This window comes from Protomyctophum bolini, assembly GCF_963924005.1.
Source record: "Protomyctophum bolini genome assembly, chromosome: 4".
In the NCBI taxonomy this organism is placed as follows: domain Eukaryota; kingdom Metazoa; phylum Chordata; class Actinopteri; order Myctophiformes; family Myctophidae; genus Protomyctophum; species Protomyctophum bolini.
In genome coordinates, this window is record NC_137865.1 from 25672627 (window position 1) to 25960984 (window position 288358).

The 288358-nt window shown below is 41.8% G+C and overlaps 8 protein-coding genes across 13 annotated transcripts in view; 2 read left to right on the forward strand and 6 right to left on the reverse strand.

Moving 5' to 3' along the window:
- Nucleotides 1-4371: 4371 nt before the first annotated feature.
- LOC308313964 (S-adenosylhomocysteine hydrolase-like protein 1) lies at nucleotides 4372-23594 on the reverse strand (the record flags this gene model as incomplete). 3 transcript variants are annotated; one of them, XM_080761311.1, is made up of 18 exons in its annotated part: nucleotides 23351-23457; nucleotides 22142-22382; nucleotides 16940-17051; nucleotides 15853-15990; nucleotides 15500-15600; nucleotides 14604-14706; nucleotides 14406-14500; nucleotides 13960-14066; nucleotides 11426-11542; nucleotides 11283-11346; nucleotides 10971-11059; nucleotides 10775-10845; nucleotides 8011-8105; nucleotides 7601-7699; nucleotides 6744-6812; nucleotides 5563-5641; nucleotides 5118-5238; nucleotides 4372-4781 (listed from the first exon to the last, which is right to left on the reverse strand). In XM_080761311.1, the coding sequence occupies exons 2-18, from the start codon at nucleotides 22214-22216 to the stop codon at nucleotides 4775-4777; spliced, it is 1542 nt and encodes a 513-aa protein (XP_080617437.1). In that variant the 5' UTR covers nucleotides 22217-22382; nucleotides 23351-23457. The 3 variants fall into 3 exon arrangements, with proteins under 3 accessions (XP_080617437.1, XP_080617438.1, XP_080617436.1); XM_080761312.1 differs by lacking the exon at nucleotides 4372-4781 and having other exon boundaries at nucleotides 5114-5238; XM_080761310.1 differs by lacking the exons at nucleotides 4372-4781; nucleotides 22142-22382 and having other exon boundaries at nucleotides 5114-5238; nucleotides 23351-23594.
- An 8263-nt stretch (nucleotides 23595-31857) lies between these two features.
- On the reverse strand, nucleotides 31858-40169 carry LOC308314512 (muscarinic acetylcholine receptor M2-like; the record flags this gene model as incomplete). Its single annotated transcript, XM_080762143.1, has 4 exons — nucleotides 40099-40169; nucleotides 33873-34115; nucleotides 32485-33420; nucleotides 31858-32169 (listed from the first exon to the last, which is right to left on the reverse strand). Exons 2-4 carry the CDS (start codon nucleotides 34044-34046, stop codon nucleotides 31858-31860), a joined length of 1422 nt encoding a protein of 473 aa, XP_080618269.1. The 5' UTR covers nucleotides 34047-34115; nucleotides 40099-40169.
- A 14830-nt stretch (nucleotides 40170-54999) lies between these two features.
- LOC308314416 (guanine nucleotide-binding protein G(i) subunit alpha-1) lies at nucleotides 55000-67081 on the forward strand. Its single transcript, XM_080762048.1, has 9 exons — nucleotides 55000-55515; nucleotides 60185-60227; nucleotides 60787-60928; nucleotides 62726-62883; nucleotides 63355-63483; nucleotides 64572-64701; nucleotides 64818-64971; nucleotides 65681-65872; nucleotides 66629-67081. Exons 1-8 carry the CDS (start codon nucleotides 55398-55400, stop codon nucleotides 65869-65871), a joined length of 1065 nt encoding a protein of 354 aa, XP_080618174.1. The 5' UTR covers nucleotides 55000-55397; the 3' UTR covers nucleotide 65872; nucleotides 66629-67081.
- Nucleotides 67082-74757: 7676 nt separating this feature from the next.
- magi2b (membrane associated guanylate kinase, WW and PDZ domain containing 2b) lies at nucleotides 74758-190090 on the forward strand. Of its 3 annotated transcripts, none has more exons than XM_080761635.1 (22): nucleotides 74758-75251; nucleotides 97597-97713; nucleotides 117764-117883; nucleotides 134786-135010; nucleotides 137602-137830; nucleotides 144777-144856; nucleotides 155699-155756; nucleotides 157308-157429; nucleotides 157677-157859; nucleotides 164601-165139; nucleotides 165583-165751; nucleotides 171233-171264; nucleotides 172361-172553; nucleotides 173801-173916; nucleotides 174900-175092; nucleotides 175994-176239; nucleotides 177443-177628; nucleotides 177862-178171; nucleotides 182531-182750; nucleotides 183561-183704; nucleotides 184420-184558; nucleotides 186546-190090. In XM_080761635.1, the coding sequence occupies exons 1-22, from the start codon at nucleotides 74954-74956 to the stop codon at nucleotides 187259-187261; spliced, it is 4635 nt and encodes a 1544-aa protein (XP_080617761.1). In that variant the 5' UTR covers nucleotides 74758-74953; the 3' UTR covers nucleotides 187262-190090. The 3 variants fall into 3 exon arrangements, with proteins under 3 accessions (XP_080617761.1, XP_080617763.1, XP_080617762.1); XM_080761637.1 differs by having other exon boundaries at nucleotides 173801-173892; XM_080761636.1 differs by having other exon boundaries at nucleotides 157320-157429.
- Nucleotides 190091-254687: 64597 nt separating this feature from the next.
- On the reverse strand, nucleotides 254688-269605 carry ergic2 (ERGIC and golgi 2). The gene is made up of 13 exons (XM_080760824.1): nucleotides 269137-269605; nucleotides 266799-266907; nucleotides 266571-266617; nucleotides 265741-265808; nucleotides 265408-265448; nucleotides 264705-264806; nucleotides 261254-261349; nucleotides 260595-260650; nucleotides 259481-259579; nucleotides 257542-257639; nucleotides 257281-257443; nucleotides 256487-256566; nucleotides 254688-255982 (listed from the first exon to the last, which is right to left on the reverse strand). Exons 1-13 carry the CDS (start codon nucleotides 269240-269242, stop codon nucleotides 255884-255886), a joined length of 1164 nt encoding a protein of 387 aa, XP_080616950.1. The 5' UTR covers nucleotides 269243-269605; the 3' UTR covers nucleotides 254688-255883.
- Nucleotides 269606-270608: 1003 nt separating this feature from the next.
- Nucleotides 270609-275816, reverse strand: kxd1 (KxDL motif containing 1). The gene is made up of 5 exons (XM_080761568.1): nucleotides 275656-275816; nucleotides 274618-274725; nucleotides 273516-273668; nucleotides 272926-272972; nucleotides 270609-272585 (listed from the first exon to the last, which is right to left on the reverse strand). The coding sequence occupies exons 2-5, from the start codon at nucleotides 274713-274715 to the stop codon at nucleotides 272329-272331; spliced, it is 555 nt and encodes a 184-aa protein (XP_080617694.1). The 5' UTR covers nucleotides 274716-274725; nucleotides 275656-275816; the 3' UTR covers nucleotides 270609-272328.
- Nucleotides 275817-276346: 530 nt separating this feature from the next.
- Nucleotides 276347-284963, reverse strand: LOC308314038 (SIN3-HDAC complex-associated factor-like). The gene is made up of 6 exons (XM_080761418.1): nucleotides 284849-284963; nucleotides 282403-282530; nucleotides 281841-281940; nucleotides 281145-281268; nucleotides 280048-280198; nucleotides 276347-279185 (listed from the first exon to the last, which is right to left on the reverse strand). Exons 2-6 carry the CDS (start codon nucleotides 282528-282530, stop codon nucleotides 278855-278857), a joined length of 834 nt encoding a protein of 277 aa, XP_080617544.1. The 5' UTR covers nucleotides 284849-284963; the 3' UTR covers nucleotides 276347-278854.
- A 1139-nt stretch (nucleotides 284964-286102) lies between these two features.
- Nucleotides 286103-288358, reverse strand: part of LOC308313518 (DENN domain-containing protein 5B-like) — a 28037-nt gene continuing 25781 nt past the window's right edge. For both annotated transcript variants that reach the window (XM_080760674.1, XM_080760673.1), the window contains exons 20-21: nucleotides 288266-288358; nucleotides 286103-287512 (exon numbers count right to left, since the gene is read on the reverse strand). The exon at nucleotides 288266-288358 is cut by the window's right edge and continues 82 nt beyond it. In XM_080760674.1, coding sequence (XP_080616800.1) covers nucleotides 287329-287512; nucleotides 288266-288358 — 277 coding nt within the window. In that variant the 3' untranslated portion in view covers nucleotides 286103-287328. The remainder of the gene's footprint in view (nucleotides 287513-288265) is intronic.

Consider the following 288358-nt stretch of genomic DNA (forward strand, 5'->3'; position numbering starts at 1 on the left):
GTGTTCTCTGGAAGCCCAGGTCTCCCGTGCAGGCCTGTTTGAACCCCACCCCCACACATGCAGCGTTCATACACCGTCTCAGTAAAGAGTAAAGGCAAAGAGAGTGGACAGCCAATTCTCCTTTCAGAGAAAACAATTAAACGTTATATCCTTTAATTGCCAGCAATCCACGATGCTGTTGAGGTTTAGAAATACACAATGAAAATGTCAACAATATGACAACTGCAGGATCAAAGTTTCATATTGTCAGTCACCTCTGAGTGCAAAGAAAGCTTGCAGGTGGTAGGCCTATATCCTGTGCGCATGCAGCAAGGTGTGGAGTGTGGATGTGGTTGTGTGAGTGACTGCAGGTGGAGCAGAGAGGGGATTTAACTCACTATCCCCCCATGCACCCCTGCAGTCTCAGAACACCATGCACTCCACAAGGGGCACTATTTCTGAGTTGTAAAACCGATGAATTTTAAGACTTTCACGTGACCCAAAATCCAATAATAGACACACCTCAGTCTGTACTCTGTATAGAGATGTATTACTGCCAGTCTGTGCTTTGGCAGACATGTGACATGTGAATTGGAACCCATCTCTCTAGATTCTACATGTATAACTCATGTGATTCCCTTCTTTCTCCTCTCCTTACACCCCTCCTCATCTGTCTGTCTGTCTGTCTGTCTGTCTGTCTGTCTGTCTGTCTGTCTGTCTGTCTGTCTGTCTGTCTGTCTGTCTGTCTGTCTGTCTGTCTGTCTGTCTGTCTGTCTGTCTGTCTGTCTGTCTGTCTGTCTGCCTGCCTGCCTGCCTGCCTGCCTGCCTGCCTGCCTGCCTGCCTCTCTCTCTCTCTCTCTCTCTCTCTCTCTCTCTCTCTCTCTCTCTGTCTCTCTGTCTCTCTCTCTCTCTCTCTCTCTCTCTCTCTCTCTCTCTCTCTCTCTCTCTCTCTCTCTCTCTCTCTCACAGGGACCCCAGACAAGGCTCTCAGCAGCAGTATGGATGCTATCCCTCTGGGCAATCTTGGACGCAATTAGCTGATGATGACATCAAACACCGAGTGTAATGTTACACTTCAAAGCCAGAAGGTATAGGCAAAAGCAGACAGGCGACTATTGGGGGATAACACATAAATCCATATGCAGGCCATTAAGCATTGACTTCACTATCAGCGTGACCAATCTGCCCCAATCAATTAATCAATTGTATTCATGAGGTGGGGGGGGGGGGGGCATGCTCCAGGCAGAGATGAGATGACTTCAGCAAAAGGGGTGTTTATAGAAGCTGCAGGTTAGATTATGACACAAGTCTGGTGTGGGGCACTGGGTGGGCCTGGTTGGGATGAGTGAGATATTGTTGCTATCGGGCAAGGCGGACAGAAACCATGTGTTTTACGAACTACTAACGAAAATAGCCGATCGACAAGCTCACATGTCGAGATGCGCAACGTTGTGAGCTTGTAGAGTACCTATTTTAGCCCTCCCCAGGACTTTTTTGTGTTATCCTTTTAGCCTTAATGTACTATACCACATGCTGTTTACATTTCTGACTAATAAAGTATTCAACAAAAACAAAACATTGGAACACAAGGTCTTTTTTCCATTTCGTGAAAAGTAAGGGTTTTGGACATTCAAGGTTTACAAGAAGACACCAGGGCCTGCTGTAACTCCTTGGGTCAAATATTAGTGTAGTATGTTGAAATTGACATGTGCTGCCACTACTGTATATGAGCATGAGATGATGCTGAAATATACAGAGGAATCATGAAAGTAAAGGAAGAATTAAGAAGCAGTGGACAGGGAGAAGGAGAGAGGAGGTAAGGATATTATCCACACTTTTCCTGGGCTGTGTGTGCTCCAGTTCCTGTTGATTTAATTGGATATCATTGGTCATCTGACCAGTTTCATTGGCTTTCATTGGATCAAATCGACAGGAACTGGAGCACACACAGCCCAGGCAAAGTGTGGATAGAGAGACAGACTACTGGAGAGGAAGAAGAAGAAGAAGATGTGTGTTTCTCATACGTAAAGGCCTATATTCATACTCCAGTTATAGTTATAGGTGATAAGGTGACCACCGAAAACTACATCATGATGTCACGCCGCGGTGGTAAGTGCTAGCCTTCACCTCTCACCCAAACACATCTATCTGTTTTTACTAACCACCATTTCGGTGGTCAACTTATCACCTAAACTGAGTATGAATAGGCCTATAAATTTTCACCCAATGTGGTATTAATTCATGCCGGAGCTCAGCTTCGGAATCTGCCGCTTGCGCTCCGGTACCTGTAGAGGACACTCCACTACCCCAAATCATATATTTCACATATTTCCCCTCTCCACAATACACTCACTGGTACTGAAAATAGCACATCTATAAGTTCACTCAGTATGCATTGCATCCATCAGTGTTGTTAGCTTTCAAACATCTGTTTTGCGTGTGCATACATTTAAAATGAGGAGGTTGATAGGTCAAAAACAGGGTGGGTGGTGTTTTGAATTATCTGAAGGTGAATAACTTATAATTGGGAGCTATCATCAACAGGTTGACGTAATTACGTCAAGCCGGCAGTCGGAATGTGAGCTTCAAACTGTGTTTAACTGGAGTCGAAAGCTGTATGTTTTGAGAAACGACTAAACAAATTGCACAAGCCACAAACCAAAACGTATCATTTCCACAAAGAAGATCACTTTACTTTTTTGTTTATATCAAGGCAGGTTTATTACAAACGGACAAGAGTCCAGAAGTTGTAGGATAAATTTACGGAGCAACAGGCGACTTTTTCAGGACCAACACTAGCCCCTTTCGGGACACACAGAACACACAGCACACACACACGGCACACACGGCACACACACACACACACACACACACACACACACACACACACACACACACACACACACACACACACACACACACACACACACACACACACACACTCACTCACTCCTGGATTACAGTAATCCAGGGAAGGAGATTATTTCTAGGTTTTCGTGTCCAGACACACAAGACATGACACAGTTGAGAAAAACAAATGATGAGTAGTACATCTTCTTAGCACCAGTTATTTTAATGGTTCAAACTCAACACTAAAACATTTAAACATTTTGTAGGCTACCTGGAGGTGCAAACCCTGCTGCCGGCAGTATCTGTTCTACCCCTCTCTATTTCTAAAATGACCTTGACCTTCATTGTGACCCTGGCTTTTGACCCAGACCCTAATCATCTCTCTTGATCATTCCCACAAAGTTTAACCACTTGTCTTAAACCCTATAAATTGCACGACATATAGCAAAAATAGCCAATGGCTCAAAGCTAGCTCAAAGCATCACGATGCGTTGAGGCCTTGAGGGTTCTTTTCTTGGAGTTTTTCTTTGCCCAATTGAGTACCACAGACGAAAAACAGTCTAAGTCCAAATTTCTTTCTGACCCCTCCACGAAAAGGCCTCGTTGTCCTGAACCCTTATCTATCATTTATACATTATGGATCAATAGTGTGGACTTAGACTGTTTTTCGTCTGTGGCATTCAATTAAGGACAAAGGTTGTTATCTTGTTCATCTTTCTTAATACTTTTGTCAAAATAATGACTTAATTAATTGTGTTTGTGTTGACTCTGTTGTTTTATTTAATCTTGGGCGCCAAATTCAGTTTTATACATGCATTTGTAGACTAACTTTGTTTTGATTAGTGTGCAATGAGTAAAGTTCATTATTATTTATTTTATTGATGAGGCAGGGACACTAAAACATTGGAAGGGGAGAGAACAGGGTGCATATATTATGTAGGTCTAATGGAACTCAGGATGCTAGAAGGTCTGATTCAAATTATTTTATATGCATGAATATACAACACGTAGCAAAGCACAAATATAACATTATATAATGTTGTTTTTATGTTGTTGTAACCTCTGTAAAGTGTCTTTGGGTGCTATATAATTTTGAGATATTATTATTATGCACAATATCCCCCTAATAATCCTATCGTAATTGTGCAGTATGTGTGTAAGCTGTGTTGTCACCTCTTCCACCCCAGAGCAAAGTTAAGTAATGACTGTGGTTGAGTTAACCCCCTCACCCTGCAGATTAGCTACAGGGCAAGTCACACATCCACAGATCCATCTGTCACTGCAGTCTGGATTGATCATTTTAGCACTCATCATAATAGGAGGATAAAGGATTCTTTCTTTCTTTCTTTCTTTCTTTCTTTCTTTCTTTCAAGAGACCCTTGCCTTAAGAATAAGAACTGATGCAATTTGCCTATATATTGCCAATAAATATCACATAATCACGGGGTCTTTATGACCCCTAGTGGGTGAAATCGCTATTGGATTATTTACAGGCCCATGAGATGACTGGACGGTTTGGACACACACCATTGAACATTGACATAATTGCTCACAGAGAGAAGAAACTTTTATTTCAAAAGTTACAAATTATAATTTGGGAATATTTAGGATTTGTAAATTCGGTTTAAGTAAACTCTATGGTCAGATTGGTCACACAATTACAATTGCAGTGCTTTACTACTATTATACAATTGTAACAAGTAAGTTAAAAGGTAAATTAATTGGATTAAATTAATTTGAAATTGTTGCCAGAGAACCAACAGAAAACATTAGTAAAATATTGATGAGGATTGATTTGACACTCATTCTACACATTGTATCAATAAGCATCAGACTCTAGAGGGCATCAGTGCGCTATGTCAAGGCCTTGAGGTTGTGAAGCCGCATCAAGTTTTTTCCACTTTATCTCAACCAGGCAGCTGTCTTGAAACCTTATGCCTGTGGCTTAGTACCTGTTTGAACATACATATTTGTGGTTAGATACAGAAGGAGAAGTGCAATACATGTGGTTAGATACAGATGGGGAACATGCAGGGACGGCTCCAGGGGGGGGGGGGGGGGGGGGCAGGGGCCCCCTCTGTTGGAGGCTTAGCCCCCCCCCTAAGCCCCATCCAAACAAGCCAAATTGACTGACTTCTATGTAAACCAATTCACCGATTCATTAGCCCCCCCCTCTAAATAGCCAGCCCCTCCATAGCACCCCCAGTCACAATTTTCTGGAGCCGTCGCTGGGAACATGCAATACATGCGTTTGTATAAATACTGTGTCAAAGGGTGCTTGTCTTCACCTATAGTAGTTGGGTTTGAAGGGCCCATACTTTTGGAGGCCCAGGTACTTGGCCTGTTCGTCAGTCAACTCTGTGAGGTGTGCGTCAAATGTTGGTAGATGGAGTCCCGCCACATATTCATCTGAAATGCATTTACCCTCAATAAACTCCACATCCACTATATGTGTTTTCATATGTGGTCATTTATTCACTAGAATATGGTCATTTATTCACTAGTAGGCCTATATGGACATGTATTCCAAATGTCAGATAACTGTTACGGTGTCATGTTGGCTCGACTTAGTTCAGGATCACACAGCCATATCCTTCCAGTCCAGGCAGCTCCTTTCTGTTTTCTAATTCCTCTGTCCTTACCTATACCTTTCTCTCTTCAGTCTTCTTTTCCAGTATAGAAAGAATGCCAAAACATAATCCCCAAAAAGTGAAAAACACATTGCTTCCTTACCCATCTTCTTGGGCAACAGGTAGACATCCTGTTTGTAGCGGCCCCCAGGTGCGTTGTACAGCTCTATCAAAGCCAGAGCCTGATTGGACCAGAGAGGAACAGGTCACCACATTAAAGCCTGATTTAGGCACACCCAAGCCTACACAAACACACACAAATTATGACCCCAGGGTCATAACAATGCTTCACTAACAAATAAAACAAAGTGATGAATAGTAATTTGTATGTTATACAACAGTTTGTTGTCAAAGTATAAATCAGGCAGAGAAACTAACAGCAGCCATGTCGTCTTACTTACATCTACTTTCAGGGCAGGAATTTCAGGGAAGCCACAAAGGCCATGGCCGTCATTGCCCCTCAGTTTGGCCTTGTGCCCCTCCAAAAATGTCATGCCCTGAGGCCACAGTGGCCTTATGCCCCAGCTGACTGTACCCCTTTCTCTCCTGTCTCTTTCTTGTCAGTATGTAGAGTAGACACCAGTGTCTCTTTCATGTCATGTAGACACCAATGTCTTTTGTTGGGATTCTGAATTCTTAACTCCCATCTTTAAACTTTGATTGAAATGATTGGTGCAGGGCTGAGCATGGATCAGATTGTAAATACCTTAACACTTAAATTAAATTAATTATTTCAATGGACTAAAATATTGTTCCATTTGATAACCTCCCTGCCCTGGCATTTGGCTCTTGTGCCCTAAAAGAAACTGACAACACCAAAGGCCAAGTGGCCTTGCCCCTAAAATGACGAAAATTCCAAGCCGGCTGAGGGTACCCGCCACAAAGACTAATCGGTTCAAACTATCCTTTGTCCCAGCTGCTATTCAACTGCTAAACAGCAAATAGTACTTTATTCTTGCCCCTTTGCACATACTGCCCACTAATGCACTTTTGCTGACTTTGCTACTACTGTATGTCATGAATTCTCTGTCTCTAGTGCCCTGTTCTTAGTCTTGTATTGAATGTTGTTGTTGTGTGTAATTTGTGTGTATTTTTACTATGATCTGGCTGCAAACCAATTTCCCGCAAGGGACAATAAAGCTAACCTTGAACCTTGAACCTTGAAGCCTCTAACTCCATAACCTCTATATAGAATATAGACTCTCAATGTTACACAAGGCTCATAAAAAGTATAAAAATAAAATAGATCTTTCAGTAATGCTGCAGAATTTGACCTGCTGATACCTGTGTGGTAGCGGTGATAGAGAGCACAAATGTGGGCACCGTGGAGCAGCTTAGATTCAGCAGACGACCCTGTCATACAAATCAATTGGCAATTCAGTTAACATTTATTTAAAGCACTTTAATATCAAGTCACACCTGCACACCAAAACCTTTTGGAAAATGTTAATTCTTACATAATTTACAGTATATTATTTCTATACAAAAAAAGGCAAATGTGCCTTTAATATTCTAATACTGAACTGTTTATTTTTACCTTTATTGATAGATTAATTCTTTTACAGTATTACAACAGGAAAGGGGGAGAGAGATGGGGGAGACATGCAGCTAAGGTCGTCGACACGCCATCAGGCTGGATTACCAGCCTAGGTGCTTGGACCGCTCGACTGCAGCCCAACACTGTTTCGACAATGTCAGACACTGTATGTAAAATTATATAAATAAGAAATAGGGATGTCCGATTGACTCCAATATTGACTTTTTTGCCAATATCCGATATCCCGATAACAATACCTGTATATGCGATCGTGGAATTAACACATTATGCCTAAATCTTATTGTGATGCTCTGCTGGATGCATTCATAAAGGTAAGATCTTCCAAATGAAAATAAACATTATCATAAATTCAGGAGAAATTGAAATGAATTATAACTGATAAATAAAAACTGATATTTTCCGCTATTCCATTTTTATCGGGCGATAGTATTGGGAGGCAGATAATATCGGACATCCCTAATAAAAAACCAATGAACCCTATTGGAAGATTGCCTGTGAGTCTCAGTACTTCACAAAGACATCTGAAAGAGATGTCATGAATGTCATGGTAATGTGTTACTATGCTGTATTTATGGTTTATCACCTCTGCCAAGAGGATTATTCTCTTGCCATCAGGCCAGATAACGTGGTCCACCTGAGACCTCACACGCTCCCATGTCAACTCTGGCGTCCGTAGGCTTGCCTGAGGGAAGGGAATATTCAGTTAATATACTTGAACACACGTGTGCATTCACGCACGCACGCACACACGCACGCACGCACACAAACACACACACACACACACACGCACGCACGCACGCACGCACGCACGCACACACACACACACACAGACACACACACACAGGGAGGGAAAGGAATATTCAGTTAATATACTTGAACACATGACGCACGCACGCACGAATGCACGCATGCACACAAACACACACACACACACACACACACACACACACACACACACACACACACACACACACACGGTCATGTTCATCTTACCACATCAATCTCAGTGTTGGAGTGTCCCATGTTGCAGACAATGCAGCCATTCTTCATTCTGTCCAGGTACTCTCGGCTCACCACGTTTTTATTCCCTGAAGAGAAACAGATCTCAGCCTGAGACCAGGCACAATCACACACACACACACGCGCGCGTGCACACACACACAGACACACAGTCACACACACACACACACACACACACACACACACACACACACACACACACACACACACACACACACACACACACACACACACACACACACACACACACACTGATCTGTGTGTAACAGTGTGTGTGGTTGTTCAGCTAGTCCTCTGGGAAAATGGGATACACCTGTTCACTGTTATCTGTTCTAATTAGTTATGTCTTATATTTTGCCGGTGTAAGACAGGAGCCCATGAAGATAGCCTGCCAGGACACCACACACCAGGCCTGCTTTCAGGACTGTAAGGGACCGCAAGGGAAATCAGGAACTCTGTATATGTTATGTGGACCAGCAAAGGGAGGGACCCAATTCTGTCACGCTTGTATTTTCATTTTAAACCACCTTCATCCTGATGTATTTTGGGCATTTTGGCTTATTATAGAGGAATAATTTCAAAAGATCAAAAAGTAACTAAATGAAAATAGCAGAAATAGCCCATCTACAAGCTCACAAACCTGCCACATCACAATGTATTATTGCTAGCTTATTAGATCTGCTGTTTTTGCTATTTTATAAATTTTGAATTGAAAGGTCAATCTGGCCCACCTATCGTTATCTCCACCAGTTTGATTAAAGTTTGACACGATTGTGATGAGAGAAATAAAAGACGGTTCGCTATTAGTGTCTTTCTGTGTTTTATCAATCCAAAATCACTGCACCTCTCATATTTTGTGTTGTTTATTTTATGAAGAGGTTCAGGCCCCTATGCGGCCCTCACACATACATTGCACCGCTGATCACGATATATCTGAGCTGGGGGGCTTTGTCAGAGTACCTGTTGTACATGTCTGTCTGTGTCCCTTTTGTGGCCATATATGAAGATCATTGATGTCATTAGTATACCATATGCCTATACCTTGTATATTGGCAAGTGGCAAGCCCATATATCAGTTTGATCAGTGGTTCTACACAACCACATATCCGAACAACTTGCCCTTTTTCTTTCTCTTCTGCACTGTAATTGTGTTTGTTATTTTTACTTATTTTGTTTTATGCATGCTAATGTAATTGTATAATTGTGTTTCCTTTGCTTGATGTTCTGTGTAAAGCACATTCAATTTAACCTGACTCTGCCAGATGGTGGCAGTAGTGAGTTCCTCCTCCTGCTTCCATCTGGTCTCTCTCAGGCATGTGCCACAGTGCACATGTAAACACAACCTAACAAGACTACAACTCGAAATTATTATGGAGATATCAGATTTTTGTCCCGCTGCTTCGGGTTCATCGTTTCTGCTTGAGAGAGACCAGATGCAGGTAGGAGGAGGGATCGTGTGAACTCAATACTGTCGCAATCTGGCGTCAGTTTACATTCAGATTGCATTCAATTGCCTTGTTGTTGGAATGTGCTATACAAATAAAATTGCCTTGCCTAAGAGCCTATTTGTTAATGGTTATGTCTGAGTCAGATGTGAGTGGCATAGCTCAAGATATCAGACAAATCGTTCATTTTGTGATACAGTAGAAGCGCTAAATTTGGCAGGTGTGTTGATAGATATAATGGAACAAAACTAGATATTTGGCCGTCCAGTTACAACCCAGTTACAACCTCCCCACCTGAGTGTCGTCTGCAATCACCTGATGAGCCTACAAGAGCCAGGCCTGTCTGCAGCTCAGCGCCAGTTCTTCTCCAGTCTACGTTTGGAGATATATGTGAACCATTTTTCTAGCCTCTTTGGCCCAATCGAGAAGAACAAAGAGAAAAAACAAATAAAAGATAAACTACAAAGAGTCAGCCATAAAAGACTACCAGAATCCACTATAGTCCCAAATCAACCTAAAATAACTACAAGACAAAATAAAAACACTTAAAACCAAGAAGGCCTGTGGGGCTGCTGGGGCAGACGGTATTCTAAATGAAATGATAAAATTCACCAACCTCAAATTCCAACTGGCCATATTAAAACTCCTAAATATCGTGCTCAGCTCTGGGATTTTCCCCAGCACATGGAATCAAGGGCTGATAACGCCACTCCACAAAAGTGGAGACAAATATGACCCAAATAACTACCGCAGGATTTGTGTAAACAGCAACCTCGGAAAGATCCTCTGCATGATCCTCAACCACAGAATTCTAAATTTCCTCACAGAAAGCAATGTCCTGAGCAAATCACAAATTGGCTTTCTACCAAAATATCGCACAACAGACCACATTTACACTCTCAACACCCTAATTGACAACCAAATAAACAAAAACAAAAGCAAATTATTCTCCTGCGTTGTCGACTTAAATAAAAGCATTCGATTCAATTTAGCATGAGGGTCTGATGTACAAACTGTTGGAAAGTGGCATTGGGGGGAAAACTGTAGCCACATAGGGTGGATTATAGATCTGACCAACTGCTGGTGGCCATTTAGAACATTAGAAATTTGCGATTGCCCAATATCCAGTTTTGTTCCCAATATATCTATCAGTAAGACGCCCTGAGAGCTCCAATTCTAGCTTTCTTTCTAGTCCTATTCTCTAATTGATTGGAATCTGCATTGTAAGTTTTTTTGGTGAGTGAGTGTCTTTTGGACACTATTCAATATACATGCTAATAGTGCAATCTCACCTGTACAGGTAATGACCACATCCGCCTGTCTGATAACTTCACTCAGCTTGACTAGTCTGAGGCCGTCCATGCTGGGGTGGGGGGGGGGGGGGGGGGTTTGCAGAAATATTTTAAGTATGTTGACACTTGTATCATGATACTTTGTTATAAAGGAAGCACATTTGAGCCTGTAGCGGCCTGAAGCCATATGTCATACCAGGCCTGAAGGGCACAGATGGGATCCACTTCGGTGATGTATACAATTGCCCCCAGTGCCCTTAGGGCAACACAACAGCCCTTGCCAACCTACAGACAGGGGGTGGGTGTTAGGGGGGTGAGCTGTATTCGATCCACAATAAGATATCGAAAACACCTCAAGGTGTGCGTACGTGCGTGTGTTCAAGTTATAATTTACCTCAGGTAAATATGACCTAACATGCGAGGATGGTTCACTTGCAGGATACAACTTTGGTTGCGAATCAAATGCATTTTTTACTAAGCAATAGTGTAATTTAGTTTTATTACTAACCTCACCGTAACCACACACCACCACATGCTTTCCGCCTAGCATAACACTGGTAGTTCGCTTTAATCTGTAAGAAATGGTGAAGAACAGTTAAAGCAATGTTCTGGCTTGTGCTGCACCACGTTCTCTCACAAAATGATTCATACCCATCCAGTATAGACTCTCTGCAGCAGTACAGGTTGTCAAACTTCTGTTTGGTTACTGAGTCGTTGACGTTCATGGCTGGAACAGTTAATTTCCCTGCCTTTGACAGTTGATACAGCCTGAAAAAGAGATTATATGAAATCAGGATATAAAATCTTTAAACATAGCGGAAAGCGGGAGACATTGAAAGTGGATGGCAAAATAAATAAATAATAATAATCTCCCTAAAGGACCATTCTTATAGTTTTGCATATTTTAGCACACAATACAATGTACTATACATTACTAGTGCCCACCATTGTCCAAAGCATTCCATAGTTATTTTTAGATTTTCAAACGTTTTTCCTACATTCCAGGCAGCCTTTAGTTAAGTGATTTCAGTATGGTATGATTTTGGTATGACTTTCTTGAGACCCAACTTTCTTGGGATAAGTAATCCATCACAGTTGTTGTCTTTGATGTTTATGTGTGGCTGTAGCTGGGGTGAAAGCCCAAGACAAATTTCCCTTGTGGACAATAAAGTTTACCTTGACCTTGACCTCGACAGTGTATGTCATGACTCATGATATGAAGTTGACAGAGGTCATGTTTTCACCCCATTCCTTTTTGCCATTGCATATCCTGTTTTGGGCGTCCATGTTTAAATTCTAAATAAATAGCGGCAATGCTATCTGGTTTGATATCAATAATTAGGCTTATCAGACGGAACATTATGCCAGAAGCAGTTGCTGGTTGGATTCCTTCTGACGGAACTTTCCGCCACGAGCAGCTAATTGGTTAAGTGGGGGATGTCGGTCAGGCAACTGGCAACCTGCACATGAACCCGCAGTTTCCTGTTTAGCTGAGATGGCCACTCAGCCAACGAGTTCCACCTGGGGAAATGCTTGGTGATTAACAAACATGAGGGGCAAGTGCAATGTGGGTTATAGATTCAATATGTTTGGGAAGTGCAATAATGTGGAGTTCTATTGTTGGTTTGATTGAATGCCTAACAATTGCCTGTGATGTGTTTCAGTAAGGATTGGGCTGGACCATGTCAGGATAGCAGGGGGGGTTAAGATGTGCTGTTGTGATTGATTATTTATGTTGTAGTGTGAAGGATTTATAACTTGTATAGTTCATGTAGTTCACAGAAACTTGTAACATTGAATAGTTTAAGGTTATTTATTTATTGTATGCTTATGTATGTATTTATGGTATGTTCTCATTTGAAGACACCCCTGTAAATGGTATAGTCCATTATCATTATCTCCAGCTGGGTATAAAAGGCTGCCATTTTGCAGGTGAACTGAGCTGTGCTGGGAGTAGAGAGCTTCCTGTATTTATGCCGGTGTAGTGCTCATTTTGGTGAATAAACCTACCATTGGTTAACCTTTACCAATGCCTCTGTACTGTTTCTCCAGCCACTAAAACGGTCATTCCTACAATGATCATGATCGCGTTTACAAAAAGTATTTTCAGGGTGGAATTAATTAACTTAAAGATGTGGTCCACCAACGCTGACCCAGCTCCTGCAAGCGCATCACTTATGCGTCTGGTTCGACAACAAAAAAAGGTAAGGTAAATTTTAAATTTAAAAATCTATTATACACTGCTGGCACTGACTGGCGGATCACGAATTAAACAATTAATACCTGGCTGTCCTGTGTCCTGGCATGCTGTCACTGAAAGCGCTAAGAGTGACAAGAGAATGATAGCCTACTAAGAACGTACAGCTATATAGTTTTATTTTCTCATACGTTTTATTTTATTAAATCCTCCACGAGGATAGGTATATAACCGTGCCAAAACCGTGCCAGTTGTCAAAGGTTGTCCATTTTCCGCCTGAAAATGGCTGGAACCGCCGCTGTGTGTAAGGGGTTAGTATGAGAATGCAATTATGCAAGAGAGAAGTGGAAAGCGAGTGGCAACAGAAGCTAATGTTATGAGCTGCTAACTGAAAGCTTGCTGCACCTGGCAGTTATGACTGAGTCATTCTTGTTTTTGATAGTCTGTTTGCAAAATAACTCCAGAACCAAGAACAGTTGGCCAGAATCAGAAGTTCAGAACTCGGAAGAAATATCAAAAGAGACGATTGGCTAAGAATGGGTTGACAAATTATCATGAAACTTGGTTGGAATTATCAGCTACCCTAAAAAGATTTTTTTCACTTTTTGGTCAAAAAGGTCAGACGTCGGGTCGCAAATTTCAATTTGTTAAAGGACATAATTGTGTGTGATAATGCAGTTGAATGTGCAGATTCTCTAAATATCTCTATCATGGTGGAGATATATAATATGTCTCCACCAGAATTTAAATGTCCATACCTAACGTTCTAAATAGCAAAAATTATATTAGCAGAGCTAATATTGGGTTTATCATGCCTGAATGGCAATTCAAAAATATATATCTGAAAATAATAATAATTGTAAGCTGATCAGCAGTATAATGATAGGAATACACAAGTTGTAGAGTTCTGAACATTCACATTTCTACTTGAAATTTGAATTAATGAATCTGTCAATTGACTATAACCACACAAGGATCTTGAACCAACCTATGGACCCCTGTGACACTTTCTTCCACAATGCCTTTAATCTTCTTGAATAGATTGGGGTACTTCTTGTACAGCCAATGTGTCAGGTCTCCACCGTCATCAAGAATCTGAGAAGGTCAGGGAATTGATGAACAAAATGTAACAATTTAATAATAAACCACAGAAAATTCTTTCAACTGGTTGCAATTTGCAACTATAGTTGCATTGGTGTAGAGTCTGTGGATTACTACTAAGTACTGTCAATATTGCAGTATTTACGATAAGTCACATTTTGGTCTTGTAGATCGGCTATTTCCACTATTTGACATATGACTACATAGTGTAAGGTTACAAAACATACTATAATGTCCCCCACTCTGTTTTTGTCTTCTTTTTGTAATTCAAACCCTGGATATCAGTATTACAATGAAGCAGCGCAGCCAGAGTTTTGGTGCATGTCAGAGTACCATGTTAGGCTGCCAATCCTCGTGGTTGACACAGCGATCGATGCACCACCAGAAGTCCTCCTCTGATTCTCCCTTCCATGCGAAGACCGATATCCCTGAGACGGAGTGAGGGGATCATCATAAAAGAATGGCGACATAGAGAAAGGGGAGGGATGGATGGACAATAAGGGGCAGTGAGTGAGGAGACATGATCCTCACCTCCCTCCACCAAGGCAGCAGCCACAGGGTTCTGGGTGGAGTAGATGTTACATGCGGTCCAGCGACACTGGGCCCCCAGAGTAGACAGAGTCTCGATCAGCACCTATGTCAACATATAACATGAATCATCTGACGCTCATATCTTTTCGTTTAAATTGCAATGTCATTTCTTAATCAGAACAATGTCTGAGTGGCTTTACAATGGGCTTAACTGCTACTGTATACTATACAATGGATGGTGTGTCAGTAAAGCCTGTATAGGATTAATAAAAACTTCAGCCACCTCAACCACAGACTGTTTCAGCTGCTACCGTTTAAGCTCAGCTTTTCCACCAGGCTTTGGAACAATGGACACTAATGGCCTGTTGCCTGTTACATACACGCATGCATGCATGCACTCAGGCACACAATGACACAGCTGTGAATACACAAACATACATTTACCCAAACATGTAAACAACTACATACAAATATGCACATGTATTAACGCAGGATACACACACACACACACACACACACACACACACACACACACACACACACACACACACACACACTCTGCATGTTTGTATGTTTGCACTTATTGGCACTCAACGTAATGTTTCTGTTTTTAACTTGTTACCTGCCTATACAGTTATTATAACATTGCATCTCCAGGCTTTCTGCAGTACCTTTCTACGGACTACGGATGTGAATTAGCATCCTTGCTCAACTCTGTCATGTTTACGTCTTCTATATTTAATACTGATGTTCATTAATGGACTTAGTGTCCCTATAAAATAAATAAATAAAACACCCAGGTTTCAGTTCCCCTGTGGTTAGGTGAATGTTGGCATGTGCAATTGTCTCTGACTGTGTGCATATATACTGTATGTATGCACATGCATTAGACTTACTGCTGTCTGTGCAGTGATGTGTGTGCATCCCACCACTTTGGCTCCAGCCAGCGGCTTCTCTCCCTCTGCTCTTTTCCTCAGGACCATTAGAGCTGGCATCTCTATATATATATATATATATTACACAGTCACAAACCACTGTTAAGGTCTATGTTCTATATTGAGGTCGCATATTATATGCACGAATGTTCTCAACACAAATACACAGTAGGCTAATGCTAAATTTATACTCCGTCGTATGACGTTGTTGCCCGTCAAGTGTTGTGAGCTTGGAGATTGGCCATTTTTCGTGCGAGCAACAGCGATGTACGATGAAGTATAAGTTGGACTTTATGCAAACGGTGGTCTCTAACCTTGCTCCGCGATTTCTATCTCCCTGCGTCCAAATTGGGCATGTTTGATGCTTTTGGTGCAAAAGTCTGACTGGCCCTTGGAGTTCCTCTGCTGTCTCTCCCTCGGAGATGACTCATCCTCAGAGCTGTCGCTGTTCGCTGTGCCACAGAGAACCAGTCACATGGTAATGTTAGGCTTAATGAAATGGAAACAAGGCATGATTAATACAGCCTGAAAACAATTATAGGTCGAAATGTTGTCCACATGGAGAGATATCGCAATGTTTCAAGAATGTAAATTGGCATTGTATGTGTTCTTTTTTTGCCTTTATTGATAGTGAAAGTGAAGTTAGACAGGCAACGAGGAGAGAGAGATGAGGAGTGACACGCAGCAAAGGCCATCGGGATCAGGACTCGAACCTGCGGCATGCTGTCAGGCTACATTGAGGTGCCAGGACCACTAACTCAGCCGTTTTCAATCTCTATTTTTACAGTATGCTGTGGACAGAGATGATAGTTTTTTAGTTCTACCATGCGTGTGTTTTAAACCAAAACATTAAATAAACATATCTGATATCTCACACACCTATGATGTGCGTATAGGCTGGACACAGAGAGAGGGGGAGACACAGTTTGATCTTACTGTGTCAGACAGTGTGAGCATCATTAATGGGGCGACTGGTGGAGATTTACACTACACTGATCATCCATTTTCCAGTGCGGTGGGTCTGGATTACATGTCTTTTTGTCTCCGCCTTTGATGTCTGCATAAATGAAGGCAGTGATCAGCAGGTTGGAGAAAAGCTCAGACGACCGATTTAAGACCAAATGAAAATGAATGAATTCTTCAGAGGACTTTTTGTTTTAATTAAAGTTTGGCAGAAGAACAAATCTTTGAGACTAATCCTTGAGGCCTGTGTTCGCGTGCTGTTGGGACTTGGGATAAGACCCAGTTCCAACAAAATAGTGGATTATATCAACGACGTGACCAGACTTAAAGTGTGTGTGTTGGTCTGTGGTTTGTGTGCATATGTTTGTGTGCACAGCATGTGTCTGTGGTTTTGCGTGTCTACACAGAGTGTATGTGTGCATGTGTGCACTGTAATACCTGAGCTATAGCTGTCTGTGGAGGACTGGGAAATGGAGCGAGACAAAGAACGGCGGCCAATCTTGCCAGGACGCTTGTTGAACTCCTGCTTCTGTTCAGTGAACTGTATTTGCTGCGTGGACAGAGAACAGATCATATGAGACACATCCATTTTTCACCACAAAACATACGGGCCTGGGCCGGTGTAGCGGTGCAGGCACCCTGGCTGGTAATAGCGTGACAGTGTGTCGTGTCCCGATCACGACAAACTTTACTGTTTGTCTCCCCCACATCTCTCTCCCTGCTTCCTGTCCAGCTACTGTACGTCTATCAATAAAGGCAAAAAAGCCCCAAAAATATCCTTAATAATAAACATAACATACAACAGACAAAGTCCAAATGACAGGCAAGAATAACAGATCACCAATAAGCTGTGGTGGAAAAAGTTCTCGATTGTCAAATGGCTGATATGTATATGGCTGAAGTGGTTAATATAGGTTTTGTAATAATAATCCAAATCTACAAAGTAACTAGTGACAAAAAATAATTTGTAGTGGAGTAAAAGTATTGGAAATCAGAATTACTCAAGTAAAGTACAAATACCTTAAAATGATAAAACTTTGAATCATAAAAAAAACAAATACTTCAAAATTGTACTTAAGTACAGTACTTAAGTACAGGTAAATGTACTTAGTTACATAACATTACAGGTTATTAGTGAGGACAGGTCCTCACTAATAATCATGATAAAATGGCTTTTGTTCTACTCAGTCTGTGTCTTATAGGAGGGCTGTGGGCAGTTCAGAAACCCGTCCACCATCATCATCATCATTAGGCAGATCTTTTTTTAAACAATATCTTTTACAAAAATGTTTATATTTGTATTATCATGAGAACGATGGCTTCCATTTTCACACAACTTTTCAGGACTAGAAAGCCTGCAGTTTCTATTAGCTTGGATTCCCCATCGATGACAGGTTTCTGAACTGCCCACAGTCCTATATGAACACAGACAGAGTAGGAAAAAAATGGTGCCATTTTATCATGATTATTGGTGAGGACCTAGTATATGAAGATAGGTTGAAAAGTGGTGAAGACAGTGGTCCTTTAAAACTATGAAAGCAGATATATATACCGGTATATTATATATATATATATATATATATATATATATATATATATATATATGCGGGTTCCGCATGTTTCTTACAGTGAGGTGCTGTTTCAAAGACCATGAACATGTTCAGAGTTACACAAAGCATTTGACTGTGTATGCATATTTAATATTCCTTATATGTGTGATGCAAGTAACTTACATTTACGGTACTCTAAATACTTTACTGTACAATTTGGATCACTTTTACTTTACTTCTACTCCACTACATCTCAGACGCAAATGTTTTTTTTATACACTACACTAACTATTAACAGCTTTAGTTACTGGTGACTTTGCAGAATTAGATTATGAATACAAAATATACATTAACTGATCCATCACGATGATACAATTGAGATTATGTTATTATAGGCTAAGCTACCCAACAGCACACAGCTACAACATTAAATGTTACAATAACGCATTAATGCATTACTACCGTAATTACAATTCAGTAATGTTATATGATTGCAAAATGGGACATTTTGCAAAAGTTATACTTTTACTTTGGTAGTGTATCTATATTTTATTGTCAAGTAAATGTTTTACTTGCAAACAGAGTATTCGTACATTATGGTATTACTATTTTAGTATAATAAAATCTGATTGTTACAGTAGCTAATTGCTCAGGGAGTGACAGTGGCATTTCACTGTCACTTCCATACACTCACCTACTCTGTAAACTCTGTAATTGTGACAGATCCTGCATGATTCCTTTCCCCTTTAGTTCCTTACCCCTCCTTCTATCTGTTTGTATCTCTCCATCCAATTGGGGAGTTGGAAAGCTGGAGTGCTACAGGAGGGGTCCCACTTAGCCATAATCACTCGCTGCTCACATTTGTTTGCCTGTGTTTCAAGTTTCACTGTACAGACTACAGACTGAGTGCTAACATGTTCCTCCCAAACTCTCCTCCTGTTTTCATTCTCCATACGCATGCATGCGCACACGCACACACGCACACGCACAGGGGATTTCAGGGCATGGAGCTGATGAGATGTCTGCAATTGAGCTGGCAGCTCCTGAAAGGATTAACCAATATATTTCTGTAAGTCTACTCCTATAAGTCTTTAGTGCTGTATTCTTAAGTGCAGGCTTTCTTTACAATTCAAACTCCATCACTAACATGAATTCCAACCCATTTTAACTCCATCATCCATCAGGTCTACTTTTAACAACCACATTCATTCTCCATAATAAGGGTCTTATTATAGGCCATTCTCTATTGGTCCTCTTGGGTCTACATATGTCACATGGTTTATGCTATGGGTACTCTTAGGTCTACAGCTTATACTCTAAGGTCTACAGATGTCACATGGTTTAACGGGAAAGCAAATGCAGCAGTAACCATTGCCTAGATTAGAATTGAATGGTAAAACCCACCCAAACCCAAAATGTAGCTTATGTGAGTTTTCCATCAATGATATGCTGATCATTTTAGAGGATAAATGATACCCATGGCCCAGACGACTGGCGGGACAATTCAATCCAAAGTGTGCCGAGTAGAGGGGGAGAAGTGGGGGGAGGAGGCTGGAGCGGAGAGGCTTGTTTGAATTCTGTTTGCCAACACCACTTCTGTGTACAAAACACTGGGAGTTGCCTAGTATTCCTTTAAAGGGTGCAACTTGTAGTTAATAGGTGAAAAATCACACCTGTATATCATAATCCATCATCTCATTCTGGCCAATCACAATTTGCGTCCTCACTTTTGTCTTCAATGTTTAGACAAACCGTCTAAGCTGGGCATAGGAGAGGCTAGCGCCCCTCAAAAATATGACAGAGTATATAGGTAGTCTGAAACACATGCAGATGTTTGCATATGAGTGTCATGTTATAGTCAAAGTGCATTGTTCTCCTTGTAATGTTTATCTGTAGGTCTCGTAAAGTTCTACATTTGTCAAGTAAAGTCTTCACCTATTCAAGTTCCTGCATTTGGATACTAACAACACCAGTTCAGACAGCAAAAAACATTAAATAATTATATAGTGCTTTTTATCCAAAGCGCTTTACATAGATGTGCATGACATTCACCCATTCATACCCATTCATACACAGATGGCTGGAGGAAACCATGTGTAGCATCGCGCGGAAGCGGTGATTGAACCATAGAGTATAAAGAAGGATAGAGACTAGACTGATCTCCGCTATTCATGTCAGTGGAAGTTGCTCAGTGGTGTTTTGAAGCACCCGGAAGGACCGTCTCAAAACGTCTACTTCCGCATTGGACCACCAAATTTTGGTGGTCCAATGTGGAAGTGCAACCAAGCACTCAATGTTAAAGCCCAGCTGCACGGGGTTTCCTGGTCATGAATCCACGGGTCCGCCTGCAGTCCTTCCTCTTACCACTAGGGCCCAGTGCTTCAACGTTGGAGCGCCTCACTGGCCCCTTGGATTGAACCCGGGCCTCCCCACTCGCCAGACCAACACGCAACGCCTGTCGTGCCAATAGGGCTGAGCCCGATTGGCAGGGCTGTTGCGGGCTGGGTCTTGGTCAATCCCCGCTTCCGCGTAATGCTACACATGCAAGGCACCAACCTTCGCATCAGGATCAATCAGGGTTCAGAGTCTTGCTCAAGGTGGAAGTAGAGTTACTGTCACAAAAAGTAGGCAGAAGAAAGGAAGAAAAGCAAAGAGAATGAGTGTGCCCACTGCTAGCCCTCTAATGACATTCATTCCAGACGCATTAGCAAATTAAGGGGAGAAAACTGTAACACTCACCAAGGCTTAAGTGACTGATCACTCATGCAAAATTTGGACACTTGCGGTCCACTTACTTCCTCATTAGAGGCAATTAAATTTGAGATGTATGTAATAGTTTCTAGAAAGATCTTGTGGAATACTAGTGTCCCTTGAATTTGTTTCTGTAACTTTACTCTGATTTGGCTGCATCCAGTAAGTAAAACCATGGAAAAATGAGTATGGTAATTTCAAGTCCCCTGACAAGGGTATTTTGGTCTGTGTCTTTCTTCAGATCCTAACAATGTAATGTAGAATAAAGATCTTAAAAAATTAAGACCAAACCGTCAACAGACCAATCTCATTAATCACATGCACAAACAACTACTGCCTCACAACACACATTCAGTTCTTAGCTTCTTTGTTCTCTAACACCTGTGGGAACAAAAAATGTTCGGTACAGTCGGGCACAATCATCCTTATTGTTGTTTTTTTCCCTTGTCTTTCTTTTCTTCTGTAGCTGACTAACCAGCTCTGTGATTTGGCTGCAACTCGATTCTACATATTAAAACACACTGGAGTGGAGCCCAAAGGCTATTGTGACCTTGAATGACCCACGCAGCCAACAGAAAAGATTATTATATCCAGTAGTCTGACTGTGGAAGGATTAAGGCCACTTTATTTTTGCTTATGAAATATCCCAGATTCACTGACATCAATGGTTGAATATACAGTAAATGTTACAATTAAATACTCCACCTCAGCACAATTAAGGGTTTCCCCCTATAGTCTACAGACTCTACACAAAAGAGTATAGGTTCATCAAAAGTGTTGCTGCTGTTTAATTTTAATTTATGTCTTCCCATGACATGAAGTCCTCAAATTAATTGTCTGGGGTTTCGTTCCATTGACGAGGCAGCTGCTTAATCATTACCAGAGTGGACTAAGCCACAGTACAGTCAAAGTTAACTTAATGATGACATAACTAACTCTAACAGGGCTATGAAATTAGCTTCTTTAACCTTAGCTAGCCACTGTAAAGTACAAAGGCAGTGATTCTTCTCCTGTCGGTCGTTGTATGTGTCAAATATAATTTAAGAGATGTGTTCCCTGGAAAAGTCCAGACTTCACAAAACTCAAAAACTTAAGCGGATGGATTTCAAAAGCAGAGTATACCCTATTCAACTCTCTCCGACCTTTCACTCACTTGCACGTTATTTTGATGATGCTCACGGCCATACAATGATGTCTACATTTGCCATCACAGTACACAGTAAAATCCTTACTATTAGTATTAAGTAATCTATTTGTAATTCTGAGAGTGTACAATGGTACCAAATGAACCCGTATGTGTCTATTGGCTCCATTTGTACACTATCAGAGTTTGAGGTACCTTGATGCAGATGGACTGCACTGCCTCCGTGTCCTTGACTTTGCTCAGGTTTACTAGACTGTACCCCTTCTTCATGGTGGCAGAGACCCTCGCTCAGTGCTGACAGTGAGACACTCCAGACAGTGCTCAAGGCTTGAATGGGATCACTCAAGGAGGCGTGCTCTCTCAGGCAATATAGTGACACGCAGGTGACAGGTGAAGTCTCAAGAGAATGAATGCTGGCTTTGTTTTACAGGAGGGGCTACTGGGAAGATGTGAGAGGAAAGCACGGTGAAGACTGTGAGAACATGTGTGAGGGAAGGAGGAGCTCGGTGCCATAAAGGTCAAATATTACCAGAGGTCTAGTGCTGAATATGAATGACATCGGAAGTACGCTTGGGTCTCTTTAGCCGCAAGGTAAACATTAAGACAGCGAAGGCATCTACATGTGTGAACATACGTGTACTGCGTACAATACAGCGTACACTTGTTTATGCATGATGTAATGTGTGAAAGGGGGAGGGGGGGGGGGGGGTTGCAGGCCAGGGACTATAAAGCAAAGTATGAAGTGGAAAAATACCCCATTTTATACGGAACAAGCCTTACCAGCATTGACACACACTGGAGCTTGAGCCACATTTTCATCTAGTGAATCAGGAGCCGGAATCTGTGACTCATTGCTCTCGCCGTGTCTACACAATGACTATGTTAACTCCCTCACACATTACAAACGTCCCCGAGGGAGATCGTCCTCTCTGTGCCTTTTCCCTCATAGCCTGTGCAATAAACGTGCAAACGGCCATGCTGGTCAAACATTCATGGCGTTGTGCCGTCAAGGTGAGATCATTGACAGCACAAGTATTACAAATTTGACGCCTCCAGAATTCCCTTGTTAAATACTACACAATACATGCTTGATTCTGATGTGCTGGTCTAGAAAGGACAAACTCTCATGTCGTTGTCAATGTCCTGTGTGTGAGCCCCTTTTCCACCGCTTCAGTTATTTTTTCCTGCCTAATACTGAACCAGTTCAGAGTGTTTCCACTGAAAATTCAGTGTTCAGGGTTCAGAACCCTAAAAGTATTGCTTCGTGAAAGCACCAAGTTTCCAAGAATCTAGAACGAAACCAGTTCTAGAACCAAAGTTATTTTGGTGGAAAAGAGGCCACTGTGTCTCGGTGTCTACATGTGTGCGTGCATGTGTGCATTTGGCATAGATTCTCATTCTCACCATATCAGTCTTCAGAGCTTCAGTAACCAGCTCTTCTCCAGTGTCGGGTGCATTTCCCCCGTTTCTCTCTCTGCTCTGGTGTGCCATCTGTCTGGTCTGCGCCGCTTGTAGCATCTTCAGCAGGTTTGGGCTGCATACTGCTTGCTCCTCCCGTACATTGAAGCTGGTGTCTGAGGAAGGAGCAACATCTAGCTGCTCCTCCCGTACACTGGAGCTGGTGTCTGAGGAAGGAGCAGCATCTAGCTGCTCCTCCCGTACACTGGAGCTGGTGTCTGAGGAAGGAGCAGCATCTAGCTGCTCCTCCCGTACACTGGAGCTGGTGTCTGAGGAAGGAGCAACATCTAGCTGCTCCTCCCGTACACTGGAGCTGGTGTCTGAGGAAGGAGCAACATCTAGCTGCTCCTCCCGTACACTGGAGCTGGTGTCTGAGGAAGGAGCAGCATCTAGCTGCTCCTCCCGTACACTGGAGCTGGTGTCTGAGGAAGGAGCAGCATCTAGCTGCTCCTCCCGTACACTGGAGCTGGTGTCTGAGGTGGGAGCAACACTTAGCTGCTCCTCCCGTACACTGGAGCTGGTGTCTGAGGTGGGAGCAACATCTAGCTCTATCGCCAGCTCTTCTGCATGCGCCTCGGGGTACACAACAAGTAATGGCAGGTCATCGTCAGCATTGAAGACTTGCATCTGTTCTGTTCCCTCTGACATGGCTTCAGTAGCTCGCACTAACAGTCCGCAATCGGAACACTCCTGTGTGGTGGGTAAGTAAATGAAGAGTTGAAGGCAGGTCAAGGCACACACACACACACACACACACACACACACACACACACACACACACACACACACACACACTTTCCTGTAAATTGAAACATACCAGCATCCATGCGCTGTGGAGCATGAGTTCCCTTCCCATTGTGGGTCAGTGTTTACCCTAAACAGTGGGTGCTGTGAGGGAGTCTGTCAGTAAGCGCAAAAGTGTACGTTTTCAAACTGCACACTAAAGGAATGTTGTCTCTGGCAGGTAAAATTCATATTTAGTTTAAGAATGATCAGCTTTTGCCATCAAACTGAATACCGTATTCAAGCCCAATTTATACTTTGTCATACGCTGATCTCATCCACTGAAATTAGCCAATTTACAAGCCTCTCAGTTGCAAGACTTTGTGAGCTTGTAGATCTGCTACAGTCAGAACATAAATTAGGAATAGAGTCCCACACCTGAGCGGCTTGTTCTTGAGTTGTTCCAGTCTGTCAAATTGCTAAATCAGAGTTTGAGTTCAGGCCTCAGTTATCCTGTAGGCTGTGTAGAAACGATTGTTTGTTGTTTTATTATTTATGTGAGACAATGTACAGGCCCAGAACATATTCAGAAAAATATTCTGATAATGAAATAATATTAAATAAATAATTACTGAATAAGATAAAGAATGCACAATGATGCTGGCATTACTTTTTGTTCAATGCGCTGGATGACATCAAGAAAATGTACAGTAAAAGGTTATAATTGATAACATTCAACCAAATTGCCACAACGCAACAAACTATTTAAATCCGAAAGATCTTATATTTACACTAAAAGAGGATAACACAATACAAACAAATGCTTATCAGGCCGTCTGGTCAAGGCTTAGTGTTTCCTCTTGTGTTCTTGAACTTCTTGTGTTGTCTTTGATAACACTGCTGCCAAATCACAATGGGTACAGAGAGGCAAACAATGTACCTTTTTACTTTGTAAACAAACATGCAGTCACGTAATCAGACACATGTGAGTGATATTTGGCAAAGAGATCAAAGGCCACTTCAATACCCAAGGAGTAGAAAATGATCCTCTCTTTTTGTGTTGTGTATTGTGTTCTACAGTATGATACTCTATTCTATCATGTTCTTTTCTTATCTTCTAATCTCTGGCAAGCAGTATGGAGTTCAAATTAAGACAAGTCAATATTGGTACAGGAGGAGGGGATTTGAATGCTTACATACAGTGATACAGTATAGGCTACACCTTTGTTATAAAACTTTTCCAAACAACATTAATATTCAGATGGGCAGTAAACGTTTCTAAACAATCTTTGACCTCAAAATTGTTTTGTTTTTTTAAACATTGAAATACTAGTTAATTCCACTAGGAGGTGTAGTATTATCACACAGCTGAGGTGGTGGTACTGGTGGTAGGGGGTGGGGGGCAGCGTTTGAAGCCAGAAAGGTCCTCTTTTCTCTGTGGGTGAGGTGAAAGATGCAGATAAAACTGTTCCTGGGTGTGGCTAGAGCACATTTCACCTGGGAGGGTGTGGGGGGGCGGAGCAGTAGCTTGGGGTGCTGCCAGGTGATGACAAAGATGAGGACAGAGGCGTGTATCCCTCACCTCCTGCATCCTGCCCATGGGCTGAACATGACTGATCTGCCCATGGTAACATGGCCCTGAAACAGTAGCTGTTTACTTTCATGCCTGGCTAACCCTGCAGCACAAACATGCTGTGACATTCAAGCCGGAACAATTGTGACCATATATATTGTGCTGAACACGGCATAACAAATAAGTTGTCAACTTTACATAGTGAATGCCATGCTAATAATAGGTAATAGGTTCCAATGTACAAGGTTGTAGATCTGCAAAAGGTATCACAAAAAAGTAACAAAAGACACCCACATCCTGTCCTGAGGCTGTTATAGGCTGGGTGCTGCAGTGCTGGATCAAAACTTCAATATAAGGTAACAATAAAATCCACACACCAGAATGATGCTCCCCTCGTGGGTCTTTTTTCCCCTTTAGACATAAGGTCTGAGGAAGAGTCTCCCGGCTTGAAACATCACCATAAAAATGACCCATGAGGGGAGCATCATTCTGGTGTGGTGTGTGGATTTTATTGTTACCTAAGGTTGTAGTTCTTACATCAGTTTGATGACCACATCCTCCGCCCACAACTGCTGTTGGATGATGAGGTCATACTGCTGCTATGATACATGGTAAATGGTGCATTTATATAGCGCTTTTATCCAAAACGCATTTAAAAAATGTGCATGCTGAAATAAAAGCCTTGTTCTTGTATTCATAAAAAATCTATACAATTTGAAATCTTGTTTGAAATGTGTAAACCTGCCTACAGATGATGTCACTGGTACAGTAGATTTCTGAACTGTCCAGAGCCCTCCTCTAGATTCTTCCAGGAAATAAAACGTTTCCGAGGCTATCCTCTAGATAGAAATGGTGCAATCTTATAAAGAGCATTAATGAGGCGAGAACCAATTATATGAAGATGAGTTAAATGGGTGAAGTGGTCCTTTAAAACTTAATAGACCTTTTGGTATACCTCTGACTCACTAGCAGCTTCCTGGCTTTGAGGCCTCTCATATACTCACTTTTTGCAACATAACATCTTTTTTTTCCCACACCGACCATACCAAAACTCTGAAATATAACACCCCATATGTAGCATCATGCAGCAATGACTCAAGGTGTGTCACACAACAGAGAACTGATTGCATTTGCATTAACATGCATACTGTATTTGGCAAAATCTTTGCAACCTGTTTTGCTAACATAGATTATGCATCTACTGTATTAGTCACACCGGTCTATTTAATATGTTTTCCAAGAAAAGATAAATCCACAGCACTGTTCTGTTCAGTAACCTCATGACTGACACCTATGCGTTTTGGCATTAACCAAAACCCTTCATCAAGGTGTGACTCTAGTCTGTGTTCATTTTCAAGCATGCCCTGTCTACTGGAATGTTGAGCTGTTATTACACATATCACATATTGTAAAACATCTTTGGTGGGACTTGGTCATGTTTACAATCGCTGTGGTAGCAACAAATTCTGCACCAACCATGTACGAATTCTGCCCCAACCATGTCATGTAAAGTTTTTGTGAAACTTTTGATTATTGTTTTTTTTTCTTTTCAAAATCTTTTAATTTAGGTTTTATAACAGAAGCCCAAGGGCAAGTATGAATGTCATCAAGTCACAGGTTCTTAGAAAAATAAATAAAAATAAAACATCAGATTTTACACAAGAGTACAGCCTTCAGTGGTCAAGTGTAGTCGGTTACATATAAGGAATAGGTTAGACCACTCTTAAGTATCAGTGACTCAGAGGAAAACAAACATAAATCTCAGATCATAGGGCAGACAACATCATCATCATCATCATTTTTCGACCGCGGTCAAGATCATGGATTTCACAATGCCATGCCAGACTTTCCGGTCCTTCATTGCCATCCCCAGTTCCTGCTTACTGATGCATGTGTCCCTAGCTATGACATCAGGGAACGTCAGTTTTCTACCTCTGGTCTGCTTTGAGGCAGGACTCCAGAGAAGAAGGGAAGATATAATCTCATTGTCAGCTCTGTACAGTTTGCCGGCCACTTTGAAAATGCCTTGCTGGCATTCTCCAAGGCCCCATTTCTATGTATTATTGTTGTTGATTATGTTCTTCGTATGTCAGTTGATACTATCAATGATAAGGGCTACCAACTACTAAACCCTAGGACATCATGTTTATCAGTCAATCATTGGAATACGCTCAGGCTCTCCTACAGTCTCTTGAGCAGACCTCCAACTGTGTTGGTCTTTATCTGAACAAGACGAAAACTGAATACGTAAATATATCCTGTTTTAGAGGAACAACACTCCTCTAAAACAGGTTGATGACTACAAGTATTTGGGTTCATATATATCTTCTTCCCAAAAGGACTTTCAAACTAGGAAGGGTATGGCCTGGTCAGCCTGCAATGACGTAAGATCTGGTCATCTCAGCTTAGTAAGATGTTAAAAGGGCAGACATAATGAAAAGACTACTGTATGTTGTTGTGCAAAACATGCCCCTTCAAGACAATTTTTTCTCCCCTTCAAGTCCCAATTTATTAAAGCCAATTCCCAAGTCTGTCCTTGGAGCAGGTCTGACTCAGAACTCACAGAAAGATTTTGTAAAATTTAAGTTTAGTCATCAAACTTATTATAGCGATTATTATACTGTCAGTCTCAGCCTGGTCAGATGTCGTCCCCTGGCTATGGTGTGAGTGGAAGCAGACCAATGGAGAAAATAAATCGTTGACCAGTCCAGTAAGGATAAGAGAAAGTGACGCGCCGAGGACACAATTTGACTGCCACACGGTGAAGTGAGGTTCAAACAGTGACACTAATGTTTATTACATTTTCCGTGCATTATTATACAAAACAGTATCTCGAGGTTCAACCCCCCGACGAGTGGTCGTATGTGTTACGGCCCTATGTGGCCTTAGTGTTGTTGTGGTTGTGTTTAATCCACTGTCAGTGTTTTTCAGTGCTGCATGAGGACTGGAGGGTGGATTGGAGGAGTGGCTTAGTGTCTGGAGACACCTGGGCCTCATAGTTCAATCAACCAGCCACCAGTATAAAAGGCTGGGGAGAAGCTCCTCGTCAGTCTTGCCATCTGTCACCTGTGCTGCTGAACCCAATCTGTAACCTAGGTAGTGTCTGTAGGCTGTGTGCCTTACCTGCTGAGTTTGAGGTTTCTTTATTTACTGTGTGTTTAGAGAACAGACCAACCTAGGAAGCATTGCACACAAACCGCTGTCAATATATCCCAAACCCTTTTCCTGTGTAAAAGAAGGGAAGCTGTATATGGTAAGGGTGTGCTGCTATTTATTTTTGGTGCCCCAGTTTTGACCCATTGTTTAACGTTTAGTTAGGGAGCCTAGATTGTACTTTTCTTTTTGGTGTAGTTTAGGATTGTTTCTTTTCTAGGTAGGGTTGGGGGGTTTTGTTTGTTGTTTTTAGCATTGGCCACCCTGAAGCTATATATATGCATGCTTGCCCTGTTGATGTGAACATCGTGGAGTTTTCTTTCAATAAACGTACACCTTTTTGCCTGAATTGGTTTGTGATCCTTGACAGCCACAACATATATTACTCCTTTGGAGCCAAGACCCCATATAGGGTCAAAGGTCGTAATAGTATGTCACATGGGTATTTCTGAGAATACATAAGATTGACAAAATGTACAATTTCTGTGGTTTAAAGTTCGTTAGGCCTCAGTGAGGGTGAGATGAAGGCCAAAAGGTGGGAAAGACTTCTGTCCCCTCTATGGCAGGCAGGACGCACGGGCCCCCTTCATTGGAACGGAACGGAGCAACCTGAAAAGATATCTATGCACGTTGCCTGCGCTCTCATAAACAACACCTAATAAACCTGATACTAATAGATTCTGTCAAGATTAAGAAGGTCTAAGACATACAGGATACTGTGTTTGCGTATCATCATATTTCAGGGTATCCCAAGAATTGGTGCAATACAGTAAAGTACAGTATGCATGGCATGCTATTGGTCACGTAACCATGAGCTGACATTTAGCTGACATTGATCTTGACATCTATGCATGGTTATGCAAAATCATAACACTTATGTTGTGTGAGATTTAGCCCACAATCGGACCAATTCATTACTCATTCACTAAACAAATAATTAGTATCTGCATTTCCTGACATGAAACATGAATTGACACAGGTTTCACATTCTTACATTATTTATTTTTTACAGAAAACATGGATACAGAAGATAGAGGGAAGAGGATTATGCATTCCGTCACATTTGGCATTATTACCGCTATCATATTATCTTAAAGGGTGAGTATATTCGACCAAACGGTAATGTACACACGCACAGACGCACACGAGAACATACACAGACACACACAGACACACACACACACACACACACACACGCACGCGCGCGCGCGCGCGCGCGCACACACACACACACACACACACACACACACACACACACACAGACACACTCACAGATGCATATATTTACACCAAGCTCTATTTACAATTTTACAGTAATGATTTTCATAGCTGCCAACAACTCTTTGTGTGAGTGTTCACTGTTCAAACACAACCTTTCCATCCCTTTCAAAATGTTTTAACCACTTTCAACCTGTCCCTATTTTGGCCATGTCATATACAGGCAAACATTTTCTTTTATACTATAACATTTTATCCCACGATTTTTCAACCCATTTTTTCACCCAGTGTCAATTATCTAATGTAATCCTGGGCGCTACACTTCCTCTGCCAACCTGGGGAGGGCAGCGGACTGACCTCATGTTTCCTTCTATGCATGAGGAGTCCAAGGTGCTTCTTTTCACCGACAGGGGGGAGTTTCCCCGGCCGGACGTATCGCGTGGAAGGAACACGTTATTCCGACCAGTTCATTTCCGTCAGGCTGGCCAGGGGGAGGTAGTTTAGAGACCAGGATTACTGCATGTTTTTGTGAGGGTACCCTAGGGGACACGGGAGAACATGCAAACTCCACACAGAAAGGCCCTTTCGCCAACCCCGCCTTGGGTATGGCAAACATTTTTTAAACAATTTTTTTAAAATGTCAAAAAGTTCCTAAACTTTTCCCAAATCTTCAAAAATAGCAGTTCTATAAGCTCAGTAGCTCACATTGTGTCACAATGCAACACGTTGTAAACTAGACTGGCCATGTTTGCTGTGTGATAGATAGGGTTTAAGTGGTTGCATTAAATCTTGTTCTCTTCTTAGTTGGCAGATATGATGATATGGATGATAATGGTATGATATGATATGGCTTATATGATGCATTGATGCATCATGTATAGACTCCTCCTTTTTATCCTATACATGCACTAAAATGTATTCACTTAGTAACTACTGTACATATACTGCATGTAATTAATGTACATTTGACAGTTAGTGCAAAAAACAGATTCAGCAGAGAATAAACCCAGAGTATTTACACTCTCAGAGTTAGTTTTACTTTGTAAACAATGTAGTATAAATGGTCTCGTGGGAGAAAGCAAAAAGAAGCACATTCTCTCAAAGGAAATCCCCTAAAGCCAGAAACACGTAGAGATACTCAATCCAGAGTCAAATATTCAGTGTATCCTATATATTAAAATTGGTTTAAGGGAGGGGCGCCCAGCCGGTGGGCAAAACCTCTCATGTCACATCATGTAACCATGACTCATCCATAACCATAACCCAATGCAGCTACACCCAAGTGTGTTGTCTAACCTCAATGCGTCCATCTATTGACAATACTGACAATATGGGCATACAGTATACTGATGACATCATGGATCTCTATATATGGGCATAAAAGGGACATGGACTGACAGATTCAGAGATCTCCATATGATATGTGGGCGTATCAGTCAGATCGGCGGTGCGACATAGGTGTGAGAGCCGCATAGCGGCCTGAACACCTCTAGTACAATATATAATTACATTACCACAAAAATGTGATTGTCTTAAATACTACGGAGCCAATATTTTACCCCGTCGATTGCGATGTCCCTAAACCTGTGAATGCTGTACATTATTTTATCCGCAAACATCTCAATTGACTGTGGTAAATCATTGAACCTGCACAAAGGGAATGAGCGGACCATGAGTACCTACTACCTAGTATATTTCAACTTTACAGCTCAAAACTGTACCTCACAGACCCACATTACCTGCAGCCAGTAATTATTATTATACAATGGTCTCCTGCTATTCGTCCTCACCGCGTCGAGCGTATGTTCTTGTACTGGCACAGGAGTAGCTGTTTGAAGGTGTTCTTGAACGTTGTGTTGCAGAGGGCGTAGCAGGCTGGGTTGATGGTGCTGTTGATGTAGCACAGCCAGTAGCCGATGGTCCAGAGGGACGGGGGAATGCACGTGGAGCAGAAGGTGTTGATGAGCACCATCACATTGTACGGTGTCCACGTGGCCACAAACGCCACCAGGATGGCCATGATGGTACGAGTCACCTTTCTCTCCCTGGAGGAACAGCCCTTCTTTTTGACTTTTGTCACCGGACTATTCTTCGTCACCTAGACAATGTAAGCAAATATGACACATCTTAATGCACCTTCAGTTCTTTTACACTTTGAAATTTTTTCTATCAAATATAGTTTTTATTTATTTATTGCTTTATTGCCTTAAAATGTATCATAGCTGGAAATAAGCGGTATATATTTTGTACATGCGCACACGCACGCACGCACACACACACACACACACACACACACACACACACACACACACACACACACACACACACACACACACACACACACAGTGCATAGTATATGGCAGTATACATTTCAATTTAGCAAAATGAAAAAAACATTATGAATTTCTGTCACCTTCAACAATGTTCTTGTGACCAGGTTTTGTCTCTCGGTGGCTGAAGTGTTGGTGTTTGGTGTGTTCTTGTTGGAGCCAGAACTTCTGGCCTTTTTCTTAGAGGAACGTTTTGTTTGGCTTGGCTTACTGCTGCCATTAAGCCTCGTCTGTGATAGGCCGGAGGGAGACGACATGACCTCCTCTTCTTTCTGATTGGATGACGAAGCGGGGATGCTGACCGTCATGGAGCTGTCATTGGTGGAGTTCTCCCCATCGATGATCTCCTCTTTGCAGGGGCCACCTCCGTTTTGCTGCATTTCACCATTGTTCTTGTCCTCCACCTCCTCTTCCTGCATCACCACATCGTCACTGCGCTGGCTCTCGCCCTTGTCTTGGCTCGGAGAAGGGCCTTCCCCCACACTGGTCCCGGAGTACTTCCTGCTGTCTCGTCTCACGCGGCTCCGGCTGGCCCTGGAGATGCGAAAGTAGAGGCCGATCATGATGGCCACCGGCAGGTAAAACGCAGCGATGGCGGTGCCAAATGTCACGGCCGCATTGGAGAAGAACTGGATGTAGCACTCCCCTTCCGCCACTGTTCTCCCACCCACGATGAACTGCCAGAACAAGATGGCGGGCGCCCACAGGATGAAGGACAGAATCCAGGCCCCGGCGATCATCAGACCCGCCATTTTGGTGCTGCGGCGCACAGGGTAGCTGAGCGGCTTGGTGACGCAGAAGTAGCGGTCGAAGCTGATGATGAGGAGGTTCATGACCGAGGCGTTGCTGACAACATAGTCGACGGCCAGCCACAGGTCACACACGACAGGACCTAAGGGCCAGTGGCCAATCACAATGTAGACGGTGTAGAGGTTCATGGAACACAGGCCGATGATTAGATCTGCACAGGCCAGGCTGAACAGGAAGTAGTTGTTGACGGTCTGTAAATTCCTGTTGACCTTGAGAAAGAAAACAGGGTGAATGTTATTGGATGCTAATAGAATGCAATGTGCATTTTTTTGCGATTTTACATGCACAATAAGCACAGAAGCCAGAAGCACTTTTGACATTCTCAGCTGTATGCATTAGTCAAGTGCCTTGTGCTTTTACATATATTATTATAATGTGGATACATGTGAATAATACACATTAAAATCCTCAGTGTTCATTTATCGATTTGTAACTCGGAGAGTGTGCAAATTTAACAGAACATTTGGTTACATTTGCGTTAAATGAAGGTTGTGTGTGGTTGTGTGTGTGTGTGTGTGTGTGTGTGTGTGTGTGTGTGTGTGTGTGTGTGTGTATGTGTGCGTATGTGCGCGTGTGCGTGCATGCGCGCGTGCGTGTGTGCACAAGTGTGCACAGGATTTCACTGTGTAGAGTAATCTATTATTTGAAAGAAAGTCCAAACCTTTATAGACACCATGACTAGGATGTTGCCAGTGATGGTGACCAGACTCAATGATCCAGCCACTAGAATAATGAAGACAATCTCCACAGTCGTGTAGGGACTTTCAGAGAAGAGGCTGCTGAGGAGGAAACTACTGCTACGGTTGGCAGGGTGGGATGTGTTGAGGACCTCCATTATTCTCTCTGGTATTGGGTATCCTCTTCAAAGAATGCTTCTGTCCAGACTCAATTCTGGGCAATCCAACTGGTAATGGAAAAGACAGAGAATGTACCATTTCATTACTGATCCTTGGGCATTAATCATAGACTGTAACATCTTGAGTGTTAAAGCTGTAACCTGTAACTGGGTCTCCTTGACTCTTTGCAAGAGACTGAGATGGAATTCTCGCTTGGCCTAGGCTCTGGGGAGATGTTGCGCTTGTGAAATTGTGGCAGAACTACAACCTGGTGTTGGGTGTCCTGTATACCCGACATTCTACATTACTCAGTGGAAGAGTAGTGAGACCACCTCCAACCACTGTAGATGTACTACTTATATTGCATTAACATACTCCACCATACACATTGGTTAAAATAAGTTACAGAGAAAGTACTGTATAGATGTATCCAAAATGGACCCTCACAGGTTCATGTAGTATACTCTCAGAGTTACAAGTGGATGAATTCAAACTGAAAAATGTTACTGTGTATGTGCATCCTCACTGTCAAGAGACGTTCTCTTTAAAGCACCCTCTGTAACATCCACAGTGCCTGCTAGTCATGCAGGTGCTTGAGGGAGTGTTTTCGCAGACTGTCTTTTGGCTCAGGTGTGGATGGACAGGTGAGAAATAAAGGCTCAGGCAGCTGCATTTAAAAATACGCACAGCATTGTCCCACATAATATCGGTATCATATTCCATAATATGAGATGAGAGGTTTCAAGTAATTTCACGTTTCAACATTGTGAATCTCTACACCTGTGGGTGCGATCTCACATAATACATCTCTGAAGTATGTTGGATTTACATATTGTGACCCCTGTTATGTACATCCTGCTATTTAGCTTGTTGTTCACTCTCATCGAATAAATTGACTTGTTCACACTGCAGCACGATACAGCAGTGTTTTTACATTGTCTTATGTTTATGTGCTGGGTTAGCCCTCTGGGTCTTTGGTGACCTGGAAGTCTTCACCCTGATAAAAATCTGACCTGACAGGTGGAGTAGGACCATGCAATGAGGCCACCTTCACCTCTACAGAGTTGATTTACATTTCCCTGCCTGCCGTGAAAGTCACAAAATGGCCTTGGAGCATATATCTAATCTGAGCTTGAAAGCCAATTCCAGAATGTCAAGTCGACGTCTTGATCCTGCAGGCATGGAGGAATCATTTCCTAACTATGCTACTTGACATGGAATAGGCAGCGCATGGTTTGAAAATTAGATTTGGATTTGGGCAGAGTGGAGTGTGCCTTTGCGTGCACGCATGTGTGCATGTTTTGTTTGCGGCAGATGTCCAGACCTTCATAGGAAGGCATGGTTTTAATGTCAAGACAGCACAGATTCTCTGGGGCTAAAGATGGTTTAACTGACTGCAACAATGGAGAAAGATATCTAATGTCTGCACTTTGAGAGATGACACTCTGATGACAAGGAATGAATGGCGCCTGTGGTTCTTGCCCTGCCTTACAAATGGTAATTGTTTCCATGGTTATGCAAAGTATACTTTTCTTTTGTTGCTTTATTCTTTCTCATACTTCGGGTATTAATATTTGCCTTTGGCAGCCGAACTTGTCCACCTTTGAACCCTGCGATATGTGTTAAAATGTGTGCATGCGTGTGTGGTGAGTGCAAGTGGGAGAGACAGAGAAAGAGATGGAGACTGGAGACAGAGATATAGGGGCCAAGAGGACTAATGAGATTGGCTAGATTTGTAGATTTGAATAATGCCCTTATAAATCACCTGCCTACAAAACTAACTAACAGCGCAGTCCTGGTACTTAGAATCTCAGCCAGTTAATTTGTGAACTAGATCAGTCGCAATGTGTGACAGGAAACATGCTCTTCTCTATACTGTAATACTAACTAAGACTGCATGGGTGCAACAACAAAATACTCAATAAGCCAAGTTAAGGGCAGATCTTCCAATAATCACATTTTTAAATATCGTTTCAGGCCAAAGATCCTCCCCAACTTTCTGTTTGTGCAAGATGACCTAATATCATTATTGGGACTGCTGTCCTGACATAGATCATCGAGGTACAAAATTGCGATCTTGTCTATTATTACACACACAAAATCAATCAAACGATTCTCCACTGAGGACCTACAGTATAATCCCTGTCATCTCTCCTCTCTTCTCACACTGTTATGTCTTATCAATCAAAGGATTCTCCACTGAGGACCTATAATCCCTGTCATCTCCCCCCTCTTCTCACACTGTTATGTCTTATCTGAACATGCCATAACAACAATCTTCAAAGAATATCTCAGAGATGTCAGAAACAGGCTCCTGTACAAACGTACGGCATGCAGCAATGTGGCCATGGTTGATCAGAAAATCGATGTAAAAGACCATGATGGCTGCTAAAGCCCTGTAAGTGACTCCATTAGCCTTCATGATAGCATCATATGTACCTGAGATGAGCTTCCTTCCTGCTCTTACAAGCAGTTTAAACTTCATTACAGTGAGAAATAACTCTATCTCTCTTTCATCAAAGACCCATTCTGGGCCTTTTGCTGTCATAATAAAGACTTAAGTGCGCGTGTGTGTGTGTGTGTGTGTGTGTGTGTGTGTGTGTGTGTGTGTGTGTGTGTGTGTGTGTGTGTGTGTGTGTGTGTGTGCGTGTGTGCGTGCGTGCGTGTGTGCGTGCGTGCGTGCGTGCGTGCGTGCGTGCGTGCGTGCGTGCGTGCGTGCGTGCGTGCGTGCGTGCGTGCGTGTGCACGGGCAGGCGCCCGAGAGGCATCCTAACCAGATGCCCAAACCACCTGAGCTGACTCCTTTCCAGGCGAAGGAGCAGCGGTTCTACTCCGAGTCTCTCGTGTGACTGAACTTCTCACATAATTCACATTCAAAACAGATAGCAGGACAGTACTGTGTCTGCAACCCGTTGCTTACTTGCCTACCCAGGTTATGTCCTCTCAGCCACTAAAATAGGAATAATGCAGTGGCACCAGAACACATGAACGAGCTGAATTATTCTGGATGCAAATACCTTCATTTCAGAACATGTGATGTGGTTTATAGCGGAGCTGGCAACAAACAGGACATCAGTACACAGTAAAAAACACACATCCTCAGTGTTCATTTATCCTTTTTTAACTGCTATTTGGTTACATTTGTACAGTTAAATTAACACTGAGGATTTTACTGAGTAACTGCTCATAAGCTCCTCCTCTCTTTTTCACTTTACACCAATAAGATCTCCATTACTGACCTCCATAATTGTTATTCGGAGCTACTGGAGACAGTCAAAGAGGCAAACAGTATTTCCTTGACAGGCACAGTAATTAGATCCAACAGATGCTCTTTGCAACAGCTGTGCCGGTAATATGCTTCTACAGTGTACTCATCTTGTGCGACTGTTTTTTTTTAAAGTCTGTATGCCCACAGTTTGGGCTGTTCTCAGCCAACTTTAACACTTTGACAGATTTATGATATGAACACACAGTGTAATACATCACAGTTCTTTCATTATATTGTCAGATAAATCGATTTTCCGATGATTTTCTGATGGGATTATCCCTGCTCTGTTAGCTGTGGAATGACAGACAACGACTCCAAACCCCCAGTGCCGTGTCATCACTATGAACGTTTAGTATGGATTGAATAAAACTAGGGCAGTGCAATATATTGATATTATGTCAATATTGTGACATGAGACTAGATATTGTCTGGGATTTGGGAATGATAGTATTGTTATATGGTGTTGTCTTTTCCTGGCTGCATTTCAGTAACGTAGTCATTATATTGGCATGACAGATGATTAGGCCTACGGCAAAACGCCTAATAATAATAATAATCTTTATTGTCCCGAAGGATATTTGTCTTCACAATCTGTTCAACACCCACATCAAAAACAACACAGAGGTCCCCACTGTGTTCTGTGTACAGAACCATAATTATGCAAATATTTGTGAAAGCACCAATAGTCACCCCCACACTATTGTCATAATATTAATATTGAGGTATTTGATCAACGTTATTGTGATATTTGATTTTATCCATAACAATAGGCCCAGCCATGAAACCTTTATAAAAAAGCCTAGACATAATGTACTATATAGATATACACTGTATGCATTTCAATAGACTTTCGATAGACTCAGACCTCTGCTCTACACTACCCTCTACTACTATTTCACCAGTCAAGTATATTTACCACTGACCTGTCATGATTTCAGTAGAGACTGTCCTGAACTCTGGAGTGGGAAATTTCACATGGCCCTGAGCTTTGGCCTGGCATGGCAGTGTAATGGAGTGGAGTGGTGAAAGCCTCTGACTGCATGCAGCGCACATTGCTACAGAGAGGCCAGAAACAACCTAGGGCTACTCCAAACTATACCATGCTCTGCGAGGGAGGAGGAAAGGGAATGAGGGGGAGAGAAAATGACACGCTGGAACAGTGAGACCAGAGCAAGAAAGAGTTATCGCTGTGAAGCAAGGAAGGCGAAGGAAACGAGAAGACATTAAGCACTGAGAACAAGATGGAAGAGATGAAATGAATGAAAATGAAATAAAGGAACTCTGGGTGGAGGGAAAAGGAAACTGGAGTGGCACAAGCAGAGAGAGTCCATCTCAGAGGACACCCTGGAATGAGTAGGAGAGTTAATGAGTAAAGATTAGGGGAGCCTAACTTGATTTACCATGTGCTTATTTCAGGGAGGAGGAGCCTGCCCTGACTGATCTAATTCTCCTCTAAAATACAAACAGGCTGTAATCAAGGGGGGATTCCAAGGGAGCAAGGAGACAGGGGAATCCAGGCTTGTGCTCTGACTCTGATGGCTGGTTGGTTACAGATGATATTCTCAGTATACACAACTGTTTCCCAAACAGTGGGACGGGACCTATTTGTGGGTTGTGGACACATTTGTATCTGTCCCTTTATTTTTTGTTTCCCACATTTTGTTTTTTATTTATATTATTTCAAATGTTTAAGAACTAGTGAAGATAGTCAATCTACAAGCTTGTTTTGAGCTTGTAGATCTGCTGTTTTGGGTCCCGGGGAGACATCAAATCTCTCTTTTGGGTCACGGACTAAAAAGTTTGGGAACCACTGCTCTACACAGACATGTAATGGAGACAGTGTAATACGCATGCCAGCCTTAGTGAAATGAAGGGTGAGTGACATAGACAATATCAAATGAGTTTTGGGAAAATTTGTTCCTCAGGGGACTGAAGTTGGACGTACTGTAGGCCTAGGTATCATTCTGTCGTCATTTGAATTGCCACTCAAGAGTCATTGTAGGCTGTGGTGAAAGGCAAGACATGATTCCAAAACGGTCCACCCCTCGGCAATTTGTGTGTCAACAGTACACTATAATGTAACCAAATAGGCTACTATAGCAGTGTGCAACACAGACAGCATTATACACAACCAATAAATTCCCTGATCTGCCATGCCTATAGCGTGTAGGCCTACCAACTGCTACCTGTAAATATTTTCCATGACTCCAGGCAGGGTTCGAACCCACAACCTTCCGCATGAAAGGCATATGCTCTAACTATAGTAACCACTACACTAGGGAAATAAATAAATAAAATCAAATAAAGAAAAATAAAGGGGAATACGGTCTTAAGTAATGTAAAGTATAGCCAACATGATTGAATATTTCACATTTAAGGACTAATATTTCTATAGGCTTTAGTTGCTAGACATTGCTACAAAACCCGTATATCCAATCATTTTGGGCATAAACAAAAAGTTGAAGGGTCAATTTAAGTCTGATAATGATGTAGGGTTTTCTGTGAATGTTCAAATGATGTATAGCCTACTTTACATTATCATTTTTCTGATATTCTATTTTATTTTATTTTTTACATTTTGGACAAAATAGCTATTTATTTCCTTAGTGCCAAATCTTGTTATCCGTTTGGCCTATTAATTACATAATGATAGCTATTCAATGGGAGGAAACAAATAAGTACTTGTTTTCTTTCTTTCTTTTTTCAAAAGTGCCAAGTTACGGAATATTTCTAGGCGGGGTTTGGTTCAAACCGGTAGAGTAGCGACGAGGGAGCTTACTTACCAGATTCGTTCCGCACAGCAGTAAAGGAGGTGATCGTCAGCTCCGTCCATGTTACTCTGACGGCTTTCGATGTATTGTAGGCTACTAGGCTACTGCTCCATTAGTAGCAGAAAGTAACTGGTCTGAGCGATGCCCCTCCTCTGTCAAGAGCATGTGTGCGTGCGCCTGTACGTGCGTGGTGAGTGATTGAGCAAGCACGGAGAGAGAGAGAGAGAGAGAGAGAGAGAGAGAGAGAGAGAGAGAGAGAGAGAGAGAGAGAGAGAGAGAGAGAGAGAGAGAGAGAGAGAGAGTTGTTAGACGGATTTATGAGTGTTGTATTCCTTCGGCTAGATTTGTAGATTTGAATAATGCCCTCCTGTGTCGCCTACCGTACCCTATCTTATTCTACCCTTTAGACATTTGAGACCAGATTTATATATAGCCTTGCATAAGTTGCATTAAGAGAGCCACAGTCAATGGTTGGTTCAGCACCATGGAGAGCACTCCCATCCCCATCACCACTGTTACCACTGACTGGTCCCACTCCCATCCCCATCACCACTGACTGGTACCACTGACTGGTCCCACTCCCATCCCCATCACCACTGACTGGTACCACTGACTGGTCCCACTCCCATCCCCATCACCACTGACTGGTACCACTGACTGGTCCCACTCCCATCCCCATCACCACTGACTGGTACCACTGATTGGTCCCACTCCCATCCCCATCACCACTGACTGGTACCACTGACTGGTCCCACTCCCATCCCCATCACCACTGTTACCACTGACTGGTCCCACTCCCATCCCCATCACCACTGTTACCACTGACTGGTCCCACTCCCATCCCCATCACCACTGTTACCACTGACTGGTCCCACTCCCATCCCCATCACCACTGTTACCACTGACTGGTCCCACTCCCATCCCCATCACCACTGACTGGTACCACTGACTGGTCCCACTCCCATCCCCATCACCACTGTTACCACTGACTGGTCCCACTCCCATCCCCATCACCACTGTTACCACTGACTGGTCCCACTCCCATCCCCATCACCACTGACTGGTACCACTGACTGGTCCCACTCCCATCCCCATCACCACTGACTGGTACCACTGACTGGTCCCACTCCCATCTCCATCACCACTGGTACCACTGACTGGTCCCACTCCCATCCCCATCACCACTGACTGGTACCACTGACTGGTCCCACTCCCATCCCCATCACCACTGACTGGTACCACTGACTGGTCCCACTCCCATCCCCATCACCACTGACTGGTACCACTGACTGGTCCCACTCCCATATCCATCACCACTGACTGGTACCACTGACTGGTGGTAGTAGATACTCACAACAAAAGTTTTGATATTCTCAAAACACTGGAAGGTGTGGTTACAGTGGTTATATATCTGATGATTTAGACAATATTCACCACTTGCAACCTGGTGTCCCTATTTTGGGCAGATTGTCAAAGATAAAACAAAAATCAAAAGTTCTCAAAGAAAAGAGATTTACTTTACAAAAAAGGCAAAAAATAGCAGATGCTTGTACTTGTAGATTTACTATTTTCGTTGTATGACAAAGTATTATATGTCAAACGGTTACTTGATAAATCACTACAAACACAACAAAAGAGGATAGCCTATAGTTATTCTGTTAACCTTTACGACTCTGTTGTTTTGACCTTTTCACCAAACTGATGATGACGCACTCTTCCCCACTTGGTGGATGACCTTACTTTGATGGAATTACAACAGAGAATAATGGCCCCTTTCCTGAAACAATTACAAACAACATACATCAAACTGACCAAACATGGTCTAGAAAATACGAGATGGTTTATTGCTCTTATTTTGCTCTGGTAAAATTTGTCTGTGATTTATTGACCTATTGCATGGGTAACATGTGCGCCATGTTGGTCTATATATTAAACTGAAAGAAGCTGTGTCCTCTGGATGAAGGAAAATTGTGATTAATGTCAATGTGCAACTACTTAACATTTGAGCGAGGGTTACTATTACACAGTAGATAATTGTACTAGTGTATCCATGTCTGTAATGATCATGTCTGCCGTTTTCCCATTCGTTCTGACCACGTGAAACCGATACTGTATCTCGACTCCACGTGTATCCGTATGGATTCTTGGTTCTCTGAGGCCCCAATTGGTACAACTTTATTTTACGGAAATTCTTTGCAATTGAACTCAAATGAATGAGAGCATCCCCAACAGGCTTCATAGAGAGTATCACTCAAACTGAGTCTTAACACATGGACTGTGGTCCATGTGTAGGTCACATTATACTTACTAGTACAACCTGCTAACTTGCATTGCAGGGTGAGAACTGCACTCACAAGAATCAATAACAGGCAGACAGATATATTTGTGTCATTATAACCAGGTTAGCAGTTCCGTCGGTTCCACACCATCCTACGTAGGACCAGAAGGGGTATCAATGTGTGTGGGCATGTTATGAATTGTTTCACAGTTACAAATAAATTGTACTTCATGCTATTTATTGTGGTTTATTGTGTGTTTACAGTGGTCCTGAAACGTTTTCACGTCAAATGAACGTTTTTTTCTAAGATAGCAGGAACAATGTAATTAAATTGGATTAAATGGAAACATCATCAAGCTAACTGAGATGTCACTTATGAATATGAAACTCCACTTTAGCATTGGCCACTGGCAAAAGTGTTGACTTGGTATGTGTGCATGTTCATTGTGCAGGGAATGTTGCACTCTATCTACCTACATGTGTGGGGAGGCAAAGGCGTCAGTGCCAGAGCACCATTCTATGGTTATGTGTATCAGTCTGGCCTCCGCTGAAAAGCCGAACATAGACAGTGTCCACAGCATGTCCATTCAAGGAATAAAATGAATGTCTTTTTCAGAGGTGAATGGGACACTCATCAACCGTAAAGGCTACACTGCTTCAGGGCACATGTTCTATATTACAGAAAACCATGAGTGATAATAAAAGCCATCACCCCACATCCTGGCCCCTTCTCTCTCTCTTTCTCTTTCTCTCTCTCTCTTTCTCTCTCTCCCTCTCTCTCTCTCTCTCTCTCTCTCTCTCTTTCACTCTCTCTCTCTCTCTCTCTCTCTCTCTCTCTGTCGTCATTCACTTCTAGTTCTTATCATCTGTTTTGCTAACTTGCTCAACATCCTCACTTACTGTAACACAAGTTTGCATGTACTATAGTACTATACTTGCCCAAATATTTTGGACAGTTTTTTCAATTACTTTTATTCAAAATGTGACACCATGCAACATGATGTGAGCTTGTAGATCTATGGTATTCTATTTTAGTTGGTTAATTCACATACCTAATGTAAACATATAATCTATTTCTGTACATTATATACAAGGAAAACAAAAACTGTGAACAGCAATGCTTTCTACACTTCATTATATGAAGCAACGCCTTAAGGTGCCAAGGAAATTAGGTCATCCAGTTTGAACCAGAGCAGATGCTTGAATGTACAGTACAGGGGCCACACACAAGCAAGCCTCATACTTTACAGATTGTTAACACACAAGAATCTAACATTTGGTACAATTTGCACAACCTTCATTTCATGTACCTAATCGCTCAACACAATTTGCACTACTTCACACTCCCTTTCTGCATTAGACTCTGACTTTCCAGCTTTACACTCTGATGTCAATTACACATCACCTTGTTGTTCAAACACTACACATGATGTTCAGTTGATGCACACACTTCTCATGTAAAATCTGAAACACACAAATATTCAAATCTCTAAACATTCAGGTCTTTTGAGTAATTTGCTGTCTGGGACAATGTGAGCTTCCACTGGGCTGCACAAGTCAAGTGCGTTGAGGAGTTATTTTCAGCTTGGAGGTAAATGAATGGAACTGAGCCGAGTCCACTGCTCCAGGCCATGGAGGAGGCTTGTTGTAATGTAAATTCCCTAGCTAACAGTTTTCACTGTCTTTTAATGTTTTTTAGCTTCTAGTGATTATTTATTTTTTCTAATAAAGTTGTTTTTATTTGTGTTGTTATCTCTGTAAAGACCCCCCATGTAAAGCGTCTTTGGGTACTCAGAAAAGCGCTATATAAGTTTGAGATATTATTATTATTAAATTCTACAGTAAAAATGAAATAAAACTGTTTTGGCTGCTTATTTGTCTGCTGTTTTATGTTTGACTATGAAAAGGGTATGCCTACACTTAGTCATTTTACAAAATGAGAAATGGCTCATTCTCCAGAGTAATACAGTAATACAGTAAGAGATTTGATAGCAAAACGTCATCATGCAAAAGGGTTTAGCATTTTGTGTGTGATGTTTTCAGTTTTGTGTGTGCTGTTTTGAAAAAGCTGTTTTGAGAAACGTGATAACAATTACAAAAACATTTACTGTAGACTACCAACCAGGCAGCAGAGCATTTTCTACCATTTACTTTGAGAAAAACTGGAAGAGTTTGGAAAGGAAATATGATTTGGTTGACTGTTGTTCAGTGATTGCCAAAGGAAAACGAGTACATGTAATCTGGAACATGGAATGTGCTGATACTTGTCATCCATGCCAAAGTGAAAGACAATACTGCACTTTACATGTTGAATATCAATTGTGTTGGATATTATAGAAAATCAATTGAGGAAAAGGAAGGACAGTCAGAGAGAAAAGGGGTGAGGGGTGGAAGGGGGTGGACTGCACCAGTTTAAGCATAAGAAACAATATTAGGTTTTCTTTTGCTCAGGTTAGTTTTTATCTATTTTTCTGTTATATGAGTAATTGCTAACTTAGACTTTGCTGCTTGACAAACTTATGCCTTCCTTTAGAACTAGTCCCTAGTTCACCAAAACAGATGGTGGAGACGAGTTGATATTACATGTACATCAATATGACTCAAAATGTGTTCTAAAAATATCCCCTAAAGATTAACCTCATTGATTTTCTTTTTCTTGGTTTCCTAGTCAAATAAATTGTGATAACCACATCAACTTTTGCGTCCCTATTCTGGTCATGCCATAATAGCAGATCTACAAGCTCTCAACATCCCCACATCATTGTGATGAATTGTGACCTTGTAATTAGCTATAGCGAAGATATTCATATTAATGCACAACTCAAAGAGATTTCATAGAGCCTGCTTTTGCTTCTGGTATTATTTGATATAACATAACATTGCCTAACAGAGGTTCCTTTTTATTCCAGGGAATCCCCAAACATAAAACCACTATGTACTCCTTTTTGTCACCCCATTTTGCACTCTCTGTGTGTGTGTGTGTGTGTGTGTGTGTGTGTGTGTGTGTGTGTGTGTGTGTGTGTGTGTGTGTGTGTGTGTGTGTGTGTGTGTGTGTGTGTGTGTGTGTGTGTGTGTGTGTGTGGGTGTGTGTGGGGGTGTGTGTGTGTGTGTGTGTGTGTGTGTGTGTGTGTGTGTGTGTGTGCGCGTGCAGAGAGGAGGACAACAACATGAGGGCAAAAATACAATAATGTGAGTCAGACTGTGTCCACAGAGAGGGTGTTTTAATACTTATGGAGTCAGCTCAGCACCTCCCTTGTTGACTGTTCTTAAATGCTTGGCCAGAGTGAGATCAACCTTATCACCTTATCACTGAGTTAGGGGAGAAACATATAGAGTGAGAGAATGAAAGAGAAAACAGTGCAGAAAAATAGAGTGAAATCTATGAGACGAATTAAAGACATGTGTTATATTTAGCTTACAGTATGGTTAATTTACCATCTTCTGCCATCGATGGATAAAATCTGGATGATTTATACCCATGACAATCTACACTTTTTGTCCTCCTGTTTAAGATCCCAGCAGTTTTGCCAAAGCCTACTACTAGTTCTTGTCTCCCACTGGTGAGACAAGAACTAGTGACACTGCTGCCATCTAGTGGATAAACTCTAAGGCAGGGATACTCAAATAGATTTACCTGTGGGCCACATTACAAAAATGGCAAGGGGCCAGGGGCCAGTAGATAAAATTACGACATTAATGATACTTGATAACTTCTCTCTTTCAATTGCTTTATTTTCGCAAAATGTATCAAAGTACAATGTGCATACACACAATATGTAAATAAATAAATGTGTTACATTTTCTTGCATAAACACAAAGAGCTGTTTCCATAACTGCACAAATTATTGCACATAACATGAGTAGCTGTTATAATAACATAATAACATAACATGAGTAGCTCTTTGCCTGCCTGCCTGCCTGCCTGCCTGTCTGTCTGTCCATGAGTAGTTATTTGTCTGTCTGTCAATGAGTAGCTGTCTTACTGTCTGCCTGTCTATGAGTAGCTGTCTGCCTGCCTGTCTATGAGTAGCTGTCTGTCTGCCTGCCTGCCTGTCCAATTGTCCATGAGTAGCTGTCTGTCTGCCTGTCTGAGTAGCTGTCTGCCTGCCTGCCTAATTGTCCATGAGTAGCTGTCTGTCTGCCTGTCTATGAGTAGCTGTCTGCCTGCCTGTCTATGAGTAGCTGTCTGCCTTCCTGCCTGTCCAATTGTCCATGAGTAGCTGTCGTTCTTTCTATGAGTAGCTATCTGCCTGCCTGCCCAATTGTCTATGAGTAGCTGTCTGTCTGTCTATGAGTAGCTGTCTGCCTTCCTGCCTGTCCAATTGTCCATGAGTAGCTGTCTGTCTGTCTATGAGTAGCTGTCTGCCTTCCTGCCTGTCCAATTCTCCATGATCGCTGTCTGTCTGCCTGTCTATGAGTAGCTGTCTGACTGCCTGCCTGTCCAATTCTCCATGAGTAGCTGTCTGTCTGTCTGTCTGTCTGCCTGTCTATGAGTAGCTGTCTGCCTGCCTGCCAGCCAGCAAGTTGGTTAACAGAAAATAAATTGTTATGGCTGAGTAAAATAAAATACAATAAACACAATTTGCCTGAAAATAGATTACCCAGCTATGACCTTTTTCATGAGTAGTGATATGGCTGACTGCATAAAACAATCTACCTGAAAATAGATAGCTATAAGTGAAGAGCAATTTCCGCAATTTCCGCAATTACCATTTCCGCAATTTCCATTTCCGCAATTTCCGCAATTTCCATTTCCTCAATTTCCATTTCCGCAATTTCCGCAATTTCCATTTCCACAATTTCCACAATTACCATTTCCGCAATTTCCGCAATTTCCATTTCCGCATTTCCGCAATTTCCGCAATTTCCAGTTCCACCATTTCCGCAATTTCCATTTCCGCAATTTCCATTTCCAACTATTAATGGCAGCTGGGTTTCATCATTCAAATAAAATAGAATTCTGTCCGTTTAGCTATAAAATTATGTCAGGGAATAGGGATACACAGTATATGTCTTTCATTTGCATTGCATCTCCCCCCCCCCCCCAAGCTTTTATTTTCGTTCGAGTAATAGTACAACTCTAATAGTATTACTTATAATAATGTAATTAAAGATAACTTCATTCAGATTTATTTATTTTTATTTCATTTTCCAGATTTTTTTTTCTTCTTTTTTTTTTAGATTTTCATTGGTGGGCCAGTCATAATGGTCAGGCCCGCGGGCCTGAGGTTGAGTATCACTGCTCTAAGGTATTAAGGGGTTACCTTAATTAAAGGGACACTTCACCCCTTTTGCAACCAGATCTTATTTTAATTATGTTTGGGAGACAAGAAACACTGAGTGGGGACCCCCTGCAGTACCTACCTGTTTGTTGCTGGGGGTCCCAGAGATAGTGTAGCTGTCCCAGCAATGGGTATTTTGGAATATTCTATTTTATTGCTCACCTTTCTGAAAATGTATATGTGAACATTATATGTGTGTTTATTTGGGTACATATGGTAAATGCATGGTGATAATATCACCATGCATTTACCATATGTACCCAAATATATAATATACTATATTATAGTGCCATCTACTGTGCTCTGGTTTTGTGGTCTGTCTGGTTCATGGCTTTACAGTCATGGGCAGGTTGAATGAATACCGGACTACTCGCCTCGGCGAGTGGACTTCACCTTTGGCGAGTGGTCTTCCCCTTTTGGCGAGAAGTCTTCACTTTCCGGGGCGAGTCGCCAAGACCACTCGCTTGCTACCCGGAAGATCATGTCCAGACAAACGTTATGATTGAAAATTTAAATAAGACAGGGAAACATCAAACATATCAGCCTTCTAGAATGCAACGATAGGCCTATCAAGAAATAAGTAAAACATTATGTAATCACTAGGAGGCAGTATTTTACCATTAAATGAGACATCTGCAGTCTGCACAATATCTTGGCATCCATATGAAAATGAAGTAAGCCTGTAAAATCTTGTAGATCTATTTTATTTTAATTGGTTTTCATTCCATTTATATAATAGAAATATGCGTGTATACTTGTATGATAAAGGGAATGAATATATTATTGTTCATATCATTGGTTTATCTTATAATGTCTCAAAAGTCAAAACCTTGTGTCCATGAAAGTGCATTTAAAATAAATTGGTATTTAAATTTAAAGTAGGCATATTATTGCAATTAGCTTCTGTTTTTGGCTAACAATCATCATGCAAGAGAGTAGTCACATGTAGTGGTGCAGTGGTGTTATGTAGTGGTGTAGAAAGTAAACAACTACTCAAGTTAAAGTATCAATACTGCAATGTAGAATTACTTGTTAAGTAGAAATACTCAATAGGACGTCCAATTTCACAAGGTCAAAGTCAAAAAATACCAATAGATTTTTGGCAAGTGTGCTTTGTTTTTCAAAGCTAACCTTTTTAGGCCTACTTACACTACCATGAATTTGTCAACATTTTGGATTTAAGTCTGTTGCTGGTGGAGGTCCCTGATTGATCTATAATTATCTGTTCTGTCATGTTAATTGTATGAAGGCCTTCAATCCACATTGACAAGTTATTATATGAAGATGAAGATATACATACAGTAATATATTAAGGATTAAATCTAAGTGAAATATAATGTTTAACTATACCCTATATGGCAGGGGTCTTCAAGGACCCCTTAGCTGAGAGAGAGATGAAGTATGAAATTGTGTTGCAGATTGAACTTTTTCATATAGAGCGCCATATGGGGCTCTATCATTAGTGTTGTGTAAATGTATGGTTTTCTAAATGTTCTTTTTCATCCTATATGTCCATCTTTGAGGGTCTGTGTAAACACAAACATTGAAGACAAAAGTGTGGACGGCGTCCACACTTTTGTCTTTTGTCACAAATGTTTGTGTTTGTGTCCACTGGACGCAGATTGTGATTGGCCAAAATGAGATGATGTATAATGACGTATGATGATGACAGAAAGTTATCATTCCATGTACACCTCCTGAATAAGTTGTACCGTATACAGTCACGCAGACGATAAGAGTGCCCCTCACTTGAACACTTCACACTGACACAGGTGTGATTTTAATACATACAATTTACCAACTGTCAAATACTAGAATTTCGTGCGCGCTACGCGCGCACTCATCCCAGAGCGACTTTGCCACGCACTATGGGAAGAAATAAATGGCGGGAGTTGACTCCACATGTAGTAACGAATGGGTTATTGGAAATGTACCATTGTTTTGTCCTGAATATTTCCACAGCCTAAGTACTAAAGGATTGTGACTGTGGGACAGACATACAGTCTGACATACAATAGGCTACACGTGTGCACAGTGAATAAACAATGACCTATATGCCCAGAGTTCTTAAATTAACATAGTTGGATTTTAACAGAAAGACAATGCCATAAATCAGTCAAAGTAAGTGACAGACTCAACAGTAGCACACAGCATGCAAGGCAGCGATGCATGCATGCAAACATGTTTGTCCAGCTGAGATTTAGTGTCTCCATCTCTCTGTGGAAGAGGTTGCACATGACCTGTACGGCCACACTGAGGCGCTCCAACACAAACACAGACACAAAACAACACCACGCTGTTTGTCCAGTTGACCCAAATCAACACCAATACCTAGCCTGTTTGTCCAAAACACAGTATCTGCTGGCCACGTGTCTACTTCGCCACAACCTAATGTTAGTAACAAATGTAGGGGAGAGCCGCCAAGGTTGTAACGCTTCACGGTTGTAACATGGACGTTATATCTTGATTGGTCAACGCCACCATGACGCCATCGCGTCAGTATGTGTACAGCAACGTACTCTACGTGGCCAGGAGTTTGAAGTTTGAAGTGTTTACCTTCAAAATGCGTCTAATTTTACACCTGGAGTATATGTGTGGTACAATTTTTGTCTTTGGTGTTGGTGAATAAAAATCCACATGGATGTGTTCATGCTTATGTTCTTCATTAGTTTGCATCGTGTTTAGACGGAATTCACGTTCATTCTGGTCTGTAAGCAACTGCAAAGAAAACTTGCAAAAGCGGGTCATTTGTAACATGTGTTACAAATGGTCCGCTTCCATTCAATGCCATTATATGTAATATTTACATATTTGACATATTGGCCAATATTATATGTTCTGAAATGGTATTGTATCGTGTAGTGTATTCTGAAATTAGTTTAGGGTTGTATAACGTTGTACAACTCAATCAATCAAACGTTTGTTTAATCAATGTATTGCCCCATTGAAAAAAAAGAAATGGCCAAACTGGTACTGGTACACCCGATACTATTTAATATTTCCCTTATGTTTGATACATTTTCTTATCACATCCATGGTATGAAAACAATGCTAAGGAGTTGCTTCAATGAAATGTAATTGCTTTAAGCTGAGAACGATATGTTTAATGGTGTTTTTTAGCGTTGTTACATTTATCATGCATGCCGTTACAATTGATCCGATATGCGCAGCAAATGTAACACTGAAACAGCGTCCACGTTCGGTTGAATAACTCCCGACCTGTTTTATCAAAAAAATAACTTGAAGTGGTTTATGGTAGCTGACATGTGTAGGTCCGTTGCCTGAAAATATTACATGTGTAGCTAAACGGATCTCTGAGTAAAAGAATGAAACGTGCAAAATGTTACATCCTTGGCGGCTCTCCCCTATTAGTTTACTCACAGCACAGCACCGTCACTCCTGTCAGTTATTTCGTCCTAATAACTTGAAGTGGTTTATGGTAGCTGACATGTGTAGGTCCGTTGCCTGGAAATATGACATGTGTAGCTAAAGGGATCTCTGAGTAAAAAAATGGAACGTGCAAAATATGTTCTAAAATTGTATTGTATTGTGTAGTGTATTCTAAAATTAGTTTAGGGTTGTATAACGTTGTACAACTCAATCAATCAAACGTTTGTTTAATCAATGTATTGCCCCATTGAAAAAAAAGAAATGGCCAAACTGGTACACCCGATGCTATTTAATATTTCCCTTATGTTTGATACATTATCTTATCACATCCATGGTATGAAAACAATGCTAAGGAGTTGCTTCAATGAAATGTAATAGCTTTAAGCTGAAAACGATATGTTTAATGGTGTTTTTTAGCGTTGTTACATTTATCATGCATGCCGTTACAATTATTCCGATATGCGCAGCAAATGTAACACTGAAACAGCGTCCACGTTCGGTTTAATAACTCCCGAGCTGTTGTGTGTATTGCGTGGTTAAAAGGCCGTGTGTTTGTGTTGTAAACAACTCATGTTATGTCTGCGCACACTGTATGTTGCTATGGCTGCTGACGTTAGCATGTGTGCTATCAGGCAAAAGCTGAGATAGATATGCAACTACTACTGGGGAAAATGCCATACAAAACACAACACCTAATTTCGGAATGTTATTGTGACCTATTGAGCACAATCAGACCATCATGATTTGCTTGCTGGACCTATAATTAATTTATTAGCATTAAATGTCCACTCGCCCATCCAAAAGAAAAGCAAGATGGCTGCGACAGATTGTGAGCGCGACGGACTACGGAGGCCAGGAGGAACAGAGCTGGTGACGTAAGAGGCAGGCAGTGTTGCCAGGTTTGCGAATTGTAAGCGAGTTGCAGTGTATGCAAGTAGCGTGGTTAAATTCCTTGTTTCTCGGCGTGTTGTGGCACCCGTTTATCTGCTGGCTCGATCGTGATTTTCATAAAAGTAATATTTGCAGAGTAACTAAGAAACTTGAACGGCTAAAAAATAGGCTATGTCAGTTCGGGGAGGGTGGCGAATTTATTTTGCATATAGAGATGTGTGGTGAAAGTGTGGTTCGGTCGGAGATAGAGCATGAAGAATGAGTATGGGTACACCTTTTCACTTGTATAGTAGATATAAAAGAGGCAAAATAGCCTAATATAATTTCCATGATATTTATCTGTGGAACCGAGGCAATGAAAATGTAATGCCTCAACTACAATTCCGTCCCCAGTTCAAATATAATTATTTTGTGGGGTCCCCAGTTCAGATCAATTTTGGGGGTTGTGGCCTGAAGTGTGTGTGTGTGTGTGTGTGTGTGTGTGTGTGTGTGTGTGTGTGTGTGTGTGTGTGTGTTATCTCTCTCTCTCTGGACCAAATCTCTGTGGACCTTAAGCATCAGAGTGCTAACAAGCTGTTAAAAAATATCTCCATTCATCTCACACACAGCTGCATCACTTCAGTGTGGCAAAGCACTTCTTTACTTCTTTGCCTGGAGGTTCTATAGCAGGGTTGTGCTATAGCAACACTGCCAACACCTGTAAATACAAACATGGATCTAAATTAAAGCATCTATTAAAAACACGTCCTTCTTGATGGAGAAATGGTCCAGTGCATCAGCGACTTCTCGCTAATAGAGAAAATGCTACCTGCTGTGATGTCTCCACCTGCTTCTCTGTGCAGGCCTACAACTAATATGTCAAACAAATTGCAGCAATAGTTTGAATTGTGCATGCATTATCTTGAAATTACACTACCCCTAACTTGTACCTGTATAGGAAAATATTTCTGTTTCTATGTGCACTCAGTGAGAGAGGATTGGAAAAATTATGTCCCTGGTTTGCATGATGCAGAGGACATCTGCAATGGAAATACCATGTAAAGTAAGGAGGTGAATTATGACCACACCTCCCATCCCACCCCACACCTCCCTATATTCCCATTGCACTTATGATCATCACTTTAGGTCAGACCAGTAAATCATTACCAAGACAATAAATGTCTTTTAAAAGACCATAGACAAAACTCACTAGTGAACACATATTTATGTTTTTGCAATCTTCAATATTTTATCTACTTGTAGTATCAAGTCAGCAGTCATTGGAAATAATTATTAGCACAGCAGCATTGTAATGCAAATATATATACATTTTAATATCAATATGCTCTACTTAGACATGCAACTGAACATACATAGGATTTCTTATAAAGTGTTTAACTTACATTGCCCAAGCTGGAATGACACAATAATCATGACATGCACCAGTCATTTGAATTCCTGGATGTGGTCAAGGGAAGAGATTGACCACAGGTTTTAACTTGTATTTAGATACTTAACTAGCCCTCAGCAGTGCTTGGCCTTCAAAGGTCAGTGTATTCAAAATCAAATCGTTTTTTTTTCCAGTTGGTAAATAAAGGCTGATATCACATTTATTTGCTGTCCTTTCATACCTTGTTTTATTATAACTATATTTGATAGGCTGAATGTTTTCTGGGTATTATAAAAATCACACACCCATTTGAAGTGAGGGGCGTATAAATTCTCCGTTCATTGTCAATGGCATTGTTAATGTTTGTTCAGACAAGACAAACATTAGTTCTCTGTTCATTGTCAATGGCATTTTTAATGTTTGTTCAGACAACACAGTGCAGGAGGATGCTAAACGCACACCAGTCTTGGTAGTGGTGCCAGCTCACGGCAGAAACATCTAAAGAGTTATAAGTCTTAAAAAGACAAAAGAGTGGCCGCACACACTGATAGCCAAAGTGCCGATTATTTATTTGGATGCAGAGTAGAATAGAAACCAACGTTTCGGCAGGTACAACTGTAAGGTACCCTGAAGAAGGCAGTTGTACCTGCCGAAACGTTGGGGATTATTTATTTGGGTGTATAAATTTGCCGTTCATTGTCAATGGGAGTTTGTTCAGACAACACAAACATTAGTTCTCTGTTCATTGTCAATGGTATGATATCATACCCTGAAGAAGGCAGTTGTACCCTGCCTTCTTCAGGGTATGATATCATACCCTGAAGAAGGCAGTTGTACCTTCCGAAACGTTGGTTTCTATTCTACTCTGCATCCAAATAAATAATCGGCACTTTGGCTATCAGTGTGTGGCCACTCTTTTGTCTTTTTAAGACTTACCGGTAACTGTTCAGACAACACAAACATTAGTTCTCTGTTCATTGTCAATGGTTCAAAGTTCAAAGCAGGTTAACGCTTCCCTTCTGTTTTTCTCTCATAATCATAGTCTCACAGGACAGTGCTTTTCTTGGGTTTTGATTGATTGAACATTTTATTAACAGATTGCAGAATGGGTGCAGTACTACAGCCCGAGGCCAGTTTCAGATTGCAGCCGCTCGTAAGTGCTCTTTGAGAGTGGTTTTGAAGGAGGCTAGGGATTCACATTTCTTAACGGCTGATGGTAGGCGTTCCACATTTTAGTGGCATTGGAGCTAAATAAATTTAACCGCTTGTTTGAGCTGGTTCAATACTCTTATCAATTTATTTGTATTAAACTGTAGGCATACTCTTCTGTACTTTTTTGTAAACTGTCAATAAAGTATATTCAATCAATCAATCAATCAATCAATCAATAACACACACACCCCCCACAAGCATGCACACACACACACACACACACACCCACACACACACACACACACACACACACACACACACACACACACAGAGTTAGAGAGAGAAGCAATAGGTGTATTGTTGTTTAAAACTATAGTGATTCAAACTATTACCACAATGTACCACACTAACTAACTAACTAACTACACATTGAATACATAAATAAATGTAGAAATTTGAACTGAAGACTTGCATTATTAGCGCGCGTGCGCAGTTAACAGGTATGCGTGAAGAACAGGAAATGATCTATCTTCAACGCTGCCCAGTGCCCCCCCAAAAATCCTCCAATCGTCCATAGCGTCCAGCACAGCCCTTAATTTCTACTAATGGAGGCACAGTCCATCCCGTTCTCCTGTTGAAGTTGTGGGCGATCGATCAAAAAGCACCAACAGAACCTGTGCGTGACTCGGATACGAACAATCAGCGAAGGGTCCAATTTTTGTCGCAGAGTAAAAAAAAGAAAAGTGAATCGCGGAACAAACGACGAGGCTTGGGCGTGTTTGAGAGTCTTGTTGTAGACCGTGCTGCCTCCTCCCGTCCTCCTCCATGCTAGCAGCTAGTGTTTGCATGTAGTTGTTGCACACTGTGGACAACTTAAATACACACCGTCTGCATTTTTTGTCTTGTTCAGTTTTTTACGTCGTGATTCGGGTCTTCGTTGAGCCAGAAGATGGGGTGCACGCTGAGCACGGACGACAAAGCTGCACAGGAGCGCAGCAAAATGATCGACAGGAATTTACGGGACGATGGAGAAAAGGCTGCCCGGGAGGTGAAGCTGCTGCTCCTGGGTGAGATGAGGGATTGATGATGGGGGCCAGTGGTGGGGAAAGTACCGACCGTTTTTGTTTTACTTGAGTAGAAACACAAAGCCCCGAATTAAAAATGTACTTGAGTAAAAGCACAAATGTATTGTTATCAAAATGTACTTAAAGTACCCAAAAGTAGAAAGTACTCATTATTTTATAACTATGACTATCTACAAGCTCACAATGCGTTGCATCGTGAGCTTGTAGATCTGCTATTTGCCTCTGAAATGTATTGAAAATTTGGAAACACCCCAGTAAAGTAAAAAAAAAAAACTTGAGTAAATTTACTTGGTTACTTTCCACCACTGATGGAGGCCCAGTCTATTTGCTGGAACGGCGAGCCTTATTGGAGCTAACTGACGTTAGCTGATGTTAACTGACGTTTTAGCTCCCAACTGCTCACGGTTCAAGCAAATGGACCGCTTACTAAATATTCGTCAACGTGAGGCTGTCAGCCGTGGTCAATTTTAACCTCACGCTAATACATAAAGCTTTATATCCAACAGGTTGCGGATATGGATTTATTTTTTTGGGTGGTGGTTCAATGAAAAGTTGGCGCTGGTCTCCAGTCGTTAGTCACAAGCCAGTTTTGGTCTTCTGGCCCACCAACTATTTAGTCTGCATGAACCATTGAACCGTTAGTAACTCAACCAATTTGTACGTCTACAACTAATAGATGTCTCAAAGTTACGCCCCAGGAAGACTATTTGACTGTAGTTTTAGTATTTTTCGGTTTGTATGTTAGCGTTAGCGCTGCCACAGGGAAGCAAGTATGGCCCAATCAATGATACGTAAACAAATGGGTAGCCACTAGCTAATATTGAATAAATATAAGTGGCGGCATGTTTTCATTCTCTTTTTGTCTAGGCTAGGTGCTTGACTTGACTAGAGGTACAACAGAAGAACAGATAAATGACATTTTAGCTGTAGGCTATTTGCTTTATTTTGGGGCTGAATAGGATTGTCGTTGGTTTTGTCATCATTGGTAATGTTTGCAAACATTGAAGTAAAACAGACCTATATTTTGATTGATGTTCCATCTGCAAATATAACTATTTAAGAATCTTTATGAATATAACCCTATAGGGTTGACATTTTTTTAAATCCTCCTAACCCTACATTTCTTATATATATTTTAAATGCTCTAATCTGAAACATATCTGTAAAATATACTGAACTTACTAGGTGATGGGAGATCACTTTGGCTTAATTGAAGCCTGGGGTCATACTTCATATAGATCTACAAACCCTGTAGAATAAATTAATACTGTCTTAATGTCACTGGGATTGCTGCAATCCAATGTGTTTATATGAAACAGCAGTGTTCTTGATCCCGTTTTATATCTGTAATGGTATTTAGTCTTTTCACAGGTCATTGAGCAACAGTTGACACCCATTTCTCAGGATTAATTTTTATTTTTAATTTGGAATCATCATTAGATTGATGTTGTCCGCTGGTATCTCATCTGGGCAAGGTGTTGCATGGCAACCTGTGCAGTGTGCAGCCTTACTTATTGTTACGAGCCGTGTTGACGACTACATACACAGAACCCACACAGCCAGGGCAGTGATTTAACCAAACAAACTGACTGTCTGCTTTGGGCGTGTACTAATCTCAAGTCATTCAAACTCTGCGAGACCTGTTGCAGGGGCAGGCCACATCTTTTCTCGCATGACCGTGTCTCTGTGAGCTCCAGCACTGACGTGGTCAGTGACCCTGTTGTACCAGTCTGTTATGGACATGTGGCCACCCTGGTGAACAATGTGTGCTGCTGTCCCAGCAGTCAGTCTCTGGGCGTATATGCGTCATTTGAGATGGGGCCTTATTTGAATTTTCATAGTTGTTGTTTTTTTTCCTCCCACAAGCACCTGCACAGAGCAAGTATTTTTCCCCTATCCATAGCTGAAGCAGGTAAAATGGAATTAATCGCAGGTGGGGGTATTATGTCTGTGAATGCTTATTGCTTATAAATGCCTAATTCAAATATTTAAATAATGTGCTAGTTTTTGCTTGTCTGTATGAGGTACACAGCTTAGCTGCATGTGCTTATTGCAGTGTCAGTCTGCCACAGGTTCACTTGTCTGCATTAATGCAGTAATCCACAGATTAGCATTTATCTTCATAGGGATATTTTGATTGGGACTGTCGCCAAAGATCAACGTGTACTGTACACACTGCGTGCACACACAATACAATACATACCTGCCAAAAACGTTGTTTTTTTATACGATTAGCCTAAATGGAAGAAGAGAAAGAGACAATGTTCATTGTCCTCCAAAGAGTTGTCTGTGTGTCCCATAATTATGGTTTCAATGGATTTTCATGAAATTATGCTTTCAATGGCCTGAGGCAAATGTGTTCCCCGGTTCTATGTTCCCCACTTGCCTTAGGGTTGGTTTTATTGTTGGAACACAGAACCTTTTTTGCAGGGGTAAGTGGGGAACATAGAACCAGGGCAACATAGGTATGGTCCCCTTGACAAACAGTCAGCCGGGCCGCCCCCCCCCCCATACACAGTCACACATGCAACATGCATACACTTTGTTTCAACCCTCCGTCATTGTCACCTGTTGGGCTCTTGTCTCTCAGCAGCCCCTCCAATGTATGGCTTTTAAATGACGTCATATGGCAGTTAAGTCTATGGACTTAACTGACATAAAGACATACAGAAGTTAAACAAACATTAACGTCATCATTACGTCATTTGGCAGCCACAATGGGTGCCCCTCACTTCACAAGTGTGATTTTTCAAATTAGATGTAAATTTGGTACAAGGTCTGCTCTGCAATGACATTAGCTGCTGTGCGCCTGTGGTGCACGCCTGTTTTATCATGTGGGATTGTGAGTTTGCGAACAGATCTGCCACTGGGGATGCAGATGTCCCAGCGTTGGGAAGGTAATTAAAAATGTTGTGTGCTCAGGTGAAAACACTGGTGTCTCAGAGGAAGCTGGAGCAGTATGTTTGAGCAGGGCTTGTTGAATGCTGTGTGTAGATTTGCACAAGATACCTTTTATTATTTGTTGGCTAATAGAGCTATCACTATTCACAACTCATATTTAATATTCTTCCCATTATTGTCTATATCTGATATCATTGTGCCTCATGCAATACGGGTCTCACATAAATCACTGTCTTGGTGAGATGCATTTGACAACTTGGCTCTGGGCTGAGCCAATTATTGTGGTTTAGTAGCCTGCTTAAAATGTATATAATCTCATTGACAGGAGGATCCAGTTGATTAATCCAGTCGTGCTAAGGCTTGGCTAATGCTGCCCTTACCGTTTGCCAGCTACCTATGCAGCCTTTATTGATAACCTAGCATCAGATCTAATATGATGATAATATCATTCATATTAACTAATAACTAGTCCATCCATAACAGTCATTTCCACCCACCGTCCACCTCGGCTATGGGACTGCAACTACGACTACAGATCCCATAGTTGGCAAGGACCAAAAACACCAATAAACAAACGGCTCCCACTGGCAATGGGGTCTCCGGTTCCAACTCCGATATTGCTGATTTCCCCCCTGGACCCCCCTGGGGTTTAAGAACAATGCTTTAGTTCTCTGCAAGTCGGCAATCATTATTATAACATCACTGACCTGCTTGCTGATAAATCTTATGTGGTGAGGGTAGCTTGACCTAAACCCAGCACTATTGGTCAATACTCACTTCACTACGGGTATTCCTGTGGGTGCAGAATCAGATCTCATTGTGCATCTGGCAATCAGTGGCAGAGTTGCTAAAGGCAGCAGAGGCTAGGCAGCTTTACAGACTATGGTCACACATGCACGACTGAAGGCGAGTAGCCATTTAACAGTACATGCAGCTGCATATAACGTGTGATGGTTCGACAAGTCATAACCTCCACCCTTTTGATTACATAGACTAGAAGTGAACGTGACTTGTATGTTTCAGTCGTATATTGTGTGACTATCCTTAGTCAGATGAATGGTGCTAAGAGAGAAGAGCTGCTGCAGATATACATGTTGATGATGGTGTAATAAGTCTGAATAGCTGAATAGGCCAGGTTTTCTAAAGCATGGGGAGCATTTATGCTCAGAATTGAGCATAAATGATTCAGATGGCAAGCTATTCCAATTGAACTGAACTAGAACCCAATCTTCAAGTCATCTTCAATGAATTGACACACAAACTTGCACAGCACATTCCCCTCCGTCTTCTGACTGACTTTATCCCCCAATTGACTCAATTGATCACATTCTTTGACTGCCTGTGCCTTCCCTGGACTGGTCAAAGATTATGATCTGGTCACTATTATTGTCAGAGTGAAGAGGGGGTTCTTTTTGTTTGTGAAATGTTGGTAACTTTTTGTCTATGTAATTGTGTATTGCTGGTTCTAAGAGGTTATACTGATAAGGGTTATGTTGATACTGCATCTTAAGTGTGCATGACAAAATAGTTTTTAATCTATTAATAATGACATTTTCCATTTTTTTTTCTTTTTCATTAAACATTGCCAATCAGTGTAATTTTCATGCTTACATTGGATCAACATGTTCAGACATCCCTAGTAGATAGTTTAATATTACTTTTAGGATTCGATGTGTAGCCTTTAAATGTTGAATGCAGTCTCATAATTAACATTTGTCTCTGACTCTGTCCCCTCTCCCTTTGTTTTAAGGTGCTGGAGAATCTGGGAAGAGTACAATTGTTAAACAGATGAAGTAAGTTTAGTATGTTTAGCAACTTGTTAATTATACCATCGCCACAGAAATGGGAAATGTGTTACATTTGTTTTAGGACACCTCAAACATCGTCAGTCAACAGTATTAATCACTGTTAATAAACTGTGTGTGTGTGTGTGTGTGTGAGAGAGAGAGAGAGAAACACAGCAGCCATTAGTTTGACTGTCTAGAATAGGTTTACCTAGACAACACAACTTTTTTATTTTGGTAGTTTTGCTATTAATATTTTCAATAATAAAAGGTAACACAACCTCTACTTTCTTCTTTGTACAGTAAGTGCAATAATATACTACTCGTGAAGTTCTTCACCTTTTTCTTTATTTTTAAATATTGTTTTCAGCCATTATACAAACTTTACAAAGACATTCGAGGATAATAAGCACAGTAAAGTTGACTTATTTCCACTGTTGTCCCCTTACACATATCAGCAAATAATAACGCTATACCCTTATCACAAGACTTTTACTGTCTTCATAAACTGATGATGGAACTAATAGAATCAGCTGCTTATAGTGCTTCTTCCATCTTATCTTGTCAGGATCATTCATGAAGCTGGTTACTCAGAGGAGGAATGTAAGCAGTACAAGGCTGTGGTCTACAGCAACACCATCCAGTCTATTATTGCCATCATCAGAGCCATGGGACGCCTCAAGATCGACTTTTCTGATGCTGCTAGGGCGGTGAGTGAAGATTTATTTTGCTTATACAGATCCTGGTACAGTTCATCAAGCATCGCTAACTTTATAGGGTATTCTTCTACGCATGTGTTGAAAACAGGATTCCAATTATATAGTAATGGTGATAAACCTTTATTTAATAAACTTACTTAAATGAAGCTCAGTGAGCTTTCTAATATTCAAATCAAATCAAACTTTATTTATAGAGCACATTTAAAACGACCAAGGTTGACCAAAGTGCTGTACATCAGTGGCAAAAACAGAGAACAGGCAGGAGAACACAGAATATAAACGAGAAACACACTAATAAAAATGACAAAAATGTAAGGATGAAAGCATAAAATGGACTCAGGAGGGATTAAAAGCCAGGGAGAAAAGATGAGTTTTAAGGTGAGACTTAAAAACACCAATGGAGGGAGCAGAGCGAATGTGAATATTGAGAATATGCAATACAATTCAAAAGTGCAACCTACTAGTATGAGCAGCACTTATATTTACCGCAGACATCCAAGTGAGTGTAAATGTATTGCCACAACTTAAAGTCCTTGCATCACCTTCTCTAAATGAATCGGATCAGAGGTGGATTGTTTGCAAAACTCTTTGGACTCTTTTTATTGCATACTTTACTAGCTTAGTTTTCCACTGCAGTTTTGAAGTGCTGGTCGCCACAGGGACATCTGCATAGGAGTGCTAAACTATGATACATTTCACGCTAATGATCTCTGGAAACAATCTCTATCTCTGTACAATTTAACAAAAGCATTTTCTGGTAACAATTTTGGGAATAAATGGGCCAAGCAGATTCCATGTCTTTTGGTGTGTGTTGTGTGATAATTCTCAGACCAGTTGGTAGTCTTAACCCTCTAGCACCCAGAGTTGCTTTTTAGCAACAAATTTAATTTAATGAATTACTAAATTATTATTTTTTTTTTCTGTTCTTTTTTCACATAAACGTCATCAGTGATGTTCATTGCAATGCCATTTCAATGCCATTGGTCATGATATTTGCATATAAACACCCCCCACAGAGGCTGAAATTCACACAAATAAAAAATGTCTGGACATTTTTGAATTTTTTTTAACCTAAGACTTTTGACCTTTACCCTAATTAAAAGTAGGTAAAATAATTGTAATATATGTTTTTTGTGATCATTAGAATGTCAGAACATGTTTTATTCATTATTGTGAAAGATATCCCCCAAATGTAAATTATTAATTTATTATTATTATTATTTATTATATTATTTATTATAAAATTTTCATCAAACTTTATTTAAAAAAAATTTTTAACATATTTTTTTGTGTCAGTCCTAGTAGTACAAAGTAGTAGTAAGGTTGAAATCAATTTTTTGCAAGTAGAAATTAATGCGGGTGTTAGAGGGTTAATGTGTGTTTTCTTTCAGTATAGAAAATGTATATTATATCAATATCAACATGTACATTATTGCACACTAGCACATATTAGCAAATTACTTTTACATATGGCAAAAGAGATTTAACTACTTTTTAAAGTTTTTTTAATTCATTTCAACTATCTAGGTATAAACCATGTTTTGTTTCTATTAGAGTCATATTGCCATTGCAATTTTCAACATGTTATCACATTATTTCATGTCTTCCTAATATACTGTAGCCCTTTTGGTATCTCCAGAGCTCACTTGGAACCTTGACACAAAGTACCACATGCTTTTGCCCGTAGTAAAACGTTATGCAACTTTATGTAATTTTATGCAAAGGAAAAGCACCATTTGTGAGATTTTGGCAAGAAAGTGTTAACTGGAGATGACCTGTCATCCTCAGGATGATGCCCGTCAGCTATTTGTGCTGGCAGGCTCGGCAGAGGAGGGCTTCATGACGAGCGAGCTGGCCGGGGTCATCCAGCGCCTGTGGAAAGACGGAGGGGTGCAGGCCTGCTTCAGTCGCTCCCGAGAGTACCAGCTCAATGACTCGGCTGCATAGTGAGTCACACAAACTTTAGCATGTACCAGGAATTAGGCCACTAGGTTAAGTTCTCAAATCTAGGAATGATTTGTTATAATGGAACGCTTGGAAGAGTTCATTGTTGAGATATTGAAAATCACTGCTGACTTAGACTGTGTTGCTTAACCTGTTATCATTTGATTAAATAAAGACATGTATAGAGGGAATGCACCTGCATAAAGTTAGTGGCAAAGTGCAATCGGATAGGGCTTTTCTGTTTGGATGTATGGGCTGTCAAGGCCAGAAAATAGTTTTTGTGCCACTCTGTAGGCGTTCCCACATAACCTCCGGGTATGATGCTGATGTCGCATGCATACCCTCTATAACATGGAGGACATGCTAGTTAACTTGCTTTACAATAACTAGAGTAAAGATGCCTAACATTGCTGCTCTGTCCATCCCTCTCCTTTCCCTCGCTCCTTCCCTCATTTACATTTATTTCCCTACAGTTATCTGAACGACTTGGATCGGATAGCCAATGGTTCCTATGTGCCCACCCAACAGGATGTGCTCAGAACCAGGGTGAAGACTACTGGCATTGTGGAGACACATTTCACCTTTAAGGACCTGCATTTCAAGTGAGTACAGCTGGTGTAGTTAACACATTTAGTACCGGAACTGCATCAAAATAAAGGCGTTGCTTGCGCCGGAGTAATCGCCAGAGTAGTGATCGCTTCCATTTTGAAAGCCATAAACCGGAAATACTTTCTTAAAAAAGTTGACTGACAAAGTGCCATCACAATCTCTGATCATCTTAATATATTTATATACGCTACAAAAAGAGTTCATATTTTGCGGGAGAGACGGATGAGGAGCAGAAACGCAGCGCCAGCATATCGATCCATTCATCACCACGGAGAGCGCCCTGGATGAGGAGATACGAGTCATTCTTTCCGCCGCGCTAACATGGGAGTCAATGACAAGCTAATAGTTTCACAGAGCGTTAGCATACGGCAAGCGAAAAGCGAAATGCAAAAAAAAAAAAAAGTAATTATTCTGAATATTATTATCTCGCCCCGCGTCGTTTGGACGTCGCTAGGACGTCCACAGACGTCTAAGGCACCTCTCGGTTCCAATCCTTATGACGTTTCAGGACGTATTATGTACAAAATGTGTTAATGTGACCAGACCAGGGCTTTTATGCACTGCAAAGCAGTTTATCTCAAACCATTAAATGTTTATTAAAAATCACACACGTGTGAAGTGAGGGGGGCTCTTATCATCATACATCATGACATAAAACAAAAAATACGAAAATAGCCAATTTGCTCGTCTACATCTACATATAAATTCTCCATTCAATGGAATTTAATGTTTGTTAGGACAAAAATCTACACTATAGCTGAATATAGGAGGGGCTAGCGCCCCTCAAAAACTATCTACATTAAGACATCCATAACTCGGACGAGGTTCATATGTAAGCATAATATGGAATTCCGGTTGTCCAGAACTGCAGAGCAGACCGATCTGGCGCTCTTATATAGGCATAAATGTATTTCCCATAACTCTTAAGGGTTAAGTTTGGACAGATCACATTTAGTGTAGTGCTGGTAAGATGCAGTTTTGAGGTATGAGAGAGTGGCTGAACATTTTTCACATTTGCATTTCCACAATGACAATCAAAATCTGTAAACAAATATATATATATATATATTTTTTTTTCTAGGATGTTCGATGTAGGTGGACAGAGATCAGAGAGGAAGAAGTGGATCCACTGTTTCGAGGGTGTCACCGCCATCATCTTCTGCGTGGCTCTAAGCGACTATGACCTGGTGCTGGCTGAGGATGAGGAGATGGTGCGTCAAGTCCCTTCCTTGCATGTCCACATTGGGTTTTCTCTCAGAGTCTGTATGCTGAATGCCACTTTGTGTCAATTCCCCACTCATTCGTCGTTAATCTCTTCCTCTGTCAGAATCGAATGCACGAGAGCATGAAACTCTTTGACTCCATCTGCAACAACAAGTGGTTCACCGAGACCTCCATCATCCTCTTCCTCAACAAGAAAGACCTGTTTGAAGAGAAGATCAAGAAGAGTCCACTCACCATCTGCTTCCCAGAGTATGCAGGTGGGTGGAAGACTTTTATTAACACAAGTTAATTGACTGTAGAACAGCTTCCTTCCCAATCATGAGTTACACAAGTATTTTTTATTGTTTAATTCGCGTTTTTGAGTGGTGCAACCACTCCAAGGAACAGCTATGTCCGTGTTCAACCGTGTGTTCATTTGTCTGTGTTCCTGAGCACCAGTACCAAAAGTGCCGCTGTTGTGCCAGAAACGGAGAGAGATAGTGTTGCACTGTTGCCTGCTAATGAGAGAGAGACGGGTGTGATTTTAATATGTTTTAAGACTTGCAGGGTTTCCATCGGACAGAATGGGATAGGTAACGCGTTTTGATGACGTCATCGCAAAAACACTGGCATGCATTGGGTTCTGAGAAATTGCTCATTGCAACGGCGGCGGTGGCTCGCAGAGGGCACGTTCCTCCTTCGCTCTGTTGTTGTGATTGCCACTTTGGAATATTTTGCAATACTACGACAAGCGATTTTGAAGCAGATTTTGTGTTAAAGGTGCACTTGTATGCAGATGTAGTAGTTATATAAGCTATGCAAATAGTCAGTCCATGAGCCCCAAACAAGTGTCTATTCAGTTGTTGTCAAGCAACACCCGAGATGCAGATGTATAGCATTTCCATCGTCTCTGTAAAAAAGGGGGGGGAAAAACATCCCCTGCTTGTCTTTGTTTTCCATGCCCTTGTCATTACTGCTCCCCTTCAGGCTCCAACACATATGAGGAAGCCGCGGCTTACATCCAGTGTCAATTTGAGGACCTGAACAAGCGGAAGGACACCAAGGAGATCTATACCCACTTCACTTGCGCTACCGACACCAAGAACGTGCAGTTTGTGTTCGACGCCGTCACTGACGTCATCATCAAGAACAACCTGAAAGACTGTGGCCTCTTTTAGGGTAAGACAGCCTGTTTAAAGGACAATACCACCAGTGTTTGTCATTTTTTTGTTCACACCTTCAACCATACAATATATTGTACATAATCAACCATTTTTAACCCCTCCTATACACAGGTATAATGTTTGTCTTTAGTTCAGTTTGTTTTGTAAACACCATTGACAATGAAGGGAAAATTTACGTCATGTGCCATTTACGTCATATTGTCTCTTTATTGTTAATGGCGTTTAATGTTTGTGTTTGCACCGTTTGTTTTAAATTACCATTACATCACCTAATCAACATGAGTTAGACTTTAATATATTAGTGTCCCTCATTTCACACAGGTGTGATTTTTCTTCATCAATGGCCTTTTTTGTCCGTTGAAACCTGACTTACAACAGGCCTGTTTTTATTAGCGACCTAGTCATAATTGACTGCCCCCTAAGCCAATGGTATAGTCTGAAACTCGTTAGCCAATCACGTAGTAGCGACCTAGTCATGATTGGCTGCCTCCTAAGCCACAGAGACGGCACTTGAGACAGCACTTGTTTCACCTGACAAATATGACATGTCATTTCTTGTTTAGATTTATTTTTCTAAAAGTAAAATCATTGTTCTGGTAAGACATTTGAATTTAGTTCTGAAATCATTTTTTTCTCCAGGGACTATTTTCAGCTAGACTAGCTTGAATTACCCATCTAAAGCAAGTTTCAAACTTCTGATCTCCCCCCAAATTCTAATCATGATTTTGTAATTTCGTCTCATTCCATTCAGGCACTGTGGTGGGCAGCTTGCTGTGACTTTTTCCAAGGGAAGTCTGTGACCAGAGGGAGATCATCATGGACACTGTTGAGAATGTCACTTTTAACTTCTTATTAACTTATGTGGATCTCTAAAGCCCGAGTTATACGTTGCACACGGGTGTTGTGCCCTGAAAAAAGCTGATATACAAGCTCACAATGCTGTTATTGTGAGCTTGTATATAAGCTATTTTGGTACGTGACACCTGCTCGCAATGAAGTATAAATCAGGCATAATGGTTTTAAGATGCTGTGTAGGAAAACAAAATGTGTAAAATATTTGTAAAACTGTCACTATGGCTGGGGATTTTTCACTGTTTTTAAAACATTTTTGTTTGACTGTTTTTAAAAACATGTTTTTGTTTCACCAGTTATTTTATTTTTGCTTTTTTATATATATATATATGAAAAGGGGTGCTTTGGATAATTTTTTTTTTCTTTTTGAAAGAGATGGACCATCTTTTGAGTTATGTTTGTAGGTACTTGTGCCTTGCATGCCTTAGTTGCAGTGTCTCATTTTCTGTTGTCCCAGGCTATAAGGTCTACTGTAGATGTTATCAATAAACCTACCCCGAGCACCAAGTCCATAGAAAATGTTTCCATGTTAAAGTCAACATACCAGATTATTATTTTTGCCTTTGTGGACGAATCAAGCGAGACCAAGTGGATCACTATAGACCAACTCACTCTGATGCCTGGTTCATATTTGGTTGCACATCGTTTCTGCCACCGAAATTACATGGCACCTTGAATCGTTGTGGGCTTGTAGGTGTGACTGGTGTGCAACTAAATGTATCTCGGGCTTGATATTCTGTGATGGCTGTTTGTGTTCAAGCCTTTCAGGATGTGTGTATGTGCTGTGGGTGAGTGCCTTGATGTGGGTGTGGCCTGTGCGAGTGTTTGGCAAGTATGTATGTATGTGTATATGTCAGTGTATATGATATAAATCAAAGGGACTCTACTCTCTACTTTTTTATGTGACCAAAAAGGCTGTTCTCTCATATTTCTGTTGGTGTTTTTATTGACCAACAACATTGCTATTCCAAATTATGACCTAAGAAGCTTTTAAAATTACGATGGATGATGGTTATATTGTTGCAGAGAATTAGGACCACATATCTCGGTACAGTGCATGGATCAATAGGTGATTGGTGTTGATATGCACTGTTATGTTTTTTTTTATGGTTTCAGGTTGCATATGTTCCCATCCCCATCCAAAAAACCCCAGCCTTCCGTTTCCTTTGGATGGGGACGGTGATGGACTAATTTCCATTATTTTGCTAATAAAAAGTTGCTATGGTGAAGCCATGGCATCCTTTACAAAAACGTTTCTGCTGTCTATTTATATTGTGGGAATGAAAGGTGAATAACAGAAGGCGGATATATATATACACAATTCGTCAAAACATTTTAGTGACAACAAATCTACAGTACTATGCAAATACAGCGTTTATATATTACTATGCAAGCAACTGATCATGGCACAATTATAGTAAATAATTTTCCCACCCTACAATTCATGTGACACTCGTTTTGTGTTTTATAAATTAAGCAGACAGAAATTGTGAGGAAGTAACTAGAAGTCACCTGCAGTGGTGCAATAACAAATCTAAATACTTGACCTCCCCCTACTGGATACAAAATGGTATTGCAAATATTGAACATGAAGCCCTCGGACTGTATGGGTTTATAATAATGATTAACATGAATATTCCCATACAGCATGTTGTATTGATTTGAGTGAAAAGGTGATTTTCTGCTATCCAGACAATTGGTTTCTTCCACTGATCAATACACAGATTAAAGTACACGTACGTATATGGAAATGGGGAAGGCATCTGTTTTCGTCTCATCTTTGATAAATAGATCAATTATGCTCCTATAAATAACAGTATTTAATGTTTTCAATTTGACAGATTTAGCATTCAGTTGAAATCAAACACGATCAGTATCAAATCAAACCTGCAACAGCCTCTGTACACTTAAATTGATTTGTTAGTCAGTCAGACCATTACAATGCCTGGAAGTTTCACAATGGCAGGGAATTCCGGAGCTTAAATGGTTTCATTTTTAGCTGTGATCCATGTGCAGGTCATTTGAGTTCTTAACAAAGCATCTCAGAAGTCCGGATTCAACAGGACTCTGACTTTATTATTTGTTATGGAATACATCCTGTGCTGATGGTGAGTGATTTCATGACCAAGCCGAGCATCTAAAGAAAGTTACCATGTTATCACTCTGGTTCATGTGGGTGGGATTTGTTTATGGTAATCTTGAAAAATAGCTGGTAGTCCGGCAGCTAACAGGCTTCTTTTGTTTAAAGTGCAACATTTGGAACAGTATATAGTCTTTTTTTTTATTGGCCTAAAATATTGTCTATATGTATACATTCATGAATCCACTTGCTGACCGGCTGTCAGCATTGAGCAATTTTCTTTTATAGGGGTTTATATGTGACCCTACCACTAACATCCTATATAAGGCAAAAATAACTTTCCTTGTGCTTTAAGTAGCATGTGACATGTCAAACTAGGGGGTTTTCATGATTCTGAATCCATTCCACACATTAGTTTTGCACACAAAAACACTCCTTGGGCTAAAAACGGTCATAGCCACCATAACAAATGTGATGAGGTCAGCACATTTTGGGCACATTTGGGCAAGTGGCTATGGCTCTTTTTAGTATTTTTTGTGCAAAACCAAATACCAAATTTCCCGCTCCACAACCCCCGACTATGGGGAAATAAGCCTTGATTAGTTACACATTAGCATGCATTTGAGTTTTAGCATTAGGCCTACATATAGAATTCATTTTGGGCACCTTTATTTGCACAGAACCTGGCTACCATTGAGACAAAACTAAATGATATGCCACATCTTACAGAAGTAGGCTACTGGAGAAGCTGGGAGTGACATTTATATGGATTAAGGCCAAAACTGAATCATGTATGGTCAGGAAATCCACCCATAAGAATAGCCAAGAAATCCGGCCACTATTGTAGCTCTAATATTTATTCGAATTGTTTTACTAATAGAGGTTCCCATGGCTTTAGTAAGATTAGATTAATGATTAGAGAATGATTTATCAACATTTCTACAATTCCAACAGCATTATTTGAACTTTATTTTGTTGGAAGCAGCCCAACAAACTGGTTGTGAGTAACGTCCATAAAGTCATAAGAATACCAGAGCAAGAGTTTCTGTCATGAACTCTCAGCTAAGCCATCACTGCCAAAACAGACTGATTAGACATTAGCTGAGAAGACACTATTTTAGGATGCATTGTGTGATTTTAAAGCTAACTGTCATTTATCTAATCCCTTATCCCCAAAGCCCTCCCAAGGAGATCAGACACAGAGGAAAAAGGATGATGATGATGATTATGTTAAATCATGATGAAGGTGTTGAATCATCACATAACTGACATGAACTTACTGTTCAAGCAACACAGAATATTACCATCAGACCCACAAGGACACGATATGTGGGAGCGCTTTAAAACGTTTAGTTGTTGATGTTTTGATTAATAGATTATACATATCCACTTGAAGTGTTTATCCTGAGAAACGGAAAATTATAGAAGTAGTTTTGTTTATGCATGCCTTATTTTATTGTATGTTGTGCTTGTAGTCTAAGCCAGATATGATTATTATCTAAACTTTCATAATTAGATGTTGTTGTGATAATATGCTGTTACGTTGCAGTCATCACATACAGATCTAATGAACTCACTAAGTGTGTGTGTGTGTGTGTGTGTGTGTGTGTGTGTGTGTGTGTGTGTGCGTGCGTGCGTGCGTGCGTGCGTGCGTGCGTGCGTGCGTGCGTGCGTGCGTGTGTGTGTGTAGTGGCAGTGCAAGTGCACCCACCCATGCATTTGTGCATGTCTAAATTTCATTTCCCTTGCACCAATCTATTATAGCACACCCAGGATTTAATTGACAGTAGCGAGGACTAATGAGATTCTATCTCATCTAATTTGTTTTCCAAACACTCCTGTCTTCTTGGATGAAATATGATAGTTGTGTTTCAATCGACGGCTTGTTTCCACACAAAAAAGGCCGACGTCGGCATTCATGATTGTTGGAAAGTGTCCGTACGTAAAGTCCAGGTGAACAAAAATGAAAAAGAAATCAGTACAGAGTGCTAACCCATTAAAACCATCAAAAATAGCAGATATAGGTCAGTACATCTGCTATTTTAGATTTTCTTTTTTTAATATTTGAAAGATTATGAATAATTTAGAATTTTTAACACAACTCTACTCTTCTGGGGGTCCCTGGTAACCCTGGTCCACTGCCAAATATATATCAATTTGCAGCTCTCTACATTTGGTAGTCTATTGAGACACAAATGTGTTTCTTTGGGGAGCATAGGGAGCTGTTCATTGGCTTAGGAATGCAACAAAACCAAAAAATGATCCATGAATTCAATAGCATTCGATAGAAAAGTAGAAAAAGAGCAGTTAATAGTCAATGACTTACAGTAGCAATAAAAACATCTAACATGACTATAGAGATCATGTGTAGGCCTATCGGTTTGCATTAAATTTGGATAAAATCTTAAGGTGTAATATAAAAACAAGAATGATTCAGTCATAAATTCCAGGTGCAGAAAGCTCTCGTTTATGAATGTAGTCCAGGCGCTCCGGTGGTGTTTTTCCTTAGTCTAGAGACACCTTAGTCTAGAAAACACCTTACAGGTAAAACACGAATCGGAATGTTATAGCGGCACTATGAGGCTGATTTGAAAATTTTCAAGTGGCATTTCTTCCTCTGCCTAGTGTGAATAATAATATAAATGTACGTGCAAGATTTCACGGAAATCACACGCTGTGTTCATGATTTGAGGCATTTTGTTCAAAATGGAGCATTTTGGAAGCCAGTCTTGAAAAATCTGAAAGTTATACTTAATGGAAGGACGGGCATGGATGGACAGGGTGCAAAACAAAGTCTCTCCCCATGCCTTCGGCCTGGTGGAGACAAAAAAGCCGTTTTGGGGGTGGTGAACTATCCCTTCAATGTGTTAAACTGCCTGCTGTGCTGCACACATACTTGTAGTGATGATGACCCCACTACTCCCACTGTGCCCAAGCATTTCCTCCAACAATGAGCTAGGCAGTAAGCTGAAAACTCCCTCTCTGTGGACACTGTATGACTACGCTATTATAGGCTATTATATCCTAGGGCACATAGAATGTAATTGCCATACAGCCTGACAGCGTGTTGCAGATTCAATCTCGACGACGTTTGCTGCGTGTCTCTCCCCGTCTCTCTCTCCCTGTCAGTCTTCACTTCAACTATGAATAAAGGCAGAACAAAAGTTTAAACATTTGTATTGAACTATGGAGGCAAGATTGGTTGATCGTAACTCGTGGAGCACCCAGCTTTCAGGGGGGAAACAACTATGGCTGCCATTACTATGTAGAAGCCCCCTATATGCTGCAGTGACACTCACCACAAACAACACTAAAGCCAAGGGATGGGGTCTGCACAGCTCCCCCTCATGCTGTCTGGATGAACTGTTGGCTATACACAGTACAGTCCTCTATCTATGTTCATTTCACTCTGACACAGAGTACAAATGTAACCAAATGGATATAGCCTATTAACACTTTTACTAGTTAAGTGTGTACCAAAGAACTGAGAGGCATGGCTGCTCTGAATCTTTCCAACAACGACAAAAATATGAGGTGTTTAAAGCGACTCCAAATTTAGCATTTTCTTTTTTGAAGATGCTCAAGCACAAAGCTTTGATAGCAGCTGGCTTTCTTGTTATAGGCTACTTCCACCCTCAAAATAAAGATCCCAAATGATCAGAAGCAAAGAGACAAATACACAGAGATGTTATATAACTAATTAAATATATAAATTAGCACTCCTGTATTTACTATAAAGTTAAACTATTAATATACTTAATAAACACTACATGCTTTTAACTAAATATATATACGTAAAAGCAGCCCTGGCTTGCCTCTTGAGAGTTGAGACAGCAGTCTCTGACGTGCCAACAGCAGAGGCCTGGATAGAAACCCTGTGGGGTTATGATATCTTAATCCAGCCAATTTTCTGGATTAAACAGATCGTCTCTCTCCAGTGTGGCTCCTCTCTGGTACATTATCTGATTAGGTTTAGCATTAACTATACTTCTGTTAGAATCTATATGACCTATTTAGTAAAAGAGATGCGTTATAAAGTGACATGAGTACAGGACCCATCCGCATTCATTAATTATTTACAAAGAGAAACGGTTGTAATGTTGTTTGGGAGAACACATAACCTCTAGCGTATGTACACTACAGTACATCCATGACTTTATGATAGGATACAGTACGAGTATACACACACACACACACACACACACGCACGCACGCACGCACGCACGCACGCACGCACGCTCTCTCACACACACACACACACACACACACACACACACACACACGCACGCACACACACACACACACACACACACACACACACACACACACACACACACACACACACACACACACACACACACACACACACACACACACACACACACACACACACACACACACACACACACACACACACACAGTGTTGAGTTGAGAGTAGCAGTAAAAAGGGTTGTGGGCATGTCATTCTTTGTAGATTTAGATGGAGTACTAGGTCTTGACTTGTAAATATTAAATGAAACTTCACTCCAACCACTTAAGGACAAACTAAGGTGCTATGAAAAAGTAATGACAACAAAAGGATTTGTCATTTTTGGTTGAGCTTGGATTTATGTCATTTTTAAAGTGAGTGAACGTAACGTCATCCAGAATGATTATGTAGGTATTTTACTATGTGATGCAAAACATGCAGGAAATCACAGAAAGTAGCCTATAATCTATAATGGACATTGGCTACTATGAACTATGTGACACTTGGTCAGCATTCAGAAGACACCAATTTGGTGTGAGTGCAACATACCGGTACTCCTTTTTGTCTTCTTTTTTTCCCATTGGATATATTGTATGTTAATATTACCCAGGGCCAGGACCCTATATTATTTATTTTTGTATTGTTGCAACCGTACTGTAGGTCGCATTTACTATGAAAACCTGCATCTCCCGTCCATCCCTCCGTCAGTTAGTTAGTCACCCCATGCCTCCATTATGGTCACGCCCTGTGACATCACACCTCCATATATGGTCCCGTCTTGTGACATCACGCCTCCATATATGGTCACGCCTTGTGACATCACACCTCCATATATGAGTCACGAGGTGTGTGAGTGTGTGAGTCACAGGCATGACGTGTCACGCCTTGTGACACGTCATGCCACCACATGGCCATCTCCATATATGAATATCACGACACTGACCTATCTAACCCTGGATAACCATACATGGAGAAGACTGGATCATCACCGAGATCTTATATGGAGCCAGCAACTCTACATCTGACCTCAAACCTCAAACCCTTAGATCTCCATATATGGAGATGACCTGTTCTGAAATTCCATATATTGATCCTTTCCCACCCGTCCTTCCTGTTCTGACATTCCGTGTTGATCTGACCTCATCAAACCCTGTACACTCAAGACACGCTCCATATATGGCCAGTACATAATTAATTCTTACTGGTATTATTGTATTGTATTTTTTCAGGGTTTTTTTCAGTTTTTTTTCTTTCTGTTGTTTTGTTAAATTTGTCTGATTCTTTTATTTAAATATTTCATGAATCTCCTTTTTTTCTGTGTACGATTTGCAAAAAGGAATAAACATTGTGTCATAAAAAAGGTGTTAGTCATCTCAGAGTCAGACTGTAGGCCTGCCTAAATATCATGTGCAGAAAAAAACCTAATACGCTAACGCTACTTCATTCTAAACGTGTTTAACTGCGTTCGTTACATTTAAGTGCATTTACAAAGCACAATTTGTGTAAAAATGCACCCCTGGCATTCTGGCAATACTAGTGGGAGCAAAGCATTCCTGTTTTATGTCCCCTCCTCTCTCCATCCTTTCCTCCGAACCCGAACCATTTATCTCTCCCCTCCTACAGACTTCACATCCGGGTCATTCGCTAGTATCTGTCTCTTGCGTTTGTGTGTGTGTGTGTGTGTGACAGTGTAATTTTCTCTACCGTGCTGTGCTGCAGTCCCCTTCCCGATCGCGCTGCTTTCTGGACGGATATCATGTTTACCATGCAGCGGTGATGGAGCTACCGTCGCTTTGAGCTGCTGGTGGCGAGGAGGACCCGTGTGTCACAAACGGCAGGATGAGACAGACGACAGCCTACTGAATGGCCAGCCTGCGGTGATTATTCGCCCGACAATGTCTAAGAGCCTAAAAAAGAAGAACCACTGGACCAACAAAGTCCACGAAGCGGTGATAAGCAGGGGCAAAGAAGGCGAGCTGGGGTTCGAGCTCAAGGGGGGCGCGGAGAACGGGCAGTTCCCCCACTTCGGGGAGGTGAAACAGGGTAAAGGGGCCATCCAGAGCGGCAAATTGTCCCAGGATGAGCTGCTCCTGGAAGTCAACGACATGCCAGTGGCCGGACTCACTACCCGAGACGTGACGGCCGTGATTAAACATTGTAAAGACCCAGTCCGCTTCAAATGTGTCAAACAAGGTGAGTTGACTACACTCTAGCACTACCAAGGAAGGAGGGGGGAGTAGCCAGGCTATGTGTTTGTTTGTATGCCGTCCAGCTGTGTTGGTGAATGTATTAGTCACACACTCACACAAATGTAATTTGCAGGGAGAGAAGTCACACAGTTTGCACTATTTAAAAGGAGAAATAGTATCAATATGCTAGGTTGCAAACGAGCCTTTGGTAATATACGTGTTTTGTTCATGGGTGAAATCTGATCACGGGAAAATGATTTGTGGAAGCGACGCGCGCGGCGTGAAAACGATCGAGTGAGTCCATAAGGTTAGAAATCATATCGCCCAAGAGATTCACCGTCTGTTTATCACAATGCTCTGGTTCTGTGCCACGGTCCGCCCGAGGGGGTGTGTCCGTTAGGCGAGGTGCCATGGCCTGCGGTTTTTCCGTGATTTCGGTCAGGGGACATGGATTATTTCATTAATTACTCCTGAGGCTGTTTTTTCCCCCTCTGTAGTCTGGGCAACAGAAAGGCTCAGCCTAGCCAGCAGGCCAACTCTGTCTCTTACTAAAAACAAGGGGTTAATATGAGTTGGATCAGTTATAGTTGTTGTTATACCACTGTAGAATGTAATTAGCTATAGCACTTAAGTCTTCAGTTGTGATGACTCAACTCAGTAAAACATCAATACATGTCGAACACACACACACACACACACACACACACACACACACACACACACACACACACACACACACACACACACACTTAACAATGTTATTATTATGCCTACTGTACTTGCACAAAGATGTGGGAGTAAGCTAAATTGATCAACTTAACAGGGTTTGTTTCTTTATGATTTTGTACATGTTTTGCCTCAAACAGCCCAGGTTGGAACTTAGCCGTAGGGCAGGGAACTTAGCCGCAATTTGCAACTCTAGATTTTTTAATAATGGGATGAATCTAGAGTTGCAATACCCTCTATTGACTCCCTACTCATCCAATTTGCATTTGCGATCTGCCAAGTATTAAATGACGTTAAACTCACCATCATTGCAGCTCTAGGCCAAGCTTGAATTATCCTCTTTCAATCTGCCGAGCTTTTGTTTCATAAAAATCCACCGAAGACATGTTGAGCTACTTTCTGTCAAGACATCATCTTCAGGTGATTCTTTTTCTGTGTTGCAGTTTGAAAGAACTCGTTTTTGTTGACTGGTCGCGCTGCTGCCTCCTGCATTATGTGCAAATTTGAAACAGGTGGTACGCAGGGCCGTTCAGTGACTTACGACGAGTGCTTCCAAACTCCAGCACTTAGAAAAAGAATCACCTGCACAGAAGTTCTTGACAGAAAGTAGCTCATAACATGTCTACGGTGGAATATTATGAAACAAAAACTCGGCACATTGAAAGATAATTCAAGCTTGGCCTAGAGCTGCAATGTTGGTGAGTTTAACGTCGTTTAATACAAGCAGATCGCAAACGCAAATTGGATGTCAATGGAGGGTATTGCAACTCTAGATTCATCCCATTATTAAACAAATCTAGAGTTGCAAATTACAGCTAGGAAACACTGTAATAGTAGGGAGCAGCACAGTTGACTGAGTGACCTGCTTCTGTCACCAATTATAAATGCAGACAGTAGGACACCGGGTTGAAAAATAGTGGATGAGAATGAGTGCTATTCACAATGTCTGACGGCTGTCTTGTGTGTTTTAGGCATAATAACTATAATTCAATTGATTGTTGTAATGTTTACTTACCTGTATACCACACCAAAACATAATGGTCCAAAAAAGTCGATACTATGGTTTTCTCGTCAACATTGGTATATTTATATATATATATATTTTTTTTTGTAAACTTTATTTTTACATTTTCTTCCGTTATTACATTTTGACAGTACATTGCATTACATGTATGTATATTTATATATTTTCAAACATACATGTTGCATACATAAACATATTTAGCTGTTTTTCCGACACCAAGTGTCTGTAAACAAAAGATATTTGTGGTTTTCCGAGCTGACTGGTCATTTCACTCAGCGAGAATTGTCTTCGCACTCTTGGTTTGGCTGCTGATGGGGTGGATACACAGTAGTGAATGTATTAGTAAGGCTGTGTGATGCCATAAGGGTTAAATGCTAATGTGGCTGTGTAGCTTGGATGTTGACTGACCCTCTCTCCTCTTTGACTCTGTGTCCCACTCCCTGCCCAACCCCCCCCTCTCGCACGCACGCAAGCGCGCCCACACACGCACACGCACACACGTCACACACACACAATTCACTCCTCCTATCCATTTAAACATGAGGCGAGCTATGTATCATGAGGGTTTGGGCTTGTGGCCTTTACAAAGAGCATCCTTTATTCCTTTTAACTGAACGTCCCTCTTGAGCACACTCCTGTTGTGCCTCTCAGTTATTTTCTCTTTTCACTCTACCTCCGCCTCTCTCTTTCTCTTGCCTTTTCACACTCGCTGTCGCTTTCTCTCACTCACTGTCACTCTCTCGCTGTAATATTGTTATTCCACTTCCGCAGAGTGCAGAGTGGAGCATATTTATGGCTTGTGTGCTTGCAGACAGATTGCAGACACACAGCCCCACTGAGGAACCATCTAGAAGGAGTTCAGTCACTCAGCTAGCAGGCTACAGAGAGGCAAATAGGAGCTGGACGGTCCGTCTGGGCACATACATGTCCACCTACACAAATACAGTCACAGACAGAGAGACGAAAATATAAAGTGGTATGGAGAGGTGTCTGTAATAGGTTGTGCTCAGTCAGGTAGAAGCCTTGTCATTCCCTCCCTAAAGGGCGTATGACTCTGATGATGAGGAGCTAGGGCTGTCAGGGCGGTATTCCGATACTGTGCTGCCAGCCGTACCTCTGGAACAGGGTCACCATCCCTCTCTGCCCTGACCTCCAGCTAATGACAGGGCATGGAAGACTGGGACACATTCCCTTTCTCACACACAGGGCACACACCTGCACACCCAATGATTGAAAGTCATTAAAGGTGTTTATACAAGAAAATTGAGTGAAAGGTCTGGTGGATGGAGTCCCGACCCAGGTTTAATAATGTTTCTAGTAGGACTGTTGCTGTGTCTTGAATGTAGTGCATTGCAAGTGGACTGTTGTTTGGTTTCTGTGCCTCGGTCGGTACATTGTGTGTGTGTTCTTTTTTCAACCAAATAAACAATGAAAGCGTTGCAAAACAAACACCTTCATGGAAAGGCTTCCACCCACTGTTAGTATCTGCATGATTTATAGATGGACTGATTCTTCTCAATAGCAACATAACATTTATATTTTACACTTTATTGGTTTGCAATAATTGTAAGAGTCATTTCAACTACATACCAACAAAAACTGTATTACTCTCTTTGAGACTATATCCTAAAGACAGGATATAAAAAACTATAAAAAAAAAAAATCTGTATTTGCACTGTGCATTTCTTTGTAATTATTTGATAAAGATCTATTCACTGCCTGGGTTCAGTTCCTCGTCCCACTAGTATAACAGAAAGCAAGCATGAAGTGACAAGGCATCTTTGATCATTGAGGAAGATATTTAGTGTTATGAAGATCACAGCACCACAAGGTGTTGGCACAGTCTGCAAGAGGAGAGTGAATAAGTGAATATGCATGAATTGGTGTGTGTGTGTGTGTGTGTGTGTGTGTGTGTGTGTGTGTGTGCATCCTCCACTCACTGTTGCTTTAGTTTTTATCACTTTCAATTACAAATCTCATTCAAGATTTCCTGTTTATTTATTGGCAAAAATGGAAAGATTTTTTTTCAGTCCTGTAAGCTTAGGCAAAATCAATAATATATAAATGTAATTAATTCAATTGTGTGTGTGTGTGTGTGTGTGTGTGTGTGTGTGTGTGTGTGTGTGTGTGTTTGCACAACATACACAGGATATAAATAATCTACCTCACCTACTCAAAAGGATTTATATGGGGAGAAACATACACTATTTTAGAGACATTTATCCACTTTCCCCTAATGTAGTCTTTTTTCCATGTGACGTGAACAAAGTTTTTAGTTCTTTAGGGCAGGGGTCTTCAACGTTTTTTCAGGCCAAGGACCTAGATCTAGATCTGCAATCTTTTTGCAATGTTAAAGTGGTTCATGTAAAATAAAACATTTGTAGCAACTCTGAGGACCCCTTAGGCATCCCGGACCCCCTGTTAAAGACCCATACTTGTCGTGAAGGAGGAGAAGACAAAGTATTCATAAAAGTGTTTACTTGCAAGTCACGTTTCACTTATAGCTGTTGGTAATAAAGCACCTATTTATGAAGAATGCTAATGGAGGCATTTCCGGGACTCTAAATTGTGTTGAGAGAGCATGGCGAACTATGGCTCACCACGGTTGGTTGGTTTCTGTGGCATGCTAAAATTACTAAGGCTTTCCATCGATTGCATGAAATGTTATGACCAAATACATATTATACCCATCTTAAAGTCCCCATGCACATCATAATATATACATTCAGCACATGGAGGACAGCTGTCTGACTGTGTAGCACTTTACCACTATAGGCCGTGCCGAAGAGCTCTCTATTTACTAATTAAACTGTAAATAGGGTCCCAGCAGAAAGTGATTACCGCTTTAGTTAAAATATGAACTATCCCCTATAACTTTCAATCAGATTTGTAAAATAAAATGTAAAGACCAGATGAGCATAGTGTACATTTAGGGCCATTCAAAAGCCGGTCATACATATTATAGACTTTCCCTTGCGGTGCCATAGGTCATGCATGTGCAGCTTTAGCCCCATTGCTGTTAGTATATAAAGTTATAAACCTTTTCCCCCTTGCAACAAATAAGGGATGTTGTTCACAATCCTCTTTGACTTTTGTTCACGACTACAGAGTTGAGGACTGGGAGAGGAGGGAACCTTCATCTCATCTCTTGTCGCTTTGTTGATGACAGGCTTGAAGAATTAGCACATAACATTCATCTCTGCTGCTGGTATTAATAACTCTGTAAGAAATGAGTTCTGTCAGAGACCGAACCATTTTTATTTAGGCTACAAGCTGCTGAAGCCACGCTCTGAGGATCAAACTTGCGCTTAGCCAGCCAATGGCCAATATCTATCTGGTCGAGTTAAGTGAATTAGGTCAGTATACCTAATTCTGTTCGCCACGGACACTGCTTCTGAGAGTATCTTGGATTGGGGCTATGTACAGTTTATTTATATGCCTGATTGTGAAATGTAGCGATGGTGTTGTGTGTTGAGCCTGTGTATTTATGAATATGGATGCGTCTTGTGTTTCATATGAATGTATGCAAATTAGAATGTGTCAGATAAGTGATTGGTTTACTCTAAAAATAGTCACTTGCCAACACGAAAGTGTTTTCATAATGTCAGTCAATCATTGTGCAATATTTAGGCCTATATGGCCGTTATGATACACAACAATAATGATTATCATGATAATAAGCCATTGTGTTTCAGAAGAAGCTAGCTGTTATTCTCCCCTGTGATACCTTCCCCTGGATCACCATGATTTATCTATCCAAAACCTTCATATCGTCGCTGTCCGGCAGAAACAACATTTTTCATAAATCAATGCTATTGAATACAGTCTGTGTGTTGGTTAAAAAATATTGAAGCAATGGAAATTATTAAAAAGTGCTTCAAAACAAACTGTCTGCTAAAGCAGCTAACTCCACCTCCTCTCCCCCTCTCATGCAAACAATTGACAATATACTGTATACCAACTTTATAAGGAATTATTGCTTTGTTTTAAAAAATATAACGTTTTCTTCAAAAATATATATCTTTGAAGTTTGCTGGTTTCTGCCCGACAGCAGATATGCACCAACACCCCAAATTAGCTACTATACCAGCTGGCGTAGTCTCGTTATGTCAAGTGAAGAAGTACAGTAGGTACTAGGCAGTTTAAATATGTCTATAGTGATTAATACATTGTTACATTTTGCACGTATACAGATTGTGGTAATGTGTGTAGTTAAAAGTCTTTTTGCCATCTCGTGATGAGACGAGAAGGTCTTTGACCGAAACGTTGCCTAATTAATGTGTTCATATTGTGCATGTGCATGTGTGCGGGTCTTTGTGCACTTTATGTGCATTTCTTTGAATGCCAGCTCATACTGGAAAAGCCAGCAACACGGTAGAGGGAACCTGTATGGGAGGGTGTGAGCAGATTTTAAAAATTGACGGTTACACTGGTCTGTAGTTGAAAGTATCCTTCAATATTGCACATTATTACTTTATGACCTTTAACTATCAAACATATTGCACAATTCAACTTTTATAATAATGGTGACTTTCATAACTTCCTAATATTTCGCTATACGGTATGGTATTTGTGTAAACTATAAAAACATAAAAGCTGTGCTGGTGAAGCCATTGTAGCATGTATGGCATCATCTAGCCTGCAATGCTGCGTTTCTAATATGCAATTAGCCTACTTAGACAAGTCTTACTGGGTTTAAATACTTATGGCCGATGAAATAATTTATAGTATTTTTGGCATAATTCCCCCAAACTGTACACTCACAACTCCGCAAGCAAATGCTTTGGCATTTGCATCCCTATTAGCCCATAGACTAAAATCCTTAATTGGAAGTCGGATAAGGCACCTTCCTTTCAACAATGGCTAAAATAAGTTCTATCATTCCTGCCTCTGGAAAAACTCAGGTATAGAGTGGACGGAGCCCAAAAAAACTTTGTCCTGGCTTGGAGTGCCTTTGTGGAGTTTGTTGAGTTTGTTCATTTCAGTGAACTGTAATCCGGACTGTGTCCGACTATGTACCTGTCTTGACTCTCTTTTTGATCTATGATTGTCCGCTGCTTTGTCCCACCACTTTGTTTCTTTTTGTTTTGCTTTTGTGTGTAATGTCATGTGAAGAAATGTAAAAAAAAAAAGAATATATATACATTCTTGTGTGCCCGCTGGCCAAGTGGTTCAGGCGCATGACACATATAGGCTCTGGCCTGACAGCGTGTCACGTGTTCGAGTCCCGTTCATGACAACCTTTGCTGTATTTCTCTCCCTCCCACTTTCCTGTCTGTCTTCACTAATAACTATCAATAAAAAGCAAAGCAAAAAAAATAACAATCTTAAAAAAATATATATACATTCTTGCATAAATTCAGAATACCTTGCTGGAGGACTCGATAAAAGTACGGTAGTTGCTGTGATGAATACTGCCACTGGGTGGAAATGATGTGTGGGTGGGTGGTGGTGACAGACAGGCAGTTGAATAAAATCATATGGAAATCAAGCTGGAAGTAGTCATCTCAAAATCTCAAAAAGAAAAAAAAAGATCATACATTATATATTGTTACTGTCGGGCAGAAACCTATCTCCATTTTCTAACTTTTTGTGCTTGTGCTACAGTGTCACACAAAAGCTTCAAAAGTAGCAGATCCACAACTGTGCTTTGAGTGTGTAGATCTGCTACTCTTGCTGCGGTCACGAGGCGTGACCATATATGGAGATGTGATGTCATGAGGTGTGACCATATATGGAGATGTGAGTGACTAACTTACTAACGGACGGGAGATGCAGGTTTTCATAGTAAATGTGACCTACAGTCGCAATAATAAGCCTACCAGCCCGGGTGAGCTGTAATGAGGGGAAGTGATTGAACTGTAGATTTAAACAGGGCAGCATTTAGTATCCTCAAAGGTGTTTTTCAGACGTCAGGAAGGATCCCAAGGCTGTTTTTCCTCAGGATGACAAAACACCAACCTTTTAGTGATAGATCACCATGGCAATGTGACTATGTAATGCAGTATTTTCTTGAGGTCATGTTGAGAAACAGAGGCAATGACGCATGACAAAGGTGCTGCTATTAAATGCAATACGAGATAAAAAATAAAACGCCATATTCTTATGTCTTTTCATGTTGTGTGTCACATGTATGGATGTATGTATGTATGCATGTGTCGTGTGTCTATGGGCACGTTTGTGTTAGTCTACACAATATGCCCTAGATGCATCGAAGTAGGTGCTTGTTATTGCTCTAGCAAGAAGGCCGTCTCAAAATCAATTAACATGCAATTAACAAAGGTGAACATGGTTCTGTGTGTGGGGGTTGTGAGCCTTGTGATGTGAATTCCAGACCATGCCTCCTGTCCCTGTGTCCTCCTCACCTGGGTCTGGTTCACCTGCAGTAGACTGCAGGTGGGAGGGCAGACAGTGTGACTGTCACAGAGGAGAGTTATCATTAGCCATCTTTCACCTTCCCTGGATGGAAGGAGCCAGGACACGTGGCTCATCATGGTATCTGTAGAAAGTCTAACTGAATGTCAGTGTGTGTGTGTGTGTGTGTGCGCCGTGCGTCAGGAGGATGGATTTGCACACACACTCGCGCACACCAAGGATTTTACTCGGTGTGTGTGTGCATTCACAGACATTTCCTCCAATCTATAAGACATAGAATAGATAACGTGCTTACGTGTCCCTGGAAGCAGGTCTGTACGGAAACAAAGGAGCCTCAACCTCCCGCCCACCCACCAGCCCGTCATCCCTGTGTCATAGGTGCTTATTCACACACACACACACACACACACACACACACACACACACGACACGCAACTCACCGTTAGATTAGCCAGGAGTGCTAATCTGACGCTGACGGTTTCTCCATGGGCATGAGATCTAAAAGAGAAGACTGAAGGATTATAAAAACTACACAAAGTAAAAAATTGTTTTAATTTATCCATTTTTAAGTTTGTAACCCATGGCAGTGTACAAAATACATACGGATGCGTTTGTACACTCTGAGTGAAATGATCACTCAGGATTTTACAGTGTAACCACGTTAGTAAAAGCCGGTGAATGGCTGCCGGCAATGAAAGGCTCAGCAGCATCAATCCTGATACGAATATCTTTTGTCGGCACCCACTTGGTATTTGGATATACAGCTGTTGGGTTCAGTATCTGTTGGGTTCAGTATCACCTTCAATGAAGTGAAGTTTGAGGAGTAATGCAAAAGGATTTGTCGGACTGTTATGAATAGTTTGGGGGAATTAGCGATGCAGAGGGAGTCTCTTTCATAGCGACACCACAAGGCAAGCTGGTCAAATGGAGAAAATCTCATGGGATTTATTAAAGTGCTTGATTTGCATTCCTGATCAATGACTCTGGTGTAGTTTATGCTTCCGACCAATAGAGGACACCAGGAGTCTAGTCACAGCAAAGTGCCTGACTAGATGGCCTTGAGTGACTTCAATCTCTCAAGTCTGTATAGGTGTAGGGCAGATGGGCAGTAGTTCTGTATAGGTGTAGGGCAGATGGGCAGTAGTTCTGTATAGGTGTAGGGCAGATGGGCAGTAGTTCTGTATAGGTGTAGGGCAGATGGGCAGTAGTTCTTGTAGGGCAGATGGGCAGTAGTTCTGTATAGGTGTAGGGTAGTAGTTCTGTATAGGTGTAGGGCAGATGGGCAGTAGTTCTGTATAGGTGTAGGGTAGTAGTTCTGTATAGGTGTAGGGCAGATGGGCAGTAGTTCTGTGTAGGTGTAGGGCAGATGGGTAGTAGTTCTGTATAGGTGTAGGGCAGTAGTTCTGTGCAGGTGTAGGGCAGATGGGTAGTAGTTCTGTATAGATGTAGGGTAGTAGTTCTGTGCAGGTGTAGGGCAGATGGGCAGTAGTTCTGTATAGGTGTAGGGCAGATGGGCAGTAGTTCTGTATAGGTGTAGGGCAGATGGGCAGTAGTTCTGTATAGGTGTAGGGTAGTAGTTCTGTATAGGTGTAGGGCAGATGGGCAGTAGTTATGTGTAGGTGTAGGGTAGTAGTTCTGTATAGGTGTAGGGCAGATGGTCAGTAGTTCTGTGTAGGTGTAGGGCAGATGGGCAGTAGTTCTGTATAGGTGTAGGGTAGTAGTTCTGTATAGGTGTAGGGCAGATGGGCAGTAGTTCTGTGTAGGGCAGATGGGCAGTAGTTCTGTGTAGGTGTAGGGCAGATGGGTAGTAGTTCTGTGTAGGTGTAGGGTAGTAGTTCTGTATAGGTGTAGGGCAGATGGGCAGTAGTTCTGTGTAGGGCAGATGGGCAGTAGTTCTGTGTAGGTGTAGGGCAGATGGGTAGTAGTTCTGTGTAGGTGTAGGGCAGATGGGCAGTAGTTCTGTATAGGTGTAGGGCAGATGGGTAGTAGTTCTGTATAGGTGTAGGGCAGATGGGCAGTAGTTCTGTATAGGTGTAGGGCAGATGGGCAGTAGTTCTGTATAGGTGTAGGGCAGATGGGTAGTAGTTCTGTATAGGTGTAGGGCAGATGGGCAGTAGTTCTGTATAGGTGTAGGGCAGATGGGCAGTAGTTCTGTATAGGTGTAGGGCAGATGGGTAGTAGTTCTGTATAGGTGTAGGGCAGATGGGTAGTAGTTCTGTATAGGTGTAGGGCAGATGGGCAGTAGTTCTGTGTAGGGCAGATGGGCAGTAGTTCTGTGTAGGGCAGATGGGCAGTAGTTCTGTGTAGGGCAGATGGGCAGTAGTTCTGTATAGGTGTAGGGCAGATGGGTAGTAGTTCTGTGTAGGTGTAGGGCAGATGGGCAGTAGTTCTGTATAGGTGTAGGGCAGATGGGCAGTAGTTCTGTATAGGTGTAGGGCAGATGGGCAGTAGTTCTGTATAGGTGTAGGGCAGATGGGCAGTAGTTCTGTATAGGTGTAGGGCAGATGGGCAGTAGTTCTGTATAGGTGTAGGGCAGATGGGCAGTAGTTCTGTATAGGTGTAGGGCAGATGGGCAGTAGTTCTGTATAGGTGTAGGGCAGATGGGCACAAACAGTTTGAAATTCACTCGAGTGGATCCACTCAAGTGGATCTATTGAGTGATGACAGTTATCTTATTTGCAGCTATTTCTATCCCTGGTGCTGAAAATGCTCCTGGAGCAATTAGGATGTTACAAAGTGTCCTTAGAACTCAATCTGAACTTTGTTCTGAAATCTGATCATTGCAGTTGTTGCCCTCAAGCACCTCTGCAATCTAGAAGGAAGGCTGCGGATTGCACCTTCTTCTCTGGTGGTATTGGCTTCCAGAAAAGTCTTATTTGGGGAGAAATTAACTTCAACATCTCAGTGTACAGTGATTGCTACCATGCTATTTTTCATTGCAGACCTAATTCAGATATTGAGCTAGCTACTACAGTAAGCACACAGTTACTCAACCCTATATATACTTATCAATACTAAAATAGCGGAACTAGCATATCTACATTGCGACACATTTGTGAGCTTGTATATCTGCTATTTTCCTATATACAGGTTTAATGTTTGTCTTTAGTTCAATGTTTGTTTTGTAAACGCCATTGACAATGAAGGGAAAATGTACGTCATAATGTGCCATTTAAGTCATATTGTCTCTTTATTGTTAATGGCGTTTAATGTTTGTGTTGGCACCGTTTGTTTTACATCACCATTACATCTACACCTACGTACCTACATGAGTTAGACTATTTTTACCAGAAACATTTGCCTGTTTTTGTGTTTGTGCCTTTGTATTCACCTATTATGATATGTCCAGAATAGTGGATGCAAGGATGCATGTGATTGAAGTAATGCTCATGGTTTCAGCAATGTACTCAGAGATTTGTAAAGGTAATGATATGAAGGCAAATCTGAGACAAAATATATAATGAGCAACTTGCAATAAGCAAAGAGGGCAAAGGCCAAATTGGAATCCATGGTGTTATTTCACAAGTGTGACAGATGAGTTTATCAGTTGAAGTGAAAATGGATGAAATAACAAACTTCTGCCATCACTTCCACCATTTTTATCAAAAGAAAAAAACAAAAACATATTTTTTTCCACAATATGTGTATTATTCTTATTGTATATTGGTCTGTGGGTTAACAACTGGTACCCACAAGTGCATGGATGGCTGGCCAGATTAAATAAATACAATATAATCCAGGGACATCACTCACAAGTCTGTATGGCAATCAGCTAAAAAACTTTACCTTGCTAGATCGGCTATTTGGCCTGTTTGGCGTTGAATTTTGAAGAAAAAAAATCGAAGTACGACTGACATAGAAACATAGCTTTTTCAGAAAACTGTCATTTTCAAACAGACATTTTTAGAATCAGCTCTCAGGTCAAAATGGGTTAATTATGCATGTCGTCCAGACGAGAGCGGCGGGGTGCTCCAGCTGTAGTAGTGTAGGCTATATTAATATTATGCACGATCTGTAAAATGCATATGTGGCATTGTGGCAAAATCATTCAGTAGGCTACTGGGCATAATCAACTGTAGCTGATGTTTTTCTTTCTTTTCATTACAAATCATTGCAATTTTAATGATTTTACACAGGTCTACTAATATTTTCATGACTACCCTCTTCTGCCAGAAGTAGGCTACAAAGTATACATAAGCATGAGATTCATATTTTGCAGATCTTAAAGCTCACAACGATGGGCGGCACGATGCATTGTGAAATTATGAGTTTGACTTTGTGGAGCCTGTGAGAGGGACGGACAGACAGCGGTGGCTGTCTTAGATATATAGCCTATACTAATCTATTCTACACTACACCATTATAGTATACTATATACTAATCTATTCTACACTACACATTATAGTATACTATGTACTAATCTATTCTACACTACACCATTATAGTATACTATATACTAATCTATTCTACACTACACCATTATAGTATACTATATACTAATCTATTCTACACTACACATTATAGTATACTATGTACTAATCTATTCTACACTACACCATTATAGTATACTAATCTATTCTACACTACACCATTATAGTATACTATATACTAATCTATTCTACACTACACCACTATAGTATACTATATACTAATCTATTCTACACTACACCATTATAGTATACTATATACTAATCTATTCTACACTACACCATTATAGTATACTATATACTAATCTATTCTACACTACACCATTATAGTATACTATATACTAATCTATTCTACACTACACCATTATAGTAACAATAATGTAGATCATCTGTTTTTTTCTTGTCTTTCCAGATTGGTAATCACGATCATTTATATCTGTTCTCCAAAAATAGCTCATCTACAAGCTCACAGGCTGCAGATCGGCTATTTTCGGAGAAGAGATTTATAGACATGTGCAAATATAAAATAGCTGTGATACTTATATAAGTGGTTATGGTGAAATAAACCATTAGCACTTCATGAACTAATGCACAAACAAAAAACAGCAACATTCATTCATTCACATATAATGTACACATTAATAAATAACATATCATGTTGCTGTAAAAAGCAGACTGATGATCATGGACGCAACAATCTGTTGTACTGGAGGTGGAAAGCCTGGTGACGAGAGGGAGAGGGGACTATATAAGCAAATAGGCGGAATTCGCTGTATATACGGAGACGACAAAGTAGCGTCTCCGAAGTTTGTCACTCTGGGAGCCGGTTTAAAAAAGTCCCCCAAAACGCTGTCTCCGTGTGGCAGAAAGGGCAGATCGGCTAAGTACTTGTGCGGGTAACGCCGTATACGTCCTTGTGTAGGCAGCACCTTATTTTGTAAGTGGAGACATGATACAGGTGTGTACCAATTTGAATACATGTAGGTGAAAACGTATTGTGGGGCTTCAGACAATACGTTTGTTGAGCCATTAGTACACTAGGCACCAGCTTGAGCACTAATATGTCATTATTTCCCATGGCCTATATTGTGTACTTGTATTAAATATGTGTCTTTCTAATTGCACAAGACTGCTGAGGATTAGTCACCTGACCAATGTTCTTGTGTCCCAGGTTGTTGATAAAGCATTCAAAAGCTCATTAACATGAAAGTCTCTAAGGGTATGGATGGATGCCGTAGCCCTGTAAAAGTCAAATAAAAAAGAGAAAGAGCAGCCAGCACACTTCATGCAACAACCTGTCCTCAGTCTAATTTATCGCAGTGGCCATCATCTTCAGCACTCAAATGAAAATCAATCAACCATCCATGATGAATATAAATCATGTCCAGCCAAGATTGCTCTCTGATTGTGATGGACAAGAGATGACTAACCTGCTGCCTTTCCAAGTGAAACTGGCTGCAGTCCATGCAGACAAAACTGACGACTTGCTCTGCTTGAATATAATTAAGATACAATCGATGGCACGTTCCTGACTTTATCCCACTGAATGCAGAATATTCCCTGCCATGTAATTAATCCTAGCACAGTGTGAGGGGCAATGGGATGGGGCAATCAGTTCAGAACAGTCCAGCCCAGACCAGTTCCGTTCACTTTGTTCGGTCTAACGCAGAGTGAACAGCCCCCTTAATCACTGCAGACAGACTATATTAGGCTATCAGACCACAGCAGACAAACGGAGCTTTGGAACAGTCATTACGGTGATCAGGGGGTGGTCCCCTCTCGGCCGTAAACTTGACCGTTTATTAATTTCCAGTATTAAGCAGAAATGAACCCTGCTGGTGTTAACCCCCCACGGAGTCCATGCCACTGTGTTTCTTTTTTGGTTTCCTACATTTAAAAATATATATATTATCATTTCAAAACATTTTCAAAAAACATTCCCAAAAAAGCTACAAAAAAACCCAAACCATGAATAATACCAAATTATATGATTTTTCTAAGTTATTTCTTAAATATATAAATGAAAAATATAAGAAATTCCATGAATTAGAAAACAACAAGAAATAGTGAAAATAGCCGATCTACAAGCTCACAATGTGGCGCGAAGTGACGTGTTGTGAGCTTGTCGATCGCCTATTTTCACAAATTTGGGTCCTGGGGGAATGTCTCATTTCTTTTTTGTGTCACAGGCTAAAAAGTTTGGACCCCCCACTATTAGGATGTATTAGGGCTACTGGTGGCTACCTGTGAGTGGGGAGTGTTGGCTGATGAATGAATATCAACATCCTAATACATCCTAATACTGGGGGGTCAAATTATGATACCCCAGTCAAAAAACACTTTGTTTGAAATAGACACTCATGCTTTCCAAGGTGTGATTTGGGGTCCTGTAGTCGGGCCCTGCTGCTAATTTGTCTTATACTCTCTCTCTCTCTTGGTCTCTTTCTTCTTACTCTCTGTCTCTCTCACCCTCAGCCTGTCTCTCACTCTCTGCCTATTTCTCTCACCTCTTTCTGACTTGCACTAGGACACTTTTGGCGTGGACTTCAGTGCAATTTCACACATACGCATAATATCATGCAACAGAACATAATTTGTACATATGAAATTTCTGCAATGGAAATAAGCTGCTGGCTTTATTGAGTATATCCTTTTGAAAATAATGTGACTATGTATGTCATTTTACACATCTTGTCTGCAATACTGCCTCATGAGAGGGGGAGAGTTGGAGGAGTTAGTTGCTTTAGCAGACAGTTTGAGGGTCCAATGGAGTTAACAGATTTTGTCCCAAGCGCTTTTTACTACTTTTCATTGGTTCAATATTTTTGAACCAACACACAGACTTTAAGGGTGTTCAATAGCATTGACAAACAAAAAAAATTAGTTAGGTCCTTTCCTCCCGACAGCAATGAAGGTGCTAAAGTCGAATGTCTCATTTTCCTCCACTTTTTCTCACTGGCTACAGCCAGACATGAGCGTAAAAAGATTGTCCGCACCGACGTCTCGGCGGTTTTTAGACAGCTGGTGGATGGAGAAAAAGCTCCACGTCCGCCGACGACTTGCGCGCAACGGCCAGCCCACAGCTGACGCTCTCCTCTGCGGCAGAGACAGCTGCCGACAAGCGTGTGTCACCCGGCAGTGATAGGCACTAGCCAATGGAACAGATGCAGCCGCAGCCCATCCACTGGGCGGGTATTCACTTGTAGTTTTCTTCTTTCACAGAGTCAAACGCCCCCTGGGCAGTGGGCACCTCGAAGTAACATTCTGTCCACTCCAAATTGTTAACAAAACATTGAAAAATCGTCTGAAGAAATGTAAAGCAGTGGTTCTCATGTTTGCTTCAGATCACCCCTGTAATCTTTTCATCCATGGCACCCTTGGCTGAATTACATTGTCATTTACTGTAACCCTGATCCATGATGACATTGAAAATAACTTTATATTTATAAAATAGCGCATTCTCTTCAGCCTCCACAGCCCTTCTCATCATCAATAACCTCATTCTCCGTGGTGTAGTGGTTAGGATTCTGCGCTCTCACCCCCGCGGCCCGGGTTCGATTCCCGGTCAGGGAACACTGTTTTATGATGAATTCCTGTTCTGTTCTTTAACTATATAGAAGTGAATTTGTACGTCTCTAAATGTTTTGAACCATGGACCCTGTTGTAAACAAGTGTAATGCTTAATTGGGTCGTTCACTCACAGTTAACAGTATTTGTATTGAGTTTGTGCTTGAAATGTATTGTAATTCTGCAAACTGTTAATAAATATTTAAATCAATAAATCAAAAATATCCTTCTCCTTCTCACCGCCGGGTGACACACTTCATTTTTATGCTTGTCGGCAGCTTACATCTGACTCCGGAGAGCATCAGATGTAAACTGGCCGTCGCGCAAGTCGTCGGAAAACAAAACTATTGTAGCCTCGGCAGGGAGGCGAACCCGGGTTGCCAATTCCAAAGGCACGTACGTTAACCAGTCTACTAGAGAGTCATAACTTGACAGCCTTGTAGCAACGCAGCACCATATAGCCTACACTAGAATGCGCCTTTGTCTGTCAACATCTTGTCACTCACTCACTTGTCACTCTCACGCCCACTTCGCCAACCAAGAAATAGAAGACTACATGCCATTGAATAGGCTTCCGGGTGCGTCCCCTCTCGGGACCGCCCACTTTCCGCAGAGTAGAGCGGAGACGTCTGCTGCCTACGATTTCTTTAGGCTATGGTGTGTCTGCAGTGACTCTGTGCCTCTCTCCATCTCTCTCTCTCTTTTTACGCACGCACACACGCACGCACGCACGCACGCACGCACGCGCATACACGTACACAAATGCACATGCACATGCACATGCACATGCACATGCACATGCACATGCACATGCACATGCACATGCACATGCACATGCACATGCACATGCACATGCACACACACACGCTTGTCCTCTCGAAAAGTTTCATACCGTCTCTAGTTTTGCTGCCAGTTTGTCACTCTGCTTCTTTGCCTGGATCATTAAGACTCATCCGACTCATTCGTCCTGACAGAGAGAGAGTGCAGGAACTTGGAGAGCTTAAGCTTAATTCACACAGTACTTTGCTGCACAACCGCGGCGCTCTCTGAAAATCGGCTATATTCGTATGACTAAGCATAAATTAGGCTTCAGTCACAAGTGAAAATCAACTGAAAACACACACACGCACGCACGCAAGCGTGCACAGCCACCCATCATCAACACAGAGAGGAGATGCACAGGCCATTACCTTGCATGCTCCTGAAAGACGTTAAGGAGGCATATTAGGGCTGGTGATGCCTCCAGAATATGCTTCTCCCCACATCTTGATGCCCCATTTGTTGCGTCTGGCCTTGTTCCTCTTGACGGAGCATGTAACATGTGCGTTTGGCCTTGATTACCACACTACGAGGAGAGATGTGAGGAATCGGGAATCAACATCGTCATTAAGACCAGTCTGAGGAGAGGAGAGATCAATATGAAGACCTTTAGGAGAGAGGATCCATCATTTACTATTAATAATGGGCAGCGGTGCCTGATGTAATAATACCATTAGGTACTTAATCTGCTGCACTGCCTATTGCTCTGCAAAACTCTACAGCTCCCACAGGCAGTAGAATTTGGCACATGAAGAAATCATCAAAGCACATGCGGAACGCACGCACGCATGCACGCACGCACACACACCCTTCTGAGGCCAACTTAAACTGCCTGTGTCTAATTGAAACTATAAAACAAGAGATACAAGACCAGGTCAATTCAGGGCAAAGCCTTAAATGAACCACTGGAGAGAGACGTGTGTGTGTGTGTGTGTGTGTGTGTGTGTGTGTGTGTGTGTGTGTGTGTGTGTGTGTGTGTGTGTGTGTGTGTGTGTGTGTGTGTGTGTGTGTGTGTGTGTGAAAAAAAATCACACACGTGTGAACCGAGTGGTGCAACTCCCCTCTCCCCCCCCCTCCTCTCTCTCTCTCTCTCTCTCATTAGCAGGCAGCAGGCACAGCATACCCCTCTCTCTGTTTCTGGCGCCCCCTACTGGTATTAATAAGTCACATACTCGTGTCGTTCCAATTTCACGCATGCGCACACCACTCGTGCTCATACACACAGGTACACAGGTACACGGACATTGCTGGTTGTAGGAGTGGTTGCACCACTCAAAAACAATAGTGATTGTTGAATTTAGAGAGGTGGAGAGCACTATGTCGTTTTGTTACTGCCAAGAAATACACTTGAGTCGTGTTGCAATATTTAATTGAACAAATCAGTATAATTGATTACAATTTGTTTTTGTTTCTGAATATGGTAGAAGAAATTGCCGTTCTGTGGAGTTCACAACGTGTCTGGTAGATCAGCTATCTAAGCAAATTGTATTTGTTTGACACGTATGAGAATGTTGAAAAAACAATAAAGTGTCTGCACACGCTGATAGCTAAAGTGCGAATATTTTATTTAGGACGCAGCAGATTAAGACATGAAAGGAACTGTTGACATGTATAAAATAGACCCCAAGAGGTTAATCAGATATATAAACATAAATTGAAATAGAAATGCTTCAAGATTATTCGATTCATCAAAAAGGTCTATAGCAATAATTATTGTTCAGAAAATAATACTTGCAGCCCTAAAATAATTGTTGCATTTAGAAAGAGGGGGGAGAGAAGAGAAATGGTATGTTGTTTTGTTACTGCCAAGAAATGCACTGGTGAGGCAGCTAGGGAATCCTGTGTGCATGTGAGAAGCGTGTATTGGACAACGCATGCTACAGTAAATGGAATCCTGTGTGCATGTGAGAAGCGTGTATTGGACAACGCATGCTACAGTAAATCGAAGCTGGCTGTGCTGCCATTCTCCCAGCTGTGTGCGACCTCTTGTAGGAGTACAGGGCCAGCTGTGTGCAGTATTTATTGATCTGATGTTCTCTCCTAGAGTTGTCTGCTTCACCATGACAACCAATCAGTACACCCCTCCACACTCCCCCCCCCCCCCCCCCTCTCTCTATCTCTCTCTCTAACCAGCCAGACTTCCTTCTCCGCTCTCTCCGCCTCACACACACTCAGCCTTCAACCGGAAAGCCCTGCCACCATAGTCTCTGCAGCTTGGGTGGTATCATTTGAGATGGAAGTTGAGTTAAATGAATACTCTTTTCTGTGTACAGTATGTGTTCGTGTGGACTGTGGAAGAGTTTTAGGTTTCTCAAGTTTCTATTGTCTTGTTATGTGACATCCTGAGTGTGTGTTTTGACATGTCGTCATTGCTGTCTTTTCCAGTGCTCACAGTATGTCTCACTGACTGTGTGCATTGCATGGGTTTACCTATCTCCTCTTCGTGTGTGTGTGTGTGTGTGTGTGTGTGTGTGTGTGTGTGTGTGTGTGTGTGTGTGTGTGTGTGTGTGTGTGTGTGTGTGTGTGTGTGTGTGTGTGTGTGTGTGTGTGTGTGTGTGTGTGTGTGTGTGTGTGTGTGTGTGTGTGCGAGAATTCTCTTTGACATATGCCACTGCTGTTTCCCAGTGTTTATCTCTAGTCAGTCGATGTTTACACAAGGTCAACCAGGGAAAGCATCTGGTGGGAAGAGAGTAGCTGTCTGTTAGTAAGTGTCAGTACAGTATCTGGAAAAGTACACGCACGCACACACCCATTGTCTGTGTTGTGTTTTTCTGTGCTATGTGTTGTTTTGTTGTGTGTGTTTGAACAGATCTGTGAAGATTAATATCCTTCGGGACAACAAATATTATTGGGCGTAGACCCCTTATCGTTTCTGTGGAAATTCTCCCATTTTAGCAGTTTTGACAGTTCTGAGCTATATCGTTCTTTATGAAATTGGGGCCGTGAGGATCCCTCAGGAACTGAATCTCAGTGACTCATTTGTCAAAAGACCTCTGACCTTTAGATCTCCCGATGAGTAAATTGTTGCTCAATCCACTTTTCCGCCTTTTTTCTGCCACGTCAAAGAATAACCACTCCCCTTGAAATTGCATTTCCATTCATGCTAAGGGAGGCTGGCCCCTGGTTACGGGACTACAGCGTTGACAGACTGAGCACGGAATGTGATGTACTGTATGAGTGTGATGTATGATGATGTATAATGATAAGAGCGCCCCTCACTTCACACAAGTGTGATTTTTTCCATTTATGATTTGTCAAATAATTTCAGTCCTCAATGTTTATATAGCTCAGTGTGTATATTGCGTATAGCTTTTTTTTTGGGCTTGACCCCGTCTTATAGCTGCTTACAGCTATATTTATTATTATTATGCAGGCAGGCACTGGAAACCTTTTCATTTACACTCATTTAGGCAAGAGACAACTTTGAGAGACAGACACTTCACCTGTATCTAATCTATCTCTAAAATCTAATTCCTCTGGGGACATCACCTTATAAATCATAGACGCACGCACGCACGCACGCACGCACGCACGCACGCACGCACGCACGCACGCACGCATGCACACACGCCAGCAGTAGTGACAGCATCAGCAGATAGAGGGCACTGCAGGACTGTGGAAGCGCCCTAGCCAATCAGCTGGCAGTCTGGCAGGAGCCCGGCTCCCCACTAGCACATCTCTTTTTCCCCCTCTGTTGTCTGCCGACAGTCGTCATCCCTCAGTATCTCTCCGCGTCTCTTTCTCTCTCCGAGTCTCACCCTTCCCCCATCTCCATCTTATTCTCTGGAATTAAAACGGCTGGTGTCGGTGGTCTGTGTGCTGAAGCAGAGGTTTGAGAGGGGGGGGCGTAGAGGCTGGACGAGCCAGAGGAGGATGCACGGCGGTCGGGTGCGAGGCTAGAGGACGCCTGGGAGGACAGGCTGCCTGTGGATGGCTATCTGAACGGACCCGAGCAGACCTGGACGGACCTCATTTACAGGCATCTGGGCCAGCTGCTGCTGAGGTGCTTGGACTGCACTGCTTTATGTCTCTCTGTCTGTCTCTCTCTGTCTCTGTCTCTCTCTCCGTGTGTGTGCGCGTGTGTGTTGTTGACAGTGTAATTTTGTATCGGTGCATGTTCAGTGTCTGTCTGTGCATGGCAGAGCTAAATAACGTGTGACTAGGCGATGACAGTGTGATGTACATGATTTTTGCACCTGTGTTGATTTGAACACTGCGACAGCGCTAATATATTGTTACCCAGGGATTTTTTTCCCTTTTGTTTTCTGCCTCTCCTCTCTGTCTCCTTTTCTCACCCGTCCTGTGCTATGGCTGTCTGTGATGGAATTCGGCACAGTGCTTTACAGCCTGCTAGCTAAAATGGTGTCAGTCAGTTCTACATAAGATGTTATTATTCCTAAGGACAAAGCAAGCATTACAGGCTCACAGCAGGGAGGAAGCCGGTGTCTGTGGCATTAATTTCTTTCCTTTTTTTTTAGCTGGCATTTGTCTGTGTGTCCGCCGCACAGTACAGCACATCTCTCTGTGCATAGTAAGCACCCGCAGGAAGGATTTTATCTCGAAGGAAAGGCCACACGGCTCATACCTCCTTCAAGGGCAGCCAGAGTTTATTTTTATTTGATCAAAGTATGGGCCAAACATCGTCAATTTGACATGAGCTAGAGAGCTGAAAATACACGGTTGCCATTTGTACATGCATGGCATGTTATGATGTTAGTGCCCGACCCCCCCCCCCCCCCCCCCCCCCCACACACACACACACACACACACACATATACACACACATACACTGCTGAATGTGATACAGTATATTCTTGCGTGGAGAACAAGTTCTCCTCCCCCACGAACCTCCTGGGCTTCCCTGATGGTGAGACGAGGGGAGGAGAAACTATTCATGGACATTATAGTACTGTGTGTGTGTGTGTGCGTGCGTGCACGTGCGGCGCAGATATGGTGACTCCTGTGACTCGTCATTGCATTTTAATGCTTTTTGGATTGTGTTGCGGTTCAGGGACTATCTGAGCTGATAGGGAGGCGGTGGGCAGCTCGTGTAGCAGGCGATCAGCAGAGATGGATATGAGGTGGGCCACGGCTCTGTCCTCTCTCTGTAGGCCTTTGACACACACACACACACACACACACACACACACACACACAACTTGCTGACACGGCATGTCAGGCCCCGGGGGGGACCTCTGGTGTACACTATTACCCTGGTATGTGTGTGCGCGTGCGTTTGTGTGTGTGTTTTGACCTTTGTTGTTTGGCTCTCGACCGTGCGGGGACGAGGGTCGATGTGTAATGAAACTGATTCAAGTGAGACTGTCAGTGTGTTAAAAGGAGGATACTTACGGTAATGAAGCCCTTTCTTAACGTCTATATTGTGTGTGTGTGTGTGTGTGTGTGTCTAGGCGGTGTGGTGGACAAGGACCTGCGACACTACCTCAACCTGCGCTTCTCCAAGGGCTCTGTGGACCACGACCATCAGCAGATCATCAGAGACAATCTCTACCTCCGCACCGTACCCTGTGAGTCGGCCCTGCTCCACTTCTCTCTCTCTCTCTATTTCCATCTCTCCAACTCGGTCTGACTGCCCATATCTTTCCATCCAACATCGTCGCAGTCTGAGCCTGTTCGTCTTCATTCTCTCTCTCTGTGTGTCTTTCTGTGTTTGGCCTTTATCTCGAAAGGTCAAGCATCAGAATAGTCCGGTTAGCGTGACAATATCCAGCATGCATTGCACGACTGAACAAAGTGCATCTGAGTCACTAACCAAGGCCCCCCCCCCCCGATCCTAACGGTGATCACTTAGTTCAAACCCATGACTTGACCTATTCAGCACGGGAACCTATTGAAAAATAGCAGATCTACAAGCTATTTTTGCAAAATCTTGAAAATGTGGCGCAAATCTTTGAATATAAATTCTTTCAGAGCGAACGTTTTTAAGTCAAATCTTTGCGTCTGGGGTAACAACATATTTTCAGATGTGGGTCGGCGGCCAATTTCATATAATATTTGGGGTCCTTGACATGAAATAGTTTGAGGACGACTGACATAGAAACATAAGGTTATTCAGAAAACTGTCAGGATTTAGAAGACATTTGTAGAATCGGCCGCAGGTCTAAATGGGTTAAACATCTCCAAGAATGATCGGCGTCTCTGCCTGTTTGTGCAATGCATCATGGGTATTGACCAGCATACAGAGGCATTGACCAGCATACAGATTCCATGCGCTATACCCTCTAGAAATGTCTGCCTCTCTTCCTCTCCTTCTCTGTTCTTTTTCCCTAATCGAAGGATATGTCCCTCGCGTGTATTTGTATAAGCATACACTCGGCAGTTCCTCTCATTTTTTTCCTCCTTTTTTCTATCTCTCCTTCTCCGCCTCACTCGTCCGACCACCAAGCTCTCAGTCTGAACGTTTCCACGGCAACCACCTTCTTGTGTCTAGGCCTGCGCTCCCGTGACGCCCCTCCCTCTCTCAGCACCAGTGTTGTTTTTGGAAGCAAATTTAGCAAGTCTCTTGAATAGTTTTCATTTAGTTTTAGTCACGTTTTAGTCACCTGGAATGTTTTAGTGTTTTTTTTAGTGTCTAGTATAGTCGACTAAATATAGGATTTTAGTCGACTAAATCTATAGTTTATTTAGTCGGCTAACATGTGTTTTGGCGGGTCTTGATGCCGTCGTATTCACGATGCCAACTGTTTTTACACTTGCTGAAAATAGCCGATCTACAAGCGCACAACGCGTCGCAGCACACACACACACACACACACACACACACACACACACACACACACACACACACCTTTACACACACTAAGGAATACATAGAGATGTAAAGATATAATAAATATACCAAAATATTATAGTGCCATTGCCCATTGTAGGCCTACTGTTGTCCTATGAATTAAGAAACCTCCACCCGTCATTTCTGTCTGATCCGCATTTTCCTCCTCAGTGGGTTGACCAATCGATCTGAACTTGGACACAGGCATTGGCCATTTGAACATGAAGACAGTGATAAAGCCAATTGTTTAGCTTATCCCAAATTTAAGCTGTTGATTAGTGTTTTTGTGAATGGTCCTCAGGCAATGGGATCTATTGATGTGGTTGCCGTCCCATAGCCCAGATGGACTGTGGGGGGGAAATTGCGGGTATGGACTAGTATACAGTAGTATAATTAATCCCACGTTACACAGATTGAACTCATTGAGATCAAATATAGCATCATGTATAACTATTTTGCATAGTACATCTTTGTGTATGGGTCATTTGAATATATTGTAGCAACAGTTATAGCTTCTTCTTAGACCTTCTCCTTAAGGTCCCAATGGGCCAATATCATGCCTAGTTACCACGGGTGATCAGCAGGGATGGAGCTCGTTATTTCTAATTGATAGTGAGCACCTTATTGATCAGGCTTATCGTGCTGGGTTCTTATCAAGCCCACTATCGAGCATTTTCTATTATTTAGTAGAAAGATGGGAGACTCTCCTCTCCCCCACCGCACCATGACTAGAGACTGAAAACGTGACGACAGAAAGCCCCACTAAGGTACAATATGCAAGAGAATGGAATGCAAGCTGATATATAATGACTTGAGTCATTTCTTGTTATATGAACACAGGATTCTGCCGTGTACTGCTATTGTATACACACCTGGTACGCTGGGTATAAGTGTTCCCAGTGCACCACGTCTGCCCGTAGGGTGACCATGTCATTGCGGTGATTGACATTGAAGAGATGCCATCCCCTCCAGCTCTCCTTTCTGTCGATACACAGAGCAAAGTCCCGTGAATCAGCTTCTCTAGAGAGCAGCTCTGACGGTCGTCTCCACAGACTACTATACTCATCATCACCCCTTTCATCTGACATCTGCATGCGCAGCAACGGAATCGGTTAATCGTTGACACATTTTGTGTTCATTGTGATACTCATTGCTTTCATTCAGACGGATGTAATTGCAGGCCGGGCTGGCTGGCTGGCTGTGTTCTTCCCTGATGCTGTTTATTAAACGGCCTCTGGTCCCTTTGTGTTGTGTTGCAACTTCTTGGGTTCAATGGTCCATGTCGTTAACCTTTCATGCTACTGGGTGTGTTGTGAGAGGAACTTCCGATATGTTTGTGAGCAGAGTGTTTTACACATCAGAGCGGCGCTCTGGAGTCTGGATGTCCTCGGCCGACGTGTTGAGCCATTGACACAGAAGTTATTGTTTAGCACACTCTCACAGCTGCATGGTTCCTGAGTCTCTCTCTCTCTCTCTCTCTCTCTCTCTCTCTCTGTCCTCTCACTCTTTTCCCTGCTGCCTTGCTCTCTTCTGTCTGGCTCCTTCATCTGATCCTCTCCTTCTGCCCTCCCCTCTCCCTCACTCTCTCTGTTCCCTAGCAGTGTCCTCAATGTGCTCTCTTTGCTTTCTGTCTCTCTCTCTCTCTCTCTCTCTCTCTCTCTCTCTCTCTCTCTCTCTCTCTCTCTCTCTCTCTCTCTCTCTCTCTCTCTCTCTCTCTCTCTCCCTTTCTCAGCCTGTTGCAGCGGTGTATTCGAGTGACAAGGTGACAGTTGTGATTGGGTGAGCTCATCAGCACTGCAGGCTCTGTTCCCGTTGAGAAGGGAAGCGAGACACAGGCAGATCCAGCAACATGGAGCACAGTTGCCACAGGGCATTTTAAATGATAGTCTCCTTCAAACTCGTCTTTGGAATGGGAAGGACCTGTTATTATAGTTTCTGCGATGTGTATGTAGTGACGACACTCCCGTAACAGAGCTGACATGGCATCAGGAAGGTTTTATAGGCGTCACGATGGATCTGGGCCTAAATGCACCTAGCCAGTGCCACACTTTATTATGTTACTCTCGCACCGCTCGGCTCCCCGTTGCCCGTTTGACGTGATGTGTGAGTCTGTATTATGGCCATTTCCTAAATGGTGTTCCATTTCCCTCGTCTCACCAGCCTGATTTCGTCTTCCATCTTGGTCAACGTGTTCCCTTGTTCAGCCTGAGTTACTCCGTTGCTCCCAGGCAGTCTGGGAGATGCGGGAGAAGGCTTTCCCAATGACACAGCAGCATTGGAATGACACAATACCATCACACTAAATGGGGAATGGAGGGGTGGAGGGCTACTGAGCTACTGGCTGTTGTGGTATAAACTCAGTGATTCTTCCCATTTCTGGGACACAGTTTGCTGGGCTGTCACTGAGGCTGTCAGCTGCCACTCTGCATCACAATGTGCTGCTGTCACGCTGAAGGACGTGGGAGGAAGGGTGTGTGTGTGTGTGTGTGTGTGTGTGTGTGTGTGTGTGTGTGTGTGTGTGTGTGTATTTCTTACAGCTATGTGCATGAATGCACATAGCTGTAAGAAATAACGTAGGTGTGCTTACATCACCTTTTTGATACTGTCACATCACTCTTTTGACTCTTTTGAGGATTGAAGCGTAACTATAATATCATCATATACACACAGTACTGAAGTCCTGAATGGACCCAGGTATAAGGAACCATTTGTTGTCTTGAGGTGGGTCGCTTTATGGAGTATGTGTAGACATACATGCAAACATTTCCCCCCCACCCCCCAACAGACAGACGCACGCACGCACACACGCACACGCACGCACACACACACACACACACACACACACACACACACACACACACACACACACACACACACACACACACACACACACACACACAGGCCCTTTTTGAAACCTCCTGACCACTTTACATATTTGAAACTTTCCCACTTTCCACTTTCAAACTTCCACTCAGTTTGAGCATAGATATATAAATAATAGAGACAGCATTGGGATTCCCCTCCCATCCAGTGCATTCTCTATTATTTATATATCTATGCTCAAACCAAGTGTGTAGGGCGAGTGGCGAGGAGCTAGTTTAAAAAACACTCCTGTAAAAATGTACAGTACGCTACTACTATTTAAAGACATACAGTACAGTAGTACACACACTAGAAGGTTTCAGAAGCCTTCATCCCAGCGCTACAACCTCCCTATAGCTCCATTTTAGTTTTTTTAGTCTTGCTGGTCCACTTGACACCAGGAAGAGCACTTCACAGGATGAGGCTGTGGAATCCAAAGGAATTCAGAAGAGGCTGTTGCAGACGCTTCTCCTCACGTGGACACGGCGAGAGCAACAAGAGCCTCCGTCACATGAGCAAGAGATGAGAAATGGGGCTGAAGGAACATATAGGTAAATAGATAGGGACATGGGGGAAGGGTGGAAGAAATGGATAGGTAGAAGGAACATATAGAGAGAAAGAGAGAGCTCTGGGGGCGACGGATGTGAGGCAGTGGGAATAAAGGCGGGTGGAGGGGAATGGAGAGGGAACAAGGATGAGCTTGAGTTCACAGGGAGAAAAAGTGGGGGGGGATGAGAGAGAGAAAGAGAGTGGATGGAGGATGGCATTTGATGGGGAGCAAAGGATGGGATGAGAATGGCATGGCAGCTGGAGACACAGGGAGCAGAGAGAGTAGGAGGACGTGCTCTGAATGGTCGGGGCGGATAGGGGTTATGAGGGAGCCTCGTAAGTCATTTCCCCCAGGGGGCCATCTCGTCTCCTCTCCGCTACACTCTCGGAGCGCATCAGTTAAAAAGGCTCTATAAATAGCCCGGACAGTGAGCAGCACGTTTCTCCAGTCAGATAGCCTATAAATACATGCAGCTGCTGTCACTTTACATCCACACTGCCGCCTTGCTGCTCCAAGGGCTCCTCCTACAGGGGGTTCCTATGGCAGAGAACAGCTAAGATATGGAAGTGAGGAAGAAGAATACATGAGGTGTGAGGTGGTATAGGTGAGGCCTATGAGACACGGGGCTACTAAATACTTACCAGAGAATGACAATTTATTTTGGGTGGAACTTGTAGTTTGCTTGTATAGGCTGTGCGCAACAGAGAAAGTTGATGTCAGATGTCAACATGTATATGAACGCTAATAAGTAGAGATGTCCCGTATCCCGTAAGGGGTTGACAGTATGGCAGGTAAATAAAATGTTGGGGCATGTGGAGTTTATTCTTTATTGAACAACGTTTGGACCCTTGTGGGTCTTCGTCGGGTATGATACCTGACGAAGACCCACATGGGTTGAAACGTTGTTCAATAAAGAGTTTTCCTGGGAGCAGAGAAACAGTGTGCGGACATCCCTTCCTTTTTTATAATGTGGTTATATTCATGTAGAACACAAGAAGAAATGATTAGCTAAAGCTAGCAAAATAAACTAGAATAAAAAAACAGTACAGTAGTACAGTAGTGCATCCCGTGGATGCAGTGGTCGTTGTTTTATTTTGTCCCTTAATATAAACTGCAATTTTGGGATGCAAAATGCATCTCAGGTAATAGTTGTTGGAAACAGTGGTGAGGTGAATCCGTTTTTCATTACCTGTTGTAAGCTTGTAGATCTGCTATGTTAGCTATTTCTGGAGAAACAAATATTATATTTTGTATGATAATATGATGACATACTCAAAATAGTGATGCCAGGTTGAAACTGGTTAATGTTGCGTTCACACGGTTCATTTTCAATGGAAGCCAGCGACATGAAGCTACGAAGCAGCTATGTCCCATGAAGCTATCACATATTATGCTATAATGTGTTTTTGCATCGTTTCATCTGCCCGTGTCAACACACCATAAGACCAGACCAGTTGAAAGAGAGTTATGACTTTGATCTTGCCCCATGGCAACACATCGTGAGCTTGTAGATTTACAATCTTTAAAGAATGTTTGCCTATTTTGCACATTATAGGGCAGACTATATTTTTATTACTGCTACAATGTATGAGGAACCAGAACAAAATATTTACTCTCATCTACACAAGATGTAATAATAAAGAAACCTTGAAAAACCTTGGCCTACAAATATATAAACTTGGGTTGGTGGTGCAAGGAATGGAGGAGTCTGATTTCACCTTCCCAGAGTAAATCCTTTTTGGTACCTGAACCCAAAAGACACAATATCCAAACATGGACTATCTTGTATTGTACACACGATCTAAAGATAAAGAAAATAGCACACACATATTATATTAATGCTGTCAATGTGATGAGTTAACACACAACCATAAATAATTTGCCTTTTATGGCCGTTTGAAGCATCCGTATAGGTCCATTCTCTGCATGGCTTCCTGAACCCATAACTCTTATCTGAACCCATCTGAATACTCCCTCTCCACATGTAAACCAATCACAGTGATTGGGGGGCGGGATGTTAAGGACAATCTATGTTTGGGATTCACCTACTGTATATGGGCATCTCAAACATGCCCATATACTGTACGTAAACATGGAAGTGCTCTAGTCTAGATGGAAACCATAGAGATAAAAACGTAGATGCCCCCTCCGGCTCTGGGGCATGTGTTCACGTGTTCTCGGTTGAAATTTTACACGGCACACCCAGTCATCTCAGAGGGAACAAAAACACTGATGGAGATCATAGTGGTAGTGTGGCCGTGATCACGCTGTATCTAGCATGATGCGATGCAGTAATGTGTTGATCCACAGACAGTGTGATTGATTGTGAGTGTGTGTTTGTGTGCATATGCGCGTACACGCTTCTTCTCACTGTCATAATGATTATTCTGTTGAAATTTAATGAGTTGAGTTGATAAATGAATAATGGCTCTGTTACACTCCAATCTCTCTGGAGGATGCGTGTGTTCATGTGTGCTTGTGTGTGAGAGAGAGAGAGAGGGAGAGAGGGAGAGGGAGAGAGACCAAATAGAGAGTTATGCCTTTTATTGCCTTCCCACGGAACCATCTCTCAAAGGGGTGTTCTGCCTGTTGGTCCTTCACTCCTGTTAAAGGGGCGGCTGACATGCTTTGATGTGGTTCTATATTCCCTGCAGTTTGATTGGCACACTGGATTAATGTGCTTCAGACAAGGGAGGAACGGCATGGGGGAGTTATATGAATTTCATTAACACGAGAATAGCACATTTTGAACATGATTAATGAAATGTTTGCAAAGTGCCTTCCATGTAAAGCGTTGGACAGACGTCATCATCCAGTCTCGTCTCTTGTTCTCTTCTCTTAATGTCATCCTCCCACGCTGGAGCCAAGCATGAAATGAGGCTCCTTTTTTGAGTTCCTGTCTCCTTCAGTCAGTCACGCACGCACGCGCACACAGACACTCGCAAAAACACTATATAATACCTCTTCTAAAGGGTGGTTTCACTGATTTAAGTTAGATGCTGGTGCAACCAAGTATAAATCAGGCTTAAGATTAGGGTAATGTGTCGTGATTGGCCAGGTGCTTACTGAGTATCACATCTTGTGTTGTATGATGGCACCTTGGAGAGGCGCTACTCCTCTGTTTACTCGCTACCATCATTGTGATTCTGAGCACACTCGCACACAGACGTGCATGCAAGTATAGAAGGTTACCAGGCACTGGCAGGCAGACACAGTTGAATATCTATTTTTGTGTACAAACTGTACATGTGTTTGTGCGTGCAAGCATGCAAGTGTCTTCATAGTTCATACTGTACCTACAAGTATGTGTGCGTCTGATATTGTGCGCAGTATCCGCACATGTGCATGCATTCATGTATACAGTATATGTGCATTACGTAATTACCCCCACTGTCAGCCTCCGCCATTCAGCGCTGCAGACTAATAAAGGCACATTTCAACCTATCTGGGCATTTCCATCACCCCAAGAAACACCTTGGTACCAGGATAATTCCTCAATGTCACCCAGACACTAGCTACAGTATGTGAGCCACTTCATCCAGCTTAACATACAGCACAATCATTCTTCACAGCCACTAACGAAACGGACACACAGACAGACATTGTTTCACCAACGAAGTCCAGACAGACTAGATATAGATGCTCATTGATAATCGTAATCCTGTGTCTATATTAAATCCAATATAGCCTGACAGCGCATTGCGGGTTCCCGTCTACCTATGGTACTATCAATAAAGGCATAAAAAGCCTAAAGATAAATACCGGTAAACATTTATTTTTAAAGAGAATGTATTTGTGGAAAGAAGAATGATTCCCTGATTCATAGTCACGTAATGTTGTGGAACAATAAGAGACCACAGTATGTAACTCTGGCATTAGCTTCATTTGCCCAGCATGAAACTGGGCTAGCAGCTACATCTCACAGCTTTCCCACACATTGTCTCACTGCTAGTTGTGGCCAGACAATAATTGTTGGAGGCAGAGCATCCTCCAGTCTCCCAGAGTGATTTGTCCAGGAGAGGTGACATCCAGCCGCTCCGGTCTCAAGATCTACAAGCCCTCGACTGGGCTCAGGCACTGCCTGCATGGCCAATCACAGCCTGAATTACTGTGGGGTAGCCATGCAGGTGTGAGCTCTGGTGACAGCCACTGATTGATGAAGTGCAAAGGCAGCAAAGGGGTTGGAGTTGAGGACCTCGGAGACGTGACTTATCAAGCAGGCTGTGTTTGCAAAATGACCTTGTAACAGAATGATAGAATATATATATATTAGTGCTGCCAGAATTGGCCAAAAAGGATATTCGAATATTCCTTTTAAAACACATGTATTCGAACAATTTCCGAATGATTTCGAATGTATATGATTTTAATATGAATATGATATGAATATTGCAGAATAATATGCTGTAAAACTTTCTCGTTCTTTATCTATATGTTCCGGTCCTGTATGGGCCGCGGTTGGTGCTGAGAGATAGAGATAGAGAGATAGTGTTGCACTGTTGCCTAGTGTGATGTTTTACCCACGTTTGGTTTGAAGGTGTGGCTTGGTTTGTAGTGGCGACCGTGTTGCAAATTCTGGCCACCCCGACAGATAATCATTCCGTTGTGATCGTGGCCGTGCTGTTGATTGTCTCACATTAGGTGCAGGACAGATCTGTAACCTCGCGTCGTCAGTGGCCAGGCGTTTCACCCACGTTTGGTTTGAAGTTATGATATGGAGTGACGTTCCAACATCGCATACCGGTATCTCACAGTGTGATGATGATGTGGCTGGCCTGGCCAATGCCAGCTCTGTTGATGTGGAGAGAGACAAAATGATGTAGTGAAAAGCAAGAGAGAGGTGAGAGAGAGGCGTCCTGACTCCTCAGTCCTGTGTGTCAGTCTCGGGTGTCGAGCGTGTATGTATAGTATATCCGTGTCGGGAGGTTTCCCCGTGTGGCTCTGTTGCCTGCCTGGCAGGAGGAACAGTCAGCAGAATACCAGCAGTAGTCAGAACGCTCTAAAAGGGGAGGTGCCGGTGCGGTGGGCAAGGGGAATGTTGCGCGTAAAACTGTGTCCCTCCCAACATGCATTTGACTGGTGCCACATGATAGTACTCTCTACTGCCCCATCTGGCGGAGTCAGGTTAAGGAAGTATAGGCCAGACAGACAGACAGACAGAATGACTGAGTGACAGACATTTTTCGGTGCATATATATACAGTATATATATATAGGGCTGTCAAAATAACTGCATGAACTGCGTCAATTAAATTGTGAAATTAATTTGATTGCGCATGCATAAAGTGCGCATGCATAAAGTGAATGGCAGATCGAGTGGCAAAGTAGTGAGTGACCAAGTTAATTTAATGTTGTTTAAAGTCATTTAATGCAATCAAATAGGACTTTTCTGTTTGGGTGTATGGGCTGTCAAGGCCAGAAAGTCGTTTTTTTGCCACTCACATCCCCGCATAACTTCCGGGTATGATGATGATGTCACTTGATGTCGCATACCCTCTATATTCCCATCCACTCTGCACTATTTAGCCCTTTCTGGATGGGGAAAAGTCGGTTATTGCCACAAAAGGCTGCACAATTCATATAGCACGAGTACCAGCCTATAGTACCAGAATGACTGCTAATCCCATGTGGGGCTCCATAGTCACAAGAGGCGCTGCTCAGCATCGCAATGTACAACCAAGAGCGCTGACCTAGGAAGCCGATGACAATCATATAAATATTATGATTTTTTTGCATGGTGTTGTATGACAGGAGGTATACAGTTTCAGCTTGTTGCCATGGCTAGGCTGCGTTGCCAGGGAGCTGGCGTGTTGTCGTGGTAGCAGACACTGCTGTCAGAGTGTTGCCACGTTGGGTTGCGTTGCACCTCTTAAAGTCTGGGCTTTGTTGTGGAAATGAGCGTTTGTGCTGTGTATTGTACTGTCCTTCCTGTCGTAGCTCTCCTAGGCCTCATTCACACATAAGACACACGCAAGAGACACTTGTCCTGTGTGTCTTCTGTGTGTCGCACGGCTCAATATGCATTTCCAATGGGAGTCACGTGGTTTGATGACACAACCATGCATTGCGAGCCGTGCGACACACAGCAGACACACAAGTGTCTCTTGCGTGTTAGGTGTGAATGAGGCCCTACAGGACTGCTCTCTTCAGTGTTGCAGTGTAGCAACCATACGAAAACAACATATGCATAAACATACATATCAACATAACAAGCGACTAAGGTTATTTGAAAATCTACAAGCTTAACATCTGCAAATGTCTTACATCTAAATGTATATTTCTTTTAATGTTGTATGGGGGTCACCTGGAACAAAATATGTTTAGATGTTGTAGTGTCCTCAATCTGGGGGTCCTTCCTTGACATGGAAATGTGTGAGAATCACTCGTTTAAACAACATTAGGAAACGAGTCCAAATAAGCGACACAGAGAGCGTGATAGCTCCCAGTGTTAGCCTTTGCCGCCAAACGAGAAGTTATTGTAGTAGAACTCATTTTACACTTGGTTGCATGCTGAAAATAGCTGATCACTACACTAAGTACACTTTAGAAACAAGCCCCCCCCCCAAAAAAAAACGCAACCCGCAACTACAAATAATATTTAGTTACAAGAAACTACAGAAAAACAATCCTAAAGTTGCTTATAATACGCAGACATGGCAACACTGGCTCTCTTAGCTTTCCCACTGCATGCAGGGTTAAGGAGGGGAGGGTTAAGGGGGGAGACAGATACCAAGGAGAAGAGATAAAAACAAGACATGGATCAACAGGAAGTGAGGGAGAAACAAATGAATGTAGTGGACGATGAGGTAAATTGGAGAGAGGACAAGGGAGAGCCTACTGGAGGAGGTAGATATAGAGAAACATGTGGTAGGGGACGGGGTAGATAGATGCAGTGTACGTGAACGTAGGATGTGGGGGGAGAGAGAGAGAGAGAGAGAGAGAAGCAGACACAGATACCATGGGCTCTCATTGACATTCCTTGTATTCTCTCTCCTCTCTTATATTACTGCCACGGAGCTGTGATTGCTCTCCACTGAAAGGGATGCATTGAAAGGGTAAACAAGTTCACGCTTGTGAGCGCAGTATTACAGTGTGTTATTTTTCTTTTCCCTTTTATGTGTTGTTTACACATTACCCAGTGTTGTATTTTAGGGTAAACCAGTCATGAATGAGCAGCGCAACTCCAAATCACATCAAAGGCTTTCTATCCATGAAAAGAAATAGCTAGATGTCTCCCTCTGCCATATTCGGCAAGAAATACTATGCTTCCCCTCTTCTGCAGTACAGATACTAAGCCTTGGGGATAGTTGTGCTATCAGATATGTAGCTGGATGGTTTAATCCAGGGAATTTATCTGTCACAAAACCTAGGGGGATTATTCAGTCCGAGCCTCACAGCTATTCACCTTTGGGAGGATATTTATAGATACGTATACTGTTTGTCTGTCTCTATTACAACAAAGTCTCCGAAGACCCCTACCTCACTGCAAGGCTCTAAAGAAAGTTATACTGGATAACCGCAGCTCGCAAAATTCCATCTATTTCTATTTTTTTAAATAGCCCGATACAAAATAAATCAACAACCTTGGTGCTAAATATATAACACTGTGGAGTTTTACTGTGTAGGTGTTGGTACCGTTGCAACAATCTGATCCTTGAGAAAACCAAGACATTAGACTGCAAGCGTATGCTACACACGCACGTATGAGTGTCTATTACTTCACTGTCCTCTCCTCCACCCTTTTATTATGTTAATCAGACCATCAATATTCTATTTTTAGCTGCCCCCCCCCCCCAACACACACACACACACACACACACACACACACACACACACACACATTACACTCTGCTCTTGCCTCCTGGTGTCTTCCTGTCCAATTACACAAGCGCAAACACACACGTATGCATACACGTGCACAAACACGCTCCTAGTCTAAGAGACATAATGCTTGAGCATTCACATGTTCGTATGTGTACAGTAAGTCTCCTCCACGCTCTCTGTATCTCTCTCTATTTTCTTCCTTTGACTGTCTCTCTCTCTCTCTTTCTCTATAACTCACTGTATTCCATTCGCGGTCGCTGTATTATTTAGCAACGGTCTTTGCCCTCTTATCATCTGACACACTGCTGAGTTATTTCAGTACTTCTCTTATTTTAGCCTTTAACTCCAAATGGACTTTCCTTGTCATGTTTCAACATAATCTCTCTCTCTGTCTCAATTTCTCACACACACACACACACACACACACACACACACACACACACACACACACACACACACACACACACACACACACTGCAGACACCAGTGTGAAAACCTTCTATAGTGTTCAATCCTTGTAGCTTGGGGCAGGTTTGGAGAGGATATCTTCCCACCATAAAGTGGTACTTCCAAAGCCTCTCTTTGGTATTATAGATAGAAAGAAACCATTTAAACAGTGAAGTCGTACATTTCTCTGCTACTCGTTCTCACCGCTGTGTGTAAAAGAGGCCTCATTCCATTGGCTGATTGCGGCGCAGTCCTTTTTTTTGTGGCCCCGGGCCGACTTTATCATTTATTAGCAAGGACACCACATCCAATCAATACCTTAGAAGCAGCACTGGGGACTCAAGGGAGGCATCGCTGGTCTCTACTTAGAACGAACAGTGCTGTGTGTGTGTGTGTGTGTGTGTGTGTGTGTGTGTGTGTGTGTGTGTGTGTGTGTGTGTGTGTGTGTGTGTGTGTGTGTGTGTGTGTGTGTGTGTGTGTGTGTGTGTGTGTGTGTGTGTGTGTGTGTGTGTGTGTGTGTGTGTGTGTGTGTGTGTGTGTGTGTGTGTGTGTGTGTGTGTGTGTGTGTGTGTGTGTGTGTGTGTGTGTGTGTGTGTGTGTGTGTGTGTGTGTGTGTGTGTGTGTGTGTGTGTGTGTGTGTGTGTCCCATTCGTGCTAGAGAGCACCTGTACAGGCTGCCCTGTTCTGTGCTGGCTCATTCATCAAAGCTCTGCCTGGGATTAACTTTTACTGGACCCTTCAGAGAGAGAGAGGGGGGGGGGGGAGAGGTAGAGAGAGAGAGGGCTGATGGATACAAGGAAAGCAATGAAAATGTATAAATGCAGGCCTCTTGTACGTGTAATATGAAGGCTCAGACACAGGTCTGCTGACCCTTGGTCACTGGTCAGCGGTCACATTAGCATATGAAGTCAGGCACTAAGACCGAAATGCAGAAGACCCCTCTTGCAAGTAATTAGAGTGCCACTAATTAGTACCAACCATTAATTTAGCTTTGGGAAGAGTAGTTGTAAAATGTAATAGAGTAAATTTACTCAAGTCAAAATGTACCTTTTCTTATAGGCATGTAAAGCCTTTATCAAAGAAATGTATTACCAATCTATAAATATTAAACCTTAACTTTTATGGTATAATGTAATTAACCATTATAGAAGAATGTATACTATAATGATAAACCTTTTAAGGATGTGGAAGTACCAGAGTAAAATCACCTCGCTAAGAAAAACCCAAGGAAGAATTGACACAAGCAAGAAAGGAGTCCAGACCAGCCGCTTAAGTTTTTAAATGATAATTCCGTTATATTCGGGGAGAGAGAATGTAGTCCAAAACAGCATCAGAGAGTTCTCCCACCGATGAATCATCAGTGGGATGGTTATATAGTACAGAATTCAAAACAATCTTTTGACATCAGGAAGCTCTTATTATGAGAAAGGCAAAGATTACCGGACACTGAGTCCAAAAACATGTTATTCACAGCGCCAATGAAGGCCATCACATAAAAACAGGAGGCAGAGAGTGCACGAGACAAGCGCTCAGAGTCATAGTGACATGGAAGATATCATTTCTGGTTAATAATGGAACATAGCAAATTAGCAATCATTCACAAACAACCAATGTACCAAATGTATCTATCAGTCCCATCTCCCAGTTTTCTGGTCGGCATCACTCATCAGCAGGGAGGGGAGAGGTGGGAAGAGAGAGGATGAACGGTGCATGGGGGATGGGCTGTGTGTGCACTGCGCAGAGGCCAGAGGGGGGTAACCTGAGAAATCTCAGAGAGGAAAAAGTGTGAAAGAGATGGAGGGAGTGAGGAAACTAGTGGGCCGGATAGTTGATCGATATCTCCAACTTAAGACCCACCAAGATGATCCAGGGCTCTCTCTCTCTCTCGTCCTCTCCCACTTTCTCGCCCCCCCCCCCCCCCCCCCCCCCCCCCTCTCTTTCTCTCTGCCCCTCTCTCTTTCAATTCAATTCAATTCAAATGTTATGCTTTATTGGAATGACAAGCATTCTTATATTGCCAAAGCATTCTCACTCACATTCTCTCTCTCTCACAGTCTCTGTAGCTCACTCTCTCTCCCTCTCCTGGTCTCCCCTCTCTCATCTCTGTGGCTAGTGGAGGGAACTGTGGGATCCATCATCCGGCCATTGCTTTGGGTCATCAGTATTCCAACCGGCTGTCTACTCCACGACGTGGGCAGCAGAATGAAATTATTCCTGTGAGATCAATATGTGTATGCTGCCTGAGGAGCAGCATGCAAACCATATGTGACCACAGTGTATGTCTGTTGACTACTGACAAGTTGCTGTTGCTTTGTCTTCACATAATAAGTATGCGTATGTGTGCGTTTGCAGTGCACTGTGTGTGTGCGCGTGCGTGTGTGAGTGTGTATGTACGTGTTTGTGTGTGTGTGTTGTGGTTCATTTGAAGATCGTGGTTTGATCCCACTGATCCATGGAGTATTCAGGCATTCTGAGAGTGTTCATTCAACCCTCGGAGAATGTTAAAATGGTCAGTTTGTTTTTTACCAGCTGCTGTGTAAGCACAGCTGGTCAATGTTCTCTCTGCGGTACTTTCACAACCACTTGCTGTGGTTGAGATCTATGTTTCTCATTGGCTGTACTGACAACCTATTGTCCTGATTGGCTGCCTCGTCTCTAGGCAACCACACACTTTTTCCTCTAGCCGACCTCTCAGCCATAGGATATAAGGCAGCAGCTGGTAATGAATTGATCTTGTTACTTGCGCAAGCAGAGCGCGCAAGTAATCGTTTCGCTTGGTCTCTTCGAAGTGAAGCCAAGTTTTCTTCAACGGTAAATCTGTGCCTGGTTTGCTGGGACTAGTTACAACATTACGTCATCCTTGAGATAGTACATGGTGTGTATATGACGTAATGTTACAAGTTACAAGTTACAAGTTACAACATTACGTCATATACACACCATGTACTCTCTCAAGGATGACGTAATGTTGTAACTAGTCCCAGCAAACCAGGCACAGATTTACCGTTGAAGAAAACTTGTCTTCACTTTTTGGAACCAAGTAACCACAGTATACTGCTAATCAAATTACAACTACATACTCTGTATGTAGTTGTAACTAAAACAACTACATACAGTCTGTGCCTGGTTTGCTGGGACTAGTTACAAGTTACAAGTTACAACATTGCGTCATATACACACCATGTACTCTGGTCCCAGTTCACAACGATGACGTAATGTTGTAACTGGTCCCAGCAAACCAGGCACAAACCTACGGTTGAAAAAAACTTGGCTTCACTTTTTGGAACCAAGTAACCACAGTATACTGCTAATCAAATTACAACTACATACTCTGTATGTAGTTGTAATGTGATTTGTAATTTGTAAATCTGTGCCTGGTCTGCTGGGACCAGACTACACAGATGACCATTTCTCTTATGTCATCACTGAGAGCTAGTCATACATATACACACCATGTACTCTGGTCCCAGCTTTCAACGATGACGTAATGTGGTAACTGGTCCCAGCAAACCAGGCACAGACTTACCGTTGAAAGCCCACGGTATCTGGTGGGATTAGTATTAATATCACTATAGTACAAAATGAAATACATTTAAAACAATTGACAATTTACAATAAGTAATAAAATAATTATACTGTATAATATATTTTAGTTTATATACCAGTTTATATACCTTTTTTTTCATCACATATCAATGATTCATTTTTCTGTAAAAAAGTAGTTAGGTAGCAAATAGTTACACGTAATGATTATACATTTCAAACGTTCCTTCACAGAGATACTGAGATGTGATAGTTTCCAGCGGTCGAAAGTACTTGCGCGCTCTGCTTGCGCACTAGTAGGCCATTTATGGCCTACTAGTGTGCAACAAGCAAGTATGCACTCGGCAGAGTGCAGTTCTAGTTTTCTTCTGTTGTTGGTCCATTCAAGCAATGAAGGCACATGTAGTCGCACGCACGTGCACATAAATACACGCCTGCGCCTCTGTCTTACGTATGTGTGAATGTGCTGTGGTATTAGTGCATCTTGCTCAGCTGTGATTGGCTGGGAGATGAGATTAGTGTCGTCACAGTGGGTTTTCTAGCACCGTCCTACAGTAGCAAAGATGAACACAGAACTACAGATGCAGTGTTTAAGAGTTCTGGCTAAGTTACTGTACAATAACATCATGGGTTTTCAACCGGTGGTCCGCAGAGGTATTGTAGGTGGTCCCTGGCCATGTATCCAGAAATTTGTGGTAGACACACACACACACACGCACGCACGCACACACACACACACACACACACACACACACACACACACACACACACACACACACACACACACACACACACACACACACACACACACACACACACACACACACACACACACACACACACACACACACACACGTAATGTAAATGGATTGGAACTAAGAGTGAAATAATTGACCCAGATGGAGTGGACCCGTAAGTAAGGTGGCTGGGTTAGCAGCGGTTCCCAAACCTTTTTGGTCATGCACCCCCTGTTATCTCCTGACGTAGCTGACGCACCCCCCCACATGGAAATATAAATTGCATAAGCTAGTATATAGGGACATACATTTCCTATTTATCCACATATATGCAACCTGAATATGGCATATTATATATGCAGCATAGGCTATATTCTGCATATACTTGCCATATACTGTATTGGCATAATATGTTAATTTATTTTAAAAATATATAATATATATATATATATATATATATATATATGAAAATAAAACCATAGCACCATTAGCCTTTTCATGTCGTGCACCCCCTAGAAGGCGCCCACGCACCACAAGGGGTGCACTGCACGCACCACAGTTTGGGAACCACTGGGTTAGTGTCACCTCTGCAGCCTCTGCTTATATTTTCGTTCGCATTCGGCTCAAAAAGAAAAGCCTGGGGAAATCCATTGGAAAATCTGGCATAGGAAGTGGGAGTCAACTTGTATTTCAACCAAACGCGGTGCAGAGGCACGTCGCTCCAAATTTTGTGACGCCAGTGTTCTCTCTGTTTTCTAATTTCTACCTGGGAGGGGAGGAGGGGGGCGGGCACTCAGATTGGTGAACCAATAGGATCCACCGCCTGATTTGGACCAGCACCCACCTCACTAGACCAGAAGTCACACAGGCTCCTTATGTTTCATTTCCCTGCTCATTAGACGCTGATGAGCTGTCATCTCTTACTCCCAACAGTACAGTAAATACAACATAGTATGTCCACGTAGAACCTCTATGGGAGTATAGCCGAGCGGTGACAGCTGATCAATAGAGATCTAATGATGGAGATATCACACTCTGGGGAAAGCTGGAGGATCCGAGAGGGAGAGAGAGAGAGAGAGAATATATTTGTGTCTACATCCACTACCTGCTGTTCTACACAGGATCCCCTGCAGCTTGAATTAGATGAAAGCAGTCACTCACTGTTTCCCATGATCCTCAAAGGATTTGACTGTACTGTAACTCATACCCTGCGGCTTACTGTACTGTACTCTGCTGTACTGTACTGACGGACGTAATATCCGCCTGCTTTGTGAGAAACACAGATGATGATGGTCACCTCTTCAAACCTGTGCCGTAAAGGGAATCGCATTTGGCGAGCAAAATGTTTGACTCAAGTGAGATCTGGCATCAGTCTCTCTTCCTTCAGCATGTCTGCCTTTTTAAAGCCTGATTTATGCTTTGCCGTGCGCCTAAAATAGCCTTAGGCTAGTAATGATAGTTAATAACGACGGTTTCAACTGGGAGCCCGAGCAAGCTGCCGTTCCCCATGTCCCTCACCTATCAACTCAATCACCTCATTTGGCGCCACTCCAATCAGACCAATAAGAGCTCATTGTCCATGTCCCTTTAAAATAACTCCCTTCTCTTTCCCAGTCTCACTCTCACTCTTGCCGTCTGTTCAGGTCAACATCCCCAACACAGGCCAAACAGAAGGCACCTCCCGGGTTGGCCTGTAACTGCAGGGAGGGGGCTCCCTGCCATCCATCAGCCAGGATCTGATTTGATTCTCCTCCTGTGACGGAGCCCGCTCCAAAGTGATATTACTCTGCCATGTAAAATATCATCTCCAGTCATACCCGATATGACCCGATTATTGCAGTCATGTCAAATAACATTTATATTCACATCAATGAATATGATTGCATTCATCGCATGTTGCAAAGTCTCTGTGAGTGTGAGGCTGAACGCATCTCGGATGTGATCTCCTATTTTTGGCACGCGACACCGCCATGCAACAGAGCATGAATCACCAGACAGTCCTGGAGACGGGGGTGGGGGGTGTTACCACGGAGGCTCCCTCTCTCCATCCGCGTCCAATGACTGCTCTCACAGGCATGATCAATGGGGTAGGTAGGGGGAGGGGGGAATAAACGGCAGCGATCTCGAGTAGAGCTGGCGTGGAAAGTCCATTTGGCAGAGGGAACAAACACAGCACCTCATTAGAAGAGAGAATCCCTCCGCTGCGCCGTGGTCTGCTGCCATGGTATAGCGTAGTCGTGCCTCAGTACACCGCAGCGCTGATGAGATCTGCGGAGCTGGGGACTTGCAGAGGCACCTAATTGGTGCAAACGGTAATGTGGTGCTTCTGCATTCCTGCCGCTCTGACAATAATCCACCGGCTGTGCATATTGCTGTATTGTGTGCCGGCTGCTGCTGTGCAAGGGCTTTTGAATTATGGTACACAAAAGTGGCATATTGATTTGTTCATTACGAAAACCACGTCGGGATGGCTCATAGAGGTTGAGTAATGGCTCTGACATACCGTTGAAGCAGCTTTTGCTATATTGACTCACGCAGGCTAGTTTTCACTCTTGTCTCACTCTGTCTCCGTGTCTCACAATCACACACTCACCTCTCTCCCTCTCCCTCCCCCCCCCTTTCTCTCTCTCTCTCTCTCTTCCTCTCTCTCTCTGTCATACACACTGGCACAGATACAGTGTACACCTGCACTCACACACATGACAACGCACAATTGAGTGGTTATGGATTCCGTTGGCTATCAGAAATGCCACTTCCTCTCTGCTTAGGTTTCCCTTCCATTGGCTGGTGATAATAATGTCTCTCTATTTCCCTCTCTCTCTCCAGGTACCACCAGGCAGCCCAAGGAAGGGGAGGTGCCGGGGGTGGACTACAACTTTGTGAGCGTGGAACGCTTTATGGAACTGGAGCAAAGTGGTGCCCTGTTAGAGAGTGGAACCTATGAAGGTAAGCTCTAGAGGAGGAGTGGGGGGGGGGGTGTCCTCTCTGGAGGACACTGCAAGCTCAGGCTCAACACTTCAACACCTGCTAGACAAGTCCATGTGCTCTGGGAGATGAAATAGGAAACGGGAACACCAGCTTGAAGAGAGATTTTTTCTTTCTTCCTTTTTTTCCCCGTACTCTCACCGTTTCTAAGTTTAAACTTGGAAAGGATACATGTACCTGAAAGGCTGAATTGTGTCAGGGACAGGGTATGGTCTGGTCTGTAAGGCGATGCCAATCACAGGCACGTACGGTCGCACGCACGCACGCACGCACGCACGCACGCACGCACGCACGCACGCACGCACGCACGCACACACACACACACACACACACACACACACACACACACACACACACACACACACACACACACACACACACACACACACACACTTTATTCATGTTCAAATTTAACACAAACAATGGTAGATGCACAAGCTTGGTAAACTAGTACAACAGACATTTTCAATTTACAAATACAATTGCAAATTAGGCATTTAGCAGATGCTGTTATCCAGAGCAACTTGCAATCAGCAAAGTAAAAATCACATGCGTATACAGGTAATTAGGTAAACCAAGGACGTATCAGTCTAAAGTTTCTAAAAAAAAATGCAATGCCTTTAGCTCGGGCATTCCTGGAATTTGCAGGACTCTCACACAACTACATTACCTTTACATTTGTCCCCAAGCTGTATAATAGTATCGTGGAGACGTTGGCACTTTATCACCGTGGTAAACAATGCCTCTTCAAGACTGCGGTTGAATGTACATCCCACTTGGTCACGTCCTCATCATCAACAACAACAACATCTGGTGCATTAGCTAGAACATCTGAAAAGCCATTATATGCACTGTTGCACAGTTTTAACATTGTCATTTTATGCTGCACATTTGTGCTGGTAGATTTGAACAGATGATGAAAAATCAACCGACAAATCAATAATTCTTTCATGCCTAGCTTTGTATATTCCCTTATAAACTGTACACGGGAGACTATCAGAATATAAGGCCTCAACATACTTCACGTGGGTTTTCACTTGCGTGTGGGGTGAGGAGCGCGAGTACTTTATTTTTTTTACGCCTCCATGCATAGTTTGAAACGCTTCTCATGTTAACACTTTTTAACTCCGTCTTTTCAAACCCACCCATTGTCTACCCAAGACGGAGATGTTCCGTCTTTTAAGCTTTATATTAGTTTGATATCGGCGAGCGACAATTGCACAACTTTCAAAACCGGAAGTCGGTCACTGATTTTGCTGATTTCTCTGAATCTAAATCACATATTACGATTATAATCAAAACATGCGTTTTTGACGGCCCATCGCGGTCCCGTCTCTAGTCAAGGTAAAATTATTCATGCCTCGTCCCGTGATGGATTTGGTTAGCCGTTATGCTACATCCGGTCCACCGAATGGTGACTGTGTTACCTTGAAAAGGGCTCTGAAGCAACAAATGGCATGGGCACAGCAATTTACTGGTTCCAACTGACGCTGGGCAGTGTTAATGAGAAATTGTTTACGCCTATACAGTATACACCTATTCATCCACTAGCAGTTGTAAGAGTATGTATGTATGCTATGTAGCTCCCCCACATATATGTATGCTATGCAACCAGCAGAGTAGCTCCCCCACATACAGTATATGTATGCTATGCAACCAGCAGAGTAGCTCCCCCACATATATGTATGCTACGCAACCAGCAGTAGCTCCCCCACATATATGTATGCTATGCAACCAGCAGTGTGGAAGGTGCGACCAAATACTTAATTACAGTATATCATACCCCTGAGTGCGTAAAAGTAAGTCAAATCAATGATATGTTGTCACCCCAATGGATCAGGTCTGACTGACAAATCCCAACACTTATTTTCCACATTATAACATTTGATAGAGAGGTAATACAAACCCCATGGTGGTTCCATATATGTTTCTACTCCTTTTTGGAGAATGAGGTCCAAGAACAGAGTAAAACTTTTCTAGCTCTCTACTGCCCAAAAAGTCACCATGGGTACTGTACATGTTTACTGTGCGTCGGGTTGGCCACAGTCTGCAAGCGAACAGAGGGAACATTTGATGGAGAAAGCGTGAGAAATCTCTCCTCTCCCCTCCTAATTTCGCCCCACGGATCTTCTGTAAGAGTACTGTATGTATGTCACTTTATGTGACATAGTTTCAGTAAGTGGATTATGCTCAGACAATGAGGAGAATGTGTGCTAGGGTACCACAGAGTCTAGCTGGAAGGACCTGTAATATGGCTTTAACTGTCAAAATGACTATATCCTCATCAACTGCATCATCATTTATGCTTAATAACGAGTGCCCGTGTATGCGTTCTCGAGTTGCATGCGTGCCCATGTGGATCTGCTCATGTTCTGTATGAATCACTAGCCCTGACTGAGATCAAACGATTGGTTATAATGTACTTGGAAACTGCTACAGTGTACAAGTCGGGTTGAATCCGATCCAGGCCATACTCCGTTTCTTACACAGAGGTCATTGAGGTCAGGCCAATGTGAAGAGTCCACAAGGGGTGCAGCCGTTTATCCGACATACCAAAAGTCCGACATGCGCAAATCACCCATTTCTCCCGCCATGCGTTGCGTACGACATGCGTTGCGTCCGCGACATGCGTTGCGTCCGCGACATCAGTTGCGTCCGTGACATCAGTTGCGTCCGCGACATCAGTTGCGTCCGTGACATCAGTTGCGTCCGTGACATCAGTTGCGTCCGTGACATCAGTTGCGTCCGCGACATCAGTTGCGTCCGTGACATCAGTTGCGTCCGTGACATCAGTGCGTCCGCGACATCAGTTGCGTCCGCGACATCAGTTGCATCCGCGACATGCGTTGCGTCTGCGTGCGTTTAGGTTAGTGTTTGCTTAAGGTGTCGAACTAATGACTGTCAGACTCTTGGTATGTCGGAACAAATGCCTGCAACCGTCCCCATTCCCCAAACCCGGTTGTGTGAGTGTGTATCCTATGTTTGAGCTTTCTTCTGAACACCAGGCTTCTGAACCCCAGGCTCACCCTTTGCCAGGGGAAATTCTTCAGGTTTGGCACAAGGAACACATAGTTAGACATAGCTAGAACAAGCGTTCCAAGCATTTCACACTTCATCTACAAATTTAATGTTGGCAGTTACAACGGGTGTGTGTGCATTTAGATAGAATAAAAAGTAATTGGGTGTGGATGTGACAATACTGCAAACCAACTTCTGCGTGCTGTGTCTGAAGCTTGCATGTTTCGGGCACTCGCACGACACGTGCACACACACACACACACACACACACACACACACACACACACACACACACACATGCCCAAAGCAGATGGGTACAAGCAGATGTTTTGCACACAGGCACACACACTTTACTTAACTTCTAGTGTGCGTGTGTGTGTGTGTGTGTGTGTGTGTGTGTGTGTGTGTGTGTGTTGAGTGGTTGCCATATCCAAGTCATGTCAAGGCTGTGCATCTGTTCTGCTACACTGTCAGAGATATAATCTACAGATGGAGAATTTACTGTGTGTGTGTGTGTGTGTGTGTGTGTGTGTGTGTGTGTGTGTGTGTGTGTGTGTGTGTGTGTGTGTGTGTGTGTGTGTGTGTGTGTGTGTGTGTGTGTGTGTGTGTGTGTGTGTGTGTGTGTGTGTGTGTGTGTCATGGCTTTTTCTGTCTCTGTGTGTGTGGTTTGTAGTAAATATCCCACTTTTTTGTTCCTTTTTCATGATTATTATTGTCTCCGTCTGTAAACAGCTAACCTCCGGCACCGGTCGATGTCAAATTTTGCACACACACTCCCTGAATGCCAACGATGAACCTCTGCCCCAGAATTTCCAGAACGGCCTGTTATTGCGCCACAAGGAGGCCGCTTTGTGCAAAACAAGTTTTTGGACAGTACACCTACAGATTTTGTCCAAACATCACGCAAAATTGGTACACAGTCTCTCTAGACTCGAGCCATTCAACGAAACTGGTCTTTTAGATTTCTCAGACTCCATCCTGATTGGCTAAGATTGGCTTCCAAAGTGCTCAGTTTCAAACAAAATGCTGCAAATCATGAACGCATCGTGTGATTTCCGTGAAATTGTGTAGGCACATTCCCACTAGGCCGAGGAAGAAATGCCAGGTGAACATTTTCAACTCAGCCTCATGGTGGCGCTATAACTCGCCGAAAAGTGTTTTTTCCTCTAACTGCACGGATCTGTGGATAACTTTGTATGCCAACTCCATAGAGGCCAAGGAAAAACCTTTGCCTGGAATTTTTCCCACATGCTCTTTATAGCGCCACCAGGAGGCCGACATATGTAAAACACATTTTCTAATATTACTCTTTCAGATTTTATTCAAATTTCACGCAAATCGGTTCCCGGCAAGCCTTCCCGCGTCCGAAACGGTCGAGAAATTACAGAGTTACCATCTTGCAGCGCATGCTCCTGATACAAACAGCCATATTTTTGTGATATGACTCATAGATGAAGGTTCACAATATTCACTGTACTGTACCATGGATGTATACAATGCGCAATCCCGTTTTTCGTAGGAAGGATGGCAGGGGAAGAGGTAGAGATCTTCGCTTACCTTCCATGCATTTGCTTCACAACTTCCTTATTGCACGCAATTCAGGACTACTTTCTTGTAGAAATCATTCTTGTAGTGAAATAGTTGTTTCAACTGAGATATGATTTTCATTTAGCCATTATCATTTTATGAAAGCCATGCAAGGTCATGCTTTACTGTGATTTTAGAACAGCTAGATAGTTTTAAGTACTCTACTATACAGTGGTTCCCAAACTTGTTCATGTAAAGGACCCCCAAACTGGCATTTATTAGCATAGCCTGCAGACCCCCATTTGAAAATACATGCCAGGGACCGCCCATAAGAGAAGAGTTTTACGGCTCTAGCAGTGATTCTCAACCCGTTTAATTTCAAGGACCCCCAATTTGACATTGATTAGTCTACGGACCCCCCATTTAATGGCATTTGTATCTCTGGGACCCAATGTAAATTATAAAATGAATGTTAATTTAACTCCGAGTGTACAAAATGGAACCACATGGACCCGTCCATTTGGTTTTATTTGTGCACTCTCAGAGTTACAGACCCATAAGGGTCCATTCGGTTCCAAACTACCATTTAACTCCCTGGAACTCCCTCAAGGACCCCTGGGGGTCCCCGGACCCCACTTTGGGAACCACTGCTCTACTACTCCCATTGCTCTTAACAACGCCCCTTAGCTGTACTAAAATCACTGTAAACCGTGCAGCCTCTTGGGGCTTGTTGCTTTAATTTCCAAATCAATGACATTAGAAACAACTAACACGAAGGCAATCGAGGCATACAAGGTCAAAACTATTGTGCTTACACCTTTGTCCTGAGACAGTGAGAAAATAGGCCATCGCAAAAAGGGAGGTGCCATTATAGGAAGATGGGCTAGAACTAAAGATGGGTACAGTAAAATCCTCAGTGTTCATTTAAGTGAGTTTATGTTACATGAAGAATGGGAGAACTTGTAGAAGCCTTTTGGTAGGGGTGATTGAGGACAGATATATTTGTTTCCTGCTCTTCTCTGAATTCGACATGCAAGTTATATTGTGCAATGTTTAATTTTAATAGTCCCGTTTGTATGCAATATAAACTACAAGATGCAATAAATGTGTTGAGAATCAGGGCGAATGATTATAAAGTGGGATAAGGTGTGTAGGTGGAGATCAAGCTAATAATAATTTAGTGCCCTTTATTTGTTGTTGGGCACATACCGTCCTCTGCATTACCCATCCTAACTATTAGAAGTGGGCGCTATTAATACAGCACCCAGGGAGCAGTTGGGAGTTACATTTCTTGCTCAGGGACACTTCAACGTTGCAAGGGTAAGCTGGCGGTTGTCTGACTACCACACTCTGTGAACTCAGTCTGGTGCCCTCGAGTAGAGGGAGCTGGGGTTCCCTATGGTGCACAGAGTCAGCATTACAGTCTAACAGACGGACAAACAAAACTAACTGCGAAACATTTAGGATTTGGCGAGCCAGAGCCGTCTCAGCGCTGTTCGAGTTGTGTTCCGAAAGGCACAGAATAGTAAATATTAGTCCCCATACTTTCCATGCCCCCGACATGTCTACACCGTCCTGTGCGCGCTCCAAGTGAACACAGCCGAGCGCCATCGCTGAAAACCACGTCAGTATAGACAATATGGCCATATTGGGCCAGATATCCTCTGGCCCATGCCAGAGGATATCTGATATCTGATGCCTTTGTAAATCAGTAGCAGTTAAAATACAGATTACAGGGCAAGACAAAGTGTGTGTGTGTGTGTGTGTGTGTGTGTGTGTGTGTGTGTGTGTGTGTGTGTGAGTGCGCACATAGGCAAATAAAATGGCTGCGATAAAGGTGAGAAAGTGAACTATACAGTATATTAAGTGAATACTGTGGACGCACGTCTGTCTGTCTGTCTGTGCGCGCATGCGTGCCGTGCGAGCACAGTCTGCACACACAATTGTAAGTGTACTCATGTGTAGTAGTAGGTGTGTGTTTTTAGGAGCAGGTGTGTTTGTGTGATGTGATTCCGGGCCTGTGTGTAAGGCACACGCTGCTGTCATTATGTGCTGCGAGTATTGTTTGAAGGCAACTACAGTGTATTCATTGGGCCACGGCGACAAGGATGGAGATTCTCCTAGCAATTATCTCTCTCCTGCTGGGATGAAAGCAAACCGCTGTCCTTGGACTGAGACTCTCTGCTCCTCCTCCTCCTTGTGTCCTCCATCTTCCTCTTCTCTCCTGTCTGCTTAGCCGTCACGCGCCTCCCTCTGCCCCTGTCCTTTCTCCCTCCTCTCCTCTTTGTAGAGTCTCTCCCTTGGAGAGGGGGGGATTATAAAAAATAAGACGCCTCTGTGTCTCATGCAGTATTTAATCGCAAAATATATTTCCCCCGACAGTGAAGATCTCATTTAAATTCCAAATAAAATCGTGGCTTTAGTGTGCTTTTGTAAAAGCAAATATCACAGTGAAGGAAATACACACACATACACAAAATATATTCGTACTGTAGCCTATATATATATATATATATGTAATCTTTATGTACACATACTGTACATTAACACATTTAGTACCGGAACTGCATCAAAATAAAGGCGCTGCTTGCGCCAGAGTAATCGCCAGAGTAGTGATCGCGTTTATTTTGAAAGCCATGAACCGGAAATACTTTCTTAAAAAAGTTGACTGACAAAGTGACCTCACAATCTCCGATCATCTTAACACATAGAATGCTGAAAGCGTTTTTAAACGTTTTATTATAGCCACCCCTAAGAAGCGCATAACGTTTTTATACGTTTTATGGTCCAAAAAACGTTTTTTTATTGATTACTATAGTTCAACTATATTTGCGCCCGGACAACTCATAATGTAACACCGATCGGCTCTAAAAAGAGTTAAAACCCCCCCCTGCTGAAAAGAGGTGTTGGTCTGAGAAGCGTCTGGCACCGCCTATTGGTTGGTCTATGCGAGGACGTACGACGTAATGGAGACGGCCGTCCGGCATAGACCAACGCAGATGTCAGGGGATCTAAAATGGATGGGTCCATGCTCTTGTGTGTGTGAATACACTCGATTCCCCCTCCCCTCCTGTTTCTACATGGTTTCTCCCGAGGGAGAATGGTGGGGGGGGGGGGTCTCTTCCTCTTGGATTGCATTGGCAGTTCCCCCCCCACTCCCGAGTCCCCACTGCTTTCAACTGCAAGGCTTGCACTCTCATTCTCGGAACAAGATACAACGCGATTTGCTCTCTGCCCGTATATAAACCTGCAACGATCGGCATTTGATTTCATAACGTAACGTTTGCCAGACACATGTGGAGTTAGTCATGGACAGATTGCACATCATTATCGAGGGCCCGCCATGATACGTTGGTCGCTGATCGCAAGCCGTACTTCTGCTGCTGCTGCGCTGCTCGCATCCAACCATCCAATCCATCCCCCTTTCTCGTTACAACAGGCTATTATAAACTCACCGTCGAGCAGCCTGCCCTGCACCTAATGTGATAAAATGAACGGCAGGACAAAATCGGATCGATTATTATCTGTCTATCAGCAACATTTCTTCCAAATACGTTGACGTGCTGCTTCTGCTGCTGCCGCATCCAACCATCGCATCGTTGTTTTTCTCTCCAAACATGTCCAGACACAATCCGATCCAGTCTCGCGTCTCACCTTATAGCTACGCGAGACTGGATCGATGAGGTTAGTGGTATGTCTGGACATGTTTGGAGCGGCACACGACAATCGACAATAATGTTGATTATGCAAGATCATTTCCTCAAAGCCTAGTTGCCCCCCCCCCCCCCCGTTACTGCGATTGTAGCTCGAATCACAGAATGAGTTCAATGAGCGTAGGGAGAGGGCACATATGGGGCTACGATTGAGGCTGATTTATATTTTCTAACAACTTAGGAGAGAGACTGACCACGATGCAGGCAGAAGAAAGTTTCCAAGTCCGTTTTATGATCAGATAATGTGCATCAAGACTCTCTGCTTTCATAAGAAAAAAACTAATACTGTAATTGCGAATGCAATGAGCACTTACTATGAGACCTAGCAGATCACGTCTGTCTGTCTGTCTGTCTGTGTGTGTGTGTGTGTGTGTGTGTGTGTGTGTGTGTGTGTCTGTCTGTCCCGCTTACTGTATATGTGGACCTGGCCCTTTTGTGCCCATATATGGAGCTGAGTGATTTGTGAGTCATGGTGACATGAGTGTGATGGCGTGGTCCTGCTTTGGGGACTCCTTATATGGTTATGGCTGAGTCATGGTGACATGAGTGTGATGGCGTCTTTTGTGACCATATATGGAGCTGGCGTGGTCCAAGCACTAACTATGACACCCTGCAGATCATGTCTGTAATTTATTCTAATTGTTATTGCAATTTACGATCTGCGTTCGCTTTCCGCGTTCGCGCGTCTTACTCGTAATAATAAAAATCACACCCCTGTGAAGTGAGCAGTGCAATGTTGTGAAGTGAGCAGTGCAACATTGCACTGCTCACTTCACTGGGGTGTGATTTCTATTATTATTACAGTATTAGTATTTTTCTTATGAAAGCAGAGAGTATTCTGTTTCATACGGTATATAGTATGTACATGTCGCTATAGGCCTTATTTTGTGAATATTTAGTTGTTAGGTCCATGCTTTCTCTAAAATTATCTTTTTCAGAGAACTTTAGAGATGGCATGGGCCTGAATAACTATTATTCACAAAATAAGGCCTATAGCGACATGTACATACTATATACCGTATGAAACAGTAGACTCTCTGCTTTCATAAGAAAAATACTAATACTGTAATAATAATAAAAATCACACCCCTGTGAAGTGAGCAGTGCAATTGCACTGCTCACTTCACAGGGTTGTGATTTTTCTGGGTGGTATTTTTCTTATGAAAGCAGAGAGTCTACTGTTTCATACGGTATATAGTATGTACATGTCGCTATAGGCCTTATTTTGTGAATAATAGTTCTTCGGGTCCATGCCTTCTCTAAAGTTCTCTGGTGGGCGCAAGCTGCATTCAATAGCCAATTAGTGACAAACTGTATATGTGTACAATGTGTACTGTTTTCCTCCTAAAAGTAGACATTCAGGGCTTTCATTCGGTATATGGTTTGTATAGGATATTATTTGTGCTCAATTTTATATCGGTCTTTTGAACTAAAAAAACTGAACTGAAATGTCTGTCAACTTCAGGCCTCCATATCTCTGTTGTTTTTTTTCACAAGCAGCGTGCAGGCAAAAGCAGGTGTTAGAAAAAGGTCAATATCTCCAGAATGGAAGATGGTAGAATCATAATTTTTTTTTTAAATTGAAGTGGACAAGTTGGGCTTTCTTTTGATTTATGCGGTGTGATTCTCGCTATAAGAGGCCCCTCGCTGTGGGCCCCCAAAAAAGTTCAAAAATCCCAATGTTAATCCCCTTAGCACTGGAAATCCTTGGTCCACTAGAACCTGTAGCATTGTATGTGTTAATATATTTATATACGCTCCAAAAAGAGTTCATATTTTGCGGGAGAGACGGATGAGGAGCAGAAACGCAGCGCCAGCATATCGATCCATTCATCACCACGGAGAGCGCCCTGGATGAGGAGATACGAGTCATTCTTTCCGCCGCGCTAACATGGGATTCAATGACAAGCTAATAGTTGCACAGAGCGTTAGCATACGGCAAGCGAAAAGCGAAATGCCAAAAAAAAAAATAGGAATAATTCTGAATATTATCATCTCGCCCCGCGTCGTTTGGACGTCGCTAGGACGTCCACAGACGTCGAAGGCACCTCTCGGTTCCAATCCTTATGACGTTTCAGGACGTATTATGTACGGCCCCCTGAAATGTGATTTGCTTTTAATACTTTTCTCATCACTTCTCCCACTCATTATGGCCAACTTGCAAAAGCTCCCTAATTGCCAAATATATGAAATGCCACATTTCAAGCAACAAGGCTCTCCTTCAGATTTTATTTTATTTAATTTTTTTAGATTTTTTGTTTTGTCTTTCGCCTTTTTTCTTTTTATTGATAGAGCGATAGATGAAAGTAGGCTGACAGGAAATGGGGAGAGACATGGGGGGGTGACACGCAGTAAAGGCAGCTGGGATCGGGAGTTGAACCCGCGGCACACTGCCAGACTGGATTACCAGCCAAGGTGCCCAGACAGCTAAACCAGGCGCCCGGGCCTCTCCCTCAGAGAGACGACATCAGGGTTGCCGGGTTATTGTGTAGACAATTTCATCGCGATTGTCCAGTCCATATATGGGCATACAGTATGTGTGCCTGCCTGCCCCAATTTGAACTTTATATAGTAAATACAATATATAATTGAATGCAGCAGTATTACTGTTAGAGACAATTCATGTTCTATACTAATGTGTCACTCCCAACGGACTCAGAACGAGGCAAGGTAGTTCTTTTATCACTGGTAGATTTATTGTCTGTCACACAATCAATCCACAACGTCAAACTGTTGTAAAATAAAGCATAAAACGAACATTCAGATTAGAACCAAACAATACCGAAACATTGTCATCAGAAACAATAACAAATGCAGAAAGGAAACACAAACGCACCTCACTGGCGCTGCTGCGTAAACCGAATGAAATGAAAGGACGTCTTTGCCCTCTGAAGTGCCCATAAACACAGCGACACTGAAATACAAGTCAGACCATGAATAAGACATTTAAACCACACAATGTCAATATGTCTTGATGTAACGGTTACAACTCTAAACACACAAACCTGTTGGTCAGCAACACGCTGGTAAGGCCTTTCAAAACCTGATCAAAACTGCAGTTCTTATCACAGTTATCAGTAACAATGTTCAAGGTTGGACTTTATTGTTACATCTTGTGTACAGGTACATACTTTTCTTTGCCTTCCTTACAGACAATGCAGAGGCATAGATAGCATAACATTCAAAACAACAAAAACACAGCAAGCACAGCAAACAAAGGTATAGAATAAAGGGTGCAAGGAAGAGCATGATCAAGGAGAAAAATAGTAACATATGTGCATGTTTTCCCTGTAGTAGCAAAGTTGAATAAAGGTTTTTGCAAACAGCTTCACAGTAGGTTATGTTCCATATATGTTCCATATATACAACACAGTTTAGTTTATAAAGATGCAATTTGAACATGATAGGGTGAGGGGGGGGGGGGGGCTAGCTCCTTTCACTCGTTTTGCTCTGGTTCTTGTCAATTCGTTCATGTATCTGATTGTTCGGGGGAAGAAGCTTTTTTGCTGTCTATTTTTCCAGTGGCTTTGAGACTGCGAAAACGTTTTCCATGCGGCAGCATCTCAAACAGTCTGCGGTTGGGATGGCTTGGGTCCTTCATAATTCCACAAGCTTTGCTGACACAACAATCGTCATACAGGGCTTCGATGGGGGGAGACTTTGGGGCCCATGACAGCTTTCTTGAGTCTTCTCAGGAAGTAGAGGCGTTGTTGTGCAGAGTGGGTTGTTGTGCTCACCACCCACTCTGTCTGTACTGCCCAGGTGAGGTCAGAATGCATCCCTGAGGGGCTCCTGTAGTAGCATGTAGCATCTAGTCCTGTGGCTGTACATTTTCCAAGGTGAAACATAACACAGCACTCACATAGAGGAGGAGATGAGCGGGATACATACATGATGGTGTGTATGTGTGTCAGGAGAGTAGGACCCATAAGTACACCACAACTTGAGGCAGGGCAGGTTCAGTACAAATATGTTTACTGGAGGGCTGAGGCTTACATTTATGTGAAGCAGGCAGAGGTCAGAACCTGGAAGGCAGTGCACGCAGACTAACAATTTCAGAGGAGCAGCCAATAATCAATATCCCTGGGACAGCAAAGGTTAAAAAAAAGAGAGCAAGGAACCTTCAGTATAACTAGAAGGCTATGGAGCCAAGGCAGATGGATACACACGGTAACAGCTCTTTACAAACTGGCAGAGAGTGAATGGAAGGCAGATGGGCAGGGAAGAGAACTGCAGTGCTGAGTGGGTAACAGGTGTGTAGCTGTGCTGTGAATGAGGTGAAGTGAAATGGAATGTGGGAATGGTGCATCCCAAGTCTCATATGGTGCCTTTTGTAAATACGCTCTGAGAATCTGCTTGGATTTCAGAGTGCTCTGGTTTTGATGTCACAGAGTGCGCTGATCTATCCTATCCTATAGATACCAGTAGGACACCCTAAGGGCGAGAAGCGACCTCGCCCTTTATCCACCTGGGTGAAGGCAGACTGCTGGGCGAGCGCTGGCGCTTTGGCAATGAATTCTGTACTGGCCATATATGGAGCGTGTTGTGTACAGGGTTTTATGAGGTCAGTCAACATATGGAATGTCAGAACAGGAAGGACTGGTGGGGAAGGATCAACATATGGAATATCAGAACAGGTCAGCTCCATACGTATATGGAGATCTAAAAGTTTGGGGTCAGATGTAGAGTTGCAGGTCATCTCCATATTTGCAGATCTAGGTGATGATCCAGTGTTCTCCATGTATGGTTATCCCCTATCTGGAGAACCGTCTGGCCGACAAAATCACACATCCCCCGTCCTTCATGACTCACTGATAAAAAATAATTGTGTACTTGAGAACATCTCTATAGAGAATTATCTTAGCTAACGGGTCCCACAAATGTTAATTATTAATTATCACCCAAAACATACATTTTGTAACGGGCGATCATATTGTTTATAGAAATGAGCCGCAAATCAAGCTTGTTTTGATCCAAAACCCAGCTAGAAGAAGAATCCGAGATATTACGATTTGAAAAACTGCGTTCCCATAGACAGCATACGCCAGTGGTATTTTCACTTCCGATTTTCTTTTTATCGCAACAGAACCGGAGTATTACGAGCGAGTACAGAGCAGCGTTGTAAACCGTAATCAATTCATATAAAAATTCACGTGCAGGCCTTCTGCTTTTGCAGATATTTTCTCTCAGTTTAAATACAATTGTGGAACTTAATCTATATTAGTTAAGAGTAATGGCTTTAATGTGCATATTTTTAAACAGGGGTTTTGTGAGTAATTCTACACTCGGGCCATGTGTCCGAGAGGAACACCTCTTCCCCTGGCTCCATTAGCCAGTGGCCACCCACGTTCCTTCTCTTTAATTTAAAAAGTGTGATTTGGATGTTTTGTGTCCATCTTAGTTGTGTGTCAGAACTCAAACTCTTAGCACTTTATACTGTAATTTGCAGGCAGTGGTGTAGAGTAGATAAATTAGATTAGTAGATTTACTGTACTTCAGTTGAGGTATTGAGGTATTTTTACTTTACTGGAGTATTTTCCAACTTTCAGTATTTTTACCTCTACTCCACCACTGTACAGCTCAGAGGCAAATATTGTACTTTTACGCCACTATTTTAAAACTTTAGTTACTTTGTAGATTTTGATTATTATTACAAAACATGCAGTAACCACTTCAGCTCAATATGTACATTTTGGCCATTTGAAAATAGATGATCTACACGCTCACATTGCGCGACACATTGTGAACTTTGTGAACTTGTGAACTGCTATTTTCAGTCTGAGTCTCATACTATGCTGCACAGAGAGCAGAGCCAGCTAGTGTGATTGGTCTGTCTCGGTGTGCCCAGAAGCACGCACGCACGCACGCACGCACGCACGCACGCACGCACGCACGCACGCACGCACGCACGCACGCACGCACGCACGCACGCACGCACGCACGCACGCACACACACACACACACACACACACACACACACACACACACACACACACACACACATCCTCTCTGTCTCTCTCTCTTCCTGCGAAAGATGTTTCCTACTTATTAAATATTCTTGATTGTGCCCACGACTTGTCAGGCTGCTTTTGAGACTGTGGTATGCGCCTCCCATACACTACAAGAGTTTTAACCAGATTTTGGAAAGATTTTTAAAAGACTAAATTATACTAGATTAAATGTAAATGTAATCTTGCCAAAACTCTTGTAGTGTACAGTGTACGGGAGGCTTTAAGCACTACTTGGCCATCGACGCGTCCAGCACATTCAGAAAATCATCTGGTGGCCCCTCCAGATCATTTGGTGACCTGTGACCAAAAATAAACTCCAATCATTTAATTTCATAATGACTTGCTCCTCCATCCTTCAGACGCCTGGTACAACCCAGCGTTTTGCGCTATGACGCTTCGACCACTCTGAATTTCCAAACAACAGGACCGTGGTCAAAACAGTTAAGTCATTACACAGTTTTTTATGTAGTTGCAAGTTAAACATCCTACAGAAGACTGCGTTTGCTGTGCAGTGTATGTAAACACTGTTCAGGACTTTATTCTTATGAATAAAATATATTCCAGCTCTGTATTCCTTCCATTCTTTTTCACAAATTGCACCCTCAAAATAAACATTTATGAGCATGTGAAATACACGTAACACACAAGGGTCGATCTATGGGAGACTGCAAGTCAAACAGTTCCAATAATCGAAACAGGCCTCTCCATATTTTATTTTCACATAATAAAAAAGATACATTAGCCACTTAAATCCTTGGCGAAAATATAGGCTACAAACTCACAGTTCATCACACAATGCATTGCGACGTGTTGCACTGCATTGTGAGCTATGTACATTTTCGCCAGATCTTCCTGTTGTGACCCTCTGGGTCTAGGGCTGTAGGGACGTAACAAAGGCAAGGCAAACCTACGTTTTATTACCGTGAAGTAGTTTTAAATATACATTCGGTGCAAAACAAGATATACAGTATTGAGGTCCTACAGGGCTGAGCAGTAACCAAAACTAAAAACTAAAATGTAAGGCCAAAAGGGGTGTATTGAGGTCCTACAGGGCTGAGCAGTAACCCAAACTAAAAACTAAAATGTAAGTTACGGCAACACTGAATAGCATGCCGTCACTATACTAGTCATTTTTCACTTAAAGTTTTATTCATTTTTTCAACGAATACAACATGAAACAAAAGAGAAGAAAGAAAAGGAAAACACATACACACAAAAAAAGAGAGAAAAAAGTCAACATTGCGTATCATTTGCATATTTACATCATATCACTATACTAGTCTACACACAAAACTGACAGTGGCCCTGAATGGGAGATCCCAGCTTTAAAAGGATGTAGGAAGTGCCCGATTAGAGGGTGGATAGATGAGGAGTGGAAGGAACCAATCGTTGAGCTTGGCGTTGATAGCACCGAACCAATCCTACGGATGACCCCGCACACAGGATCTGCATAAACGGACACAAAAGACGCACACACGATACACAGAGAAAACAGATCCCCATTCGAGTGGATAGTTGGTGAACTACAGAGAAATAAAGCCCCCAATACAACATGATATCACACAAACTGTATTGGCAACAAAACAATACAGAACAACAATAAATTACAAGGCCATTGACAGGTGAATCAGCTATATAGCACCTCATAAGTAATTGACGTCTTTTCAAAATGATGCTTCACTGAGCAAGGATGTCTCATTTGACAAATCGATTCTTTGGTACTATTCTTATCCTAGCATACAGTATCTCCTTCGTGTCAGGAGGAGATACTGTATGAATAGATTCATACAGTAGTTTAAAAAAAATCCCCTAATGGCCTTAATGAGAATTGATATATATTTGATTTTCATTTTTAAAAGTACAGCAGTTAAAATTGCCAAATGGATGAAACACAAAAAAAAGCCAAAGGCTTGTTTCCTTTGTGGTCCATTAAACATTCAACACTCAAACAACCTGACAAATAACAGTGCAGCCGACGATACAAAATATAAAATATTAAAATATACACATTAGACCAACTTACGAATTCACCTCGGAGTGGTTTGTGGGCAGCTTCCTCTGGTGTCCTTTTCACTCTGCTATACTTTGCCTTTGAGATTGAAGGGAAGGTATAGGGGATACAAAAAAAAAAAAAAGACTAATATCATTTTTTTCGTTGTCAGCTAAACAACTGGTGGAAGAACATAATGCATAGCTTAGTTCATTTCACCATTATAACCTTCAGCCACAAGACAAAACGGCATACAGTATGGCAAACCCTACTCTTCCGTGTCCTTTAACGCATTCAAACTGGGAAATGTGGACATCTGGACATCTGTTATTTTAGATTTTAGCAATTTTTATAGCAGCAACTGTTTTTTTCAGAAAACTTAGGATTTAGAACAGTAGTTCTCAAAAAATAGCAGGCATACAAGCTCGCAAGCACAAATCTTCTCTTCTGGGCGTCCCTGGCACAAATTATTTTCAAATGGGGCCAAATGCATATCATTTTGGGGATCCTTGACACGAAAAAGTTTGAGAACGACTGCTTTAAACAAGACTACTCTCTCTCTCTCTCTCTCTCTCTCTCTCTCTCCTGCTCTTTCCTGGGACAGATAACTTCTACGGGACCCCCAAGCCCCCAGCGGAGCCTTCACCGGCGGCACCGCCTCTGAATGTGAGTGAGGTGCTGCTGCCCGGAGCCCGGCCCAGCGCCCAGGGCAAGAGGAAGAGGAACCAGTCCGTCAGCAACATGGAGCAGCGTGCCAGCCTGGAGCCCCCCGAAGAAGAGGAGGAGGACAGCCCTGTCGTCAATGGCAACGGGGTGGCCATCACGCCTGGTATGTCTGCACACATAGGGGTATAGACGGACTGACGGACTAAGGGGCCGATACACAACATACAGTCTTTGCACAGTAGTGGTTTTATAAAACTGAAAAATGCTCCAGCTCCCACCAGGGCACATTATAATTTGTAGAGGATACTGACTGGTCTGCTCGCTGATACGATTGAGTAAAAACTGGGAAGTGTGCCAATTGTCAGTTTTTCAGTCATTTCTCAGTTTGTGTGTGCATGTGCACACACAAATGCTTGCGTGCGTGCGTGTGTGTGCGTGCGTGCGTGAGTCTGTTATCAGCTAATCTCCGGCACCATTAACCCGGTCGATATCAAACTTTGCACACACTCCCTAGATGCCAACGATGAACCTCTGCCCCAAATTTTACGGCCGGTTATAGCGCCACCAGGAGAACGACTTTTGATCCTGCAAATCGTTACACATCTCTATAGTCATGTGCTCAAGACGGATCTGTCCCATATTTCATATTCCATCATAATTGGAACAAAAAGCGTCAAATCATGAACGCAGCATGGACTTTACGTGAGATCTTTCCCGCACTTTCCTACTAGGCTGAGGAATAAATCGCAAAATAAAACGCATTTTTGGAACAACGTGCCTCAAATCATCCAATTGCCATCAAAGGCGTAAGAAGAAATGGCACCCTTTTCACATTGGCCTATTATAGCGCCACCAGGAGGCCACAACCTGACCTGACCTGTGCCCCAAGGGGCACTTTAAAAAAAGAATTGCACATCCATGGGCCGGGATCACATGGTACCAGTATACCGTACAATCCATAATGAATTTATCTAATACGCTTCACTTTCACACACTGAAGCCATGTACAGCTCCCAGCCCATTGGACCCAATAGTATCTTGCTAAAGGATTGTTTTACACAATGCCAGGAGGAGGAGATATCGAACCAGGAACCTTGCCATTCCCAAACAACCGCTCTACTACTACTTCCAGAGACATTATCACTCACTAAATGGTGTGTGTGTGTGTGTGTGTGTGTGTGTGTGTGTGTGTGTGTGTTCTCAAATCCTCTTTGTTCTGTTGCTTCTGTCCACACACTGAACGATAGCAGATAGTTACTACACAGATATCTTATCCAGTGTGTGTGTGTGGGTGGGTGGTGTTTATACACACTCATATGACACTTGTGTTGTGCATGCTTGTGCAGTGTGCACACAAGTAGACATAAGTGCGCGCACACACTTGTGTGCATGCAAGCACACGTGTGAGTGTCAGGCTTGCGGAGGCCTTATGTAACAGTGTGCACAAGGGCACCTCAGTGTCTCCTCTGTGGACCATCGTTTGTTTTATGGCTTATATATCTCTCTCTCTCTTTCCTCTCATTTTATCATCTCATCTGCTATCTCTCTCTCTCTCTGCGGTGGCCTTTGTCCTGGTTTCTATTAATAACCCCCCACTCAACCCCACATGCGGCCCCCTTCTCCCCTCATCCTCCTGTTCATTCTGCCCTTCTTTCACTGTCTTCCTTCTTCGCTCTATCGATCTTTCTCTGTCCCTCCTATACTATCCTGCCCTCTTCATTCCTTCAGTGTCTTTCCCTATCTGTCTGGTGTCCTCCTCTGCTCTACGTGTGTGACTCATGCTGTGGCCCCTACAGTCTCTGTGTGTGTGTGTGTGTGTGTGTGTGTGTGTGTGTGTGTGTGTGTGTCTCTCTCTCTCTCTCTCTCTCTCTCTCTCTCTCTCTCTCTCTCTCTCTCTCTCTCTCTGTCTCTCTTTAGCTCTTCCCCTCTCCATGTTGTCCCCTGTCTTCTCTTCTCTTCTCTTCTCTTCTCTTCTCTTCTCTTCTCTTCTCTTCTCTTCTCTTCTCTTCTCTTCTCTTCTCCTCTCCTCTTCCCCCCCCCCCTCTCTCTCTCTCTCTCTCTCTCTCTCTCTCTCTCTCCTGGGGTTCAGAGCTCTGCAGTGGCTTCACTCGCTTGCCTCTGACTCACCATCCATGTCCAGGTCGTTGTGTGTATGTGTGTCTGGCCAAATAATGTCACTATATGGTTAGAAAAGAACATAGAACTGTAGAATAATGTTATGAATAGTGTTTTATTCTGAATGAAATGTACCTCCATTGATACATGCAGTGTGCAGATGTGTGTGCGTGTGCATGTGCGTGACGACACATTGGGAAATGTTGAAATTGGGACATTTTTATTATGATTGGGTGGTCGCTGGATAAATAAAGCGACTATGTTTAGTGGCTCAATAGCAACTCCCCGTGACCGCGCATCTAAAATATGAATGCTTCTAAAGACTCTTAGCCAGTGATTTGTCCGATCAGCGCGACCACCTTCGCCATTGCTGTTTTGGGGAGACGAGGAGGCGCTCTTCTTCTACAACCAAATAGAATGGTGGTGAACGGTGGCGGTCACTGAACTATCGCCCCCTGCGGCTGGCGGGGTTTGAGTTAAAGATGGTTGTGGTTAGGTTGGTGCATGTGCGTGAGCATACACGTGTTTGCGTTTTTCTGTAGCCAGAAGCGTGTAGGAATGGGGTTTAAAAATGGCAAGCTAATTTGTTTTTTTTTCCTGCACGCACGCATGTCGTGTATGTGCGTGTGTCATCCACAGAGTCCAGTGAACACGAGGACAAGAGCACAGATGCCTCTGGGGAGGTTCCCGTTGAGCCGCCCTGCCAGGCCCCGGCCTCAGCAGAGCCCACGACGGAGTCCGATGAAGCACCCGCGTCTCCTCCCAAATCTCCCGCCAAAGTCCCAGACGCAGACGAGGAGGAGCTCGGCCCTCTGCCCGACAACTGGGAGATGGCCTACACTGAGAAGGGAGAGGTTTACTTCATAGAGTAAGACACAGAGAGAGCTAGGGAGAGAGAGAAAAGGAGTGTGTGTGTGTGTGTGTGTGTGTGTGTGTGTGTGTGTGTGTGTGTGTGTGTGTGTGTGTGTGTGTGTGTGTGTGTGTGTGTGTGTGTGTGTGTGTGTGTGTGTGTGTGTGTGCGTGTGCGCGAAAGTATCTCTGTGTTTTGCAGATTTCCACCTGTGTTGGTGTGTGGCGATGTATTTGGCCACAGAGCGAAAAGGTTTTGTGCCAGAAGAGCAGATTTATGCTAAAAAACATTCAAAAATAAATTATTAACATTTTCTATATTTTTCAAAACTTACAGATGTACAAACTGTGAGCTTGTAGATCTGCTATTCTTGAATAGCCAACATATAAATGGATGAAGTGGTTAACTATCTCTACCGCTAGCTGTTAGCATAAACCCCAGTTCCCAGTGCCAGCATACGCGTTCACTTTAAAAGACGGTGTTTGACACACACACACACACACACACACACACACACACACACACACACACACACACACACACACACACACACACACACACACACACACACTCGCTACACACACTCATTGGAACAAGCACACACTGTTTACCTTTCGCCAGGAGCTTTTACATGGCGGCAGCGTCACGTTACAAAGGCTTTGAAAATTCTCCTTTCAACTGGTTTGTACTGAGATTATATTTGCAATCCTATAGTTGGAACGGTGGGCGTTGCTATAAGAACCGGACCAATGTGAAAAGCTTCCGTAGGACCCAATCATTATATAGACGGAGTATACGTTTGGGTATGTATATCAAGGGGCTGTCACGGTACCGAGAACTGGCGGACCCAAATGCAGACACAGACAAAAGTTCGACAGTTCAAGGGTGTTTATTGAAATATAAACTGGCAGGCAGGCAGAGCAGGGCAAGGTCCAAACAGGCTGGTCAGAGCATGGGCTGGCAGGCAGGCAGGCAGGTGTGGTCTGAGGAGGAGGAGAGGAGAGCGGTGAGTACAGGCACAAAGTAAAACACTAGAAAATACAACAAAACTGAAGTTCACTGGGAACAAACACTGGCAAAGCTGGCTAGAAGGTCTACTACCACTGTGGGTGATTTAACAATCTGGCGCTGGTGATGTGGGAAGGCTGGGTCTTTATGGGCTGGAGTTGATGAGCTGATGTCAGGCAGGAGTGTAGATTGGAGACTGGAACCAGGTGAGCCAAGTGATAAATGGAACCAAGCCACGCCCAAACACACGCCCACACATAACACAGACACTGACAAGACAGAGACAGCAGAATAACACAGCCCTGCCTGGGACTGTGACAGTGCCCCCCCCTCACGGAACGCCTCCAGGAGTTCCACCAGGCTTGTCAGGGTGTTGCCGATGGTAATCGGTGATTAGGGATGGATCCAGAATGAAGCGACGTGGTACCCAACATCTCTCCTCAGGACCATAGCCCTCCCAATCCACCAGGTACTGGAATCCCTTCCCTCTGCGACGCACATCTAGCAGCCGCCGGACGGTGTACGCTGGATGGTCGTCAATGATACGGGGGGGAGGAGGGGGCGCATCCGGAGGAGACAGCGGACTCGTCAACACCGGTTTCAACAGAGAGACATGGAATGTGGGGTGGACCTTCATGTGACGAGGGAGCCTGAGCTTGACAGTTGAAGGGTTGATGATGGAGAGCACCTCATAAGGACCCACATAACGGGGGGAGAGCTTCCTTGAATCAGTCTTCAGGGGGAGGTCCTTAGTAGATAGCCACACACGCTGACCTGGCTGGTATGTTGGGGCTGGGGTCCGATGGCGATCGGCAAATTTTCTGTTCCGTTCCACGGAACTGAGCAAGGCAGCTCGTGCATCCTTCCACACCTTGCGACAGCGTCGTAGGTGAGCCTGAACCGACGGGACGGCGATGTCATCCTCCTCGGCTGGAAAGAGAGGTGGCTGGTACCCCAACGAACCCTCAAAAGGAGACTTGCCCGTGGCAGCACAGGTCAGAGAATTGTGGGCGTATTCGATCCACAGCAGGTGGGTGCTCCAGGAGGAGGGATTCTTGGCCGCCACACAACGCAGCGCAGCTTCTAGGTCCTGGTTGGCGCGCTCCGTCTGTCCGTTAGTTTGTGGGTGGTAACCAGAAGACAGACTCACAGATGCTCCGAGGGCACGACAGAAAGCTCTCCATACATGTGAGATGAACTGAGGTCCCCTGTCGGAAACAATATCCACAGGGACGCCATGGAGCCGAAAGACATGGTAAGCAAGGAGGTCAGCTGTTTCAAGCGATGTGGGCAGTTTAGGGAGGGCCACAAAATGCACAGCCTTCGAGAATCTGTCCACAATAGTCAGAATGACCGTGTTGCCTTGGGATGGAGGAAGGCCTGTGACGAAGTCCAACGCCATGTGCGACCAGGGTCGACTTGGGACAGGCAGGGGACGGAGCAAACCAGCAGGCGGCTGATTAGAAGCTTTCCCACGAGCGCACACAGCGCAAGCAGACACAAAAGCACGGGTGTCACGGGCAATGGAGGGCCACCAGAAGTGCCGTTTGAGGAGAGACAGAGTGCGGCCGACCCCCGGATGGCAGGCAATGCGGGAAGCATGTGCCCAGAGGAGGACCCGTGAGCGAACAGACTCGGGGACGAAGAGACGGTTTGCGGGTCCGTTGCCTGGATCCGGTTGGACCCGTTGAGCCTCTCGCACCAGTGACTCAATCTCCCACCTCACAGCTGCCACCACACAGGAAGAGGGAAGGATCGACTCCGGCCGGCCAGTGGATTCTTCAGCGGAGAACTGGCGTGACAGGGAATCCGCCTTCAAGTTACGAGAACCAGGACGGTAAGTCAGGGTGAATCGGAACCGACCGAAATACAGGGCCCATCGAGCCTGGCGGGAGTTGAGGCGTTTCGCAGACTGGATGTAAGCAAGGTTCTTATGGTCCGTCCACACAATGAACGGATGTTCAGCACCCTCCAGCCAGTGCCTCCATTCCTCCAAGGCGAGCTTCACAGCCAACAGCTCCCTGTTCCCCACATCATAGTTGCGCTCAGCAGAGTTCAAAGGATAAGAATAGAAGGCACAGGGATGGAGCTTCCCATCTGTAGCGGACCTCTGGGACAGGATGGCCCCCACCCCGGTGTCTGAAGCGTCGACTTCTACGACAAACTGGCGGGATGAGTCCGGGTGGACGAGAACCGGTGCCGTGGTGAACCGCCTCTTCAACTCCTTAAACGCAGCCTCAGCCTCCGCGTTCCAGGTAAAAGGCGTCAACGAGGATGTCAGCTTGTTAAGGGGGGCTGCAACACTGCTGTAGTTTCTGATGAACCTTCTGTAGAAGTTGGCAAACCCAAGGAACCGTTGAAGATGCTTTAAAGATGCGGGTCGAGGCCAGTTCTCCACCGCCTGCACCTTCTCAGGGTCCGCCTTCACCTGGCCATTCTCAACGATGAACCCGAGGAATGTGGTAGACTGGACATGGAATTCACATTTCTCCGCTTTAACAAAGAGCTGGTTCTCCAAAAGACGCTGCAACACTTGCCGGACATGCACCACGTGTTCCTCATGGTTGCGGGAGTAAATCAAGATGTCATCTAGGTAAACAAATACAGTACGGTTGATTAGGTCACGGAGAACATCATTGACCAGTGCTTGGAATATACCTGGAGCATTAGTGAGCCCAAAAGGCATGACAAGATATTCAAAATGGCCGATGGGTGTCTTAAAAGCAGTTTTCCACTCATCTTCAGCCCGGATACGAACAAGGTGGTATGCATTACGCAGGTCTAGCTTGGAAAAAATAGTTGCCTCCTGAATGGGCTCAAAAGCGGATGCAAGCAATGGTAATGGATATTTGTTTTTAACAGTGATGTCATTGAGGCCTCGATAGTCAATGCAGGGGCGTAATGAACCATCCTTCTTACCCACGAAGAAGAACCCAGCACCAACTGGGGAAGAAGAGGGCCGAATGATGCCAGCTGCCAATGACTCGTGGATGTATTTCTCCATGCTCTCTCTCTCTGGGCGAGACACGTTGTAGAGACGACTAGTAGGCAGTGGAGCTCCTTCATGCAGGTTGATGGCACAGTCATATGGGCGGTGCGGAGGTAATGATAGGGCACGTTGCTTGCTGAAAACCTCTCCAAGGTTATGGTACTCAGCAGGAACACCAGAAAGGTCTGGAGGCTCCATAATAGCTGGGGGGCTGGCACCCTCAGATGGAGAACGAGCAGACCGTAAGCAGGTTGAGAGACAATACGGACTCCAGCTCACCACCTTGCCTGCCGCCCAGTCAATATGTGGATTGTGTAGTTGTAGCCATGGCTGACCTAGAACGATAGGTACATTAGGAGAGGAAATGACATAGAACTGAATTTGTTCATGATGATTACCGGACACAAGGAGGTGGACGGGTTCGGTACGGTGAGTCACACGGGCCAGAGGATTGCCATTGAGAGCATTAGCTTGCATAGGTGAGGTGAGTGGTTCGAGTGAAATGCCCAACTGGGAGACTACAGACATGTCTAGGAAGCTTTCGTCTGCTCCAGAATCAACAAGAGCAAGCAGTGACAATGACTGAGTACGCAAACTAAGAGTGGCATGAAATTCCATACGGGATCGGGTTTTGGGGGAATATGAAACATGACTCACCAGAACCCCCACTGCTACTGATGAGTCATCTCTTTTGGCCGTGTAGGACATGTGGCGATGTGGTGGTCTGGCTGGCCACAGTAGAAACACACCCCCATCTTCCTTCGGCGGAGGCGCTCATCTGGTGTGAGATGGGCCCGGCCCAATTGCATAGGTTCCTCCCCAGAAAACTCAGCAGGAGGGGGAGGACGTCCAAACTCAGCAGGCGGGGCTCTGTAGTTTCCTCCGACAGAGGGCGCTGTAGGACTAGGTGGAGAGGGTTCTGCCTGCCACTGAGCCATCTGGTCCGACATCTTGATGGCAGTGGTAATTGCCTCATCCAGGGAAGGCTGTTCCTTCCTCAAGGCCATCTCTCTGCCAATGCTGCGGGTGAGCCCACTCTGAAAGGCGGTTAGCAGTGCCGGCTCATTCCACTCTGACTCAATTGCTAAGGCTCTGAACTCACAGGCAAACTCTCTCACTGTTCGCCTGCCCTGCCGAAGTCTTAACAGTTGTTGACCAGCCTGCTGCCCTCTGATTGGATGATCATAAATACGCTTTAACTCAGCAGTAAACAAGGCAAAAGTCTGAACAGTAGGTGAATGCTGCTCATGCAAAGCATTAAAATAGCTGAGAGGGGGTCCCTCCAATAGGCTGGCTACATAAGCAATTTTAGCTGCCTCATAAGTGAAACGAGAAGGCTGAGCATTGAAAATTAGCTGGATTTGAGTGATAAACTGACGACAAGTGTTTGGATTACCAGAGTACTTTGCAGGTGGAGGAATATGGGGCTCTGCAGCAGGAGCGACTGGAAGCATGGGGGCAACAGCGTCAGCAGCAGGTTGTTGAAGGAGCTGAGGTGGAGGTGTGTGGCTGATGGCAGTCAGTTGGTTTGAGATCTCAGCCACACTATCCAAGAGAGATTTTAGCATTTGCTCGTGAGTTCCCAAACACTGCCCCTGTTTGATAATGGCCTCCTTAACTCTGTCATAGTCTGCTGGGTCCATTCTGGCCAGATTGTTCTGTCACGGTACCGAGAACTGGCGGACCCAAATGCAGACACAGACAAAAGTTCGACAGTTCAAGGGTGTTTATTGAAATATAAACTGGCAGGCAGGCAGAGCAGGGCAAGGTCCAAACAGGCTGGTCAGAGCATGGGCTGGCAGGCAGGCAGGCAGGTGTGGTCTGAGGAGGAGGAGAGGAGAGCGGTGAGTACAGGCACAAAGTAAAACACTAGAAAATACAACAAAACTGAAGTTCACTGGGAACAAACACTGGCAAAGCTGGCTAGAAGGTCTACTACCACTGTGGGTGATTTAACAATCTGGCGCTGGTGATGTGGGAAGGCTGGGTCTTTATGGGCTGGAGTTGATGAGCTGATGTCAGGCAGGAGTGTAGATTGGAGACTGGAACCAGGTGAGCCAAGTGATAAATGGAACCAAGCCACGCCCAAACACACGCCCACACATAACACAGACACTGACAAGACAGAGACAGCAGAATAACACAGCCCTGCCTGGGACTGTGACAGGGGCCAGTGAGGCGCTCCAACGTTGAAGCACTGGGTGGAAAGAGGAAGGACTGCAGGCGGACCCGTGGATTCATTGAGCGCTCGGTTGCACTTCTGCATTTGGGAACCAAAATTTGGTGCCCAAATCGAAAAAAGGCGGAAGTAGACGGTCATTCCGGGTGCTTCAAAACGCCACTGAGCAACTTCCACTGACATGAATAGCGGAGGGTGCGGAGCTTCGCGCCAGATCAGTCTCTATCCTTTTAATACTCTATGACGTATATATACAGACCTGGGATATGACGCCACCTAGCGTAGACTTCCGTATATATACGGATTTGGGGTAAAAAGAGAGAAAATGATTGTGATGCACTGACTGCACTGTTTTCAAAAATTGATGCAACTTAATGCTGTTAAAAGACTTGCATAGCGTGCAGTACTGTACGTACACACACAATGTATTATATTGTGTACACACGCTAACCTTTTTCCTCTCCTTTCTCGCTCACTAAAGAGGGCTGGCTCATTAGTGTATTAATGGCCACTTGATTAACAAGTCATTATTATAGACATTATTTTGCTACTACTCATAAAGATTACATATCTTTAGGTCTACATGTCTGTTCTGCATTGACCTGATCTTGTACTTGCTGTATGCACTATACACAGTAGAATCCTCACTGTTCATTTATCCATTTTTAACGTCTTCACTTACAAAAATGTACTGATAGGGATACGTTTCGTTCACTCAGACCTTCACCAGACATCGGGAGCGTGCAGAGTTAAATTAAGACCCTTCTTCTCTGTTTAATCCACTCCAGTCACAACACCAAAACGACATCATGGCTGGACCCTCGGCTGGCGAAGAAAGCCAAACCGCCTGAGGAATGTAAAGAAGACGGTGAGTTCAGTGTCTTCTCTCCTATGGACTGTGTGTTAGCAGTCATTCCTGTGTGTTAGCAGTCATTCCTGTGTGTTAGCAGTCATTCCTGTGTGTTAGCAGTCATTCCTGTGTGTTAGCAGTCATTCCTGTGTGCTTTGTCACCTGTGCCAGGAGATCATGAACATGTGTATGTCTGTGTCCGCAACAAGAAGGAGAGTGCTATATGTACAACTGATAATGACATGCCACGCAACTCTTTCTTGGATGTAGTTACACATGTAACTGCATTGCTATTGTTATCAAGGCATGCCTCCAGGCGGAGATTTGCGCCTTACTCAGCGCTCCTTCCTAGTTAACGTTTGTCTGCTTTTGGATTATTGGATTGTTGTTTTGAGTGTTGTCTGTTCACTGTTGTTGTGGCAGTCTGCGTCCGTAGCGTTACCCCTGCGTGACGCCATACGTTCCCACGTCTCTCCAGTCTCTCTTAGATTTTAACAAAAATAATTGTGTCCTTTCTCCTTTGTGATAGGGAGCACAATTAGTACAATATAGTACAATTCGCTCATAGGCTTCTGGTTTCAGAGCTTTCTGCTGTTTCTGGAGCTATATCTGTGTATTTACAGGTTTCTTTGTAGAAAATACATTTTTGGCGCTACTCATTACATATTAGCTCAATGTGCTTGATTCTTTTGTGTTTTCAGAATTGACAGCTTTCTGTGGCGTTGTCGATTCGGAATATAATGATATGCATGCTCGACTCCGCCCCCTCCCCATCACAACAACGGATAACCACGCCTACTGTACATTTTATGTTTCTTTTCATTTCACAATTCTGATCAAATGAATGATAAGTGGGGGTGTCCTGACCTGTCACATAAATTGTTTCTGCATGCAGCTCTTAGGTAACCATATTTTGTTTCGTCAGTTGCACTCACATATCGAGTCCTGTAATGTGAAGCTTTTGTCAGGGAAAAAAAAAATCACTACTGTATACCTGTATACATCTCAAGGTTTGACAAGGGTGCGTACAATTAGCTGCAGCCTCTGCTTCCTGGCAAAGTAGCTGATTAATTTAAAGGCTAACCGTGTCAGTCGATGGTGCCAGACTACTCGTCAGACACAACTGAATGATATCAACAGCCTATAGCATCCATATCCAATCCAATTGCTCAGCTCAAGTGGCAGGCGGGGCACACACTGAAACAGGAACTAAACTGTCTTTGCTCATTAGTGACAAGTTGTCTCTGCCACTGCTGAGTTAGAAATACAAGAATGGAAAATGAAACCCTGGGAACATCAATGACTAGACTGATGTAAAAATATTTTAGCCAATGAGGGAAAACAGTGGTTCAAAGTGATACAAATTGTTTGATGCAGAGGCGCTGTGTCTCAGGCGGGCTGTGGATAGCTTGTAAATGTCCCTGGTGATGATGCAGAAACTGTAGCTAGGCCTACATGTAATATGTATAGAAACTTAGAAAGAGAAACTGTAGAGTTATGGAATGCAAAAACAGGCACACTCCATAGAGCAGGGGTTCTCAACGTTTTTGGCTGGGGACCCCCGGAAATGCTTTGGCCATGTATTGCGACCCACATATATGGGTATCGTTGTACCTTTTAACAACCTATAAGGCAAAATTAAGTAGCATGTGACATGTCAAACTAGGGGGTTTTCATGATTCTGAATCCATTGCAAGCATTATTTTTTCTTGCACGAAAAACACAAACGGCCATAGCCATCACATTTTGGGCAAGTGGCTATGGCCGTTTTTAGCCCAAGGAGTTCCACCACTGGGAAATCTAACAACTCATATGGGGGGACAGGTGGAGTTGGGGGGGACAGATACTCTACAGGTGGAGTTGGGGGGGACAGATAGCCTACAGGTGGAGTTGGGTGCAAAGAAGCACATAACATCCTGTAGTATGCGACAAAAGAGTTTCAACAGTGGAACAAAGCCTGAGTTATACTTAGTTGCGTGCAGGTATCGCACACCAAAAATAGCCAATCTACATGCTCACAAGCTGATTGTGAGCTTGTAGATGAGCTATTTTCAGTGCACAGCTATCTATAAACCAGGAGGTGAACACCGTGAACTTAAGTAAGCAGCCAAACTGGTCAGCTGCTTGACACACCAGAGTTACATAACCCACATAGTAGTGCACGTGCATGTGACCCACTCAAGTATATCTGCCTGAACTAGCTCACAAGCTGTGCATGCTTTTTTTGAGTGGTGCAACCATTCCAAGGAACAGCAATGTCTGTGTCCGCCTATGTGTTCACCTATGTGTCCGTGTGTTCACCTATGTGTTGGTTAATGAGCACGTATAATGAGTACCAGTAGGGGTGCTGTTGTGCCAGAACAGAGAGAGTTGCCTGCTAATGATAGAGAGAGAGAGAGAGAGAGAGAGAGAGAGAGAGAGAGAGAGAGAGAGAGAGAGAGAGAGAGAGAGAGGTGGTGGTGGTGGGGGGGGGGGGGGTAGTTGCAACACTCAGTTCACACGGGTGTTCACTTTAGTAGGCATTTAAAAATAATCTGTTTTAGTGACCTAAAAACATTGCATATGAATGAGGGAAGGGCTTGAGACACAGAGCAGGTCAGACAAGGTGATTGCATAGGTAGCAGTCTTGCAGACAACAGGTGATTGTAATCAAATAGCAGGTGATTGTCGTTAAATGGCAACCATGGCCACTGAGCTGCCATTATGCCATATTGTAGGCCAGGGCAAAACATTCATGATATTAACATGAATAGTGATCATTATATTGTTGAAAAAGAAATACAGTATGTGTTCATTTAACACCTTGTGGCACCTTTCTGCCCTCAATCACTGAGAGATATGGTGTGATTTACCAGGGTGAAAGCACAATCAATGCCTCTCTCTCTCTCTCTCTCCCCTCCCTCCCTCAGTCCAACTGTGGATTCTCTCGCTCCCTCTCTCAGACTCCTCCATTATCTTGCTTCTCATCCATTCTCCCTCTCCTCATTCCAATTCAACCTCTTATTCACCCCCCCCCCCCTCTCTCTCATACTCTCTCTTGTCCTATCTATCTACCTCTCCTCCATCCTGTCGTCATCCACGCTCTCCTCATTTGATCTCCAAATCTTCCGTTCTCAGTCTCATCCGTTTTCGCTCTCTCACCTCTCCTTCACTCTCTGTCTCTCACATTTGCTCCCTTCCCCCCCCCCCCCCCCCCCATCTCTCTCTCTGTTCTCCTCTGCCCGGTAAAGACTCTGACTGTGACAGGAATTCTAATAACGCTGGTCCACTGGCACAAACCCTCTGCAGAGGCTGCTCTGTCTCTCGTTCTCGTTGACGATTTATCGCGGTCCATCTCTCTCCTTCTCACACATCATCATTGTCATATCATATCCCTCTGTATCCCTCTCCTGCGCTTCCACGTCTCTTAAATTGTTTGTTTTTGATGCTACCATTTATCTACTTTTTTTCCATATGCTGCCCTTGATATTGGTCTTTTCATCCAAATGTCTGCTATAGCCAGTTTCTGTATTTATCTCTCTCCTTTATAGTTTTTTGGGTGGGGGAAGTCGAATTTTTTATACCCTCAGTGATCTCTGAGGCCGCAGGATTAGGAATCTAAAGAGGGTTGGGGTAGGGGGGGGGGTCGTCACATCCTCTTCTGTAGCTTGTTTTTGAACTGGTGCCTTCCAGGCATCAGCTTTCAGGTTCCTGTGTGCTTGGAACTGCTCCCTGTTGCTCCATCACAGCTCGAAGCCGTATGAAAGACAGGATCCATCTAACTGTTGATTTGGTTTCATTCACTGTAAAGTCCAGAGTGTTAATTTAGCTCTGAGAGTATACAAATGGAACCATTTCACTTAAGTTAAAGGCACATTTGGTTCATTTGTTTTGATTTAATTTTACACTGCACAGTCTCTTTCGTCATAGCGGGAAGTTAGGCTGGCACCCCTTAGCCACATACTACTGTATGATTCGCTTAATATGCGTGTTTGTAATGCAAATGTAAACACAATTTTTGTTCCATTCGTGCCTGCATTATACTGTTTTGAATAATGAAATACATACGGCTGGAAAGATGCGGGGAGACTCCATAACGTAAACAAATAAAACTATGAAGCCGAGCGGAGAGCAGTGTGCCAGTTCAAACTGCCCGTCTTTGGGCTTTCACAGCCCAAGGCAGTGCAGGAGGACGCAGACAAACATCAATCCTCACTTTCATCAGCGATGTTCTTACATTCCGCCGCTTGTTATTTCCTCCCTGAGTTTCTTTGCTTGTATTCTTTGCATTCTCTCTGTATTCTCTCTCTCTCTCTCTCTCTCTCTCTCTCTCTCTCTCTCTCTCTCTCTCTCTCTCTCTCTCGTCTCATATACTCTTTCGCTATTCTCTTTCCCCTTCAGCCACCCTAGAAATGTTCTCTCTCCCCTGTGGTACGTTTCGGGTGAACTTGAGGAGAAGCTTGTCTTTTTTTACATTGCAGATGTATGAGCCCTGTATACAGTAGCTCTATAGTATGCTTTGAGCTGTATCTATATATGCCGAGGGCTGAATCCTCGTCAAGCTCAAAGGCCCATCACCACAGATCTGGCGAAACTAGCAGTCGTCTTTTTTATTTCATTTTGTCAGATGAGCTCTTTGTTATGCATCGTGAGACTACACCCCCACCCCCACCCCCACCTCACACCCTCATCTCATCTCGGAAGAGGATGAGAATAAAACAAGACAGGCTTCAAATTACGATGGGTGTTGGTTTCGGCAGTGCCTTTGATTCACACCCAACCCCCCCCCCCCCCCCCCCCCCCCCATAGTAAAAAGAAATCACCTGTGTCACTCAATTCTGTGTTAGAGGTACCAATTTGCACCGTGTTCCCGACATTAGTGATCTCGACTGCAGCGCATGAAGAGAGTGAGAGGGAGGGAGAGGAGGGTTAGAATACAAGCAGAAGAAATGCAATATGATATGAACAGGGGAAAGTGAGAGGATGTAACATTGATGAACGGTGAGGGATGTTGTTGTTGGGCGAGAGAAAAATAAATGGATGGAAATTGAGAGAACTACATGGAGAAGGAGGGATGGCAGGCATTGGTTTAAAGGCAATTTTTCAGCTACTGTATGTGTGTGGCTGGCTGGCTGTGTCCGTGCACGAAAATTGCATTTGGTTTGTTTGTACAACCAAGTGTCACTGTTGCACAAACACACACACACACACACACACACACACACACACACACACACACACACACACACACACACAAACACACACACACACACACACACACATTAACTGTATATATGATGATTTGGGGTGTTACAGTACTATAGAGGGATCCCCCGGGTCTGTCATTTCTGGGATCCCCCGGGTCTGTCATTTCTCAACCGTTTAGGATGCGGGGCAGCTCGCCGGAACCGGGCCGGCACCCTGGCCACGTTCTTGTGGGTCTGGGTGCCAGTGGACTTCCGGGACCCCTGGGACCCCCACACAGAGTTGCACCACTCACTTCGACACGCTGTCAGGCTAGAGCCTATATTTGGCATGCGCCTGGACCACTAGGCCAGCAGTCGCACCAGGGAGGGAGGATACAACTTAACTCTTTTTTTTATTTTTTATAAACCAACGCTATTGAACTCACTGGTAGGCAGGTTTCAGAACTTTCCATAGCCCACCAATGAGACAAAGTGTGGGAACTGGTTTAATGTCATACAGAGGTTAAGCCACTCTGAATGTTACCTTTGAGTTGCATCACTGTTCACTTTGGTCTGGACTAGAACTACTCTTCCACGCATGCATGCACATAGGTATAGGCACATGTGTGTGCACACACACACACACACACACACCACACACACACACACACACACACACACACACACACACACTCTCTCTCTTTCTGTCTCTCTTTTGTCTCACTCTAGCACTCTCTTTATCTCTGTCTTCTGTCTTAATCTTTCTCTCTTTGTCCATCACCGTCTGGCTCTCTCTCGTCACAATTCTCTCCAGAGAAACCTCTCTTTAGAGGTTTGAAATAAGGCTTGTAATGCAATATTTATTCAGGAAATCACGTTTGCGTCTATTTACAGGCACAAGGAAACTTGGAAGACTGCCTGCTATTGAACCAACCTGCTTGCATTTTTACCACTCGCATTTTCCACAATAAAAGGACTGTTTAGTGGAGGATATAGCTTACAGATGTTTGTCTGCACTTTAAGCACAATTCAGCAATATTAGACTTCTCGTCTTAGATAAGCTAGGGGGTTCAGTGATCTGGATCATTGGAGGTTTGACATGGTGTCCATGCCCCCTTTTTTGCAATCAGGTAGTGCTTGGATCTTTGGTCCAAATATCATTCTCAATATCAATTATTTTGATGATAATACTGTATTGTTTTTTTTTAAATGTTTTTTTTGCGGCTTTCGCCTATATTTTATATTTTTTTTATAGAAGGACAGACAGTAGGCTGACAGGAATGGGGTAGCTGAGTAGTGACATGCAGTAAAGGCCGTCGGGATCGGGAGTCGAACCTGCGGCACACTGCCAGACTACCGGCCAAGGTGCCTGGACCGCTGAGCCCACAGCCCAGGCCTGATAATACTGTATTGTGACTACCGGTATATATATATTTGCCTAAATATTTCGGAACATTTTTGATAGTATAAAAGATGGCAATGCACCAGAATTGGAGCACTATTGTAATATCACAATATTTCAATACGACAATATTTAGTCTAGATTTAATATCGATATATTGTCATATCCTATATATAGTTGGTGGTTCAGGTGCGTTTATCTTGTCCCTGCCCGCCTGGTCAAAGGATCTGTCTGTGCGAGGGGGAGTGATGAGTCATCTGACGCAGTCAAGAGGGAATCAAGAAGAGATTTTAATGTCAAGAGACAGGAGTGAACACGTAACGGAAAACAACCTCGAGCTTCAAGCTGTGAACAGCCACAGTAGAGAGACACAATAAATGCTGCGCGCATGCGTGGAAGCTACATGCATGCACGACGCAGCGGACACACGCATGTATGCTATGCACAAGGCGCATGCACGAAAACAATGTTAATTTATCACCAACGCTGTGGCTTGTGTGCCGTGTGCCGTGTGTGTGTGTGTGTGTGTGTGTGCTGTGTGTGTGTGTGTGTCTGAGGTGTTAATTGATTTAGTGTCACAGCAGATGAGGCTGTCACTCATTCAGACGTGCAGCGAGGCGAAGCACCCACCCTAAACCGCTCGTTTCACTAATCTACGCCGAGGTGAAACATGACGGTGCTAAAACACACACACACACACACACACATCACGCACACAAAAGCACACATACATGTACATATATGGGAATACACGCACACACACACACACACACACACACACACACACACACACACACACACACACACACACACACACACACACATGTGAATTCTTACACTGTCTCTATTTCAGAAGGCAGCAAATAGAGACAAGCTGGAGCTCTCAGCTCAGGAGAGGGAAAAAAAGAGACTTCCACTGGTGTGTTTCCATGGAAACTGTCTCCTTATTTTCACTTCAGGGGGAGGGCAAACGACGGAGCCTGGCGACTGGACCAAGGAGCCAGACGTTTAAGGTGGTTCGCAGGCAGAGTTAGAGAGAGGGGGTGGGGGAGGGGGGGATGAAGGCAGTTGGCAGCATCTAACTCAAAGCACTAGTTTCTGTGCTTTGTTGGACAGAAAGGGTCGCTCAAGGTAGCAGGAGTGCCTCGTGTGGCTTGTTCAGAGAGTTCGTGGAAACCATCCAACGTAATTGCAGAGCGTAACCCTTTCCACCTCCCTTATAGCGGCAGATCAGAGCGCTCGCCAAATGGCGTGCATCGACAAATAGACACATATAAGCAAGGACATACACGTCGGGGAGGTGGAGGGGAGAGACGACACAAATCCCATGTCTTATTATGTATTGGACATAGAGGATGGTGTTAGGTGTCACACAGTTAGGTCGTCATTGAAAGTATGTATTTGCCAACGGCTGGGTTGAAAAAATAAAATGAAATGGGGTCACGGATATCTCAAGGTCTTGGTGCTGCGATATGGTCGAGGGGTTGCTGTACAGAGTCGTGTTAGTTTATCCTAATGCGGAGCCGGTGGAGCATCACACCTGCACACGGCAGCGAGCTCCGCCCCTCCAGCTGACCCTTCAATCAAATTACATTCAACGCCACCTTTCCATCAGCCGCCGCACTGTTCACCCAGCTGCTCACCCACGTAAATCATTACCCTTGCTCTGACCCCCTGTCTACCTGGCCAGCCTTCACCTTGAGGCTGCTGCGTGTTTATATGTTTCTGTATAACACACTGCTCCTGTTGTTCTCAAACATGTTCATGTCAAACACCCCCAAATTGATGCTTATTAGGCCGTCGACCCCCCCTTTGAAAATATTTAGTCCCAGGACCCCACATAAGAGAATATTTTTTTATGTTGATTCATTTATTTCAGTGCATACTATTGACTGACTACTATACTGTAGGTGTGGATGTAACAGTGGAGAGAGTGAAAGCTATGATACGAATAAACATTCTCTCATTGGACAAACTCCTAGCGGGTGAATTAATGATGAAATTAAACCGTTTCATAGGTCACTCTTACTTTTCTGAGCTATCCTCTTAGATCAGTACTGGTTGCACACAGTGCACAGAGTGAGGTTTTCTCGTTCATGTCTTTACATGTCAAAGGGACAAACGTTTTGGTTATCCAGCCTTTGTCAGTGTGCATAATTAGGGCTGTCTGCTTCCTTTTGAAGGAGGTGACCGTGTGCAGGTGAACAACCATCACTGCTAATCACTCCACGTGAATATGACACACACATCACACCTGGAAGGTACTGGCTGCCAAGGATGAGTTAAACTAGTTTTTAGGTTATTGTTAATTATGAAAGATCTCCAAAGTTATTATCATCTGGTTAGCTGCGGTTGCTATACTGTAGCTATCACTAAACAGCCACTGGGAGAGAAACATGCATAAAGTGAGTGGCAAAGTGAGTTTAACGTCGTTTAATGCAATACGTTAGGACTTTTCGGTTTGGATGTATGGGCTGTCAAGGTTAGAACATCATTTTTTTGCCACTCAGGAGACGTTCCCGCAACTTCCCGACTTCCAGGTATGATGATGATGTCACGCTCATACCCTCTCTCCCAATCACAAGAAAGAAGAAATGTTGCATTCTTCATTCCAGCCCAGGGAAAAAATAGTTTTAAAAACTGTGTATCCAAAAGCATTCCCTTTGTAAGAGTAGTTCTTCATAGTTACCACCTCTGCGGGTAAGCCAAACCTTAGAACCCCCCCCCCCCCCCCAAGGACCCCTGAGGGTTCTCAGACCAAATCCTGTGTTAATTTAACTCTTGACTGTACAAATAGAACAAATGTAAGAATCAATTTGGTTCCATTTGTACACTCTCCGGATAATCCTTTTCAGAGTTAAATCAACACACAAATTTACAGAAAGTGGTGAATGGTGCAATTTGTTAGTGTGTTCTGCCCACTCTCAGACCATTTGGCCATAATGTGATAACACTTTGTGTGTGCTTTTTTTTACCCTGAATAAAATGTACCTCATTGGCGTGTGTGTGTGTGTGTGTGTGTGTGTGTGTGTGTGTGTGTGTGTGTGTGTGTGTGTGTGTGTGTGTGTGTGTGTGTGTGTGTGTGTGTGTGTGTGTGTGTGTGTGTGTGTGTGTGTGTGTGTGTGTGTGTGTGTGTGTGTGTGTGTGTGTGTGTGTGTGTGTGTGTGTGTGTGTGTGTGTGCATGAAAGACTTTAGCTTTGCTAAAACAAATAATATAACCATAGTTCTCTAAACTTGATGTGATAACACTTTGTGTGTGCTTTTCTTTACCCTGAATAGAATGTACCTCATTGGCGTTTTGTCTGTGTGTGTGTGTGTGTGTGTGTGTAGTCTGTGTCTTGCTTACCTTTTCAATGTCTGTGCATCATGTGTATGTCGAATTTCTGTGTGTGTGCGTGAGCGTATGGGCTATAGAACATGAGAATATTAGCAGTGCCGTGACCCAATTCCTCCTCCCATGGAGGGAGGAGGACATAAATCAGAAAAAAATGTTAGATGAACAAAGGAATGTGCAGAGAACGAGAGGAGGGAGAAGAGGAGAAGTTTAACGCAACAGCTGCAGTGGCTGTCCAAGGAGTAATGGAGAGGGTGGGGAGGTTAGAGAGCAAAGGAAAGAGAGGAGTAATCTAGACTTCATTATATGGTAGTGACGCGGTGCATCACAGCAGTAGATCCACAACTTTATAGCTGGAGAGTAACATAAATGTTATGTCTCCACGGCCAGGACCCAATCACTCAAACTAGTGAAAATGGACGATCTACAAACTGGCATAGCTGATGTCATGTGTTTGCTGGTGATAAAGGAGGAAACAACAATATTTCCGACATGAGATGTACAGTAGGAGACAGTTTAGACTAACTCTAATCAAGGAGAAAATGTCCTCAAATCTTTGTCAATATTTGATATTTTTGGGTGCATAAGAAGAAATCTTATCTTCCTTTTTCTTATCCGTGCTAGTTTTGGTATGTTTTTGTGATTTTTATTTACACAATACTTTTTCTGATCTTTTTGAATCTCGCCACTGACAAATCCAGCATATTCAAATAAACAACATAAATTAACACTGTGTGCGTGCGTGTGTAGTGTACTGTGTGTAGGCAGGGGTTTGTATCATGGTGATATAGTAGATCGAAGTGTCATCTGTCGCTAAAAGAGCATTCTGGGAGTGTCTGGCAGTGGAATCAGCAGATAACATGTTGTTTCCCCTCAACAGCTCCATTTAATGGCTACGTTGTGTCCTCTGCTCTCCACATGAATTAAATTAATTTTCTCTCCTCTCCTCTCCTTTCAGAGCTGCCCTATGGCTGGGAGAAGATCGATGACCCTATATACGGCAGCTATTATGTAGAGTAAGTCTGGCTGACTCAACCGCACCACAGTGTAGAGAAACACACAAGAAAAAAACAACACTTCTATTATTTATAGGACTTGGTTTTGAATTTGGATCGAAGCAATTCATTGAATTAATTATGGGTTGCATTAGAACAAGTGATTATCGTGTAAAAATGTGTTGTTCTAGGAATGGGCAATTAACCAAAAATATCTCGAAACCAATATTTACAACCAATAACCGACTTAATCTTGCTCATGTAGGTTTTTTGAATAATCAAGAGCCATTTTTTTATATATTTTTTTATTTATTTCAACAAATGAATGTAATTGACTAAAAGGACTAAAATGTGTGATTAACCATTTAACCCTGTATTATACTTCATTGTAATATTTCTTTGTACAATGTTGGTGTAAAACATAGTAGCCAATTTACAAGCTTACAACTTATCGCATTGTGACATGTTGTGAGCTTGTAGATTTCCTATATTCACTATTTATTTTTTCATTCACAGGGCGGCGGTGGCTCAGGGGTAGAGTGCCTGGATGGGAACCGCAAGGTTGCCAGTTCAAACCCGGGCTCCCCCAGAGTTACTGTCGAAGTGTCCTTGAGCAAGACACTGAACCCCTAATTGCTCCCGATGTGCTAGTTGGTGCCTTGCATGGTTTCCGCTGCCATCGGTGTATGAATGGGTGAATGTAATGCACAATCTATGTAAAGCGCCTTGGATAAAGGCGCTATATAAATGCACCATTTACCATTTACCATTTATGATTGTTTATTAAATCTTTTTAGCAAATTGAAATTAGAGCGGACGTAGAATACGCACATCGACAGGCTGGGTGCTGGGCTAAAGAAACTTCAGTAGATATTTTTCAGTTTTCTAAAAAGTTCGACCTGATGAAGATCAAATCGATCGAAACGTATAGAAATAGAAAGAACGTCTTTCTTGTACATGTGGTGTGCGGGCTCCATCCAATATCTAGCAAATTGAAATTAACCATCTTTAATCGGTTAATTTATTCTTTCAGCGCCATTGCCGTAGATGTAGGTCAATTAAAGCCTATTTTTTGATACAACGCTTGCCACCATTGCCGTTGATGAATAGCAATTTGATCGATCGAGCCATAATGCTACTTACGTTACCCGGTTAGCTAGCTATGTTGTTAGCACAGCACTGGATCGTCCATCTTAGATTGTTGTCGCCATAATAATCCATTCTATCGGTTTCTTTCAATCGCCTGTATCTCCTATTCCTTGTCCCAGATGGCATTTTGGTCAAAACAACGTTTCTTTAACGGCACAGAGCCAAAGATGTGGAGCTCTCCAATGCCCCGGTTTGGATTCATATTGTAAACAAGGCCTGTCCAGGCTCCATTCAGCTTCCTAGGTTAATACTACTTCCGGTAGACTGGAAATGTGGCTTTTGCTCGACTGGAAGAAATGCTGGCGTGAATTAGATCCAAATTTTTCAATAGCACTGTGTGTTAACCACTTTCAAACTTCTTTTAAAATACCGTAACATTTTCAGTATAAACGAGGGTTTATTTGTGTGCTTTATTCTCTTAAGCCACATCAACAGAAGGACCCAGTTTGAGAACCCAGTCCTGGAGGCAAAGAGACGACTGGAACAGCAACAACAGATCCAGAGCCAGGGCCTGTCAGCCCTTCCATTGCCTACTATATACAGAGGTACCATCCTTAATCCTTATATCCGCGCGCGCACGCACACACACGCACACGCACACATCATATCTTAGTCATCTGAAGATTTCGTTTTAGTCAATTAAATATCATAAGATTTTAGTCGACTACAGTTGATGTACTTTGGCGCAGGTCTTGATGGCATCGTAATGGCTGATTTTAGACTTGGTTGTATGCTGAACATGGCCAATCTGTCTGATACCCATTCACTCATTGTCATTGCTTGCGTCTCCAGAGAAGCCCTTGTTCACGAGAGACCCCACTCAGCTGAAGGGCAGCTTCCTGTCCACGGGCTTGCAGAAGAGCAACATGGGCTTTGGTTTCACCATCATTGGAGGCGACGAGCCGGACGAGTTCCTCCAGGTCAAGAGCGTCATACCGGAGGGACCCGCCGCGCAGGACGGAAAGATGGACACAGGTACACACACGCGACGTGGTGTCACCTCTGTGTGAAATCATAGCTGTTGTTTTTGCCTCTGCTGTCCCTATACTAACCCTACTTCGGCCTTGTATCTCATCCAAGAGATGTTTCTCGAGGCGTTGAAGCCCTGTCCGCTCACTTGCCAGAAGTCACTCATGATGAGACTCTCGGCTGAATGCCAAACATTTACGTGGCCAGAGAATACATATCAAAGAGAACAACATTGTTCATCAGAAAAGAAGAATGCAGGGGTTCCTGGCAGTTGCATGTATATGTTCCTATAGTGGGCACAAGGACGCATGTCTCTTTCTAGGGTTTCCTGTCTCTACACTAACTTTTCCGAAAAGCAAAAAATGACGACAATATTAGAAAACAAATCCTCAAAGCTGAGACTATATTGATACCGCCGTAAGTATGTCTGATTTGTACTTAGTTACGTGCCGAAAATAGCATCTATTTTTGGTGAGTATTACCATGAATTTCATGCTGCGTCTGCGACCTGTGTAAAAAACAACAACAACCCTGTGCTGGTACGGTTGGTGTCCAGCCACAGAGGACCCTTTTCTATCGGGGTTGAACCGGTTCAGTTTTTTCCCCGTCTAATATTGAACCAGTTCAGAGTGTTTCCACTGAAAATGGAAATTGGTTCAGAACCCTAAAAGTTAGAACGGAACTGGAACAAAAAAATGGCCACCGGTTCCATTCTTTTGGTGGAAAAGGGGCCTCTGAGTTATTGGTAGACATGAACCCAGCGGGCTGTGCCTGGCACGTGGCTGGGTGGGAGGGAGAGGTCTGTGTGGCGCTGTGATGCTGCTGGCCTCATGCCTGGACCCTGTTGGTTGCCTAAACTGAGCAATTTAGCTGGAGCCTTGCTGCTCATTTTCACCATCCCTCCCGCCCTGCTCTCCTCCCTTAGTTCATCTGGAATTCACTCTCACTGACTTTCCCTTTCATCTCTGTTCTCTGCCCTTGTGTGTTTTCAACTGCCATCTTTTCCAAGGCCTCTCTTTTTTCCCTCCTCTCTTCATCCTTCCATCCCAGACTGTCAGCCTTTTCCTTTTTCGCCGTCCTGATTTCTCACTTGCCGCCGCTTATGCTCCCCTGTCTCTCTCTCTCTTTCTCTGACATTGCCAGAACCCGTCTACTCCACACAAACACATATACGGAGCCCTCATAGACGCAACACTCACACATGTGCACTCACAGGCACATGCAGGCTCTACACAGCTCAGATTAGCTGGCCTATTTGAGCTGTGTGGCATTGCTTTTAGGGTGTGTGTGTGTGTGTGTGTGTGTGTGTGTGTGTGTGTGTGTGTGTGTGTGTGTGTGTGTGTGTGTGTGTGTGTGTGTGTGTGTGTGTGTGTGTGTGTGTGTGTGTGTGTGTGTGTGTGTGTGTGTGTGTGTGTGTGTGTGTGTGTGTGTGTGTGTGTGTGTGTGTGTGTGTCTTTGTGCATCTGCAAAGTGCAGTGTAAACATTCTTACACTATCAGAGTTAAGTTGATTTTGCTGTGTGTGTGTGTGTGTGTGTGTGTACATGCATGAATGCATGTATGCATAGACAGAAAGGGCCTCCAGCAGTATGAAATACAGGATTTTAGCTGACTGCATTTGTCATGGGGCTAGGACTTTAACTACAGAATCCGGGGACGACTATTTCTGTTAACACACACACACACACACACACACACACACACACACCAGTGCCGTATCCAGGGAATAATCAGCAGGGGGGCATTCATATTTCCAAGGGGGGCACTTGATTTTTCAAGTTCACATCCATATATAGCAATTAAGCTCTCACATTGGCCTATACAATAAAACAACACAAAAGGCTTGGAGAAGGGCTACAAGTATAGGTTCCAATTATACACCAAAACAAATAATATAGCCTAATTATTGTAGCCAACAGAACAAACAAACAAACATAGCCTATATACTGTCATGTGGAAACACGATCGCATCGCACCAACAACACAATGAACACAATGAGCATCTCCACGGCGGGAGGAAAGTAGAAAAAAAAGACTATAGCCTATGCACCAACCATTAATCACCAACAAATAGTTGAGCATTTAGGCTTATAGTGTCTTTTATATGTGGCCATCTCCACTATGAGTAAAAGTTTATGCACCAACCAAAAACAACAAGTCTATATAGTGTATTTATGTCGGGAGGCAAAGGGGGGGGGGGGGGATCTGCGCGTCTGCAGATTGCGCGTTTGCCATTATGAAGGCTACTTGGGTATTTGTCCCGTTTTACCTGATTCAGTGACGGTGTGCCAGAACCAAGAACCTCTGGTGGAGAAGCATGCGGTGGTGGTGGAGGTCCGAAAGTTGAGCTGCTGCTGTGGAAGTTGCTACAGCACAGCAGCCCTCTGCCTCACTGGAATAATGCTATCCGACACTCGCAAACCCCCAGTAATGTGATCCGACGACCGAATTTCGTTGTGCATTTAGTAGTGCTCGGTGCTCGACTCCCCGCAATATTAACAACAACAGGCGACATGGTGTTGGTTTCAGTATCGTCATCAGTCTGCCTTTCTGAAGGTGCTGGTGGGTTTATAGAGTTTGGTGTTTGGGCTTTGAGCCAGTTCCTAATATCCATGATTCAATTTTACCGGTTTGGGTTTGTTTTCACTGTGTGGCAACACAGGTAATGACGTAGCTTTTGGTGCGCTGCATCAAAACGAATCCGACTAGGTGCACCGACTAGGTGCCAGTGTACTTTTTATTATTGCATTTTTATTACTATGAATTAATTAGAAAATGTAAATTTATTATAAACACAAAGAACATGAAAATAACACATTATATATATTTTAAACCTGTAAAACATTAAAAATAATGGTGGGGTAGGGTTCTGGACTGGGGGGGCACAAAGTCTATCTGGGGGGGCAGTGCCCCCTAGTGCCCCCCCGTAGAAACGGCACTGACACACACACACACACACACACAGCGTTTTGTATTTTCATTCACTGAACATCATCGGGCAAGGCGAAGCAGATGTATGCAACTCACGGTGATAAGAGAAAAGGATCCATGAAAATCTGCTGTTTCAAGTGGACGATGTGCGTCCGTAGGAAATGCATCCACGTGTCTCTCCAAGACTTCCATGTTGGTGACAGGATCATCAGACGTAGTATCTGTGGATGCCAGTGTGCTCCAGATGGCTCACATATCCTCAGAGACTCACCGAGGCACTCCGACCCTTCACTCTGTCTGTCAATCTTCTCTCTCCATCTCTCTCTCACTCCATGTCTCTCTCTTTCTCTGCTTCCCTGTCTCCCTTGTTTTCCCTCTGAAACTCTCTTATCTCATTTCTTTTCTCTTTTTTTGGAACGGCAAACAGTAACTGCATTGGTCAGGCCCACCCACACTACTGAAACGCACATTTCAACAACATCACTGAGCACTAATCACATTACCCCCCCAGTCTCATGCCCCACGGGGTGCCCCCCTGCCCCCCTTAGTACAGTCAAACCAAGCTTATACAAATCGGGTCCCATCCAACCAACCAATACTGGGGTGCAGAGTATGACATTTATTTTTTTCACTTTGACAAATTTATTCACCTCAAAAATGTAAAATGTGTTCATTCAACTGAATGTGTCCCCATTGCGACCTGCGACCCCATTAACAGCTAGTGAGCCAGTCAGCGCAACATTGTCATCATGACATGCCGGCCCATAATACACCGGCACACACACAATCAGTCGGTCCACATTCAGAGCTTTAATTGCGTTGCTCGGCATTGAGCAGAGAATTCAACTCGCGGTCGCTGTGACTTTTTTTCCACGACCAGACCGCGGCCCGCCTGTTGAGGACCACTGATGTAGGCTAATACATTTGTGCACAGTATGAGCACAGGGTGATATTATGTCTATATATGTTAGGCAGGAAAAGTCACTATTATTCGACGAAAGCATTTTTGCTGCAGTTTATCTGTACTGTGAAAAAGGAAGGTGGTCCGCACACTAGGTCTCAGCTCCCAGGAAACATTATTAGAGGATCATGAATACAATATTATATGTATTCATGATCCTCTAATAAAGTTGCCTGGGAGCTGAGACCTAGTGTGTGCGGACTGCCTTCATTTTTCATTGTACTGTAGGTATCTTTGTCCAGCACCTGTAGAATTATTTGAGATGTGCGTACTTCCCTTTGGACTCTCTCTAATGTTTATCTGTACTGTAAGTAAATGTGTTGTCAGTAAATATAGCTTAGACAGTACATTTACAAAATGGGAACTGGAAATTGTTTATTACTCATGTAATATTACTCATGTAACTAACAGCAGTAAAACCATAACAATCTCTCTGAATTCCTTAGAATACTTCACTTACAACATTTCTTCTGCAGACCTAAAATTAAAGTTGTAAAATTGGCATAGGAAGTAAAATTGCAGCAAAATTGGCTTATAGTTAGAGAAGATTAGCTAAATGTGTGTCAAATCTGGAGAAAAAAATGCTTACCACTGGCTTTCTTCACAAATGTGTTCATAAAGGTGTCTACTGTAACATATACATTTGTTCCAACCCAACTCCCTTGGGAAACTTTGTGACACCTGCTGAAAGTTGTGGTACCATTATCAAAGGCAAAATTCCCTAAATTTCATTATACTTTGAGTAGCATGTGACGTGTCAAACTAGGGGGTTTTCATGATGCTGAATCCATTCCAAGCATCAGTTTTGCACAGAAACACTCCTTGGGCTAAATCCGGCCATAGTCGTCAGTGTTTTTTGTGCAAAACTAATGCTTGTAATAGATTCAGCATCATGAAAACCCCCTAGTTTGACACGTCACATGCTATTAAAGTATAATGAAATTTGGACATTTTTGCCTTTATATTCGATGTTAATGGTATCCCAACTTTCAGCAGCTGAAAGTTTCCCAAGGGAGTTGGAACAAATTTTTATGTGATAGTAGACACCTTTATGAACACATTTGTGAAGAAAGCTAGTGTTAAGCGCTTTTTTTTCAGATTTGCCACACATTTAGCTCATTTTCCCTTATTATTAGGAATGGAACAAAAAAAAACAATTCAAGGAATAAATTGCATTTTCTTCTGAAATGAGCATGACAGCATACCTAGAAAAGTTTCCTGTGGACAAATGGTGAAAACTAGCACATGTGCTAACACACTGTAAACATCTACAATTTGCTGCAATGAGCAATGTAATTGTTATGTCCATTAGAACTATTATCAGAACTATTAGAACTATTATCAGAACTATTAGAACTATTATCAGTTGTGCGTCAGAGCACCAGCAAAATTGGCTTAGGAATGGAACAAAAACAAAACCATTCAAAGAAAATGGTTTCCCTCCTGTGTTAATAATAGCTGAATAGGTTGGGGCAGGTCTACGCTGTATTTTAATATCAGTTATGCTGGTACTTGGTATAAAAAGGTTGAAAACCCTTATATTCTAGAATGTATACTGTAGGAACTGAGATGTCCTTTGACACTGGGCGCTAGTTACAATGATAAGACACTACGTAAACTCATCAATATTGTTAACAGGTTTTAAAATCTATATATTATAATGTGAAAATATAAAATCAAGATTGTGCAACTGCATGGACAATTAAATTAGTTGGACTGTATAGGTGAGGCTTGGTCCATAGATGTATGATTTGCATATCAATGAGTCAGTTGTTACACTAAACAGCCTTATGCCCCTAGGCCTAGTGCCTCTTCTTCACATCACTTCCTGGTGCTTAGTGGGGTTATCGTCACTCAAACCCCAAAAAGAGTGACAGTAAGTAACAACATGAAAGTGGAAACCACTGTAGGTGTAGTTCTGTTGAGAGGATAATAGTCCCATGTGGCACTTCAGAGGGACATTGTGCTTCTTCTGTGTCATTGCGACAAGCTCTGTTGCCCCTGAGAGTTGACAGTTATGGCAACAGAAGGTGACAAGACGTACTTTTCTCTGCACAGCATGTCGACCACTGAGGCCATGATCATGTACTATTTGTGAGTGTTTGACAGTGGATGTGCAACTGTGCGTGTGTGCGAGCGTGTGTGCGTGTGTCTGTGGGACAGATTTTGGACATCCACAAAACCAGTCGATTGTGGACGCATCATTTAATTTGGAACAAAAATTACTTTCACTGCAGTATTATATGGTTGAGGTTAGGGTAAGAGAGTAGGGAATTAATGTAAGTCAATGCAATGTCCCCAAATGTTTGCAAAACAAATTTGCGTGTGTGAGTACTTGTTTTCTTGCACACAGAGAGCTCTCCGAAGTTTCTCATGTTGACATAAGTTGACCACTTAAACTCTACTTAATTGACTAGGATCCCCCAGGTGTACTTTCTTGTTTGTTTTTTGGTCTTTTCTGCCTTTATTGGATGGTACAGTTTATAAAGACAGGACACGGGGAGAGAGACACAGGGAGTGACACACAGCAAAGGTTGTTGGGTTTGGGAATCACACCTGCATTAGAGCTCGGCCATTGACCTAGGTGTACTTTTCCTCTGTGCACAGAATCTGTTGACTGAAAATAGCCGATCTAGCATACAAACCAATCCAACACGCTATGAGTTTGTAGACCGGCTATTTTCATAGTTTGCTCGCCTGTTCTGACATGCCCAGGATAGGGACACTAGGGTTCACGTGGGCAGTACGTGGGTAGGCTTACAGACTGCCTGGGCCCCTTGGCTGATGTTCTATCTCACAGACACAGTGTTCCATCCTCACTGAAGCCCCTCTGGTCACCTCTTACCCTCCCTATAGGTGATGTCATCGTCTACATCAACGACATCTGCGTCCTCGGCACCACGCACGCCGACGTGGTCAAACTGTTCCAGTCGGTGCCCATTGGTCAGAGTGTCACGCTGGTGCTCTGCCGAGGCTACCCGCTGCCCTTTGACCCGGAGGACCCCAACGCCGCTGCTGCCGCCGCCGCCGCCGCGTCCCTGACCCCCATCGGCATGGAACATCGCCCCCTGGTGGTGAACGGCCGCGGCAGCTACGACCCCTACCTGGAGTATCTGTCCCTGAGCTCCCAGCTGCCCCCGCAGGGCCTGGGCCCGCCCGGGGCCTCTCATCCTGGGGACACACATCTGGACGGGTCCTCGCTGCCCCCCACCACGCCCTGCTCGGTGCCGCCGCTCACTCCTCACGACGACAACGTGTCCATGGCCTCTTCGGGGGCCGCGGGCATAGCCGGGGCGACGCAGGGTGCGGAGCTGTTGACGGTTACCATGGTGAAAGGGGCGGAAGGATTTGGGTTCACGATTGCGGACAGTCCTACTGGACAGCGGGTCAAACAGGTAACCTGTGGGTATTTCGTTTTACGGTATGAATGCATGAGTGTGTTGAATGCGAATTGTAAAATTCTAGAGGATATTCAGTTGAACTTTACACAAACCTCTGAGCAGTATTATTAGCCACTTAAGCCCCATATACTTCGTATAACAAACTGTTTAAATGATTTCAAAAAATGTTTCGCATTTTTCACCTAAAATGACATTGCAAACATAGGGACGTCGGCGTTAACATTTTATGCTCTCCGAATACGAAATAACCCGATGCTTGCGTCGATTTCATAACACACATTGACAAATCCAGAAAATGTAGTAAGTAAAGATTAGTACTACTGACTGGTCTGTGTCAGACTGTGACTGTGCCGGTGTTAATATTGTCAGGAGATTTAGATGTCTTTTAGTCTTAGTCAACAAAATGAACAGTGGACTGTGCTGTACTTTGGGTCCAGGTGCTGGAGCCAGGCTCCCAGGGCGCCGCAGGGCTGGTGGAGGGAGACCTGATCCTGGAGGTCAACCAGCAGCTGGTGGCTGGAGCCGGACACGGACGCGTGGTGGAGCTGCTCAAAGAGTGTCCGGTGGGGGCCGAGGCTACACTCCTCATTCAAAGAGGAGGCACAGGTCAGTTTGTTTGTCTGCCTCGTCATGTGTGTGTTCTTGTTCCTATGGTATGTGTGTGCCTGTCTGGTTCTATTTGTCTGGTTCTATTTTTTGGTCTCTCTCTTTTTTTCTTTTGCATAAAACACACCCCGGGTTTGTCTGTTTCTCTCTTTTTATTTGTCTGCCATCTCTTGCTGGTCAGAGAACTGAATAACTTTGGTCTTTTTATTTTTTATTGAATACATGTAATATTTCACACATTTTAAGCTATGACCACACACTTCTAGTTGAGTGTGTGGTCTAAAAGTGATAAATAATTATTCTGTTTCTAGTATGTTACTCTGTGTCACCATCAGGGCAATGCGATTTACCTGCATCCATTCCATTTTCAACATAAAATATTTGAAAGCTCTTCAGTGAAATTTTGTAGTCAAGCTATCATATTGAGATTATTTAGTCCTGGTGTTGTTGCAGCTATGATGACTGATTCACAATATTTAAAAAAAAAAATCTGCATTTCTTCCATTCTCCCAAATCTAATGAACATTATGCCACATGCCTTTACCCTGAGGGAGTACATAAGTGGAGCTGCTTTTGGAGAGAGAGAGCATAGAGAATTTAATGGTGTAGAAGTTTGAAAGGCAGGATGATATTTCTTGACAGATCACCAGGGCAACATGGAGTGAGGCCAGTTTCCCTCTCTTCCTAATGTGCTGCTAGATTGGCCGCCTAAGCAGAAATGCATAGAAATTGCTCACTTTATTTGTTCAACATCTGTCAAAATGTGCCTCAACCACTTAAGCCCTATACTTAATCGTACGACAAATAGCAAATCTACAAGCTTGTAAAATGTGTAAATTTGCTGTTTTTGAAAAGAAGAAAATTATAAAATGTATTTTTCTAAATTGGTGCAAAATTAACGCCAGAGTTATTTTGGTTAATGATGACTTGGGGCAGGCTTTACTGACAAGCCTGTTGCCCATCTCACCCTTACGGTTCCATGCACAGTGTAAAGTAAAGTCACTTCTGGGTTTCTCCTTTGACTTGATGTTATTTGTCACATCATTGTGTCATCATTGTGTGTGTGTGTGTGTGTGTGTGTGTGTGTGTGTGTGTGTGTGTGATGTGTGTGTGTGTGTGTGTGTGTGTGTATATATATATATATATATATATATATATATATATATATATATCCCATGCGTTATTCCTCTTGACTGACCAATGCAAGTGCCATTTTTAGTGTTTAGGCATGAGGACATATTCTATTAAATAGAATATGTCAAGAATTCCTCCAGCAAAAGGAGAAAAGTATTCAGAAGTGTATGGCCGCAGACATACTGGATATACTATGACAAAATGTTGACAGAATTATGTATATTGATTGTGAATCTGGTATCTTGCCGGGTGAGATGATTTCATGGCGTTTGTCAGTTAGATCAAGACAAATTGAATCTGTGATGTCAAGCACATGGCTCAGATGGCTTCAGCAGTCCAAAAATATTCGCCAAGTCTCTGTGAGTGTGTCATTTCTGCAAGTATGCACACCATGCGTGCATCTCAGAAGGCAAGGGTTCGATTTGCTGGTGTGGAAGGGGGGGGAAATCAATACTGTTTTTGACATCCAACCCCCTCTGGTCATTCATCTTTAGCGTCAGTGGGGGGGATTTGTTTTCATCCATGTCAAACTGAATTAAATACTGTATTCAGTGTATTGGGAAATGTAGTCTGATATGTTTACATCACAATTTGATCATTTTATTTAAATAATTGTGTTAACCACACTAACCCTGGCATCCCTATTTTGGGCAAGTACATTTTTCTTCTTCTTTTCAAAAAATGTAATTGAAAAATAACATCTACAAGCTCACAATGGGTGCGTCTTAGCTATTTATTTTAGATTGTATAGATTGGCTATTTTCGTTTGTCATACGAAAAAGAGTATAGGCTGGCATGATTAAGAACTTTTTCCCACCACAAATGGACCACTGTGTGTACAGTATGTGTAATTCTAAGCATTCATGACTGCCTGCTGTTGCACTGATCAGCCTAGCAGCTCACACACACACACACACACACACACACACACACACACACACACACACACACACACACACACACACACACACACACACACACACACACACACAGAGCTGGTGTACTGAATGCCACCTGGTGGTTAACATTTACCACAGCACATTCTCATTTTTCACTGTCAGAAATACCAACAATTGTCTTCACAGCGAGGATACAGAAATTCAATACTCAAATGAAATTGCCTCATGCATATTTGAAACAAACAAACAAACCCATATGCATATAGGCAGTAGGCACACACACACACACACACACACACACACACACACACACACACACACACACACACACAGCTTGCGTCCTCCAAACTGAGAGATGCTCCCACCCCCACCTTTCCCCTCTCAAACCAGCCTCCTCCCTTTCTGTCAAACCTTTCAAATCAAAGGCTCCAGACTGACTATCAGCCTGACACTCTCTCTCTCTCTCTCTCTCTCTCTCTCTCTCTCTCTGAAACGCCGGGCTAGGTCTTATATAAAAAGACTCAGACAATTGCTGTCAGGACCGACTGTACATTTTGTGTCGACTGACACCGATTTGTTTCCAACACCTGGGTGTTTGTCTTTGTTCAGTGGCATGATTTCAGACGCTTGTTACACATCCGTTAGACGGAGCGAAATGCAGCTTTTTCGAACAGAAACGATGTGTCAGACTTCTGTAGCATGTGAGGTGAGAGACTGAGAGAGAGAGAGATAGTGTGTGTGTGTGTGTGTGTGTGTGTGTGTGTGTGTGTGTGTGTGTGTGTGTGTGTGTGTGTGTGTGTGTGTGCTTGCGCGCACGTGCCTTTGTCTCTTTGTCAGACGAACTGCTCTAGTGTGGGCACTCTGCCAGAGTTCCACTGAGCTGTGGTCGTGTTCACAGCTCCGTCCCCTGACATTCCATTTGAAGTCGAGCCAAATGCTGACGATAGACTGCTCCCCGCACCAATGAGAATGTAGATTGTGCTGGTGAGGAAAGGGCGACGGGCTCCACAAGCCAATCGGGGTGATTTGAAGGCCATCCAGGGACTCAGCAGGCTAGTCTGTGAGGCAGACCTGCCAGACTGACTCCCCTGCTCACTGGCTCACAAGCAACGGAGAGTGGTGCCTCACTAGCAGTCATTCATTTGGAATTCATCAGCATGCATGGGAGCGCGCCCCACACATCCGGCACATATGCTCAGCAATTGTATTAGCATTTAAATTAAGCTTAAACGTGTCTGTAAGGATGATGCTCGGACAATTGCCCTGTAACTCATATTCATTTTCTCCAGTGGGTCATTACGGTAAGTTTCCGGAGAATGGGTTATTAGAATTCCTTAAAGACTTCCTCCCTAAGGCCCCTATTCCCTGCAGAAGGTTATTACACGGCCTCCCCTCTGCCCACGCTGGTGTGGTGAATGGTTTCAGCACCATGGACAGCTCTATAGTCGCCTCCATTCATGTCTAAAGGATTCTCTTCAGCACCATGGACAAGGCTGATGTGTAGTAGGCAGAGTGCAGTGCCACAATGCCCCAGGAAGGCCAGCATACTAAACCTATGCTAAACCATACTAAACCTAACCTGGAGAGACAACATCTCGACTGCAATAGCCGGGGAGGCGCAGGCCCAAAAGCTCAACGGTTAAGGATTAACCTGTGATGTCATGACATACTTTTCGCGATATTTCTGGCAGAGCAGACCTCTCCTTCTGTGGACCTTAATGACCAGAGCAGACCTCTCCTTCTGTGGACCTTAATGACCAAATGAATAGAAAAAATACAAATAAAAAGTATGTCATGACATCACAGGCTGGCTCCCCAGCTACAAGCTGTACTACTTGCTTGCTTTCTCTCCCCTTCTCTCTTGCTTTCTTTCTCTCTCACACACACACACACACACACACACACACACACACACACACACACACACACACACATACACTGTCTAAGCATGTGACCTTCCCCAGCACTCAGATAAAGCGTTGCATAATTATGATGACACACTCTCAGATAATAATAGAATAAGGAGAAACAAACATGCGATGCCGTGACTGGAATAGGGGAAGATAATATGAACTGGAATAAGAAGAAATGCTTTTTAAAGTTTTATGTTATTGTATTTGTTTTAACCACAACCATATAACTACATCATGATGTTGTCATGCCAGATTCGTAATGTACTATAATTTATGTATTTCTCCATGGATTTGTGATGTGATTTTAATACATGATTATATCCAATTGTTGTCACATTATGTATAGTATTGTTATGAATTGTTCAAATTGTACTAGTCTGTGACATTAACCAACAATTTAATTGCTGTCCAGTTTTCATTCCATCATCATTGTCATGTATATTATTATTATTCTTTCTCTCTGCTTGGGATAGAATGTTGGGGTTTTGTGTTGTTTGTTCTTGTTGTAGCCTTCATCTGTTAGACCTAAACAGCAAAGCAGATGCAGAATATGAATAATAATTTCCCTATAAGAAGAATAAATGGTTATGAGTCTCTAGGGCAGGGATTCCCAAACTGTGGTGCTTGCACCCCTCATGGTGCGCGAGCGCCTAGGCGGTGCATGACATGAAAAGGCTAATGGTGGTGCTATGGTTTTATTTTAACATATTATGCCTATATGACAGTTATATGCAGAATACAGGCCATATTCAGTTTCATATATGCACATATGTGGATATAGGAAATATATGTCTATATAGCGTATGCAACATATTAGCAGGTGGACAATTTTGAATAATATGTCACATATATGTTGCACAATGCACATATTCTTATATTTAATTTCCATGTGTACACACACACACACACACACACGCGCACGCACACACACACACACACACACACACACACACACACACACACACACACACACACACACACACACACACACACACACACACACACACACACACACACACACTTAAATGTATGTATTTGGGTCTCAGCAGCATTAGTTGTCTGTCTTTGGCAGAGTTGTTTGTTGTTCTTGATATGTAGAGGCAAGGCTACTCCAGCTTCCTACACCCTAACCCACATGAAGTATGAGTTATATAGGGGTGGGTGGGGGAACTGTCTCAGCCTGCAGCTAATGATGTAATTATACTGAAAACAAATGCAATGACCAAACTCGTTTAAGGGTGTAGGGGGGGATGGGGGGGTGTTACACAAACACAACAAAACAGGAAGGAATACAAAATGGGTAAATTGTTGATGCTGCTGCCACAGATTCTGCACAAGGAGGTTTCAGCAGACTGGTGTCACGCTCATGTGAGCTGTGGTTCTGTAGTAATTCATCGTCTGCCTTGTGCGGATGGCTCACTGTGTTAATGTCTATTATGAGGGGGAAATTCTGTGAAATATCATAAGGCATTGCGTAACACACAGCAGCCTTCCGTGAGATTTAGCTAATTGTGCTTCATCTCTTTTGTCTTCAGGCCACATCTCTCCATGGAAGACCTCCAAACAGGTACAGATATTAAGCCGCCCGTGCTGCTCCTGTGTGTCTGCCTCCCTCTTTTGGTGTGTTTGTGGTTGTGTTTATGGTGTTTGTCTGTGGAAGCAGAGGGAGAACACACGTTTCATCTGAAACGTGTGTGTTTGTCTGTGGAAGCAGAGGGAGAACACACGTTTCATCTGAAACGTGTGTGTTTGTCTGTGGAAGCAGAGGGAGAACATGTTTCATCTGAAACGTGTGTGTTTGTCTGTGGAAGCAGAGGGAGAACACACGTTTCATCTGAAACGTGTGTGTTTGTCGCCGTCGCTGACTTGCCTAGTTGCCTCGGAGCTGTTTGACTTTCACTTCATAGTGTCCCATTCCGACGCATTTGTGGGTCACAGCTCAAATAAAATTGAATGAAATAATTGTATAAATGTTAACACAAACAAACAAATCTAAGAAATATCATAAATTTAAAAAATATATATAATGATTATGTATGATGAAAATAGCCAATCTACAAGCTCGCAATGCTGTGCGAAGAGAAGCAACGTGTTATGAGCTTATCTGCTATTTTCACTAGTTTAGGTCCCTGGCAAATGTCTTCATTTCTCTTTTGGGGTCTCGACCCGAAAGGTTTGGGAATCACAGATCACACCACTACAGCTACAGAACCATTATGCCTTTTTACATACAAACACACACACACACACACACACACACACACACACACACATACAGTATGTTGAACAACAATCACATTTAACAATCTACCCTTTTAGACACAATATTCAGACAGAATGACTCATTCACATCATAGCGACATCATAATGATATTTAAAATATTGATTTGTTTTTATGGTGTGGCTCTGCAGGAGGCTAGACTGTGTGTGTGTGTGTGTGTGTGTGTGTGTGTGTGTGTGTGTGTGTGTGTGTGTGTGTGAAAGCCTCGTTTATTCATATTAAACATTTCAACAAGGCACTTTAATACATACTGTAGAAAATAAAGCAAAATAAACACATTACTTATAACAGGACATTTGACTTCAGTAAGAGTTTAAAAATATATCACATATAGTCCATGTATAATTCTCACATAACGTCACTTCTGCTGGTACCCTGGTAGTTCCCAGACCAGTGGGACCCTCACGGCAGTCCCCAGACCAGCCTGAACGCCCCGGTACTGCCCCCCGGTACACCTTTCCCCAACCAGCCACAGCATCGTACCTCTGTCCCGGACTCCACCGAGGGTTTTGACCTGAACAAACCTGACCCCTACGACCTCTACGAGAAGTCTAGGGCCATCTATGAGAGCCGACGTAAGTGCAGAGCATCTCTCTTAACACTACATCATCCTGAGCATCAGTTTAGCACCTCTAATGCCACTGAGTCTTTCAGAATAAAGGTGCTAGAGTGCCAAGCAGATGAGGGAGATTTTATTCTGAAAACGCCCGCCTTCCCTTTCCCCCAAAAACCGGGAAGCCTAATCTTCTATTTTAACATCGTGCTAGTAAGTCTGATCTCTCTTTAGAAGCGTTAACATTGAACGTAAGTCTTCTTCCCTACAGTCTTCCTTCCTACACACCCTAGGTGTGTCTTCTTCCCTACACACCCTATAAATAGTACCTGGATCACTCAAACAATATTCAAAGTTCAAGGGATAATAATTCACAATTGTTCAGTTCAGTTCCAAAGCCCTCAATATTTCTCACAAAAACGCGGTACTAGTTTGTAAACCCGCACGGTACCCGTTTGTAATCCAGCCCCTCAGCTCTGCCTCTGTTTTGTCTGCACGTTAAGTACTCACGGACAGAAAGGTTTGTTGTTTAACCCATTTTGGGCGGGAACCGTTTTTTTGTTAGCATTATGTTATGCTTTAGCTATTGAAAAATAGCAGATCTACAAGCTCATAGCGCGGCACCGAGTGGCGCGCTACGAGCTTGTAGGTCTGCTATTTTAGAAAAATCGAAGATCCACCGACATAGAAACATAACTTTTTCAGAAAACTGTCTGGATGTAGAAGATATTTTTTTAATCTGATCTCAGGTCAAAATGGGTTAAATCCCCACTGCTCTGAGGGTTTCCTCCTTCCGTTCCCAACGGTCCATAGAGAATAGGTGTCCTCTCAGTTCGATCCTCCAATAGTGCCTTGTCCTCCACTCAAAACCAAATGATCCATGTGACAAACAAAACATAAACTTTACAAGGCTACAAACAAAACAAAGCGCATTGTACCGGGGCATCAAACAACAGCCATTCCTTCCGGAGCTCAGACGAGACGTCGACTCACTCCTCCGCCAGGTAGTGTGACGTCAAGCCATTGATAAAAGGGAACGTACTCGTGTGAATGAACTGAACGCAACCAGTGGGTGTGAGTGGCGACACCGCTAATCATCACAAAATCGAACCTCATTATTAAATTGCTTCTCAGGATTTTGCTGTGTAAATTACATACAAACAAACTGTCACTGTGAATAGCACGCATTGGGGTGAATTGTTCAAATGAAGTAAAGAGTTGAATTTATTTTCTTGCGTTTGTGTGTGTGTGCATGCGTGCATGTGTCAGGTGCGGAGTACATGGAGGTGGAGGTGCATCTGTTGAGGGAGAAGACGGGGTTTGGCTTCCGCATCCTGGGGGGAGACGAGGCCGTGCAGGCTGTGAGTCCGGACGCCCGTGACAAGGCTCGTATGGGACGGGCTGGACCACACATTTATAACCACTAACCTCATATTACACAACACACACTGCATTAATAATTACCACACACGCACGCACGCACGCACGCACGCACACACACACACACACACACACACACACACACACACACTGATCAAATAAAACAGTCCTTACGCATCTGCAACATCTGCAGCACCCTTTCACCCAGTGCCAATTATCTAATGTAATCCTGGGCGCTACACTTCCTCTGCCAACCTGGGGGGGGGGGGCAGTAGACTGACCTCATGCCTCTTTCTATGCATGAGGAGTTCAAGCTGCTTCTTTTCACCTGACAGGGGGGGGATTTCCCTGGCCGGACGTGGAAGGAACACGTTATTCCGACCAGTTCCTTTCCCCTCCATCAGGCGCCCCGGCTGGCCAGGGGGAGGTAGTTTTAGAGACCAGGATTACTGCATGTTTTTGTGAGGGTACCTACCCTATAGGGGACACGGGGAGAACATGAAACTCCACACAGAAAGAACTTTCCATACTGATGATGATGATGATGAAATGCCTTGCCTAAGTTGTCACAGGTTTTGACCAGATGAACCCCTAGTGTCCCTATTCTGGTGCGAATAGTTGGCAAAAATAGCTGATCTACAAGCTCACTATTCTAGTTCGGTGAAGATCTAGTGTTGAGGAGGAAAAAGGGAGTGGGCCGAGTCTAGTGTTAGACCCCTGGGGGACTCTGGTCAACGAGGTATACTGTATAGGGTTTAAGTGGTTAAACATATTCAAATGGTCAACGAATCTGGCTGCAGAGTTAATGACCACATTGCTGGTAGCAGAGTATTTAGGAAGGTCAGATGAGCTGCAAAGGTAGCACGATTAACACTGCAAATGTCACGACTGAAAGGTTATGCAAGAGGAGATGATCATTATTATCATCACTATAACACAAGCCAATGGTTCTCGTATGCTGCTAATATTGATCATCGTCTCCTAACAGATTGTGATTGGCGCCATCATTGAGAACACCCCCGCTGAGCGTGACGGCAGACTCAGACCCGGAGATGAGCTCATCTCGGTGGATAAGATGGTGGTTGCTGGGAAACCGCACAGATACGTGATCGACCTGATGCACGCGGCCGCTCGCAACGGGCAAGTCAGTCTGACAGTGAGGAGGAGAGTGCAAATGCCTGGTGAGAGCACCGTTTGGTTTACCAAGAGTGTAAAAAACGTAGCACGTCTCTCCCCCGTCAGCCATTCTGACCTGAGATCAGATTAAAAAAATGTCTTCTACATCCTGACAGTTTTCTGAAAAAGCTATGTTTCTATATCAGTCATTCTTCGATTTTTCTCGTAGCGCGCCACCGAGTGGCGCGCTATGAGCTTGTAGATCTGCTTTTTTTCAATAGCTAAAGCATAACGTGATGCTAACACCAAAAGGGGTTCCCGCCCAAAATGGGTTAAGTGGGGTCTGCGACGCATAGCCAGGGCGTCCGCAAACTACTTTATTTTATTTTTTACAATCATGGTTATCTCATTGAAAAGAGTGCTGTCAGGTGGCACATGATAAAATGATAATGACAACACATTGTAGTAGTGGACTATGAAATGATTTTGATTGAAATGTTATAATACAAATTGTTCTAATGGCACCTAAATGTACACATGTGGTTTTAAGTATATTCTTATCTTATCTAGTAAAAATCCACCCCCCCACCCCCAAGGGGTACCTTGGCCAAAAAAGTTAAGCAACAGGCCCCTGTTGTACATCTGTCATATATTTAGTATCGCAGTAGCAGCACCATTTCAGATTGTCTTCTCAAATAATGTTGAATTGAAAAGCATACAGTAAGTAGCTCACATTTTAAATGACCGGTTACCTTGAAAATGCTTGAAAAGCCGGTAATTGAATGCTGAATGTCCCCCCCCCCCCCCCCCCCCCCCCCGCAGTGGCAGTCATGCACAGTTACACTTCGCCAACCATTAGAATAAACTTTTAATCAGATAGGCTTTGTGACTTTGAGTAACGTGTACACTTTTTTTACAGTAGCAGATCACTTAACCTACAGTATGTGGTCTGTCCCCCTCCTCCAGGTGAGCCATGTCCAGTGAATGGCCGAAGCCCAGGCTCAGTGTCCACCCAGCACAGCTCTCCTCGCAGTGACGCAGCCTCGGCCTCCGGTCCTGCCGCAGCGTCCGCCACTGCCCCGGGCGCTGCCTTGGCTCCAGAGGGCTCGGCCCTGCAGACCAGTGACGTGGTCATTAACCGCAAGGAGAACGAGGGCTTCGGCTTTGTAATCATCAGCTCCCTCAACAGACCAGAGAACGCCACCGTAATCAGTAAGTCACAGAACTCACGGACAGAAAATGCCAAGAGAGGATTGTTGTAGAATAACGATTCACAAAACAAAACTTTAAAGTGTTCACAATTGCGGCGACAATACCTGCAAAACAACCAATGTTGTCAGCTACATTGATGCCAAGTCACTGAAGTGTTCCTCGGCCCACTGTGTAACTAAAAAGGATAGGGTTAAATACCACAGTGAACTAGTTAACGCCAACAATTAGAGTGCTGAAAAAAGTTGAAGACAGCTCAAGTGACAAGTGTTGGCCATCAGTTTGTAGTATTTTGGACTATGCATTTGTATAAATAATAGACGTTACCTTGAGATGTAATCATGCAGTATAATCATAGCATTCAAATTGTCTTGCCCAAGTTTAAATAATCTTGGCACCCTCTGGATATTTCCTCAGATGCCTGCTTACACCTGGGGGTATGCATTGCATATCCTAAAACTCTGTCTAGAAGAGCTATCTTATATAATTTATGAGTGCACTGCAGGATGAAGTGGCTCATACTAAACAGTTTCTTCTCTGGCCATTATATCTAGAAGAAGTTATTTCTTTTTGCAGTCTTTTCTGTCAATTGCAATGTGTGTAGTTTGCTCTCTTTGCTTCGAGGTATTTAAAACAAATCATGAGTGGGGAGCAATACATACTGTAGCCACACGTTTGTGCAATACTACTTTACCTGAAGTCGTACATGTTGTCATACTTATATTGGCGAAGTGGTACAAATGTGATTAGGGGTTAGCCAATCAGGGAAGCCGGTGCCCACACCCCTCCAAAACACATTTTCGGTGCATGCCCCGCAGACACTCGGACGGACGGACAGACAGACAGACAGACAGACAGACAGACAGACAGACAGACAGACAGACAGACAGACAGACAGACAGACAGACAGACAGACAGACAGACAGACAGACAGACAGACAGACACACACACACACACACACACAGATATTCTCTGTGTGCAGTGGCACTTGGCCCCTTACACCCCCAGGCCACATGAGTCCGTCCAGTCAGACTGCACACCAGTTATGCCTGGGACAAAGATAAATGTAGAGGACAGTGCAGCAATAATAATGAGAGGAACAAAAGTCATTCAATTCAGTCAGTTTAAATCCTTTTATACTATAAAGGTTGGACACCTTGATCCAAAATGAATACCGACACTCTCCTCACTATTGTCCATTCCAGCTGTGCCCCATAAGATAGGACGTATAATCGAGGGCAGCCCTGCAGACCGCTGTGGGAAGCTGAAGGTAGGAGACAGGATTCTGGCAGTAAACGGACAGTCCATCATCAGCATGCCTCATGCAGACATCGTGAAACTCATCAAAGATGCTGGGCTCACTGTTACACTGCACATCATACCAGAAGAGGGTAAGTACATGTATGCATGTGAAAGGATGGTGGTGAATTTTACAAAGTAATGCATGTCAGAGTAATTTTTTTAATGCTAATGTTTCAGGGTGCATTGCAAGCTGTGTGTTCTGCAGTTCATTTATCTTCCTGGCTTAAGAACATGTTCAGCTTGCAGTTAATTCCAACTGTTGCTATGAAACGTCGGTGTTGTTTTGTGAAACCTATGTTGCCATGGCAACTCTCCATTGCAGATGCTCAATCTGGGCCGAGCTCAGAGAAGCAGAGTCCAATGACACAGAAACACAGTCCCCACACCCAACCCAGCCCTGTAGCGCAGCCTAACCAAGGAGGCACCCAGCCCAGCCAAACGGTTGCCCAGCCTGGCCCGACCAGCACCCAGCCAGGACAAGCACCTGCCCAGCCCTGTCAGACACCTGCCCAGCCGAGCCAAACAGCAGCAGTTACCCAGCCTGCCCCAGCGGCCACCCAACCTGGAACCCAGCAGAGTCCAGTCTCCCAGCACCCTGGCCCTCCACCCCAGCTCTACCTCCATGACGGCAGGTAACTACATCCCAGTACTGTGATGATGAAGGGGAATGAATGTTGCATGTATTCCTGTGAAGTCTATGAGTCTGAGAAACCGTTAAAATAATGTATTTATCAAGTTAACTTGGGGAGAACATTCTTGAGATCAGAGAACCACGTTTTTGAGGCAGACTTGCACTTGATGTCACATGATCACGCTCACTGCGGCTCATGATTTAGTCAGCCGTGCATGTTTCAGTCAAACCAGCGGGACTTCACATCTCTGAAAATGTCAAAGCAAATATTCAAGAAGACTCATTTAAGTGTTTTTTTATTTATTGCTGTAGGCGGATCTGTGAAATGTCTGGCTATGCAAGACTACCTCTTGATCGAAAGTGAGTTGAATTGGGACAGGCAGTAACTGATGATATTTCACAAGTTCACGAGCACACAGACTACAGTTATTGAGAAATGGACACTTTTTCTCTTGGTGAGGGTGGTGACTGCAGGAGGTCACCACCAGCATGGAATCATCCTTTATTATACTAGGTTCAGGCAAAACTTTAATTCTAAAAGAGTCTGTAAACAATTGATCCCTGTCAGGTATCTATATCTCTATAATATAAGGGCACCAACCCCAGGGTTCTGTTCCTGCACCCTAAGAGAAAATGCTACTGAATTATACCTTTAAGGATGCAATGGCTTTTTGCAGCCGCCTGCTGCACCCTTTTTATTTTATTTTTTATATATTTTTCTTATTAATTTTTTTTCACAAAATACACCACCCGTCCACAGCCCTCCCCACATACAAACCCATGTATATAGAAGACAGCACAGTTAAAGCACAATAACAATAATATTACAAATACAAATAATACAATAAAATACAAAAAACGTCGGAAAAAAACTAAACAAAAAACAACAAAACAAAACAAATCTACTATAGAGAAAAAGTTGTTTCCGGAAGCAATATATCCAGACTAAGATAGCTGAAAATAACTAACCTATAACATTTCTGATACAGGTAAGGGCACATTTTCCATATAATTCAAATGAGGTTGCCAAAAAATTCAAACCCTTTCGAATTTCTCAAAATATAAGTAATCTTCCCAAGAGGAACACAACGGTTTATTTCTTGCGATAGGTGGGGGGGAGTCAGACTTCCATATTATTGCAATACATTTCCTGGCAACCCCGAGTGCAACCTCTATAAATTTGATTTTGTCTTCCTAGATTTGCACTGATTGCAGTGAAGTTTCCTAAGAGGCAAAGTTCAGGGTCCAACGGGAAGGGAGCATCTATAATTTTAGCCAGTGTATCACAAATATCATGCCAGAATGTTTAAACTTTTATACATTGCCATGTACAGTGAAAGAATGAGACTTGTTCCGTACCACACCTACACAATCTGAGATCTCAGGTTTGTACCCATGCAACTTTTGAGGTGTATAATAAAGTTGGTGGAGAAAATTATAATGAGTCAATCTTACTATACCTAGAATTGACAGTAGCAGAGAGGCTGTCATGACACAAATCAGACCATAAATCTTCATCAATAATAATATTTAAAGCCTGCTGCACCCTTGACACGGGTCCTGATTAGGGTGACCAGACATCCCGGTTTGTCCAGGTCTGGGATTATCTCAATTTCAAGCTCTGACAAATTTCTGTACTACTAATATATATACTAATATGTCCCGGTTTTCATTTCAACTGTCCCCGTTTTCACCAGATAATAATAATAGTTGTTTCCCGTGGTTGCATAGACATTTATCATGTTCTTTATTATCTGAATTTAACGCTGAGGCTGATGTTTGTCAATCAACACCTATGCTGCATATACATACACTTGTATGAATGGGCACACACGTGCGCGATGAACATGCACTGATTTAAGGGTCCTGGTTTTGCAGAGAACAATAATTGTGAATCTCTGAAGTTGGCTGATCGCAGACATTGACATTTTGAATGTTACCACTAGGCGTGAATTTTAGGGTCAAGGCCAACCGTTGGTGTGCACAAAGGCCAAATACCAGGATACGAAAGCCAACAATGATTTTAATAATTTTCGAAATAATGAATTTTACTTAAAAAGGTTAAGGATGAATAATAATAATAATAATAATAATACACTTTAGTTGTAACGCAAGTGCTACATCAACGCATGTGAAAACTAAAAAAATCAGTGGTCACCTATTAAGAAAAGTTTTAAAATTGGGGGCACGGTGGCACAGTCAGTAGTGCTGTCGCCTCACAGCTAGAAGGTCCTGGGTTGGTGGGTGGGGGATTCAGATTTTACGGGGGCCAGTTTCGAATTGCTGCCTCCAGGTGCCCTAGAGCAGGGGTTCCCAAACTTTTTTGGACCAGGTACCCCTTTTGGGGTAGATATTTTTCCAGGTACCCCCTCATCCTCGCAACACGGATAACAAATAAATGTATACGTCTAAATGTAGACGTCTAAATATAGACGTCTAAATGTGTACGTCTAAATGTAGACGCTAAATGTGTACGTCTAAATGTAGACGTCTAAATGTAGACGTCTAAATGCGTCTTCTCTTATGGGGGTCCCTGGCATATCTTTTCAAATGGGGGTCCACGGGCTAAGTAGTGTCAATTTGGGGGTCCTTGACATGAAAAAGTTTGGGAACCACTGCTTTAAACACTTTAGCACTTTATGAACATGAACAAAATAGATGGGTCCCCCCTGGAACTCCCTCAGGTACCCCTGGGGGTCCCCGGACCCCACTTTGGGAACCACTGCCCTAGAGAGCGGTTTTGAAGGAGTAATGGGATTCGCATGTCTTTCACATTTTGGTGGCATAGGAGCTAAATTAATTTAGTCCCTTGTTTGTGCCGAATCTGTGTTGCACATGGTTTGTTGAATCCCCTCTGGTGTTGTGGGTGTGGACTTCGTTGACATTAAGGAAGTATTTAGACAGGTACATGGGGATATTGGTGGTGTATCAAATCTTGTGGACCAGACCCATTGCAAAATGCTGTACTCTGTCATCAACCCTAAGCCATTCCAGGTGGGTTTTGGGAAGTCTGGAGCCTTGTTTTAAGGGCTTTTGAGGTGCTGTGGTACCAAGAGGTGCATGCATAGTCGAAGAAACCTTGTACTAGGGCTCCTGTTAGCGTCTTCAAGGTGTTTTTGTTGACCAGTGAAGAGATCCTATATAGGAATCTTTGGAGTTCTTTGGTTGACTTATTATGTTGGTGGCCATTTTTTCACCGGAAAGATTTGCCTCCAGGTAGGTAATTCCATCTTTTCGTGTGATAATATTGTCACCCACTCTAACCAAGAAGCCATCAGCCTTGCTGAGATTACTATTTGATCCAAAGAGAATGGATTAAGTTTTTCCCAGGTGGAAAGATAGTTTGTTATCAGCGAGTCAGGTGCAGATTCTACCGAGCTCAGAGCTGAGGGCCTTTTCAACCTGCAGTTTGTTCCTGTCCAAGACCAGCAGTGCTGAGTCATCTGCGAACAGGAACAAGTTGCAGTCACAAGCTGATGTCATGTCGTTTGTCGTACATATGTTTGCCAGCATCCACCTCGTGTTTGATGTGGTCGCTCAAATAGAGGAGGCATGTGTCAGTGGAGTGGAATGTTCTGAAGCCAGATTGGAATTCGTACATTCGTTTTTTAGTGACAAGAGATACTTTTCAACCTGTTCATAGACATTTTTTCCATCACTTTCGAGATGGAGCTAAGAATAGAAATAGGGTGGTAGTTGCCGGAGTCTAATTTGCTCCCTTTCTTGTGCTTGAAATCATGGGGTACCTGTCCCTGTTTGATGGAGAGGTTTATTATGTGGGTGATGATTGGAGCTATAGAGATGGCTGAGTCTCTGAGAAATACAGAGAGGGAGGGAGAGAGCTGCCGCGGCATTTGAAGCTGCACGCTATTCATATCGGCCTCGAAATCAAACTTGCCACTGGTTATTTGCACAGCGACGTTTCACTTGATGTTGTCCGATACGAATTTAGAATCTCATTCTCAACCACAGACAGCGCAGAGTAGAAAACATTGAAATCAGATGGGGCAGTGCAGGCAGAGCATCAAGGCCATTGTGGCCGTGGGCCATCTATTTTTTTGAGGGGCACAAATTTCCAAACAGAGGCCACAGCCGCCGTGGCCGCCAGGAGCAAACGATTCACCATTGTTGTGGTTGTGCTCGTTGGTTTGACGTGAGTATGTCTCTGTGAGAGCTCTCTTTGCTGTCTCTGCTATACTCCCCAACACATCTACCATCAATCTCCCTCAAGAAAAACAATAGAAAGAGCTATGGACTGCCCGCTAGCCTTAAGAGAAACATCTGCTGTCTGCTGTACCCCAGGGGCGATGCTTTCTTTTCGATCTTGTACTACCACCAATCTACCCTGTTTGACCCGCAGGTCTGAGGTGAAAGCTAGACAGGATGTGAAACCTGACATCCGCCAGCCTCCATTCACTGACTACCGGCAACCTCCAGTTGACTATCGTCATCCGCCCGTGGCTGATTACCGGCAGCCACCAACGTTGGACTACCGACACCCGCCTGGACTGCTGGACTTCAGACAACACCCTGCGGCTGCACAGTTCCCTTTGGGACTCCCGCCGGACTTCAGACCACAGGTACAGCTGCGCTGCACGTTGCAAGTTCACATCATGTGTTCAGCGTTAACCACTTGAACATTAGCATCCCTAGGGTTCAAGTGGTGGGATGTGGGGGCACAATCAATCAAGTACCAAAACTATAACTATTATACATCTATTATTTATCTGTATTTTTATTTTATGCAATCTGAAAGGTTTGATATCAACATCAATACCAATAAAAATCCTCACACTTTCCCATGAGTGAAGGTTGGAGGTCTGTATGGTGCCCAGGACAAAGACATTTGCATATTTACATGTACATATAATATGTATCTTTGGGACTCTCTGGTATCATAGAAAGTCATGTTAGTCAGGTTTGTCTTGATTGGTTTGAGGCGGTTTGTGTTTGAGGAGCGGAGGGAACAAGGCGAGGGTTGAAGGGTGACCTCCGGTAGTTCCTTGAGGTAGGGTGGAGCGTTGCTGTGGATGCACTGATGGGTTAGTAGGAAGATCTTGTATTCAGTGTGGAATGAGACAGGGAGCCAGTGGAGTGAGCGGTGTGTATTGGGTGTGTATTTATGCACTCATCAGGAGCAGCGCTGTGCGTTTTAAGGATTTTCTTTGTTTCTTTTTTTCAGTATAATTTGTGACTGGGGCTAACAGAATTAATTTTGCTAATAACAGTCGAGCTCTAATTTAGTAATGAAACGTATGCTGCTGCTGCACTACAGTTATGTTGTATTTCATTTTGTCAGTTTGGGTTAGCTTCATATACACTATATATACTGTACTTGCTCAGTGTGCGCATGTTATACAGTACGTACTGTCTCCGTCTTTTTCTTGCAGGACTTTGACTATTTCACAGTGGAGCTGGAAAAGAGTGTGAAGGGTTTTGGGTTCAGCATCCGAGGGGGAAGAGAGTACAAGATGGACCTATTTGTGCTGCGGCTGGCTGAAGATGGCCCCGCCATACGGAATGGCAGGATGAGGGTGAGGCCACACGGATTTTTTCATGCTCACTCTGCCCGGCTACCTTTGTTCTGCACTCTTGACTTCTTATACAATTTACAATTACAATTTAGGCATTTAGCAGACATTCTTGATCCAGAGCGACTTACACAAGCAAAAACTAAAGCATGGCATACATTTAAGCAAAAACAAAAAGCATGGCATACATCACATATATCAAAAGTAGTTATCATGAATCATGTATAAACTAAGAACGTAACAGTGGAGTATCTATGTCAACTATACATTATATATTATACAATATACATGTGTACTATAAAGTGCTATGACTACATAAAATGCAATTCTAGTGCTGTCTACGTAACGAGCTATAGGTCTGTCTAAAATAACAATGCTAACCTAAGTCTACTATCTAAGTCTACATAAAGGGCTAGGCTAGGGCAAGTGCTACGGGCCATGGTGGAGTCTGAATAGGTGGGTTTTCAGACTACAGCATATCTCTGCTGTCGGGCAGAACTCAGGAAATGAAGAAAACCTTGTATTTTTTAAAACAAATCAATTCTGCCTCATCAAAGTTGGTATTGTGACCTTACACATTGTCAGATACTCGCATGTGTCATTATATCACTTTACCCCAATACTCTCAGAAAATGACTATTCTTTTACACAATCCTTTGTACAATCACTGCTTGATTGGCCGTTATATGGCTCTGCCCTGTCTCCCTGTGTGTCACAGGTTGGGGACCAGATCATCGAGATTAACGGGGACAGCACTCGGGACATGACTCATGCCCGGGCCATTGAACTCATCAAGGCAGGGGGTAGACGGGTCCGGCTGCTGCTGAAGAGAGGCACGGGACAGGTGCCAGAATATGGTGTGTGTTCCTGACACACGCTTAAAGCTTAATGTACAGTATACTCTACTGTACAGTATAATGCACGACGGTGTTGCTCGTCGGAAACCTGTTATCCTCGAGGAGCGACACCATCATGCAGCCATGTATAAACTCCTCCTCTACACTATTCTGCAATTTCTCCCTATCTGTCTTGTCTTCTCTTTTTCTGTCCTATGCATACTAAGAATTAAACTTTACGCCATGATGTCTTCTAAACCATAGTTGCTTAGTAAATTGACACTGCTACTGTACGTATGTTCAATCAAAGGATATACAATATACTAACAAGCACAATAACACTAACCTCAATGTGTTTCAGCGCAGCTCTCTTTGCTCTACAGTTTTACATCCTCTGTCATGCTGTCTGAAATTTGCCTCGTCTAAAAGATGTTCAAAGCTTTTGTTTAACAATATGTTGCGCTAAAAGCCTTTCAGCCTAATGGTGCATTTATACTTTGTTGTACAGCGATATCACTCAATGAAAATGACAGATTTTCAACTGAAAATCAGTTGAAAATCGGCCGTTTTCAGCCTTGTCGCACGACAAATTATAAATTAGCCTAATTTGTGTTAACCCCACAGCTTTTAAGTCTAATGATTAGTATAGGCTTCTACTTGCCTTCCCTTAGGAATGGTACCTTCCAACCTCTCCATGTGCATGAAAGGTGACTCACTAGCCTCCCCATATTTCTTCCTAATGGGCCACTCTAAAGACACGGTTTGTGAAAACTGCACGTCTCTTTCCATAAGGATTGTTTTGTTTGTGTGTTTTTTTACTGTGTGGATAAGTGAGCGTGTGCATGTTGGCATGATATTATATTTGAAGACAGGCGGGGAGTGTGTGTGTGTGTGTGTGTGTGTGTGAGATTTTATATTTGAAGACAGGCGGGTGTGTGTGATTTTATATTTGAAGACAGGCGGGGGGGGGGTGTGTGTGTGTGTGTGATTTTATATTTGAAGACAGGCGGGTGTGTGTGATTTTATATTTGAAGACAGGCGGGGGGGTGTGTGTGTGTGTGTGTGTGTGTGTGTGTTTGATTATATATTTGAAGACAGACGGGGGGTGTGTGTGTGTGTGTGCGTGCGTGCGTGCGTGCGTGCGTGCATGCGTGCGCGAGCAAGATTTCATGTTTCTGTGCTAGCAAAAACATTGAGGTTTGAGCTGAACCTCTAGGACAGGTGAACTTCAAACATGAAGTTGGCTTGAATTAGTCTCTTTATAGTAGTATCATCTCAGTGCTGCCTAGCTAGGGTCAGACTCTCGCTACATAAACAGTCTCTCCTGAGAGAAAACGTGTATCGTCTTCATGCCCTCTGTGACCCTCTGCCTGCCTGGATAATGACAATGTAGTGGTGCCTGTTGCTGGGTGATAACATGACTACATTCTTGTTCTAGCATATCAACATAGAGAACTACATATAAAAGGGTGTGTGCTGCTCACATTTTGTTGCATGTATATTTGTGTGACAAAGTGCTCGTATGTGGTGCCTTACTGACTGTTTGATTGTGTGCATGCATCTGTCTTTTCTCAATCTACTATCTTCACATAGAGTATAGGGCTATATCTTGCGCCACCCCTTACCCCTTATCCCTAAAGTTATTTGCCATTTTTTTAAACGCCTTCTACCAACCTACGTTTTCTGAAAATTTCAAATGTTTATTCAAAAGTTTCAAACATGTTATGTTGCTATATTCCGGTACTGTACATAGCAACAAGAACCCAGGAAGGGGTTCCCGTCCTGAAGGGGTAAAACACCAAAAGGGGTTCCCACCCAGAATGGGTTAAAATAGTTCAAATAGCCGATCTACAAGCTCACAACGTGTCGATGTAGATCGGCTAGATGAAGTATTTTAAAACGTCAAAATAGTAATAAATGGTTTAGGGCGCAAGATAGGGCCCTATGTGTGCATATGCTATGTGCATACCGCTCGGCTGCTTTATTGTTTCCTTGTCCCCCCGAACAGACGGTGCCACCCCCTGGGATGCCCTTCCTACAGCCCACTCTTCCCTGCAGGAAGTGACCCTTGACCCCCAGCCCACCCCATTGCTCTCATCCCATCCAGCCTCAGTCCCAGATGCCCCCCACCAACTCCCTCTAGAGGCTACAGTGTGCATGGCAGGCCAGGTTCCACAGCTGACAGACCCTGGCTCCGTAAGAGGGGCCACAGGTGGCAGGCCCACCCAGCAGCAGAGGTATAACGCCAGGGGGCAGGGAACCCCACAAGGGCCCGGGGAGGTGGAAGGGGGACCGGAAGACAGCCAACCACGGGCTTTGCCTCCTAAAGCCACCCGGGGAAGGTCTACTGAAAGACGAGAAAGGGATACTAGCACCCCCTGCTGTGAGAGAAAGGACCTACACACACAGGCTATAAGCAGCAGCACCGTGTGGCCCTGGGACCCGTATTTGAGTGTGAATTTGAACGGGGGCACTCTGGGCAGTGGGGACCGCACCGGGGACGGACGAGTCAACCTCCAGGAGAGGCTTGAGCAGAGAGGTCCGCTGCTCCCCAGAGAAGAAGGGGGGGCCAACGGGCCCCATAGCAGGATCTGCTGCCCCTCTAAAGGTGTGGAGGTCCCCGCAGCCAGGAGCACAGCTGTGTCCCCTGGACCCTGGAACGTCCCTGGGTCCGATAAACTGCCCGGCACCCTGAGGTCCTGGACCTCCACGGTGAGCAGATAGATCTAGCTGGTCGTTTGGGACTGGATGAAACCCGTCTGGCTTTATACAGGCTTCCCCGTTCAGTCCATAATGAGATCGAGGAATCTCCATCGCCCACTTTCTAAGGATCCGTCTTGCCCCATTTTTTCCCCTCCACCTTCTTATGAAATCATATTTTGTGTTTGTTTCACATCTTCTTATGAGATGATTAGTACACCCGCCACCTTAAAAAGATATAGCTAATTATAACACGTTTGTGAGCTACTCCAATTGTTCAGACATTTCAGACTTTGGACTTGAAGTTCTGATTACAAATGATGTGGTTCTGAGTAGTAGCCATTAACGTGTTCCTTTAAAATCCCTCAACCATATCGGGCTCAGATTGAACGGTTAGCGCAGAGTAACCTCAAATGGGCTTCTCTGAGGAGAGAGATGTACATTTGAGAGATGTACTACTGTGCTACCTTCGGTCAGTGCAGTAGAATAGAATGGTACTCTCCACCTGGAGACGGAGGCAAAGACATTGGCAATTCTTCAAAACACGAGTTCCAACACTGCACTAACACAAAAGACAGCCCTGTTGTTAACAAGACATATGTTAGCTCTTACATTATATCAAATACCGTACATGTAAAGACGTGGAAAAATATGAACATTTGGTCATCGCAAAAAACAGACCTGTTGGTGTTTTTTTGTTTTTTTTTTCAGTTTTTTTTGGAGGCAGTGTTGTAGTTAGATACAATGTAAAGAGATTAAAAGAAAATGTATGTATTTTAAGATCCATATTTCCACGGCCTCGTCTATAACTACATATCAAAGACTGTATGGAAGCCAACCACGGCAGACCGCTGAGGACGGCAGCGCTCTCATGCCATGCATGGATGTAGACCACCACGTCATTATACAGAGACTCACGTATATTTTAGAGGTAGAGTTCAGTCGTAGAGAGGATAATATCCTCTGTGGAACACGAAGCGTTTGGCACCCAGTCCACGTGAAATCAAAATATTTTTCCCATTATTCTAATTGAACTTCTGAGTGGTCAAAGAAAGAAAAGAAAAAAAGCAAAGCAGCTGCCTTCGAGAAGATCTCATATCACTGTTCCGTGTACTTTGTCACCAATCAGTTATGCGCTCACCATGCAGAGAATCGAGCTATTGTATTATCTATCGCACAAAAAAAAAAAAGACCATTCTATATTTTCCCATTACTACACCTTTTTTACTGTGCTATGTGTACCATGTCACTGTGGGAGGGGGTGTATGTGTGGAAAAGAGGATGCTGATTGATCGGACATGAGGTGGGGCGGAGTGCCTTACTGAAACTAGCTGATAACCATTGTGATTGCTAGTCTGTTGTTTCTTGTTTGTTTGTTTGGAGGGAGTCCTTTACTTTGCTTAGGCAGTACTCGCATATCAGCAAAAAGTGTAGGTGGTGTAGCCTGCTTGTCTTTGGATTAAACCCCAAGATATGTACAATTATAATGATGCACTCTCCATTAATACAGTATATAGCCTGTATCAGCGTTTGCCCTTTCCCAATCAAGTGTTATAAAAAGGGATAATATGTAGCGTGTAGAATTAGCACCTCTGCCCGGAGAGTCCTCCGGGACAGTAGTACATATTACACATACATCTTACAGTTTCATCACACATTTTTATCAATCAAGAAGGCTTTTGGTTTTCTGTCAAGTAAGTCTCACTTAATGCTTAAACATATTCATATCATGGAGACGATATACCAACTTTGCATTAGTGCTTCCTGGTGCCAATGCTAATTGATGATGGGAATGATGGGCTACTCTGCTGGAGTCAACAGGTAGACTACTGTACAGTATGTTACTGGAATAGAGTAAACTAAAGGCATGCTGCTGCTAAACTGAATTAACCCAACATGAAGTCACTAATACTGCATTTCTTTATTTTGTTATCAATTATCAGTAGGATGTTTGCCCTCATTTAAACTTACTGTAACAAAAATCTGTCTCGTCTAGAGATGTCCCAATCGGATTGGGGCAACCCTAGTCTCGTCCAACAGTCCCCTGGTGCAGACGAGGACTAGATATGAGGTTTACAAATAATTGAATGCAGTATGATGGCACCCTGAGCTGGACCTCATAAACTGGCATACTGTCTGAGATTGTACTTTAATGGCTGACCAAGTCTTCAACCCGAGTGGTTCACTCAGGCTAGTTTGCCGCTGACTTCATTTTTGACTGACCCTTTCAATTTTAGTGGCAGCCAAAAAAGAAATTGCTAGTGCATGACATAAACAGCAGTTCTAAAACAATAGGGAGCTGTGGCAATACCCAAAACGTGACCAAAATATGCATTTAGTAAACATGTCATCATTGTTTTCTTTTTTATACAACATCGATCGTGACATGACCAAGCAGCCGAAGACCAGTGTTGTAGTGTGATACCTACCTTTAACAAGAGGTCACAGGTGTGTCGTTAGGCTGTAAAAAAAATGTTTACTGTATGTCAACGTTTTAAAAAAAGAACAACAAAAAAAGGTGAAAGCATATGTCATCTAGCCCTCTGTGGAGGCTGCCCCCTGCCTGCTGTGGGTGATTTTGTATACAGAAAAAAAAGCTATATTGGAATTTGTGAAGGATGGCACGTTGATGAATCCCCATCGAGATCAAGTATAACTGTGTAGTGTTAATTGTGTATTATCCACCCTGTACAGCTGTATTCCTACAGATATGGTTTACTGTATCATTGATACTGTAGTTTCAAAGACGTGAACAACTATTTTTATGAAATGCGACAGTACGGATATATTACATTTTGCTAAAAAACAAAACAAAAAAAACTTGTTTACTGAAAGATATTCTGAAATACTGTCAAATAAACTCTTGACATGGTGTAAATATTCTTTTTTGCAGAGGTTGTTTTTTCCACACTAAGAACACTCGGATCACATTATTGACCCTATCAATCTGATTACCAAAAGTATTTTACATAAAGGCACAGTTTGGATGGAGTCTCGTATAATACGAGCCCTTTAGCCACAAACAAATACTCATGAGGAGTCCAGATTCCGGAGAGTACCGGTAATTCTAATTGACCATGACCAAGAAGTAAAGACTGCACAAGAAAGTATAGAATACTGTAGATATTTCCATTCATTGTTATACACAGAAGTGGATGAAATGAATCCACAAGGGCCTATATATACCATGGTACGTTTATTTGATGTTTGAATGGGATCCATACTACCATTATCAATCTCCCAGCAAACTATTGCGGAAATTGAAAATTGCGGAAATTGAAAATTGCGGAAATCGGAAATTGAGGAAATTGCGGAAAGCGGAAATTGAAAATTGAAAAAAACGATGGGTTATAGCCCATGTTTTTAGAAATATTGAAAAAAAAGTTATCCTCGTTTCTCATCATTTTGGACCATGGGCTATACAGCCTATATCGTACGGCATACTATTGCGCGCCGTATTTCATCATTTTTGATGATTTGACAAAAATGAAAAAATACTTACTTTGCTTAGGCAGTACTCGCATATCAGCAAAAAGTGTAGGTGGTGTAGCCTGCTTGTCTTTGGATTAAACCCCAAGATATGTACAATTATAATGATGCACTCTCCATTAATACAGTATATAGCCTGTATCAGCGTTTGCCCTTTCCCAATCAAGTGTTATAAAAAGGGATAATATGTAGCGTGTAGAATTAGCACCTCTGCCCGGAGAGTCCTCCGGGACAGTAGTACATATTACACATACACATACATCTTACAGTTTCATCACACATTTTTATCAATCAAGAAGGCTTTTGGTTTTCTGTCAAGTAAGTCTCACTTAATGCTTAAACATATTCATATCATGGAGACGATATACCAACTTTGCATTAGTGCTTCCTGGTGCCAATGCTAATTGATGATGGGAATGATGGGCTACTCTGCTGGAGTCAACAGGTAGAGACTACTGTACAGTTACAGTATGTTACTGGAATAGAGTAAACTAAAGTTATGTAGCGCTATATTGGATCACTCCAATATATGATAGTTCCGTCCGCAGGCGGAGCGTCGAGCGGACTTACCGATGATCCCGTGCTAACAGCCACGGGAAAATGACGTGTGAGTGAGGCACCGCCTCCCGAGGTTACTTTGCTCGCACACGTCATTTCCCCTACCTCTTTCCTTTCCTCGGCGTCGTCGGTTGGTAAGGACTAAAAGTTTACCGTAGGAAGGTATAACTCCCTTTGAGCAGCCAGCTTGGCCCCTCTCTGAGTTGCCTTCTTTGTATCAGTGTGTTGAAGCTAAAGCTAAAAACACCACCGTGCTACGGTGGCACGAGCCGGTCGCTCGCGCTACGGCGTCAAGAGGTTGCCCTTGACTAGCTGTCTTTCGTTTGTCTGACGGTCTGTCTGCTTTGCCGGTCCCTCACGGCTCTTACTTCGGGAACGGACGCCTTCCCTAGACGGCTGCGGAGCGGGTCTCGCTAGCCGCGGGGCAGCTAGCCCGTCTCCCAGGGAAAGAAGGAGACGCGTTCTCCACTTCCCCGTCTTATTACTTTAAAGGCGCAGTGAAACGGAAATGGTGAACAACTTGAAAATGGTGTTTCCACATGAAACACCGGTCTGAAGTTTCTGAACCAATCAGAGTGTCGCATCCCTTCAGGCGATGGGACGGTAGCTAGGGACGGTGGCTAATGCTATGCGCAACAGCGTGGTGTTGTTTGTTTATAAATCAGTCGGTCGCCCAGCACAACCAGTTTACTGTTATGTGGCTTATTTCTACCCTATAATGTTTTCAGAAACATATTTTAGCGTGATGATTAAGTTGAAACCGAGTAATACACTGTCTGAATGTTATCTTGAATGGAAATAAAAACGGAGTAATCTGTAATCAGAAGCAGCATGTGTTGCATGGATGCGCAGACATGGGGAATTAAACATGTGAGCTTCATTTTTATTGGCTTTTATCGATGTGTATCTCTACACGTCATCACGCAGCACGTTTTCGTTTTAATAAATAAATAATACAATCGTTTTTATGGACCTTTGATATAAAAACACACAGAAATGAGAATTTTCCCATTTTTTTGGCATCCATTGTTAGGTATGCCCATATGATGACCACGGATATGGTCTAAAAGTGTGAAAAACTTATTTTTCATTTCACTGCGCCTTTAACTCGCTCTCCATGGGAGCTGTGGTGGTTTAAATCCAACAGAATAGGCGAGTATTAAATCGACCGTTCAGCTTTGCGCAGTACACCAAGCACACAGCTGATCTCACTCAGTTTGCTGGAGTACTAACATTACATGATATTAAGTCAGTTGCACAAGCACTATACCTGTTATTTTGCCCTGTTTTGTCCCTCCGTATAAAGCCAAAGGCTAATAAACGGTGTTGATAAGGTTTCCATTATATTATTTTACACAAGTGCAGTGTATATATTATAATCGCCCGTGTAAGCCGAGGGCTAACACACGGTGCGCATTTAAAACTTGGTATATTATTGTTATATGTTACACAAGTAAGTTGAGTACTATTGATTTCTGTCCTATCACCCGTATAAAGCCACGGGCTACTGAACGGTGTGTGATAAGGTTCTGTATAGTATAATACGTTGCACAAGTGACTGTATATTATACAGATATTTTTGTGTTAACATAGCAGTATATTTAACTCTTTCTGTGCTGTCACCCGTATGAGCCGTGTGCCTATATACTGTGTGTGATATAGTTTGCATTGTATATTCTATACGCACGCAGGTCTCGGTGTATATAATAATCTCTGTGCGGTCACCAGTATGAGCCAAGGGCCAATATACGTTGTGTGATATAGCGTATATTGTATATTATATACGTTGCACGGGTAACTGGGCATATACTAACTTATTTCGTGTCACCCGTACGAGCCAAGGGCCAGTGTACGGTGTACGATACAGCCTTGTATGTTTATATGTTGCACAGTTGACTGTTGTCTGTATTCTATCATCCGTATGAGCCAAGGGCCAGTATACGGCGTGTGATAGTTATACTGTATGTTATATACGTTACACGGGTAACTGGGTATATAATAATTCTGTCCTGTCACCCGTACGAGCCAAGGGCCAATGTACGGTGTGTGACAAAGCGTTATACATTTGTAAGTTCAATAGTAACTGTTCATCTGTATATTTAACTCTCTCTGTGCTGTCACCCATATGAGCTAAAGCTAGGCCAATATATGGTGTGTGACAAAGCTTTATACATTTGTGAGTTCACAAGTAACTGTTTATCTGTATACTTATTATCTCTTTCTGTGCCGGCACCCGTACGAGCCAAGGGCCAATGTACGGTGGGTGATACGGCTTAGATATATATTTCATACGTTACACTGTATATTTAATATTTTCTGTCTGGTCACACGTGTAAGCCTAGGGCTAATATACAGTGTGTGATTTGAGGGTCACATTGTGGCGGCATGAGATTCCACTGTACCTCATGTTCCGTTGTCTGGGTCTAGGGCATGCACGCGCAGCGGTTGCAGACCCTATGCGGTGTCAAGCCTGCGACCTACTGGGAGATAGACTCCGTGCGGCCCGGCTAGAGGCCATGGAGAATATGGCCGAACAGCAAGGCCCCCCCCCCGATACCGGCGATCTCCCCCCGTCGGGGACGGTGCGGGAGAGCCGCTCTGCACCTGTGGCACAGGCTGTGGGTGTGGGGGTTGACGGGCGAGACCCCGCCAAAGGTGGGGATCTCCCTGCTATGGGCCCGCCAGCTACCAAACACCCTAGGGTGGAGCTGGATACACTCGAGCGTAGAGCTCAGTGCCTACGCCAAGATGTAGACGCTCTGAACGTCGCTGACGACGACAACGTCGTGACTGTCTTCGCCCCAGACGATCCGGATCTCCTTGAGAGCGCCTCACTTTACGACGAACCTTCAGTTGCTGGCTCAGAGGAGCCATTGACAACTACGGAGTCTATGCGCCTTCTCTTGGAAAGAGTGGCGAGTACTTTGGGCCTTGAGTGGGCAGATCCAGATGACGTCAAGGCGCAGATCCCCATGTGTCCGCAGTTTGCTGCGGCGTTCAGCGAAAGCTGGTCCAGGATGGGGAAGTCCGGGCCACAGGCTCGTTTTCGCTCCTCTAGAGAGACCGCTCCATGGACCCGCATGGCCAACCAGGATGCCATGGGGATTGATGCATATCCTGCTATGGATAATGTTGTGGCGGCTACGTTCCTCACTGATGCTGAGATCATTGGAGGCAAGGGCCCTCAGCTGAAGCCTGGCCTGGAGAAGACCAGTGAACAGCTCCTGAACAGGACCTTTAATGTCCTTGCGGTCATGGCACGCCTTAATAATGCAGCCATGCTGCTGGGCACCTACTTGGCGCACTTGCTCCCCAAGCTCCAAGGGTCCGAACAGCGTTGGACGGACGAGGCAATGGAAGTATCCAGGCTTCTGGGTCTTCTGCAGTGGCCTCGGTGGTGGAATCGCGCCGTCAGCTCTGGTTGTCCCTGTCAGGCCTAGAGCCTCACGTACAGAAGGCTTTCTGTAGCCTCCCCCTAACACCAGGCATTACCTTTGGCACAGGGGTGGACGACATACTTCGCCTCAAGGCCTGCGCCCAAGAGGTCATGGTCGCAGGCACGCCGAGGACTCTCAGCCGGCAGCAACGCCTTGGTCCGGCTCCTCGCCAACCCCAAGCCCAGGCCCACCGGTACCAAGCCCAGACCCAGGGGCAGTGGCAGGGTAACCGGGGACGAGGGAGACGGCGTCGCCAGAACAGAGGGGGTGGAGGCCCCTCTGCCGGGCGAGGCCGATCCTCAGGGAAGAACCCAGGCCTCCAGCAGTCTACCTGACTGCTGCGTGGTCGGCATCGGCCGCTTCTCCCAGGCCCAAAGGGCAATCTGGGAGGAGCGTGTGGAGTCCCCTTGGGTGTTGGACACAGTCCTAAGAGGGTACAAACTCCAATTGCGTTGTCGGCCACCGCCCTACAGGGGCATTCGAGAGACTACTGTGTCCGATCCTGCGAAGCGGGTGGTTCTCCGGCTGGAGATCATCGCGCTCATCGCCAAGAGAGCGATCAGGAAGTTAGAGCCTTCAGAACGGCTCGATGGGTTCTACTCCAGGTACTTCATCATTCCAAAGAAGGACGGGGGCTACCGTCCCATTCTGGATCTGCGCAGCCTCAACTGCCGCCTGAAGGACCTGACGTTCAAGATGCTGTCCCCAGCCCGGGTGTTGCAGGCCATGTCCGAGGGACTGTGGTTCACCACCCTGGATTTGAAGGACGCGTATTTCCAAGTGCCCATCCATCCAAGCCACTGGAAATACCTCCGGTTCGCCTTCGAAGGAGAGTCCTACGAATACCAGGTACTTCCCTTCGGGCTTTCTCTTGCACCACGCACCTTCACAAAATGCATGGATGCGGTTCTGGAGCCCCTCTCCTCCATGGGCATTCAGGTGCTGAATTATCTCGACGACTGGCTCCTCTGTGCTCCGTCCATGGAGCACGCAGCCAGGGACACCAGCCTCCTGTTAAAACACATCCAGGAGCTAGGGTTGGTCCTGAACGAGAAGAAGAGCCGTTTGTCCCCTTCACAAGACGTGGTCTTCGTGGGGATGGCTATAAACTCATCTCTCATGAGGGCGAGTCTGCCCGCCAAGAGAGTCGAGACGATTCTGTCCTTTCTCCTCCGGTTCCGCCTGGGACGGACAGTGTCCGTCGGGGACTGCCAACGCCTACTGGGCTTGCTAACAGCGGCCTCGTCGCTGGTCCCCTTAGGTCTCCTTCATCTCAGGCCGCTGCAGCGTTGGTTCAATGCCCACAAGCTGCATCGGCGGCGACACAGACATCGTCGTCTCCTGGTGACGAAGTACTGTGTGCTCGCACTCACTCTGTGGCGTGCCCGCTCCTTCTTGGAGTCAGGGAGGGCGCTCAGCAGGATGACACGCAGGGAACTGGTGTGCACCGATGCCTCTCTGGAAGGTTGGGGCGCTGTGTACAGGGGCATGGCGGCCAGCGGCCGCTGGAGTCCGCCATGGTCTGTCCAACATATCAATGTGCTGGAGCTCAGAGCTGTGTGCCTGGCGCTTCGGCATTTTCTTCGGCATCTGGAAGGCCGGCATGTGTTGGTGCGGTCAGACAACACCTCGGTTGTAGCCTACATCAACCATCAAGGTGGGTTGAGGTCCCGCCGTCTCCACGAGATGACGCGGGAGCTCTTAGTTTGGGCTCAGGCTCACTTCCCATCTCTTCGGGCCACGTATGTCCCGGGGGTCCAGAACTCTGCAGCGGACATGCTGTCCAGAGACGGACCGAGAGAGGGGGACTGGCGTCTCCACCCTCAGGTCGTGCAACAACTGTGGAACAGGTTTGGGAGGGCACAGGTGGACCTGTTTGCCTCCCAGGAAACCGCTCACTGCCCCAGTTGGTTCTCACTGGCAAATCCTCCAGGGCCTCTGGGCCTGGATGCCTTGGCTCACGACTGGCCGCTGACGCGGCTCTATGCCTTCCCTCCATTTCCCCTGATCCAGGCTACGCTGGACAGAGTCGGGAGGGAGGGACATCGGTTGCTTCTGATAGCCCCACGCTGGCCGAGACGCCCTTGGTTCAGGGTGCTACTGTCTCTGGTCGCGGGGACACCGTGGCAGTTGCCTCAGAGGCCCGACCTGCTTTCGCAGGCTCAGGGAGCCCTGTGGCACCCCCGCCCCGATCGCCTCCAGCTATGGGCTTGGCCCCTGAGAGGCGCAGGTGGTCGGGTCTAGGTCTCCCAGAGGGAGTTCTACATACGCTGCAGAGTTCCAGAGCCCCGTCTACGGTTGCAACATACCAGGTTTGTTGGCGCCGGTTCCGCACTTGGTGCGCGACCTGTGGTGCTGACCCGGAGCACTGTGACGTTCAGATTGTGCTACACTTTCTGCAGTCACTGCTGGACGAGGGCAGGGCGGCCAACACTCTAAAGGTGTATATGGCCGCTATCTCTGCATGCCATTCTGATGGCTTTGACGGACAGCTGGGTAACCATCCATTGCTGTCACGCTTTATGAAAGGAGTAAGGCGCCTCCGCCCAGTGAAGGCTCTTCAGGTCCCCACGTGGGACCTTGGCTTGGTGCTCTCAGCACTCGGGAAGCCTCCATTCGAGCCCCTGGATACTGCCTCTCTTCAGCACCTTTCATGGAAGACTGCGTTTCTCTTGGCAGTCACCTCTGCAAAGAGGGTGGGGGAGCTCCATGCGCTCTCGACGAGCGCAGAGTGTCTCCAGATGGGTCCCGGTAAATCTAGTGTTACTTTGCGACCCAATTCTTCCTTTCTGCCGAAGGTTCTGTCTGTGGGACATGTGAATCGGCCTCTTCACCTGTCTGCCTATGTCCCTCCCTTGAGTGGGGAGGGCTCGGGTGATGCTCCTCACGTCCTCTGCCCGGTGAGGGCTCTGGACGCCTACGTCGTGCGAACGAAGGCGGTCAGACTGACTGATCAGCTCTTCGTATGCTACGGTGATAGAGTCTTGGGCCAAGGCCTCTCAAAGCAAAGACTCTCACATTGGCTTGTTGATACAATTGCCTGTGCTTACCACTCGGTGGGGCAGGTTCTGCCGCCCGCGGTGGTGGCGCACTCGGTTCGGGGCATGGCTACTTCTTGGGCGCAGCTTAAGGGTGTCCCCCTTTCGGCGCTCCGCCTGCGGACGGAACTATCATATATTGGAGTGATCCAATCGCTCACATAACCATGGTTACCTACGTAACCTTCGTTAGATCATAAAGCTTCAGTTGTATGGGTAGCCTGCTCTCACTGCTCTATAGTCTGGACCTGCTTCTAAATCAGGGTTATGGTGTTTGGTCAGGTGCTGGATGGTACAATGATGATGGAGGCTGTTGACATTTCACTGACAGTCCTTTGTGGCACAGTGTTGCTGTTGGCTACATCTGACTGACATACACTGACTCTCAGTTCTCCTCTTTCCATAGTTGTGAAACGGGAGCAACAGACTCCCAAGACCGACAAAACTCCCAATACCAGAGCAAAAATAACATCAATGACTCATAGTTGCCTTTAGGCACTGTTGACGTTATCTCAGCTGCCTCAACATGCAGGATGGTCCTCTCACCAGTATATTTAATTAATCCAAGTGTACAGAGTCACTTCATTTTAGCTTCATCACACTGACTAGGTGTGATTGTGTGTTGACATGCTGTCTTGCATTCCTTCTGCCAGTTTGTTCACATTATGCATGGTTTAGTTTGAGATGTGTTTCAAGGTTTATGCTTGACTGGTAAAAAAGAAAGCATTTGTTACTTAATTAATTTTTTGATATACAAATCTTATCCCGCAATTTTGTAACCCATTTTTCACCCGGTGCCAATTGCATATAAACTGTAATCCTGGGCGCTATACTCCCTCTGCCAACCAGTGTTACTTAATTCTTAGTACATTTTCTGATTTTCAAATGAACAATGGCGGCTGTTTTCCTACTATCCCATTTGATATGACAGTTCAGTTCCATGGATAAGAGTGGGAAAGTGAATGGGGAGATGAAAATGTGCTTTCAGTAGTCATGTAGGAAATACCTGCCTCAGTTCCTAGGTCTCTACATGCCCCATTGTATCATCTGCTTTTCCCCTCAGTTGCCAATCACAGCAAGTAGCGAGAAAGACATACCTTTGTCCAAAATAAATTCTGTAACATGACAAACCACACATAAGAATAAGTAGGTGTGGTTTTAAAAGGAACAGCACTGTGCACAGCTTCCTTCTCAATATGCATTTGTGTACCGCATGAGTCGTGACTAAATAGAAAAAACGATTCATTCTTATTTGCGGTCATTGTCAGACATGAAGAAGGATCACATCATATTATATAACTCTGGTTCAGCTCTCTGCATTTCTTTATACAGCAGTTTGTTTGGATATAGGCATTCCATGAGTACTGATATACAACAGCACTGGAACCTTTCACTGTCTGTAATGTATAGGCACATATATTACACTTGTGTAATATGTGGTTTTAGATATTTTAGATTTTAGCAGTGAGCCCAGTGTCTCTGATATCATGGACACTGGCCTCACTGAATTCCTGGACTACAATTCCCATAATGCTTTGGTGCACTGCTCCTCCTTGTGTATAGGGGAGGGCTGTTTTTACTGAGACATGAAGTAAGTGAGCCCAGTGCTTAGAGTATAGAGCACCGCAGTCCCGCCCCCTTTCAGAAAAGCGAGTGGCCCAGGAAGTGGAAGCCCCATGCATTCTCCCATCGGCACTTTTAATATAATTTATTTAAAGACGGTTACGCCGCGGACAAAGCCAATTCGGATCGTGACGAATCATGACAATGAACACAATATTTTGGGACGATCAAATCATTAGAAAGAAGAAAAGAAAGTCAGGAGACAACACTATTTGTTTTGTTTTTCGTCTTATAAATTATTTGATCGGCCCAAAATATTGTGTTCATTGTCATGATTCGTCATGATCCGAATTGGCTTTGTCCGCGGCGTAACCGTCTTTAAATAAATTATATTAAAAGTGCCGATGGGAGAATGCATGGGGCTTCCACTTCCTGGGCCACTCGCTTTTCTGAAAGGGGGCGGGACTGCGGCGCTCTATACCGGTATATGAATAGAGACGGCACCCGGAGGAAACCCTGGGACGAAATGGACATAGTGGCCGAATTTGGTATTGCAGCGTGGGCCCAAACACATGAACGCGCTCCTCCGTTGACTATCATTGTGTACGTTCATGATGACACGTTAACACGGTTTCATACGTGAACGCACGTGAACGCGTGCAATGATAGTCAACGGCAGCGCGTTCATGTGTTTGGGCCCAATCCATCCCAGAATGCACTCTGTTCCTACTCGGAAGGAGGAGTGAAATCGCCTCATGCGTTTTAGAGCAACTTAATGCAAGTGGATGGGAGGAGAACTCGGGTGCCGTCTCTATTCTAAGGCCCGTCCATGACATCAGAGACACTGGGCTCCGCTAAAATCTAAAATAATAATAAAATTAGACCCCCAGGAATGTGTTCTAAATCTTCTAAATGTCATTAACATATTGTCCCTTTAAGGCTACCAGTGGAGCTATATACTGTACATAACTTTCATTTGTGTCAGTTGGCTTGGTGTGTAACACAATCATATGGGACAAAAACCTCGCCCTGACAAGCCCATGTAGGCTTAATATGGGAGAGGTTTCCACTGTTTGTCTGCAAGTGGAACTCATGCCACTTTTTACACCCAACTCACTGATGGTAGCTGAGAATACCTCGGTGCATTTGGTAGAAAGAATGGAAATCCAGAGGCCCAGAGAGAGTTCTTTTGAATCTTTGTTCACAGTCCAGTGGCTTTGTAACGCCTGCACTGTTATGAGAAATCGCTGGCTGGCCGCAGTTATAGTTATAGTGCTCACAGTGGCCCTGTGAGGCTGCTCAAAAGTGCCACTTTAGGTCACCCTTGCAGCTGTTCATACCCCAGAAAGACAGACAGGCAGACAGACACAGCCAGTCATTGGAGCGGTTAGGCACCGCTCAAAAAGGATGATACTCCTCTGAATAGGTTATACGAGAGGACATTTTTCTGTGTTTATATGACAAACAAAGGCTGCGGACACTATTATAAAAACAATGTTTGCCAAGAGGTTTGTGTTTGTTGAGAGAAGCACCATCGAATTAGCAGTTCTTTGTGATAGGTGTTTGAGAGTCTGCTAAGGGTCCTGTGTTACTGAAAAAAGCCAAAGATTTGGCACAGGGAGGCATTATGTTTTACCTGGTTACATGCCGGCATTCCGAAGCCCATTCCCCTAACCTAACCCTAACCGCACGTGGAAGCCACATAGTCTGAATTCCGGTGCGTCGGAATGCCACTCTGTCCCCGTTTTACCTACTGGGTTTTATCCACCATTAAATTACCCATAGACCCATTACCCCACCGATGGGGAACCGGATCAGTTCAGAACCAGTTTCTAGTACATGAGCCAGACAATGATCCAAAATTGGAACGGGATATTGTCCTACAAAATGCAACATTTGCATATTTAAATGTACAATTTCAGAAAATGTGATATACAATAAATCAGTGTCTTTGTGTAAGTAATCAACTGGGGAAGTTTCACAACTATTAATTAAATACCTATATTACCTATTCACCTATCACGTATAGGCCTACTGCAGGTGAAAATTACAAAATGTGTGATAAATATGAAAAAGCTAGTCCTGTGGAAGGGTTATCATATACGGTATTCATTTACTTATATTGATCCTATAAACAATTTGATATGTATGGTTTTAAAACAACTAGAATTGCACTCTGTCGAGTGCCTACTTGCGTGTTGCACACAAGTAGACTATTGCGCAAGCAGAGCGCGCAAGTACTGTTGTGCCAGGAGGACTTCAACTATTTCCTGGGAGCATGACACCAATTTCTCGCCGCGAAAGTCTGCTATATTGAGTCTATATTCGAACTCAGGAAATTCTCTTCTACATTTCTCACAGCAGTAATTTCCATTCTTAAGGTCAACAATCTTGTGCTTGCAGTCCTCATGGGGACATTCCTGATATATGCACCTTTCCTTACGAATGTCCATGATTTTGCCACGCTCCTAGAATAACCCACCCCATCTGCTTTGAGCTGATCAGAGTCACACTGCACTGTTTGAACGTTTTCATTTTAAACAGACTTATAGCTTGTTACGTAGATAGCACTAGAATTGCATTTTATGTAGTCAAAGCACTTCATAGTACACATGTATAATATATAATATAGTATAGTTTACATAGATACTCCACTGTTACGTTCTTAGTTTATACATGATTCATGATAACTACTTTATATGTGATGTATGCCATGCTTTTGAGTCGCTCTGGATTAAGAGCGTCTGCTAAATGCCTAAATTGTAAATTGTACTAGGCCTATACTTGTGTGAAAAGCACAAGTTGGCAGCTCGACAAAGTGCATTTCTAGTTGTTACTAGTATAACCACTTGTCACACACCATATTGTATCATCTCTTCCAAGGACATACACACATTGGCACTAACCAAGCAGAATCTCCCTTCCTTGTTTTTTCTTTTCTCAAACCCATAATTATTTAAGCCTCCCTTCATGTCATCATGTCACATGGATCAAGATATAAATAAAATAACTGTATAAAAATACAATATTCTGTGTTCTCTTATCTTTTTTTCCTCCCTCTATCCGTCTCTCTCTCTCTCTCTCTCATCCTCTCTCTCACTCCCTGTTATATTCTCTACAGCATTTGGTGTTTACTACTATAGTATGTACAGTAAATTTGACAGATGTGGATCATAGGTCGAACTATGTGAGCTCACTCTAGTTAGATCGTACTTTCATCTTTGCTTTAAGAACTGTCTTCCTGTGTTGGAGAAGCAGAACACAGTCAGTTATGCAAAAGGTTTTGAAAGCATTTTCTGGGATAAGCATGGAACAGAAAGACGTAATTTGTGACAGCGGAGTTGGTTCATTATACGTTACTCAATTTGCTCTACTGTGGCACAGCTGTATGTGTCTGCACGCACATTCACTCTTACTCCTGTGTTGTGTGTATGTGCGCGCAATATTACCATTCCGATCAGCATTATTCCTCCACACAGCTGTACTTGTAGATGTTCTCAACGTAACCTAAGATTCCATATCTGCCACAGTGTTGCTGCTGTATGAAAAAATGAAAAGAAATCTCTGCATGCCGAAACCTGCTTCTTCAAGTCAGCCATTCTGACAGTCTGACACACACAAAGGTACTGCTCATCCAGGCTTTGTGTTAAGGGATTAAGAGAGCAGATATGCTGCAGCCACAAAAAGAGCCACGTTCAAATTGCCACTTCCTCTCACATTTCCAGGCTGCTGCCTAGAAGTGCTGTGTGAGACTATCTGACACCCTCACCCTGACCCTAGATGGTCCCACTTGGAGCTATGGAAGTGTGATCTTGAATGGTCCATCAACGTTTAACAAGTGAGACCAAACTATGTCTGAATGTGTGCAGAGACACAATTGCCAAGTTAACTAAGGTCATGTTGTTAAATATATAATGATCCCTCCTAAGACATGAGATAATTGGTTAGAGTATTAAAAGAAACACAAAGATGGCTATGTGAAATAATTGCATTTTATCCTGAACTAGCCTGACACGGGGAAGATTTTATCACTGCATTCACACTACAGGACAGAGTTCCAGGTGGTTCCCCCAGTTCTTGACCAAAGAACAGCATGAGCCATCAAGTCCAATCAGTCATAAACGCTTCTACTTAAACCCAGAGGTCTAGACCAAAGGCAGCTGGGAATTGCCTTCCCAGCAGTGCCAGTTTCAGGGATGTTATGGTAGTTAGAATATCATAATTATACTGAGTCTAATATAGCAACTCATAATGTAATAACGGCTCATAATGTAATAACAGTTCATAATGTGATAACCTAAATGTAGTAAAGGCCCATAATGTAGGCTAATAAGGTCACAATGTAATACATCATGAGAGCATAACATAATAATGGATTTTTGCATAATGTAATCATGTAATAATGTGTTACATGTAGCCGCTCAATTCACAGTTAATAATGTAATTACGGGTCATATTGTTGAGAAAAGTTTTACATCGTATCAGTATCATGTCAGTATCACAGGCAGTATCATTACTGCCCGGAACTGGGCCTTGATGATCAGGCTTTCAACACTGGGTAGACCACACTTCTGCAGGACCTCAAGATTTGTCTCAACAACTACATCTCCCAGAGTGCATCAGCTGCTAGATGGCTGCTGGTGCTCATTTGCCTGATTGAACACCTGTTAAAGGCTGATGGTGGTGACACTCAAACAAATATCAAACAAGATGGCGGAATAAACAAACCTATAAAGGCTGATACAGACAGCCACAGACACACACGTCCTTGTGTTTATTAATATAAGCCTTTATAACCAACCAAAGGGTGAAATAATGCACGTGCGTGCGTGCGTGAGTGCATGAGTGCGTGTGTGTGTGTGTGTGTGTGGTGCACACAGCAGTTACATCAACAGTGGATGATCCAAACACAAATCACACTGACTAACGGACCAATGACGGACGGACTAGTTGAACAGGTGACCGGATCCAGTGGGCGGGGCTTTGGATTTAAATAGGAGCGGCCATGTTTTTTCCCAGCATGCTGTTTGGTTTGGGATCCACTTCATGCTGACTGTGAGCAGAGCTGTTTGTTCCAAGGTAAGAAGCGTTTGTTTGAGAAACACGGTTTTATCCTTGAGCACTGTTGTTGTTTAGACATTAAGATGATTTATAGGACTGTTTATTGTTTAAACAGAGTATTTATAAGACTGTTTATTGTGACACTAAATGGACAACAATGTCAGCAATGTTTGTCCTTTTATAGGACTCGTTCTTTGGCCTTGGGCCTCGATCACACAAACAAAACATTGTCTTGTCTGTTTAATGGCCGCCCCAATGCATTTCCAATGAGAGGCACATGCTTTGACCAAACATTTGTGTTTGATTTTGGGCGGAAATCAAACACAGGCAGAGCCCAGAACATATGCTTATGTGTGACTGAGGCCTTGGGCCTTGATCGCAACAAAAGCATTGTCTTGTCTGTGAAAATGGCTGATCTACAAGCTCACAATGCATTGTGAATGTGATGTGACACATTGTGAGCTTTTAGATCTGCTATTTTCAAAAGGTTTTTTTCTGTTCAAAATGACCAAGTATGCAGATTGTCCCATTTGAAATGTTTAAGTACATTTTGATGCCAAAACCTTTTAACTTTGACTCAAGTTATATAATGTAGATTTTGAAGTTTAGATTTTTTTTTACCAATATCTTGAAGGGACAATTCACTTTAAAAAAAACTAACTTTTTGTCATTGTATTATCTACTCGGGTTTATGTGAACACTACAGACAGTTTTTAAGTTAAAATGCTAAAAAGCTAAAATGAATATTTAAATACTGAATCAAGCAACTTAAAAGCTGTCTGCAGTGTTCACATAAGCCTGAGTAGACGATAAAGTGAAATATCCTTTTAATATTATATGAATTTTACAATGTATGAAATCTGGATAAAGAGTAATGTTGTTTTTATTTATGTCTTGCAGGTTAATCATGTGACCTTGGTGTCATGTCCTTGGATGGGGTCATCAGGAGATGGCTGGTATTGATAATAGAGTGTCTACTCGGCTGAGCTGAAACGTATAACGGTGTCAACGAACGCTCCCTGAGATTACGAGGCGTACGGTGCTCGGGACGTATTGTGCCATACAACCTACGCGGCTCTATTAATACCGGCTATCTTCAACTGAGCGACGGAAGCCCCCCCATGGTATGTACCTGGATTACATGTGGCTGTAGTAGAAACAAGGGCAGTGTCACCATTACATGTCAAGTTGACCATTCATTGTCATACATATGATTTTACATATGTTTGGGTGAAAAACCTTACTGAGGTTTTTATGTGTTTTTAGTATTTCAATGTGTCCATGATTTCATGGACACTTCCTACCCAGACTAAAATTCCCATAATGCTTTGGTGCACTGCTCCTTGTGCATAGGGGAGGGCTGTCTTACTGAGACAACATGTAGTCTAGGGAGGAAGTGAGCCCATTGTCCATGACATCATGGAGCCCATGGACACTTTTGAAATGCTACATATCTAAAAACGACGATTACCCACATAAAAAACCCAGGAAAGTGTTTCTTGTCTCCCAAACATCATTAAAATAAGCTCTGGTTGCAAAAGGGGTGAAGTCGCCGTTGAATCATTAAAGCTGCTATAAGCAATATGTCAAATGTAATTACTTTAAAAAAAAAATGGTATTCAGACTGCCAGCAATGGGTAAAACAATATTGTCTCGACTCTGACACATCTTGGGGCCACAATCTGCATTCAAAGATGTTCCTAGCTTTGTCATTGGTCGATTTGCATGTCTACTTCCTGATTGGTCAGTCATTTTGACCGGGTTCTTTTTTTTTCTCTGACCAATGACAAAGCTTCTAGGAATATCTTTGACTGCAGATTGTGGCCCCTAGATGTATCGCAGAGACTAAATCATGTGTGTTTTACTCATTGCTGAATGAAATAAAAATCATTAAAATTGACATTATTGCTTATAGGAGCTTTAATCACAATTTGTGACAATAATAAAGTAAGATATTGGTGACACAGCTTTCAGTGACTGTTATGACTTACAAAATGTCATCCTGTAGGCCGACAACTAAATGGATATATTTTTTTCCTTGTCATTTCAGAACGTGAAGCTGACAAGGCGACGTCGGTATTGAAGGTACAGTGCTGTTGCCACTCCTGGGTGCTGTTGGCAGTGAAGGTTAGTAATGAACCTTTTGATTCCTGATGCTTGTGTAAGTGGGCTACATGCTACATGCTACCATACCATAGGTTGTCATTCGCACCGTGTATCGTTTCACGTAATCTGTGTATAATGCCACTCTACATCACATGCCGCAATGTGATTTATGTATAACATAATTTACGGGTAAAGCTGTCGCGTCACGTCACATCACATTATGTATGTTCTGTTGTAGTCTTTCTGTGCTGTTTTCTGTGTCGAGTTATTCGAATTTCTATTTCCTTTCTCTTTTAATAAAAAAAAGTTTTTTTTTAATTTCTCCTTGCCCATTGCCCTAGTTCTTCACTAGTGGACTGTGTGTACAAAATGTGATTTGGCGTCATGCGACTTATTTCCGGTATCATTATGGTAGCATGTAGCCTGCTTAACACTGTTTACAGCCTTCTATGCTGTAGATCTGTCCAAACTAACAGGAAGAAAATTATGGCAGATTTTCTTCGTTGGTTAGTTTGTTTTGTTTAGTGCTGATATTGAAGGTAAGTGGGCGTAGTTTATTATCTTTTGATGTCGGGCAGAAACCTTGTATCTCCATAGTTCAACCTTTTGTAAATTAATTTCCTTACTTGGTCATGCTACAGTGTCACACACTAAAGTAGCAAATAGCTGATCTACAAGCTCACGATGCAAAGATCATCCATTATTGAATATAACCTATTAGTATCGAACATGCACGGTTTCTACCCCGACCTTTCATCTTCTCTTCTATTCTTTGCTTTAATAAAGTTATTGTTTTTTCTGGTCAGAGTTTTTAATCGCATTTTGCTTTATTTTTCATAAGTCATTTCTTTCTTTCCTATCTATCACTAGTTCTTCACTAGTGTATGTGGTGCGTGTGTCGGGTCGTGTCTCTCATACAGTTTCTAATCATTTGATTGGAGCTGTATCGTTTCACGTCATTTGCGTTGTGTCATTTGCTGGTAAAGCGCCATCACGTCAGTTCACATCAGATATGAACACAGCCGGTATGTGATGTGCATTTATGTGATATTTTTATGTGATTATTTCACAAATTGCGGATAGCTCGTTGCACGCCATGCACTCTGTTCATTGCTCTTGTGTTCTAATGTCATCCTCAGTGTTGTATGTATGTTGTGTTCTCATGTTCATAGTGTTGCTGTATTGCTGACAAATACTGGGGTCCAAAGAATGCTTCTGCCATTGCATAATTTGCACCTCGTATAATTTGTCAATCGTCCACAAATGGCATAAATTGTAATGTATATTTAAATGTGGGCAATTCTTTTGAAAACATGTAGATTTTAAAATAGAAATGTGGGACAACTGGCTAGAAAGACTGGCCACAAACCTAAGGCCAACTGCTTGGGCGGAGACCAAGAATCTTTTTGTTTTGTTCATGTTCATAAAGCGCTCCAAGTGCTTTAAGTGAGAAGTCCAGCAGCAAACCTCTAGGTCATAAGAGCATTGTTTGTGCTATATTATCAGATCCAATTTGTGAGTAAAGCTTCATCTAAGCCCACATCACATATGAACACAGGCCCGGTATGTGATGTGTGTTTATGTCTCGTATCATTTCACATTGGTGAGTAAGGCTTCATCACGTCATCCCCACATCACATGATGAATTTAGGGTTAGGGCTAGGGTTAGGTATGTGATGTGGATTGATGTGATGTATGTCTTTTATAATGTGCGAGTGAAGCTTCATCGTGTCAGTTCACATCACATTATGTGGTGTGTATTGATGTGATTTATTTATGCTGCCATTTGCAGCTAAAACTTAATTCATGCCGGTCAGTAGGCGAGGCATTGACGATGGGCCTATGACCCAAAGGTTTTCTGCTGCACTTTTCACTTTTAGCACTTTTCAGCTCTTTATGAGCACGGAAAAATAAAATATTTTCTTAGTTTATGTCTGAGGAGTTTTCCTTAGTCTTCTTCTCGATTTCAATTGTAAGACATAATCATGGCTATATCATTTATAGTCCATTATGATTCAAATTATTATGAATGTGATTGCTTTTGGACCTGTAAATTACAACAAAACAAACTAAGGCACTGGTGTGGTACTACTGGTTTACCAGAATGGGGTTCAACTCCCTGCGGTGCCCTCAATTTGTTGTATTTACATGGTTCATTTTCTGCTCATTGTTGCCTTTTCAGAGATGATAACCCCCAGGTTCTTTACTGCGTTTGTACTCTCTACATTTGGGTTACAAGTCTATTTAGGGACAAGCCCGAAGGTACTCTTGGTTTTCTCTTCTCCTTCCACCAAAAATGGCAGTCCACGGTCACACTCGGCAGTCAGTTGGGGGTCCATATTAGAAGTCCATGGAACTTTTTTTCAAATCCTCGTTTTTCAGTATGCCGTTTTTCATTTTGGAGGATTTGAAAAAATAGACTAATCATTCCAAGATCATGGACTATAGCCCATGGTCTCGGAATGATTTTCGTTCCATAGTGAGGCGGCATAGCTAACCTATCGTTCATTTTATGACGTAAGCGCCAAATTTGGCAGAAGTTTTGACAGATATATTGGTAACGAAACTGGATATTGGGCCATCCCAAATTCTTATTCTGGTGGGTGTGGCAGCCATTTTTCAAAATGGCCGCCAGCGGTTTTGTCAAATCTTCCTAAACGTCCCTCTAGCAGCTACAATATTTGCTGTAGAAGACTGAAATGTTGCATGAAGGTCATGTGCTTTCAGACCAATTGGCTAAAAGGGGTGGGGGAGATGCAATGGGAGTGGCCTATCATAAAATGTGCATAACTTCCAAGTAGACATACAAATTTTGTTTTCATTATTACATTTTTTTTCAAAAATGATGAAAAACGGCGCGCTAGAGTATGCCGTACGATATAGCCCATGGTCCAAAATGATGAGAAACGAGGATAACTTTTTTTTTCAAAATTTCAAAAAACATGGGCTATAACCCATCGTTTTTTTCATTTCGTCATTTTTTTCAAATCCTCAAAAATGATGAAAAACGGCGCGCTATAGTATGCCGTACGATATAGCCCATGGTCCAAAATGATGAGAAACGAGGATAACTTTTTTTTTCAAAATTTAAAAAAACATGGGCTATAACCCATCGTTTTTTTCATTTTTTCATTTTTTTCAAATCCTCAAAAATGATGAAAAACGGCGTGCCATAGTATGCCGTACGATATGGGCTATAGCCCACGGTCCAAAATGATGAGAAACGAGGCTAACTTTTTTTTTCAAAATTTCAAAAAACATGGGCTATAACCCATCGTTTTTGTCATTTTGTCATTTTTTTCAAATCCTCAAAAATGATGAAAAACAGCGCGCTATAGTATGCCGTACGATATGGGCTATAGCCCACAGTCCAAAATGATGAGAAACGAGGCTAACTTTTTTTTTCAAAATTTCAAAAGACATGGGCTATAACCCATCGTTTTTTTCATTTTTTCATTTTTTTCAAATCCTCAAAACTGATGAAAAACGGCGTGCCATAGTATGCCGTACGATATGGGCTATAGCCCACGGTCCAAAATGATGAGAAACGAGGCTAACTTTTTTTTTCAAAATTTCAAAAAACATGGGCTATAACCCATCGTTTTTGTCATTTTGTCATTTTTTTCAAATCCTCAAAAATGATGAAAAACAGCGCGCTATAGTATGCCGTACGATATGGGCTATAGCCCACAGTCCAAAATGATGAGAAACGAGGCTAACTTTTTTTTCCAAAATTTCAAAAAACATGGGCTATAACCCATCGTTTTTTTCATTTCGTCATTTTTTTCAAATCCTCAAAAATGATGAAAAACAGCGCGCTATAGTATGCCGTACGATATGGGCTATAGCCCACAGTCCAAAATGATGAGAAACGAGGCTAACTTTTTTTTTCAAAATTTCAAAAGACATGGGCTATAACCCATCGTTTTTTTCATTTTTTCATTTTTTTTCAAATCATCAAAAATGATGAAAAACGGCGTGCCATAGTATGCCGTACGATATGGGCTATAGCCCACGGTCCAAAATGATGAGAAACGAGGCTAACTTTTTTTTTCAAAATTTCAAAAAACATGGGCTATAACCCATCGTTTTTGTCATTTTGTCATTTTTTTCAAATCCTCAAAAATGATGAAAAACAGCGCGCTATAGTATGCCGTACGATATGGGCTATAGCCCACAGTCCAAAATGATGAGAAACGAGGCTAACTTTTTTTTCCAAAATTTCAAAAAACATGGGCTATAACCCATCGTTTTTTTCATTTCGTCATTTTTTTCAAATCCTCAAAAATGATGAAAAACAGCGCGCTATAGTATGCCGTACGATATGGGCTATAGCCCACAGTCCAAAATGATGAGAAACGAGGCTAACTTTTTTTTCCAAAATTTCAAAAAACATGGGCTATAACCCATCGTTTTTGTCATTTTGTCATTTTTTTCAAATCCTCAAAAATGATGAAAAACAGCGCGCTATAGTATGCCGTACGATATGGGCTATAGCCCACAGTCCAAAATGATGAGAAACGAGGCTAACTTTTTTTTTCAAAATTTCAAAAAACATGGGCTATAAGTAACCCATCGTTTTTGTCATTTCGTCATTTTTTTCAAATCCTCAAAAATGATGAAAAATGGCGCGCTATAGTATGCCGTACGATATGGGCTATAGCCCACAGTCCAAAATGATGAGAAACGAGGCTAACTTTTTTTTCCAAAATTTCAAAAGACATGGGCTATAACCCATCGTTTTTTTTCATTTTTTCATTTTTTTCAAATCCTCAAAAATGATGAAAAACGGCGTGCCATAGTATGCCGTACGATATGGGCTATAGCCCACGGTCCAAAATGATGAGAAACGAGGCTAACTTTTTTTTTCAAAATTTCAAAAAACATGGGCTATAACCCATCGTTTTTGTCATTTTGTCATTTTTTTCAAATCCTCAAAAATGATGAAAAACAGCGCGCTATAGTATGCCGTACGATATGGGCTATAGCCCACGGTCCAAAATGATGAGAAACGAGGCTAACTTTTTTTTTCAAAATTTCAAAAAACATGGGCTATAACCCATCGTTTTTTTCATTTCGTTATTTTTTTCAAATCCTCAAAAATGATGAAAAACAGCCCGCTATAGTATGCCGTACGATATGGGCTATAGCCCACAGTCCAAAATGATGAGAAACGAGGCTAACTTTTTTTTTCAAAATTTAAAAAAACATGGGCTATAACCCATCGTTTTTTTCATTTTTTCATTTTTTTCAAATCCTCAAAAATGATGAAAAACGGCGTGCCATAGTATGCCGTACGATATGGGCTATAGCCCACGGTCCAAAATGATGAGAAACGAGGCTAACTTTTTTTTCAAATTTTCAAAAAACATGGGCTATAACCCATCGTTTTTGTCATTTTGTCATTTTTTTCAAATCCTCAAAAATGATGAAAAACAGCGCGCTATAGTATGCCGTACGATATGGGCTATAGCCCACAGTCCAAAATGATGAGAAACGAGGCTAACTTTTTTTTTCAAAATTTCAAAAAACATGGGATATAACCCATCGTTTTTTTCATTTCGTCATTTTTTTCAAATCCTCAAAAATGATGAAAAATGGCGCGCTATAGTATGCCGTACGATATGGGCTATAGCCCACAGTCCAAAATGATGAGAAACGAGGCTAACTTTTTTTTTCAAAATTTCAAAAGACATGGGCTATAACCCATCGTTTTTTTCATTTTTTCATTTTTTTCAAATCCTCAAAAATGATGAAAAATGGCGCGCTATAGTATGCCGTACGATATGGGCTATAGCCCACAGTCCAAAATGATGAGAAACGAGGCTAACTTTTTTTTTCAAAATTTCAAAAGACATGGGCTATAACCCATCGTTTTTTTCATTTTTTCCTTTTTTTCAAATCCTCAAAAATGATGAAAAACGGCGTGCCATAGTATGCCGTACGATATGGGCTATAGCCCACGGTCCAAAATGATGAGAAACGAGGCTAACTTTTTTTTTCAAAATTTCAAAAAACATGGGCTATAACCCATCGTTTTTTTCATTTCGTCATTTTTTTCAAATCCTCAAAAATGATGAAAAACAGCCCGCTATAGTATGCCGTACGATATGGGCTATAGCCCACAGTCCAAAATGAAGAGAAAAGAGGCTAACTTTTTTTTTCAAAATTTCAAAAAACATGGGCTATAACCCATCGTTTTTTTCATTTTTTTCAAATCCTCAAAAATGATGAAAAACGGCGTGCCATAGTATGCCGTACGATATGGGCTATAGCCCACGGTCCAAAATGATGAGAAACGAGGCTAACTTTTTTTTTCAAAATTTCAAAAAACATGGGCTATAACCCATCGTTTTTGTCATTTTGTCATTTTTTTCAAATCCTCAAAAATGATGAAAAACAGCGCGCTATAGTATGCCGTACGATATGGGCTATAGCCCACAGTCCAAAATGATGAGAAACGAGGCTAACTTTTTTTTTCAAAATTTCAAAAAACATGGGATATAACCCATCGTTTTTTTCATTTCGTCATTTTTTTCAAATCCTCAAAAATGATGAAAAATGGCGCGCTATAGTATGCCGTACGATATGGGCTATAGCCCACAGTCCAAAATGATGAGAAACGAGGCTAACTTTTTTTTTCAAAATTTCAAAAGACATGGGCTATAACCCATCGTTTTTTTCATTTTTTCATTTTTTTCAAATCCTCAAAACTGATGAAAAACGGCGTGCCATAGTATGCCGTACGATATGGGCTATAGCCCACGGTCCAAAATGATGAGAAACGAGGCTAACTTTTTTTTTCAAAATTTCAAAAAACATGGGCTATAACCCATCGTTTTTGTCATTTTGTCATTTTTTTCAAATCCTCAAAAATGATGAAAAACAGCGCGCTATAGTATGCCGTACGATATGGGCTATAGCCCACAGTCCAAAATGATGAGAAACGAGGCTAACTTTTTTTTTCAAAATTTCAAAAAACATGGGCTATAACCCATCGTTTTTTTCATTTCGTCATTTTTTTCAAATCCTCAAAAATGATGAAAAACAGCGCGCTATAGTATGCCGTACGATATGGGCTATAGCCCACAGTCCAAAATGATGAGAAACGAGGCTAACTTTTTTTTTCAAAATTTCAAAAAACATGGGCTATAACCCATCGTTTTTTTCATTTCGTCATTTTTTTCAAATCCTCAAAAATGATGAAAAATGGCGCGCTATAGTATGCCGTACGATATGGGCTATAGCCCACAGTCCAAAATGATGAGAAACGAGGCTAACTTTTTTTTTCAAAATTTCAAAAAACATGGGCTATAACCCATCGTTTTTTTCATTTCGTCATTTTTTTCAAATCCTCAAAAATGATGAAAATGGCGCGCTATAGTATGCCGTACGATATGGGCTATAGCCCACAGGCCAAAATGATGAGAAACGAGGCTAACTTTTTTTTTCAAAATTTCAAAAGACATGGGCTATAACCCATCGTTTTTTTCATTTTTTCATTTTTTTCAAATCCTCAAAAATGATGAAAAACGGCGTGCCATAGTATGCCGTACGATATGGGCTATAGCCCACGGTCCAAAATGATGAGAAACGAGGCTAACTTTTTTTTTCAAAATTTCAAAAAACATGGGCTATAACCCATCGTTTTTGTCATTTTGTCATTTTTTTCAAATCCTCAAAAATGATGAAAAACAGCGCGCTATAGTATGCCGTACGATATGGGCTATAGCCCACGGTCCAAAATGATGAGAAACGAGGCTAACTTTTTTTTTCAAAATTTCAAAAAACATGGGCTATAACCCATCGTTTTTTTCATTTCGTTATTTTTTTCAAATCCTCAAAAATGATGAAAAACAGCCCGCTATAGTATGCCGTACGATATGGGCTATAGCCCACAGTCCAAAATGATGAGAAACGAGGCTAACTTTTTTTTTCAAAATTTAAAAAAACATGGGCTATAACCCATCGTTTTTTTCATTTTTTCATTTTTTTCAAATCCTCAAAAATGATGAAAAACGGCGTGCCATAGTATGCCGTACGATATGGGCTATAGCCCACGGTCCAAAATGATGAGAAACGAGGCTAACTTTTTTTTCAAATTTTCAAAAAACATGGGCTATAACCCATCGTTTTTGTCATTTTGTCATTTTTTTCAAATCCTCAAAAATGATGAAAAACAGCGCGCTATAGTATGCCGTACGATATGGGCTATAGCCCACAGTCCAAAATGATGAGAAACGAGGCTAACTTTTTTTTTCAAAATTTCAAAAAACATGGGATATAACCCATCGTTTTTTTCATTTCGTCATTTTTTTCAAATCCTCAAAAATGATGAAAAATGGCGCGCTATAGTATGCCGTACGATATGGGCTATAGCCCACAGTCCAAAATGATGAGAAACGAGGCTAACTTTTTTTTTCAAAATTTCAAAAGACATGGGCTATAACCCATCGTTTTTTTCATTTTTTCATTTTTTTCAAATCCTCAAAAATGATGAAAAATGGCGCGCTATAGTATGCCGTACGATATGGGCTATAGCCCACAGTCCAAAATGATGAGAAACGAGGCTAACTTTTTTTTTCAAAATTTCAAAAGACATGGGCTATAACCCATCGTTTTTTTCATTTTTTCCTTTTTTTCAAATCCTCAAAAATGATGAAAAACGGCGTGCCATAGTATGCCGTACGATATGGGCTATAGCCCACGGTCCAAAATGATGAGAAACGAGGCTAACTTTTTTTTTCAAAATTTCAAAAAACATGGGCTATAACCCATCGTTTTTTTCATTTCGTCATTTTTTTCAAATCCTCAAAAATGATGAAAAACAGCCCGCTATAGTATGCCGTACGATATGGGCTATAGCCCACAGTCCAAAATGAAGAGAAAAGAGGCTAACTTTTTTTTTCAAAATTTCAAAAAACATGGGCTATAACCCATCGTTTTTTTCATTTTTTTCAAATCCTCAAAAATGATGAAAAACGGCGTGCCATAGTATGCCGTACGATATGGGCTATAGCCCACGGTCCAAAATGATGAGAAACGAGGCTAACTTTTTTTTTCAAAATTTCAAAAAACATGGGCTATAACCCATCGTTTTTGTCATTTTGTCATTTTTTTCAAATCCTCAAAAATGATGAAAAACAGCGCGCTATAGTATGCCGTACGATATGGGCTATAGCCCACAGTCCAAAATGATGAGAAACGAGGCTAACTTTTTTTTTCAAAATTTCAAAAAACATGGGATATAACCCATCGTTTTTTTCATTTCGTCATTTTTTTCAAATCCTCAAAAATGATGAAAAATGGCGCGCTATAGTATGCCGTACGATATGGGCTATAGCCCACAGTCCAAAATGATGAGAAACGAGGCTAACTTTTTTTTTCAAAATTTCAAAAGACATGGGCTATAACCCATCGTTTTTTTCATTTTTTCATTTTTTTCAAATCCTCAAAACTGATGAAAAACGGCGCGCTATAGTATGCCGTACGATATGGGCTATAGCCCACAGTCCAAAATGATGAGAAACGAGGCTAACTTTTTTTTTCAAAATTTCAAAAAACATGGGCTATAACCCATCGTTTTTTTCATTTCGTCATTTTTTTCAAATCCTCAAAAATGATGAAAAATGGCGCGCTATAGTATGCCGTACGATATGGGCTATAGCCCACAGTCCAAAATGATGAGAAACGAGGCTAACTTTTTTTTTCAAAATTTCAAAAAACATGGGCTATAACCCATCGTTTTTTTCATTTCGTCATTTTTTTCAAATCCTCAAAAATGATGAAAATGGCGCGCTATAGTATGCCGTACGATATGGGCTATAGCCCACAGGCCAAAATGATGAGAAACGAGGCTAACTTTTTTTTTCAAAATTTCAAAAGACATGGGCTATAACCCATCGTTTTTTTCATTTTTTCATTTTTTTCAAATCCTCAAAAATGATGAAAAACGGCGTGCCATAGTATGCCGTACGATATGGGCTATAGCCCACGGTCCAAAATGATGAGAAACGAGGCTAACTTTTTTTTTCAAAATTTCAAAAAACATGGGCTATAACCCATCGTTTTTGTCATTTTGTCATTTTTTTCAAATCCTCAAAAATGATGAAAAACAGCGCGCTATAGTATGCCGTACGATATGGGCTATAGCCCACAGTCCAAAATGATGAGAAACGAGGCTAACTTTTTTTTTCAAAATTTCAAAAAACATGGGCTATAACCCATCGTTTTTTTCATTTCGTCATTTTTTTCAAATCCTCAAAAATGATGAAAAATGGCGCGCTATAGTATGCCGTACGATATGGGCTATAGCCCACAGTCCAAAATGATGAGAAACGAGGCTAACTTTTTTTTTCAAAATTTCAAAAGACATGGGCTATAACCCATCGTTTTTTCATTTTTTCATTTTTTTCAAATCCTCAAAAATGATGAAAAACGGCGTGCCATAGTATGCCGTACGATATGGGCTATAGCCCACGGTCCAAAATGATGAGAAACGAGGCTAACTTTTTTTTTCAAAATTTCAAAAAACATGGGCTATAACCCATCGTTTTTTTCATTTCGTCATTTTTTTCAAATCCTCAAAAATGATGAAAAATGGCGCGCTATAGTATGCCGTACGATATGGGCTATAGCCCACAGTCCAAAATGATGAGAAACGAGAATAACTTTTTTTTCAAAATTTCAAAAGACATGGGCTATAACCCATCGTTTTTTTCATTTTTTCATTTTTTTCAAATCCTCAAAAATGATGAAAAACGGCGTGCCATAGTATGCCGTACGATATGGGCTATAGCCCACGGTCCAAAATGATGAGAAACGAGGCTAACTTTTTTTTTCAAAATTTCAAAAAACATGGGCTATAACCCATCGTTTTTGTCATTTTGTCATTTTTTTCAAATCCTCAAAAATGATGAAAAACAGCGCGCTATAGTATGCCGTACGATATGGGCTATAGCCCACAGTCCAAAATGATGAGAAACGAGGCTAACTTTTTTTTTCAAAATTTCAAAAAACATGGGATATAACCCATCGTTTTTTTCATTTCGTCATTTTTTTCAAATCCTCAAAAATGATGAAAAATGGCGCGCTATAGTATGCCGTACGATATGGGCTATAGCCCACAGTCCAAAATGATGAGAAACGAGGCTAACTTTTTTTTTCAAAATTTCAAAAGACATGGGCTATAACCCATCGTTTTTTTCATTTTTTCATTTTTTTCAAATCCTCAAAACTGATGAAAAACGGCGCGCTATAGTATGCCGTACGATATGGGCTATAGCCCACAGTCCAAAATGATGAGAAACGAGGCTAACTTTTTTTTTCAAAATTTCAAAAAACATGGGCTATAACCCATCGTTTTTTTCATTTCGTCATTTTTTTCAAATCCTCAAAAATGATGAAAAATGGCGCGCTATAGTATGCCGTACGATATGGGCTATAGCCCACAGTCCAAAATGATGAGAAACGAGGCTAACTTTTTTTTTCAAAATTTCAAAAAACATGGGCTATAACCCATCGTTTTTTTCATTTCGTCATTTTTTTCAAATCCTCAAAAATGATGAAAATGGCGCGCTATAGTATGCCGTACGATATGGGCTATAGCCCACAGGCCAAAATGATGAGAAACGAGGCTAACTTTTTTTTTCAAAATTTCAAAAGACATGGGCTATAACCCATCGTTTTTTTCATTTTTTCATTTTTTTCAAATCCTCAAAAATGATGAAAAACGGCGTGCCATAGTATGCCGTACGATATGGGCTATAGCCCACGGTCCAAAATGATGAGAAACGAGGCTAACTTTTTTTTTCAAAATTTCAAAAAACATGGGCTATAACCCATCGTTTTTGTCATTTTGTCATTTTTTTCAAATCCTCAAAAATGATGAAAAACAGCGCGCTATAGTATGCCGTACGATATGGGCTATAGCCCACAGTCCAAAATGATGAGAAACGAGGCTAACTTTTTTTTTCAAAATTTCAAAAAACATGGGCTATAACCCATCGTTTTTTTCATTTCGTCATTTTTTTCAAATCCTCAAAAATGATGAAAAATGGCGCGCTATAGTATGCCGTACGATATGGGCTATAGCCCACAGTCCAAAATGATGAGAAACGAGGCTAACTTTTTTTTTCAAAATTTCAAAAGACATGGGCTATAACCCATCGTTTTTTCATTTTTTCATTTTTTTCAAATCCTCAAAAATGATGAAAAACGGCGTGCCATAGTATGCCGTACGATATGGGCTATAGCCCACGGTCCAAAATGATGAGAAACGAGGCTAACTTTTTTTTTCAAAATTTCAAAAAACATGGGCTATAACCCATCGTTTTTTTCATTTCGTCATTTTTTTCAAATCCTCAAAAATGATGAAAAATGGCGCGCTATAGTATGCCGTACGATATGGGCTATAGCCCACAGTCCAAAATGATGAGAAACGAGAATAACTTTTTTTTCAAAATTTCAAAAGACATGGGCTATAACCCATCGTTTTTTTCATTTTTTCATTTTTTTCAAATCCTCAAAAATGATGAAAAACGGCGTGCCATAGTATGCCGTACGATATGGGCTATAGCCCACGGTCCAAAATGATGAGAAACGAGGCTAACTTTTTTTTTCAAAATTTCAAAAAACATGGGCTATAACCCATCGTTTTTGTCATTTTGTCATTTTTTTCAAATCCTCAAAAATGATGAAAAACAGCGCGCTATAGTATGCCGTACGATATGGGCTATAGCCCACAGTCCAAAATGATGAGAAACGAGGCTAACTTTTTTTTTCAAAATTTCAAAAAACATGGGATATAACCCATCGTTTTTTTCATTTCGTCATTTTTTTCAAATCCTCAAAAATGATGAAAAATGGCGCGCTATAGTATGCCGTACGATATGGGCTATAGCCCACAGTCCAAAATGATGAGAAACGAGGCTAACTTTTTTTTTCAAAATTTCAAAAGACATGGGCTATAACCCATCGTTTTTTTCATTTTTTCATTTTTTTCAAATCCTCAAAACTGATGAAAAACGGCGCGCTATAGTATGCCGTACGATATGGGCTATAGCCCACAGTCCAAAATGATGAGAAACGAGGCTAACTTTTTTTTTCAAAATTTCAAAAAACATGGGCTATAACCCATCGTTTTTTTCATTTCGTCATTTTTTTCAAATCCTCAAAAATGATGAAAAATGGCGCGCTATAGTATGCCGTACGATATGGGCTATAGCCCACAGTCCAAAATGATGAGAAACGAGGCTAACTTTTTTTTTCAAAATTTCAAAAAACATGGGCTATAACCCATCGTTTTTTTCATTTCGTCATTTTTTTCAAATCCTCAAAAATGATGAAAATGGCGCGCTATAGTATGCCGTACGATATGGGCTATAGCCCACAGGCCAAAATGATGAGAAACGAGGCTAACTTTTTTTTTCAAAATTTCAAAAGACATGGGCTATAACCCATCGTTTTTTTCATTTTTTCATTTTTTTCAAATCCTCAAAAATGATGAAAAACGGCGTGCCATAGTATGCCGTACGATATGGGCTATAGCCCACGGTCCAAAATGATGAGAAACGAGGCTAACTTTTTTTTTCAAAATTTCAAAAAACATGGGCTATAACCCATCGTTTTTGTCATTTTGTCATTTTTTTCAAATCCTCAAAAATGATGAAAAACAGCGCGCTATAGTATGCCGTACGATATGGGCTATAGCCCACAGTCCAAAATGATGAGAAACGAGGCTAACTTTTTTTTTCAAAATTTCAAAAAACATGGGCTATAACCCATCGTTTTTTTCATTTCGTCATTTTTTTCAAATCCTCAAAAATGATGAAAAATGGCGCGCTATAGTATGCCGTACGATATGGGCTATAGCCCACAGTCCAAAATGATGAGAAACGAGGCTAACTTTTTTTTTCAAAATTTCAAAAGACATGGGCTATAACCCATCGTTTTTTCATTTTTTCATTTTTTTCAAATCCTCAAAAATGATGAAAAACGGCGTGCCATAGTATGCCGTACGATATGGGCTATAGCCCACGGTCCAAAATGATGAGAAACGAGGCTAACTTTTTTTTTCAAAATTTCAAAAAACATGGGCTATAACCCATCGTTTTTTTCATTTCGTCATTTTTTTCAAATCCTCAAAAATGATGAAAAATGGCGCGCTATAGTATGCCGTACGATATGGGCTATAGCCCACAGTCCAAAATGATGAGAAACGAGAATAACTTTTTTTTCAAAATTTCAAAAGACATGGGCTATAACCCATCGTTTTTTTCATTTTTTCATTTTTTTCAAATCCTCAAAAATGATGAAAAACGGCGTGCCATAGTATGCCGTACGATATGGGCTATAGCCCACGGTCCAAAATGATGAGAAACGAGGCTAACTTTTTTTTTCAAAATTTCAAAAAACATGGGCTATAACCCATCGTTTTTGTCATTTTGTCATTTTTTTCAAATCCTCAAAAATGATGAAAAACAGCGCGCTATAGTATGCCGTACGATATGGGCTATAGCCCACAGTCCAAAATGATGAGAAACGAGGCTAACTTTTTTTTTCAAAATTTCAAAAAACATGGGCTATAACCCATCGTTTTTTTCATTTCGTCATTTTTTTCAAATCCTCAAAAATGATGAAAAATGGCGCGCTATAGTATGCCGTACGATATGGGCTATAGCCCACAGTCCAAAATGATGAGAAACGAGGCTAACTTTTTTTTTCAAAATTTCAAAAGACATGGGCTATAACCCATCGTTTTTTTCATTTTTTCATTTTTTTCAAATCCTCAAAAATGATGAAAAACGGCGTGCCATAGTATGCCGTACGATATGGGCTATAGCCCACAGTCCAAAATGATGAGAAACGAGGCTAACTTTTTTTTTCAAAATTTCAAAAAACATGGGCTATAACCCATCGTTTTTGTCATTTTGTCATTTTTTTCAAATCCTCAAAAATGATGAAAAACAGCGCGCTATAGTATGCCGTACGATATGGGCTATAGCCCACAGTCCAAAATGATGAGAAACGAGGCTAACATTTTTTTTCAAAATTTCAAAAAACATGGGCTATAACCCATCGTTTTTTTCATTTCGTCATTTTTTTCGAATCCTCAAAAATGATGAAAAATGGCGCGCTATAGTATGCCGTACGATATGGGCTATAGCCCACAGTCCAAAATGATGAGAAACGAGGCTAACTTTTTTTTCCAAAATTTCAAAAGACATGGGCTATAACCCATCGTTTTTTTCATTTTTTCATTTTTTTCAAATCCTCAAAAATGATGAAAAACGGCGTGCCATAGTATGCCGTACGATATGGGCTATAGCCCACGGTCCAAAATGATGAGAAACGAGGCTAACTTTTTTTTTCAAAATTTCAAAAAACATGGGCTATAACCCATCGTTTTTTTCATTTCGTCATTTTTTTCAAATCCTCAAAAATGATGAAAAATGGCGCGCTATAGTATGCCGTACGATATGGGCTATAGCCCACAGTCCAAAATGATGAGAAACGAGAATAACTTTTTTTTCAAAATTTCAAAAGACATGGGCTATAACCCATCGTTTTTTTCATTTTTTCATTTTTTTCAAATCCTCAAAAATGATGAAAAACGGCGTGCCATAGTATGCCGTACGATATGGGCTATAGCCCACGGTCCAAAATGATGAGAAACGAGGCTAACTTTTTTTTTCAAAATTTCAAAAAACATGGGCTATAACCCATCGTTTTTGTCATTTTGTCATTTTTTTCAAATCCTCAAAAATGATGAAAAACAGCGCGCTATAGTATGCCGTACGATATGGGCTATAGCCCACAGTCCAAAATGATGAGAAACGAGGCTAACTTTTTTTTTCAAAATTTCAAAAAACATGGGCTATAACCCATCGTTTTTTTCATTTCGTCATTTTTTTCAAATCCTCAAAAATGATGAAAAATGGCGCGCTATAGTATGCCGTACGATATGGGCTATAGCCCACAGTCCAAAATGATGAGAAACGAGGCTAACTTTTTTTTTCAAAATTTCAAAAGACATGGGCTATAACCCATCGTTTTTTTCATTTTTTCATTTTTTTCAAATCCTCAAAAATGATGAAAAACGGCGTGCCATAGTATGCCGTACGATATGGGCTATAGCCCACAGTCCAAAATGATGAGAAACGAGGCTAACTTTTTTTTTCAAAATTTCAAAAAACATGGGCTATAACCCATCGTTTTTGTCATTTTGTCATTTTTTTCAAATCCTCAAAAATGATGAAAAACAGCGCGCTATAGTATGCCGTACGATATGGGCTATAGCCCACAGTCCAAAATGATGAGAAACGAGGCTAACATTTTTTTTCAAAATTTCAAAAAACATGGGCTATAACCCATCGTTTTTTTCATTTCGTCATTTTTTTCGAATCCTCAAAAATGATGAAAAATGGCGCGCTATAGTATGCCGTACGATATGGGCTATAGCCCACAGTCCAAAATGATGAGAAACGAGGCTAACTTTTTTTTCCAAAATTTCAAAAGACATGGGCTATAACCCATCGTTTTTTTCATTTTTTCATTTTTTTCAAATCCTCAAAAATGATGAAAAACGGCGTGCCATAGTATGCCGTACGATATGGGCTATAGCCCACGGTCCAAAATGATGAGAAACGAGGCTAACTTTTTTTTTCAAAATTTCAAAAAACATGGGCTATAACCCATCGTTTTTGTCATTTTGTCATTTTTTTCAAATCCTCAAAAATGATGAAAAACAGCGCGCTATAGTATGCCGTACGATATGGGCTATAGCCCACAGTCCAAAATGATGAGAAACGAGGCTAACATTTTTTTTCAAAATTTCAAAAAACATGGGCTATAACCCATCGTTTTTTTCATTTCGTCATTTTTTTCAAATCCTCAAAAATGATGAAAAATGGCGCGCTATAGTATGCCGTACGATATGGGCTATAGCCCACAGTCCAAAATGATGAGAAACGAGGCTAACTTTTTTTTCCAAAATTTCAAAAGACATGGGCTATAACCCATCGTTTTTTTCATTTTTTCATTTTTTTCAAATCCTCAAAAATGATGAAAAACGGCGTGCCATAGTATGCCGTACGATATGGGCTATAGCCCACGGTCCAAAATGATGAGAAACGAGGCTAACTTTTTTTTTCAAAATTTCAAAAAACATGGGATATAACCCATCGTTTTTGTCATTTTGTCATTTTTTTCAAATCCTCAAAAATGATGAAAAACAGCGCGCTATAGTATGCCGTACGATATGGGCAATAGCCCACAGTCCAAAATGATGAGAAACGAGGCTAACTTTTTTTTTCAAAATTTCAAAAAACATGGGCTATAACCCATCGTTTTTTTCATTTCGTCATTTTTTTCAAATCCTCAAAAATGATGAAAAATGGCGCGCTATAGTATGCCGTACGATATGGGCTATAGCCCACAGTCCAAAATGATGAGAAACGAGGCTAACTATTTTTTTTCAAAATTTCAAAAGACATGGGCTATAACCCATCGTTTTTTTCATTTTTTCATTTTTTTTCAAATCATCAAAAATGATGAAAAACGGCGTGCCATAGTATGCCGTACGATATGGGCTATAGCCCACGGTCCAAAATGATGAGAAACGAGGCTAACTTTTTTTTTTCAAAATTTCAAAAAACATGGGCTATAACCCATCGTTTTTGTCATTTTGTCATTTTTTTCAAATCCTCAAAAATGATGAAAAACAGCGCGCTATAGTATGCCGTACGATATGGGCTATAGCCCACAGTCCAAAATGATGAGAAACGAGGCTAACTTTTTTTTCCAAAATTTCAAAAAACATGGGCTATAACCCATCGTTTTTGTCATTTTGTCATTTTTTTCAAATCCTCAAAAATGATGAAAAACAGCGCGCTATAGTATGCCGTACGATATGGGCTATAGCCCACAGTCCAAAATGATGAGAAACGAGGCTAACTTTTTTTTTCAAAATTTCAAAAAACATGGGATATAAGTAACCCATCGTTTTTTTCATTTCGTCATTTTTTTCAAATCCTCAAAAATGATGAAAAATGGCGCGCTATAGTATGCCGTACGATATGGGCTATAGCCCACAGTCCAAAATGATGAGAAACGAGGCTAACTTTTTTTTCCAAAATTTCAAAAGACATGGGCTATAACCCATCGTTTTTTTCATTTTTTCATTTTTTTCAAATCCTCAAAAATGATGAAAAACGGCGCGCTATAGTATGCCGTACGATATGGGCTATAGCCCACAGTCCAAAATGATGAGAAACGAGGCTAACTTTTTTTTTCAAAATTTCAAAAAACATGGGCTATAACCCATCGTTTTTTTCATTTTTTCATTTTTTTCAAATCCTCAAAAATGATGAAAAACGGCGTGCCATAGTATGCCGTACGATATGGGCTATAGCCCACGGTCCAAAATGATGAGAAACGAGGCTAACTTTTTTTTTCAAAATTTCAAAAAACATGGGCTATAACCCATCGTTTTTGTCATTTTGTCATTTTTTTCAAATCCTCAAAAATGATGAAAAACAGCGCGCTATAGTATGCCGTACGATATGGGCTATAGCCCACAGTCCAAAATGATGAGAAACGAGGCTAACTTTTTTTTCCAAAATTTCAAAAAACATGGGCTATAACCCATCGTTTTTTTCATTTCGTCATTTTTTTCAAATCCTCAAAAATGATGAAAAATGGCGCGCTATAGTATGCCGTACGATATGGGCTATAGCCCACAGTCCAAAATGATGAGAAACGAGGCTAACTTTTTTTTTCAAAATTTCAAAAGACATGGGCTATAACCCATCGTTTTTTTCATTTTTTTCAAATCCTCAAAACTGATGAAAAACGGCGTGCCATAGTATGCCGTACGATATGGGCTATAGCCCACGGTCCAAAATGATGAGAAACGAGGCTAACTTTTTTTTCCAAAATTTCAAAAAACATGGGCTATAACCCATCGTTTTTGTCATTTTGTCATTTTTTTCAAATCCTCAAAAATGATGAAAAACAGCGCGCTATAGTATGCCGTACGATATGGGCTATAGCCCACAGTCCAAAATGATGAGAAACGAGGCTAACTTTTTTTTTCAAAATTTCAAAAAACATGGGCTATAACCCATCGTTTTTTTCATTTCGTCATTTTTTTCAAATCCTCAAAAATGATGAAAAATGGCGCGCTATAGTATGCCGTACGATATGGGCTATAGCCCACAGTCCAAAATGATGAGAAACGAGGCTAACTTTTTTTTTCAAAATTTCAAAAAACATGGGCTATAACCCATCGTTTTTGTCATTTTGTCATTTTTTTCAAATCCTCAAAAATGATGAAAAACAGCGCGCTATAGTATGCCGTACGATATGGGCTATAGCCCACGGTCCAAAATGATGAGAAACGAGGCTAACTTTTTTTTTCAAAATTTCAAAAAACATGGGCTATAACCCATCGTTTTTGTCATTTTGTCATTTTTTTCAAATCCTCAAAAATGATGAAAAACAGCGCGCTATAGTATGCCGTACGATATGGGCTATAGCCCACAGTCCAAAATGATGAGAAACGAGGCTAACTTTTTTTTTTCAAAATTTCAAAAAACATGGGCTATAACCCATCGTTTTTTTCATTTCGTCATTTTTTTCAAATCCTCAAAAATGATGAAAAACAGCGCGCTATAGTATGCCGTACGATATGGGCTATAGCCCACAGTCCAAAATGATGAGAAACGAGGCTAACTTTTTTTTTCAAAATTTTAAAAAACATGGGCTATAACCCATCGTTTTTTTCATTTCGTCATTTTTTTCAAATCCTCAAAAATGATGAAAAATGGCGCGCTATAGTATGCCGTACGATATGGGCTATAGCCCACAGTCCAAAATGATGAGAAACGAGGCTAACTTTTTTTTTCAAAATTTCAAAAGACATGGGCTATAACCCATCGTTTTTTTCTTTTTTTCCTTTTTTTCAAATCCTCAAAAATGATGAAAAACGGCGTGCCATAGTATGCCGTACGATATGGGCTATAGCCCACGGTCCAAAATGATGAGAAACGAGGCTAACTTTTTTTTCCAAAATTTCAAAAAACATGGGCTATAACCCATCGTTTTTGTCATTTTGTCATTTTTTTCAAATCCTCAAAAATGATGAAAAACAGCGCGCTATAGTATGCCGTACGATATGGGCTATAGCCCACAGTCCAAAATGATGAGAAACAAGGCTAACTTTTTCTTTCAAAATTTCAAAAAACATGGGCTATAACCCATCGTTTTTTTCATTTCGTCATTTTTTTCAAATCCTCAAAAATGATGAAAAACAGCCCGCTATAGTATGCCGTACGATATGGGCTATAGCCCACAGTCCAAAATGATGAGAAACGAGGCTAACTTTTTTTTTCAAAATTTCAAAAAACATGGGCTATAACCCATCGTTTTTTTCATTTTTTCATTTTTTTCAAATCCTCAAAAATGATGAAAAACGGCGTGCCATAGTATGCCGTACGATATGGGCTATAGCCCACGGTCCAAAATGATGAGAAACGAGGCTAACTTTTTTTTTCAAAATTTCAAAAGACATGGGCTATAACCCATCGTTTTTTTCATTTTTTCATTTTTTTCAAATCCTCAAAACTGATGAAAAACGGCGTGCCATAGTATGCCGTACGATATGGGCTATAGCCCACGGTCCAAAATGATGAGAAACGAGGCTAACTTTTTTTTTCAAAATTTCAAAAAACATGGGCTATAACCCATCGTTTTTGTCATTTTGTCATTTTTTTCAAATCCTCAAAAATGATGAAAAACAGCGCGCTATAGTATGCCGTACGATATGGGCTATAGCCCACAGTCCAAAATGATGAGAAACGAGGCTAACCTTTTTTTTCAAAATTTCAAAAAACATGGGCTATAACCCATCGTTTTTTTCATTTTTTCATTTTTTTCAAATCCTCAAAAATGATGAAAAACGGCGTGCCATAGTATGCCGTACGATATGGGCTATAGCCCACAGTCCAAAATGATGAGAAACGAGGCTAACTTTTTTTTTCAAAATTTCAAAAAACATGGGCTATAACCCATCGTTTTTTTCATTTCGTCATTTTTTTCAAATCCTCAAAAATGATGAAAATGGCGCGCTATAGTATGCCGTACGATATGGGCTATAGCCCACAGTCCAAAATGATGAGAAACGAGGCTAACCTTTTTTTTCAAAATTTCAAAAAACATGGGCTATAACCCATCGTTTTTTTCATTTCGTCATTTTTTTCAAATCCTCAAAAATGATGAAAAACAGCGCGCTATAGTATGCCGTACGATATGGGCTATAGCCCACAGTCCAAAATGATGAGAAACGAGGCTAACTTTTTTTTTCAAAATTTAAAAAAACATGGGCTATAACCCATCGTTTTTTTCATTTCGTCATTTTTTTCAAATCCTCAAAAATGATGAAAAATGGCGCGCTATAGTATGCCGTACGATATGGGCTATAGCCCACAGTCCAAAATGATGAGAAACGAGGCTAACTTTTTTTTTCAAAATTTCAAAAAACATGGGCTATAACCCATCGTTTTTGTCATTTTGTCATTTTTTTCAAATCCTCAAAAATGATGAAAAACAGCGCGCTATAGTATGCCGTACGATATGGGCTATAGCCCACAGTCCAAAATGATGAGAAACGAGGCTAACTTTTTTTTTCAAAATTTCAAAAAACATGGGCTATAACCCATCGTTTTTTTCATTTCGTCATTTTTTTCAAATCCTCAAAAATGATGAAAAACAGCCCGCTATAGTATGCCGTACGATATGGGCTATAGCCCACAGTCCAAAATGATGAGAAACGAGGCTAACTTTTTTTTTCAAAATTTCAAAAAACATGGGCTATAACCCATCGTTTTTTTCATTTTTTCATTTTTTTCAAATCCTCAAAAATGATGAAAAACGGCGTGCCATAGTATGCCGTACGATATGGGCTATAGCCCACGGTCCAAAATGATGAGAAACGAGGCTAACTTTTTTTTTCAAAATTTCAAAAGACATGGGCTATAACCCATCGTTTTTTTCATTTTTTCATTTTTTTCAAATCCTCAAAACTGATGAAAAACGGCGTGCCATAGTATGCCGTACGATATGGGCTATAGCCCACGGTCCAAAATGATGAGAAACGAGGCTAACTTTTTTTTTCAAAATTTCAAAAAACATGGGCTATAACCCATCGTTTTTGTCATTTTGTCATTTTTTTCAAATCCTCAAAAATGATGAAAAACAGCGCGCTATAGTATGCCGTACGATATGGGCTATAGCCCACAGTCCAAAATGATGAGAAACGAGGCTAACTTTTTTTTTCAAAATTTCAAAAAACATGGGCTATAACCCATCGTTTTTTTCATTTCGTCATTTTTTTCAAATCCTCAAAAATGATGAAAAACAGCGCGCTATAGTATGCCGTACGATATGGGCTATAGCCCACAGTCCAAAATGATGAGAAACGAGGCTAACCTTTTTTTTCAAAATTTCAAAAAACATGGGCTATAACCCATCGTTTTTTTTCATTTTTTCATTTTTTTCAAATCCTCAAAAATGATGAAAAACGGCGTGCCATAGTATGCCGTACGATATGGGCTATAGCCCACAGTCCAAAATGATGAGAAACGAGGCTAACTGTTTTTTTCAAAATTTCAAAAAACATGGGCTATAACCCATCGTTTTTTTCATTTCGTCATTTTTTTCAAATCCTCAAAAATGATGAAAATGGCGCGCTATAGTATGCCGTACGATATGGGCTATAGCCCACAGTCCAAAATGATGAGAAACGAGGCTAACCTTTTTTTTCAAAATTTCAAAAAACATGGGCTATAACCCATCGTTTTTTTCATTTCGTCATTTTTTTAAAATCCTCAAATGATGAAAAATGGCGCGCTATAGTATGCCGTACGATATGGGCTATAGCCCACAGTCCAAAATGATGAGAAACGAGGCTAACTTTTTTTTTCAAAATTTCAAAAGACATGGGCTATAACCCATCGTTTTTTTCATTTTTTCATTTTTTTCAAATCCTCAAAAATGATGAAAAACGGCGTGCCATAGTATGCCGTACGATATGGGCTATAGCCCACAGTCCAAAATGATGAGAAACGAGGCTAACTTTTTTTTTCAAAATTTCAAAAAACATGGGCTATAACCCATCGTTTTTTTCATTTCGTCATTTTTTTCAAATCCTCAAAAATGATGAAAATGGCGCGCTATAGTATGCCGTACGATATGGGCTATAGCCCACAGTCCAAAATGATGAGAAACGAGGCTAACTTTTTTTTTCAAAATTTCAAAAGACATGGGCTATAACCCATCGTTTTTTTCATTTTTTCATTTTTTTCAAATCCTCAAAAATGATGAAAAACGGCGTGCCATAGTATGCCGTACGATATGGGCTATAGCCCACGGTCCAAAATGATGAGAAACGAGGCTAACTTTTTTTTCCAAAATTTCAAAAAACATGGGCTATAACCCATCGTTTTTGTCATTTTGTCATTTTTTTCAAATCCTCAAAAATGATGAAAAACAGCCCGCTATAGTATGCCGTACGATATGGGCTATAGCCCACAGTCCAAAATGATGAGAAACGAGGCTAACTTTTTTTTTCAAAATTTCAAAAAACATGGGCTATAACCCATCGTTTTTTTCATTTCGTCATTTTTTTCAAATCCTCAAAAATGATGAAAATGGCGCGCTATAGTATGCCGTACGATATGGGCTATAGCCCACAGGCCAAAATGATGAGAAACGAGGCTAACTTTTTTTTTCAAAATTTCAAAAGACATGGGCTATAACCCATCGTTTTTTTCATTTTTTCATTTTTTTCAAATCCTCAAAAATGATGAAAAACGGCGTGCCATAGTATGCCGTACGATATGGGCTATAGCCCACGGTCCAAAATGATGAGAAACGAGGCTAACTTTTTTTTTCAAAATTTCAAAAAACATGGGCTATAACCCATCGTTTTTGTCATTTTGTCATTTTTTTCAAATCCTCAAAAATGATGAAAAACAGCGCGCTATAGTATGCCGTACGATATGGGCTATAGCCCACAGTCCAAAATGATGAGAAACGAGGCTAACTTTTTTTTTCAAAATTTCAAAAAACATGGGCTATAACCCATCGTTTTTTTCATTTCGTCATTTTTTTCAAATCCTCAAAAATGATGAAAAATGGCGCGCTATAGTATGCCGTACGATATGGGCTATAGCCCACAGTCCAAAATGATGAGAAACGAGGCTAACTTTTTTTTTCAAAATTTCAAAAGACATGGGCTATAACCCATCGTTTTTTCATTTTTTCATTTTTTTCAAATCCTCAAAAATGATGAAAAACGGCGTGCCATAGTATGCCGTACGATATGGGCTATAGCCCACGGTCCAAAATGATGAGAAACGAGGCTAACTTTTTTTTTCAAAATTTCAAAAAACATGGGCTATAACCCATCTTTTTTTCATTTCGTCATTTTTTTCAAATCCTCAAAAATGATGAAAAATGGCGCGCTATAGTATGCCGTACGATATGGGCTATAGCCCACAGTCCAAAATGATGAGAAACGAGAATAACTTTTTTTTTCAAAATTTCAAAAGACATGGGCTATAACCCATCGTTTTTTTCATTTTTTCATTTTTTTCAAATCCTCAAAAATGATGAAAAACGGCGTGCCATAGTATGCCGTACGATATGGGCTATAGCCCACGGTCCAAAATGATGAGAAACGAGGCTAACTTTTTTTTTCAAAATTTCAAAAAACATGGGCTATAACCCATCGTTTTTGTCATTTTGTCATTTTTTTCAAATCCTCAAAAATGATGAAAAACAGCGCGCTATAGTATGCCGTACGATATGGGCTATAGCCCACAGTCCAAAATGATGAGAAACGAGGCTAACTTTTTTTTTCAAAATTTCAAAAAACATGGGCTATAACCCATCGTTTTTTTCATTTCGTCATTTTTTTCAAATCCTCAAAAATGATGAAAAATGGCGCGCTATAGTATGCCGTACGATATGGGCTATAGCCCACAGTCCAAAATGATGAGAAACGAGGCTAACTTTTTTTTTCAAAATTTCAAAAGACATGGGCTATAACCCATCGTTTTTTTCATTTTTTCATTTTTTTCAAATCCTCAAAAATGATGAAAAACGGCGTGCCATAGTATGCCGTACGATATGGGCTATAGCCCACAGTCCAAAATGATGAGAAACGAGGCTAACTTTTTTTTTCAAAATTTCAAAAAACATGGGCTATAACCCATCGTTTTTGTCATTTTGTCATTTTTTTCAAATCCTCAAAAATGATGAAAAACAGCGCGCTATAGTATGCCGTACGATATGGGCTATAGCCCAGAGTCCAAAATGATGAGAAACGAGGCTAACATTTTTTTTCAAAATTTCAAAAAACATGGGCTATAACCCATCGTTTTTTTCATTTCGTCATTTTTTTCAAATCCTCAAAAATGATGAAAAATGGCGCGCTATAGTATGCCGTACGATATGGGCTATAGCCCACAGTCCAAAATGATGAGAAACGAGGCTAACTTTTTTTTCCAAAATTTCAAAAGACATGGGCTATAACCCATCGTTTTTTTCATTTTTTCATTTTTTTCAAATCCTCAAAAATGATGAAAAACGGCGTGCCATAGTATGCCGTACGATATGGGCTATAGCCCACGGTCCAAAATGATGAGAAACGAGGCTAACTTTTTTTTTCAAAATTTCAAAAAACATGGGATATAACCCATCGTTTTTGTCATTTTGTCATTTTTTTCAAATCCTCAAAAATGATGAAAAACAGCGCGCTATAGTATGCCGTACGATATGGGCAATAGCCCACAGTCCAAAATGATGAGAAACGAGGCTAACTTTTTTTTTCAAAATTTCAAAAAACATGGGCTATAACCCATCGTTTTTTTCATTTCGTCATTTTTTTCAAATCCTCAAAAATGATGAAAAATGGCGCGCTATAGTATGCCGTACGATATGGGCTATAGCCCACAGTCCAAAATGATGAGAAACGAGGCTAACTATTTTTTTTCAAAATTTCAAAAGACATGGGATATAACCCATCGTTTTTTTCATTTTTTCATTTTTTTTCAAATCATCAAAAATGATGAAAAACGGCGTGCCATAGTATGCCGTACGATATGGGCTATAGCCCACGGTCCAAAATGATGAGAAACGAGGCTAACTTTTTTTTTTCAAAATTTCAAAAAACATGGGCTATAACCCATCGTTTTTGTCATTTTGTCATTTTTTTCAAATCCTCAAAAATGATGAAAAACAGCGCGCTATAGTATGCCGTACGATATGGGCTATAGCCCACAGTCCAAAATGATGAGAAACGAGGCTAACTTTTTTTTCCAAAATTTCAAAAAACATGGGCTATAACCCATCGTTTTTGTCATTTTGTCATTTTTTTCAAATCCTCAAAAATGATGAAAAACAGCGCGCTATAGTATGCCGTACGATATGGGCTATAGCCCACAGTCCAAAATGATGAGAAACGAGGCTAACTTTTTTTTTCAAAATTTCAAAAAACATGGGATATAAGTAACCCATCGTTTTTTTCATTTCGTCATTTTTTTCAAATCCTCAAAAATGATGAAAAACAGCGCGCTATAGTATGCCGTACGATATGGGCTATAGCCCACAGTCCAAAATGATGAGAAACGAGGCTAACCTTTTTTTTTTAAATTTCAAAAAACATGGGCTATAACCCATCGTTTTTTTCATTTTTTCATTTTTTTCAAATCCTCAAAAATGATGAAAAACGGCGTGCCATAGTATGCCGTACGATATGGGCTATAGCCCACAGTCCAAAATGATGAGAAACGAGGCTAACTTTTTTTTTCAAAATTTCAAAAAACATGGGCTATAACCCATCGTTTTTTTCATTTCGTCATTTTTTTCAAATCCTCAAAAATGATGAAAATGGCGCGCTATAGTATGCCGTACGATATGGGCTATAGCCCACAGTCCAAAATGATGAGAAACGAGGCTAACCTTTTTTTTCAAAATTTCAAAAAACATGGGATATAACCCATCGTTTTTTTCATTTCGTCATTTTTTTCAAATCCTCAAAAATGATGAAAAACAGCGCGCTATAGTATGCCGTACGATATGGGCTATAGCCCACAGTCCAAAATGATGAGAAACGAGGCTAACTTTTTTTTTCAAAATTTAAAAAAACATGGGCTATAACCCATCGTTTTTGTCATTTCGTCATTTTTTTCAAATCCTCAAAAATGATGAAAAACAGCGCGCTATAGTATGCCGTACGATATGGGCTATAGCCCACAGTCCAAAATGATGAGAAACGAGGCTAACTTTTTTTTTCAAAATTTCAAAAAACATGGGCTATAACCCATCGTTTTTTTCATTTCGTCATTTTTTTCAAATCCTCAAAAATGATGAAAAACAGCCCGCTATAGTATGCCGTACGATATGGGCTATAGCCCACAGTCCAAAATGATGAGAAACGAGGCTAACTTTTTTTTTCAAAATTTCAAAAAACATGGGCTATAACCCATCGTTTTTTTCATTTTTTCATTTTTTTCAAATCCTCAAAAATGATGAAAAACGGCGTGCCATAGTATGCCGTACGATATGGGCTATAGCCCACAGTCCAAAATGATGAGAAACGAGGCTAACTTTTTTTTTCAAAATTTCAAAAAACATGGGCTATAACCCATCGTTTTTGTCATTTTGTCATTTTTTTCAAATCCTCAAAAATGATGAAAAACAGCGCGCTATAGTATGCCGTACGATATGGGCTATAGCCCACAGTCCAAAATGATGAGAAACGAGGCTAACATTTTTTTTCAAAATTTCAAAAAACATGGGCTATAACCCATCGTTTTTTTCATTTCGTCATTTTTTTCAAATCCTCAAAAATGATGAAAAATGGCGCGCTATAGTATGCCGTACGATATGGGCTATAGCCCACAGTCCAAAATGATGAGAAACGAGGCTAACTTTTTTTTCCAAAATTTCAAAAGACATGGGCTATAACCCATCGTTTTTTTCATTTTTTCATTTTTTTCAAATCCTCAAAAATGATGAAAAACGGCGTGCCATAGTATGCCGTACGATATGGGCTATAGCCCACGGTCCAAAATGATGAGAAACGAGGCTAACTTTTTTTTTCAAAATTTCAAAAAACATGGGATATAACCCATCGTTTTTGTCATTTTGTCATTTTTTTCAAATCCTCAAAAATGATGAAAAACAGCGCGCTATAGTATGCCGTACGATATGGGCAATAGCCCACAGTCCAAAATGATGAGAAACGAGGCTAACTTTTTTTTTCAAAATTTCAAAAAACATGGGCTATAACCCATCGTTTTTTTCATTTCGTCATTTTTTTCAAATCCTCAAAAATGATGAAAAATGGCGCGCTATAGTATGCCGTACGATATGGGCTATAGCCCACAGTCCAAAATGATGAGAAACGAGGCTAACTATTTTTTTTCAAAATTTCAAAAGACATGGGCTATAACCCATCGTTTTTTTCATTTTTTCATTTTTTTTCAAATCATCAAAAATGATGAAAAACGGCGTGCCATAGTATGCCGTACGATATGGGCTATAGCCCACGGTCCAAAATGATGAGAAACGAGGCTAACTTTTTTTTTTCAAAATTTCAAAAAACATGGGCTATAACCCATCGTTTTTGTCATTTTGTCATTTTTTTCAAATCCTCAAAAATGATGAAAAACAGCGCGCTATAGTATGCCGTACGATATGGGCTATAGCCCACAGTCCAAAATGATGAGAAACGAGGCTAACTTTTTTTTCCAAAATTTCAAAAAACATGGGCTATAACCCATCGTTTTTGTCATTTTGTCATTTTTTTCAAATCCTCAAAAATGATGAAAAACAGCGCGCTATAGTATGCCGTACGATATGGGCTATAGCCCACAGTCCAAAATGATGAGAAACGAGGCTAACTTTTTTTTTCAAAATTTCAAAAAACATGGGATATAAGTAACCCATCGTTTTTTTCATTTCGTCATTTTTTTCAAATCCTCAAAAATGATGAAAAACAGCGCGCTATAGTATGCCGTACGATATGGGCTATAGCCCACAGTCCAAAATGATGAGAAACGAGGCTAACCTTTTTTTTCAAAATTTCAAAAAACATGGGCTATAACCCATCGTTTTTTTCATTTTTTCATTTTTTTCAAATCCTCAAAAATGATGAAAAACGGCGTGCCATAGTATGCCGTACGATATGGGCTATAGCCCACAGTCCAAAATGATGAGAAACGAGGCTAACTTTTTTTTTCAAAATTTCAAAAAACATGGGCTATAACCCATCGTTTTTTTCATTTCGTCATTTTTTTCAAATCCTCAAAAATGATGAAAATGGCGCGCTATAGTATGCCGTACGATATGGGCTATAGCCCACAGTCCAAAATGATGAGAAACGAGGCTAACCTTTTTTTTCAAAATTTCAAAAAACATGGGATATAACCCATCGTTTTTTTCATTTCGTCATTTTTTTCAAATCCTCAAAAATGATGAAAAACAGCGCGCTATAGTATGCCGTACGATATGGGCTATAGCCCACAGTCCAAAATGATGAGAAACGAGGCTAACTTTTTTTTTCAAAATTTAAAAAAACATGGGCTATAACCCATCGTTTTTTTCATTTCGTCATTTTTTTCAAATCCTCAAAAATGATGAAAAATGGCGCGCTATAGTATGCCGTACGATATGGGCTATAGCCCACAGTCCAAAATGATGAGAAACGAGGCTAACTTTTTTTTTCAAAATTTCAAAAAACATGGGCTATAACCCATCGTTTTTGTCATTTTGTCATTTTTTTCAAATCCTCAAAAATGATGAAAAACAGCGCGCTATAGTATGCCGTACGATATGGGCTATAGCCCACAGTCCAAAATGATGAGAAACGAGGCTAACTTTTTTTTTCAAAATTTCAAAAAACATGGGCTATAACCCATCGTTTTTTTCATTTCGTCATTTTTTTCAAATCCTCAAAAATGATGAAAAACAGCCCGCTATAGTATGCCGTACGATATGGGCTATAGCCCACAGTCCAAAATGATGAGAAACGAGGCTAACTTTTTTTTTCAAAATTTCAAAAAACATGGGCTATAACCCATCGTTTTTTTCATTTTTTCATTTTTTTCAAATCCTCAAAAATGATGAAAAACGGCGTGCCATAGTATGCCGTACGATATGGGCTATAGCCCACGGTCCAAAATGATGAGAAACGAGGCTAACTTTTTTTTTCAAAATTTCAAAAGACATGGGCTATAACCCATCGTTTTTTTCATTTTTTCATTTTTTTCAAATCCTCAAAACTGATGAAAAACGGCGTGCCATAGTATGCCGTACGATATGGGCTATAGCCCACGGTCCAAAATGATGAGAAACGAGGCTAACTTTTTTTTTCAAAATTTCAAAAAACATGGGCTATAACCCATCGTTTTTGTCATTTTGTCATTTTTTTCAAATCCTCAAAAATGATGAAAAACAGCGCGCTATAGTATGCCGTACGATATGGGCTATAGCCCACAGTCCAAAATGATGAGAAACGAGGCTAACTTTTTTTTTCAAAATTTCAAAAAACATGGGCTATAACCCATCGTTTTTTTCATTTCGTCATTTTTTTCAAATCCTCAAAAATGATGAAAAACAGCGCGCTATAGTATGCCGTACGATATGGGCTATAGCCCACAGTCCAAAATGATGAGAAACGAGGCTAACCTTTTTTTTCAAAATTTCAAAAAACATGGGCTATAACCCATCGTTTTTTTCATTTTTTCATTTTTTTCAAATCCTCAAAAATGATGAAAAACGGCGTGCCATAGTATGCCGTACGATATGGGCTATAGCCCACAGTCCAAAATGATGAGAAACGAGGCTAACTTTTTTTTTCAAAATTTCAAAAAACATGGGCTATAACCCATCGTTTTTTTCATTTCGTCATTTTTTTCAAATCCTCAAAAATGATGAAAATGGCGCGCTATAGTATGCCGTACGATATGGGCTATAGCCCACAGTCCAAAATGATGAGAAACGAGGCTAACCTTTTTTTTCAAAATTTCAAAAAACATGGGCTATAACCCATCGTTTTTTTCATTTCGTCATTTTTTTCAAATCCTCAAATGATGAAAAATGGCGCGCTATAGTATGCCGTACGATATGGGCTATAGCCCACAGTCCAAAATGATGAGAAACGAGGCTAACTTTTTTTTTCAAAATTTCAAAAGACATGGGCTATAACCCATCGTTTTTTTCATTTTTTCATTTTTTTCAAATCCTCAAAAATGATGAAAAACGGCGTGCCATAGTATGCCGTACGATATGGGCTATAGCCCACAGTCCAAAATGATGAGAAACGAGGCTAACTTTTTTTTTCAAAATTTCAAAAAACATGGGCTATAACCCATCGTTTTTTTCATTTCGTCATTTTTTTCAAATCCTCAAAAATGATGAAAATGGCGCGCTATAGTATGCCGTACGATATGGGCTATAGCCCACAGTCCAAAATGATGAGAAACGAGGCTAACTTTTTTTTTCAAAATTTCAAAAGACATGGGCTATAACCCATCGTTTTTTTCATTTTTTCATTTTTTTCAAATCCTCAAAAATGATGAAAAACGGCGTGCCATAGTATGCCGTACGATATGGGCTATAGCCCACGGTCCAAAATGATGAGAAACGAGGCTAACTTTTTTTTCCAAAATTTCAAAAAACATGGGCTATAACCCATCGTTTTTGTCATTTTGTCATTTTTTTCAAATCCTCAAAAATGATGAAAAACAGCCCGCTATAGTATGCCGTACGATATGGGCTATAGCCCACAGTCCAAAATGATGAGAAACGAGGCTAACTTTTTTTTTCAAAATTTAAAAAAACATGGGCTATAACCCATCGTTTTTTTCATTTTTTCATTTTTTTCAAATCCTCAAAAATGATGAAAAACGGCGTGCCATAGTATGCCGTACGATATGGGCTATAGCCCACGGTCCAAAATGATGAGAAACGAGGCTAACTTTTTTTTTCAAAATTTCAAAAAACATGGGCTATAACCCATCGTTTTTGTCATTTTGTCATTTTTTTCAAATCCTCAAAAATGATGAAAAACAGCGCGCTATAGTATGCCGTACGATATGGGCTATAGCCCACAGTCCAAAATGATGAGAAACGAGGCTAACTTTTTTTTCCAAAATTTCAAAAAACATGGGCTATAACCCATCGTTTTTTTCATTTCGTCATTTTTTTCAAATCCTCAAAAATTATGAAAAATGGCGCGCTATAGTATGCCGTACGATATGGGCTATAGCCCACAGTCCAAAATGATGAGAAACGAGGCTAACTTTTTTTTTCAAAATTTCAAAAGACATGGGCTATAACCCATCGTTTTTTTCATTTTTTCATTTTTTTCAAATCCTCAAAACTGATGAAAAACGGCGTGCCATAGTATGCCGTACGATATGGGCTATAGCCCACGGTCCAAAATGATGAGAAACGAGGCTAACTGTTTTTTTCAAAATTTCAAAAAACATGGGCTATAACCCATCGTTTTTGTCATTTTGTCATTTTTTTCAAATCCTCAAACATGATGAAAAACAGCGCGCTATAGTATGCCGTACGATATGGGCTATAGCCCACAGTCCAAAATGATGAGAAACGAGGCTAACTTTTTTTTTCAAAATTTCAAAAAACATGGGCTATAACCCATCGTTTTTTTCATTTCGTCATTTTTTTCAAATCCTCAAAAATGATGAAAAACAGCGCGCTATAGTATGCCGTACGATATGGGCTATAGCCCACAGTCCAAAATGATGAGAAACGAGGCTAACCTTTTTTTTCAAAATTTCAAAAAACATGGGCTATAACCCATCGTTTTTTTCATTTCGTCATTTTTTTCAAATCCTCAAAAATGATGAAAAATGGCGCGCTATAGTATGCCGTACGATATGGGCTATAGCCCACAGTCCAAAATGATGAGAAACGAGGCTAACTTTTTTTTTCAAAATTTCAAAAGACATGGGCTATAACCCATCGTTTTTTTCATTTTTTCATTTTTTTCAAATCCTCAAAAATGATGAAAAACGGCGTGCCATAGTATGCCGTACGATATGGGCTATAGCCCACAGTCCAAAATGATGAGAAACGAGGCTAACTTTTTTTTTCAAAATTTCAAAAAACATGGGCTATAACCCATCGTTTTTTTCATTTCGTCATTTTTTTCAAATCCTCAAAAATGATGAAAATGGCGCGCTATAGTATGCCGTACGATATGGGCTATAGCCCACAGGCCAAAATGATGAGAAACGAGGCTAACTTTTTTTTTCAAAATTTCAAAAGACATGGGCTATAACCCATCGTTTTTTTCATTTTTTCATTTTTTTCAAATCCTCAAAAATGATGAAAAACGGCGTGCCATAGTATGCCGTACGATATGGGCTATAGCCCACGGTCCAAAATGATGAGAAACGAGGCTAACTTTTTTTTTCAAAATTTCAAAAAACATGGGCTATAACCCATCGTTTTTGTCATTTTGTCATTTTTTTCAAATCCTCAAAAATGATGAAAAACAGCGCGCTATAGTATGCCGTACGATATGGGCTATAGCCCACAGTCCAAAATGATGAGAAACAAGGCTAACTTTTTTTTTCAAAATTTCAAAAAACATGGGCTATAACCCATTTTTTTTTTTTTTCGTCATTTTTTTCAAATCCTCAAAAATGATGAAAAATGGCGCGCTATAGTATGCCGTACGATATGGGCTATAGCCCACAGTCCAAAATGATGAGAAACGAGGCTAACTTTTTTTTCCAAAATTTCAAAAGACATGGGCTATAACCCATCGTTTTTTTCATTTTTTCATTTTTTTCAAATCCTCAAAAATGATGAAAAACGGCGTGCCATAGTATGCCGTACGATATGGGCTATAGCCCACGGTCCAAAATGATGAGAAACGAGGCTAACTTTTTTTTTCAAAATTTCAAAAAACATGGGCTATAAGCCATCGTTTTTGTCATTTTGTCATTTTTTTCAAATCCTCAAAAATGATGAAAAACAGCGCGCTATAGTATGCCGTACGATATGGGCTATAGCCCACAGTCCAAAATGATGAGAAACGAGGCTAACTTTTTTTTTCAAAATTTCAAAAAACATGGGCTATAACCCATCGTTTTTTTCATTTCGTCATTTTTTTCAAATCCTCAAAAATGATGAAAAACAGCGCGCTATAGTATGCCGTACGATATGGGCTATAGCCCACAGTCCAAAATGATGAGAAACGAGGCTAACTTTTTTTTCCAAAATTAAAAAAAACATGGGCTATAACCCATCGTTTTTTTCATTTCGTCATTTTTTTCAAATCCTCAAAAATGATGAAAAATGGCGCCCTATAGTATGCCGTACGATATGGGCTATAGCCCACAGTCCAAAATGATGAGAAACGAGGCTAACTTTTTTTTTCAAAATTTCAAAAGACATGGGCTATAACCCATCGTTTTTTTTATTTTTTCATTTTTTTCAAATCCTCAAAAATGATGAAAAACGGCGTGCCATAGTATGCCGTACGATATGGGCTATAGCCCACGGTCCAAAATGATGAGAAACGAGGCTAACTTTTTTTTTCAAAATTTCAAAAAACATGGGCTATAACCCATCGTTTTTTTCATTTCGTCATTTTTTTCAAATCCTCAAAAATTATGAAAAATGGCGCGCTATAGTATGCCGTACGATATGGGCTATAGCCCACAGTCCAAAATGATGAGAAACGAGGCTAACTTTTTTTTTCAAAATTTCAAAAGACATGGGCTATAACCCATCGTTTTTTTCATTTTTTCATTTTTTTCAAATCCTCAAAAATGATGAAAAACGGCGTGCCATAGTATGCCGTACAATATGGGCTATAGCCCACGGTCCAAAATGATGAGAAACGAGGCTAACTTTTTTTTTCAAAATTTCAAAAAACATGGGCTATAACCCATCGTTTTTGTCATTTTGTCATTTTTTTTCAAATCCTCAAAAATGATGAAAAACAGCGCGCTATAGTATGCCGTACGATATGGGCTATAGCCCACAGTCCAAAATGATGAGAAACGAGGCTAACTTTTTTTTTCAAAATTTCAAAAAACATGGGCTATAACCCATCGTTTTTTTCATTTCGTCATTTTTTTCAAATCCTCAAAAATGATGAAAAACAGCCCGCTATAGTATGCCGTACGATATGGGCTATAGCCCACAGTCCAAAATGATGAGAAACGAGGCTAACTTTTTTTTTCAAAATTTCAAAAGACATGGGCTGTAACCCATCGTTTTTTTCATTTTTTCATTTTTTTCAAATCCTCAAAAATGATGAAAAACGGCGTGCCATAGTATGCCGTACGATATGGGCTATAGCCCACAGTCCAAAATGATGAGAAACGAGGCTAACTTTTTTTTTCAAAATTTCAAAAAACATGGGCTATAACCCATCGTTTTTTTCATTTCGTCATTTTTTTCAAATCCTCAAAAATGATGAAAATGGCGCGCTATAGTATGCCGTACGATATGGGCTATAGCCCACAGTCCAAAATGATGAGAAACGAGGCTAACTTTTTTTTTCAAAATTTCAAAAGACATGGGCTATAACCCATCGTTTTTTTCATTTTTTCATTTTTTTCAAATCCTCAAAAATGATGAAAAACGGCGTGCCATAGTATGCCGTACGATATGGGCTATAGCCCACGGTCCAAAATGATGAGAAACGAGGCTAACTTTTTTTTCCAAAATTTCAAAAAACATGGGCTATAACCCATCGTTTTTGTCATTTTGTCATTTTTTTCAAATCCTCAAAAATGATGAAAAACAGCCCGCTATAGTATGCCGTACGATATGGGCTATAGCCCACAGTCCAAAATGATGAGAAACGAGGCTAACTTTTTTTTTCAAAATTTAAAAAAACATGGGCTATAACCCATCGTTTTTTTCATTTTTTCATTTTTTTCAAATCCTCAAAAATGATGAAAAACGGCGTGCCATAGTATGCCGTACGATATGGGCTATAGCCCACGGTCCAAAATGATGAGAAACGAGGCTAACTTTTTTTTTCAAAATTTCAAAAAACATGGGCTATAAACCCATCGTTTTTGTCATTTTGTCATTTTTTTCAAATCCTCAAAAATGATGAAAAACAGCGCGCTATAGTATGCCGTACGATATGGGCTATAGCCCACAGTCCAAAATGATGAGAAACGAGGCTAACTTTTTTTTCCAAAATTTCAAAAAACATGGGCTATAACCCATCGTTTTTTTCATTTCGTCATTTTTTTCAAATCCTCAAAAATTATGAAAAATGGCGCGCTATAGTATGCCGTACGATATGGGCTATAGCCCACAGTCCAAAATGATGAGAAACGAGGCTAACTTTTTTTTTCAAAATTTCAAAAAACATGGGCTATAACCCATCGTTTTTTTCATTTCGTCATTTTTTTCAAATCCTCAAAAATGATGAAAAACAGCGCGCTATAGTATGCCGTACGATATGGGCTATAGCCCACAGTCCAAAATGATGAGAAACGAGGCTAACCTTTTTTTTCAAAATTTCAAAAAACATGGGCTATAACCCATCGTTTTTTTCATTTCGTCATTTTTTTCAAATCCTCAAAAATGATGAAAAATGGCGCGCTATAGTATGCCGTACGATATGGGCTATAGCCCACAGTCCAAAATGATGAGAAACGAGGCTAACTTTTTTTTTCAAAATTTCAAAAGACATGGGCTATAACCCATCGTTTTTTTCATTTTTTCATTTTTTTCAAATCCTCAAAAATGATGAAAAACGGCGTGCCATAGTATGCCGTACGATATGGGCTATAGCCCACAGTCCAAAATGATGAGAAACGAGGCTAACTTTTTTTTTCAAAATTTCAAAAAACATGGGCTATAACCCATCGTTTTTTTCATTTCGTCATTTTTTTCAAATCCTCAAAAATGATGAAAATGGCGCGCTATAGTATGCCGTACGATATGGGCTATAGCCCACAGGCCAAAATGATGAGAAACGAGGCTAACTTTTTTTTTCAAAATTTCAAAAAACATGGGCTATAACCCATCGTTTTTGTCATTTTGTCATTTTTTTCAAATCCTCAAAAATGATGAAAAACAGCGCGCTATAGTATGCCGTACGATATGGGCTATAGCCCACAGTCCAAAATGATGAGAAACAAGGCTAACTTTTTTTTTCAAAATTTCAAAAAACATGGGCTATAACCCATCGTTTTTTTCATTTCGTCATTTTTTTCAAATCCTCAAAAATGATGAAAAATGGCGCGCTATAGTATGCCGTACGATATGGGCTATAGCCCACAGTCCAAAATGATGAGAAACGAGGCTAACTTTTTTTTTCAAAATTTCAAAAGACATGGGCTATAACCCATCGTTTTTTTCATTTTTTCATTTTTTTCAAATCCTCAAAAATGATGAAAAACGGCGTGCCATAGTATGCCGTACGATATGGGCTATAGCCCACGGTCCAAAATGATGAGAAACGAGGCTAACTTTTTTTTTCAAAATTTCAAAAAACATGGGCTATAAGCCATCGTTTTTGTCATTTTGTCATTTTTTTCAAATCCTCAAAAATGATGAAAAACAGCGCGCTATAGTATGCCGTACGATATGGGCTATAGCCCACAGTCCAAAATGATGAGAAACGAGGCTAACTTTTTTTTTCAAAATTTCAAAAAACATGGGCTATAACCCATCGTTTTTTTCATTTCGTCATTTTTTTCAAATCCTCAAAAATGATGAAAAACAGCGCGCTATAGTATGCCGTACGATATGGGCTATAGCCCACAGTCCAAAATGATGAGAAACGAGGCTAACTTTTTTTTCCAAAATTAAAAAAAACATGGGCTATAACCCATCGTTTTTTTCATTTCGTCATTTTTTTCAAATCCTCAAAAATGATGAAAAATGGCGCCCTATAGTATGCCGTACGATATGGGCTATAGCCCACAGTCCAAAATGATGAGAAACGAGGCTAACTTTTTTTTTCAAAATTTCAAAAGACATGGGCTATAACCCATCGTTTTTTTTATTTTTTCATTTTTTTCAAATCCTCAAAAATGATGAAAAACGGCGTGCCATAGTATGCCGTACGATATGGGCTATAGCCCACGGTCCAAAATGATGAGAAACGAGGCTAACTTTTTTTTTCAAAATTTCAAAAAACATGGGCTATAACCCATCGTTTTTTTCATTTCGTCATTTTTTTCAAATCCTCAAAAATTATGAAAAATGGCGCGCTATAGTATGCCGTACGATATGGGCTATAGCCCACAGTCCAAAATGATGAGAAACGAGGCTAACTTTTTTTTTCAAAATTTCAAAAGACATGGGCTATAACCCATCGTTTTTTTCATTTTTTCATTTTTTTCAAATCCTCAAAAATGATGAAAAACGGCGTGCCATAGTATGCCGTACAATATGGGCTATAGCCCACGGTCCAAAATGATGAGAAACGAGGCTAACTTTTTTTTTCAAAATTTCAAAAAACATGGGCTATAACCCATCGTTTTTGTCATTTTGTCATTTTTTTCAAATCCTCAAAAATGATGAAAAACAGCGCGCTATAGTATGCCGTACGATATGGGCTATAGCCCACAGTCCAAAATGATGAGAAACGAGGCTAACTTTTTTTTTCAAAATTTCAAAAAACATGGGCTATAACCCATCGTTTTTTTCATTTCGTCATTTTTTTCAAATCCTCAAAAATGATGAAAAACAGCCCGCTATAGTATGCCGTACGATATGGGCTATAGCCCACAGTCCAAAATGATGAGAAACGAGGCTAACTTTTTTTTTCAAAATTTCAAAAGACATGGGCTGTAACCCATCGTTTTTTTCATTATTTCATTTTTTTCAAATCCTCAAAAATGATGAAAAACAGCGCGCTATAGTATGCCGTACGATATGGGCTATAGCCCACGGTCCAAAATGATGAGAAACGAGGCTAACTTTTTTTTTCAAAATTTCAAAAAACATGGGCTATAACCCATCGTTTTTGTCATTTTGTCATTTTTTTCAAATCCTCAAAAATGATGAAAAATGGCGCGCTATAGTATGCCGTACGATATGGGCTATAGCCCACAGTCCAAAATGATGAGAAACGAGGCTAACTTTTTTTTTCAAAATTTCAAAAGACATGGGCTATAACCCATCGTTTTTTTCATTTCGTCATTTTTTTCAAATCCTCAAAAATGATGAAAAATGGCGCGCTATAGTATGCCGTACGATATGGGCTATAGCCCACAGTCCAAAATGATGAGAAACGAGGCTAACTTATTTTTTCAAAATTTCAAAAGACATGGGCTATAACCCATCGTTTTTTTCATTTTTTCATTTTTTTCAAATCCTCAAAAATGATGAAAAACGGCGTGCCATAGTATGCCGTACGATATGGGCTATAGCCCACGGTCCAAAATGTTGAGAAACGAGGCTAACTTTTTTTTTCAAAATTTCAAAAAACATGGGCTATAACCCATCGTTTTTGTCATTTTGTCATTTTTTTAAAATCCTCAAAAATGATGAAAAACAGCGCGCTATAGTATGCCGTACGATATGGGCTATAGCCCACAGTCCAAAATGATGAGAAACGAGGCTAACTTTTTTTTTCAAAATTTCAAAAAACATGGGCTATAACCCATCGTTTTTTTCATTTCGTCATTTTTTTCAAATCCTCAAAAATGATGAAAAACAGCGCGCTATAGTATGCCGTACGATATGGGCTATAGCCCACGGTCCAAAATGATGAGAAACGAGGCTAACTTTTTTTTTCAAAATTTCAAAAAACATGGGCTATAACCCATCGTTTTTTTCATTTCGTCATTTTTTTCAAATCCTCAAAAATTATGAAAAATGGCGCGCTATAGTATGCCGTACGATATGGGCTATAGCCCACAGTCCAAAATGATGAGAAACGAGGCTAACTTTTTTTTTCAAAATTTCAAAAGACATGGGCTATAACCCATCGTTTTTTTCATTTTTTCATTTTTTTCAAATCCTCAAAAATGATGAAAAACGGCGTGCCATAGTATGCCGTACAATATGGGCTATAGCCCACGGTCCAAAATGATGAGAAACGAGGCTAACTTTTTTTTTCAAAATTTCAAAAAACATGGGCTATAACCCATCGTTTTTGTCATTTTGTCATTTTTTTCAAATCCTCAAAAATGATGAAAAACAGCGCGCTATAGTATGCCGTACGATATGGGCTATAGCCCACAGTCCAAAATGATGAGAAACGAGGCTAACTTTTTTTTTCAAAATTTCAAAAAACATGGGCTATAACCCATCGTTTTTTTCATTTCGTCATTTTTTTCAAATCCTCAAAAATGATGAAAAACAGCCCGCTATAGTATGCCGTACGATATGGGCTATAGCCCACAGTCCAAAATGATGAGAAACGAGGCTAACTTTTTTTTTCAAAATTTCAAAAGACATGGGCTGTAACCCATCGTTTTTTTCATTATTTCATTTTTTTCAAATCCTCAAAAATGATGAAAAACAGCGCGCTATAGTATGCCGTACGATATGGGCTATAGCCCACGGTCCAAAATGATGAGAAACGAGGCTAACTTTTTTTTTCAAAATTTCAAAAAACATGGGCTATAACCCATCGTTTTTGTCATTTTGTCATTTTTTTCAAATCCTCAAAAATGATGAAAAATGGCGCGCTATAGTATGCCGTACGATATGGGCTATAGCCCACAGTCCAAAATGATGAGAAACGAGGCTAACTTTTTTTTTCAAAATTTCAAAAGACATGGGCTATAACCCATCGTTTTTTTCATTTCGTCATTTTTTTCAAATCCTCAAAAATGATGAAAAATGGCGCGCTATAGTATGCCGTACGATATGGGCTATAGCCCACAGTCCAAAATGATGAGAAACGAGGCTAACTTATTTTTTCAAAATTTCAAAAGACATGGGCTATAACCCATCGTTTTTTTCATTTTTTCATTTTTTTCAAATCCTCAAAAATGATGAAAAACGGCGTGCCATAGTATGCCGTACGATATGGGCTATAGCCCACGGTCCAAAATGTTGAGAAACGAGGCTAACTTTTTTTTTCAAAATTTCAAAAAACATGGGCTATAACCCATCGTTTTTGTCATTTTGTCATTTTTTTTAAATCCTCAAAAATGATGAAAAACAGCGCGCTATAGTATGCCGTACGATATGGGCTATAGCCCACAGTCCAAAATGATGAGAAACGAGGCTAACTTTTTTTTTCAAAATTTCAAAAAACATGGGCTATAACCCATCGTTTTTTTCATTTCGTCATTTTTTTCAAATCCTCAAAAATGATGAAAAACAGCGCGCTATAGTATGCCGTACGATATGGGCTATAGCCCACGGTCCAAAATGATGAGAAACGAGGCTAACTTTTTTTTTCAAAATTTCAAAAAACATGGGCTATAACCCATCGTTTTTGTCATTTTGTCATTTTTTTCAAATCCTCAAAAATGATGAAAAATGGCGCGCTATAGTATGCCGTACGATATGGGCTATAGCCCACAGTCCAAAATGATGAGAAACGAGGCTAACTTTTTTTTTCAAAATTTCAAAAGACATGGGCTATAACCCATCGTTTTTTTCATTTCGTCATTTTTTTCAAATCCTCAAAAATGATGAAAAATGGCGCGCTATAGTATGCCGTACGATATGGGCTATAGCCCACAGTCCAAAATGATGAGAAACGAGGCTAACTTATTTTTTCAAAATTTCAAAAGACATGGGCTATAACCCATCGTTTTTTTCATTTTTTCATTTTTTTCAAATCCTCAAAAATGATGAAAAACGGCGTGCCATAGTATGTCGTACGATATGGGCTATAGCCCACGGTCCAAAATGTTGAGAAACGAGGCTAACTTTTTTTTTCAAAATTTCAAAAAACATGGGCTATAACCCATCGTTTTTGTCATTTTGTCATTTTTTTCAAATCCTCAAAAATGATGAAAAACAGCGCGCTATAGTATGCCGTACGATATGGGCTATAGCCCACAGTCCAAAATGATGAGAAACGAGGCTAACTTTTTTTTTCAAAATTTCAAAAAACATGGGCTATAACCCATCGTTTTTTTCATTTCGTCATTTTTTTCAAATCCTCAAAAATGATGAAAAACAGCCCGCTATAGTATGCCGTACGATATGGGCTATAGCCCACAGTCCAAAATGATGAGAAACGAGGCTAACTTTTTTTTCCAAAATTTCAAAAAACATGGGCTATAACCCATCGTTTTTTTCATTTCGTAATTTTTTAAAAATCCTCAAAAATGATGAAAAATGGCGCGCTATAGTATGCCGTACGATATGGGCTATAGCCCACAGTCCAAAATGATGAGAAACGAGGCTAACTTTTTTTTTCAAAATTTCAAAAGACATGGGCTATAACCCATCGTTTTTTTCATTTTTTCATTTTTTTCAAATCCTCAAAAATGATGAAAAACGGCGTGCCATAGTATGCCGTACGATATGGGCTATAGCCCACGGTCCAAAATGATGAGAAACGAGGCTAACTTTTTTTTTCAAAATTTCAAAAAACATGGGCTATAACCCATCGTTTTTGTCATTTTGTCATTTTTTTCAAATCCTCAAAAATGATGAAAAACAGCGCGCTATTGTATGCCCTACGATATGGGCTATAGCCCACAGTCCAAAATGATGAGAAACGAGGCTAACTTTTTTTTTCAAAATTTCAAAAAACATGGGCTATAACCCATCGTTTTTTTCATTTCGTCATTTTTTTCAAATCCTCAAAAATGATGAAAAATGGCGCGCTATAGTATGCCGTACGATATGGGCTATAGCCCACAGTCCAAAATGATGAGAAACGAGGCTAACTTTTGTTTTCAAAATTTCAAAAGACATGGGCTATAACCCATCGTTTTTTTTCATTTCGTCATTTTTTTCAAATCCTCAAAAATGATGAAAAACGGCGTGCCATAGTATGCCGTACGATATGGGCTATAGCCCACGGTCCAAAATGATGAGAAACGAGGCTAACTTTTTTTTTCAAAATTTCAAAAAACATGGGCTATAACCCATCGTTTTTGTCATTTTGTCATTTTTTTCAAATCCTCAAAAATGATGAAAAACAGCGCGCTATTGTATGCCGTACGATATGGGCTATAGCCCACAGTCCAAAATGATGAGAAACGAGGCTAACTTTTTTTTTCAAAATTTCAAAAAACATGGGCTATAACCCATCGTTTTTTTCATTTTTTCATTTTTTTCAAATCCTCAAAAATGATGAAAAACGGCGTGCCATAGTATGCCGTACGATATGGGCTATAGCCCACGGTCCAAAATGATGAGAAACGAGGCTAACTTTTTTTTTCAAAATTTCAAAAAACATGGGCTATAACCCATCGTTTTTGTCATTTTGTCATTTTTTTCAAATCCTCAAAAATGATGAAAAACAGCGCGCTATTGTATGCCGTACGATATGGGCTATAGCCCACAGTCCAAAATGATGAGAAACGAGGCTAACTATTTTTTTCAAAATTTCAAAAGACATGGGCTGTAACCCATCGTTTTTTTCATTATTTCATTTTTTTCAAATCCTCAAAAATGATGAAAAACGGCGTGCCATAGTATGCCGTACGATATGGGCTATAGCCCACGGTCCAAAATGATGAGAAACGAGGCTAACTTTTTTTTTCAAAATTTCAAAAAACATGGGCTATAACCCATCGTTTTTGTCATTTTGTCATTTTTTTCAAATCCTCAAAAATGATGAAAAACAGCGCGCTATAGTATGCCGTACGATATGGGCTATAGCCCACAGTCCAAAATGATGAGAAACGAGGCTAACTTTTTTTTTTCAAAATTTCAAAAAACATGGGCTATAACCCATCGTTTTTTTCATTTCGTCATTTTTTTCAAATCCTCAAAAATGATGAAAAACAGCGCGCTATAGTATGCCGTACGATATGGGCTATAGCCCACAGTCCAAAATGATGAGAAACGAGGCTAACTTTTTTTTTCAAAATTTCAAAAAACATGGGCTATAACCCATCGTTTTTTTCATTTCGTCATTTTTTTCAAATCCTCAAAAATGATGAAAAACAGCGCGCTATAGTATGCCGTACCATATGGGCTATAGCCCACAGTCCAAAATGATGAGAAACGAGGCTAACTTTTTTTTTCAAAATTTCAAAAGACATGGGCTATAACCCATCGATTTTTTCATTTTTTTCAAATCCTCAAAAATGATGAAAAACGGCGTGCCATAGTATGCCGTACGATATGGGCTATAGCCCACGGTCCAAAATGATGAGAAACGAGGCTAACTTTTTTTTTCAAAATTTCAAAAAACATGGGCTATAACCCATCGTTTTTGTCATTTTGTCATTTTTTTCAAATCCTCAAAAATGATGAAAAACAGCGCGCTATAGTATGCCGTACGATATGGGCAGTCCAAAATGATGAGAAACGAGGCTAACTTTTTTTTTCAAAATTTCAAAAAACATGGGCTATAACCCATCGTTTTTTTCATTTCGTCATTTTTTTCAAATCCTCAAAAATGATGAAAAATGGCGCGCTATAGTATGCCGTACGATATGGGCTATAGCCCACAGTCCAAAATGATGAGAAACGAGGCTAACTTTTTTTTTCAAAATTTCAAAAAACATGGGCTATAACCCATCGTTTTTTTTAATTTTTTCATTTTTTTCAAATCCTCAAAAATGATGAAAAACGGCGCGCTATAGTATGCCGTACGATATGGGCTATAGCCCACAGTCCAAAATGATGAGAAACGAGGCTAACTTTTTTTTTCAAAATTTCAAAAAACATGGGCTATAACCCATCGTTTTTTTCATTTCGTCATTTTTTTCAAATCCTCAAAAATGATGAAAAATGGCGCGCTATAGTATGCCGTATGATATGGGCTATAGCCCACAGTCCAAAATGATGAGAAACGAGGCTAACTTTTTTTTCCAAAATTTCAAAAGACATGGGCTATAACCCATCGTTTTTTTCATTTTTTCATTTTTTTCAAATCCTCAAAAATGATGAAAAACGGCGTGCCATAGTATGCCGTACGATATGGGCTATAGCCCACGGTCCAAAATGATGAGAAACGAGGCTAACTTTTTTTTTCAAAATTTCAAAAAACATGGGCTATAACCCATCGTTTTTGTCATTTTGTCATTTTTTTCAAATCCTCAAAAATGATGAAAAACAGCGCGCTATAGTATGCTGTACGATATGGGCTATAGCCCACAGTCCAAAATGATGAGAAACGAGGCTAACTTTTTTTTTTTTAATTTCAAAAAACATGGGCTATAACCCATAGTTTTATACATTTCGTCATTTTTTTCAAATCCTCAAAAATGATGAAAAATGGCGCGCAATAGTATGCCGTACGATATGGGCTATAGCCCACAATCCAAAATGATGAGAAACGAGGCTAACTTTTTTTTTCAAAATTTCAAAAGACATGGGCTATAACCCATCGTTTTTTTCATTTTTTCATTTTTTTCAAATCCTCAAAAATGATGAAAAACGGCGTGCCATAGTATGCCGTACGATATGGGCTATAGCCCACGGTCCAAAATGATGAGAAACGAGGCTAACTTTTTTTTTCAAAATTTCAAAAAACATGGGCTATAACCCATCGTTTTTGTCATTTTGTCATTTTTTTCAAATCCTCAAAAATGATGAAAAACAGCGCGCTATAGTATGCCGTACGATATGGGCTATAGCCCACAGTCCAAAATGATGAGAAACGAGGCTAACTTTGCTTTCCAAAATTTCAAAAAACATGGGCTATAACCCATCGTTTTTTTCATTTCGTCATTTTTTTCAAATCCTCAAAAATGATGAAAAATGGCGCGCTATAGTATGCCGTACGATATGGGCTATAGCCCACAGTCCAAAATGATGAGAAACGAGGCTAACTTTTTTTTTCAAAATTTCAAAAGACATGGGCTATAACTCATCGTTTTTTTCATTTTTTCATTTTTTTCAAATCCTCAAAAATGATGAAAAACGGCGTGCCATAGTATGCCGTACGATATGGGCTATAGCCCACGGTCCAAAATGATGAGAAACGAGGCTAACTTTTTTTTTCAAAATTTCAAAAAACATGGGCTATAACCCATCGTTTTTTTCAATTTTTCATTTTTTTCAAATCCTCAAAAATGATGAAAAACGGCGTGCCATAGTATGCCGTACGATATGGGCTATAGCCCACGGTCCAAAATGATGAGAAACGAGGCTAACTTTTTTTTTCAAAATTTCAAAAAACATGGGCTATAACCCATCGTTTTTGTCATTTTGTCATTTTTTTTAAATCCTCAAAAATGATGAAAAACAGCGCGCTATAGTATGCCGTACGATATGGGCTATAGCCCACAGTCCAAAATGATGAGAAACGAGGCTAACTTTTTTTTTCAAAATTTCAAAAGACATGGGCTATAACCCATCGTTTTTTTTTCATTTTTTCATTTTTTTCAAATCCTCAAAAATGATGAAAAACGGCGTGCCATAGTATGCCGTACGATATGGGCTATAGCCCACGGTCCAAAATGATGAGAAACGAGGCTAACTTTTTTTTTCAAAATTTCAAAAAACATGGGCTATAACCCATCGTTTTTGTCATTTTGTCATTCTTTTTCAAATCCTCAAAAATGATGAAAAACAGCGCGCTATAGTATGCCGTACGATATGGGCTATAGCCCACAGTCCAAAATGATGAGAAACGAGGCTAACTTTTTTTTTCAAAATTTCAAAAAACATGGGCTATAACCCATCGTTTTTTTCATTTCGTCATTTTTTTCAAATCCTCAAAAATGATGAAAAATGGCGCGCTATAGTATGCCGTACGATATGGGCTATAGCCCACAGTCCAAAATGATGAGAAACGAGGCTAACTTATTTTTTCAAAATTTCAAAAGACATGGGCTATAACCCATCGTTTTTTTCATTTTTTCATTTTTTTCAAATCCTCAAAAATGATGAAAAACGGCGTGCCATAGTATGCCGTACGATATGGGCTATAGCCCACGGTCCAAAATGATGAGAAACGAGGCTAACTTTTTTTTTCAAAATTTCAAAAAACATGGGCTATAACCCATCGTTTTTGTCATTTTGTAATTTTTTTCAAATCCTCAAAAATGATGAAAAACAGCGCGCTATAGTATGCCGTACGATATGGGCTATAGCCCACAGTCCAAAATGATGAGAAACGAGGCTAACTTTTTTTTTCAAAATTTCAAAAAACATGGGCTATAACCCATAGTTTTTTTCATTTCGTCATTTTTTTCAAATCCTCAAAAATGATGAAAAATGCCGCGCTATAGTATGCCGTACGATATGGGCTATAGCCCACAGTCCAAAATGATGAGAAACGAGTCTAACTATTTTTTTCAAAATTTCAAAAAACATGGGCTATAACCCATCGTTTTTGTCATTTCGTCATTTTTTTTAAATGTTCAAAAATGATGAAAAACGGCGCGCTATAGTATGCCGTACGATAAAAAAGGAAACTAAACGAAAATTGAGGAAATTGCGGAAATTGCGGAAAGCGGAAATTGCAAATTGCGGAAATTGTACATAACATATCGTACGGCATACTATGGCACGCCGTTTTTCATCATTTTTGAGGATTTGAAAAAAATGAAAAAATGAAAAAAACGATGGGTTATAGCCCATGTTTTTTGAAATTTTGAAAATAAAAGTTATCCTCGTTTCTCATCATTTTGGACCATGGCTATAGCCTATATCGTACGGCATACTATAGCGCGCCGTTTTTCATCATTTTTGATGATTTGACAAAAATGAAAAAATTAAAAAGACGATGGGTTATAGCCCATGTTTTTAGAAATATTGAAAAAAAAGTTATCCTCGTTTCTCATCATTTTGGACCATGGCTATAGCCTATATCGTACGGCATACTATAGCGCGCCGTTTTTCATCATTTTTGATGATTTGACAAAAATGAAAAAATGCGAGCCGCCCCACGTCCGAAGCGGTAGAGAAATGAGAGATTAACCATGTGGGGGTCTCTGGAACATCCAGACCCCCAGGAATGCGCCCAGGGGGCGCAAGACACACTTGTGTCCTGTGTTTCCTGTGTTATGGCCGCCTCAATGCATTTCCAATGGGTCTTTCCTTTTTTTCATAATCTTTTTTAAATTGTCGAAAGTCATGAAAAATGACATACTATTGTTTGTCATGATTTTATTTTCAGCGAAAACTGTAAAAAACGACATACTACAATGTCATTTTCAATGGTTTGACAATAAAAGCAATGATAAATTGTGATATTGTTTTTCATGGTTTGACGAAAAACATGATTTTCATATTTTTTTGCATCATCAAACCATGAAAAACAACCTAATTTCTCTATTTCATTGGCAACAACCATGAAAAAGAACATATTCAAGGGCTTTGGAGAGAAACAAGACACCAATCACTTTAGACTAGAGTACTGCAGTGCTGGTGTGTGTGTGTTTCCAGCTGGTGTTCGTTGACGCTCGTAATGTCAATGTCAATTATGTTTATGCACTGTCAAATAGGTCTACATCGATTTTAAGGTAGCATACCACCCTGTGTTCATACTGTGCACAAATGTATTACATTAATTGTGCGCGCCACCCCGCACACAATGATTCTACAGTTGTGGCCCCCGGCCTCATCTAGTTGAATGCCCCTGTACTTACTATAGTATGTCGTTTTTCATGATTTTCATTATTTGTCTCATCATATTTTTATCGTCGAAAACCATGAAAAAATGGCAGTAGGTCTCTCAATAGGTGTGACTCCTATTCATGTGTTTGTGGAGGACGTCCTGAGATGTGAAGGCGTAGAGGCACTCGGGACAGGAGAAGGGCTGAGTCTGGGAGGACCCAGACCTCACAGCGTTGGTGTTTGCTTGTAGCATCAGTGTTTTTAAAGGGGCATCTTTATTATTCTGTATTCTGACATACTAAAAACGACATACTATGTTGTTTTTCATAATTTCTCTATTTTTACCACCTGCAAAAACCATGAAAAACAACATACATCTTTTTTAGTCAAACCATGAAAAACAACATACAACATACTAACACAATATGGTTAATCTAACCACCCGTCAGCTGTTTCAGAGCTTCGTTCAACATTTTAGTTGACGCTGGTACAAACGTTTTTTTTAAACCTGATGTACTTCATTTCAATTTTAAAACATGGGTAACATCACTGACACTGTTTTGAGCCTGTCTTAATGTAGCCTGCTCATAAATAGACTGCAGAGAGGGGAGTTGTCTTACCCCTATGATCTTCCCTGCAGTCTGCTGCACCAATCTAAACAATTTGGACTATGTCATTGAAAGCCATGAAAAACGTTATCATGATTCAGCCTCCAGAGTGTGATTTCCTGTCAAATCTGCAGGTCCATTGTTCTGTTCGTTGTTCTCTCCATTGTTCTGTCCATCCAGGAGGCCTTCCTGAAACAGCCAAACATAAAGAACCATTAGGTATTAAACCATCGGGTGAGAAGTCTAAAACCGTTCCTTTATTATAATTCTAAAAACGATTTAAAAATGGCTGATCTACAAGCTTGTGGATTGGCTATTTTCACTACTTTTGTGCAACGTTCTTGTATAACTATAACTAAGTAGAGCATTAATTTAAAACAAAACATCAAAAGTTGGAATATGGAGATATGACGTTTCTGCCTGACAGAAACGGTATATACTTCCTTATTGCTGTATAAATTGCTGAAATAGCCAATATACAGTACAAACTCACATGTTGAGCTTGTAGATATAATGCTATGTTCTTGAAAGTTTGCCAAAAACATGGTTAATGCAGCTTAAACAGAAATTCTCTTTAGTTTTATCATTTAATATAGAACATAAAGCCCCAAGTTGCTTTTCAATTGGAATGGAATACTCCATGCCCACATCTGTGTGTTTTCATAAAAAGTTTTTATTGCATCGTTGACTCACCTCTCTTTGTCTGTGAACTCCCAACTGGAAGCGACAGCAAATAACATCCACTATGAAGCCTACCATCCCATGAAGCATGCCTGTCAGAAAATAAAGAAAGGCCTTTTCATGCAACAGGCATTTTCAATTTCATGTACCTCTATAAATACCAGATTGATTGTCCTTGTCGTGCATGGGAAATGTCAGCCCTAATATTGGGAAATTCACCTCTTTTGTTTGAGAGACTTTCCCATCAGACTGTATGCCAGCTGCTGGCATTTGCCAGTGTCCATTTTGTTCAAATGACTGGTGGTTTGCCAGTATTTTTCATAAGGGGGGTACTATTTTTTCACTTGGTCTCTTTTTGTACAGTGAATTGGACATTTGTTGTATGTATAGAGCAGACCCAAAAGATTAGGGAAAAGATATGTTTAGGCAAACAACATTACATTAACAGATGCAACGCCATTAAAACAGAAGGAGACAACTGCCTTGCAAGGGACAATGTTTGATAAGAAATATTTAAATAAATTATACAACTCAACTCTATACATATTATGGTACCTGGGTATGTGCTATATGGCCTGTGTGTGCGTGTGTGTTTTCTTAAAATAGTCCACATTTTGGGACAAATAATTAATTAGGGACGCATAATTGGGGACAAAACTTGGTGGCCCAATTTGATTGTACTGCAGTTTCATACCTAGCATTGCCATGGTTAGGGTAAAGACTCAAGAGAAATGGACTGAATGTAAGTCAATGCAATGTACCCAAACGTTTGCAAAACCAATGTTTGTGTGTGAGAGTTTCTCAACCTGTTGTGGAGAAAATGCCTCCAACAATGCCGCAGAGTCTGATGAAAAACTTCCACAGTGGCATGTGCTGCTCTGTGATTTTAACCATCAGGGAGCTGATGTCATACTTCATGAAGATCCCTGACACTCCATGGCTGCCTGCAGCATGGTTTATTACCCGCTCCTACATAAGAGAACAGACAGTGCACTTAAATACACAAGTGCAAGTACACCAAGATATTCTGATGCATACAGATACAGACTACTGAAACCTAAACATACCCGCTCAGTGACTGAGTACTGGTGTGTGTCTGCTGCGATCTGGTAGGTGTTCAGTTTTGTGGGCACTATGGTGATGAAGTACTGGAACATGTGGTTATCTGGAAAGAGAGGTATTATATATGCTGCTGGTTAGTCACTTCATCTTAAACACAAATCTAAAATCCACTATCATCAATTTCACCCTTTTTGCAAAAAAAAAAAAATGTTAATGACGTTTAGAAGATTTAGAACACTTTCCTGTGGGTCTTTGTGTGTGTAATATGTGGTTTTAGATATTTTGGATTTTAGCAGTGAGCCCAGTGTCTCTGATGTCATGGACACTGGGCTCACTTCCTGGACTACATGTTGTCTCAGTAAAATAGCTCTCCCCTATCCACAAGGAGGAGCAGTGCACCAAAGCATTATGGACTATTATGGCGATTTATTTTAAGCATGGCGCAGCGCCATGCCAACAACATTGTGCAGGAAACCCTGGCACTATGCAGCCCTGTAGTGCTGCATGTACAGTACGTGCACTGGTTATTAATATTTGTGGCTATATATGTGTGGCTTTCTGGGGGAAAAAAATGTTTACGTTGGCACCCCTGCGATCGTCAAACTTTTTCTGTTACAAACTGACGCCGGCCCCCATCAGAGAAGGGAAAAGTTATGTGGCCCTCACAGGAAAAAGTTTGGGGACCCCTGATCTAAACTAACAGGCAACTAATGTGCACACAAAAATCTAGTTTTGAAGCGAATGCCTGAAAGGTTCAGTCATCTAAAAAGGGAAGAAACGAAAGCCAAGATTTCTGCTTGCCAAAGGATACACACAAGGTTTTGGGGGGCTATTCAGCATTTGGGATGGTTGAGATGTACAGTATATAGCACCGCTGTTGAACAAAGAACCTGTTTTAGCCCCTGCATGGTTCCAGGTTCTCTACTTAGCTAAGGCATGTCTACTGGTTTGATATAGCACCATTGACAATAGATTCCGATATGATTACAAAGAACCACTTTTAGCGCTATTTTGATATACAATTTAGGCATTTAGCAGACGCTCTTAATCCAGAGTGATTTACAGTAAGCAAGAACAAATTTGTCAACATATGTGACAGACTCCAGCAAAAAGGTCATCTCGCCAGAAAGAAAAGGCATTCATTGAAAATAAAGTAGTTTTTTGTGATTTTCGTTCTTTTCATATTAACACAGTTTGAATGTTGAAGAAGGTTTTCATTCCAACAGATTATTCATTTGGGCAAATTAAATGTATACATTTATCAGTCAAAGTAGGCTTGTTTTTTGGGGAAATCTAACGCTGTTTTTGGGGCGGAGAAGCGCAGTTCCGAGATTTGCATGTTGTTTTCAATTGGTCCTAGAATGTCTTTGTCCTCAGGTTTCATGCTCTGATCACCGCCCATTCTTCTGTCCTTTGTTTCAGTGCACACATGTAAAAGCATTGGTCTAAAACTACATAGCCTATAGCCATTGAAAACTCAGTTAGCCTACTAGTTACTTTTTAGATTGTATTATTACAAAACATACACTAAACAACTTCAGTCCTATATTTCTATATTGCAATATTGATACTTTAACTCAAGTAAAACAACATGTACTTTCCCACACGTAAGTGTCCACTCAACTGTCACTGACAGCTAACCTAGTGGGGGAGTGGTTAGTGGGTGGGGGAGTGATTATGCAAGCCATTAGGGGTGGAGACAAGTATCTATTGTCACACCCATTCCTGGGACCCAGAGGTGGGACCCATTCCTGAAATCTTAGAAAACTTGGTCATATCTCCTTCAATTATTGTCCAATTTCATTGAATGATACATCATATGAAAGCTTACATTCTGTACTTTAATAATCTGTAATCTAAATTTAGTTGTGGGCCTTTTTGCTGGATTCTGTCACATATATATTTGACAGAGTGCTCATTTAAAATTTGATAAAGTAAACCTACGGTCATTGGAGACTTTCTCTGTCCCATCCAGTGGGTTGATGATCCCAGGAAGCTTCTCTCCAAACGACAGGTGATCGATACGGTGAGAGAAGTTATAGGCTATAATACAAGATGTCACAACAATTTAAATGTGTTAAACCTGATTTATAGTTCACGAGTCAGATGCCAAAGATCAAATCTACAAGCTCACAACACATTGTGTAAAAAACTTAAATCTCTTGATGGTCAGTAACAGGGGTTTCCCCTTCTCTTTAATAAAACAGAAAATACATTTTCAGGCGGGTGGTCCGGAGACCCTAGGCTGCAATGCTAGCCTGACAGCATTGTTGCAGGTGTTGCGATCCCGACGATCTTTCCTCCCCATCTCTCTCCCCATTCCTCTCAGTCTTATCAATAAAGGCATAAAAGCCCAAAAATAAATCTTAAAAAAGATTTTCAGGTGCGTTGCCAATTGAGTTCCCTGTTAATTTATTTGTGTCAGTATCCTGTATGAGTTCTCTTGCAAAATGTAATTTCTGTTTAGAGCTGGAGAGGGTCCCTTGTTACTGAACAAACACATTTGTTCAGATAAGGTTCTCAGAGCCTAATTTGGGGCCTGCGCATGAGGTAGTTGCGAACGCAGTGATTGCGAATTCAGTGAGCACTTACTATGAGACCTAGCAGATCATGTCTGTGTGTCACACTTTTGTGCCCATATATGGAGCTGCTTTGGGGACTCCTTATATGGTTATGGCTGAGTCATGGTGACAAGACTGTGATGGCGTGGTCCAACTTGTGCCCATATATGGAGCTGCTTTGGGGACTCCTTATATAAATCTTAAAAAAACCCAAATATGTACGAGCTGCGTTCGCTTCCCGCGTTTGCGCGTCTTACTGGTAATAACCCAGAGTTCATTGCTTGCTTTAGCCTACTCTATATAGCATTGATTACTATCAGAATATAGATATTTAATAGTTATTTTAACGAAATAATATGACTTAGTGCACCTTTAAGCATCACCTAGGGCCCTAGGAAATGGAAACAAGCCCTCTGGGTTTTTGTGTCATAATTTTAGCATTATTGTATAACTGTACCTTTTGCAAACTGTTAATATTAATCAATCAATCAACTCACTCTCATGACTAACAAGTGCTGCCAGGTGGGCGTGGCCTCTGGGATGTGGGATAGCTCTGGTGGGGTAAAAAAATCAGAGGTCAAGCTCTGGAAAGTTTACAACATGAACACACAACAACTAATTTAACTAATTTGTTGATGAAATTGTATTTTGGGGTTAATTCTTTATGCTATGTTGATGAATTGAATACATAGGACCACACTGGAAACAAGTCCCAAGGACTTGTTTGTGTTATCCTTTTAGCTCAAATGTCTGGCTGAACCTCGTGCCGTTTACATTTCTGTCTAATAAAGTACTCAATCAATATTCAATCAACCGTGCGTGCGGTGCTGTGTAACATATTTTACAGGTTTAAATTTGTTTTCCATTCGCTACGGCTTGGTTTCAGAGATACAGTATGCTTCTCAAGAGTTTGAGGGCCACTAACTAACTAACTTGACATACTCACTCTAGGGGCCACATTGAATATCTGCACTCTCACCAGTAGTATACTGTAAACCCCATCACTAAAATAGCACATAATAGTCACAAGTTTATTAATAAAGGGATTAGGATATTAACAATTATTATTCAGCATAACATTTAAAATACATTCAAATGCATTTAGTAGTACCTATATGAATTTGATGAACTTAATTATACTGATATAGATACATACTTTCCCACAGTGATGTGGAAGTTTCCGGCAACCTTGTTGACATAAATGTGACCGTGTATTCTGCAGGCCTCCAGCGGCTGACTGGGGTTGTCCTCTCTGGGAGAAACAATAACAGGAAGTAAAAGTTACCAAGACGTTGTGTGTGTGTGTGTGTGTGTGTGTGTGTCGAGGCATCATATCACATAGATAGTATGGTAATGGTGTCATACATTCCCCCCCCCCGCTCCCTCAGGTCCACTGAAGCCAACCTCCTGAAGGTCCGCAAGGCCAAGTACCGCACCTGGGGGGACAGGGCCTTTTATGTTTCGGCCCCCAAACTCTGGAATGAACTCCCAAACCACCTCAGAGCTGCTCTCTCTCTCCTCTCCTTCAAAAACTCACTCAAAACCCACCTCTTCAGGATAGCTTTCCCCAGCTGAGGCCTCGTTTATCCTTTTATCTTTTTAACCCTGTGCTGTTGTTGTATCCGTTATGTTTTTTCTCTTATTAAAGTCCGTTCCTAGTGTTCGTTCCTATGTAAAACGCTTTGGGTATTCAGAAAAGCGCTATATAAATCTGAGCTATTATTATTATTACTTGCGCAAGCAGAGCGCGCAAGTAATAATTTCGCTTGGTCTCTTCGAAGTGAAGCCAAGTTTTCTTCAACCGTAAGTCTGTGCCTGGTTTGCTGGGACTAGTTACAAGTTACAACATTACGTCATATACACACCATGTACTCTGGTCCCAGTTCTCAACGATGACGTAATGTTGTAACTGGTCCCAGCAAACCAGGCACAGACTTACGGTTGAAAAAAACTTGGCTTCACTTTTTGGAACCAAGTAACCACAGTATACTGCTAATAAAATTACAACTACATACTCTGTATGTAGTTGTAATGTGATTTGTAATTTGTAAATCTGTGCCTGGTCTGCTGGGACCAGACTACACAGATGACCATATATCTTACGTCATCACTGAGAGCTAGTCATACATATACACACCATGTACTCTGGTCCCAGTTCCCAACGATGACGTAATGTTGTAACTGGTCCCAGCAAACCAGGCACAGACTTACGGTTGAAAAAAACTTGGCTTCACTTTTTGGAACCAAGTAACCACAGTATACTGCTAATCAAATTACAACTACATACTCTGTATGTAGTTGTAATATGTCATACATATACACACCATGTACTCTGGTCCCAGCTCTCAACGATGACGTAATGTGGTATCTGGTGGGACCAGATTACACAGATGACCATTTCTCTTACGTCATCACTGAGATACAAATCCAACTACAGATTTCGGAAGTATTTTAGATCATGTATATTTCAACAAATTTGAAAGTATTATTACAGAAATTGAAGTTAGAGACACATATTACTCTGATCAAGATTTAGTATTAATATCACTATAGTACAAAATGAAATACATTTAAAACAATTGAGTAATAAAATAATTATACCGTATAATATATTTTAGTTTATATACCAGTTTATATACCTTTTTTTTCATCACATATCAATGATTCATTTTTCTGTAAAAAAGTAGTTAGGTAGCAAATAGTTACACGTAATGATTATACATTTCAAACGTTCCTTCACAGAGATACTGAGATGTGATAGTTTCCAGCGGTCGAAAGTACTTGCACGCTCTGCTTGCGCACTAGTAGGCCATTTATGGCCTACTAGTGTGCAACAAGCAAGTATGCACTCGGCAGAGTGCAGTTCTAGTTATTATTAGATTGGTCTCTGGCCTGGCCCAGCCTGTATGATTTCATGGTCTAGAAGGGCGGGTTGCTAGTTTAAAACAGGCGGTGGATCTTATTGGTTCAACGATCTGAGCCCCCCCCCTCCTCCTCCCAGGTAGAAAACAGCAGAGAACAATGACGTCACCACATTTGGAGCGACAAGCCTCCTCACCATTATTGGTTAGCGAAATACAAGCTTCCTATGGCAGATTTTCCAATGCGTTTCCCCAGGCTTTCATTTTTTTGCCGAATGTGAACGAAAATAAAAGCCTGGGTACAGAGGCTAATTTGTCTCCAATGCTCCGACAATACTGTAGGTACTGTACTGTACTAGTTCCACATAATGACTCATGGAAAGAACCCACCCACCCCACCCTAAGCAAGCACTTTAATGCATTTTTCTGAATGTCGGGTCCAGGGACCAAGGGGCCAGCTAGGCACTCCAATGTTGAAGCGCTGGGCCCTAGTGGTAAGAGGAAGGACTGCAGGCGGACCCGTGGATTCATGACGAGGAAACCCCGTGCAGCTGGGCTTTAACATTGAGCTCGGTTGAGCTCGGTTGCACTTCCACATTTGACCTCCAAATTTTGGAGGTCAAATGCGGAAGTGCGCCCAAAAAGGCGGAAATAGACGGTCCCTCCGGCGGCTTCAAAACGCCACTGAGCAACTTCCACTGACATGAATAGCGGAGGGGGCGGAGCTTCACGCCAGTTCAGTATCTATCCTTTTAATACTCTATGCCAGGGACCAATATGGGCCCGACTGGGCTACAACTCACTGTACACTCTCAAAGTTAAATATAAACAGTGTAGATTGGGGTCCCATGGATATAATAGTCTTGTCAAATGATGGTCCATGGCCTAATGCATATCAAACTGGGGGAAAAAAAGGAAAAAAAATCACACCCGTGTGATGTGAGGGGTGCTCTTATCACTATACATCATCTCATGAACTGAATTTATGTGATTGGTTGGTTAGATTTACATCATATTTGGTGGACATTTTACCTCATTTCTCCTTTCATTGTCAATGGCAAATATGAGACGTGTGGGGACAAGAATTAGCAGACATTTGACCTAATTTCTCCTTTCATTGTCAATGGCAAATATTGAGACTTGGGGGGACAAAAGCTGTATATAGGAGGGGCCAGCACACCTCAGAAAGGTTGAGAATCCCTGCTTTAGCGGAACTTCAACTAGAAAAAGGTCTCCACTCTCCTCAGAGCACAAGATTTTGCCATTCAAGATGGAATATGAAAAATCACACCTGTGTAAAGTGAAGGGCGCTCTTATCATCGTACATCATCCATTTATTGTCAATGGGAATTGACAATATGGGAACTTTGTTTAGGACAAAAATAGCCAATTTGCTCGTCTACATATGATGTAAATTCTGGGAATTCTATGGGAATTAAATGTTTGTGTAAGACTAAAATCTACACTATAGCTGAATATAATCGCACAGATTTGTGTGATGTTTGGAATAAATCTGTAGGAGTACTATAGTCAAAAAATGTGTTTTGCTAAAAATCTGCCTCCTGGTGGCTCTATAAATGCTCTGGCATCCAGGGAGTGTGTGCTCACAGTTTCGCTGTGATCAAGCCAACGGTGGCTGGAGATTAGCTGTTCACAGATGGACACAAACACACGGACGGACGGACGGACAGGGTGAAAAACAGTCTCGGCCAATGTCTTTCGGCCTGGCGGAGACAACACACAAACCTGGGAGGCAGAGCAGTAGGAGATCCTTTCATGGTGGTCTTGAAGAGAACATTCTGCAGTGAGTGTTCTTCTCTTAAACGCTCTTGGATGTGCAGCAGGGTCCTAACAGTGAAGGACAGGGGCGACTCAGTTATTCTTATACCAGTTACTATTCTGTCCATATAACTTGAACGGGGCCGAATTGGCTCTACCGAACTTCGCAACGTGCACGCTTTAGCGCGCTTGGTGGTGTCTCTCATGGCTTTCTTGCACTCGTGGAAATATTTATTTCCCACCACGGAGTAACCGCCGTCACCAGACTATCCACCTCGGAGGTGGGTGTGGGGGCTAGAGGAAAGGGGAGGCACGGCCAACTGGTATAAGAATTAGTGGGACACAGGGGTGAAGGCTCAGAGAGAGGATACTTCCCCCTCCTTTGTGGTACTCTTTGTCACTGTACATTTGCACATTATATGAAATGTGTCTCCTCATTGTGTCTTCCAGGATTCGATTAGAAAACAAACAAACAAAACAAAAATAAACATATTCTAATTTCTGATTCCCGGCCAGTAGGCCAAAAGAAGCAATTAAATAAATAAAGTGGCATTTTCAATTTAGGCACCCTTCACTCACTAAGTGCTTTTCACACTGAGGAAAACTCTCTTGACCTTGCAGATTCTTACCATGGATACATCTCTAAAGAAAGTAAACGAGAATGTCTTACTTGTGCCAAAATTTTTGCTGAGGTGAAAGCTCATAATGGGCCTAAAAAAAAAAGAAAATCACATCATTTAAATCCAGAAATGCATACTACATGGTACTACAAACGCTGGTGTGGTATGTTTGGTTGCACTGTTTTACTTTAGTCTCTCATTTTTCTTCAACACAAAATCTCTTACGGTATAATTAATAATTGAAGATCTACAAGCTCACGACATGTTATGAGCTAGTATATCTGCTATTTTCGCTGAATATTTTCCCAGCTCAGAATAGAGAGACATGTATAAATTAATCTATCAGAGGGTGCATACAATCAGTGCACAAAAGGCATACTCACTGGTTCATATTCTATACCATCGGATGCTACCATGGTCTCTGCCAGATCAAGGACATCGGCCCCTACAACTGCATTCAGCCACAAACAAAGTGTCAGTATAGCTGAGCGAGGCATGACAACAATGTAAATAGAAAAGTCTGTCCTACTTGTATTAAATTAACTCCCCAACATTGCAGCTGTAAGACAAGCTTCAATTATCTTCTTTCAATGTGCAAAGCGTTTGTTTCATAACAATCCACTGTTAGCCGGGCAGCCACAGGCCCAAAAGCTCAACGGTTAAGGATTAACCTGTGATGTCGTGGCGTACTTTTTATTTGCGTTTTCTCTATTCACTTGGACATTAAGGTCCACAGAATGAGAGGCCTGCTCTGCCGAAAACATCGCGAAAACAAGTTATGGCCATTTTTATATACCAGACCATAAACAACCAATGTAAGGCAAAATGTCCTAAATTTCATCATGCTCTAAGTAGCATGTGACAATTGTGTAATGTCAAACTAGGTGGTTTTCATTATTCGGGAATCCATTCCTAGCATTTGTTTTTCACAAAAAACACTCCATGGCCTAAAAACAGCCATTGCCGTCATCACAAATGTGATGAGGTCAGCACAAAATGTGTTGAGGTCAGCACATTTGGCTATGGCCAAATTTAGGTGTGTTTTGTGCAAAACTAAACTAATGCTTTGCAGATTGAAAGAGGATAGCCTAATTCAAGCTTGCCTTACAGCTGAAATGTTGGCGAGTTTATTGTTTAATGTAACAATAATTTGCAGCTAATGGGATACAGTATCATGCCTATATTATAAAGAAAATCCTTAAAATCCACTTACATTGGCATTTCATGGCAACTGTGATGTCAAGGTTTATTCTTAGTTTACTGTGAAGGCAAGTGAAATATAATTAGGTTGGAAAAACTTAAACTTAAATACACCATTAATTCAAGTTCCTTCCCATTCCAGTCTAGTCTATACAGATGTGTAACCACCACAAGCATAACACCGGTAAGTGCTATTGTGTAAAGCAAAAACAGATCACGACTCACAAGCAATTCTGTTTACCTGCTATAATCTTTGTCCACCTCATATTCATAATTCATCCATGTGTCTCTGTACACAAAGAATTCCAAGAAGGCCAGGACAGCCATGAAAGTGAATGCGATCAAAGACACTGGAGAGAAAACACAACATTGCATTTTACATTGAGTTTAATAAAATCTTCTCACACCTATAACTGTTTGGGAGTCTTTTTTGCAGAGCCTGGGAGTCGATGAGGGAGCGCTTGTTTTACAGGTAAGTATTAGGTTTAGGTAAATAGTTTTACTGAGGTTAGGGTTAGGCATAGTTTTTGTGAGGTTAGGTTAGGTTTATCATAGTTTTTGTGACATTATATAACCGCACCCTACTAGTAGTAGCCGGTAAAACAAACGACGGCTATCAGCGCCCATCGAAACCCAGACTAATTCCATTCAAAAAGTTTCATAGATTATAGATTCAGTGCACACAACGCAAATGATTTCAAGTATTTATTTGTTTATCTTTACACATTTTTGGCTTCCAGCTCATAAAACAGAATTTCAGAAAATTAGAATACTGTGAAGAAATCACCATTTACTCCTCAGTTTTTGCAGAGCATGAATGTGAATATGGTACTTTCAAAACAGAAATGTTAATCTTCAATACTTGCTTGGGATTTTGGGAATCCCTTTGCCTTCATCACTGCCTCGATACGCCGTGGCATTGAGGCAAATCAGCCTGTGGCATAGCCCTACAAGTCAGAACCCAATGGTACTGAAGTTTCTGACATTTTTGAGACCCAGACCATGGGGTCCTCTACCCTGCCACCGGGTACACACACATAAATAAACGTAAATAACTTCGGTAACGTCGTGTCTGCGCTGTTTGATGGCTTTTGTTCGTTTGAGGGCTTTTGAATGTGTGAACTATAAGTACCGCTGCGAATTCTCCTGTGGCGCGGAAGCCGTTAAGTATTTTTAATCTTTGTTTGACCGATTTGGTCTCTTTGATTCTTCTCTTCCTTCCTTATTTATGGACACCTCATTGTACCGCCTATCTGGCTAGCTAGTGGCTATAGCTATGACAGAGCAGATCAGAGGCAGGAACGTAGCCACGAACAAGCAAACCGCACAGCGGGAGGCGGTACAATAAACGGTAAATAAACAAGGAAGGAAGAGAAGAATCAAAGCGACCAAATCGGTCAAACAAAGAAAAAGAATACTTAACGGCTTCCGCGCCACAGGAGAATTCGCAGCGGTATTTATAGGTACTTATAGTTCACACCTTCAGAATAACTGAAACAAACAAAAGCCCTCAAACAGCGCAGAAACCACGTTACCGAAGATATTTATGTCCGCGTTCCAACATTCCCATACGAAAACACATCACCGCACAGGGACCCTACGGGTCAGCCCGGTTCGGTTCGGATTGGGCTGAACCAGGGGGTTCCGAGAGGGGCTACCTGTGGCATTGCCCAGGAGTTATGGAAGCCCAGGTTTCCTTGATGCTTGCTATCTTCTTTGTTTTTGGGTCTGGTGCCCCTCATTTTCCTCTTGAGAATACCCCATAGATTCTCAATGGAGTTTAAGTCTGGTGAGTTGGCTGGCCACAGTGGCCAGTCAAGCACTGTGATGGCATGGGCATCAAACCAGGTTGTGGTGCTTCTGGCGGTATAGGCAGGGGCCAGGTCCTGCTGGAAGATTAAATCTGCATCTCCATACAGATCCTCAGCAGAAGGAATCATGAAGTCCTCTAAAACATTCTGGTAGACTGCTGTTGCACCCCAAATCATGACTGACTGTGGATATTTCACACTGGACCTCAAGCAGCTTGGATTCTGTCCCTCACCCGTCTTCCTCCAAACCCTTGAACCTTGATTCCCAAACTAAATGCACACTTTACTGGGCTTCCATAACTCCCGGGCAATGCCACAGGCTGATCGATTGCCTCAATGCCACAGCGTATCGAGGCAGTGATGAAGGAAAAGGTATTCCCATTTCCCAACCAAGTATTGAAGATTGACATTTCTGTTTTGAAAGTACCATATTTTCATTGATTTGATGTGATCCTCATTTCTGAATATGGCATTCAGATTAAAACATTCATTCTCTGCAAAAACTGAGGAGTAAATGGTGATTTCTTCACAGTATTCACATTTTTGGAAATTCTGTTTTAGTGGGTTTTATGAGCTGGAAGCCAAAAACGATTTCTAAAGATACACCAATAAATACTTGAAATCATTTAAGTTGTGTGCATTGAATCTATAATCTATGAAAGTTAAACTTTTTTAATGGAATTATGGAAACAAACCAACTTTCCCGTGATATTCTATTTTTTGGAAAGGTGCTGTAACTGTTTAGAATGAGAATGATTAGGTTGTTACCTGTACCCCCTGCTGCGGAGGTCTCCACGTAGCTGTCAGGAACCTTGGGGAATGCATCCAGCTCTTTAACTAAACTCAGAGCTTTCTTCTTGGTCAGTCTCCTCATATTGACAACAGTGGATGATGATCTCTCATTAAACGTGAATTTTAGCAACGCTACACCGGGCTGACTATTTTGTATGACGACTCATTTCTAACACCATTGTTTTGTTGTTTGCCATCATTCTACTTCCATGCTGACGTCGCCCATGAGTGCTAACCAAATTAGCCTTTTAAACAAACCATATGGCAGATGAAAGTACGTACATTAGAGATAACTTTGTATGGTATAACGCTCAGACAAAAGTTTAATCCTTTGGAGACTGTTTATTCCACGATTGATTACATGGAATAACATCTGAAATCCACCGGCTACAGAACAGCAGGCTAACTTCATTCGAATATTTGCTTCATATCTTGTTGTGGTAGTGTAAACTTTGACCCACGGATCTGGTTTCAAACTGCTTCCATGTTCACTTAGCGCCCCCTCCTGGCTACTAAAACTAGGCTCAAACTTCCCAAAACAAACTGGTCAGGCTACTACTTGTCTTGGCCTCACTCCACGAAACCACCTCCCTGCCCATTTTGATAAACTGGAATGGTTTATGGTTGACCATTCCAGCTTATCCATTCCAGACCCATTGCATCTTGCAATGGGTCTGGTCCACAAGATCCGCTACACCACCAAGATACCCATGTAACTGTCTGCACAATGCACACCCACAACACCAGAGGGAGTTCAACAAACCATGTGCAACCCAGATTCGGCACAAACAAGGGGCTACATTTATTTCACTCCTATGCCACCAAAATGTGGAACGCCCGACCACCAATATGTGAATCCCTTGACTGACTCCTTCAAAACCGCTCTCAAAGGGCACCTACAGACGTCTGCAATTCAAAACTGGCCCCCGTAAAATCATAATCAAACCCCTCTTCCCCTAACTGTTTTTCCCCCAGTTTACCTCCCTTTATGATTTCCTGTTTTTGGTTATATAGAAGTGTATATTTATGTCTACTCAAATGTTCTGATGAATTGAAAATGGTGTAAACAAGTGTATGCTTTATGGTATCACAGTTAACAGTCTGCAAACTGTTAATAAATACTTCAATCTTCAATACTTAATCAAACTAAATGTCATTGACTACAACAGTCTGTAACAGATGCGTTACTCGTGTCCTGTATTTGACCTGTAGACCTATATTGTATAGATATTGGTGGACAAAAGTTTTGGGTAAAGAAAACATGTAACAAACTGCATTTACTGTATTATATTGGGTCTATGGGCTGGAAACCAGGCTAGTATTATACAACTTAATTCTTGTATATAGTGCAACAAGAGCAAAATCTGTGACATCTCATTGGCATTAACAAAACAATTTCAAATTTTTCAAAAGGTGTCTGATGCGAGTGGTGGTTAGGAAAACCGTAACACTATTATTAAACAAAAACAAAGGTGGTGTACAAAGTTGAGCTTGCATGTATCTTTGAATGCCAACCTTTGGCCACCAAATTGCAGCATGTCAGATATTCAGTTAGACTTTACAGATTTATATTACATTTCTGTCGATCGGTGCCATATTTCTTGTGCGTGCTTACCAGACTTGCCAGTACAGTAGGTCAAGGATGTAAATCCCTGAAGATTTATGACTAATGGTAAATTGTAAATGGTGCATTTATTTAGTGCCATCCCTATTACCCAAAGTGCGTTACATCATACAATGTAGATTACATTCACACAGACAGACAGCAGAAGAAACCATGCAAGGCACCAACCTGCTCATCTGGAGCAGTTGGGTGTACAGTTGTCAAGGACACTTCGACACACCGGCAGGAGCCAGGGGAGATGGAACTGGGACGCTTCCAATTCCAAAGCCACTGCAATATTGTGTGTGAATATTTTTCATATTTTGTGAATTGACCACGTGACTGATCTTCTTTCCCAAATATAGAGTTCCACACTCACACGTCAATAATAAAAGTCATGATCAATATAACGTCAGGGAATCGCTGGCAGAGATATGCACTCCACTGAGCAGCCCTCTCTACTTACTCATGCAATGGTGGGGTTAGGACACACACACACACACACACACACACACACACACACACAGTAATCTAAGTAAATTATGTTTAAACGGTTAAACCCAAACTTATTCCTAACCTTAACCTCAGTAAAACTATGCCTAAATCTAACCCTATTCCTAAACTTAACCCCAGTAAAACTATGCCTAACCCTAAACATATTTCTGACCTTATTCTCAGTAAAACAAAATAAAGAATACAAGAACCGCAGCACCGAGCGGTCGACATGAGGTCGGCGGAAAAATCGAGGGGCGAGATGGTTTAGGGGCGACCGTACTTGATACCATGTATGTACTGTATGTATGCATGTTAGGGTCCCTTATTGTGATGGTAACAGGTACGGTCGCCCCAATTCCATCTCGCACAAGCTTTTTTCCACCGACCTCACGCCGACCGCTCGGTGCAGCGGTTCTTGTATTGTTTATTTTGTTATACTGAGAATAAGGTTAGAAATACGTTTAGGGTTAGGCATAGTTTTACTGGGGTTAAGTTTAGGAATAGGGTTAGGTTTAGGCATACTTTTACTGAGGTTAAGGTTAGGAATCAGGTTAGGATTAAAACCGTTTAAGCATCATTTACTTGGTTAATTTAGGAATACCAGGCCGCGCAGTTCCGCCGGCTGTACACCAGTGGTAATAGACATTAGTTAGTAGAGTACTTAGAGTGCTCCAGAAACAAGTTCGTTCACAATGGGATGTCCAGTATTATTGTTAACAGAAAAACTCAAATATCACTCACAAAAAAAAGGAACAGCCTCTCAGTTGTATCTACACAGCAATACAATAAAATATACAAAGTGACCTCTGACCTATAAATAGTTAGCTTTGGAGTTCCGTTTTTGGGACTGTGGGAAATGCCATGTCCACGCATCATTGTTCATTTTCATCAGGCACCACACAGTGCATTATTTAGAAAAATGAGACGGGGGATACTTGTGTTGCAAGTAGGGGTCATGCACCAAAAATAGCAGTCTGTTTAAGACAATCTACAAGCTCGCCAAGCATTGTGAGCTTGCAGATCTGCCATTTTCGTTGTGCAGCACCCAGCAACTAGGTATAACTCAGAGGTTATTCTGCAGGGACAGAGTCAGGGCCCTCATGCCTCAGCACATCTGTCTCTGGGACGTCGAAGGTGGGTGTGTCGGGTGGCTCCTGAGAGAGGTCTTCAGAGCATGGGCTGACGGTGGGGGACACCACATCCGGACTGGTGTCACAGGACTCTGTGCTCTGCTCCGAGGTGGCCGTGGCAATCGTTGTGGCAATGCTCGGGGGCATAGGGTCAAACTCATCATCGTCATCCTCCAGGATGGGTGACTCGTGGATATCTGACAAAATGAAGAAACGATCTCTATTTAGACTTAGAAGACTGGTGCACTTCAAGTGGGTACGATATCATCATACTTCAACTTTTTATGTTGTTCCGTAAATGATTGGCTTTGTCACAATAGTAGCTAAAATAGCACTTCTACTGTACAAGTTCACAACTTCAACACGTAAACATGTAGATCTGCTATTTTTGTGACTTTTTATACATTTTGAACCAATGAAAAGTATTAACAAGAGCTTGTGACTAAACAAAACTGGATCCATTGGATCAGCCATTTCCTGACATATCAAGGTTTCCACCCGTCAGTGACGAATGCGATGATAAATAAGCAAACTTACTGCTAAAAGCATCTGGGTACTGCTTAGAAATCTTCCCCTTCAGTGTCCTAAAGGAAAACACAATTTGTCAGAATGGCGAGAAGAGGTGATTGCATACAGATGCTAAGGAGAACGTCACCCATTTTCAACCTTATCTTCATTTTACGTCTGAAGTTGGGTTGTGCAGTCAGAAACCTTCCTCATCACTAAGTTTTTTAGGCTTTTCTGCCTTTATTGATAGTATCAAGTGAAGATAGACAGGAAAGAGGGAGAGAGAGAAGGGGAGTCATGAACGGGACTCGAACACATGACGCGCTGTCAGGCCAAAGCCTATATGTGGTATGCGCCTGGACCACTTGGCCAGCGGGCGCCCCGAATCCTTTTTTTCCCCTTGCATTGCAGAACAATGGCTTCTATTTTAGCATAGTAACTTTTCCAGGAGGAGAAACGCTGTAGTTTCTATTCGTTTGGAATCCGCATTGATGATGATATTCATTTGAGATGCAAGGTGAGTGGACAAAAATGGTACCATCTTATAATGAGAATAATTTACATGAAGATGATGTTGAACATGGGTAACAGGTTTCTTTGTGTTTATAGGTGCACCAGACCTGATTCTTCTGAAAATGCTGTCCAAATCTTTCTTCATCTCCACAAGGGTTCGAGTGTGGAGCAAAAAGTGTTCATTCATCTGCTGTAGCCGCACACTGGACAGTCCATTGAAGTTTATCAGCATTTCATTGGTTTTCTCAAACCGGTCCAGCCTGTTTTTATTAGAACGATTCAGAAAAGTGTCAATTAAAAGAAATATGATCATAATGTCGTGGTGGGAAGAAACGCTGCATCTCTATCATTCAACTTTTTATGTTTTTGCGTAAATTAATGACCTACTTTGTCAAACATGTGTCACACAAAGGTAGCACAAATAGCCGATCTACAATCTCTTGCTGACATAACATTGTGACTAAATAATAACTACTGTACATTGGATCCATGAAACACAGATTATTTTTTCAAAGAACATTAAGCGTTTTTGACACAAGGTTTCCACCCAACAGACGATAACAGACAATTAAGGTGCTTCTCGGGGTGTAAAGTTGAGTCTAGGCTCTGGATATAAGGGTTAAACATAAAAAGAATGTTAAAGTCCTCAGGATACACGACCAAGATTAAATTGTCCTTTTCTGCAGAGTGTAAGTGATATTGTCACAGCAAATAATTAACATAGACCTAGAACCTGTGATCATTTAATTAACTTCGTAAATTTTCATGTATCAGAGGCATAGAACGGTCTGCTTAACTTCTGTTCGGGTTCCAAATTGAAGGCCTAAATGTGATAAATGCTCCGTTTGTACTCACCCATTAAAGCATTCCAAAGACGTGGAGTGAAATATGCTCGACTATGACGTCTGCTGTAAACAGGACGTATTCGTAAAATCAGTCCAGCGATCATTCCGGGCCCCTTTGCCCGGAGAGAAAGACGTCCGTGTGCATCTCGTGAAAAAGTGAAGATAATTGACTAAATACACGTTTTGTGCCAGAACTTTCACATGGATATAAAACTAGAGGACCATATTTCACTCCACGTCTTTGGAATTATTTAATGGGTGAGTACAAACGGAGCATTTATCACATTTAGGCCGCCGATTTGGAACCCGAACAGAAGTTAAGCAGACCGTTCTATGGCTCTTGTATGTGAAATACAGTACTCACATATGTCTCTGGGCCTGGATGATGGCATTAACATCTTCTGAGTTCACCATGCTGAGCATCCTGTTACAGAACTGTCCAGATGCTGTGGGCTCCACCATGATGAAAATGCTGCAAGTGCAAGTTTAGTTTTTTAGTAGCTCTGGTCCATAGATTTTTAATTAGAGCAGCTCTGAGCAGGGGTGTCGAACTCATTTTGGGCCACATTGATCAAAAGGTCACTTGATGTGGGTCAGAACCAGTTGCGGTGTGTATTAGCCCCACAAGTCAGAACCCAATGGTAGTGAAGTTTCTGACATTTTTAGACCCACACCATGGGGTCCTATTCCACCGCTAACCTGCTACCTGGTACACAAACATAAATAAACATACCGGTAAATACCTTCGGAAACGCTCTCAGAATCAGAATCACTCAAACGATCAGAATCACTCAAACGCCGCAGAGACGTTTCCGATGATATTTATGTCTGCGTTCTATAATTTGCATACGAAAACACATTAACGAACAGGGACCCCATGGTTCGGTTCAGATAGATCGAGCTGACCCAGGGGGTTCCGAGAGGGGCTAGGTGTGTGTGTGTGTGTGTGTGTGTGTGTGTGTATATATATATATATATATATATATATATATATATATACACTGTATATATATAATGAAGACTATAGTTACTTTAATTATTAACAAACAATGCAATAAGGAGCCACAATATATTTTTTTTAAGTAGAACAATTTGAAGTGAATTGTTCGAATGATTACCAGAGTCTCCTCAAACCCACACCAAGGACATAGGCTATAGACCAAACATTGAGCACTGAATCCAAAAAGTGCAACAGAAGATATTATGCCTTGAAAAGTTGATCAGTGAGTAGATTTGTCATTTTGAAAATACACAATATAAAGCATGCATACTAAAACCGCTTCGGCAACTAGATCTTTCATAATGTCGCATTCTGAAAGATTGAATAGATGTGTTTCAAATCATATTCATCTTATTCAGCTCAGCTTGCTATGCATCCAGAAAACGAAATTAGCCTTTTTACCTTACAGCTTCGACGGTCGCTTTTTCTGTCACACTATATAATTTTATAGCATATGTCTACGCAATACGCATGAATCCCAAATACCAAAACTGTAGCATATAAAATATAAGTATAGACTGATGCTGGATATAAGCCTAGGATCAAAGCTGCAGCAAAACTAGAAATTATAAATACTTCCGTGTTTATTAAAATGGTCTCGTCACATGACATCCACTTCCGGTTGAAGTGGCTGCGTTCCAAACCTAGGATCGCTAGTGAGCAGCGTAGTGTTGCAAATAAATCAACTATAAATGATGATAAATAATAATGAAAAAAACTATTTGTAGACCTGTAGCACTTTCAACAAGCATAAAATAAAACACGCACATAGCATATGAGGATAATAGGATAACGAAATAACAGAGCAGAACTTCTAACAGAAGATAATACACATTCCAGCAGAACCTACAATTAAAAATATCCCTGGTCCAGGCAGTGCATTAGCGAGTCTTTCACTAGTGAGACCAAATTACAACTATAGCCTACAAACACAGTCAATGTGTAACATCTGTGCCTTGTGTTCCCTGTTCCAGTAAAACGTGATAACTTAACATTTTAAAACTAAAATAGGGCAGGCCTACATTACAGTATGACAGAATACATTTATATTATATTTATTCACCTTCCCAATAAGTTCAATAAATGACACATGTCACAAAAACTATTTTATTAAGGGACAAGTAAAAAAATTACATGATGTATAAAAAAATACAAAACTGATTTGTCTAACTTGTAAGCGTAAATATGCATAGCTACAATACATGCAAGAAGCACTAAAATGCTTATAAGACAGCAGCTACTCTACATCATCCTGTGACATCATTACGCTAAAGGTAAAGGGGACAAAGTAAAGTTTGGTCATTCATAGTCTACTTCTTAGTCTACCTACATAATAGATTTAAAAAAATGATGATATCGGAATAAGTTAGGCCGCACACAACTCAGCTCAGAAGGTAAATAAATACTTAACCAACATTTCACAAATATTAACTGTCAATCGGAGGCAGTACTAAACACTGTCCTCGTCAGAATTACATTCAGTTTAAATTACTGATGTACAAAAACCATCCTATTGGAAAAAGATTAACAGAGTTCATAGTATTACACTTCTAACAGGGGGATGCAGTGATACAAATAAATATGAAATAAATAAATAATGGGACCCAATATAGGGGTCGTACCCCTCACCCCACCCCATATACACATAACACCCCCCCCTCCCTTCCAACTACAGCATTACATGTATGAAATTCCATATTAGTGTCCTTTTTAAAATACCATAAAATACGTACATATAGAAATGACCTTGGACGTGCACAATTGTCCATAAAAATCTGCATTGATTTGACATTGGGTGAATTTAAATGTGCTTTGGCTTTCATGTGATAAATAAAGTAATATTAGTAAGTAAGTAATATATCACAACACCCTTGTGGTATATAAGAGGCAATGGCATAGTGTTTTAGCTTGTATAAAATCTTTTACCAACTACTAAGCCGGGAATGACATAAATCACTGATTAATATTGCTGAATGGTTATAGACCAACCGGTTTGTTTTACTGTTGTATTGTGCTGTATTGTGATGTAAAGACACTTTTTTGTATTTGTCCATTTTCTTTCTCTTTTTTCCCCTTTTTGTTTTTACATAAAAAAATAATTTAAATTTTCAGCAAACTGGTTATCTAAAAAATAAAAATAAATTTTACAATTATTTTATAAGGCCATGCAATTTAGTAGACTCATGCATCGATCACTTGGGTCTTTTCGATGAGAGGGCTTTGTTGCCATTCATGCAAAATGCACTGTTGCTGAGGCCACAATAAATATACCCATCGTCCCTTATTGTTCCTTATTCTTAATTTATATGTGACTGTCATATGACAGTGGCACTCACTAGAAATAGCAGATCAAGTTCTGAACACATCAAAATGCATCTGCTACACATTGTGAGCTTCTAGATCTGCTATTTTCGGCCAGCAACCCTGTCGTACAGAGACAAATAAATCAGGCTTTAATACCAGTTCCATAATTAACACTAGCAATGTCTATAACACATACTTAAGGCTGGTGTATTTGCTGTTGGTGCTGTGAATAGGCCTTATTTAAATGGACCCACATATTCACATACATACAGGCTAATCCAGTCTAGCTACTGTAACATACTGTACAGAGTCAATGTAATTATTGGACAGGTACAAATACAAAGGCTACTAGGTCTGTGATCTGAAAAGTGTTTAAATGATATGAAAAGAGGAGGTTCATTCCAAAATGAGCTATCTACCATAAAAACGTACTAAAAGATAGTAAAACTCATCTTACTTCACCCAAAAATATAGTACTTTTGAGCGATGAATTGCCACAAGCACCTTTTTTTTCTTTTTTCCCCCCTTTTTTCCACCCAAAGAGATATAGAGCATTTTGGAGTAGAAATCGTTTCACTGTACCAGCAAACTGGACTTCCAGCATTTTATCTGAACTTAAGTAAATCAAAACGCCACGGATGGTGCTCAACTGTCAGGACAGAAATAATATTAAATACAAAAAACATGACACGGATGAAAAACATAGAATTCATAAGTTATCAAGGTAGAAGACAAAAGGAGTTTCAGCTGCTCTTTGCTTGAAGGCAACCTGAGGTGACTTCTTTTCTGTTAAGTGCTTGAAAATTGAAAACACCCAAAAGACTTCATCTAAGACAGGGATCTTCAACGTTTTTCAGGCCAAGGACCCATTAGCCGAGAGAGATGAAGCAGTGACCACCACTACATATTGTATCAAATTGTGTTGCAAATTTAAACTTTTTCATAGATTTCATAGATAGCTTTCATGTAGGATTCATGTATATCAGACATTTAACCACTTAAACCATCAATACCTTGTAAACTTGACCTTTGACTCAGTACTACTCTTTTTGTACTCTGCACCAAACCTCTTTGCCAAAAAGAGCTGAACTACAACAGCGTGAGGCGTTGTGTGCTTGTAGACCTGCTATTTTTGGATAAAGTTCTCCCCAGAATAGGGATGCTAGGGTTCGAGTGGTTAATGTAAGAAAAAAAAGAAAGGACTTGACGCCCCCCTGAAGTGTAGCTCTGAGGACCCCCTAGTTGTCCCGGACCCCCTATTGAAGACCCCTGCTCTAAGATGTGCACAGAACCAGTGTCACCACTCAGCCTCAATGGAAGGAGTCGTCGCCATGGCAACACGCAACTGAGGAACCTCGGTGCTCTCCTCACAGGCTGCCCTTTCCTTCACCTCCGCTTCCGTCTGGGAATTCTCCTCGTTCGCCACCTCCTCAATTTGCACCTCTTCTCCCACGGGCCCCTCTTCCACCTCCACCTCCTCTTCCTCCTCGTCATCCTCTTCCTCATAGCCCTCCTCTTCATCCTGCCGCTGTTGCCGCTGCTTGCGGCAGCAGGGCTTGAATAGATGGGGATCAATGAGCACTTCTCCAAAGCGCCCCTTGTAAATGATTCCACAGCACACCTTTTGTCTGGACAATGAGACGTGGGATAGTTACAAACACAACAAGTCAATTAATCTTAACCGAGGCTATATGATCCTTGGAAACAAGCAGGGGAGTGAGACCGTGTTAAATGACGCCTATTGAGCTTGTAGATCAGCTATTTTAGCAGAATGTTCACCCTAGAATAATTAGAGATGCTAGGGTTCATGTGGTTAAATGCTTTACAGTGTCTTATTACTTGCGCAAGCAGAGCGCGCAAGTACTAGTTTCGCCCGGGACTCGTATGCACCGTCCCAGCCGTCCCACAACTTTTGATGCGTATGCACCGTCCAAGCAAATTGTGCCTGATACGGCAGTGGTGCCAGATTACATGGTGTGTATACTGTATGTATAACTAGCTCTCAATGATGACGTAAAAAATATGTGGATTAAAGGACCCAATGCCAGAGTGTAATTGGTTTTCGATGGTGACGTAATGACGATATGTTTTAGTATTGGGAGGATTAAAGGTAATGCTCCTATGTATACATGTATGTAATCTGGCACCACTGCCGTATCAGGCACAAGTAGTCATTACTGAGATTTGACAGTTTGTAGCGGTCGAAAGTACTTGCACGCACTGCCTGCGCACTAGTAGGCCATTTATGGCAACAAGCAAGTACCGGTATGCACTCGACAGAGTGCAGTTCTAGTTATTATTGTTATTGTTATAAAGCGTTTGAATGTTCACCATAGTATTCATGATTGCTTAAAAGTATAATTTTACATTTATAACTAATGTTTATAATGCATTACAGATTACTTCATAGAAAGTAGATTTTGATTCACCATTGGTGCTGACCCATTATTAGGCATGCTTGCATCTACAGATGTGGGTGAGCTAATTTACCTCTTCCAGTAGGTGAGGTCCAGGAAGGAGAAGACAGGAGTGCGGCTGGATCCACGCCTGATCTCAGTGTCTGATCCTTCATCTGACAGGTTGCTGTAGCTGGGAGACTGAGCTGGAGATGTACTGGAGGTGGTGCTGTGGGCATCTGAATCTAACGGACAAAACACACCACATATAATACAGTATAGATAGGATCTACTCAAGGTATAGTTAGGTGCCCAGTCGTCAAGTTTACTCATATCAGTATGATAGACACCATCAAATATATCCTGCAAAGAGCATATCCACTGAACCCGAATCAGAATAGGGTCGACGTGGTATGTGTTTGCTAGCCTAGGATTGAGCTTACTCCACTTGCCTCCCAACTTGCCCCAAACTATCCAAGTACTGCCTTGGGTCTAGGCGTATTATCCCGCCCTCAATGTTTTCACATATTGTACAGTTAATATAAAACGCATTATTCAGGCACATTTCAGCCACCTCTTTTGCCCATTAGGACCACCCACGCAACGGCTTTCTATGTTACATTTTTTTTTTCATTGCCCCATGGCACTAGAGCTTCTAGTCATGATACTGTAATAGACACCATCAAATATACCCTGCAAAGAGCTCCTTCGTATTCATTTGTGCAAGTGTGATTTTTAGTGTTAAATAGCTCTATATTCCCATAGCAATCAATGATAGTGTGTTTAGTCAGAGTCTCTTTAGTTTACAGAAAATACTATTTCAGGACAGGTCAGATAACAATTTCATCCAAACAGGAAAGACGGTGATTAAACAAATAAATGAGCAGACAAAATTGGCATAAGGTGATATATTATCCTTGTGGGTTCTCTCTCCTGATTAAATCAAATGTGTAACCCACCTGAACATATATTTTCTGTTTACTAAAGTGATTTATAGCAATGAATATAGAGAATATGGGGGAATATATATAAACATATTATTTAAACAAAAACATATGAATTACAGCTCCTTTAACTGTGTACAAATATAGCCAAATGGAACCGTAAAAAAGGTGTAATCAAAACAATTTTCTCCGCCAAAAGTTAAAAAAATAAATGTAAAAAAATATACATATAAAATGCAGAACTAACTGTTTCTCTTGAGTTCTTTTTGCAGTCTGCTGATCTGGCTTGGCCTCGCTTTCTTGGAGAGAGATTTAATCTTCTTTGGCCTAGAGGTTATCTTTAGGCTTGGACCCCCTCTCGCATCAACCACCTGCAACGAGAGAAAAGGAGGGGTTTTATAATTACCAGAGAAAGTACAATAGCCACACTATTCCACTGAGACGTAATAAAAACTAATTTAAAGCTGGAGATACAGCCTAATACAATTAGTTTTCAGTTTTTTTAACCCTGGCGTTCCTCTGGGCATGTCAAAATAGACAAACATTCGTTGAAAATAGACCATCTGCAAGCTAACAGGTGAGTTTGTAGAGCTGCTACTTTCAGTGAAGACATTTGGTGTAAAGGGGAAAAAAGAGGAGACCAATCCCTGGGGGACCCCGGTCAACAAAGTATACGGTTTTCTGTGTTTGTTTTCTCAAGATATTTTTGGGTCTTTTTGCCTTTATTGATAGATTAACAGTAGTATTGATAGATTAACAGTAGTTTTTGACAGGAAAGGGGGAGAGAGATGGGGGGGGGGACGCAGCAAAGGTCGTCGGGATCGGGACTCGAACCTACGGTCAGGCTGGATTACCAACCTAGGTGCCTGGACTGCTTGGCCGGCCCAGGCCTCAAGTATACATTTATACTTAGTACTTAATAAATAAACCCGAAGTCACTTACATGATTCCAGTTCTTCTTGGATCCCACAGGGAGTTTTTTCCATCTCTTCACCAGGAGGACACAAGCATTACAAATCTCCCCACATCGAATTTCACACAACCTTTAAAATTAGGGAAATGTATGTCAGTTGTCTGTTGCTCCCCTTCCCCTTTCCCCAAGAGGACCACAATGGAAACAAGCCTAACAGCTTTCTTGTGAATTTATCCTTTTGAAATATATTTTCAATAAAGTATTCAATCAATCAATCAATCAATCAATCAGAACAATGGGTACCATCACACCTAACTTTGATTCTGCCCATGTGGCCGTCTTTTTGCAATGATTTTCAATGGGAACCGAGCGTTTTGTGAAAATGCTCTGTTCCTGTTGAAAACCATTGCAAAAAGCTGGGCATAGGCAGACACAAAGTTAGGTGTGACCGTAGCCTAAAGAACGTCTTGTGTGGTTGCATTATTGCATATACCATATGAGGAAAAGACAGGTTTAATACTATGTAAATGTGACATATACTCTAGTACACATTGATGTTTTCCCACACCACACCCACAGTCCTGTTTCTCACCCGAAACAGCTTGTGAAGTCTTTCTCATATCTCTTGCTGTCTGTGAAGCGCGAACTGGAAGACTTAGCACGGCAGATGCAACAGCCATCCAGACTCCTGTACATCTTGGGCTTGTGAAAACCAAACATCTGCACACAAATCACAACGAGAAAAGATATTCAGCATAGCTTCATAAAAATCACACCTGTGTGAAGTGAGGGGCCCTTTCATCATCATCATACATTATCTCATTCTAGCCAATCACAATTTGCATCCTCACTTTTCCTTCTTCACTTTCCTCACTTTTATCTTCAATATGTACTTTGCTCAGCCAATCAAATCATCGCTATGGGGTGATCAGACAATCACAAGCCAATGTTTGTGTTTACACAAACCCGGAAAGCTGGGCATAAGAGGGGCTAGCGCTCCTCAAAAATATGGTACTACAAATATAGACTATAGAGGCCAAAAAAGTACACTTATCAACAGCTGAGCTGTGCAGGTTAGGATTCATTTTTAGAGATGGTATATTTTCATTTACGACTTTAAAACTTCCATTATTAATGAACCTATAGTTGTGTAATGGTGGTTGACTGCAGTATTACCGTATTATAAGCAATCAATCAAAAAACGCACCATATAGAGCATCTTGTATCCCTGCTACTCTTGACCCAAATGAGGGAACTAGGTCAACAGTCACAGACCACGCGCCAGACAGATCATGTCACCATGTTGCGCTCTTCATGTTGGTGACACTGTTTGTACTAATATGTCACAAACATAGACGCGTAAACTATGCATTACTTGTTATGGGGACGGGGTATTAAAAGGGCACTTCCGCACTTGTGAGCTGGTCTTGTTGCAGATATAGACATGCAAAATGAGGAATTCCAACGTGGAGAATTAGCTCGAGGTGTATTGGGTGAACTGGTTAATGGTTATTATGAATTATTTTGTTGCTAGGCAAAAGGAAATGTTCGCGGCACATGTGTTCCTGAACTGCGGCAAAACGGCGAGCCGCGCCCCCAGACTAGTCTGATTTGTACTTCCTCGTACATCGGTGTTGCACGGCTAGAGAAAAAAGGACGATCTGCAAGCTCACAACAGCGGCGCGCTGCGACGCACTGAGCGCTTGTAGCTCAGCTATCAAGCCTATCATCGAAGCAGAACTCCAAGCCTATCGGCCCGGACAGTGCAGAGCCACACGGTAGAATACAGTACGTGACGTCACTCAACATGGCAACACACACTTCAAAGGCGGCGGCGGTGGCGTGCAAAGGGGTGTGTGATGCGATTTTCCGCAAAACACGCAGGAATAAAGTTAAAAGTCAAAAATCGCCACGAAAGTGACGGGGAAATGGACACACAATGTGACGGAGGTGACATTTGCACGCGGCCGCTTCGTTAAAGCACGAGTTTCCATCGAGAGAAAAGTGTAACATCGATCTTCACCGCCCACTTTCGCCAGGAAAGCATGGCACGCTGCTTCATGCGCACCCATTTTATGATGCCGACCGTCCTCTGGTCGACGCTGCACGCCTGCAAACTGAGCTGCAGCGGCAACTTTATTCCGCTGCCGAGACCAAATTATATGTACAAAGTGGTGCGAGAACAAAGAATCTCTCAAAAAAAATCGGAGGGGGTTGAGGGGGAATTCGTTAAAGACCAAACATCGTGTAATTTGATCTTTACTCTTTGTTATTGGAATGGAGAGTCGCGTCACTGCAACAGTCCACCTACAACTACACGCGCACCAAGTTTAAAGCACCGACTTACTTACTTTGCGGTTCAAAGTCTCGGCTAAATGTTGAAAGGGCGAGTGTTGTTACTGTTGTATTCATTCAGCCGATGTTGCGGAAAACGATACAAATGACGAGTGATCTTGCGATGTTATTTATGTTGACAGGAGCACTGGAGCAGCGTGCTCAAGCGCACCTCTCTAGCACGGGTGGGCGTGAGAGATCCAACTTGTTTATTTAGGATCGTTACTTAGAAGTCCTACATCTCTAGGTTGTTACTGCAACTTGGACAGATTTTTTAAATAAGAGTAGGCCTACAGATTTATACCTAAACATTAACATCGAGGCGTAAAAACACCCAATGAAGGCGTGAGGAAAAGACCTGTCTCTCCAGCATCCAAATGCACTTTGCAAACCAAATGATAACATTCTTGGCAAAACCTTTGCACAATTAACACACTATTTCCTCAGCTATGCTATTCGGCGGCTCCTAAATTAGGTTTTGCAATACATGCCCTCTTAGATAAAAAGTGGCCACAGGGTTGCCTTTAGTTCCACGTTATTTTATCCAGTTTGCCCTGCAGTAGGCCCCAAAATAAGCAATTGTTCTCAGAGACAACTCGAAGCTTGTTTTGAATTACCGAATTACAATCATGCGGCTTCTTCAACCCCGCACATTTTCAACGCAAATTCCCAATTCAAAAATGAACGTCACGCATATCGCTTACCTTGTTCCAAGTTGCGCGAAGTTGATACAAAGTGATAATCCTGTTAAACTCGTCGTTACAATGTAACTATTATGAAAATCAACCCGCATCAGAAACCCGCTCTCTCTCTCTCTCTTGTTGATGTCTCCCTTGCAGACGGGACTGGATAGTTGTGGATCTAGTGCGCATGCGCCGTACCCACGCCTCCATTTCAGAGTAGAGCTCGGGCTTTTTCTTTTTCTTCAATCAAATGCATTTACATAAAGCGCTGACGTACGAGTGCGTCTGCACTCTACTGGCCATATAAGGATGGGAACATTGCGCGGGAACAGGGGGCTCGGCCCTGGTTGCCATTGGTTGCTATGGCACATTGGAGAATGTAAGCAAGAAGGTGGAGCCTGTCCTTTTTACTATAGGACGCCAGATGGCCTCCTGTCTGGAGGAGGCCAAATGAGCATTGTTCATTTCATTTGAGTGACCGTCAGTCACCACCGACCGCGTCTCGGACGTCTAGGCACTGGGCAGCAGTAGGCCCTAGCCTAGGCATGAGTGTGTTAAACACAAAAAAAACATCACAGTATAAGACATTAAAAACACTTCCACTGCCGTGTTAAAAAATAAGGTTATAGTCAATCACTCTGCAAGGCTAACCTTACAAAAATCACACCCATGTGAAGTGAGGGGCGCTAATATATTAAAGTCTAGTAACTCATGTTGATTAGGTGATGTAATGCCAGTGATGTAAAACAAACGGTGCCAACACAGACATTAAACGCCATTAACAATAAAGAGACAATATGATGTAAACACATTGACGTACATTTTCCCTTCATTGTCAATGCGTTTACTAAACAAACTTTGAACTAAAGACAAACAGTAAACCTGTGTATAGGAGCAGGGCCCCTCAAAAATGAAGAAAAAAAATACTGTTATTCATTCACTTAATTCTGAAGACTTGTATTTTTGAGGGCCCCTCCTATATACAGGTTTAATGTTTGTTTTTAGTTCAATGTTTGTTTTAAAAACACCATTGACAATGAAGAGAAAATGTACATCATCTTGTCCCCAACACAAACATTAAATGCCATTAACAATAAAGATAATTTAATGTTTGTTTTGTTTTACACCAGCATGTCGAGTTATGGGATGCCAAACTCATCTAAAGCATAATATGCAAGTCGTAATCTGATTACTAGCAGAGCACCTGTAATTGACGTTTTTTTTAAAAAATACATAGGCTTGCACAAAAGAAAAGGTCTGGTTTATGTCAATTTCAACTTTATTTTTAACAACACATTTCATAAATATGGAAACAATTCATTATTGCTTACCGTACTCTAATTTATACTCAAAATTATAATAGAGGCTTGGTCATTGCAGGTTAGAGAGTACTGTAGGACAGTGCGGGAGAAAATAATTCCATAGTTCACAAAACTAAATGCAACATCAACATAAAACACAGCATCTTCAGGAATCTAAACTTATTTTGTCTCAGTATCACAAAGACAACTGCACAATTAAACAAACATGACAATCCACAATTTCAGCACAATGTGCAATATGTTTTACACCGCCATGAACAAAATGTCACTATACTTAAATATTTCATAAATTCGTAATGCCATACAACAAAAGAAAAACCACAGAGAAAAAAAGCTTTTGTTTAACGAAGCAATACAAATAATTTAGCTGACAGTTAGGACACACATTTGGTTTCAGTATTCTTCCAGTAGCATTTCAACTGCAAAATAGGCATAACCCTGTATACGACCCCAAAAGACGGTAATCCATCCTTTATTTAGACATATAGTGTGTGTGTGTGTGTGTGTGTGTGTGTGTGTGTGTGTGTGTGTGTGTGTGTGTGTGTGTGTGTGTGTGTGTGTGTGTGTGTGTGTGTGTGTGTGCGTGTGCGCGCGCGCGCGCCTGGAGTCCCGCATCTATAGTTAATGAGATCACAACACCTTGAGACAAAAAAGATTTGGCCATGCATGTACTGTACTAAGTTGAAAATTGAAGTGCAAGCATTACAGCAACAGGAGAAGAGAGAGTTACAGTGGTTCTAGTGCCAAGGTCATGGGGCGAACTGTGAAAATATCTACTATAGATGGGCGATGAGAGATGGTTCCCACTTTCTCCTTGAGGAAACAGAATATCACAGTGTAAACAGGCATAAGAAAATCATACAATATTTCCTTAAGCAAATATATAGGACAGTTACTTCAGTGTACAAGGCAATATGTTTTGAACAGCTCTTGGGATAAGGAATTGCCATACTCCTCAATACTTCATTATGTTCATCCAGTCCATCGTCTTTTCCACAATAAAGTCTTTATTCTGAATGTGCAAGCCATGGGTCTTTCTCAGTTGTCTGAATATACTTCCTTTTCCTTCCCATGGAAAGAAGGTCATTCAACTCTCTTGAGGCTCACCCTTCAGTGTTCTTGCAGAAGGTTGTGAAGGAGGAGTCAAACTCCACATCTCATAATGTCCATTTGGCAGGGTTAGAGGTCAACCCCTTTGACCAGGGCTGTCTCCAAGGTGATGGTGAAGTCATGGAGTGTGTGCAGGATGCGGGAGAGGGAGTGAACAGCTGCACGGTCCCGAATCAGCGCTCCCTCCTCATACGTCCGTGGTGTCAGGGCACATTCAGCCAGCAGGAGGAGCCACTGGGAGAGCAGCCGGTCCCTGCCAATTCAAACAGGTCGACAATAATGGTCCCATAAATGATTAATGAAGGTTCATATTACAAGACTCGCAAGACATGGGGTGAGCAAGTTGCCTGCAACATAATGACCAGGGTTGTGTACTTTCTCCTGACCAAGCACTCAACCACAGTGAATTGTGCTGTTCTTTTTCAGGTTTCAGCAACAATTTCCTTGACTGGGTCTGGCTGTAAACGGATAACTGCAAGCTATGACCTGCTAAAAGGACGGTAGCAAGTCTTGGGTTTCTCTACAGAGCAAGCAATTAATGTGTTTATAATGAACTCACTCACCTTACCCCACTGCATCGCAAAAATACTCATCCCCAACGGCATGGTTGATTGATATTAATTTCACCATTACATACCATCATAGTATTGTATTGCCTTTCATTGCAACAGGCAAAGCCTGGCCCCATAATAACAGTGTGTGATATAAATGGGTCAATTTGAAAGGACATCAGAGAAGCAGTTCTGCTGTATGGCACCTATTCAGGGCTCCAGGGAAAGGAAAGTGTGCCCGTTACATACATGACATAATACAGCCAGCAGGGGGCCATCACACCTCAGATTAGACTAGTTAAGGCTTTAACCCACTTTGAATGCAGAAAAGCAAAGCACTACATTATATAAATGCTGTAATATTATTCATTATTAAAAGCATTTTCATTTTCCATTTTAGTAAACATTGTGTACTTCAAATCCGAAATCTTGAATTAAGAATCCAGAATCCTCACCGGACACCTAGGCACACAAGCAGCTGGAATTTGCCTTCCTTCCCGATGTTGCGTGGTGAAGCGTTGATTGCACTGACATAGTGACACAGTGAG

Coding starts and splice junctions, on each gene's coding strand:
- LOC308314416 (XM_080762048.1), top strand. CDS start 55,398: ATGGGGTGCACGCTGAGCACGGACGACAAAGCTGCACAGGAGCGCAGC. Junction 60,228..60,786: donor ACAATTGTTAAACAGATGAA/GTAAGTTTAGTA, acceptor TTATCTTGTCAG/GATCATTCATGAAGCTGGTT. Junction 63,484..64,571: donor TTTAAGGACCTGCATTTCAA/GTGAGTACAGCT, acceptor TTTTTTTTCTAG/GATGTTCGATGTAGGTGGAC.
- magi2b (XM_080761635.1), top strand. CDS start 74,954: ATGTCTAAGAGCCTAAAAAAGAAGAACCACTGGACCAACAAAGTCCAC. Junction 165,140..165,582: donor CTGGACAGCGGGTCAAACAG/GTAACCTGTGGG, acceptor CTTTGGGTCCAG/GTGCTGGAGCCAGGCTCCCA. Junction 171,265..172,360: donor CATGGAAGACCTCCAAACAG/GTACAGATATTA, acceptor GTACCCTGGTAG/TTCCCAGACCAGTGGGACCC.
- ergic2 (XM_080760824.1), bottom strand. CDS start 269,242: ATGAGGAGACTGACCAAGAAGAAAGCTCTGAGTTTAGTTAAAGAGCTG. Junction 266,618..266,798: donor GTGGACAAAGATTATAGCAG/GTAAACAGAATT, acceptor TTGCCTTCACAG/TAAACTAAGAATAAACCTTG. Junction 255,983..256,486: donor GAGTTCACAGACAAAGAGAG/GTGAGTCAACGA, acceptor TGGCTGTTTCAG/GAAGGCCTCCTGGATGGACA.
- kxd1 (XM_080761568.1), bottom strand. CDS start 274,715: ATGGTGGAGCCCACAGCATCTGGACAGTTCTGTAACAGGATGCTCAGC. Junction 272,973..273,515: donor AGCATTTTCAGAAGAATCAG/GTCTGGTGCACC, acceptor GTTTTCCTTTAG/GACACTGAAGGGGAAGATTT. Junction 272,586..272,925: donor GTACCCAGATGCTTTTAGCA/GTAAGTTTGCTT, acceptor TCATTTTGTCAG/ATATCCACGAGTCACCCATC.
- LOC308314038 (XM_080761418.1), bottom strand. CDS start 282,530: ATGTTTGGTTTTCACAAGCCCAAGATGTACAGGAGTCTGGATGGCTGT. Junction 281,941..282,402: donor GACTTCACAAGCTGTTTCGG/GTGAGAAACAGG, acceptor CTAATTTTAAAG/GTTGTGTGAAATTCGATGTG. Junction 281,269..281,840: donor CCAAGAAGAACTGGAATCAT/GTAAGTGACTTC, acceptor CTCTCGTTGCAG/GTGGTTGATGCGAGAGGGGG.